General features: G+C 46.1%; 1 protein-coding gene across 1 annotated transcript; it reads right to left on the bottom strand.

Annotated features, from left to right (window-relative positions):
• Window positions 1-516: 516 nt before the first annotated feature.
• On the bottom strand, window positions 517-225,091 carry LOC102447849 (tetraspanin-15-like). Its single transcript, XM_006129103.4, has 8 exons — window positions 224,815-225,091; window positions 185,493-185,678; window positions 126,330-126,404; window positions 105,214-105,309; window positions 75,333-75,446; window positions 46,448-46,501; window positions 40,972-41,088; window positions 517-1,049 (listed from the first exon to the last, which is right to left on the bottom strand). Exons 1-8 carry the CDS (start codon window positions 224,899-224,901, stop codon window positions 759-761), a joined length of 1,020 nt encoding a protein of 339 aa, XP_006129165.2. The 5' UTR covers window positions 224,902-225,091; the 3' UTR covers window positions 517-758.
• Window positions 225,092-243,793: the final 18,702 nt, after the last annotated feature.

The raw sequence follows: 243,793 nt of genomic DNA, 5'->3' as shown, positions 1-243,793 counted from the left end.
GGAGTTGTGTTAGTCTGTAACTTTAAAACAAGGAGTAGTCCCCCGTCACCTTAGGGCATGGCTACATTGAGGAATTATTTCAAAATAACTCTCCTTATTTCGAAATAACAAGGCGAGCGGCCACACTACCAAGCCTGTTATTTCAAAATGACAGCTCCTGCTTGTGAAGAAGAATAAGCTTATTTTGAAATAGTTATTTCAGGAGTTATTATTTCAAAAGAACTTATTTCAAAATAAGCTGGTAGTGTTGACATAGCTGAAGGTGCCACAGGAGTCCTCGTTGTTTTTAAAGCTGAAATTAAGAATTGCACAGCCAGAACAATATCAAACATTGGGCAGATAAGACCAGGCCATTCAGAATATGTCTTTGCAAGAGATGGTCATTACAATAATGCTCGTTGTAGACTGGACTTCTCTGTAACTAATTTAGGATATCAAAACTCATACTCCCTTCATTAACTGCAATGTTTTCTCCCAATTCCACACCATTTCTGGAATCTAGAAACATGCATCAGAAACAAGCACGACAAAAACAAGAGTTACATTTATTTTGTAAAAAAGAGACATATACAAATACTTGGCGTTGCCAAGACAGTGCATGTAAACTATGGAGCTCGTGTGTCTTGAGGGTGTGTTGATTCTTACAGAGGTATCAGTTTTGTTACAACTCTGGCTCCCATGGACCATGTCTTTGAGGAGGAAGCATGATTCTATGTGATGTCTAGTTATTTCCCTACTGGAGGTCTGTCGCACAGTCTCTAGTCCACACTCTCAGGCACACTGTGCTCTGAACTGCTGCTTTGAACATGATCCCAGTACCCCTTCATACTTTTACTTTGGCTCATAGCCACTTCATCATCTTCATCATCTGTGACATTGACAGGAATGTAGCCTCCTTCTCTGGGAAAACACAGGCACCAGCCAGCACCTGTGAAGTCCACGGCTTTGAAGTCAATCACTTCGAGTCCCCTGAAGTCAACGGTGTCCTGTCGGGAGTATATGTCGTCAAGCTGTTGCCAATATAACCAAGCCATGACCAGGCCAAGTACCTGTAAAAGACAGTCATTGAAAGGGATTACATTTCGTGATCCAAACTCTTTATGCAGTGCCTTAAATACAAGAACTTTGTATTTTAACAATCTCTTTGACCAGGCTATGTTTTCCTGTGTGCGCCGCAACATTATACAATAAATCCTCAGGTCTCACGGAAGGCAGGACTGAGCTTAATCAGAACTTGAATGGGAGACAGCTGGGGAAAATGAAGATGCTGTAGGAGGAGAGGTAGGTGGTACTCTTCATCTCTGAGTCTGTACTATATGGCCCAGCATGGCGGTCAGCACTGCTGTGTTGTGATGGGGCAGCCGTTTAGACATGCTCTGAAAATTAGCTCCCTGGCACTTCCTTTTTGTGCACAGGGAGGGGTGTAAACCCCAGGGTTTCGAACAAATTCCAGCAGGGCTCATTCCATTTTGCCTCCTTGAATTCCTCATGGAGTTTCAGGTGGAGAAACGGCTCTTAGAATGTAGCCTGGAAAGCTGGTCATGCTTAGCAGCAAACATGTATGATGCCGAAGTTGGCGACATTTCAGGTAAGTGAGCCCTACGTATATACGGTATGGAACTCGTGTTGGGCTCCTTCAAGTTCAACAGTGCTATATAACATTACTAGCAGACTTACCCGGGTCCTCTCCCCCCCCCCCAGATCGCCCCCCAGCCTGCCCTCTTAGCCCAGCCAATGCCTGTTTTCCCCCCACAGGCCACACTCTCCCAGCTCACCAGGGGCTGGTTCTCCTCCCACCACAGGCCGGCCAGCCATCCATTCCTCCAGCCCACCCGGGGCCTGTTCTCCTCCCCCTGCAACAGGCCACCCCCTCAGCCCACCCAGGGCTTGTTTTTCCTCTCCCCCACAGGCCACCCCCTTTCCCCCAGACTGCACAGGGCCAGTTCTCTTGTTCCCCCCCCAATCCCCCTCAGCCCACTCAGGGCCTGTTTCCCACCACCCTCTCAGCCCACCTAGGACCCAATCTGCCGGGACAGCCCTAAATGCCTAGCTAGGCATGGACTTCTGGCCTGGGCACAGCAATGGTAGTGTGAGACAGTCAGGCACTGTAGGTCAAGAGAGGAGATGCAACATATCCAAGGAATTGGACACATTTCAACTATAATCCAGACATTCGTCTATGGCAGTGGTCCCCAACACGGCGCCCGCCGGAGCCATGGCGCCCGCCAAGGCATTTATGTGTGCCCGCCGAGTGACCAGGGCCCGCACAAGTCATTCTTGTGCCCCGGGCCTCAGGTGCCCGGCGCATGCGCAGCCCCCACCCCAGGTGCACGGTGCATGCACAGTGCCGCCCCCGGGCGCCCGGCAGCTCCAAAAGGTTGGGGACCACTGGTCTATGGCGTCTCCCAATGTAAATGACAACAAGGTGCAGTACCGTATTTTAGCTAATATAACCCGCGGGTTATATTCATTTTTACATTTGGTGTCCTCTAGTCCTTCTATTATGGGAACTAATGAAGAACTTTTCTTTATGCACCCTCTCCACCCCACTCATGCTTTTATAGACCTCTATCATATCCCCCCTCAGTCTCCTCTTTTCTAAGCTGAGAAGTCCCAGTCTCTTTAGCCTCTCTTCATATGGGACCTGTTCCAAACCCCTGATCATTTTAGTTGCCCTCCCCTCTCCCACCTCCTCTTCCCAGTTTCCTCGAGTTTTGTTCAATAAAGAGAGTTTCTATTTTGGAACACACGTGTCCTTTATTTTGTACATCAGGAAGGGGGGCTAGGGAAGGGTAAGTGGAAGGAGGTGAGGGAGGAATGGGGTATGAGCCCCCGATGGGGAGGACTGGGGTGGCTCTGTGGGCTTCTCGGGGTGGAAGCTCTCCTGAAGCCCCTTGATTGACCCCCCCTCCAGATGGCAGCCTGCGGCAAGTGCAGCCGGGCTGATGGCCGAGTGCTGTGATGTGCCGAGTGTGGGCACTCAGGGCACTCCAAGCCAGGACTGCTTTGCAAGCAGGGCACCCCTGAGAACTGTCTGTCCGGGGTGGGGGTCGGGTCCCTTTAAGCACAGCCCTCGGCTAGCCTGAGTCAGCAGCTCCACGCTCTAAGTCCTCATCTGATGCCCTGCCGGCACTACTTCCGGCCAGCCTTAACCTCAGTTCAGGGTCCACTCAGTGTGGACATGCTAGTTCAAATTAGCAAAACGCTAATTCGAACTAGTTTTCAAGTCTAGCTGCGTTAGTTCGAATTAGCTTAGTTCGAATTAACTGATTCGAACTAAGTTAGTTTGAACTAGTGCTGTAGTGTAGACATACCCTAAACCCTGGTGTTGATCTTATCCTGCCGCATAACCTTGAACACATCATTTCCCCACTCTCTGCCTCAGTTTACCCCTCTGTACCGCGAGGACAGGCGGGCATGTTAGCAGAGATACCAGTTAATGCTTCTGAAGGCCTTCTTTGAGATTCTGGGATGAATGTAAATGGCTGGACCGGATCCCTGAGGAGAGAAGTTCCCAAGCAGTGGCCGCACACATCCCCACACAACAGCCGGCTATGTTTTGTCATTCTGTCTCTAGAAAAACAGTTCCATTTCAATGGCCCATTCAGTTTTTGGCCTCCCTATGGAGACTGCCAGCTGGGGGAGAAGCCCATGGACTAGGCGTGGAACAGAGGCACTAGCCATTTTGTGTGGATCGCAGAAGAGCCCTAAAAGAGAGGCTTGTCTTGGCTGCTGATCGGGCCGCTCGCAATCTCCTGAGTTAGCTGCAGCCTGACTTTCAGCTCCCATCAAATGTAGGGTGAGCTGAGTCGCTGATTTCTCCATTCTTTCCATTTTAAGGCCTAGTCTTGATACTCAGAGTCTTTTGAGAGTTGATCTGTTTTAGGGTACTTACATGGCTCCCCTTTACGGCACAATCTACTGTATTCTCATCCCCCACCTGCAATAAGGCAGTTCTATTCTCCACACTGTATGGGGGCAGGGAGAATAAATGATGTACCCAGCATAACACACAAAATCTGCAACAGGGCAAGGACTTGAACCTTCGTGTCTCCAATTGCTGCCTAGAGCCCTAACCACATCTGCTCCTGAGAAGGCTTTTAATCTTTCATCTGTCTGCTTAGTTTCTCTGGTAACCCTCATGCAACAAATGAAGAAACATGGCAAACCGCCTAATACAAAAATTACAAAAACAAGTTCCCATTAAATTCACAGCTAGAATAATGGTCTCATTTATATAACATTCTTAAATGGCTTTATCTCATTAATTACAACACCAGTACCTGGCTAACCAGATTACAGCTAGGTCTGAAACCGCAGAACTACACAGCCACACTGCACATTATTCACATAGCGGCACATTTTTTTTGCTAAAAATGTTATCCTGCCAGCAGGAAAGAGGGCGTTATTTATATGCTGCCCTGCAGAGAAACGAAATAATAAAACCTTGGCGTTTTTGAAAAAAACCTATTTCATTAGCACAAGATTTAAAGCATCGCTGTGCATTCACCTGATGCTTCCTTATAAGCAGCACAACAGCAGTGATTATGAGCAAAACGCTAGGGAGATAATTTATTAGGGTAAAAAACAGGTACAAGACACTATTTGCAGATCAGAGGATGATAAAAATAGTAATAATCAGAGCTTTCCTGTACTCATTTGTAACATCAGGCATTCCAGCAAAATCAGGCAAGCTGCTTATTTGCTATTAACCCCTCATTTACTCAGGCTTCGGAGGATGGCAGTTCATAGAATCCCAGGGCTGGAAGAAACCTCAGGAGTCATCGAGTCCAACCCCAATTCAATCATCCTGGACAGGGCGGTATCAAGTCGGGACTTCAAAACCGCTAGGGATAGAGATTCCACCCCCTCCCTAGGAACCCACTCCAGTGCTTCACCACCCTCCCTGGGAAATCGTTTTTTCTAATCTTCAACCTAGATCTCCCCCCACTATAACTTGACAGTTTCCTTGGAAGAAAAAGTTTCTGGCCACTTTCAGACTCTGGTGCCTGTAGATACAACTGCATTGACTTCAGTAGAGAAGACCCACTGATGTGGGCTGATTATGGTATTATGAATCCAAGTGCAGTGGAACGACAGACCATGATGAACAAATGATAAAGAGGATTGATGGTTCCTAGTTTTGGTTTGGATAAGCGTTCTAAAGCGGAGACTCTGGGGCTTGGAAAATTGGAAACCCAACCACCGGGGATGTACCTGGTTCATTATCTTTCTGGAAACGTGTATCTTTTAGTTCTTCCAGATCGAGCTCCTGGCTAAAAACGTTTCAATGTGAAACATCTTTCTGTGAACCAGGAGAAACTAGAAAGAAGGAAAGCCGTCTCTCAGAAGGCTAATCAGCCTTTGCCTATGACGCATTGTTCTGAGCCAGAAGGGCTCAATTTGGAAATACAAGTGCCGTAAGGAAACTAGGGTTCATATTTAGATGCAGGCACATTCAAGTGCAAACTGAGAATTCTAATATATGAAACCAATGCACTGTTTGGGTATTGATGTTGGAACATTGCACTTGCAGTACAACCAGCCAGCCCTGGGATGCACAGCTTGTTTGAAACAACGAGGTCAGGGCAAGTGCTCAAGACCTTTGGCTGTTTATGTCATGCTAGCATCCAAGAGTAGATCACTCCCATAATATGCAACAGAGTGGCTATTCGAGTAATGTGATAGGTGCTCACAGTGCAGTAAATCTAGTGAGTGGACAGGAACACAAAGGTTTGAATTAAATCGAACTTTTCCTAAGTTTATGGTGGGGGAAGGGTTCACTTGCCCTCTATATAGGCCTCTGTAGATGATTAATTACTTAGAGACCAAACCTGCCTTGAGATACAGTGCAGTAAGAGCTCACATCTGCTGGGGGATGCATTAAGAAGAGTATGTTACTAAGTTATATGGAGTTTATTCTCCCAAGCAATTAACTTCATGCCATGGTGTAGGAGCTTTGTGTAAGATCAAAGCTAAATAAGCCGACTGGTTAAGATAAGCTAATTTGAAGTCCGTAAGGCTTTCCCTATCATTTTGCGAATGCTATTAACAAGCATGTTGTCTTCTAATATTGCTTGAAGGACACTGAAGTGTAAATAGTAAGTAACCAAACTGCATCTGCCACATTTATTAATTCAAGTCTAATATGTTATGGTGACAATGTTTTTAGAGCTCAAAAATTATACTAATGGCTTATTTAGGCCCTAATCAATCTATGAAATTGTCTGGAAACAGAGAATGTTAAGAGGAAGAGACAAAGGAGGGTAAATAGGCGTGGGCGTAATGCTCTTTAAATTACACGACAGTTCTGCCATTAAGTAGAATGGAAAATGAGCTTGCCAACAAGAGGCTACACAATTTGCAGACAGACTTCACAGCAAATTGACGATGGGAAAGGACTAATCCAATCGGAGAAGCATTAACCTCCTCAGAGGTAGTGATTTGTCTTTGGAAAAAGAAGGGAAGCGCTGCCCTTCGTGCTAATGGTCTATGCAGGTGATCCAAAAATTATTCCTGAAGATGAGACCGACCAACAATTTTGCACTTTCTGTGGGACACAGGATGGAGCCTACAGATGTGCACGTTTTACTTCACAGCTGTTCAATCCGTCATAGATATAAGCCAAGGCAATGACCAATTAGGGCATTCAGCACATTCCCCTAACGGCCCAGGGTTGTTTTCTACAGCATGCTCTTTCTCGGGTCTAGTCTGAATCACCCCTTGCTGTTGCATTAATCTTATGAGGAGGACTCTATGCATTCCCTTTTATGAACACTGATCATTGGAATGACTTGCCCAGTGTCAGGATCTGGTTGTGGGACATCCAGCACATATGACCGTGTTTCTCATGCAATCCACATGGCTGGCATTGAAGTTGCTAGTACTGGACCCTCTCCAATCTATGGCTGTGACAACAATGGCCTTCTATGCAATGGCTTAGGCTAAGCAGCAACCAGCTAGTTACTTCTCCTAAACAAGGCAGCGTTCCACATCTATATGTAACCCAGAGGCACTGAGACTACTGGCAAGGGAGAGTGGAATCAGCTTTGCAGCCTTAGCTGAGGGCCAGTTGGCTCTGGGTTACATATACATGCAGGGGTCTTCCCTTATTCACAGATTATGATAGTAAGGGAGCTGGGAGACTGCATACCAGAGACCTGGATCAACCTCACAGCGGCAAGAGCACTCAAGTACAACCATTGTTTTAAGAGTCCCAGGCATTCCATATTCAGGGCTTTGCTACGTAGCCTATTTTATGTCTGTCTTTGGGGCAGAGGCCATCCCTATGTTTCCTGTCTTTGTAGCATTGAGCACACTATTGGCATTTGAACTGTATGTTATCATCGTGCTTTGAGAATGCTATGAACTGCAAAGTTAAGTTTAGCCGGCCGGACAACTGACCAGCCAAATAATGTCAACTGACCATCCATTAGTTGACGAGAGCCAAATATTCTGGAAAGAGCAACCCAATGTAGATTTTGTTTCTGTTTATTTCTGTTGTCACTGTTCAAATAAATTAGTGCTTTAAACTATTTAACCTTTTTGACACTATTTGGCCAGTCAATTTACCAATCATTGCTGGATTGGTCAAATGCATAACCCTAGAAGTATTATTATTACTATGGATTCTTCTTTTTGAAAGGCACTTTAAATATGGAATATAAAGGTTTTATTAGTATTATTTCTTAGAAGAAACCCACAGAAACTCCAAGAAAAGTGAAAACTAGACTCTTCAAAAATCTTCCTGTAATTTAGCTTTCCAGATGGCTTGAAATCAACATATCTTGCAGATCAAATGATCTTCTAATACATGTTTTGCGCCCTACGGTCTTGAAAACACTTTGCTACTAAAATAGATGGGAATGTGTCCTCAAGGTAGTCTTTCCAGAATTGCATCTGACTAAAGGTATGTGGAATACATTATCCTCTCAACCCTATACACAACCCAGAAATTGTAATGGAATTTAGAGAACTTTTAAGGTCTGATGGATTCCTATACTGTAGATCTGAAACAGAAAGAAATAAGCAAAATAGCTAGACTTCTGGTTGAAGGAATCCGATAGACAGCTTAGAAATTCAAACCATTTTATTTTACCATGCGTTCATTACAGTTGCTATGTGCATCACGGGGAAATTACAAACTGAAGTCACAAACAAAAAGGAATGTCGGGTTCTACAACAGTAGGCAGTTCTCCACACAGTCCACTAAAACAAGGTCTTGCATTTCAAACATCCAGGGGATAAAATGGTGTCCTTGGCCTCTGTCTGTCAGAGGCTGGAGAGGGATGGCAGGAGACAAATCGCTTGATCATTGTCTTCGGTCCACCCCCTCTGGGGCACCTGGTGCTGGCCACTGTCGGCAGACAGGCTACTGGGCTAGATGGACCTTTGGTCTGACCCAGTACGGCCATTCTTATGTTCTTATGAACGCTACGTGTTAGCTCCACCCAGATTCTTAAATGAGAATGCCCATTACTGTAAATGAAGGACCAGGGTGTCCTTAGCAAGAGCTTAAGGGCATATCTACACTAGGAAATTATTTTGAAATAACTAAATTCGAAGTAATAACTCCTGATTTAATAAAATCGAAATAGCGTGTCCCCACTAAGGGGGGCCCTCGAAATCAGTCCGAGGCAGGCTCCGTTATTGTGGACATGCTACCTTGACTTAGAGTTCCAGGTAGCACTGGGGCGCAATTACTTCAAATTACTCTGGGGAGTAATTATTTTGAAATAGCAGCAGGGGAGCACCCACACTACCGCTATTTTGAAATAACAGTTTTGTAACAAGCGTTATTCCTTGAGGAAGGCAGGAGTACAGATTTCAAAACAACCAGCCCATTATTTCAAAGTACAGGCTTGATGGTGTGGATGCTCTGCTTGTTATTTCAAAATAACTCCCTAGTGTAGTCCAGGGCTAAGCGATTTGCTTAAGGGCGCATGATACTTCGGGGTGAAATCTCACATATTCTTGTCTTCTACTCCTGTACATGCTCTCCAGAACTCAGTAGGGGAATTCAGAATCTAGCGCTTTTAAACTACTAGGAGAGATTGAAAGAGACCTACATTTGAATACTCTCGAATCATAGGGATGTCGGGCTGAAAGGGACTTCAAGATGTCAGCGAGTCCAACCACTGCACTGAAGCAGGACTAAGTAACCATAAAGCATGTCGTCAGGTGTTTGTCCAATCTGTTCTTAAACGCCACCAGTGATGGGATTCCACAACTTCCCTTGGAAGCCTATTCCACAGTTTAACTCCCTTAGGCCATGGATTGATGCTCTGGCAATCAATCCTCCGGGGTTTGATTTAGCAGGTCTAGCAAAGACCCACTAAATCAAACACTGAGGGTGCCCCATCAACGCCAGTACTCTCTGCAGTCACGAGGAGTAAGGGAAGTCAATGGAAGTGTTTTTCCCATCAAGCTACTGCTTTGGGACCACCCCAGAAAATTGGGGCAAGGTATCTTGAGTGCAGCTATGCAATTCACATAGTTGGAGTTGCGTATCTTTCATCAATTTTCTTTGCCAGTGTAGACATGACCTTAGAGTTAGATATCCTAACATCTAACCTAAATATCCCTGGCTGCATTACTTCTTGTATTACAGTCAGTGAAGGAGAACAATTGATCATCATGTCTATAATAGCATATTTGACAACTGTTTTCAAGTCCCCCCTCCCTGGTCTTTTTTTCTCAAGCGTAAACAAACGCAGTGTTTTTAACTGTTTCTCACAGGTCAGGTTTTCTAAAGCTGTTGCTATTTTTGCTCTCCTCTGGACTCTATCCAATTTATCACATCTTTCCTCCTGTGTCTTACATGTAACACTCCTGTTAATAAACTCTAGAATAATATTCGTTTTTTCCACAACGATATCACATTGTCGACTCGTTACATTTGTCACCCACGCCGTACTACCGCCTAACCAGTTATTCCCCATTTAGTAGTGGTCCATTTGATTTTTCCTGCTCAGGTTTAGTACTTGGCACTTGTTTCGACTGAATTTCATTTTGTTGATTTCAGATCAATTCTCCAAACTGTCGTTTGTTTTGAATTCTAATCCTGTCCTGAAAAGTGCTCACAGCCCCTCCCTGTTTGTGGTCATCTGGAATTTTTGTGAGTGTCTTCCATTATTCAAGTTATTCGTGAAAATACTGAATAGCACTGGACCCAGGATTCACTGCCCTGTGGGATACGCCCTTCCAGTTTGAGTAGCAAACCATCGCCAAGTGAAGTATAGTCTTTCCACCAGCTGTGTACCCAGCTTACAGGAATTTGTCTAGACCACTTTTCCCTTAGTTTGCATAGGAGAATGCCACATGGGACAGTGGCTGATTCCAGGAGAGGGCTTCCTAGCTGTGGCTCACTAGCAGGGATAGGTTGCCCTGCAGCCTGAAGTAAGGTCCCTATCTGCATGAAAGGGGCAGGGCTTAAGACACACTCCTCTTTTCAGCATTGGCTAGTTTAGATGGCTCCTTGCCTAAGGGGCTGACATTTGTCAAATCCCGTTCTTAGGCACTTAGGCTATGTCTACACTGGCAGCTTCTTGCGCAAGAACAGTTGTTCTGGCGCAAAAACTTGCTGTGTGTCTATACTGCACGCACATTCTTGCGCAAGTAAATTTACAGTACACCGTCAGAAAACAGGGCTTCTTCCAGAAGAGTTATTCCTCTCCCCATAAGGAATAAGCCCTCTTGCGCAAGAGGGCAGTGTAGACGGGCAACATGAATTTCTTGCGCAAGAAACCCCTATGGCTAAAATGTCCATCAGAGCTTTCTTGCACAAGAGAGCATCCGCACTGCCATAGACGTTCTTGCGCAAAAGCACATCTCTTGCACAAACACACGTGGGAGAGTAGATGCACTCTTGTGGAAGACCTTTTGCACAAGAACTCTTCCGCAAAAGAGTTCTTGTGCAAGAAGCTGCCAGTGTAGACGTAGCCTTAGTGTTCCCCATGCACTGCATAAGAGCACAGGCACTGAACTCAGGCTGCTGTTTTGTAGGGGTGTGTCTAGACAGCACCCTTCTGCTGGAATAAGCTATGCCATTTGCGCTACACAAATTGTGTAGCTTATTCCAAGTCTAAATCGAAAGAGCTTATTGGCGCTGTCTATACAACGCCAAATTTCAAAATAAGGCACCATTCCGACAAATCCCTTAACCCTCGTGGAACCCAGGGAATAGCGGGCACTTTTAAAGATGTGGCATTGCTATTTCCGGATACTTCCAGTATCCCAAAAGAGCATCTCAGTCTAGACATTCCCTAGGTGTGTAGAGGTGAGGCTTTGCAGCTCTCAGAATTGCAACCCCATGTGAATCCAGGCCTAACCTCTGCTTTCCTCACAACACTGAAAGAGGGAAAGAAAAAGTTGGGCCAGTAAGAGGGGAAGTGGAAGGCCGTATGTGTTAATTAACGCTCCCAAAAGAACACTAGTTCTGGAACTATTAATGAATCCGTCCGCTAGCAGCCTATGCAATGCTCTCTTTCCATGGCTCCATCATTCTGAAAAACATTGTATGATAACCAGAGAAGTAGAGAGAGGAAGGTAAAACCCACTGCAGGGAAAGCAGACCTCCCGCAGACAGCCATATGATTTGGTGGGGCACACTCATTACCTTCCACCCCACCCGCCTTGAATTGACCCTTCCTCAGATTGCACAGATGCAGCCACCTCCAAAGCCCAAACAACGGGGGGCAGGAGGGGTGAGTGCGTGTCACAAGACGACGACGTGATACACTAGCTGCCAGACTGGGGAGCAAGGGACCATGCACCTGGTGCACTGGGCATGACACAGGCTGCTGGCCACTGTGCCCTGATCCCCGACAGTGCCTCAGGCTGAAGATGGCTGCAGGCTCATCCGTGAGCAATTAAACATAAATTCAACTAAACTTTCTGTTGGGGGATGATGAGCGGGTGGGTGGTAATTCCTGCATTTGGGAGGGTGGAAGTAGAAACAACAGGTAGCAAGGGAAAGCTCCGAAGGTGAGCTGAGCTGAAGAACTGCACGAAAGATGCCTGCGTTATGCTGCGTGTGGAGGAATACAAGGCACATTGGCAGAAAGGAACACAGCCGGGAGACGCTGATGATTATGAGACAAGGAACAGGCAAGACAGCGTGGCACAATGGGTAGCTGACAGAGCGCCCGATGGCAATGCACAAAACCGCAGCAGGATCATGGCACAGACTCTGCTAGGGGATGCTGCAGACGGATCAGCTGAAAAGCTCCTGGACTAGGCTGCCTCTTCAGTAGGTATTTTTTTCTCCTCAGGTTCATGGGCGTACTGTGGGCATCGGCCTGGTTTTCTTCAAGAGGATGAGAACTGTAATAAGTCCATAAACACTGAGCACACGTGCCTAGCTAAGTGTAGCACAGACAATGAAATCTCTCAGCTCTGCCCAGATGCATGCCAAATTCATCTTGCCACAACCACTCTCATTAAGGAGAGCACCATACAGCACAACAAATGCAAGACACCGAACGAGGCTCACATTAGCTGAACAATAATTATGCGGCAGCATAATATCATTACTCATTTGTGCTGGAAACTGACAAGAGTGCTGGATAGTTTAATGTGGTGGTTTGTGCTTTTGTAGGTTGCAGTGGGCAGTTCATAGAATCATAGAGCACTAGAACTGGAAGGGACCTCGAGAGGTCAGCAAGTCCAGTTCCCTGCTCCCATGACAGGACCTAGGCACATCTAGATCATCCCTGACAGGTGTTTGCCTAGAGATTGTGGACTCTCCATCATTAGAGATATTTAAGGGAAGGTTAGACAATTTATTCCAGTGCTTAACCACCCCGACAGGAAGTTTTTCCTAATGTCCAAACCTCCCTTGCTGCAATTTAAGCCCCTTGTTTCTTGTCTTATCATCAGAGGCCAAGAAGAACAATTTTTCTCCTTCCTCCTTGTAACACCCTTTTAGATACTTGAAAACTGCTATCATGTCCCCTCTCAGTCTTCTTTTCTAAACTAAACAAGTCTAGTTCTTTCAGTCTTCCCTCATGTTTTCTAGACCTTTTCTGGACCTTCCTGCTGCCGCCCCCCGTTTCCCAACTTGCCCCCTCACTGGCAGGCCCGGCCAAAGAGTTTGTGGGGCACAAGTCAGGCAGCGGGGCCCAGGCAGTGGATGCTCTAGTTAAGTCAAACCCAGATGAGGGGTTAGAGTCCAGCCCGGGCAGCTCCGCCAACTATCGCTTGCAAGGGAGAACAATTTTGAGTGCATTTTTGTAACAAGTGGCAATAAAATTATTTGCAGTCATAGTATTACTCAATCTTAATATAAAAATATAACTTTATAATAGTAATAATGATTTACCTTAGCGATGACTGTGAATCGTTACGACAACTTTTGTTAGATGCACACGCATGCAGTTGTATTACAATATTAGCTTCTGAAGTAAACCAACATCTGTAGGAATGCGGAGAAGTGTGCTAGTGCCAAATGAGACAAAAAGCACCCAAGCCCTCCGGCTTGTATTAGAGACCCAAGCTACGTCAAGACTCATATAGACTCATATAGACTTTAAGGTCAGAAGGGACCATTATGATCATCTAGTCTGACCCCCTGAACAGTGCAGGCCACAGAATCTCGCCCACCCCTCTTAGAATAATCCTCTCACCTATGTCTCAGATATTGAAGCCTTTAAATACTTTGAAGGCCCCAACATGCAGAGAGTCCTTCAGCTGTGATCTGTGCCCAATGCTACAGAGGAAGGCGAAAAACCTCCAGGGCCTCTGCCAATCTACCCTGGAGGAAAATTCCTTCCTGACCCCAAATATGGCGATCAGCTAAACCCTGAGCATGTGGGTAAGACTCACCAGCCAGACACCCAGAAAGTTCCCTATAATGAATGGTCAATTAGTTACCAAGATCATGTTATTTCATCCAACCATCCCCTTATCATAGAATCATAGAACTGGAAGAGACCTCAGAAGGTCGTCAAGTCCAGCCCCCTGCTCTAGGCAGGACCAATCCCATCTAAATCAACCCGGCCAGGGCTTTGTCAAGCCGAGACTTAAACACCTCTAGGGATGGAGACTCCACTACTTCCCTAGGTAACCCATTTCAATGCTTCACTACCCTCCTAGTAAAATAGTTTTTCCTAATATCCAATCTGGACCTCTCCCACCATCAAGACTGGCATGATTTTCCACAAATGCTTTTAACGGAAAAGTTTTTCTGTTAAAAGCATTTGCGGAAAAGAGCGTCTAGATTGGCACGGACGCTTTTCCGCAAAAGCACTTTTTGCAGAAAAGCGTCTGTGCCAATCCAGATACGGTTTTGCGCAAGAAAGCCCCGATCGCCATTTTCGCCATTGGGGCTTTTTTGCGCAAAACAATACCGCGTTGTCTACCCTGGCCCTCTTGCGCAAAAGCATTTGTGGAAGAGGGCTTTTGCCTGAACGGGAGAAGCATAGCATTTCCGCAAGAACACTGACAATCTTGCATGAGATCGTCAGTGTTCTTGCGGAAATTCAAGCAGCCAGTGTAGACAGCTGGCAGGCTTTTCTGCAAAAGCATCTGCTTTTGCGGAAAAACTTGCCAGTCTAAACGCAGCCCTGGTGTTTATTTGAGATCTGACTTCTATTGGAAGTTTTACAGTGTGAAATAAGAAGAAATAATCTTGTCAAGCCTTTTTTATGCATTGAAGATGCTTGAAGCTATACCGTTTAAACGACACTAAAACAACTGCTCGCACAACATGAGACCTGTGCAGCACAAGAAATCTGATTGCAGTTCATACCCCAATTTTTTGGTCAACTGCAGCGCAAGGCCCTGAAGGCGCAGGGCCCAAGGCAACCATCTTGCTCACCTTGCCCTAAGGCTGGGCCTGCCCACTAGGCTTCCTGGCTCCACCCTGCAGCCCAGCTGAGCTGTGCACCAGCTCCTGCCCCCACCCCCCACAGCCCAGCTGAGCTGTGCCCCAACTCACCCCCCCGTACCTCCCGTGGCCCAGCTGAGCAGTATGCTAGCTCCCACCCCCTCCCACTCCCACCCAGCTAAGTGTCCCCCTGCATAGCACCAGGCTCCCGGCCCTCCCTCCCCATGCCCTGCAGCATGCTGGGGGACTCTGATCTTGGAACATCCGTCGTCCTTCCAGACCACAGATCTTGCTGGACCAGAAAGTTCCAGTTTACAGAAGTGCAATCTGTATCTGAATAGGACTCTAGCCCTTTGACCTGAACGTTGAACTGGAGGGCACATGGCAACTTGCAGAATCGGGCCGCTGGGGCCATTAACCGACTCACCTCACGATACAGGCTGGAGATGGGGTGGATAAATGTTGACCAGTCACATTGGGCTTTGGCTTCAGCTTTTAATCCCAGGCCCTTTAGGAAGATAAATGCCTCTGAGCTTCACATTCGCCTCCAAGTGGGAACCAATTCCCGTAACAACGCAGACACCGTGCAGTCTTTTAACCGAATGAAAATATAAAAGGCTGCCAGGAATATAGATGCAGGCAATAGCCCACTCCCGGAAAGCATCATGCTTCCTGAAGCAAAGAGGCTTCTTACGGGAGTGCTGCTTTTAGGATTGGTCAACATTGGGGAACATTTTACTGCACAAATGAGCATTACTTGCATGTTAAAAATTGTAGCAAACCTCTCTCTGAGTAGAAGTGCCTTTCCCCTGTATTTCCCCCATTGCACGTAGGAACACTACTGACTGATTGGAGAAGTGAAGTTGGCTAACCCTTGCCAATTATTTAAATTATTCTAACAATCCTGTGTGTTTGTTTTGGATGAAATTCATCTCTAGGCAGCCAACCAGAGCAAGGCCTACACACTGCCATAACTGGAACACTTGGATTAGTTTATAAGACATATAGGGCTTAGCCTGCATGAGGGGTCTCTGTGAAAGAGCGAATTTTTACAAAAGGGTGTACGCTTTCCAAATGACAGGTCCACAGATATTTTGATAGCTAGGGCATGGTTCAGTACCAGGGGGTTACATGCAACATGATCTTTTTGCTACTGTAGGAAACAATATACTGTGGGGTTTTGCTCACATTGCAAAGACTGGGCCGTGCCCAGACACCGCTTAATGACAACAGAATAATAATGGTAATAACAGCATGAGGCTCGGTGGGGCCGGGAGGCACATGGGACTGATACATCCCAAGCATTTCATCTCTAACTTACCCATTCAAATCTTGCTCAGGGGACTCTGTCATAACAGATGGATCAGCTTTTGCTCTAGGCTTCGAGATCTCCTTATTAATATGTGATGCAGGAAGGTCCAGGTGGAGTGTGTATAACCATTTTCCAACTGCACTGAAAGAGGCAACTGATCTTATTAATTAATTCTGGTCTGAAGAATTGATCAGCCATCACGAAAAGGTTGTTTGGACACCCTTGCAATTACTCCCTGCTAATTAGAACAAGTACAAGGAAATGCTACTTTGCACAGCAGATAACGTAACTAGGGAGAAGGTCAGTGTTAAATATGGAAACTGGGTGTAATAAAGATCTGGATAACAATTCTGCATGGTCAAAGAATATTTGCAGTTATGTAACATAGAGAGTAGGAAGGGTGTGTGGGAAGGAGAAATGTGTGGGTGTTTTTCATCACCAGACACCCAACAAGCTAAATGCTATGCTGATGTGAATGGGTGCAACATCACTAGCTTGAAAGGAGTTTCTCCCCATTTATACCAGCACAGAATGTGGCCCAATATTACTTGTATTTATATTACTTCGCATTGTGTCAGTGTCTGGGAGTACAAGTCATGGTCCAGGATCCCACTGGGCCATGTGCTGTCCAAACACCTCCCAAAAATAATACAAAAACAACCCAGATCTTACATCAGTATCATCACCCCCATTTTACAGGTGGGGAAACTGAGGCACAGAGCAGGCCAGTAGCAGGGCCAGGAATAGAATCCAGGCCTTCTGGATCCCAGGCCACTTACACATATTGGCTTTGTCTAGACTACATCCCTTTTCCGTAAAAGGGATGCAAATTAGACACATCGCAATTGCAAATGAAGCGGGGATTTAAATCCCCCCTGCTTCATTTGCATAAACATGGCTGCCTCTTTTTTCCGGCTTGGAGCTTTGCCAGAAAAAAGCACCAGTCTAGACGGGGATCTTTCGGAAAATAAAGCCTTTTCCGAAAGATCCCTTATTCCTCTTAAAATAAGGAATAAGGGATCTTTCGGAAAAGGCTTTATTTTCCGAAAGATCCGCGTCTAGACTGGCGCTTTTTTCCGGCAAAGCTCCGAGCCGGAAAAAAGCGGCAGCCATTTTTATGCAAATGAAACGGGGGGGGATTTAAATCCCCGCTTCATTTGCAATTGCGATGTGTCTAATTTGCATCCCTTTTACGGAAAAGGGATACAGTCTAGACACAGCCATTCTGTATAAATCTCAAAGCACTTTAGAAAGAAACTGAGCTAAAAGCTCCTTCCTTAGAATCCGCTTAAGTGTGTCCTGTAACATTACTCAAGAGTTTAGGACAGGAAGTGAAGCAATGAATCGCATGCAACCAAAACCCACAGGGGGATTTCAATGTGGAGTATGCAATTAGTTGCATCCATGTGTATCCTTTGCCCATTGGGTCCTTCCTTTTACTGCCCTGACGTGCTACCCTGCCATGTAATCCGTCTTCTGGTCTGGACAATTCCCTTCTGAGGGGTCACTCACTACTGCTTCCTCTCCTGCTTACTCAACAGTGGCCATTAACGGAGGCGCAGGCTCCAAGAGGCCTGTAAGAGCAGCACAGGAAGCCCCAAATCCAGGTCTCCGCAGACAACGAGCAAGTGGCCAAGAGCCCAAAGCTGAGGGAGCACAGGGCTCGATGCACGTGGCACTGGAAGGAGGTTTACACCGCGGGGCGAGGCATTTGGTGTCACGTGCTCTGATCTGGCAGGCATGCTGCTTCCTCCCTTCCCACTGGGTCCCGAACAGGTTTGCGATGTGACACTCCCAGACCATGAGGCAGATGAGTCTGTACACGGAATCTTCCCAGACATGGGTGTCGCGAGGGCCATTGAGCATGCTCTGGCCAGGACCCTGTGCCCGTGGGCAAGCCAACGTCTCTGCGATTCTATTCCCCTGCTGAACGGCGAGGGTAGCTATCTCCTGGGACCCGGGAGGCTTCACTGGAAGGTTGGTTACTGCTTATTCATTAAACCTTCCACACAGCAGCAGCAGCAGAGTGAAGTCAACTGTATCAGAGCTTCCGAGTGGCCTCTTTTTTTAAAGAAGCGAACTAGTATCAGCAAGCCCAAGCCTCAGCAATTTCAACCCTACCCTGAGCTCTGTGACTGCAAAGCAATTCTAGGCCACCTGAGAGTGTGAATGCTGACAGGCGATGAAGCAGATGTATCATTTGTACTCATGATCCTTTTACTATTTGCCTATTAGAAACCCCGTCACTGTCGCAATCTCTCTTTAGAGCCACAATTCCCCTTTCTGCTAGAAATGTCTTATTCCTCAAAGGAAAGAGGTGCTTGTTATTCAAAGCCTAAGCAACACTTCACTCAAACCTCCCTGCTTTACTTAAGTGATTCATTCATATTTTTCTGTTCCATGCAAGAATCTAGGAAGGAGGGGGGTTGCCTTTCTGTGTTGGGTGTCTGACGTCAAGAAATCTACAATGGGAATTCAAGTGTTTGCATAATGGAGGAGACCGTGTGCATGTAACTGAGTGAGAGAACGAAAGGCAGGCAGGAACAAGTTGTTCAAGGCTCTTACATTAGGCTGAGTGCATGGTGTGGGTAGTGATGATACTATGTGATCACAGGCTGATGGCTTCACTGAGATGTCCTAGGCAGTGTGTCTAATGGTTAGAGCCTTTGATCTGGACATGTGGCCAAATTTTCAGAAGAGCTGACAAATCGACCAGGAGTGAGTCATGTCTTCCTCTTACTGCCCCTAGCTTGAGTTCTGGAGAGGCGTTCACATCCACATCAAACTGGGTCATCTGTGTAGAGCAGCAAAGTTCCTTTCTCATCCCCATATCAGTGGTGTTGCGAGGGAGAGGCTGGGGAGACAGTTGCTCCTGGGCGCCTTGATGGGGGGAGGGGAGGGGCAACAATTTAGCTGCCAAAAGTGACATTGTTGTTAAGTTTTCTCCGCCCGCTCCCCTCTTTAGCAGAGCTGTGCAGCAGTGAGCTGATGGAAGGTGAGCTGCTGCTGCTGCTGCTGCTGCTGCGGGGAACGGGATGCGGAAGGTTTAGCCAGCCAGCCACGTAATAACTGTCCAGCTGCTTCGGAGTTTGGGGGGCAAATGATTGAGGGGGGGCGCAAATTTTGCCTTTGCCCCGGGTGCAAAACACCCTCGTTACGTCACTGCCCTGTATTGAACAAACAGCCTTTAATCCTGGATACTTCAAATTGTCGGGTTCCCCGGTTGAGACACGGATGGCGTGGCCTCCAATGTGCGTGCGTGGGAATGGCGGGTACGTGGCGCCTCTGGAAATCAGACAGTAGTGGTATCATGCTGGACACCCAGAAATGGGGCACCAAACCCAAGATGCAACGTTTGAAGGGTTGGTTGGGCCTTTAGCTTTCTGCTCCTCCGACTGCTTATGCATGAAACGAAGACGACATCCACAGGACCGCGGTGAAAGTTCACGTCATTGTGCAGGGAGCTTTGTGTTTCTCTTTTGAAAGATACTAAATAATTAATTGATTAATTAAAAACAGGCATGGCACTCCTTTGGCCTAGCTTATGATGCTGGAAACGAGGAGCAGAATGAATCAGCATTTAAAGTCCGATCCAATGCCCAATGGATGTCAACTCCTGACGGATCAAGCCCCTACAGAAGAAGAAATTCATTGTCCTTACTGATCCAAGGAATTTTATTTCACTTTTAAGCAGTGGCAATATTTGAACGAATACAAATTAGCATATTAGCAAGTGTCCTGGTTTGTATTGCTGGGCCGGGCTATTCTTCCCCCTACTCCCCCCGCCTAAGTTGATATTCACAGGCATGCTAGCTGGTGGGAGCAGTAAATTAATTACTGTATCTGACAGAATGAATTCAGTTTAATCAGAGGTAAGCTTGACATCATTCCACAGGCTGAGAGAGCAGGTAGCTAATTCGGCTCCGTCGTTCTGAGCTGGAGAGAGGGAGCAGCTTTTCATAATAAAGGAGGTGTGAGGGGAATACCGAACACAGGTGGCTAGTGGGTTCAAGAGGGATAAGCCACGATACCCTGGATTGTGAGTGAAGCTTAGCCCTTAGCAGCTGGATTCATTCACACTTAAAACTCAGCCTGTCTCATTCTACTTTTTTCCCAATAGCAATATTTACAAGTTATTAGATGGGCGTGAAATCCACAGGAGGAGAGTCGCTGCATCGACACTATGGTAAAACCCTTGATTCTCTATGGGTATGTCTACACGACAGCGCTAATTCGAACTAACGGATCCAGACTAAAAAACTAGTTCAAATTAGCGTTTTGCTAATTCGAACTAGCATGTCCACATTAAGTGGACCCTGAACTGGGCTTAAGGATGGCCGGAAGCAGTGCTGGCAGGGCATCAGATGAGGACTTAGAGCGTGGAGATGCTGTCTCAGGCTAGCCGAGGGCTGTGCTTAAAGGGACCTGACCCCCACCCTGGACAGACAGTTCTCAGGGGTTCCCCGCTTGCAAAGCAGTCCTGGCTTGGAGTGCCCTGAGTGCCCACACTCGGCACATCACAGCACTTGGCCATCAGCCCAGCTGCACTTGCTGCAGGCTGCCATCTGGGGAGAGGGGGCAATTGGGGGGCTGCAGGAGAGCTTCTACCCCCAGAAGCCCGCAGAGCCAGCCCAGTCCTCCCCATCGGGGGCTCGTGCCCCATTCCTCCCTCACCTCCTTCCACTTACTCTTCCCTCGCCCCCCTTCCTGATGTACAAAATAAAGAAAATGTGTGGTCAAAAATAGAATCTCTCTTTATTGAACAAAACTCGGGGAGACTGGGAAAAGGAGGTGGGAGAGGGGAAGAGAGAGGGTGGGAGAGGGGAGGGTAACTAAAATGATCAGAGGTTTGGAACAGATCCCATATGAAGAGAGGCTAAAGAGACTGGGACTTTTCAGTTTAGAAAAGAGGAGACTGAGGGGGGATAGGATAGAGGTCTATAAAAGCATGAGTGGGGTGGAGAGGGTGCATCAAGAAAAGTTCTTCATTAGTTCCCATAATAGAAGGACTAGAGGACACCAAAGGAAAGGAATGGGTAGCAGGCTTCAAACTAGTAACAGAAAGTTGTTCTTCACAAAGCAAAGCATCAACCTGTGGAACTCCTTGCTGCAGGAGGCTGTGAAGGCTAGAACTAGAACAGAGTTTAAAGAGAAGTGAGATAAAGTCATGGAGGTTGGGTCCATGGAGTGGTATTAGCCAGGGGGTAGGAGTGGTGTCCCTGCCCGAAGTTTGTGGAAGGCTGGAGAGGGATGGCACGAGACAAATGGCTTGGTCACTGTCTTCGGTCCATCCCCTCCAGGGTCCCTAGGGTTGGCCGTTGTCGGCAGACAGGCTACTGGGCTAGATGGACCTTTGGTCTGACCCAGGACGGCCATTGTAAGCTCAGGGCTCAGGGTCGGGGGTCTCAGTGGACCCCCTTGATTTTCATGCACACCTGCTCCTGGGTGGCCAGGCTGGCAGCTCTCCTGCCCTAGACGGACACTTTCCTGTGCCTAGTGCGGAGGTCGTGGACGAGGTCCACGATGTCAGCACTAGACCAGGCGGGTGCCCGCCTCTGGCGGTCCCGGGCAAGCTCCCGGGAGCCGGGAGCCGCCAGCCTGGTCCCGGGAAGAGGGGGAAGGCTGGGGGCATCGGGTGGCTGGCTCGAGGCGTGCCAGGTGCAGGGTCTGCTAGCTGGGTGCTGGCAGGCTTGCACCTGGCACGGGCACCGTAGCCAGCCCGTGCCCCTTTAAGGGGTCCGGGAGGGGGGCAATAGAGTTTCCCTGGTGTTGGCCAGAGTGGCAACCAGGGAAAGCTGGGGAGGGCTAGCCTCCCACTAGTTTGAATTAAGTAGCTACACACCCCTTAATTCGAACTAGTAAGTTCGAACTAGGCTTAGTCCTTGTACAATGAGGTTTACCTAGTTCGAACTAAGCGCTCCGCTAGTTCGAATTAAGTTCGAACTAGCGGAGCGCTAGTGTAGCACCTATCAAAGTTAATTCGAACTAACGTCCGTTAGTTCGAATTAACTTTGTAGTGTAGACATACCCTGTGTGTGCATCAGGTGCATACATCTTCTATGTAACATTCTCCTACGATCAGTGGTTGTCTGCTGTCTGCAGGGAGCAAGACCCCAAGTGGTTTGATAGTGGGATGGTCTATGAGGTACTTACTGACGTCACAGCCTGCCCATTGCATTCGCCAGGTGTCTTCTGGAGGATGGAAGAGCTCCTCCAGAGCTGCCCAGAATGGTCAGTGGCAGGTGAACAAGGCCGTCTTGGAGGGGGAGGTTTTGGTCAGCGAGAGCTTTCCTGTACTTGCACAATATAGCCTTTCTGGCTGGCTGGTGGTCGAGAGGATGTTTGTGAAGACCAGAAGCCAGGACAATAGAGAGGTGACAAGTCTCACAGCAGCATGTAGCTGGATATCAAAGAGACCCATGGGTATCAAAGAGACTAGTGTGCCATTCTGGGCTGTAAACGACAGCCAGCGTTGCCATTGGTAGGGTTGGAGCATCAGCACCTCAGCTAGAGCCTGCTGGCTACGGGAAGAGATTGATGCAACTCTTGGTTTTATTGCTCACCTGCTTCAGATGTTGTTACTATGGGTGTGTCTACACTGCACGGCTATTCCAGGAGACCCAAGATATCCTGAAATAACTGCCCCACGTCTGCACAAGCCGCCCGTTATTTCAAAATATTTTTTGACATAACGGGTGTGCTATCCCGATAAACCTCATTGCACGAGGGCTAAGGGATGGCTCGAAATAGCACGTTATTTCGAAATTTGGCGCTGGGTAGACGCACCACATTTCAACATCAGCTATTTCAAAACGGATTCAAGGTAAGATACGCAATTTGCATAGAGCAAGCTGCGCATCTCATTTCGAGTTTAGGGTGTTGTGTCGACGCACCCTAGGTAAGGCTGGGATCCAGAGGGAGCCAATGGGCCATCTGGCCCAGTATCCTGTTTCACCAAAGAGGCCGGTCCCAGGTGTTTCAGAAGGAATGAAGAGAACAGGTAACCACAGGCCTGCTCATGGGGGAGGGAGGGTTCCCTTTGAATTGCTGCTGGAGCACTGGAACACTGCTCCGGGCACGCCACGCGGCTCTGAGGACTGTGGGTGGGGAGGGGGGCATGCTGCAGTCCAGGTGGTGCTGCAGGTTGTCTGCCTCCACCCCCACGCCTTCTGTCGTAGGCTCTGCCCCTTCTGGGAGTGTGGAGCTGGCCCCTCACACCTTGTGCTGGAGCCCGCAGTGATGGTAGGCCCAACTGGGTGAGCATTAGGTGATCCATCCTGTCGTCTATTCCCAGTTTCTGGCAAACAGAGGTCAGGGACACCGTGGCTCCTAGACACCGATGGACTCATCCTCCATAAACTTCTCTGGTTCTTTTCTGAACCCAGTTAGCGCCTTGGCCTTCACGACATCCTCCAGCCTCCTCCTGGCCACAGAGACTGGCATTCAGCATCCTCTTAGCTTCAGCATTGCTGAGAAGGGACACAGAGAACCGGGTTTTTGATGGATTGGGCCTGACCTGCCAGTAGTTTTCCTCCTCTTCAGATCAGCGTTAAAGGTGTCTGCTGCAAGTGCTGCAGTGGCAACCACCGTGTGGTCCTTCCTGTTATGTACATTTTAATGCCTGGGCATGAACTAATGGCACCACTGGGGAGCTCGGAGGCTGAGCATTGCCCCCCCCCCCCCCGAGTCAGAGCCGAAATCCATCTCCTAGCAACCTAACCCTGAAACATCAGAGAAGTTCCCAGGATCTGGACTTGATATTTCCTGCCAAATAGTCAAAGCTTGCATGTGCGTAGCACCCCGTCCCTCTAGGAGGAGCCCTCAGCACTTCCAAAACTTGAGAGCTGACCAGAGGAGCGGAGCAGAGGGAATTGCTACTGTCTGGGGTTGGATGGCAGGGTGGGACCATTTTAGGGTGTTTTCCACAGTTTAATTTCACCCGTGTTTAATGTGCCAGTGTAGCAAATGCAGCAAATGCAGGATGAAATTCAGCCCTGGACCGAGGGCTCCAGTGCAGACCTGTGCACCATTTACACCTGTGCACCATTTAAATCCTGTGCACCATTTAGACCTGTGCACCATTTAAATCCCCCCCAAAGCATGAAGGGCCAGATTTTTACAGATCTTTAGTCACCTAAAGATGTAGAGAGGCCCCTTTGAAAATCCCACTAGGCCCCTAGCTGCATCTTTGGGAGCCTAAACACCTTTAGGCTGTGTCTAGACTGGCAAGTTTTTCCGCAAAAGCCCCTGCTTTTGCAGAAAAACTTGTCAGCTGACTACACTGGCCACTTGAATTTTCGCAAGAACACTGACTTCCTACTGTAAGAAATCAGTGCTTCTTGTGGAAATGCTATGCTGCTCCCGTTCGGGCAAAAGTCCCTTTTGCGCAAAGCTTTTGTGCAAAAGGGCCAGTGTAGACAGCTCACATTTGTTTTGCACAAAAAAGCCCCAATCGCAAAAATGGCGATCGGGGCTTTTTTTTGCGGAAAAGCGCATCTAGATTGGCACGGACGCTTTTCCGCAAAAAGAGCTTTTGCGGAAAAGCTTCCGTGCCAATCTAGACGCTCTTTTCCGCAAATGCTTTTAACGGAACACTTTTCCGTTAAAAGCATTTGCGGAAAATCATGCCAGTCTAGACACAGCCTTAAAGATCTAGTCCTAAAGGTGTTCAGGCCCTTGCTGGCTTGTTCTGCACAAGGCTGTATTTTCCATCCAGGCTTGATCGCCCACTGTCTGGTATCACTGATTTCAGTGAGATCTGGACCGGGCCTTGGATTAGGCACCTTGTTGAGAAAACAAATATTTTATTTCCATCTTGTTCACAACAGAGCTGGAATAATAGCCAACGCTGGGCTCTGGTGGTTTTTAAAAAAATGCTGCCGAGCACAGAATGCTCAAAATGCACAAAATGCTGTTGCTGCAGTGGCAACATTTACCAGTGCCATCTCCAGCCCCACCTCATGTTTGCTTCTGCAGCTGAATCTTGTAGCTCCTGCCAAAGTTTCCCACATCTGTCAGACCGAATCCCTTAGCCCCATCCCCCAAAATATCAAGGCAAAACACCTGCCACTATTGTTTCTGTGCTAATAGGTCTATGGCATTAGCCACTTCTAGGGTTGCCAAGCCTTCAAGGCTGTCCTGGAGACCCCAGGAATTAAAGATTGTGATGTGAAGAAATCTCCAGGCATACAGCAAGCCTAGCCAATTTTTGCTATAAATATTTCTGTTGCTGGTCTTGTAGATAGTGGGGAGTTCTGGCTAGCTCTAAATAAGAGATTTGGTAAATGCAAGTTAAGGGGTTGCTCAGGATTTAATCAAGGCGTTGTAATAATTAGCAGCGGTTATAGACTCCTCTCTGCCTATTTTCTCTGTGTCATTTCTTTAGAAAACATGAAGTAGGAAACAGGGCTGAGGTGTGTTCCTTGAACGACTCAAAAGCTGGGGATTGGTTTGTATAAACTTCAAAAGATTTCGATACTTATCTTCATGCAAACGAAATTATTATGTTGTCTTCCTGCAACCAGGGTAACCAGACACAGTACATATAAAAAAAAAAAACAATTCTAGGATGAGAGTTCAGATTTGGGTGTTGGGGTGAAATCCGCATTGTCTTTGTGCTTGATGTGAATAATGTGTTTATGTTTATTATGTGGGCAGCACAACATTTATGATGCCTGTAACTCCTCGTTTCCTTCCTTTCAAGAGCTTGGGGTTTCATAAATGAGATGTTTGTGAAATGCCCTTTTGTCACTTAGCAGCCTGAATTGGTTTTTTAAATGAAATGTTTTAGACATGGACATCAAAAGGCAGGTGTCTCACGGAGTGGTCAGGCTCAGGTTGGGGAGTAACTTCTCCAAACATGGCACCACTCTGAAAAGTCTCTCTGCAAAAAACAAAACAAAAACCAAAAACAAACAAACAAACAAACAAAAAAAATCACTTTGTGGGTGTGACGGGGGCAGTCACAGAAGACTCCTTGGGGGCGACCCCCGGAGGGCTGACAAGGCCACTGCCACTCACCTTCCTGCTCTCTGGGGTGTCTCACCACCTGGTCTTGCTGGGCCAGCTCCCTGGTCTCCTCTGGCCAAGGCACTGAGTTGGGACCACTACCCCCTGGAAGCAGTACCGACAAAGAATCTCTTCAGGTCCAAGGAAAATGCAGTTTAGGGCCCAGCTTCCTGGGAAGCCACTTCCCAAATAGGATCAGGACCCCAATGAATTCTATAGGTAAGCCTACTTTAGCGGAGTGTGCACACCGATTGCTCCCCCAGGTAATAATTATTTACACAGGGGTTGATAGTAAATAAAAGTGATTTTATTAAGTACAAGCAGTAGGATTTAAATGGTAATAAGTGAGAACAGGCAGAGCAAAGTAGATTACAAACTCAAAACAACAGAAAACGCTTAGTTAATTCTAACACTGAAAACTCAGTACAAACTCACCCTAAAGCTGTCTCTTTTCCAGCTCCAGTGGTTCTCATCTCATTTCAGTCTACGGACCACCAGGCCAATCAAAAAATTTTCGTCCACCTCCAGCACATGTAGCACTGGATGAATGACACAGCAACTGCTCAGCACGACGGTGGCATCTACACTGACACTCAGAGCCGTAGACGGAAGTTACTGGCAACACAACGTGGTTGCGTCCTAGGTGATGCTATGGATGATGTGTCGCGTGCTTGTGAACACGGCGTAAAACAGCCTAATGGCGGCGCCTGCCCACACGATGTGACTTTGGACAATGTTCCTGTGGACAACCGAAAAAGTCACCATGGACCACTAGTTGAGAACTACCGAGCTAAGCCTTCCAAACCAGGACTGTTCCTCCCCTCGGGTGTGTCCAGCCAGCCCAAAGTCAAAGCTCCTAAGATTCCCACTTTTGCCTGGGAAGCTACCTGACCAGTTCCTACCCCTTAGGCAGGTCATGTGACTTCCGAAGACCACGGCTGCTAAGGCTTAAGGACAAAAGGCTATTTGCATACGATTGCCCAGACATTGAGGCATCCCTGACTTGGAAACACACTTGCTGGCTTTCATTTACACATTGAAAACTCGTAAACCATTCCCTCCTCCATATGTCTAATTTCACACACAAGAATGATCGATACACCACAATAAGATAAACAGATCCAGTGGATTAAGACATGAAGATTGATAGGTTACATGAGGCAATTTCTCCAGAGCATCTTTGAGTTATGCCTTTTTGTGTTCACTGGTCCATTTCATACAGCACAAGGGGAGAGTGGTGGCACATTGTGTTCAATGTCTCTTTGTGACTGAGTTTGAGATGAGCTCAGTTTACAAGTAGTTTTTTCAGCACTGCCAATGGTGTTTAGGCTCAGAGTCAAGCTGAGTCCAATCCTTCTCATGCTCCATGACCTGTAATAAAGGTTTTCAACATGCAGTACTTCCAAATTGTGCGCCCAGTGATTGTGCCTGAGGTTGATCTGTTGGCCCTCAGCAAACCATTCTGTTGAAGACACATAGGGAGGAAAAGAGTCTTGCTCACTTGCCCAAAGTCCCTAACTAGCAGGAAGGGGAGGGATAGCTCCGTGGTTTGAGCATCAGCCTGCTAAACCCAGGGTTGTAAATTCAATCCTTGATGGGCCTAAGGATCTGGGGCAAATCTGTCAGGGATGGTACTTGGTCTTGTTATGAAGGCAGGGGACTAGACTCAATGACCTTGCAAGGTCCCTTCCTGCTCTATGAGATAGGTATATCGTCATATATTATAAGTAAAACAGTGAGACCCTATAACTCCATATACAGGTCTCTTGAGTAAAAAGGCACATCAGTATATTTCAGACCAATACGGTATTTGAAAAACAGTTCACGTTCCATGAGATTTGGGCGGATGCTTGCTTTATGGGAAGCAGTGTCCCTCTTCCCAGTGCTAACCCATGGCACTTGGATGACTGTTGAGAATGAAATCATTGTAAAAGTAGGAGCTATGAATTAACCTTCTCTTTGATGGTGCATGGAGTCTGAAGAGGGATGTTCCCCTCAGGAATGCTGGAGAGGCAGCAGTCCAGTGTTATGTTTACATTAGCATGGGAGAAAGGTCCCCCTTCTAGCAGCAAAGTTGCTCTGCCAAAAATAAAACTGCCTGAGCAAATGGATGGCCCAGATCCTGTGCAAGCTCTTTCACTTGTTGCAGGAGATGGTGGGTACAATTATTGCAAAGTCAGAAACGTTTCTGTGAAGCAAACCAGGAAAGGGACTAAACAATAGGTTGCAAATTAAGGATGATTAAGGAGCTTGAAAACAACAGCCGTTTCCCTCAGGAGGAGAGGTGGATGAGTGCTCCAGGGCAGACCAGCTCTGGTCAGCTGCTCAGTCAGGGGGATGAATCAGGACAAGTCTGCACTCTGGGATGCTCTATTGTACTCAAAGGACGCTCGGCTTCTCTCCTCAAACGTTGCACACTGCTCCAAGATGGAAGCATGCAAGTCAAGCTGCCGTTCAAAGGAAGTCTTAAATCTGATACTACTTAGGGGCTCTGGAGCAGGGGAGGGCTGGAGGCTAGCCTCTCCTTTAAAATTTTGTGCTGACCGTGAGGTGGGCAGGGAGAAGAGGCGGTGCGCGGGCAAGAGTTTGGGGACAGACACGACGTGAGGGTGAGGGCTCAGGAAGAAAGGGAGGTGTGAGACCTCTGGGAGTCGTCACAGGATGGAGACATAATTCTGGCACTGTTGGGGCCCGCCCCACATTTAAGGCACGTCTGCTGCTCCTGACATCACTGGTGAAAGCAGAAAGCTAGAGAGCATTTTCTTGGGGGCAGCCACCTTGCTGCTGAATGGCTCCTTCCCTCTCAATAATCCAAACTCCCAATTAGCTGTATAATATCCATGTCCCCCCCAGCTGTGCATGTAACGGGCAGGGCACTGTATTCAGAATCTATCTTTATGCAAACCCTGAACCTGGCTTCTCCCCCAGATAATTAGACACTTCTCTGGACAGATGACTCTAAAGCTGGAATCGTGCTAAATAAAATACAAATCGAATGATCTGCAGCTAATCAAATAAAGAACATGCCTTTATCTCAATTGCTCTGACTTCCGCTAGTAGCTATTTAAAGCAAGGAAGGCCATGCAAGGGGTCTGAAATTTGTTTGTTTATTCTCACTGCCAAACTCTTCCACGTTAAAGTGGCAGGAATCTTTAGCTTGAGTGGATACCACGTTTCAGGCACGGATTTTCAAAACGTAGTTAATTCACAGTCAAAAGTAACCCTGCAGGCAGCCCAAACTGGTGTCTGCCTGGGAATTCACAAGCACAGTAGCCTGACAACAGGCAAAGAAGGGGACATGGCAGTGTGACAGCTGCTGAGTAGTAAAGACGGGCATCACACAATACTTGTTTTCCCATCTGTCCCAGCATGTATCTTATTCTAGGTAGCGATTTGTCAATGCATTAACCTCTGCTTTTATCGTGCATGTTTAGCTTTAATGCTTCGTTTTCTAGGAGCTTAACAGTTGCTTTCCTGGACTCTAATGTTCTAGACAGGCAATGCACATGCCAGTATTGTGTTGCATGACAGCTAGGCTGTGTCCAGACTCAAGGGTTTTTTCGAAAAAACTTCACCTGCGTCTAGACTACAGCTGCGTTCTTTCGAAATTAAATCAAAAGAAGGCAGCTTTTCTTTCGACAGCGGAAAACCTCATTTCACGAGGAAAAACGCCTTTTTTCGAAAGTGCTCTTTTGAAAAAAGGCGTTCTTGAATGCAAACAGGGCTTTTTCGAAAGAGAGCATCCAGACTGCCTGGGTGCTTTCTTTCGAAAAAGCGGCTTGCTTTTTCGAAAGTACTGCTTGCAGTCTAGACGCTCTTTTTCGAAAGAGGCTTTTTCAAAAATATCTTTCGAAAAAGCCTCTTTCGAAAGAGGCTTGCAGTCTAGACGTAGCCCTAGGGGCTTTACAACTCTAGCACTTGCTCACAACTAAGAGCTTTTGAGTTTCATAAAATACCAAAGTAAAACTGAGGTGGAGTTTAATCAGCAGCAGTAGGTTACGGTACAAACCAAGTAGCTGTTATGGTTTAGAGGTGATCGACAAGGGATTTAGGAAAATATTGGGCGTGTGACCTCTTTTACTTTCATATGGTGGACAAAGATAGTTTGAAAAGCTTTTTTCTCTGTTTGTTTTTACCTTATTAAAGGTCAGGAGCACCACTTTTGGTCCTTTTTTATTTTGAAAGACCACCTTGTAAGCCCTTGGCTTCCCGTCTCTGTCTTGTTCTAGTTCCCCTCCACCTGCTTGAATTGCTTTGTCAACATGTCCTTCAAAGGATCCACCTCATTCTTGCATCTTTGGGTGAGAGGTCCATCTATATCCTCTCTCTGGCTCCGTCTACACGGCATCATTTTTGTGTGAGAGGAAATGCAAATGAAGTGCTCATTAGCATTTCTCGAGCTCTCATTTGCATAGTCCCTTCCGATCCTTTTGCAGAAGAGGTTTTTGCGATAAAAAGCCCTGTGTAGATAGGGCCATTTGTCAGGAAAAAACCCTTTTGCGCAAGAATCCTTTTCCCTCATTTTTCGAGGAACAAGGGTTCCTGTGCAAAAGGTTTTGTTTGTGCCAAATGGCCTCGTCTACAATGCATTTGTTTCTGCAAAAACCTTCTGCAAAAAGGATTGGAAGAGAATATGCAAATGAGAGAACGAGAAATGCTAATAAGCGCTTCGTTTGCATTTCCACGTCCGCAAAAATGATGCAGTGTAGACAGAGCCTCAGAGTATTCCATCTGCAAACACAAATTCAACCACCATCTCCAAGCTGATACCTCTCAGTTCCGTCTTTGAGCGTACGTCTAGACTATAGAGCTTTTCCGGGAAAATTTCAGAAAAGCAGACGTGTGTTTTTGGCATCCCTGTAAACCTTGTTCTATGAGGAAGAAGGGATGTTCCGAAAGAGGGTTTTTTCCTGACATTTGTCTCCGTGTAGATGGGCCAAATGTCGGAAAAGCCTCTTTTGGAAGAAAAGCACAAAAAACCTCCACAAATTGCAGTTCGCAATTTGCGTATCTTTTTCCGACTTTTCCATGCAGTGTTGACACAGCCTGAGCCATCAGTTTGGCATGGAAGAAAGAAGGGAAACTCACAGGAACAAAGGACACGTCCCACAGGATGGTCTACTTGCACACTGCAAAGTTTTGATGCTAGGTTTTGACCAGTGAGGGGTGTGAACAAACACACACCCTACTGCTGACACAGCTATGCTGGCATAACTGCTGGCATGGCCGTAACTCTACTGACAAAAGAGTGCTTCTGTCCCTTCACTAATGTCAGTCAGCGAGGTGGTGCAGTTGAGCCGGCAGAAGAACTGGGCCAGGTCTACACAACGTCAGAAAGCCGAACTAAGATACGCAACTCCAGCTACGTGAATAGTGTCACTGGAGTCAACATATCTTAGCTCAACTTACTTGGTGTCCCACTGTGGGAGGTCGATGGCAGAAACAGAAGAGAAGAGTGAGGGTGGATTTGTTAGCAGCCTTCAACTACCTGAAGGGAGGTTCCAAAGAGGCTGGAGAGAGGCTGTTCTCAGTGGTGGCAGATGGCAGAACAAGGACCAATGGTCTCAAGTTGCAGTGGGGGAGGTCTAGGTTGGATATTAGCAAAAAATTATTTCAACAGGAGGATGGGGAAGCACTGGGATGGGTTCCCTAGGGAGGGGGTGGAATTTCTATCCCTAGAGGTTTTAAAGTCCTGGCTTGACAAAGCCCTGGCTGGGATGATAGAGGTGGGGTTGGTCCTGCTTTGGGCAAGGGGTTGGACTCGATGACTCCTGAGGTCTCTTCCAATTCTAGGATTCCTTTCCCTTTGCATACTAGAGTTGACAAAGGTGCAATCAGCGGTTGTTTTAGTGGGTCCTTGCTAGACCCACTAAATCAAACCCGGGAAAGTGATCTGGTAAGGGGAGACGAGCCCTTAGTCTGCACTTTCTCCCAGTAGGGGGTATTGCTGGTAGAGCAATACTGGCCAAAGCTCTAGTGTAGACAAGGGCCTAGACCAATATCCTGTTTTTAGCACCCCAATCCGCTTCTTGTGTTGTCAAAGCCAAATATTCCTGCTTCAAAATGATGCCACAAAAGAAGGGGCAGAAAGCTTCACACACCCCAGAGAAAGTTGGAACTGGCATCTGACACCCATCAGGGCAGAAAAAACTAAACCCAGGTGTCTCCCTTAGGGTACGTCTAGACTACCGGGTTTTGTCGACAGAAGTTTTGTCGACAGTATCTGTCGACAAAACTTCTGTCGACAAAGAGCGTCCGGACACATTGAGTTCTGTCGACAAAGCAAGCTGCTTTGGCGACAGAATCCTGTAGTCTAGACGCAACCCTACAGGCAATAACACCTTCTGTCGACAGAAACTCTGTCGACAGAAGGTGTTATGCCTCGTAAAATGAGGTTTGCCAGCGTCGACAAAACTGCTGAGTTCTGTCGACGTTATGTCGACAGAACTCAGCGGTAGTGTAGACGCTGGTATAGTTTTGTCGACAAAAGTCCACTTTTGTCGACAAAACTCAGTAGTCTGGACACACCCTTACATAGAAGAAACACAAGAGCTCAGAGCTCTCTCTTCTGCAGCCTGTACCCCAAAGGAGACCATATGTTTGCTGATAGACTTACCTGCAGCACTGTGTGGTTACATTTTAAAATTAAGAAACAAACAGGCCAAACAAGAATCTCAGATTGTTTTGACAGGTGTTGATTTCCCTTTGGAAGACACAGCAAAGGAGTGGGGAAGGCTGCCAGGACTGCACAAATATTGTCTGGAATTAGAAGGCGTTTGTTGTGTCCACAGCAGCCGCATATTTTAGTCCTCCTTGCGGGGGTCAGCATAAAGATATCTATGAAAGCAGCAGCCAAGGGGTTGCAGAGGAAACACTTGAGTGTCCAAAGGGTGATGAGTGAAGTGAGATTTTAAGTGAGCTGTTAACTCCATGGTATAATCTTCCCCATGGACAGATGCTCCTACCTCACCCAGTCCAGGAAGGCAGTTTAGCGAGAATGAATTTCATATGCATGAATAAAATTGATATGATCCCTTGCACCTGTTGCAAGAAACAGGTTTGTGCCATAATTAAAAGCCAGTTCAAGGCTGCAGAGTGAATTCACTGCTGACTGCCAGCAACTAAATTACACTATCATTCTGAGAGCGATGCAAGAGGCATCGCTGTGTGGCTGCAGACTGCAGCTTGGTAGAGATTAATGGCTGAGAGACATGATCATTACTAGAGAAGGGAGCACAGGGAGAAAGAGAAATACTTAAAGGAATCCAGCAAAGGCAGAAAAAATAATTGTGTTTGGCAGACTTCTGAACCATGAATGAAGAATGCCGAAAATAAAAGTTCTCTCTTCGACACTCCCAGTACAAGGTTTTTTAATATTAGTTTTTATTTCCCCCATGTTTACCTACCTTGTTTTTAACTCGTGGACACTATGGGCAGCTGAGGAACAAGTACATTTATCACATGCCAAGCGCACAAAACCTGAGTCATTGCTACCAAGTGCGATGGTTTTAGCTCAAGGATCAAGCTAGCTGGCATTTCTCTTAAAGCCCTAATGTATGGAGCCCTGTTATTACATAAAAAAACAGAAATTACGTTGAGTGTTTTCATTTCTCATACGTGTGGAGAAAAGCTTGAGCATACAAACACTAAGAGTATGTCTAGATTACATGCCTCTGTTGGCAGATGCATGTAAAACAGGCTACCTGACATAGTCAATGAAGTGGGGATTTAAATATCCTCGGCTTCATTAAAATAAAAACGGCCACTGCGCTGTGCTAGCTCAGCTGATCGTCAGCACAGCGCGCGAGTCAAGAGACAGATTGGTTGACAGGGGAAGCCTTTGTCGACCGCTCCTGTAAATCTTGTTTCACCGATCTGTGTCTTTACTCGTGTGCTGTGCCGATGATCAGCTGAGCCGGCACAGCGCGGCGGCCATTTTTATTTTAATGAAGCCAGGGATATTTAAATCCCCACTTCATTGACTATGTCGGGTAGCCTATTTTACATGCCTCTGTCAGCAGAGGCATGTAATCTAGACATACTCTAAAGGATCAAAAACTAGGACAAGAGAGGAGGTGAGAGGAGGAACTCCCCCCCGTCCGAACCAGTTTTTCCCTTGCTGCAGCTCGTAATAAAACTGCCTCTAGCTACTTGTTGCTTACAAACTCAGAGTAAAGACAATGTTTTCTTCCACAATTTGGTGCCGTGACACAGTCCCCAGACTGGTGACCCCTCCAAACAGGCCACAAACCAGTCCCACAGAGTGCTTCAGCTGCCTGCCTGAAGCCTCACGAGCAAAACCCCTCCGACACCCCAGCAATATCCGTGCCCTACATGGCCCCGGGCCTCATACACAGGTGGGGGGTCCTAGCACCCAAATCCCACCTACCCTGAACAAGTTCTGTCCAGTTCCAAGAAACCAGCCACAGATCCCTGGTCAATTTACCCTCTGGACCTTACCCACAAATCACTCTGGGCCAATCCTTTAGCATCTAACATCTAAAGGTTTATTATTACAATAAAGGAAAGCAGGAGAGTAAGGTTGTTAAAGGAATAGTACGTTACGTGCATCGAATCTCCCAGTTCTCGATGCAGGCTCTAGCAGAGATGTCACAGCTGCTGGTTTAAAAGTTCTTGTTGCGCATCCTAGGATCAGGATGGGTCCACAGGTCTTCCGGGCTCTTCGATCCCTGCAAGGCTGCCTCTGGGATGAAGTGCTGAGCTGAGAACCAAGATGGCGTTGACCACATGGCCTCTTTATACCTCCTTTCTGGTCTCTTCTTGGCCGCAGAAGGTCACCTGGCCAGCGGCCAATCTCTGTGCTCCCTGCTGGCAGCTCTCAGGTGACAGCCCCCATTCTTTAGGTGTGTCCTTGGCCCATTGAGAGCCATTGTCCCACAGGGCCTTGCTAATTAGCATGTCCACAGGCCTGACCCTGCCCAATGCTCAACCGCATGAAGGGAAATGTTCAGTATCCATACAAACACATGCTAATAATTGCATACACAGACATTCTACAAACACATGAACAGCGTACATAGGACTATCAGACAGTAAGCTTCTAGTCAACACCTCACATGGCCCCCCTTTTATACCATTTTCTGGGGCCAACACCCCCACCTATGGGTGCAGCAGCGATCTGGCTGCTCCCCTCAAATTTGGTAACGTGACAGCACCTGCCACTACTATTTACAGATCAGCTGCCCCTGCTATAACTGTTTAACAAGAGTTGGCGGAACAAATGACCTTTTTGATTGGGGCTGTGATGCTGTTGATTTGTCTCTCTCTAGCGCAGCTAAAAGGCTGGAAATTATCAAAAGGGTTTGCCATCTTTGCCTTTCCCTCATTGTCAAAATAAACAGGCAAAGGAGGGAGTGAGACAGAGCATTGTTCAGATTCTTTTGACTACTAGAGATTTTAAGAAGCCAGAACATCAGTGGAGCAAACCCTAGAAGTTTTAATGAGTCTTTTGATGTTCTGTTGTTCCTATGACCCAACAGAAGTATAGGCTGCTGCTTCTTGGCCTAGATCCAATGTCAAATTAGTTTAACTTGATACATCCGTTAGCTGAAGGACAAGACTCAAACCAATAGCTCTTTTCCATCTGCCATGTTTCTAACTGCAGAAGAGAGTTATTTTTCTACAGGTTGAATCTCTCTAGTCCGGCATTCCATGGTCTGGCAAAAGTCGTGGTCTGGCATAATTTTAGTTCACAAGGGGTACGTCTAAACTACGTGCCTCCATTGACGGAGGCATGTAGATTAGACAGATCAGCAGAGGGAAATGAAGCCACTATTTAAATAATCGCAGCGTCATTTCAATTTAAATGGCTACCGCGCTCTGCCGATCAGCTGTTTGTCGGCAGATCGGGGCAGTCTGGATACGCCGCTGTCGACAAGGAAGCCTTTGCCGATCTGCGCAGGTAAACCTGGTTTCACGAGGCATACCTGCGCCAATCGACAAAGGCTTCTTTGTCGACAGCAGCGTGTCCAGACTGCCCCGATCTGCCGACAAACAGCTGATCGGCAGAGCAGGGCAGCCATTTAAATTTAAATGAAGCTGCGATTATTTAAATAGCGGCTTCATTTCCCTCTGCCGATGTGTCTAATCTACATGCCTCCATCGACGGAGGCATGTAGTCTAGACACACCCAAGATGTCCACTTCTCATGGATGTGGCCAAGTTTCCCGTGGTCTCCTAGGGTGTATCTAGACTACAGAGTTTTGGCGACAAAAGTGGACTTTTGTCGACAAAACTATACCTGCGTCTACACTACCGCTGAGTTCTGTCGACATAACGTCGACAGAACTCAGCAGTTTTGTCGACGCTGGTAAACCTAATTTTACGAGGCATAACGCCTTCTGTCGACAGAGTTTCTGTCGACAGAAGGTGTTATTGCATGTAAACTGTCCTTTGCGTCTACACTACCATGTTGACAAAGCAGCTTGCTTTGTTGACAGAACTGAATGTATCTGTCGACAAAACTTCTGTTGACAAAAGCCTGTAGTCTAGACGTACCCCTAAAGTTTGTTTACAGCCACCAGTCCTGGCTCTCACTGTTCTGTGCTGTTATTTACCTCTAAATTACCCCAAAATGTCTTCTAAAAGCAGTGGCAGTGTTGGTAATGCTGCTAGACAATATTGACCACCCAAGGTCCAGCAAATTCTCTGGCTCAGCACTGGTCAGGTGCCGGGCTACAGATGTTCAACCTATAGCAGTTTTAGGGCTACTAGCAATGACTGGCAGGCAAACCTCAATCCTGACAAGGACCCAGGATTTTATGAAAGATGGTGCTGTGGCCAAATCACAAGGAGGACACAGGACACTTTGATTCTGTTCCCTTCGCCAGCCCGACCTGTCTCTCCGGGTTTCCGTTTTCCCTGAGTATGTGAGGTCCATGGTGCTTTGATATCGTTGGGTGGAAACAACTGTTATGACCTGCCCACCATCAACCTGAACTGGTGGAGCTGAGAATACAGCACAGTTTCATAGTCTAATCCCCTAGGGCAAACACCCAAAATGGTGTCACCACAGAACTGGAGAATTTCTTTCAGTGGAAGGAGGAATTTCCGTACGGTTGTGATAAGGCAAAAGAAGTGAACACAATTCAAAAAGTCTTCACTTCCCACTGGGACAGATTATAAACAACACGTTGGTTATGTACAATGTTCAAAGATTCATAGGGAGTTTTGCAGTCCAACTTGGACACGTGAAGGGGTCCTGACTTTGAGGGAGCAGCGACTATTCGTTTTTCTTTACTAGTAACTTTCTCAGTGGTTCCCCACCTGTGGTCCGAACAAGGGGTCTGCGGAAATGGAAAAATAAGGATTGGGCCCACTGTGGTTCCCCGGATGCTAAGGGAGCGTGGGGAAAGTACTTGCATGCTATGCAAGCCTCCCATGCCTGGCTGATGTGCAAGAGGCATGCACGACATGCAATCACTTTCTCCTTGCTCCCCTAGTATCCAGGGAACAGGATCAAAAGTAAGCCAAGACCCAGAGTGCATAGCTGCTGCCCCACTGCGCTCCCGAAGTTCCATCCTTGCCCGCTACATCCTCCCGAAGTTCCACCCTTGAACTTCATGAACTATTATACATTTCAAATGATTATCAAGTAATGGAATGTTTAAAAACATCTATATTGTTTGGAGGGTCTGTGACATTTTAATACACTGAAAAGGGATCTATATGCGTAAAAAGGTTGGGAAACACCGCTCTACAATATTTTTTCCATCAAAAAAGAAACACCTAAAATTGAGTTATGCAGTTAATGCAAACAGCATATGAGTTAATATATTTAATATTACTTCATAGCTATTAAAAGTCTCCAGTGAAATAGAAATTGAAGACTGAATAATGAAGACACTTCATCATTTATCTATATTCATCAGGAAATCCCATTATGTCAGGTGGCAGTGGGGATTAAACCGTGTTTAAAGAGGACAGAAGAGAAAGTCAAGGACAAGTAATTAATTTAGAAATATTAATCTCTTCCATTGTCTAGTGGTAAATGCTGTACAGATGCTGGCTTCTAAGAAAGACATTTTACACGCGATTACACTGTTGACCATAAAAGTGATGACAGAATATTTAGCAAACTAGGCAAGGTGGCAGGATTCTGGCAAACTGTGTATTGATCAGATAGCTATTGAGTCTAAAGGCGACATATTCAACAGAGTGAAACGTGACATGGCAAAATATACATGTTGTACTATGTACTGATGGTGAAACCGAGGCACCAAGAGGGACAGTGGTGTGCTGTAGGACACAGAGCCAATCAGTGGCAGGGGAGAAAACAAACACCTCCTGATTCCAGTCCTGTACAGAATTCACCTGACTGCTGCTCTGCATCAGTGAGGACAGAGCTCTGAAAGCTGGGTATTATTATTATTATCGCTGTCACATGTGACACTCATTTCTCTTCAGATCAGCCCCTCTGGGACCACCGCATCTTCCTGGCCTCTGGGGATAGAACAAGAAGCAATGGGCTTAAACTGCAGCAAGGGAGGTTTAGGTTGGACATCAGGAAAAAGTTCCTAACTATCAGGGTGGTCAAACATTGGAATAAATTGCCTAGGGAGGTTGTGGAATCTCCATTCTGGAGATATTTACGAGTAGGTTAGATAAATGTCTATCAGGGATGGTCTAGACAGTACTGGGTCCTGCCATGAGGGCAGGGGACTGGACTCAATGACCTCTCGAGGTCCCTTCCAGTCCTGGTATTCTATGATTCTAGGCTCTTTTAGCCTCTAATGCAGGCTACTCAACTTTGGAAGCCCCGGGGGCCACGAGGATATTCACAGCACATGCCGAGGGCCAGAACTTAAGTGTAGTTGCATATACATGCAAATAGCTTATTTCACACTGATGGGCATGAATAGAAAAATTAAGGCAAGTCTACACAACACACAGGCCCCATTTAAGTCAGTTCTGCTGATATTAATACAATGCAATATTTACCCCATTTCCACCCATATGACAGCACTTTTAATGAGCAATGAAGTCCAGGAATTTAACTACTAAAATGCTTATCAACAGAAGACCATTACATTCACTACTTTTTTGTTTTAGCTCCCACCCATGGGCCGCAAACAAACAGGCCACAGGCTGCATATGTGGCCCGCAGGCCACGTGTCGAGTAACCCTGCTCTGATGTATTGTGATGTGCCCCTAGCTTGAGTTCTGGTAGCAGTTCTAAGTTCAACATACGGATCAGCTAAACATGCAGTCAACTGAGAAAGCAACCCGAAACCAAACCGCTCAGAAAGGAAGCCCCAAAACTGGCCATGAATGCTTCAGACTCATACTCGTCAGCATTCTCATTCCTTTCACCACAAGACTGAATGGATCGCATGTCTGCGCAGTTAGAGAATGTTTTGTAGCCGGCACAGAGAAACTGCATGCGTCCATGCATGCTGTAACTTTCCTTTAGAAACAAATACATAAAAATAGAAGACTATGACCACATGCTGAATTTTTTAGCCCATCACAGTTCAGTCGGCAAGGGATGCTCAAGAAAATTTTCTAGCAGCATACCAACACGATTAGAATCCAATTTACAGTGACTTATTCCTCTGATCTACAGGGTGCAATAATAGTAGTAGGTGCTGACAAAGTGCATTGCCACTGGCAACAGTGCGTGTTCACGGCTAAGTGAAAGAAGAGGACATCGGGCGGTATATTGTATTTCTGCTTAAGAATGACTTGAAAGCTTTTCAATACTGTGCACACTTGTCAGAACAGGAAAAGTTCCCCTTCGGTATCAATGTCTATTTTGATGTTTACATTCCAAAAATGTTGTGTAAGCAAAAATCAGAGTGCAGCAGAACCAGTTTTGTGAGGTTCACATGAGGTGGGAGCCAAACCACTAGTGGGGTTCACATGAGATGCTGAATCCAAATGACATCTGGTTTTGCAAAATCCAAGCCAAGAGTAAAGACTTGTTGGGACAATATAGCAGAAACGCTCAGGGTTACAACTATGCTCTAGAAGACTTCTCTCTTTTGAGTCATATGGTCCTAGCCCTGGAAGCTCTCAGGAGCAATGGCCTGCCTTAAGAATGATGTAAAGGTTGAACATCTCTAGTCCAGCACCTTTGGGACTTGACCGGTGCCAAACCAGAGAATTTTCCAGACCACGGGAGGTCAACACTGTCTAGCAGAATGACCAACACTTGCCCTGCTTACAAGACTCTTAGAAGACATAGAGGGGTAAACGACAACACAGAACACTAAGAACTAGGACTGGTGGCTTTAAACAAACTTTAGGGGACTGTGAAAAACTTGGCCACGCCCATGATAAGTGAACATCCGGCTGACAAACATCATGCCAGAGCACGGCTATTGCTGGACTAAAGAGTGATGGACTAGAGAGGTTCAAACTGTACCTAATTTCATTATAAAGGTCACAACAATGTCCATTCTATTACAGGAGTTAACATAACAATTCAAAGCATTAATTCACTTGCAGATTTTATCTGCCAAAAATCCAGTTAATCTCCAAAAATGCTTACTGCTTACCTGGCTAACAACAGGATATGCACGGCTGTTAAATTTTTGCAAAGGAGAACACAGGGAGCTCTCTCACGCTCTTTCACCCCAAGAGGAACCCTTACATTGCATGACACTTAGCTGAAAGGATTGTGAAAGCCCATCTAATTTCAGCAGATCAGTACAGCAGGTAACAACCATTCCTCCCCAAGCCCTTGTCAGGTGGGAGACAAAGCTGGAGGTGAAAACAAAGAAGATTTCCTGCTTGTCACCTAACCCCGCACGTCATGATTGGAAAAGGGCAAATGATAACAAACAACAAAGTTCTCACCTACCTGGGGAAGCAGCAAGGAACAAACTATCCCAAAGGTGACTTCAAAGTTGTCTTTAAACCACAGGCCAAGTGCATGGATACAGCCTCGCACGTGGATAATGTCAACCAACTGCAGTCGCTGCAAGAGGAACAGAACCCGAGCGTCAGATATTTGGAACCCCCCTGGGAACTGGGAGCCCAACATCTCTTGTTGTCTTTGAAGTGGTCCTGACTTGCCAGTGGTTTTTTCCACGAGACAGTTGACTGCCCCGGGGGGAATTTATTTCTTTGCATAAACAAAGAACAGCACTATGTAGCACTTTAAAGACTAACAAGATGGTTTATTAGGTGAAACAAAAAACAGGACTATGTAGCACTTTACAGACTAACATCTTGTTAGTCCTTCAACTGCTACATAGTCCTGTTTTTTGTTTCAGCTACACCAGACTAACACGGCTACATTTCTATTTCTTTGCACAGTCATTTCTAAAGCTTTTTATATTAGGGTGCAACTGCTCGGTATGTAAAAAATGCATCTTTTTAAAGTAGCAATGGGCAACCAAGGCTAGTGAGTGGGCTGCATGAATGACCCTCCTTTGTCTCAGTGGCCTGCAAAATCAAAATCCCATGGTGGGCATCCTGTGGCCCGCCTGTGGCCCATTGGGGTTCCACTTGTGGGTGGCCTGTACACCCCCTCTTTGCCCCTTCCCCCAAGCCTTTCACGCATTAGGGCATGGGAACCCCGCACTTACCTCCTCTTTCCCCTCCCTTCCAGCACTTTCGGAGTGCCATGAATTGCCTGATTCACATTCTTTCCCATCCCTCCCAGAGCTTGGACACCACAAATCAGCTGATTCGGCTGAGAATCAGTCAAAAATGCTGGGTGGGAGGGGGAAGAACAGGGATAGAGAGCAAATCAGGTGATTTATAGCACTTCAAAAGTGCTGGGAGGGAGGGCAGTAAATGCAGGGCTCCAGTGAAATGTTCTCTCTAATTTTTCCACCCATGTGCAGAATAAATTTTGTTGGGTGCACCAAAACATGTGTAGATGTGCGCCACCAATATAAACACATGCTGCTGGTTGTAGGCTGTGGGGGTACTCAGCTGGGCAGCACCTGAATCTCTGCTGCGTGGCCACCCAAGCACTGAACTTAAAAGGAACACTGCTCCAGTGCCCCAATGCATTAGAGGCATGGGGGAAGGGGACAGAGAAGGGATGCATGGACCACGGATTGCCCGCCACTGTTTTAAAAAGTGGCTGTAATTCTTACACAACATGCTGAAATCAGGAGGAGCCTCATGGTAAAACCTTCACATTCCTTCTGGCTGTAACACTCAAGCCCAAAGCCTTTCAGCCTAAAATGCCAACGTCAGCCAGATCGGTTTTATCTGCATCTTTCAGCGGTGGTAACGAGCGTATTTTCTGAAAGTGCGTCACCAGGCACTGAACTCTGGTTCCTAAAGGAGCCCGTCTCTTTGCTAAAACCTGGGAACAAAACAAGCGACAGCCATACATGCTCAGAAAGGATGGTGCTGAACGTGGCTGTAATTTAACTGGTCTTGATAGAATTTGTGCAAGGCAGCAAGCAGCAAAATGCATTGAAGTAAATTATGGCTATTGACCTCTCCCGCCTACAGTGGAGGCCTATTAAAATGACCTATGATAGCTGTGGTATTTGGACACATTTGAGTCGGCAGCTACATTTAACTAGCATACCTGCTCTGGTCTTATGGCACTGCTGTTGCTTTTCTTAATCCCACTGAGAGAACAGTAGCATTTTGATGTATTTTAAGGAGGAAACTGACTGGAAAATATTCAGGATAGGAAAAAAACCAACAGCTAATCCACAGCCTTAGAGATCATTCACAAATTAGAAGAAAAAAGGGGCGAATTCTAGTCTCATTTATGCTTATGCACCATAAATCCAGTTAATCTGATGTACCAGATTTTGGAAATGACCCAAGAAAGAATTATCCAGCTCAGAAGGATGGGTCATGGTCTGCGATATGGAGTTTTTTTCTCTGCTGAATCACCGGTTTAAATCCAATGTAGGCTAATAGTGACCAAAAGTGATTTGCATAAGCAGCCTTAATGAATTAAGTTGGCAGTCTCTAGAGTGCACCTCTGTGTCCACAAGACAAAACGGTTGCATGGTTCTCAAAAAGATGGGAGACTGAATCCATCTGACGTGGAGAAGAGAAAGCTGCCTACCGAATTTGGTAGTCCTAGCTCTTACCGTTTAGGAGGAGCTCTTGAGCAAACAGACAGACAAACTCTCTCAAGTACAAGGGTACACCAGAGGACAGGACAGGAGGGCCATTTGGCCTAGTCGCCAAGCTCAAAGCCCAAATTGACACCCCTATTTATTTTTTGCCATTTGATAACTTTTGCAACTTGTTTTTATGCACATCCTTACGGCAGCGGTTCCCAACCGCCAGTCTGCGGTCTGCTGCTGGGCCGCCAACTACTGGCTGCGGGCCCGCGGTGGCTGTTGGAGCTCAAGCCGGCTTTTCCAGGTGCTCTCTTCTGGGAGCCGTGGCAACTCAGATGGCAGCAGCAGGAGGTGGAGCGGAAGGCGCCTTCCTCCCTCCTCCATGCTTAGAGAGGGAAAGGGTGTGAAGGAGGAGGGAGGCGTATACACCGTCAACAGTTGCTCCCCCAGGAGGAGGCGGAGCAGGAGACGACTCTGCAGGGCTCCACCTCCCCCTCCCCCCCGCCTGCACAACCGCTTTTGTCGGTGGCAGCACAGGGGCTGAGGCGGAGCAGGAGACGTGTCTCCCTACCTGCCCTCCCCCGCTTGTATGGCTGCTGTTGCCAGAGGTAACACTGGGGCTGAGGTAACACTGGCACCTCCCTCCTTCCCCCCCAGGGGCTGGGTTGAGGCTAGACCAACTGGGAATGTTTTATTTGCATATTTGCATATTCATTGTTTGCATAATGAATATACAAATACATTTGTGAATGGGTTTGCCGGTTCACGGCATAAAAAAGGTTAGGAACTACTGCTCTGTGGGACCAAAACGTGACACACACACACACAGGCTAGAAAAGCACTTGTTAAATAAAAAATATTCAAATTATGTCTCAGTTTTTTTGGTGCCTTTTGTTTTCATGTGTCGTCATTTTTTATTTTTATTATGAAGGGCCTCAAAGCTGGAAGTGGCCTGGGCCTCTGTGGACCCCTGAGAGGGCCTGAGTACATGAGGGCTAAGAGCTGCATCAGGGGAACTTAATCTTGGCACTGTTATCGACAGCTACAAAGGGCAAAGCAGCTGCAGAGACAGTACGCTCTGGGAAACCATGGAGAGGAAAAGCACCCCCACAAGCCAGGCACAACACCTCGCTCTGAGGTGAATATGGGATGACAGTGAAATGCGACCTCAGTGAAATTGGTGAGTATGATAGGTGGAACTGCTCCCTGTGTGATTCCAACCCTTTGGAAGACAGGAGACACCCATGCTGTCAGATTTGGAGTAGAAGGCGTTTCTACTTTGAAAGGCCTTCAGTCATGAAAACAGCAGGTCCAGACACTTTGCTTTCCCCCCATTTTTGTTGGCAGTGTTTTGACAGGCTGCAACGTGCCTCCTTCACCTACTGAAGTATCACGTTTGTCGCAACGATTCAGCTAGGGATGAGGAAATGACAGTTTTCTAATCTGTAATCACAACTGGACGTGCTTTTTTTGGAGGCATCACGCTTTTGGGATCTGCATGACAAGGCACTTGTAATTAATATTTCAGACAGTCGAAAGCTTATGCCCTAATAAGTCTGTTAGTTTCTAATGTGCCATAGGACTTCTCATTGTTTTCACAGATACAGACTAACGTGGCAACCCCTCTGAGTCCTGTATAAAAACGTCCTTAACATTCTGGCTTCCGATTTTTTTTCTATCTGCCTAGCAGCTTTTTAACTTAATTATCCCCGAATGAATAATGCGTTGCTGGTGGAAAACATTCTGGGTAAATGCCCTTTATTACAAAGCTGCTAAAGAGCATTTTACAGCATGTGTTTGTATTTATAGTAGCAGCTCATGCTTAAGCCTCCATTGATTATTCCCCTTTTTTACAGTAATTAAATCTTTCCTTTTTTTTCTTTACTGCCGACAAATTTTAATCATAGTTATGTATGGAATTAGCTAGGTAGCAGGGCAAGGTGCTGCATGACAAATTTCATCCAATTATGGAAAGGATGGCTTAATGGGCTAATAATTAGACATGGAAAGTTGTCTAAGGTAATGGTTCAAATTTTTCAGAATTTGATAAATTGAACTCTGCAGTTTATTCATTATACACAAGACTTTAAAAAGTCCCGAGGTCTTCTCTGCTGTATGCAGACCTCACAAATCTGATGATGCTTATAGTAAGAGTAGGGGGCTGTGCTCTGGCAGCCTTGTTGAAAATGGGATTTTCCTTCCACGGCTGATGCAGGAACTAGCTCTTTCTCTTTGTTTAGACAGCAACTGGTTTTACTGGAGCAGCTGGAGATGACCTAAATCGTAGAATTCTAGAACTGGAAGGGACCTCGAGAGGTCATCAAATCCAGTCCCCTGCCCTCACAACAGGACCAAGCACCATCTAGACCATCCCTGACAGATGTCTATCTAATATGCTCTTAAATATCTCCAGTGATGGAGATTCTAAAACCTCTTTAGGCAATTTTATTCCAGTGTTTAATCACCCTGACAGGTAGGAAGTTTTTCCTAATGTCCAACCTAATATTAAACATATTACAAAAATAATACATTACAGTGATTGTACAGGGAACCAGGTATGGATGTCCGGCAGCTTAGTGATGACCTTTGGGATCAAAAGTGTTAAAAACCAATAAGCTATTTATTATCTGTCATGTGGCACTGACTATTAGCCCCCTGTGCTAAGAGGTTGTACAGACATCAGAGACAGAAAGCTCCTGCCCCAAAAAACCTGACACCACCAGAAATTTCTGTCCATTGCTCAGATTGACAGAAAGTGGACCACTGTTATCTGATAAAAATTTTCTTAAAAAAACAAACAAAACAAACAAACATTGCAAAATAGCTGGGTTATAAAACTACAGAGAAAATTCCCTCCAGTTAAGCCTTCCCTTGCTCATCAATTATTAAGAAAAGAAGGTACATTTATTAATTTGCATGGTTCGGATGCACCAAAGGACTGGATTTATAACCAGTGACAAAACCCAGAGAGACCCCTGACAGTTGGAGGCCCCCCAGTGGCTGATTAGACATACAGTAAATCAATGGGACCATGAAGAGTAACTCATGAATCGGACATTGACCAAACAACCCTGCAGCAAGTCAGAGATTCCGCACTCTCCCCAACACCACCCCTCAAAGCCGTATCCACTCCTCAGAGACCTCTTAAGAGGAGGGGCTTTGTACAGTGCCTGGCTCATCCAGTCCTGCAAACAGCTCCTGAGGATGCACATGCCTGGAGAATGGGTGGCCCAGGAAAGAGACGGTGAGCAGAGAGAGACATTGCAAATGAAAGGCGCGACTTACCTCTTTTTCCAGGGTCTTGTATCCGCACATAGTGTTGACAACTTCTCCAGGGACCTATTAACAGAAAATGTGTTTCAGGCTTAGAGCAGAGTTTTAAGAAAATGGAAATAATAATAATACAAAATCTCCAGACATATAAACCTTCTACCTCTGCCTCTTGAGTGTATGTCTCAGACCTTTCATCATAAACACAAGGGCTGTGTCTACACTGGGCCACTTATTCCGGAAAATCAGCCGCTTTTCCGGAATAAGCTGCGAGCTGTCTACACTGGCCCTTGAATTTCCGGAAAAGCAACGATGCTCTACTGTACAAAATCAGCCGCTATTCCGGAAAAACTATTCTGCTCCCGCTCGGGCATAAGTCCTTATTCCGGAACACTGTTCTGGAAAAGGGCAGTGTAGACAGCCCAGTAGTCTTTTCCGGAAAAAAGACCCGATCGCAAAAATGGCGATCGGGGCTCTTTTCCGGAAAAGCGCGTCTACATTGGCCACAGACGCTTTTCTGGAAAAGCAGACTGCCAATGTAGACGCTCCTTTTCCGGAAAAACTGAAAACGGAATAGTATTCCGTTTTAAGCATTTCCAGAAATACATGCCAGTGTAGACACAGCCAAGGGGTAAGGGGAGCTACCAAGTTTCTGACTCTAACATCGGAGGGACTTTTTCCCAACGCAACACCCAAGCTAAACTCTGGGGCTGAAGTTCACCAGGGTTAACCACTAGTGGACTGCTGCCACTATATTTACCTGCACCTCCACAGGTGTGTGGCTGGGAAAAGTGATCCACGGATAACAGGAGCTGTGATTCCCCATTCCTGCGGAAATGTAGGGAAATACGGAGGTGTAGGGCCCACTAGGGGCTAACTCTGGCAGGTCAGTTCTGACCCGTGAGCTGGGTTTTGGCCACCCCTGGACTACGCAGTAGAGCACTCTGACAGTAATGTGCATGGTGTTTTTTCCATCACAGCAGTGAGGTCTTTTCTATCCAGCCACCTTAGCCAATTGCACGCTGGTGAACTCAGAACTCCTGCCTCCATGTAACGTCCAGTGCTCTGCTCTGTCCAGTTTTCCATGATTCAGGGAGAGGCTTTCACCAGTTCATTTGGGAGTTTAAACAGCTTCCAACTGGAAAACTGTATTTATCGTCTCTTTGTTTAATTCTGTTCAATAGTCCGTGTTATACGGCCTATCACACCACCTTCAATAATGCCTCTTCTCATTGCAGTGATTTAAGTGCTTCTGGAATCAGGCCCTATAACCTCACTAGAGAATTTTATAAGCTGAGACAACAATCCTCGTTCTCTATGTTCCATGGGAGTTTTCCACTAGATGGTTTGGAAACCACAAAGGAGCGAGTTTTCCCTAAACGGCCTATTGTTTCCATCCCAGTTCTGTCAGAGCAGTACTTCTATTACTTGATCATTTTGATTTGAAACTTGGAAAGACACAGAAGCCTGAGTATTGTCAGAGAAGTTAGCAAAAGACCTGCTGAATGTGCTGACAAGAAGGAACTCAGCACCTCTCCGAATCAGGCCTGTAGTGCGGGTTTGCTTATTTTGGGGATCAAACAGAAGCTTCCTTATTTCAAGGCAGTGAACTGAAGTGAGGGGCCTTTTTCAAAAGGTGTGTTGTAGCCATACAATGGCCACGCTGAAAGCACAATAATTTTAGCACTGAGATGATTTTGGCAACCACTAAAAGCTGCTGGACAACAAAACAAACTTTCCATGTTTTAGAGGCACAGAGATGAAAAGGAGAAATGGGCTCATTTTGAAGCAAATTGCGCTTTTTCTGTAAAATGCAGCAGAAAGGAATCTGCACTCTAGAAAAGGCTGCGGGCATGATGTTCCTTCCATAATTGGTGAGGAAATTAGTCTAACATTTCTTTACCACGAAGAGTCATTTGGACAGCATGTTACTGCTCAGGGCTATTGCAAAACATGCCTTTTATAATTTCCATTTATGCTCTGTTAATCGGCCTGTTGGTGGCACAGAGAAGAGAGTTTAAAAGGCTGATATAGCTCCATTGATCAAGAATGCATGTGTGCATTAGGCAGGGCAAGCTACAGGCTTCGGGTGAAACTCTGACACTACTGAAGACAATGGAAAAGCTCCCAATGATTTCACTGGGATGAGGATTTAATCCTTTTGGGTCCACTTCTCATTTGCACTGTTCGGACCGAGCAATGGAGCCTTTGAATTAAGGTAAATGTAACTCACGCCTGTACTGAGGTCTCATTCTGGCAACGCCATATAAAGAGGGTGTTTGTGTTACTGGGAAACCAGACTTTCAGGGCAGGTCTGCAGCTCTACTGTTTCCCATGCAGCTCTCGCTTCATCCTAATACTCCTGGCTAAAGCAGTGAGCTCTCTGTCTGTGAAGCCAGGATATCAACTGCGGCAAAGACCCATCAGTGTAGTTCAGCTGCCTCCCCGAGAGGCCAACGCTGGGCTGACAGGAGACATGCTCCTGTCGACATAGTGCCGTCTACACGGGGTTTAGGTTGATATAATTACACCGCCTCCAGGAGGTGGGGGATTTTTCACCCCTCCTCCCGAGCAACATAGTTTTTTACACCAGACCCAAACCTCCCTTGAATTACAATTCTGGAGCCTTAATATCTCACCAGTCCTGCATGAAAGGTTTTGTTAACCTTGTTATTCAATGGAAGGTGTCCTGCATAACAATAACACCACAGTACCATGTACAGAAGACCTAGGGACGTGTTATGCTGAGCAAATGACCTGGTAGGTCCCTCCTGAAGTGCTGTTGTTCCCAGCAGAATGGTGTCTCAAAACACAGCTGTGGTCTGATGCCCCCTCCAGGACTTCTTGCTGTGGAATGCAAGAGTGAACCCTTTGAACTAGTTGTTCTCCTCCCAAGACAACTTTCCCGGAAGGGAAACGTGATTTCTAATGAGTTTAAAGGTTGCAAATCTTTCTGTTTCATTCATAATAACTAGCACACGTTCCCCCTCCAACCTCATGGTTTGTGCCACCTTAGCCTGGCTAGGTCCTGGTGGACAATGACAACCTGCTGACGTTTGTGACGCACTGAGATCTGGGGATGAAAAGTGCTGAGGATTGGGGGAGAACATCCTATTGCACGTGGAAGGCAGGACTGCAGATTCACAGGGCTGAGAACAGAACGGCCACTCTCGGTATCACGGCTTGACAGATGTAGAGAGCCCCCTGCTCCTGCAGACAGGAATAGGATGAAACTAGAGCTATACGGGAAGAAGCAATTTTCCTGCTCTGTGAAAATTTTCCAGACATTTCCCATTCTATACCTGGACAAAATTGAGGTTGTCTGAGGTTTTTCACAGAAGGGGGGAGGCAAGAGGAGAGGTGAGACACACACATGAATAGCTCAGTGTTTAGAGTGATCTGTGGGATCTAGGATACATGGGTTCGAATCCCAGAACTGGGTGATTCAGAGTAGGGACTTGAAAACATGGGTCTCTTGGTGAGTATACTAGATTCTACAGAGAGGTAAGTGTTTGGCCAGCAATTTCACTGCAGAACTGAGGAATCATCACAACTGTGGTAGGTTCTTGAGCAAAGGTTTGGTTTTGAAAAATGGACAATTATTGACAGAAAAACTATTTCTCTGGCCCCTGACTTGCTGGATCCAGCCCCTGAGGCTTGGGGTTCACCCTCCTCCCCACGCAGCATTGGGGAGCTTCTCTGCTGCCTTTCAGCAGGGCTGGAGCACACAAAGGCTATGGCTACACTGTAGCCTTCTTGCGGAAAAACATATGCAAATGAAGCACGGTGTGGAATATCGGTGCGCTTCATTTGCATAATTAATTAGCAGCCGCTTTTGCACAAGAGGTTGAAAAAAATGAGGAAGAACAGCACAAGAGGGTTTTTTTTTTTTACACAAAAAGGAGCCGTCTACAGGGGAATGTGTGCTGATTTCCTATGGGTTCTACATCCCACAGAAGTTAAATAAAAAGGATAGCTCTGTAGCTTTTGGGAGGGCTTGGGCTTGTATTCCTATGTGTTTGTACAGTATTCAACTATTCTGAGTGTCGATAAACCATATTCCTTATGCTGCTGTGATGGAATTCCACATTTTGAGCCAAAAACCTATTGTATGGGGAACCTTCTCACTCAAATTCCAGGGGTTTTAGAATATTTTTTATGGAAGCTTGTTGAATGGCAATAAAAATCCTGTTGGTATTATCCCTATTAAATTCTACAGGATTTGTCTGTAAGGATTCATAATTTCAAGATACAAACAAATCAGTTTCTCCTAGTCCAGCTATTTCCAAGTTTGCATTCAGTGACTAAGGGCTCTTTTATCATTTCAATTTCCTGCCCTGGTGCCCACACAGCCACCAGCTTCAGTAATGACATCACGACACCTGCTCCTAGCTGCATCAGATATTTCTGGTGCACTGATCCCATTTTGGTCTATTTAGTTTTTAAATACGTCTGTCCTAGCTTCTGGATTTCATCTCTGCCAATCTCGTCTCTCTTTCTATTAGCAGATATTTTAATTTCCTTGAATAGAAAGACCTTGCTTGATAAGATGTGGGAGAAACATGGGTTTTCAAACAACATTTAGATTCACTGCATTATTGGCCCATTACCATGGATATTAATTTTAACATGTAAACTGGCCAATAGCAGCATGCAAATAGTCTTTCTAAATACTGGCAAATTTGTTAGTCTCTAAGGGGATTTAAAAATGGCACCCAGACGGGAAGATGCAAATAAAGCCCATGATATTTAAATCCCAGGCTTCATTTGCAACTTCGAATGCCTACATTAGCCTCCCTAGTTCGAACTAGGGGGCTAGTGTAGACATACCCTAAGGTGTTACAGGACTATTCCTTTCTTTCAATAATAATGGGGGGATTTCAGCTTCCCCCATATTGACTGGGTAACATGTCACTTCTGAATGGGATGAACTGAGAAAATGTCTAACTCTGAAATGCACAGAGGGAGAGGTAACAAGAATTAGCTAAGTTCTTGGAGGATAGGTCCATCAGCGGCAGGTTCATCAATGACTCAACCTCCTACATGGAGTGTCCCTAAGCCTTGGACTGCCAGCAGCTGGGACTGGATGAGAACAAGTGGATCACTTGATAAACTGCCCTGTTCCGTTCATTCCCTCTGCAGTGTCTGGAACCGGCCTCTGTTGGAAGACAGGATACTGGGCTAGGTGGATGGTTGGCTGTTCTTATGTTCTTGTCTGGATGTAGAACAGAGTTCACACTTACAGACATAACAGATAGGAGAAAAGTTGAACTTGTTTCCACTGCAGGGATCTGAATTTCCCTTTAAAAGACTCCACCCACTGCCGATGTTTGGGCAACAACGTTTCCCGGCTTTTCTTGAAGAGAAGTCTGATATTGACAGCCATGCATATTGACGGGGAACACAAGATGGGGAGAGTCAGAAGAGCTAAATCCTACTCCCAATTCTGTCAGTCTCCCACACCAGCTGCAAGACGGGGGTGGATAACATCCTAAACTCCATGTAAGAAGCTCAATTCTTTAGTGTCTGAAATATACCTGCGGGCAGGTGGCCAGTATGAGAACTCTATGCATAACTGATGTCCCTAATTGTCCTCAGATACTTAAGAGGTTCATAGCCTTGTGCTAGCTCTCTGGAGCATTTGCAGAGCACGTGAGCGTGGAACTGAGAAATATTCTAACCAGCAGGAAAAGGAAAAGTTAGCACATATTTTTGCTCCAGATATTGTGACAGAAATCTTTTTCCAATTTCTCAGAACATTCCTCCAGAAAGTGTCTGGCGGACTTTCCCAGGGACCGTCTCTTCCCCACTTTCTTTTCTACATAGAGAAACCAAGAGTTTTCCTGTGAGCCCAGAAAATACCACTTTGTGGAAGAGAAGGCATCATTTAGTGGCATCATTTCCTTCCCAAGAAGGAAGAAGGCGGAAGCCCCACATCTACATCTCTGTGTTGCTATTTGTGTCTGATATTGGAGCTAACTTATTTATAGAGGATTCATTTGAAAGAAGACATCCAATCTTTTGGCAGCGAAAGCAGAGGCTGCTGAGAATCCTAGAGGTAAACTGGGATGACTGCAAGGATTCAGAGCAGGATGCAAAGTGCCTCCAAAAATTCTAAAGCAATTGGGAATAAGAGCAGTTGCGTTGCGATCTGAGCCCTCCTTAGGTAAATAGGGACAGGACAATAGGACAACACTATACAAACAGAGGATGAGGTCAGGCAATGCTACTGCACATGCTGGGGTGCATTTCAGAAAGATACAAAACCGAGCATTTGCACTAATATGAATCTATGTAAACATGTAACAATACACATTCAACTGCTCTTATTCTGACTCTTAATCGAAGCCTTATGAACACTGTGTCATGATGGACTCCCTCTCTCTGTTGTCCTCACTCTCACAGCTGCCTTCAGGTTTTTTTTTTAATGCCTTTTGCAGATGAAAGAGTTATGCCTGAGGGTATGTCTAGACTGCAGAAGAAAAACTCTGCTGCATCCAAGGAACATGTCTGCTCTTCCAAAATTTTTTTTGGAAGAGCAGATGCTTTTTTTCGGCATCCCTGTAAACCTCGTTTTACGAGGAAGAAGGGATGCTCCGAAAAAGTTTTTTCCCCCCGACATTTGGCCCAGTGTAGAATATTTCTCTATAGAAGAAAAGCGAGAAATATTCTCCTCTGGGAATTTTAATCACAAAGTCCTGAATAGTCCTCTGACAGGTTGGAACCTCAAACAGCATTTCCAGATACAACCTAAACAGCAAAAGGCTTCTGAAAGGTCTTAATGGACCTAAAGCTAAATGGAATTACTGAGTCCATGCAATCTCTCTAAGCTACAGGCTACTTGATGTGCACGAATGATGTTAGTGAATGGGCTTGTTCCCTCTATAGGCCTGGGGAGAAGACATCCACACTTGTTATTCTTCCCCCTTTTGTTTCTAAGGGTATGTCTACACTATAGAGTTTTGTCAGAAAAACGGCCGTTTTTTCGACAAAACTCGAGGAATGTCCATGCTGCAATTGTGTTCTTCCACAAGAAAATCAAAAGAATAGAGGGTTTTTTCCCCAGCATTGGTATTCCTCATTCTCCAAGGAAGAAGCCTTTTTGCGAAAGAGCTCTTTCAGAAAAAGGTGTGCGTGGACAGGGAAGAGGGAATTCTTTTGGAAGAAGAGGACAGAGGAAAAAGCACAGGTGCCCTGGTGGCCATTCCATCCATAGCAATCCCAGTTTACATGTGAGAGAGCATCCATTCAGTCTGGACACTCTCTTTCGAAAAAGCAGATCGCTTTTTCAATGTTCTTTTGCAGTGTGGACACTCTCTTTCGGAAGAAGTTTTTTCCTAAGATCTCTTCCGAAAAAAGCTTCCTCCGAAAGAAGCCAGTAGTCTAGACGTAGCCTCAGTGAGCTGTAAGGGCACAAGAGGCTAGCAGAGAATTCTCCCCAGCGTAGGAGCAAGGTTGGGCTCTAATAACTGGTTGTGCTGCTCCTTTGCAACCCTTAGGGGTACATAAGAACAGCCAGGCTGGGTCAGACCAAAGGTCCATGTAGCCCAGTGTCCTGTCTGCTGGAAGTGGCCAATACCAGATACCTCAGAGGGAGTGAATAGAACAGGTAATCCTCATGTGATCCCTACCCTGTCACCCATTTCCAGACAAACAGAGGCGAGGGGCACCATTCCTACCCATCCTGGCAAATAGCCAGTGATGGACCTGTCCTCCATGAATCTATCTAGCTCTTTTTGAACCCTGTTAAAGTCCTAGCCTTCACCACATCCTCTTGCAAGGAGTTCCACAGGTTGACTGTGTGTGGAGTGAAGAAAAACTTCTTTCGTTTGTTTTAAACCTGCTGCCTATTAATTTCATTTGGTGACCCCTAGTTCTTCTATTGTGGGAAGAAGTAAATAACTTTTCCTTATTCCCCTATTTTATTCCTCTCTTATGACTTGTTTTATAGCAGCTTATAGAGGCCCCAACCAAGATTAAGGCCCATTGTACAGGGCACTGTACATATACATGAGACAGAAGTTAAGTGACTTGCCCAAGTTCACACAGCACATCAGTTTCAGGGTTGGGAATAGAGCTCAGATCTCCTGAATCCCAGGCTGTATCCTGAGCCAGACTTTTTCCTTTTTGCTGTTCCTTTGGGCCTGTTTTCTAGTAGCTGCAGCTTCTCCTCAAAGGGTGAATAAATCTCTTTCCACTCAGGTGGGGGCAGGGAAGGTGGAAACTCAGGTTAGGTACTTGGGTGACAGTATGATGTAGGTCCCTCAAAGATTTTGCAAAGGTACAGAGAAAGCTGGCTCTATATATCTAACATAAGTAGCAAGTAAAATTCTTTATACTTTAGAAAACAAAGTTTAATGGCTTTATACATCATAAAGGATCAATAAAAGGGAAAATCAGAGGGTTTTTTGCTTTGCTGTTCACCTTCAGCATTAATCAAACTGCAAAGCACAGCTGGAATCCCTTGCATATGGCTAATCCATTTCCATATAAAAGCACATAGCTACAGTTTTATTTTTCTTTCATCTAACAAACTGCTTCTTCCAACAAAAGGAAAAGCTTATGCCGAATGTCAGCAATGAAATCTTGCAAAGCATCAGCAGACGCATCACACCACACAGACATACCATACAGCACGACCCGGGCGGGGGCGGGGAGGGGATTTTAACAGAACAGGCTCAAATACTCCTTTAGGAAGTAGGTACTTATGGATAATGACCCAACCTTAGATCCCATCTATTATTCAGCTGCATGTATTTTCTGACTGTCACTGGTTGGTATCGTTGCCAGAGAGAATTTCAAATCTACACACATTTATTTCTGCACACACTATGGGCGCTGATAGAGAGCCCTTGGAGACTGAAATCCTCTGCTCAAAAGAATAAATCCAGTGCATTGATGTGCAATACAAACTTCTTTCTTACTGACTTGCTAAGTCTACACTGCAATAAAAGATGTTTTTGTAACTCAGGTTAGCTGGTGCATGTTCTCTGCTATCCCCCCCCCCCCCCCCCCAGTCTCCTCTGTCCCCTGCACAGATGGTGCTGGAGGGAACAGGCTTTTAACTGGTCGACTACATCCCTAATTTTAAGCAGAGTTAGCTCACACCAGTTAGTTAACCCAAGTGAAGAACACATCTTGCTTTTCCTCCTCCAGGGCAGACATGCCCTAAGGGTGAGGGGCTGTCTCCATACCAATTCAAAAACACTGACCATGCCAGTAAAGGGAGCAGTGACTGTCAGTTGTAATGGTGGGTTTTGTGATACAGGGATCAGTTCACTAGCAACAGAACTGGGTTTCACAAAGCTCTGCTCTCCGGTGTGAAAATTCTTTGGTCATTACTGCCCTGCAATACAGCTGAACCAGTGCCCTCCAATAGAAACCGTATGACCAGCCGTTGGTCATCAGTCCCCTAAGAACATCCTTTTCAGATATCACATCCTGCTGAGATCTCTATACTTCAAGAAAGTGACGTAACCAACTACTGGAGGTGGTACTGGTGTGCTTTGTCCTCTGTAGCAACTCATTTAGACAATAACAAAGTAGTAATGTGGATTATAACACATTTAAAGTTAAATCAATGCCCCTATTTAGGGTTCAGATTTTTGTGGACAAGCTGAAGGATGCAAAAAAAAAAAAAGACATGAATATTCATTTACTTTTAAAATAAATGCCCTTCCATCATGCACACTCTCCTCATGTTCACTTTCCACAACTATTCATGCAGCCAAGTTTTATTGGTACGGGTGTTGGTGAAAAGTGAAGCTCCAACTTACATGTGTGACTATGTACAGAGAAGTAGTTTATACATGGAAGGATTTCAGCCATTGGGTTCATCCAATCAGGAAGCAGAAACACCACCATGAAACTAATCTGATTGAGCAAACATACCTCAAATGTATAATAGCAATTCCACACAGCAAACACATTCTGATATTACTATCTAATGTCGAAGGCCACAGAACAGTTTAATAAAATTTGAGGACATCACATACCCCTTCATATTCATTGAATACTTTGCCAAGCACAAATTACTTACTCCATTCTAGAAATGGAAATAGTTATAATAGTGACTATCCCCTCAACACTAGAGGGTGGTATCTTATTAAGCACTGATCATCTGACCCAAACAGGTCTACATAGCTCTAAATTCTTACAGCTTGGTCGACACTACACGGTTAAGTTAACACAAGGCAGCTTATGTCAACCTGGTTGTGGATGTCTCTACACTTAATTTTTGCTCCTGTGTCATAACTGCCAACTTAACACCACCAACTCTCCAAGCAACTGGGAGTCCATGTAGTTAGGTCGACGCAGTATCAGTGTAGACACTGCGTTACTTATGTCAGCTTCTGCTCGTCTCCAGGAGCTGTCCCACAATGCCTCGCACTGACCTCTGACTCGTTACAAACGCTCCCTGTGAGGACTAGGCGTGCAGAGCGCACATGCGCACAAGGGAGCCGTGTGTCAGTGCAACTTACGTATACATGATTTTGTAGCAAGACGTGGCCTAAATGTCTAACCAGCACAAGATGCTCCAAGAAACATTCTGTGTTGAATTAACACGTTTAGAAAAGTGTGATCCTGCATTTTCCCTGCAGTGCTATGTACTCATTTGGGTAGTCGACAGGCAGCGCTGTTCAAGAGATGTGACATAAGGGTCTGTTTTCGAACACTGGCCGTCTTTTCCCGCCCTTTTAATTCTTCCCGATCAAAACTTGTGGTATGTATAGTGATGCTTCAAAAAGGGTTGTCCAGGTCTCACATCTCAACATTATTGACAGATGTCTCTGGATCACTTGTGCCCAGTTGCCTGTGAGGATAATGAAGGAGAATCTGGTAGTTTGCACGATCTTGTTCCAACTAAACAAAAGGCAGGTTATGGGAACTCTCCCATGGAGATTTTTTAGAGGTCATTTTAATGTGGATTCAACCTGGGGGCTAGCTGCCAAGTGTTAACCCCGGAGCTGCAGAACTGGTAGTAATTTCCTTATTCTAACCTGTGAGCATGCATCAGCCTGGATAATCTGAAGACAATGTATCTAGGGACAAGAGTAGTTCAATACAGAGCTGTGTCAACTGTAGGTTTTTTGGTTTGCCTGAAATTTTTAAAATAATTGGGGTCAAACCAAAAATGAATTTGGGGGGGGGGGGGGGGGCGGAGCGGGGAATAAAAAAGTAAAAAAACCCACATTTTGTGTCAAACAAAAAGTTTCACTTGATGCAAAACAAAACCATTCCATTTCAATTATGAGCATTTGAATATTTTAAAATAAAGAAATTCCAAAATAAGTCATTTTGAACCAAAAAACCAACATATGTCACTTTGAAAATGTCAAAAATTAACATTTTAACTTTAACAAAAAATACATGAACTATTTGGTGTAGCCAACATTTGCTAAATGTTTCGATGTCACTGAATTTGAAAAATTGTCATCTGAAAAATGTTGCCCACTCTAGTTCAGTATCTCTTTCCTTTTGAATGCTGAAATGCATTATTGTGTGAAGTCTATTATTTAGTTACAACTTTTAGTAATAATTCTTAGATCTTCTAGGACAGAGAGTGCTTCATAAAACATACATACGAGTCATTCGTCCCTTTTTTACAAACAGTGAAATAAAGACATAGCTAAGGTGAAGTGACATGCCCAAGGTCATATCAAATGTCAGTAGCAGAGCTAAGACTAGCACCTATATCTCTGGACTCTGGGTTTAGTGCCTTATCCTCAGGACAATACATAATTCCTCTCAGGGAGGCTGCACTTGTACTAGGATGAACAGCCTGGAGAATATATTTTTGTAACTGTGAATGTATATGTCCTTAGGCAAGTGCCATTCCACTCAATCATTTTCAGTCTAGTGATCACAGCCTCTTATCGAGTCTTTTCCTGATGGTTTATATAGGCAAGATTCATATGTTTTATGCACAGGGATTTAGACAAGCTGAGTTCTAACACCATCTCTGCCACCTCTACAGCAGCTGCTTGAGAGTGGAAAAATGTGATTTAAAAATCAAGAGAAATGAAACAGGTTGCTGATGAGGGGGAGGGGTGGGACTCAAAGGTTTTCATACTCTTGATTCATTCTCGGTGTCCTGTGCACGCTTTCCCTCCGATTCACAACACTCCCTTGTTCCCATCTTCCCTCCCTGGCTGCGACTGTGTAACATCCCTGTGCCAGCTTCTGCAATTGCTTAAATGGAAAAAACGGCCTCAGGAAAGTATCTGACTGTCTTTGATGTGCCAGAAGGTTAAGCACACGGCTCACTTCTGCTCTTGCATTCATCACCCCCCTCCCATCCATTCCGTTTCATCTTCGATAGGGGGATTAAATGCTAAAATTGCAGAATGAGTCCAACCCACTAGATCTGTCCCGTCTCTAATTCTAACATCAGCTCTCATGGCAGGGTGGTATCTTCTAAAATGGAAGTAACACCCAAAGTATCTTGGTAGTAGGGGGCAGCTCTCCCCCACCCACTGAATATCCTCCTCCTCAGTGGGCCCGAGTACTTCCCTGCTGAAATTCCAGGGCACTAGCAGAATGTTAGCACTTCACACATCGCTGCTGGTCCCATCCACTGCAGCCTTTGGGATCATGGCACACAGATAGCATAGGAGGTAGTGCACAAGATGCTCTGTAGAAGACACCTGAACAGCTTTACTCCCATCCTTTTCATGACAAGCTGCTTATTAACTATGCTCTCGTTCTGCACCTCATTTTTGGGAGGAGCGCCCTGTAAGCCTCCACAAAACTGCCTCAGTGGCCTCCTTCAAATTCCTCTTTAAAACTCTGCTTTGCCAACAAAAAAATGAATAGTTAGGCCTTGGAGACCAGTGGCCATCATACCGACCCATACAGTCTCTCTCTTTTGCTGTATTCCTCCACCTGTCTGTAGCCATCTGTTTTCTCTGGTTTTATACTTAGATTGTAAGCTCCTGGGGGCAGGCTCCATCCTTTCCTTCTGTTTGTACAGCGCCTGGCGCAAAGGCCTCTGGTCCATTACTAGGGCTCCTAAGTGTAATAATAATAATAACAACAACAGACTGCAAGTGCCATGTAGTGATTTGTCCATGAGAAGAAGCAAGTGTTCGGGTCTCTTTGTGCTCAGCAAGCGCAGAGATGAATTGGGGAGGGTTCAGAGAAGAACATGGCTGACGGGTTAGAAAACCTGCCTGAGACCGATTGACTTTGTTTTGCTTAACAAAGAGAAGAACGAGGAGTGACTTGAGCACAGCCCATCAGTCTCTTCACAGGGAACAAATATTTAACACGGGGCTTGTGAGTCTAGTCAAGGTATGAAAGTTCCAATGGGTGGAGGATGAAGCTGGACAAATTCAAATGCGCAATAAAAATGATGAGGGGGCTGGGGCACACGACTTATGATAGGGGTGCTGGTCCGCTGACCCACAGAAAAATCACAGTGGAGTGGCAGGAGAAGGAGATCCTGAGCTTTGGAGGCCGGATCCCAGTAAGTCAGGGTCTGCATCCGGCCTCTGGGCCTGATGCCCCTCCCCCCGACTTCTGAGGAGAAACCGAGGGAACTAAAAGTCTGCAGAAGAGAAGAGTGAGGGGGGTTTGGAGAGCAGCCTTCAACTCCCTAAAGGAGGGTAACAAAGAGGATGGAGAGAGGCTGTTCTCAGTGGGGACAGATGACAGAATGAGGAACAATGGCCTCTAGTAGCAGTATCAAAGGTTGAGGTTGGATATTAGGAAAAACGATTTCCCTAGGAGGGTGGGGAAGCGCTGGGATGGGTTCCCTAGGGAGGTGGAGGAATCTTCATTCTTAGAGGTTTTAAGTCCCGGCTTGACAAAGCCCTGGCTGGGATGATTTAATTGGGGTTGGTCCTACTTTGAGCAGCAGGTTGATCTAGATACCTCCTGAGGTCTCTCCCAACCCTAGAATTCTACGAGTCTGATTCTATGAAGCAAGGCGTACATTTTGAACCATGAGGGTAATTTATAGGCAGGTGTGTTAGACCAAGCTGGATGAGCAAGCATCTCAGAGAGGTGATTAAGAAAAAGCAGAAAGCACATAAGGAGTAGAAAATGAGAGGGATCAGTAAAGAAAGCTACCTTATTGAGGTTAGAGCATGTAGGGATAAAGTGAGAAAGGCTAAAAGTCAGGTAGAGTTAGACCTTGCAAAGGGAATTAAAACCAGTAGTAAAAGGTTTTATAGCCATATAAATAGGAAAAAAACAAAAAAAGAAGAAGTAGGACCGCTAATTACTAAGGATGGAGTGGAGGTTAAGGATAATCTAGGAATGGCCCAATATTTGAACAAATACTTTGCTTCAGTCTTTAATGAGGCTAATGAAGAGCTTAGGGATAATGGTAAGTTAACAAATGGGACTAAAGATAAGGAGGTAGATATTACCATATCCGAGGTAAAAGCCAAACTTGAACAGCTTAATGGGAGTAAATCGGGGGGCCCAGATAATCTTCATCCAAGAATATTAAAGGAACCGGCACATGAACTTGCAAGTCCATTAGCAAAATTTTTTAATAAATCTCTAAATTCAGGGGTTGTACCATTTGACTGGAGAATTGCTAATATAGTTTCTATTTTTAAGAAAGGGAAAAAAAAGGGACCCGGGTAACTATAGGCCTGTTAGTTTGACATCTGTAGTATGCAAGATCTTGGAAAAAAATTTGAAGGAGAAAGTAGTTAGAGACATTGAGTCTAATGGCAATTGGGACAAATTACAACATGGTTTTACAAAAGGTAGATCGTGCCAAACCAACCTGATCTCCTTTTTTGAGAAAGTAACAGATTTTTTAGATAAAGGAAATGCAGTAGATCTAAATCTACCTCGACTTTAGTAAGGCATTTGATATAGTACCACATGAGGAATTATTGGTTAAATTGGAAAAGATAGGGATTAATATGAAAGTTGAGAGGTGGATAAGCAACTGGTTAAAGGGGAGACTACAGCGGGTCATATTGAAAGGTGAACTGTCAGGTTGGAAGAAGGTTATTAGCGGAGTTCCTCAGGGATCAGTTTTGGGGCCAATTTTATTTTATCTTTTTATCGCTGATCTTGGCATCAAAAGTAGAAGTGTCCTAATAAAATTTGCAGATGACACAAAGTTGGGAGCTATTGCCAATTCAGAAAAGGATCGGGATATCATACAGGAAGATCTGGATGATCTTGTAAATTGGTGTGATAGCAATAGGATGAAATTTAATAGTGAGAAGTGTAAGGTTATGCATTTAGGGATTAATAACAAGAATTTTAGTTATAAGATGGGGACACATCAGTTGGAAGTAACGGAGGAGGAGAAGGACCTCGGAGTCCTGGTTGATTATAGAATGACTATGAGCCGCCATTGTGACATGGCCGTGAAAAAGGCTAATATGGTCTTGGGATGTATTAGGCAAGGTATTTCCAGTAGAGATAAGGAGGTGTTAGTGCTATTATACAAGGCATTGGTGAGACCCCATTTGGAATACTGTGTGCAGTTCTGGTCTCCCATGTTTAAGAAGGATGAATTCAAACTGGAACAGGTACAAAGAAGGGCCACTAGGATGATCCGAGGAATGGAAAACCTGTCTTATGAAAGGAGACTCAAGGAGCTTGGCTTGTTTACCTTAACCAAAAGAAGGCTGAGGGGGGACATGATTGCACTTTTTAAATATATTAGAGGGATAAATACCAGGGAGGGAGAGGAATTATTTAAGTTTAATACCAATGTGGACACAAGAACAAATGGATATAAGCTGGCTAGTAGGAAGTTTAGACTTGAGATTAGACGAAGGTTTCTAACCATTAGAGGAGTGAGGTTCTGGAACGGCCTTCCAAGGGAAGTAGTGGGGGCAAAAGATCTATCTGGTTTCAAGATTAAACTAGATGGGTTTATGAAGGGGATGGTTTGATGAGATAACATGATCTTGGTAACTAATTGACCATTCATTATCAGTGGGAAATAGGTCAATGGAGGGATGATAGGAGTTACTATAGAGAACTTTCTTGGTGTCTGGCTGATGAGTCTTGCCCACATGCTCAGGGTTTAGCTGATCGCCATATTTGGGGTCGGGAAGGAATTTTCCTCCAGGGTAGATTGGCAGAGGCCCTGGAGGTTTTTCGCCTTCCTCTGTAGCATGGGGCACAGATCACAGCTGGAGGATTCTCTGCATCTTGGGGTCTTCAAAGTATTTGAAGGCTTCAATATCTGAGATATAGGTGAGAGGATTATTCTAGGAGGGGTGGGTGAGATTTTGTGGCCTGCAATGTGCAGGGGGTCAGCCTAGATGATCATAATGGTCCCTTCTGACCTTAAAGTCTATGAGTCTATGAGAAGTGGAAGGAACCCAGAGAGGCCATCAAGTCCAGTCCCCCACCCACGCCACAGCTCATTCCAGACAGTTTCTCCTTTGCCACCACTGACTGAGCACTAATGCTTTGGGAACCCTATGAATATGCTGCCCACCTCCATGTCCTTGTCTCTGGTTTCATTTCCTCTCCAGGGCAGGAAAGGGGAAGCTGGGTCATTTCTTGCTGTAGGAAGGCCTGTGCTGCCACTAAACTGAATCAGTTGACTTATTCTACTCTCTCCGCATTGATAGACACATACACACACCGCTATCGCCAATGCCAAACCTGTGACGTGGTCTCAGAGTTCCTGGCCCTCCATAGTTACCAGAAAGGACCAATGGGGCAGCAGGGGAGCTTAACAAATGTCAGAACTTCCTGGTCAAGGGGTTTTCTAGTTGCTGCTTAAAATGTGGCTCTTAGTGTCTATGTCCTCACACTACAAAACCCACAGTCCCTGCTAAATAAATATTGGCAGAAAGAGTATGCATGTTTGCCTGTATGTAGAAATATACTGTCTGTATGCATGCACACCCTCTCTCTCACCATCTACCCATTTGTTTAACACCTATCAAGTGCTCCTGCAGGCCAGGGACAATACACAGTTTGTCTTGTACCGTCTAAGACAGAGACAGTTAAGGCCTGATAAACTCAGAGGAAGGAGTAACTTAGAGGTGATGATATTATTGACTCATAGGGTGTGTCTAGACTACAGGGTTTTGTCGACAAAAGTTGGCTTTTGTCGACAAAACTATACCTGCGTCTACACTACCGCGGCATTCTGTCGACAGTACATCGATGGAACTCATTTCACGAGGAATAATACCTTTTCTCGAAAGTACTCTTTCGAAAAAAAACCCACTATTGCTTGCAAACTGTGCTTTTTCGAAAGAGAGCATCTAGACTCTCTTTTGAAAAAGCGGCTTGCTTTTTCGACAATACTGATTATAGTCTAGACACTCTTTCTACAGAGGCTTTGTCGACAGTATCTGTCAACAAAGCCTCTGTCGAAAAAGGCATGCAGTCTAGACGTAGCCATAGTAGAGATGTGAGGTCATTTCCCAAGACAGAAGATCTTTGTTTCACCTGCCACCTCTCTCTCCTCAAAGATAAGAACGGAGTCTATTGTGAGTGGCCAGAATGCTCTTCATACTAGCATACTCAATAGAGGTTGAACCTTTCTAGTCCATAACTCTCTGGTCTGGAAACATCCATTGTCCAGAATGATTTGACTTAGCCGGATGTCCACTTTTCATGGGTGCGGCCAAGTTTCCCATGGTCCCATAAAGTTGTTTACAGCCACCAGTCCTGGCTCTGAGGGTTCTGTGCTGTTATTTAGTTCTAATATACCCCTCAATGTCCTCTAACAGCCCAGTAAGCAGTGGAAGTGTTGGTAATGCCACTAGACAATACTGACTTCCCACAGTCTGGAAAATTCTCACTTTCAGAACCCGTCAGGTCCCAAGGATGCCAGACTAGAGAGGTTCAACCTGCATTAATATTTCAGATTGGGTGGTTATCAATGTCATAGAGGAGAACCCTCCCACCTTAGCCATCATGCACTGTAAGAGTAAACAGGGGAAGGCCTGCCCAATGTACTGTTCACAAAAATACCCTCATTAATCACACTGACATTGATGATTTCCCCTTCCTCCTCCAATGTGGGGGATACAGTATTGCAATTGCTCTGTCACAAGTTTACATTTCAGCCAACACCTCTGGAAGTGCTGTGCTGATTTGAACACAGGAAAGTGGCAATGCAATCTAGTGACTTTATTAATGGAGCGGCTAAGAGAGGAGGCTGACAATGGAGTTAATTATCTTCTTTCGCTCTGCTGTTTGACAGGGGCCTGAGCAATTCCTATTAAGCTTGTTACACGTCACAGAGAAAGGGAGAGAACACCCCCAGTGACATTCTTATAAGCTAGCTAGGAACGGAAATGTGACTTGTTTGTTCTTTGCAGAAAAGCCGGTGCATGACCAACTGCATCTTCTATGGAGCTGAGAATTCAGTCTAGTTCAGCAAGAGAGTCGGGGGTCCTCCAGTGAAATCAGCGGACAGGCGCTACAAGGGAGATATGGACTCTAAGGGTACGTCTAGACTACATGGCTCCGTCAACGGAGCCACGTAAAGTAGTTTAGTCGGCATTGTCAATGAAGCGGGGATTTAAATAATCCCTGCTTTATTAAAATAAAAATGGCCTCCGCGCTGTGCCGCCGCTCAGCTGATCCGGCACAGCACGGCAGTCTAGACGTGGTGCGGTCGACAAGGGAAGCCTTTGTTAACCGCTCCGGTAAACCTTGTTTCACAAGGCATACCGTGGTGGTCGACAAAGGCTTCCTTTGTTGACCGTGCCATGTCTAGACTGCCGTGCTGTGCCGGATCAGCTGATCGTCAGCACAGCGCGGCAGCCATTTTTATTTTAATGAAGCGGGGATTATTTAAATCCCCGCTTCATTGACTATGCCGAGAAACTACTTTACATGGCTCTGTCGATGGAGCCATGTAGTCTAGACGTACTCTAATTGTTACAGCAAGAGGCCTGGCTCTCAAGGCTCTTTACTTGGCTTTGCCATCTATTTATTGCATGATGTTGGAGGACTTCTGTTTCCTCAGTTTTCAAAACTGTCCAACAGGGATAATGTTTTCCTAATTCTCTGGTATATTACAAGATTTAGAGACTCCTTTTAAAATTATGGCCTCCCTTTGCATGGCCACATTTTGCATTCATCAGTAAGGCTATGAAAACAACAGCCTAATGGCACCGGCAAATTTTTTGTCCGGATGGGTCATTCCTTGCTCCAGCTGGCAAACTTTCTGTGCTCAGAACCCTGATCAGCTTGAACAGTAAAACAGGGTTCACAAGTACTGAGAGAGTTGGGCTAAGATGGTGCAGCTGTTGCAATGCACTTGATTTCATTTCATGGAGTCTAAAGGCAGATGGAACTATTAGATCACCTAACCTGACCTCCTATAGAACACAGACCGTTATGTTTTACACTGCACTGAGCCCAATAATGGGCTAGATTAACGAGCCCTCTAATGCTTCGTATTTCTTCCTGTCAAGGTTCTTACAATGTAATCATGCCACATCTCAGTCTTCTTTTTGAAGATGTGCCATGAATGCCACTCTGCCGTGCATATTGGCCAAGACAATCAGTCTCTGCGCCAAAGGACAGATGGACACAAATCAGACATCAAGAAAGGTAAATATAAAAACCAGCAGGAGAACATATTGAACTCCCTAGACACTCAGATTTAAAAGGAGCCATCCATTTACAAAAAACCCTTCAAAACCAGACTACAAAGAGAAATAGCAGAGCTGCAATTCATTTGCAAATGGAACACGATCAAATTAGGACTGAATAAGGACTTAGAATGGTTCTCTCACTACAAAGGCAGTTTTCCCTCTCTTGGTATTCACACCTCCCCATCAGTTGCTGGGAGTGAGCCACATCCACCCTGGGTGAACTGGCCTCTATGCCAGATTTACGCAGAAACTAAGTTAGCTACAGCTTAGGGTCGCAGATGATTAGGGGCCTATAAATAAAAAATACAGTAACTTTTAGTGGTGCCCTCGCTTACATGCCAGTATTTATGCAAACATAAAACTTTATTATTTCTATTTTCATTGTCCTTTCTGTTTAAATAAGACACTTTTGCTAATGCTATGGGGCCTCTGAAACGTGATATAGCTTAGGGTGGCGGGGGGACCTTTTTTGAGTCAGGGGCCACTGACCCACAGAAAAATTAGTTGGGGGCCACACACAAGTGAGAAGCAATAACCCCCCCAAATCCAACTTCCTCCCCCAAAAGTGGCCCCGATCAAGAAGGAGAAAGACACTCCCCACATTCCCCTACACACCAGAGCTTAGAGAGGGCCCAGGTGAGTAGATTTTGTGTGCTCCAGCCCCGTGGAGGGATGACAAGGTATTGGAGCACTAGTGTGGGCTCCCCAATGCTGGGGAGGAGTTCCAGCCCCTGGGTCTTAGGTTTCCTATCCCAGGTTTAGGACCTCAGAATATCTTAATCCAGTCCAGATTGGCCTCGTTAACACTGGTCCTACATTTAATAAGTAATTCCCTTCCCTTCCATACCTCTGTGATTTCCACTCCATGCATCTAACAAAATGGTTTTTACCCACAAAAACTAATGCTCAAATCAATCTGTTCATCTCTAAGGTGCCACAGGACTCCTCATTTTCGGCAGGTACAGGCTGAGATTGGGTGCCAGTCTCATGCTAAGGCATTTTCTGTTGTTCTCTTTGGTAGCTCTTTTCTCAACCTCTCCAATTTTTCAATCTACTTTTAAAACGGTGGCTGCTAGGACTATAGGCACGCTTGCAGAATCAGTGTCCCCACTGTCATATTCAGAGGTGAAAGTCACCTTCCTCCTCCAACTCATGACCCCTGCGTCTATATAACCAAAGTTCGCATTAGCCTGTTTTGCTCCAGCATTGCACTGGGAGCTCGTGTTCAGCTGCTTGTCCACTATGACCCCCTAAATACTTTTCAGTCAAAGCTTCCTAGGAGACAGTCCCTCATTCCCTACATACCCTTTATTTACTTGGGTAACTTTGCAGCTGGCTTTATTAAAACACATTGTGTTTGAATGGGTCCCATTTACCAAGCAATCCAGATTGCTCGGTATAACTGTCCTGTCTGCATCAAACACCATGCTACCAATGTTTGTCATCTGCAAATTTAGAAACATCTCCTTTCGAAGAGGATTCTCCATGGATGGCTACTTTTTAAGATTTGCCAGTTGTCCCATTTAACATGCGCTTTATCAACAGTACACACTGCTCACTTTTTAATCAAGGAGCCACAGTACCAATGCCTTACAAAAGTCTTACTCTATTACATCTACTCAGTTGTTTATCAACCTAATTTATAAATCTCCTCAAAGAATGAAATAAGATTTGCCTGACAAGACTGATTCTCCACAAAGCCATGTTGATTGGCATTAATTTGATTCCTGCCCTTTAATCCTTTATTAATTGAATCCCATATCAGCGCTTTCATTTTTTGTGTGCTGAATACATGGCAGGCTGCTCATGGGAAACTTGCCCAACAGCTACCTGGGACACTTGCCCTTTTTGAATATTGTAGTTCATTTGCCTGAAAGACTTGGGGCCATTTTCTGTCCCTCTCTTGTGCCAGCTGTTAGTCTACGGCACATGCAAGCTGGAGGTAACGCGGCTAAGCACTGAAAAGGGTTCAGAAGTAACTCATTCAAATGGAAAGCAAATTTGGTTTGAGCTACTTGTCTTTGTGAATAATCCTGAAGTACCTGCAACTTCTAATTTAAAATAAAAACCTGTGAGACAGAAACTGCAGCTGCTAAAGTGGACACCTAAATTTCAAGAACACGTTTTTAGGATTGACTAGGGTGACTCTGCAAACCCCGAATCCCCCCTCCCCCGCCGACTCATGCTGGACTGCAGTGGGAGCTGGAAGGGCAGAACATCTTCAGCCAGGACAAATCTACAAGGCTACGTCTAGATTGTATCCCTCTGTCGGCAGAGGGATGCAGATTAGGCAGCTCAACATTGCAAATAAAGCGGGGATTTAAGTATCCCGCACTTAATTTGCATAAAAATGGCCACCGTTTTTGCGGACTCAGCACTTTGTCGGCAAAAAGCGGCAGTCTAGAGGGGGATCTTTTGAGAAAGAAAGCCTTTTCCGACAGATCTCTTATGCCTCTTACAAGGAGGTTTACAGGATCTGTCGGAAAAGCCTTACTTTCTCGACAGATCCCCCTCTAGACTGCCGCTTTTTGCCAACAAAGTGCTGAGTCGGCAAAAACGGTGGCCATTTTTATGCAAATTAAATGCAGGATATTTAAATCGCCGCTTCCTTTGCAATGTCGACTGGCCTAATCTGCATCCCTCTGCCGACAGAAGGATGCAGTCTAGACATACCCCCAACAGTTAGTATCTTGCTGGATGTGGAAGAGAGAAGTTGGAGGAGAACTAACACCCGATCCTGAGAGGCACTGAAGGCTGCGGACAAGGGTGCACAGAACCTTTGTCTGTCTTTTTTTGTTGTTGTCAATGTCTCCAGGGATGGAGCAGGAGAGCCAAGGCAGCTCCATCCCTGCTCTGGCCCCACCCCGCCCCCCAGCAGCCACTTTCTTATTACGTTATGGTAAATAAATCTCTTAAAGATCATAAAAATGCCTCCTACATGCCAGAGGATGTTGTGAAGTCCAGGACTTTAACAGAGATCCAGAAAGAACTAGATAAATTCATGAAGCTATAGCCAGGATGGGCAGGGATGGTGTCCTTCGCCTCTGTTTGTCAGAGGCTGGGAATGGGTAACACAGGAGGGATCATTTGATGATTCCTTGTTCTGTTCATTCCCTCTGGGGCACTTGGCATTGGTCGCTATCAGATGAAAGGATACGGGGCCTTTGATCTGACTCAGGATGGTCACTTTATTCAAGCACTTTTCAGCTGTAGATGTGAAAGTGCTTTAGAAATGGAGGTGTCATTTGTTTCCCTCATTTTGCAGATAGGGACATTGGCAAGTCTCTGCTTTGCTCGGTGCCTCAAATGCATTTGATTTCTGTGTATTCCCCAGGTTAAAAACTGACATACCTTCTTTGTGTTCTGGTAGTATGAAGGAGCCCCACTTGTGGACTGGTGTCCCCTATGGGTGTGTCTAGACTACCTAGTTTTGTCGACAAAAGTGGACTTTTGTCGACAAAACAATACCAGCGTCTACACTACCGCGGAGTTCTGTCGACATAACATTGACAGAACTCCGCGGTTTTGTCGACGCTGGTATACCTCATTTTACGAGGCAAAACACCTTCTGTCGACAGAACTCTGTCGACAGAAGGTGTTATTGCCTGTAACGCTGCGTCCAGACTACGGAGTTCTGTTGACAAAGCGGCTTGCTTTGTCGACAGAACTCCATGTGTCTAGACGCAAATTGTCGACGGAAGTTTTGTCGACAGTATCTGTCAACAAAACTTCCGTCGACAAAACGCGGTAGTCTAGACGTATCCTACGTTTGGTACTGTGCAAACACAGCCCTAAAAGATGGTCCTGGCTCCAAAGTGCTTACAATGGAACTACCAGTCATTTTTTCTTCTCCAAAATGGGCACCTCATGCTCCTGGATCCATGACAAGTTGCCTATTCCACCTTGTCTTTTTTTTTTTATTATTCTCTACAGCTTCACAGCATAATGCCAACACATGGAGCTCTGCAGCCAGCTGCCTGCCTCTCTAATTCCCAGCCAGCCATCCAAGCTGAGAAAACAAACTATAAATTCTGTCTAATAACCATCACAGATCATGAGCCATCTCCTGGCAGGATAGTTAATCGACTTATTTATTACACAAAAAACTGGAAGTGAAGACAATTGGCAAAGATCCTAATATGAGAACCCCAACCTGTCACCATCTCTCTCCAGGAACACTCCCTATGCAATAAAGGAAGGGCTGAGCAATCATGGGGGAGGAGGAGAAAACATTGATCTTTGCAAAATGAATTATGAAATTGAGAGGAAAAGCATTTCATCTGTTGTATGGCCACTACAAAAGGGGAGGGGAAAAAATAAAAACTTTAAAAAATTTACTAGAATCTTTGCAATTCTTACTCTAGTGATACAAAGAAAGGACACCACGTGAATTTGTAATGCCGTCGTCAATAGCAGAACATGAGACCTTAATCAGAGCACTGGTTGGAGGCAAGAATTATTTCCATATCAGGTGTTTCCGAATGCAACACCAAATATACCGTTTTAAAAAAGTGTCATCTATTTCAGGTATAATTTCCCTAAATGTATCTCTTCGGAAAGTCACATATTCCAAAAATGCGCATTCTAGAGAACAAACATCCTGAGATAAAACACTGGAATAATTGTATGGCCTTTTATGGTACAAAATTGCAGAATTTGATCCATTATTGAAGGAGGGATGTGTTGCACCTTTATCTGAGGCATTCAGTATTGGCCGCCACCAGCAACAGGGTACTGACCAAGAGTATGTCTGTATTGCACTTAAACACTGCAAGTGGCCCACGTCAGCTGACTCTGGCTTAGGCAACAGGGCTGTAAAACTGCAGAAAAGGCTTTTGGACAGGGGCTGGAAACTGGGCTCTGGCCCTGTTGGCAGGAACCCTAGTCAGCTGACGTGCGCCAACAGCAGGTGTTTAATTACAGTTTGGATATACCCTGAATGACTGAGTGGCCTGTTCTGGTGCGGTCATGCCCAAGTCTGAGCATGTGTATTAACTTGGGACTAACGTCAGATCTTCCCTAGAAACTTCTGCCCGCTACAGCAGCATTTCTCCAAGTGGCCGCGGACCCACTCTGCGAAAGCTGCTAACGGGCCACTCCGGTTTGTATGCATACTGGCTCCGCGGCCATTGGCTCACCGTTTGCAGCCAAGGGGATCTGCGGGAAGCTGTCTCCAAAGTTATAAAGAGGTCCTGCCTGGAGGTGAGATCAGTTGCCCCGCTTGCCTGCTGGCCATTCTCCTTCTCCTCCACCCTGCTGTCCTCCACGCTGCTGCCCAGCACTATCACAGGAGTGTCTTGGGGGGAATCCACAAATGGGCTAGGGAAGCTGGTCAGGTTCCCCCCTAGGAACGCATGCAGCTGCTCACATCACATGTTTGCGGTGATGTTCCAGACCATCCATTTGCCTCCTTTGTCTTCTGGTATGAATGCCTCATCTCCTTTATTTTCACACAGCACCCCTGGGCGTCCCGGGCCTTCCTCCTCCACGCCTTATGTGGTCAAGGCATAGATATCCATGTTTCTTTTGCTGGTTCTTAGTTCTGAGAACAGATTCTTCTCCCCACACAGCAGCGAGGTCCAGGATTTCGTTTGCGACCCTTGGCATTCATGTTCAGGAGAGCTGCTGAGGTGCGCTGGCTACACTGGCCACGCAGAAAATGAGATGCCAATTTTCCTGTGCACCTGGGGTGTGTCTAGACTACAGAGTTTTGTTGACAAAAGTGGACTTTTGTCGATAAAACTATACCTGCGTCCACACTACCACTGAGTTCTGTCGACATAACGTCGACAGAACTCAGCAGTTTTGTCGAAGCTGGTAAACCTCATTTTACGAGGCATAACACTTTCTGTCGACAGAGTTTCTGTCGACAGAAGGTGTTATTGCATGTAAACTGTCCTTTGCGTCTACACTACCATGTCAACAAAGCGGCTTGCTTTGTCGACAGAACTCAATATAGTCTAGACGCTCTTTGTCGACAGAAGTTTTGTCGACAGTATCTGTCGACAAAACTTCTGTTGACAGAAGCCTGTAGTCTAGACGTACCCCTGGAGAGCAGCAGAGTTGCAAGTCCTGGCCTGGGTGATCACAACATGGCACTGTGGGACACAGCCTGGAGGCCAAGAACGTCGTCTTTCACAGCACTGTGTCTGCCCTGCTGTAAAGTTGACCAAGCCAGGCTGAATTTACCATTACTCCTCACAAAAAGCAGAAGTATTGAAATCAACTTTCACAGCCCTAAAGTTGATGGAACGGGCTTGGTAGTGTGGACTCACTGTTTAGAAAATCGACCTAATGTGGCTAAGTCTGACCTAACCCCCCAGTGTATGTTGCTATTGGTGTCGGCAGTAGCTCAATGAGAGGAGTAAGCAGGGCCGTCCTTAGGATTTATATGGCCCTGTGCAGTACTAAACTGGGGCCCCTGTGCCTGATGGCAGCTGGCGGGCCGACAGTTTTTTAGAGCTGTGATTTTATAATCTTCAGCAACACGCTAACGAAATAGTTTTCAAGCAAATTTTAAACTAAGGTCCTGTGAACTAACCCAGTAAATTCAGGTTCTGCTAATAGTCCTGGCAGGCTTTGTCACTGTTAAGTTAACAAGATCCTCTCCAGAGGCAGCAGAGCCACAGACCAGGGACAGGAAGAGGTGGGTGGACTTTAAGACCCCATGGTGCTCCACATTTTCAGGTTCCCAACGCAGCTGCATATGGGTAAGGCCGGCTCTGGGCGTAAGTGTATACGAGCCAGGGAATCACACCCTTACCTCATCATGCAGATGTAGCCATAAAAAACCCATCAGCAAATGCTGTCTTGTATTTGAAGGACATTTATCCAAATTGAATTCCGCGCTGTGAGTGAAAAGCGTCCATTTCAGTTAAGCTCTGATAGACTAGGAAGGGCCAATTCCAACTTCCCAGGCTGATTGTGCGAGAAGCTGCCAGGGTAACTGTATTATCTGGCTCATGGGATTTTGTATGCTTTCTTTTTTTTTTAAAGTTTTGTTTTGTGAATTTCATGCGTGAGGTGTGCTACGCACTGCAGTGATCCATGGGGCATTAGAACTCCGGCAGCCTGCATGCCAACCCGCCACTCAATCTCCTCCAAATCCATCGTATGGCTCAAGTCATAATTGGCCTGTTACGTGAGAATGCCAACCAGGAAACACGCTCATTAAACTGTGGGCAATGGCCTATTAAAACCAGGATCAAGGCCTCCTTGTATAGCTCATCTCTTGCTGACCACACAGAGATGCACAACCCAGCTTGGACTCTGACCAATGAGTGAGAAATGGGACGTTTTATATAAAGCCAGTTGAAAAAATGCTAATTTTTGTAGGGAAATTCAGATTTTTTTTGTGACAGATTTTCTGTTAAAACATTTGGTTTTCAAAACACATTTTCAGCCACAGCCCTTGACTTTGGGGGACATTTTTTTCAGTTTCACAAACCAAACCCAAACCAGAATACTTAATCAAAAATAAGCTTGGTTCATCAATATTTTTGTTTTAATGAAAAGCCACTTTTGTAAAAGGTCCCCCCCTAGGGAGGGACAAATGAAGGCAAATGAAGCATACCGAAATTGCAAATCAAGCCCGGGATTTAAATATCCTGCACTTGATTTGCATGTTCCCGGCTGGTCGCCATGTTAGAAATTCACTGGCCTGGAGTAACTGCCCGTGTCTACATGCGGCAGTGAAACAGGAGTCCGATTTAAAGCCCCTAATTCAAATTAGCTGGTAAATCTCATTGCAGAAGGAATGACTAGAACTTTTATATATATATACACACACACACACACATATATCTGGGCCTCTGTAACTTCCACTCTTAGTCATCTGATGGAGCATGATCAACACACCAGGGAAAGTCCTCTCAGCAATGTCATGACAAGGAGGGTCCTCCAAATGAGCAACCCCTTGGAATGCACAGCATCCACCCGCACCTAAAAGCACGCTGGAGGATATTAGCTTCAAACCCCTGAGATGTGATATTGCATGGGTCTAGCGGTTAAAGGGGTGCCTGGCAAACAGAATTCCCAGCAAAGTCTTGTCTATATGGGTTGCAGACAGAACTGGCCTGAATTCAAAACCTGCTGCTGTGCTGAAACTTCAGTTTAGGGTGGCTTTAAGAAAGACTCGATAGCCTAGTGATATAGCTACCGTCCCAACTGGTGGGCAATCTAGGTTCAAATCCTTGCTGTGCCTGAGTTAGAGCACTCTGGGATGTAAACCTGCTTCAAATCCCAGACCAAACCCCTAACTCCCCAGACTACCAAGTATGACTTAGGTTCCATGAAAACTTTCTGGAAGGTTTTGTTTTTGTTCCAAAGGAAAAACAAAAACAAAAAAACCAACAAGCAACTTTGTAACCTCAAATGTTGCTGTGAAGAGGGTGGGGAGAGTCCAGTCAGCTCAAGTGGTAAATGCATGATAGTCTACAAAAAGGGCAATGGGAGAGAGAGAGAGAAAAATAGACACCTGGGGGGATGTAGAGAAGAAAAAATCTGTTACGTGAAAGGCTGTTTGAGAAGGAATGATATGCAGGGGAGAAGGCTTTCAACCCAAGAGCCACATTGTGAGAAGTGACAGTGGAGACATGGACCATAAGACCCTAGGGAATTGTTATAAGGCTGCGTAATGGAGTGAACTAGGCACTGACATCACTGCTGGAGGCCTTACCGCACCCTGCCCAGTGACAGGAGCAGAAGAGAGGTCCTCCAAGCAGAATAGAGTGTCAGCCTCTGCTGCAGCCAATCAGGGCATGGCAGGCTGATATAAAAGAAGCTGCTGGGCCAGGGCCTGCCAGTTCCTTTCTGGAGCTTGACCCAGGCAGACCTAAGGGCTGACTGGGAGAACAGCAGAACTCTGGACAGCTCCGCATGGAAGCTGGACTTCAGACCTGGTCATAACCAGGTCCAGTGGCTAAAGACTAGCTGGTAAGCCAATGGCAACACTTTGCAGAACCCTGAACAGAGAAGACTTGACCACAAGGCCCAAGGACAGAGCAGCTTCCTGGGAAAGTGGCCCAAGGAACGTGACAGCAACCGACCTCTTTGAGACTCAGCAGGTAACTGCTACTTACAGCTACTTACTGGTTGGGACCCAGAGGAATGGGCAGGCCTGGGTCCCTCCCAACCTCCAGCAGCCACAACAGAGGGTAAGAAAAAGCCTGGTCCCAAGCCACATACCAGACACTTCCTCTCCCACAGCCAGCCAGGCAGACAGACCACAAGACTCTCCTCGGCCACCAAGGGGCGCTCATGAGAAGGGCGGGGCCCATTACAGGCTGTTTTGATTAATGCTCCTCAATTCCTTCTCTTAACCGCTCAGTCTTCCTTACCTTCTTGATACAGCAAGTGTATGGAACGCCGCAGGCCAGAGCACCGCTGCTGTTGCATGAGTGGTACTGATTGACAGTCCAGTCTGTATATTCGTCACCTCCACAGCAAGAGAACTGTGCAAAGAAAGAAAAATGCATCACAATGCAATCAAGAGATAAATAAAAGCGTGTCTGTGGTGTGAGAAACACTTGTACCATTTAACAAACTAACAAGAAGGGGATGCCTGAGTCATGCTACTGGACATGGACTGACTCTGAGGTTCTCTCCGACTCTGTATTGCTCAGTCAGACTAACGCTGCCTCGTCTAATGTCACCCTAAAGGGGTGTTCTCTAAGTTGGGGCCTGAACTCAGTGGCTGCGTCTAGACTGGCAAGTTTTTCCGCAAAAGCGATTGCTTTTGTGGAAAAACTTGCCAGCTGTTTACACTGGCCGCTTTGAATTTGCACAAGAACACTAACAATCTAATGTAAGATTGTCAGTGTTCTTCCGCAAATACAATGACTCTCTCGTTTGGGAAAAAGCCCTCTTGTGCAAATGCTTTTGTGCAAGAGGGCCAGTGTAGACAACTGAGAACCGTTTTGCACAAAAAAGCCCCGATGGCGAAAATGGCAATCAGGGCTTTCTTATGCAAAACCGCGTCTACATTGGCATGGACGCTTTTCCGCAAAAAGTGCTTTTGCGCAAAAGCGTCCATGCCAATCTAGACGCTCTTTTCCACAAATGCTTTTAATGGAAAAACTTTTCCGTTAAAAGCATTTCCGGAAAATCATGCCAGTCTAGACGTAGCCAGTAATTCTGGACCAATGCTACAGGAGTCAGGTTGAATTTATTCGGCATGGCCAGTCAGAAGTGTATAGGAAGGCCAGGAAATTGTTTACTGTTCACTTAGTTTCAGACTAAGAGCAGCAATTACTTTTCCAAACTAAACAGCTTTCCTGACGTCTGTCTGTTAGGACTGCGAGGCTAGAAACAGGCTCAAGCTAGCAAGGCAGCTTTGACATGCCTGAAGCACTGAAGCAGAACAACAGGAAAGCTCAAGTAATTTTTAAATACTGAATATTTTCAATGCACATGTACATGTACCATCTAAGCCCATCGCTCCCTGGGGCACAGCTCGGATTTCAAGAGTTAGTGTGTGGAACAGACAAGAGCTCAAATTATTTCTTGCTCAGTAGAGCAACAAAGACAACTCTCCAGAAGCCAGTCAGTTTGCTATGAACAATAAGAGGTGCACACAATCCTTAAGGGCAACTCGTCCTTAATGGCACAAAGATTTGAATGTAGGATTAAAATAAATTGATGAAAGAGTCAGATATTTATTGCACCTCGGTTTATTTACAAAGAACATACACAAATTCCTGTTTCTCTGAAATCCATAGGAGTCAGTTTTCTGTTCGCATTCCCAAAAGCCTCTTTCCAACCAATACTCTGTCCAAAAAGCTCTTTCCGGGCTATATGAACCAGTTATCTCTTGGCTCTTTATTTTCCTGCTTCTGGCAGCTTCTGAGTTAGAATCATAGAATCCCAGGGCTGGAAGAGACCTCAGGAGGACATTGAGTCCAGCCCCCTGCCCAAAGCAGGACCAACCCCAGCTAAATCACCCCAGCCAGGGCTTTATCAATCCGGGACTTAAAAGCCTCTAGGGATAGGGATTCTACCCCCTCCCTAGGGAACCCAGACCAGCGCTTCCCCACCCTCCTTGGGAAATAGGTTTTTCTAATATCCAACCAAGACCTCCCCCACTGCAACTTGAGACCATTACTTCTCGTTCTGTCAGCTGTGCCCCATGAGAACAGCCTCTCCCCAGCCTCCTTGAATCCCCCCCTTCAGGTAGCTGAAGGCTGCTATCAAATCCCCCCTCATTTGTCTCCTCTGTAGACTAAAAAAGCCCAAATCTCTCAGCCTTTCCTCATAAGGTATGTGCCCTGGTCCCCAATCATTTTTGTTGCCCTCTGCTGGATTCTTTCCAATGCGTCCACATCCTTTTCTGTAGTGGGGAGCCCAAAACCGGACACAATGCTCTATACGTGGCCTCACCAGTGCTGAAGAGAGGGGAATAATCACTTCCCTCCATCTGCTGGCAATGCTCTGTCTAATGCAGCCCAATATGCCGTTAGCCTTCTTGGCTGCAAGGGCGTACTGATGACTCATAGCTAGCTTCTCATCTACTGTAACCCCCAGGTCAACTGCTGCTTAGCCAGTCAGTCCCCAGCCTGTAACAGTGCTTGGCATTCTTCCGTGCTAAGCATAGGACTCTGCACTTGTCCTTGTTGAACATCATCAGTTTTCTTTTGGCCCAATCCTCCAATTTGTCTAGGTCACTCTGGACCTCATCGTTATTGCCCAGTGTATCTACTTCTCCCTCCGGCTTCATGTCATCCAGGAACTTGCTGCTGGTGCAACCCAACCCATCTCCAGATCATTAATGAAGATGTGGAACAAAACCAGCCCCAGGACCAACCCCTAGGGCACTCTGCCTGTAACTGGCTGCCAGCTAGACATTGAGCCACTGATCACTACCCATTGAGCCTGACAATCTAGCCAGCTCTCCACATACCTTATAGTTCAGTCATCCAAGCCGTACTTCTTTAACTTACTAGCAAGAAGACTATGAGAGACCATATCAAAAGCTTTGCTAAGTCAAGGTATATTATGTCCACTGCTTTCTCCATAACCATAGAGCCAGTTATCTCATCATAGACTTAGATGTCTACAGCTTCATCAAATAATGACCAGCCCCTATACTTGCAATCAATTTCCAGGGAAAACCCCTCTGATCACATGACTCAGCTCCTACTCTAACCTTGTGCCATTGCTAGTTTGGACTTGGGTGGTGATTTCCATTGTTTCAGCTATCACTAAACCAAGGAGAATTTAGCTGCTCCCTCATTTTTTCCTGAACAAAATGCTGCTCTTATGACCAACAGCTTCAAGTTGGCTTGTGATTGCCCATAAACCAAATATATACTCAACCCCAGCATTAACACCACTAAATGTTTTCCTGCACACGGCACCTGAGTGCTAAAGACATTGATTTTCACAAGTGATGACTTTTGATTTTCTATTCTCTTCGTCTTCCAAGAACAATATTATTTTCTCATTGCAGCTTTGCAGAGCTTTGAAATTGAAAAAGAACGTGCTGGAGTGAGTTAGAACTGTATAATGGACCCTCATCTTGCTGTTGGCAGCTGCAATACAGGCAGCATTATTCACAGAATGAAAGCGCCACATTTGTAACAAGAACGGCTTCTCCATAGAATGCACGCTCAGTACAACGTCTCCTTCGTGCTGGCCGTGGCAGAGGATAAGAGCTCAGACATAGCTCGTTGGTCCACTCACAAAAAAACCTGGCTCCAGGGATTTCTCTGTTTGGCGCACTAAGCACCTCCCTCCAGGGTTGGCAGGGCCGTCCTGAGGATTTGTGGGGCCCTACGCGGTACTATTGAACCGGTGCCCCCGTGCATGATGGCAGCCCGGGAAGGGAGAATGATTTGTAGAGCTGGGATTTTATAATCCTCAGCAACGCACAAATGAAATAGCTTTAAAGCCGGTTTTAAACTAAGGTCCCGTCGACTGACCCAGTAAATTCAGAAACTGACACGGGCTGGCAAATGTTGGTTAAATGGCTTCATTGCCACTTGACTGGCTCTTTCCCAGGTTCTGCCAATAGGTCAGGCTGGCTTTTCACTTTTAAGTTAGCTAGCTCCTCTCCGGAGGAGGCAGAGTCACCGAGCAGGGATAGGAAGAGCAGGTGGGTGGGCATTAAGACCTAACGTATGGGCGCCCTACGCAGAGGCATATTCTGCGTATGGATAAGGACGGACCTGAGGGCTGGAACACCGTGAGTCAACGTCCCCAAAGGTGCACACTCGTCCTCTGGTTTGGATTATAGACTTGCCTCAAACTAAGCTGTTCTGCAGCTTGCCGTTTACCCAGCACTTCTGAGGGGCCCAGTTAAGGCCAGTTATCTGGTCAAATAGCAGGGTGGCACTCGCGTGTGCACTATTTTCAATCATTGTCTTTGATTCTTTGACCTCATTTGAGCTTATTGCCTGTGGGACCTGGTGGGGGATGGGTGACCACGTCACTAAACCCACTTCCAAAACTGGACCCCCCTATTGTTAGCCTTGGCGGGGTTTGACTGGGTCATGGAGACCGACCGGTCCTCCTGATCCTAGAGCATCCTTGGCTAGCAAGTGGGCCACATGAGGGGCCTCCTTCAGTTCAGGAGGCTGCAAGATTCTCACAACCAAGACGGTCTCCCAGGATGGGGCAGTGTTGATCACTACGCTTGCACGCCTAGAATTTGTGGGATGTGCCAACTGAACGGTAGCAGCGCTGTGATTGGATGCAGAGGCAGCGCACGGCTCTCGCCGTCAGTGCTGGGTGCAACCAGCCCACACCTCTCTTCCTGGGCCCTAGCTTTGTGGGTGTGTCACTTTAGTAACACCGGTACCAAAAAAATGACACCGAGAGAAACCAGCAGAATCTGTCACGCCTGCATATGAGCAATGGCAAACAAAATCTCTTGTGGGCTGTACGTAGAATACTTATGGGCCGCATAGGGCTCTTGGGCGGCAGGTTGCCTACCACTGTCCTAGAGGGGGGTGCCTGTAATTCTGACACTAGACGTACTGAAGGAGGAAACAGAGATGAAGTCTGATGTGCTGCTCTCTCTCTCATGTGAATGCACACAGGATTTTAGTCTCTCTGGCTGTCAAATTGGCCCCTTTAACTAGCACTAAATTCATTTCCAAGTCTTGTGAAAATAATTTAATTGTAGACTAAATTAACTAAAAACAATTAACTTAAGTTCAGTAAATCTCACAAAATTTATGTTTCACTTAACGGCCCATATAATCTCATTTTCAAGTCCTAAAATGGGAGGAGAGAGGAGAAAAGGTTGTTGTAAAATGTACTGTCATTTATTGAAATCTGTTTCCCTTCTGCAGCTTTTGTGCATTTTCATCTGCACATGAGTCAAGTAGATTTTGAGAGGAGACTTTCCCTTGGTTTAAACCAGGTTTATTCACCAACTGGTTAATTCACCAGTAATTTGTAGTGAGTTGTCCACTCCTTTGTGAGTGTGAATGAGTCTACTATATGGCAGTTCACCTCTTGTTGTTTGTTCATCGTGGTCGATGAAGACCTCAACACCACTAAGTGCTTTGAGACTGGATACAGTGTGTCCGAAAATGACTTATCAGGCCAATTCGGGCACCAAATGTCCTGGAACATGTCGGGCAGACATGCGTAGGCATTGCATTTTGTTCGACCGCCATAATGGGACTCCTGCCAGGATGTGGTGAAGCAGGGACATTGGCGCTCCCCTTGGCTTGGGCTGGCCACAGCGATGCCCTGCAGGAACCGGCTCCCCCTGTCCGGTTGCTGTACAGCTCTGGGGGGACTGGCACAGGCCTGTCCTTTGTGGCCGCACCAGCCCTTCCACTAGCCTTGATCTCTGGCCAGAGTCTCCCAGGTCCACAAGGACCTCCTTGGGGAACCCCACCCTGCTGAAAATGGCTAGCAGGGCATCTGCCACCGTGGTTGCCTCGATACAGGGAAGAGCCACGGCCTCGGGGCAGTTGGTTGCTAATTCTATCGCCACCAAGATGTATTTGTTTCCCGTCCGGGTCGGCTGGCTGACAGGCTCCACTATCTCTATTACTGCCTTCCGGCACCGCTCCTCTACACAAGGTAGGGGCCTCAAAGCCACTTTCCTCCCCTCTTAGGCTTCCCCCACACTCTGGCAGGGATTGCAGGACCGGCAGTATCACTGCACGGCCGCAAATATCCCCGGCTAGTAGAAGTGTTGGAGCAGCCTCAGCCGCGTGCATTGGATTCCCTGGTGTCCCGAGAGGGGAGTGTCATGGGCCAGGTGCAGAAGCTTGCGGCGATTCCTTTGGGGGACCACCAGCTGCTGCTGGAGTCTCCATCCCCCCACCTTCCTGGAGGGAAGCCATTCCCGGTACAGGAATCCCTTCTCCCATAGGAATCTCTCCTGGCAGCCTTTCCCCAGGGCCTAGGCCGTGCCAAGGCCAGCCTGGTCCCTCAGCACTTGTAAGGAGGGATCTGCCTTCGCCGTGGCCTGGAATTCAGCTGCTGGGGCAGGGATCGGGACCTGTTCCTGGCCCTGGCCTAGCTCCAGAGTCCCAGACTGGCCGGACCATGTGTCTGCTGGGATGGGGCCCTGAGGACCCTGCCGGGAGTCCTTCCCTGGATCCAGATTGCCAGTCCCTTGTTGGTTCTGGCTACGGGTGGTGACTAGAGCCCGCTGGGACTCATGGGGCCACTCCTCTAGGTCACTCCCCATCAGCACCTCCGTGGGCAAATGCGGGTGCACCCCCGCTTCCTTGAGACCTTCGTTGGCCCCCCATTTCAGATGCACCCGGGCTACAGGCACCTTAACCGGGGACCCGTCTCATAGACTCATAGACTTTAAGGTCAGAAGGGACCATTATGATCATCTAGTCTGACCCCCTGCACAGTGCAGGCCACAGAATCTCACCCACCCCTCCTAGAATAATCCTCCCACCTATATCTCAGATATTGAAGCCTTCAAATACTTTGAAGACCCCAAGATGCAGAGAATCCTCCAGCTGTGATCTGTACCCCACGCTACAGAGGAAGGCGAAAAACCTCCAGGGCCTCTGCCAATCTACCCTGGAGGAAAATTCCTTCCCGACCCCAAATATGGCGATCAGCTAAACCCTGAGCATGTGGGCAAGACTCACCAGCCAGACACCCAGAAAGTTCTCTATAGTAACTCCTATCATCCCTCCATTGACCTATTTCCCACTGATAATGAATGGTCAATTAGTTACCAAGATCATGTTATATCATCAAACCATCCCCTTCATAAACCCATCTAGTTTAATCTTGAAACCAGATAGATCTTTTGCCCCCACTACTTCCCTTGGAAGGCCGTTCCAGAACCTCACTCCTCTAATGGTTAGAAACCTTCGTCTAATCTCAAGTCTAAACTTCCTACTAGCCAGCTTATATCCATTTGTTCTTGTGTCCACATTGGTATTAAGCTTAAATAATTCCTCTCCCTCCCTGGTATTTATCGCTCTAATATATTTAAAGAGTGCAATCATGTCCCCCCTCAGCCTTCTTTTGGTTAAAGTAAACAAGCCAAGCTCCTTGAGTCTCCTTTCATAAGACAGGTTTTCCATTCCTCGGATCATCCTAGTGGCCCTTCTTTGTATCTGTTCCAGTTTGAATTCCTCCTTCTTAAACATGGGAGACCAGAACTGCACACAGTATTCCAAATGGGGTCTCACCAATGCCTTGTAAAATGGCACTAACACCTCCTTATCCCTACTGGAAATACTTCGCCTAAAACATCCCAAGACCGTATTAGCCTTTTTCACGGCCATGTCACAATGGCGGCTCATAGTCATCCTATAATCAACCAGGACTCCAAGGTCCTTCTCCTCCTCCGTTACTTCCAACTGATGTGTCCCCAGCTTATAACTAAAATTCTTGTTATTAATCCCTAAATGCATAACCTTACACTTCTCACTATTAAATTTCATCCTATTGCTATCACTCCAATTTACAAGATCATCCAGATCTTCCTGTATGATATCCCGATCCTTTTCTGAATTGGCAATAGCTCCCAACTTTGTGTCATCCGCAAATTTTATCAGGACACTTCCACTTTTGGTGCCAAGGTCAGCGATAAAAAGATTAAATAAAATTGGCCCCAAAACTGATCCCTGAGGAACTCCGCTAGTAACCTTCCTCCAACCCGACAGTTCACCTTTCAATATGACCCGCTCTAGTCTCCCCTTTAACCAGTTGCTTATCCACCTCTCAACTTTCATATTAATCCCTATCTTTTCCAATTTAACCAATAATTCCTCATGTGGTACTGTATCAAATGCCTTACTAAAGTCGAGGTAGATTAGATCCACTGCATTTCCTTTATCTAAAAAATCTGTTACTTTCTCAAAAAAGGAGATCAGGTTGGTTTGGCATGATCTACCTTTTGTAAAACCATGTTGTAATTTGTCCCAATTGCCATTAGCCTCAATGTCTCTAACTACTTTCTCCTTCAAAATTTTTTCCAAGATCTTGCATACTACAGATGTCAAACTAACAGGCCTATAGTTACCCTGGTCCCTTTTTTTCCCTTTCTTAAAAATAGAAACTATATTAGCAATTCTCCAGTCAAATGGTACAACCCCTGAGTTTAGAGATTTATTAAAAAATTTTGCTAATGGACTTGCAAGTTCATGTGCCGGTTCCTTTAATATTCTTGGATGAAGATTATCTGGTCTCCCCGATTTACTCCCATTAAGCTGTTCAAGTTTGGCTTTTACCTCGGATATGGTAGTATCTACCTCCACATCCTTAGTCCCATTTGTTATGTTACCATTATCCCTAAGCTCTTCATTAGCCTCACTAAAGACTGAAGCAAAGTATTTGTTTAGCTATTGGGCCATTCCTAGATTATCCTTAACCTCCACTCCATCCTTAGTAATTAGCGGTCCTACTTCTTCTTTTTTTGTATTTTTCCTATTTATATGGCTATAAAACCTTTTACTATTGGTTTTAATTCCCTTTGCAAGGTCCAACTCTACCTGACATTTAGCCTTTCTCACTTTGTCCCTACATGCTTTAACCTCAATAAGGTAGCTTTCTTTACTGATCCCTCCCATTTTCCACTCCTTATATGCTTTCTGCTTTTTCTTAATCACCTCTCTGAGATGTTTGCTCATCCAGCTTGGTCTAACACACCTACCTATAAATTTTTTCCCTTTTCTTGGGATACAGGCTTCTGACAGCTTCTGCAACTTTAACTTAAAATAATTCCAGGCCTCCTCCACCTCAAGATCCATAATTTCTTTAGTTCAATCAACTTCCCTAACTAATTTCCTTAATTTACTAAAGTTAGCCCTTTTGAAATCAAAAACCCTCGTCTCAGATTTATTTTTGTTTATCCTTCCATTTAATTTGAACTGAATTAGCTCATGATCACTCGAGCCAAGGTTGTCCCCTACAACCATTTCATCTATGAGGTCCTCGCTACTCACCAAAACCAAAGCTAAAATAGCATCCCCCCTTGTTGGTTCAGCAACTACTTGATGAAGGAATTCATCAGCTATCACATCTAGGAAAATCTGAGCCCTATTATTATTACTAGCACTTGTTCTCCAGTCTATATCTGGAAAGTTGAAATCTCCCATGATCACGCAGTTTCCCAATGTGATTTTTGCCCAAACAGACTCTGTCTTCTCCATTCCATCACTTTTTATTTCTTTACAATCTACCTCATCTTTGATATACAATGCGACTCCACCGCCTTTACCCTTATTTCTGTCTTTCCTAAACAGCACATACCCTTCAATACCTGTACTCCAGTCATGCCTAGTATTCCACCATGTTTCTGTTATTCCTATAATATCTGGTTTCACTTCCTGGACCAATAGCTCTAGTTCCTCCTTTTTGTTACCTAGGCTCCTTGCATTGGTGTTCAAACATCTTAATTTTTGCTGTTTGGCCTCATTCACATTCTTTACCCAATTTGGCCCGGACATTGTACCTCCAATATGACCTATTAGACTAGTATCCACCCTACCCTTCCTCATGTACATTCTCCTACCCCCAGCTATATCCTTTCTTACTTCATCTATGCCCTTCAGGGTCAGCTGCGTGTGGGGTAGTACCTGGTCTGAGGCCACTATGTCGGATTGGGCCAGCATCACCTCTGCTCCCGTGTCCCAGTAGCCTGTCACCTCCTTGCCATCCACCTGCAGGGGTACGAGGTATTCGCTCCGCAGGGGCCGTCCTGCCCCCACCCGGTACATGGAGAAATCTGCCTCCTGAGCGTCAGACTTCCCAGGGGAGGTGCACTGAGCATCCTTCCCCCCACTCTGAGCTGAGGTTTGCCTGCCAGCCCCTGCCTCTGGGGCGGCCTGCCCTTCCCCTTGCCCCAGCCAGTTAATCCTAGCAAGCCTCGGGTCATAGGATCTGTCCCGGCGTCTGGTGCACTGAGCCTCCTTGTGGCCCCTTTGCCCACAGTGATGGCAAGTTAGGTCCTGTGGCCCCCTTTGGGTTGGCTCTGCCCGGGTCCTGGCCGGTTCTCTGGGGTGCAGATTGTTGGTCCTGGTCTCTTGGGCTCGTCTCGGCGGTGCCACTCTCCGTCGCTCAGCCAGGAATCGATCTCGTCGTGCTTCTCTCTCTTGGGGACTCCTGTTCACACCCAGACCGTCTCTCTGTGAACTGATCCGCCAGTCTCCCAGCCTCCTGGGGGTCCCCTGGACTTTGGTCCTTGAGCCATAGCCTCAGGCGGGGCTTCATAGAACTGCTCCATCATGATCAGCTTAAGCAGGTCCTCTGCGGTCTGGGCTCCAACCCCAGACACCACTTGCGGCAGTATTGCACCAGGCGGGAGGCCAGATCCACATAGGTCTCCCATGGCCCCTTCTGCATCCCCCGGAACTTCTTCCTGTACGTCTTGGGGGTCAGCCCGTACTTGTGCAGCAGGGCCTCCTTGACCTGTTGGTAATCCCCTGGCTGTAGGTCCTCCAGCTGCCTGAGCACTCCAGCAGCCTTCTGGTTCAGCACAGGGAGGAGCTCTCACAGCCAGTCAGCTGGTGGGGACCCGTTGCAATTCACAGGCCCTCTCAAAGGAGCTGAGAAACCCGTCTATGTTGCCCGCATCCTTCAACTGGGCCACCACGAGCTTCTCCAAGCGTCTGGCTGCCCCGGGACCTTTCCCCACTCAGCGCAGCCGGGGCCCCGCGTCGTCTCTGCTCCGCCATGGCCAGCTCATGCTGTCGCTGCCTCTCTCGGTCCTCTGCTTCCAATTCCTTCATCCGCAGCTTGATCTGCAGCCGCTGGAGCTCTGCTGACCTAGACCCTCCCCTAGACGGAGTATGGCTTGCAGGGCTTCCCTGGGAGGCCCTCTCGTCTCTCTGGCGGGCTCCAGTGCTCCGCCCCCTCTCTGAGCCTGAGATGCTCTCAGGGGGTGTCTGGCTGCTCCCCACTGGGACAGGATCCTGGCCCCATGACTGGTCATTCTCTTCCAGCCAGGCAATCAGCTGGGCCTTGGTTGTGTTCCCCACAGGCAGGCCCCTCTCTCTGCACAGCCTCACCAGGTCTGCCTTCAGGAATTGGGTGTAGGCCATCTCCCTGCCAGTCCCCTTGGTGCAGACTCCCCAGTCTAGTGCTGTAGCGCCCCACGATTCCCAGGAACTGCTTCGCTCTGTCTCCAGCACGCCTGGCTCTAAAGCCCTTGCTTCTACTGCGCCTTAATGCTCGCTGCTGGAAGCTCCATCCACGGCATGCAGTGCATCCCACTCCTGACACTACTGTGACGGTGCGTTGGAGTTCCCCCGCCTCCTGCACCCCCATAATGGCACAAACAGACTCCACCAGCCAGTAGAATAGAGGGAGTTTATTGCTTCGCCAGGAGACAGCACAGCACAGATGTAATCTAGTTACAGGGCAGGCCTAGGATGCCTCAGCCCCCCTTGAGATGGGGGAGACTGGGCCCCTATATCCCAGCCCCTTGCTTAGGCTGCTTCCTCAATGATACCAGACAGAAACTGCCCAACTTCCAGCCCTGCCCCCCAGCCAGGGGCTGCCCTCCACCTTCCTCCTATTGTTCCTCTCCCTGGGAGGTTACCAGTAGAACAGGTTACCTCCCTGACCCATCAGCTACTCTGCTGGGCCGCGGTACAGACAGCAGCCAGTGGGTGTCACCCGCAGCCCAAGCCTAGCAACCAGCAAGGTACCAACACTACATCACAGACGTCTATCTAGCCTGCTCTTAAAAAGAAACATTCAGACCCCCAAACAGCTCACTCTTTGCCTAGCGCAACTCCTGAGTCCTAGCTGACAAGTTCTGACCACTAGACAACACAGCTCCTGAGTTCATACTCCTGCTCCTGAAATTGGCTGTGGAGAATTGGAGCCATCTAACCTTGAAGCAAAATAACACCCTGTATGGAGAACCTCCAGGCTGGGATGTTCACAGGAAGCCAAGGAAATTAGGTACCCAGCTCCCATTTGAAAATTCAGCACCTAACGTCTGCAGGGTCCTTTCAGGGTCTGAGCCTGATATGACAGAATTTTGATTAGAACGTCATTCCCACGACTTCAGGTACAAGGTGGCGGGTTAGTTCTAGTCAAACCCAATTTTATCAGTGAGCAGCTGATCAAGAGAGGCACAAGGGTTTCAGGTTTCTTAGCAAGAACATGAGATAAGCAAGCAGATTGTCACTCCTCAGAAATATCAGTCCAGCCAATGTGCTGATCCCAGTTCATTCCTCAGAAAACAGGTTCAGAAACCCGTTTGCACGTCCTTAAGATGCTTAGCCAGAGATGAGATTTGACAAGTAACAGCTTTCCCTAAGGAATTTCAATCCTGCAAACAGACAGCCTTCTTGCTGGCAGGTCAGTGGCAAAGATCTATTATGTTCTCTGTAAGCATCTCTGCTTCTCTTCTAGAGTAGTAGGGAAAAAACAGGCTTTTTAAAAAAGCAACTCCATAGCCTACTTTCTTCAGTCTCTGGTTTATCCTTAGCCAAGGATGTGGTCTTTGAAAGAGATGCCAGTACTGTATTTATGTCCCTAACTTGTATGTGGTTTCTTTTAATACAGAATTTACTTTGATCCAAATCAACTCCTCCTCCCATGAGAAATATATCTTCCTTCCCTGCCTAAATCGTACTCAGATTATGATCCAAACTTCATTGCAGATACCTCTCATCTGAACACAAATGCATTACAAAGTTTTAGGAAAGATGAAATCTTGTCTCCTAAAGTGTCAAAGGAAAATAAATGGGATGTTATCAATCAAGTATGTTCACCCGGACTCTAAAATCTAGTTTACAATGTCCATTTTGTTTTAATACTCTATATTTTTTATATTCTGTTTTGAAAGTTGTATAACAATCTTACTGTGGTTCTTGCTTTGTACATAACATTTTATAGACATCTTTATTGGCTTGTTGTAAATGTACTGCAAATAAAAGGACTACAATGATCAAAAGAGACAGCTGATCAGCAAGATCTTCTAGTCAAAAATCCATGTACATCTTTCTGGTATGAGACCCCAGTCTGATAGAAAGACGAGCTCTCTCTCAAGTAAATGACTTTATAACAATTCATGGATGTTGTACTCGGGATACTTTAGAAAGAAATAAGGTGAAGAGATCCTTTATCAAGAGCAGTAAACATGGGATTTTTCACCCTCCTGCTTGCTTCACAGAAGAAAAGCCTCCGTTTCAAATCCGCACAAAAAGCGACAGAAATACCGAAGGTAATATTTTTTAGAAGCACTCTCAAGTCTTCATCATTCATTTAACTTCAAAGGAAATGTGCAGTTGGGAAATATTTTCATTTAAGGGCTTGTCTACAAGACGCTGCTGTGTGCTCTAAAGGGTGTGAACTGTAGAGCACAAATGTGGTGCTCTAACTGCTCACTTTGTGTTGATGTGCTATATTAACATATAATAAGTCACTTTTAGTTTGTGCCAGAGTAGGCCACCTGGTACATTTAGGCCTTGTCTACACTATGTCTCCCGGCTGATCTAAGATACGCAACTTCAGCTACGTGAATAGGGTAGCTGAAGTTGACCTACTAAGACCTACTTACCGTGGTGTCTTCCATGAAGTAAGGTCGGCAACTGATGGTCTCCTGTCAACTCTGCCTATTCTTCTTGTCATGGTGAACTACTAGAGTCAACAAGAGAGTGCTCGGACGTCAATTTATCGTGTCTAAGCAGACACGATAAATCAACTACTGGTGAATCGATTGCTTCAGCATCAATATCTTTGGTAGTGGAGACATGCCCTTAGAATGCATCATATTAAAAGGTTCTATATCTCGGAAGGAGAGGACAGTATACGCGGCTCAATTGGAGAGCTGAGTTGCAGAAGACCCACTGTGAGAACCATCGGCTGAGGGTCGCTCAGGAGAGACCGGTGCCACATTGAAAGCAAAACTAAAACTGACTAAATAGGGCTGCCTCATGAAAAGACTGTGTTCATAGGCGCTATCAACCAAAGAAAGGGGGTGCTAGAGGAAAGGCAGGTTCCGATCACAGGATGACAGCTAAACGCAGTACCCAGAGGGGCGCCTTCTTCCTGGGGGCTACAAAAGGTCAGACTTGAGACAGAAAACCCACATCTCATAGCTTCAGCAGCATCACAGAAGATTTTACAGGGCCCTCAGTTCAGCTCAAACTATTTAAGTTGAGACCTCGGCACTGTCTTCGATTTCGTAGGATTTAGTTAAGAATATGTACATTGCCTACTTATGAACTCTTTATGGTATCTGTGATAAAGTGCATAGCACTCACTAACCTTTAAAGGAAAGTCTTTTGCTCATCTATAAACCGTTTCATTTATCTATGATGAACTGCAACATGGAGCCTGGTCTATAGCTTATGAGGAAGAATTGCCAGCTATCATTTATAGAATTACTATGTAGTTGGGGACTGCAATGTTCACAATTGCAACAGTCACACTATCGGAACTCATCTATACTCACAAATAAATAATCTATTAATACATTTAGCAAAGCCACACACACTAACACAGTAAGACAAATAGAGAGACTACAGGATGTACATCTGCCAGAAGCTGGCATTAGCTCATGTTTCCGTGGTCGGCAGAGGTCATTATGGACAAAATTCCCCCTACACTTTACTTCCAGTTCCCCTAACCTTATGGGTTACCTAAATTTATCCATGCCAAAGTTCATAGACCTCAAGCCTCACACTCCATCATGTCGTGGACACAAGCCAAATGCTGAAGCCAGTGTCTCACAGGTACAAGCCTGTAGGCTTACTACAAGCCTATAGCATTACTATGAATAAAATAAAGGACTGTGTCTAGACTGCATCCCTTTTCCGTAAAAGAGATGCAAATTAGACCTATTGCAATTGCAAACGAAGCGGGGATTTAAATCCCCCCCCGCTTCATTAGCATAAAAATGGCTGCCACTTTTTTCCAGCTTGGAGCTTTGCTGTAAAAAAGCACCAGTCTAGACGCGGATCTTTCGGAAAAGGCTTTATTTTCCAAATATCCGCGTCTAGACTGGCGCTTTTTTATAGCAAAGCGCCAAGCCGGAAAAAAGCGGCAGCCATTTTTATGCTAATGAAGTGGGGGGGGGGGTTAAATCCCCGCTTCCTGTGCAATTGCGATAGGTCTAATTTGCATCCCTTTTACGGAAAAGGGATGCAGTCTCGACACAGCCCAGCAGAATGTAATGCAAAGTCGGGGCCGGGGGTTCTGTACATTTCAAAGGAGGAATGGGGAACTCTACATGATAGAGGCAGCAAGAGGGGGGGGGGGAGAGGAGAATCGACTAGTCGACTGACTATCTGATAAGCATTTGACTAGTCTCTAACATCCCTAGGGTAGACCCCACTTTTAATGTATAATCTCTGTTAAAAGCTTTTACAGAAAGGCATCCACAAACTGCTGGAACTGTTTGTGCCTTATTTCGTTTTGCTTTTATTTCTTCCCCTTCTTTTTCATTTAGTCATAGTTGTTGTGACTGCTATGCTTAACTGTGGGGTCTTCTCAAGCACTGAAAGAACTGCATGTGACAAACAGTGGGAGTCACATCCCAGAATCGGCACCGAGAGACACAACTGCTAAGAATGGGATCCTACCATTTCTTGTTTCTCTAGACTACACTTTTTTGTGGGGGAGGGTAAATATTCTGGAGATAATTTACTTGGTTTCAGGAACTTGAAATGCCCCTTTCTGGTGCTAAATCCCGAATGAAACTTTATTGTGCATGCACACTGCGCTGGAAGACATTATATCACTTACACAAGGAAGAGTCCTGAAAACCTCATGTGGCATTTTGTAGCTTCTTCAAAGTGTTGGTCAGGCTCTTGAGGGAAGGGAAGTTATAGATATAGTCCCAGATATTTGTTGTGCCATATTTATTTCTCTCAAGATCTGGATGAGGGGATGGATTGCACCCTCAGCAAGTTTGCGGATGACACTAAGCTAGGGGGAGAGGTAGATACGCTTAAGGGCAGAGATAGGGTCCAGAATGACTTAGACAAATTGGAGGATTGGGCCACAAGAAATCCGATGAGGTTCAACAAGGACAAGTGTAGAGTCCTGCACTTGGAACAGAAGAATCCCAAGCATAGTTACAAGCGGGGACCAACCGGTTAAGTAGTAGTTCTGCAGAAAAGGACCTGGGGGTTACAGTGGATGAGAAGCTGGATATGAGTCAACAGTGTGCCCTTGTAGCCAAGAAGGCTAATGGCATATTAGGATGCATTAACAGGAGCATTGCCAGCAGATCCAGAGATGTCATTATTCCCCTGTATTCAGCTTTAGTGAGGCCACATCTGGAGTATTGTGTCCAGTTCTGGGCCCCCCACTACAAAAAGGACATGGATGCATTGGAGAGGGTCCAGCGGAGGGCAACCAAAATGATTAGGGGGCTGGAGCATATGACTTCTGAGGAGAGGCTGAGGGACTTGGGTCTGTTTAGTCTGCAAAAGCAAAGAGTGAGGGGGGATTTGATAGCAGCCTTCAACTTTCTGAAGGGAGGTTCCAAAGAGGCTGGAGAGAGGATGTTCTCAGTAGTGACACATGGTAGAACAAGGAGCAATGGTCTCAAGTTGTGGTGGGAGAGGTCCAGGTTGGATATTAGGAAAAACTATTTCACTAGGAGGGTGGTGAAGCACTGGAATAGGTTACCTAAGGAAGTAGTGGAGTCTCCATCCCTCGAGGTGTTTAAGTCTCGGCTTGACAAAGCCCTGGCCGGGTTGATTTAGTTCGAATTGGTCCTGCCTAGAGCAGGGGGCTGGACTTGATGACCTTCTGAGGTCTCTTCCAGTTCTATGATTCTATGAAGATACCACCTACTTAAATGTGTTTTTAGATCTGAAAGAAGCAGTAGAACTAGTTTTCATTTTTTTTTACTTGCTACACTTTGATGGAACCCAATGGATGTAGCCTTATCGGTCACAGTATCAAAAATGATCCGTGTTGATGACCAACAAGAAATCTGATAGTGGTATTACAATCCTGCCTTCTAGATGGCTGTTGGCGTGTGTTTGTAAAAAAAAAAAAAAAACACAATTCGGGGACAGACTCAAAGAGACATGGGATAATGAGCAAGACTGATGAAAGAAACCTTTCATCTTTTCTAAGAGAGACTAAAAAGAAAGCACCTGTTTGCAAGAGAAACGCCCATTTGTAGGCAGACAGTGGTTCTGAATTTGCAAGCTAAAGAACTGGACACACACAGAAAATGTCTGTAGGTGCTAACAGTAAATCTGAACTCAGTAGGTAACTTGTTTTAAACATTTCCCATTTCTTTCTTATGAACTATTCTTAAGAAAAGAATCATTAAGCAGAGGAGGTTCTAGAATGCCTAAGAGGCAGACTTCCAATGGTCCAAGTAACATAGGCTATGTCTACACTACAGAATTGGGGTGAAATTCCCTTGCTCACGTACACATCCATGTGCTGACTCTCATCTAGTCAGCATGGCTGTCTCTACACCGGTGCGTTCTTGCACGAAAATGGCCACTCTTGTGCAAAAACATGCTGCCTGTCTACACTGGCCACGCATTCTTGTGCAACTAAACTGATGCTGTACTGTAGAAAATCAGGGCTTCTTGCGCGAGAACTCTGACGCTTCCTCTCAGGAAGAAGCCCTCTTGCACAAGAGCTCTTCCAGAAGAGGCCAGTGTAGATAGGCAACGTGAATTTCTTGCGCAAGAAGCCCCTGTGGTTAAAATGGCCATCAGAGCTTTCTTGCGGAAGAGAGCGTCTACACTGGCATGGATGCTCTTGTGCAAAAGCACATGCCAGTGTAGATGCTCTCTTATGGAAGAGTTTTTGCGCAAGAAGTTGCCAGTGTAGGAGTAGCCCATATAAATAGGTGCAGTAAACAGTAACACAGGTAGTGGCAGTCAAGATATGGGTTAGCCAGGCTGAGTACAAACCATCTGAGTACAGGGAGCTGTTATTTATACTTATCTCGAAGAGAGCTAATGCAAGTAAGTATTTGAGCAAAGCTCACCTCTTGTTCATATGCAGACGTACTATAAGCACTTTTGAAAATCTCCCACCGTAGGTGGTCAGAGGAAGGGGCCGGAAATCAGGACCCTGAGGTTCTATTCCTGCCTGTGCCACTGGGAGGCATATTATATGATCTTGTGAAACACCTGTTAGCTCTCTAGGCCTCAGTCTACCCATATGTAAAATAGGTATAATAATACTTGCCTCCCAGGGGAGTGAAGCGAGGTGCGTTGGCTCCCCTCTGACCTGGGAGAGGCAGGCCATCCCAATATACCCTGGTGGACAGGGCCAGATCAATCTGGCCCCACCTCCCAGAAGCAGAGGGGTGGGGCCGGAAGTATAAAGGCTGGCACTGAGAGCTCAGTCGAGGTCCAGCTACCGGAGGACCTACATGCCTGCCCCAAGCTCCTGAGGTGGGAGGTTCCTATGCATCTCAAGGCTGCGGAGTTTGATCCAGGACCACCAGGACCGTTGATGAACCCAGACCCAGAGAAACTGCAAGCCCTGACAGAGGCTCCATTTCTTGAAGACCCGGGGGACCTGCTCTCAAGGCAATTATGCACAAAGGGGTGTTGGGAAGTAGCCAACCCGGGTCTGGCTGAAACTGTGCCAGTGAACGAGCCAGCTTCCCTCTGACCGAGTGGCAGCCCAGTCGGTCGCTGTTAGGGCTTTAGGCTGGGACATGGTGGAGTGGGTGAGCCTGCATCCCTCCCTCCCCTGCTACCCCAGTCCATGGGTGGCAGTATCACCCTGGTCCTAGGAGACCCAACTCTGGCCCCACCCTGAGCAGGGCTAGGGCCAGACAATCGAACGGTTCTGCCTGCAGCCGGGCCGAGCCCAGTGCTCTCAGATTGCCTGCCCTGAACCAGAACCGGGGCTGGGGACTGCCTGTGGTGAGCGGGCAGCCTCCCTCTGACCTGGGACGGAATCAGGGCTCTGACCCGATTCCATACAGGGCGTCAGAAGGCTTAGAGCAGGTGCACAAGCAGAGTGGCACAGGTTTAATGTAAAGGCGTTGTTTTAATCCAGTTTAGTTAAACCAGTGCAAGTGTGTGTAGACCTGAGACTCAAACTCAGTTTACCTTAGGACCAGTGCCCGTCCTCAAGTCCTGCTAGTGGACCCGCAGGCACTCCTCCCTGGTGCTAGGTACTAGGGCTGCAGGGAGGTAGCCAGGGAAGAAGGCAGCAGGTCCACACCCCCTTGTCAGTGATGAGTGGCCATTTCAGACTGCAGTGTGCCTCTGAGGCAGAGGCTAGTTGATGACTGGCAGTGGGTCAGTGAGGCAAGGTGGGTATATGGGGTTGGGTTCCCTGAGAGAGGAGGACCCCAGACTGAGGGGCACTGCCGTGGGGCAGTGCCATGAGAGAAGGGGCACTGTGGGTCAGGAGGAAGACGTGGCCTTGATGTGGTGGAGAAAGACAGATAACTGAGGGGGAGACACCGGTTAACAGGGGCACCCTACACCTGGAAGAGCTAATTCCCAGATAGACCAGCAGGAGGTGCCGTGCCCGTGACTGCCCAATTGCTACAGTGGCATTGTTTTAAGAGTCAACACAAATGAGTTTAACCCTCGGTAGGTTTGTTTTGTACCAGTTAGCAGCTCAGGCAGCAGGCCTCGGTCAGCACAACAGAATGATTTTCCTTTCACAATGAAGAAAGTCCTGTGGGGAAAAAACCTATAAAAATGAATAGGCTGATGGAAGGCCAAGATTTGCAACTCTTCTTGACTTTCAAGAGGAATGGGAGGCCTATCTCTCTCCCTTTGACAATCCTGGCCAGAGCCGATAGAAATCTGTAGAAATGCATTATGGTTTTAAAAGAAAGTTACTCTGAAACCTACAAGAATGAAATCTAATCTCTAGGGATTTTGAATCTCTGGCAATCCATATCAGTCTCTGCGAAATTCTATGAGATGGATTGATGAGACAGCAAAAGGGTTATCATCTATTAAATTCCATAAGGGAAAGAGCCATAGAAATGCTGGAAGATTAACTCCGCTGATTTCTAGTTGAAAAGAGGCTTGAGATGTGAACAAGAAACACACATACCCGTCTCAGCTTTCAAGAGACTTTCTCCTGATTCAAGATTTCATTCAAGGATGTGTCTGTCTACAAATTGGGACCTGCCACAGCTCTCGGAAGCTTGTGTGTTGCAATATTTATTATGTGACTATTTCAACTTCTATGTTTCCACACTTCCATCGGATGATACCACAAATAAATGCAATAATGCTTGATGCAATGCCCTTTAAAGTGAAACTATTATATGATCAAATTACTTGGTCTCAAATGTAAAGAAATGTGCAAAGACTACGCACCTCCCACGTATCATGTTGAAATCCTGAAATGGAATCCAGAGGGAAGGCGTGAATGAATGAATTAAAAAACCAACAGCCGTCATTAAAGTCTGTGGGAGGCAGGAAAAGGGCTGGACAGCCAACAGCACCGGGAGATTTTATGGGCAAACTCCAAGAGGTCCAGCTGACCACAGATTTTAAGATGCTCTCCAATGTATCCAGTGATACGCCTCTGGAGGTTGAGAACATAGTCGTGTTCTGATGTCTCCTGCTTCTGATCGGGGTGGAAATACAGTCGATCTTCTTGGGTTCGAATTAGCGGGCCCAGCGAAGATAGTCCTGTGTCTCACGAGGAGTAAGGAGAGTTGATAGGAACATTTGTTCCCGTTGACCTCCCGCTGGGTGGATGGCACAAAAACATGGTTTAAGACACGACAGTTCCTGCAACGTAATTAACGTAGCTGGAGTTGCATATCTTAAGTTGACTTTTCCCTTTGGCATAGACCAGGCCTAAATGATTTGTAGAAAGTATTCCTGTTTTCGTAAGAAAGCGTTCTGGAGATTTAGCTTGCCAAATCTAGGTGCTTGGCATTGCTGAGAAATAAAATAACGAGGGACTTCAAGCTTAAAATACCGGAGCTATTTGGGGAAGCCAGGGCCGGAGAGGGAAGACCATGCGGAACAGAGGAAAGGAAATGCTACTTCTGAGAAGGCATTTTGTGGATGAATGGCCCCGACTCACTTAAAGAGACAAATGGAATCAGAGAGATAAAAGGACATTGCCAGCAGCAGGGACAGAGAAGCCAGGGGAAAGAATACAAAGCAGCAATTAGCACCTTGGGGGACTCCTCTCTCCAGCTTCAGGGGTCCAAACCCCAGCAAAGCACAAAGAGACATGAAGCTAATCAAGCCAGAAAGGACTCGCTTCTTGCATTCTACACTTGGTGCAATGCCCTGCTGACCAGGCTGAGTCCGGTATTGTCATCTGTGCTCTGCAACAGGGCTCCGTGAGCCTTCTGGGTATGTCTACACTACAACGTTAATTCGAACTAACTTAGTTCGAATTAGTTAATTCGAACTAAGCTAATTCGAACTAACGGATCCAGACTAAAAAACTAGTTCAAATTAGCGTTTTGCTAATTCAAACTGGCATGTCCACATTAAGTGGACCCTGAACCGGGCTTAAGGATGGCCGGAAGCAGTGCCGGCAGGGCATCAGAGGAGGACTTAGAGCGTGGAGATGCTGTCTCAGGCTAGCCGAGGGCTGTGCTTAAAAGGTCCCGACCCCCACCCCGGACAGACAGTTCTCAGGGGTGCCCCACTTGCAAAGCAGTCCTGGCTTGGATTGCCCGGACTACCCACACTGGGCACATCACACCACTCGGCCATCAGCCCGGCTGCACTTGCCGCAGGCTGCCATCTGGGGAGAGGGGGCAATTGGGGGGCTGCAGGAGAGCTTCCATCCCCAGAAACCCGCAGAGCCAGCCCAGTCCTCCCCATCGGGGGCTCGTGCCCCATTCCTCCCTCACCTCCTTCCACTTACCCTTCCCTAGCCCCTCTTCTTGATGTACAAAATAAAGATAACGTGTCTTCCAAAATGGAATCTGTCTTTATTGAACAAAACTGGGGGAGACTGGGAAAAGGAGGTGGGAGAGGGGAAGAGAGAGGCTGGGAGAGGGGAGGGCAACTACAATGATCAGGGGTTGGGAACAGGTCCCATATGAAGAGAGGCTAAAGAGACTGGGACTTTTCAGCTTAGAAAAGAGGAGATGGAGGGGGGACAGGATAGAGGTCTCTAAAAGCAGGAGTTGGGTGGAGAGGGTGCATACAGAAAAGTTCTTCATTAGTTCCCATAAAGAAGGACTAGAGGACACCAAAGGAAAGGAATGGGTAGCAGGCTTCAAACTAGTAACAGAAAGTTGTTCTTCACAAAGCAAAGAGTCAACCTGTGGAACTCCTTGCTCCAGGAGGCTGTGAAGGCTAGAACTAGAACAGAGTTTAAAGGGAAATGAGATCAAGTCATGGAGGTTGGGTCCATGGAGTGGTATTAGCCAGGGGGTAGGAGTGGTGTCCCTGCCCAAGGTTTGTGGAAGGCTGGAGAGGGATGGCATGAGACAAATGGCTTGGTCACTGTCTTCGGTCCATCCCCTCCAGGGTCCCTATGGTTGGCCGCTGTCGGCAGACAGGCTACTGGGCTAGATGGACCTTTGGTCTGACCCAGGACGGCCATTGTAAGCTCAGGGCTCAGGGTCGGGGGTCTCAGTGGAACCCCTTGATTCTCTTGCACACCTGCTCCTGGGTGGCCAGGCTGGCAGCTCTCCTGCCCTAGCCGGCCACTTTCCTGTGCCTAGTGTGGAGATCATGGACAAGGTCCACAAAGTCCGCACTAGCCCAGGCGGGTGCCCGCCTCTTGCGGTCCCGGGCAAGCTCCCGGGAGCCGCCAGCCTGGTCCTGGGAAGAGGGGGAGGGCTGGGGGGCATCGGGTGGCTGGCTCGATCCGTGCCAGGTGCAGGGTCTGCTGGCTGGGTGCTGGCAGGCTTGCACCTGGCATGGGCACCGTAGCCAGCCTGTGCCCCTTTAAGGGGCCCGGGGCCGGGAGTGGGGCATAGAGTTTCCCTGGTGTTGGCCAGAGTGGCCACCAGGGAAAGCTGGGGAGGGCTAGCCTCCCACTAGTTCGAATTAAGGGGCTACACACCCCTTAATTTGAACTAGCTAGTTCGAACTAGGCTTAATCCTCGTGGAATGAGGATTACCTAGTTCGAACTAAGCGCTCAGCTAGTTCGATTTAAATTCGAACTAGCGGAGCGCTAGTGTAGCGCCTATTAAAGTTAATTCGAACTAACGTCTGTTAGTTCGAATTAACTTTGTAGTGTAGACATACCCTCTGAGATGCAGCTATGCTCAGAACAGCATCTTTTTTGGAAGGACTAGCCTGCTCCACGTGAGTTTGAATCCAGGCTTAACCTTTTTGAAAAAAAAAAAACATTTAGCAACGGCACAATACCACCCCTAACCTCAGCAAAGAGGCTGAAAACTAACAGCACTTGAGAGAATTCCTTCTTTCCAAGGGCAGCCAATTAAAATCGTTATTAGTGAAACTACAAGACCCTGGTCCAGCAAGGGAGGAGTTTCATTCTGCAGACCGGAAATCTACATGTCAGAGACGTGAACAGCCTGATTTTTTAGAGTTGGCCAGCTCCCATTCAGCATCAGTACTCAGCACCCACGTACATCAGGCCACAAGAGAGAACCATGTAAAGTCGAACACAAAATCTGTGGCAGAACCAGCCATGGAACTCAGATGCTTTCAGTCCCAAGATCCTTCTCATTTTGAAATGTCTGAGACCCAGGTGAATAGCATCATTTGATACCCTGGGGGAGTCAAATCCTCTGTTTTTGCACTAGAAGACTTACCTGGCATTGCCTGGGTCCTTCAGGGCAGGGGGCTGACAATGGGGTGTGTGTGCAGCAGTCAGGGGCAGGGCCTTAGGGATGGGGGGCAGGGTGGGAGATTGGGTGCATGGAGGAGTGAGTGAGTGAGTGAGGGTTGTGGGGAGGGGCTCATGGCTGGAGGGGTCACATCTGGCAGGACCAGCTTTCCCAACCTGGCCACCAGGGGCCTTCTCTCCTCCCCCCCCAAGCACCAAGTGTACCTCAAGCTGGTGTTTAGCAATTTTTAAAAGACCCACTAGGAGATATTAGCTCTTGCTATTTTTAAAGAAACACAGGTTCCAGCAACCTTCTCAAATAGCTATGAAAATGACAAAGTCTGTATCATCCCCAACTTCCCCTTTTTGTAAGGATGGAAATAGAACAATTACTTGTCTATTCACTTATCAAAAACTCTCTTGCTATGTATGGGTCACTGGTGAGAGACATCTCATATGACTGATATACATACATTAGGCTCTAGGTTACTGTAACAGGGGTGGACTTGGCCATGAAGCCCCCTGCTGGAGGGTTCTGGTCTTGCCACACCCTGTCCCAGAAAAGGCTATAGAGAAGTCCTCCAGGAAGGATAGAGTGGCTGCAGGGGAACAGCCAATTAGGGGCCAAGAAGGCCTATAAAAGGAGCTGGGGAATAGAGCAGCAGTCAGTTCAGTTCCTCTGGAGACCTCAAGCTGGGCAGGGTAGGGAAGAGGACTGCCTGGCAGAGAGAGAATGGCAGCATCATGGAGAGTTCCATTTGAAGAGCTCATTAGAGACTGATGAGCTGTGACAGGACTTTGAGATAAAGCCCTGAGAGAAGGGTGAAGATGGTCTCCAGGAGGAGAAGCCCTGGGGACCATCACTCTCTTTGAGAGGCGGGAATGGACTCAACAGGGCTATCCAAAAGGCACCAAGATAGGCCCTTGTTAAATGTGTACCCTGGAAGGGGTTTGTGCTTGATCACACGTAGGTGGTGTGTGACTCAGCTGGGAGGGCTGAGTTGCTGAAGAGGCTTTTAAACGAGAGAGTGCAGGCACACACACTCTGCCAGAAGGAGGCGCTTGCAGGTGATGAGTGCCACTCCATTACACACAGGAATTACTTGGTATTTCTATAGAAGACCATGTATACTACACCCAGCTCCCTGTAATAGAGTACACACATCTCAGGTCAGCAGATGCTGTGGAAGCCTCTCCCTAGTGAATTCACTAGTAGTTGCACTACTGGTGTCTTAGCTGGAGCTAAGCAAGTAGATCACAGAGCTAAGGAGGTAGACCACGCTCCGTGCCTTGGTTTTTTTCTTGAGCTTTGTGCTGAGAATCCCAGCATAGGCAATAGCGAAGGTGGGTTTTCAGGTATAAATACCTGTCCAATAGGAACATCAATGTATTTCATACAAACAATCCTACAGATGTCATAAGAATGGCCATACTGGGTCAGACCAAAGACCATTGAGTGCAGTCTTCTGACAGTGGCTAGGGCCAGGTGCTTCAGAGGGAAAGAACAGAACAGGTAACCATCAAGTGATCCATCCCCTGTCATCCCTTCCCAGTTTCTGACAAATAGTAGCAAATGGTAATGATGTTCAGTCCACAGGGTGGGATTCAAACCATGACCATGCAGATGATAAACTATCCTTACTCCTAAAACATGAGCCCATTCACTCCCAGTGTGAGAGCAGAGAACCTTTGAAAAACTCTCACTACAACATACCGGCTTCAGGCAAAGCACATGACTTTTTTGAAATCATACCGCTTTGTTGAAATCAGATCACCTCTGCTGACAGGATATACTGAGATGAAGGAGGGTAAAATGGGCAGTGACTAGTCATACATGCTCCTGTGACTCTCTCATAACTCTTGTTAAGAAAATAAGTCTTGTTCCAGGAATCCATCTTCCAGGGTTTGATTTAGTGAGTCTAGCAAGTACCTGCTAAATCAACCACTGATGCGCGCCCATCGATCTTTCGCAGTGGGGACACTGCAGAAATTCGACTTATGCTACATGAACATCAGCTACTTATTCATGTAGCTGGAATTGCACATCTTAGGTCAACTTTCTCCGGTAGCATAGACCTGGTCTAAAACATTGCACGATATGGAAACTGTGGGAAGATGCTGACTCTTTAACAACAGTACTTTGACTGGATAAAATATCCTACAAACAATATAGTAGCTGGTATTCTTTCACTTTCATTCAGAGCAATCCCTAAGATTCACCTCACCTACTAATGAATAAAATGGATCCTACAGTAAAGCCATACAGAAATCCAGGACAGAAAGTGGATCCATTGGCCAAATAAGACTGCAAGGGAGTCTGGATAACTCCACAGTCTAGATCTCATACTATTTTTTCCCTCTTCAGAATTAAAACAAATTCAACCAACTAAACTTGCTTTGATCAGTCATGGTTTTAACAGCCTGGAAAATGAATTGAATAGAGAGATGCTTCTGGCATTCAAATTAAATCACAAAAGAGATACAATTTTGCAAGATGCAAAATATTTGGCTGTGATATTTTGTTACCATCCATTTCAAACACACTTTATAGCTGGAACCTTGCCTGAAATGTCAGGTTAGGAAGATGCAGATTACATTACAATTTATTGCCAACAGCAATATTCAGTCTTTCCTTTACAAGCACTTTTAACTTGCACATAAATTAGGGGTTGTGTTTATGAAGTATAACATATAATGGTTTATTCATTTCATGGATGGAGACATCATGGCTTTGATTACTAAAATTGGGATTTTTATGATTCATACAATAGTAAATAAATAACACTTGGGAAAAAAATTTAAGAGGATAGTGCTTGATGACAGAATACTGTATATGAAGGCACATTTTAATTCAATAGCCTACAGCAGTTATATTATATATATATATAAACAAATCAAACTCAACTGTGCATAAAACATAATTTTTTCATTTGGGCAGCTTCTCATCATTTTGTAACACCAACAACATATTGAAAGTTTGAGTCAATGATACTACCCCCGTGAATAGAATTAGTCACAGACCTACTTGTGTGTCTGCAGGAATAGTCCCTCCCTACCATTGTGTGCCATAATTACAACTATACAACACACACACACACACACACACACACACACACACACACACACACACACACACACACACACACACACACACACACATATATATAGCTTGAACCTCTCGAGTCCGGCAACATCTGTGCTCCAGCATGATTTTAATTAGCCAAATATCCACTTATCATAGGAGTGGCCAAGTTTCCCACAGTCCCATAAAGTTTGTTTACAGCCATCAGTCCTGGCTCTCTGTGTTCTGTGCTGTTATTTAGCTCTAATTTATGCTTATATGTCTTCTAAGAGCTCAGTAAGCAGAGGAAGTGTTGTTAATGCTGATAGACAGTATTGACCTCCTGTGGCTTGGCAAATTCCCTGGTATGGTACTGGTCAGGTCCTCAGGGTGCTGGACTAGAGAGGTTCAAGCTCTCTCTCTCTCTCTCTCTCAAGTCTACAAAGATTTTATTTGGTGCTGGAAAGCATAGATTTCTTCCTCAAATGAAGAACAAAGAGCAAACAATTCTACTGTTACTTTAAATTTACAGAGAGGAAAGAAATATGAAGCACTTTCAAGAATAATAAATAACTATCACATTTTCCCTCAGTAGATCTCAAAGGGAGAAAAGTGTCATTATCCCCATTTTACAGGTGGGGAAACTGAGGCATGGTGAAGGGATGTGACTTGCAGGCCAGTAGCAGAGTCAGAAACAGAACCCAGTCTTCCTGAATTCCATTCCATATTCTAGCCCCCAAGTCACGTTGCCTCTCCCGAGAGACGTGGTGTGCTTTCTGGCTGTCATTACTATGTGATAATTAATACAAATGTAGGGTAGGATTTACAAATGAACTTAAAGGACTTGGATTCCTAAGTCACGTAGGTGATTTTGAGAATTTTACCTCCATAGCATCTACTGGAGGCAGCGATGGGCAACCTAGGCTAGTGAGTGGGCAGCAAGATTGTCGTAACCAAAACGGTCTCCCGGGATGGGGTAGTTTTGCTCAGTGCGCTTGTGTGCTTAGAATTTGTGGACTGTGCCAACTGAACTGTAGCAGTGCTGTGAGTGGATGCAGGGGGAGCACACGGCTCTCACAGTCAGTGTTGTGTGCAATCAGCACACACCTCACTTCCCGTGCCCTTGCTTTAAGTGCATATCACTTCAGTAATACAGGTAGGAAAAAAATCAACAGATGGAAAGCAGCAAAATCTGGCAACCCTGTGAGTGGGCAACAGTGACCAAAATGCCTCGTGAGCCACACATAGAACCCCCATAGGCCACACGTGGCCTGCAAGTTGTCTACCACTGCACCAAGGCTTGTATATATGAAGTGTTAGCCTCCTTTGTAACCCTCCCCCTTGAAGCAGATTATCAAGCTTTGTTGTATTTCTGAGCCTTGGCCACAAGAGTCATGACGTTTAGCATGAAAGCTTAGCACCAGAGCTTATTTTTTTAAAAACTGGCACAATGCTGGGAGTTAATGGAAATTATGCATGAAAACTTGATGACAAAAAATAACTTTTCAAAACACAAAGGGACTCTTCTGGAGCGGGCTGCACACACTAGTATATAGTGCATAAATAATGAAGTGAGATTCTTCATAGTAAGCACAGGAGACTAACTCTTTAGCCTTAGTGATTTGCAATTGTAAAGCACTTGTAGGATTGGTCTGGATCATTGCAGAACCAAAAATAATTGGTTGATCGACAGATATATTTTTAAGGAAGATTGAATAACGGAGGAGGAGAAGGACCTTGGAGTCCTGGTTGATTATAGAATGACTATGAGCCGCCATTGTGACATGGGCGTGAAAAAGGCTAATACGGTCTTGGGATGCATTAGGCGAGGTATTTCCAGTAGGGATAAGGAGGTGTTAGTGCCATTATACAAGGCATTGGTGAGACCCCATTTGGAATACTGTGTGCAGTTCTGGTCTCCCATGTTTAAGAAGGATGAATTCAAACTGGAACAGGTACAAAGAAGGGCCACTAGGATGATCCGAGGAATGGAAAACCTGTCTTATGAAAGGAGACTCATGGAGCTTGGCTTGTTTACTTTAACCAAAAGAAGGCTGAGGGGGGACATGATTGCACTCTTTAAATATATTAGAGGGATAAATACCAGGGAGGGAGAGGAATTATTTAAGCTTAATACCAATGTGGACACAAGAACAAATGGATATAAGCTGGCTAGTAGGAAGTTTAGACTTGAGATTAGACGAAGGTTTCTAACCATTAGAGGAGTGAAGTTCTGGAACGGCCTTCCAAGGGAAGTAGTGGGGGGCAAAAGATCTATCTAGTTTCAAGATTAAACTAGATGGGTTTATGAAGGGGATGGTTTGATGAGATAACATGATCTTGGTAACTAATTGACCATTGATTATCAGTGGGAAATAGGTCAATGGAGGGATGATAGGAGTTACTATAGAGAACTTTCTGGGTGTCTGGCTGATGAGTCTTGCCCACATGCTCAGGGTTTAGCTGATCGCCATATTTGGGGTCGGGAAGGAATTTTCCTCCAGGGTAGATTGGCAGAGGCCCTGGAGGTTTTTCGCCTTCCTCTGTAGCATGGGATACAGATCACAGCTGGAGTATTCTTTGCATCTTGGGGTCTTCGAAATATTTGAAGGCTTCAATATCTGAGATATAGGTGAGAGGATTATTCTAGGAGGGGTGGGTGAGATTTTGTGGCCTGCACTGTGCAGGGGGTCAGACTAGATGATCATAATGGTCCCTTCTGACCTTAAAGTCTATGAGTCTATGAGTCTATGAATAAAACATTCATAGATCCAAGAACGAATTCCAAGGAGGAAGGAAATTATCACCTATCAAATATGCTGTTTAATTTCTCTCTCGCTTACAGAAATTGCAATTTATATACACTCACGAGACATTGTTTTCAGCAAGGAAAACAAAAATCAATAACTGGTTTCAATTAACAGTCTTCTCATTGAGTATTTGGCTGCTATTTAACGAAACACAGGTGGCGCTTCTAGAAGCAGCACCCGAATCATTATGCCAAGTCAGTCGTTACAATAGCATGTTAACACTTATAATAAAAAAGAAAAACCACAGCGAAACTAACCTTTTCTTGTACAAAATCCAAAATGTTCTTGAAATCCAGGTCATCATAATAGTGCCTAATCCCCTCTTGGATGTTGGAATGAAAAACTGCATTCATCTGGGGAAACAAAAGAAAAAACCAGCATGATGCCAAAGTGAAACAGCTGCTGCAAAAAAATACCAAGAACAGTAGACCAGCACAACACTACCGAGAAGATGCCTTTCCACAGACCTCCATCATCTTTCTAGATCCCCAACCGAGGGTTAGGCCTTGCAGTGATTTTGAGTCTCATGGGCCGTGGTGTTTATTTATAAACGTGCCAGCAGCGAAAAGTGGGTGCTCACATGAGAATAGCAATGTTCATTTAAAAAACAAAGAACACTCTTAGAACCACAGGACATACCACACTAATACCAACCCTGGTACCTTCCCTTGCAACAAACCCCGTTGCCAGCTTTGTCCTCATATTCACTCTGCTGATACCATTATTGGACCTAACCAAGTGAGTTATAAGATCAAGAACACATATTCCTGCGCATCCAGAAATATAATTTATGCAATCATGTGCCGAAAGTGTCAGTCTGCTATGTACATTGGACAAACGTCTCAGATGCTTCGCCAAAGGATCAATGCCCACAAAACAGATATCAGACAGGATCACAAAGAAAAAACAGTTTCTTGCCATTTCAACCAGAAAGGACATTGTCTCAACGACTCGATTACCTGCATCCTGCTTCATAGGCCTTTTAAGACTGCACTTGAAAGAGAATCCTCTGAACTGTCATTCATGCTTAAATTTGACACTTTACACCTGGGTCTGAATAAAGAATTTAATTACCTTACCCATTACAAAGATAGCTTCCCCAATGATCACCTCTAATATCATTAGCTCACAGACATTTACCTTCCCCCCACATCCCCCTTCTGTTCTGAAACTTGATTTGTCCTTTTCATATGTGTTCATTTTTTTAAATTGTATCCTTTGGTATATATGGTTGTGACAATTTTCTTCCACTATTTGATTGGAGATTGCCTATCTCCTAGAACTGGAAGGGACCTTGAAAGGTCATTGAGTCCAGTCCCCTGCCTTCACAGCAGGACCAAGTACCATCCCTGATAATTTTTTGCCCAAATCCCTAAATGGCCTCCACAAGGATTGAACTCACAACCCTGGGTTTAGCAGGCCAATGCTCAAACCACTGAACTATCCCTCCCCCCCACTGAGGAGGAATCTGAGGAAGTGGGTCTGGCCCACGAAAACTCATCACCTAATAAACCATCTTGTTAGTCTTTAAAGTGCTAAAACAAAATACAGGACTATGTAGCACTTTAAAGACTAACAAGATGGTTTATTAGATGATGAGCTTTAGTGGGCCAGACCCACTTCCTCAGGTCAAATAGTGGAAGAAAATAGTCACAGCCATATATACCAAAGGATACAATTAAAAAAAATGAACACATATGAAAAGGACAAATCACATTTCAGAACAGAAGGGGGATGCGGGGGGGAGGGGGAAGGAAGGTGAATGCCTGTGAGTTAATGATATTAGAGGTGGGGAAGGGTAGATGTCTGTGAGTTAATGGTATTGGGGAAGCTATCTTTGTAATGGGTAAGGTAGTTGGGGTCTTTGTTCAGCCCCCTGCAGAGAGTGTCGAATTTTAGCATGAATGCCAGTTCAGAGGATTCCCTTTCAAGTACAGATTTGAAAGTCCTTTTCATATGTGTTCATTTTTTTAAATTGTATCCTTTGGTATATATGGTTGTGACTATTTTCTTCCACTATTTGATCTGAGGAAGTGAGTCTGGCCCACGAAAGCTCATCATCTAATAAACCATCTTGTTAGTCTTTAAAGTGCTACATAGTCCTGTATTTTGTTTCAGCTACACCAGACTAACACGGCTACATTTCTATCACTTTAAAGTGCTACACAATCCTGTTTTTTGCTTCACTCTTAGTTTTTGTGATTGTGAGTAAAAACTTGACAATCTGAGTCCTAAGGACTGAAACAGCAGAAGGCAAATAAGAATCCCATTTATTGTTTAAAGCTTCATGATTTTGGGGGAGCTGACTCTTGACTTTTCAGTCTCCTAGAATTCTAGGGCTGGAAGAGACCTGAGGAGGTCATCGAGTCCAACCCCCTGCCCAAGGCAGGACCAACCCCAACTCAATCATCCCAGCCAGGGCTTTGTCAAGCCGGGACTTCAAAACCTCTAGGAATGGAGATTCCACCCACTCCCTAGGGAACCCATCCCAGTGCTTCACCACCCTCCCAGGAAATAGTTTCTCTTAATATCCAACCTAGATCTCCCACACCTCAACTTGAGACCATTGCTCCTCATTCTGTCATCTGCCACTACTCTCTCCATCCTCTTTGGAACCCCCTTTCAGGAAGCTGAAAGCTGCTATCAAATCCCCCCTCACTCTTCTCTTCTGCAGACTAAATAAGCCCAAATCCCTCCGCCTCTCCTCATAAGTCTTGTGCTTCAGCCCCCGAATCATTTTTGCTGCTCTCCACCGGACTATCTGCAGTGCGGCCACATCCTTTCTGTAATGGGGGGGACCCAAAACTGGACTCCAGATGTGGCCTCACCAGTGTGGAATAAAGGGGAAAGCCAGGCCTGGGGAATGATTGGTGGGATTTTGAAATTATTTTGGCGTTCATGTTATCAGAATAAGCCCAGTCCCCAAGAAGGGTGTGTTGATTAGCTGAGCAAAGGGGCACAGGCACATGTAAAAAGGGACTAAAAGGGGAAATAAAAAACCTGGCAGTCTCCAGCTGCAAGGGGACACATGAGTGATGGCCAATTGTTTACAGACATCTGTTCCACTTGTTTTCATTGGAAGCTGCACTTGGGTAATGGACAAGGTTGCCAAATCTGGTTGGATGTATTCCTGGAGGTTTCATTACATGACCTAATCTTCCAATGTATTTTAGAAGCGTACGTCTGTCGGCCTGTCTGTCTGTCCATCTGTGAGTCTGTGCTTCCCACCTGGCCCTAAGCTACTGTGATAAGAGGGGGCTGGGGTTGTCCTCTCTCCCCAGGACAGCCTGCACCCAACCACCCATCCCCAGCCCAGAGCAATTATTTCAATATGTGTTTCTCAGCCGTTTTTTTTAAAAGCACCCCTTTACAAAAATTATAAGTACCCCCAGTATCTGGTTTTCAGACACAAGTTTTTTCTACCATTACAACACATTTGTTTAAAGAACTTAAACGTAGCCAGGCAGGCAATCGAAATTGTGGGTGTAAAAAGTACAAAAATAATAAAGCGCCGTAAAGCTTAAAACGAAAATTCAGTTTTCTCCAAATTTCAGTTGTTGACGTACCTCCCAGACTTCTCTCGAGTACCCCTAAGGGTACTCGTACCACTGGTTGAGAAACACTGAATTAAATGAAACATGGACATTTTCATTTTTTCCCCCAGAATCAAAAATGCCTTGCGTTAAAGACCCAACAAATGCTAAGTACATCTAGTCGACTGTATATTTGAGAAAGTTTGTCTGTCTGTTTTTCCAAGAACTGCTCCTAAATGGTAAGAGCTAAAACCACTACATCTGGTAGGCAGCTTCCTCTGATCATAAATTAAAGCAAGATCAGGGTTTGGTGGTGCCAGGAAAATGGGATGTGCCTGGAATGGGATTACAGCTCAGAAAATCGTACAGAAAAGAGAGAATCACCAGCCAGGTGAAAGGGGCTGGCTGAGGGACCCTTGTCTGGGACTGAGTCAGACCCAAGCCTCCTACCCCTTGAAATGTCCTTTAGGGAAGATAAGGAGGGGGCTGAAACTCCACTCCTTCCTCCCCCCAGTTCATACAGGAGCATTGCTGGCTGTAGGCTGAAACTCCACTCCTTCCTCCCCCCAGTTCATACAGAAGCATTGCTGGCTGTTCCCCTTCATCAGGGAGTGAGGGGAAAGTGCACAGTTTGCTGCATTCTTCACTCTGAGGGAGCACAGAGGGCAGATGAACCTGGACCTGTCCGAGCTGGGGACATGTGCCCCTGCCCTGCCTGCTGCAGTTGCAGCGGCCATGGAGAGGCAATTCTCACGTGGCCAGAAGCTCCTGCAGTGAGAGGTAGTCCTCTCTCCCCAGAACAGCTCTGAGGTAAAACCCAGGCAGGGGGATGGACTGGTGCCATTTTGAAATTACTTTGGTGTTATCTGAATCAGCACACACACCACAATTTTGTTTTAAAACACAAAAATGAATGGAGTTAAGGATCCAAGCAATGCCAGGTAAATCTTCTAATGGGCTTAGTGCAGGAGCCACTACCCTGGGCCCCGCGAAATGGTCATCTGCCCCTGGCTCCCTTGTTCTTATCTCTCCTTGTAACTGGTCTACGTGCCACTCCATGGGACAGTGACCCACACTAGGTGTGTAGTTTACACAAGCACATGATCTCCAGTAAATAAACGCATCTTAATCCACCTGCCCGCCATTCTCAGCGTGTCGCGTGCAGATAGCTGTCCAGGTACCCAGCAGCACCTTAGATTGTGTCAGTTGAGCAGTGGTTCCCAAACTTTTCGGCATCATGCCCCCTTTTTTATTTTTGAGAAACCCTCCCCCCCAAAAAAATCAGCAAAATTTGCTGGGGGAAAAAAAGGAACTGACTGGGACAGCAAAACTTGATGGGGGCGGGGGCTGGGTTGCCTCATGCCCCCCCCCTAGAATTTCTTCACCGCCCAAGGGGGCAAGCCCCCAGTTTGGGAACCCATGCTGTAGAGAAATCCTGCCTGAAAACGGGATTCATTAAGGTTAGCTGAAATACATTGGGATTCAGTCCTTCAAAAACAGGGCAAGGCAGCACTGAGGTTTGTCGCACTGCTGTTGGCTACAATTATGATTGTTGCGTTGGAATTGATTCTTTCCCTCTGGTTTTGTTTATTTACTATTCACAGGTTTGCTTTTGGTGAACAAATGCTGTGTTGCTGACAATTCCAGAGATCTAAGTATTCTCTCCATAGAGTCCTTTGTACATTTAATTCGCTCTCTGCTGAACATTTCTCATCCAATTAGGAACATTGTTCTCTGACTGCATCACATAAAAGCTTGTGTTGCAACACAATGGCTAATTGCATAAAGAGAGGTTCTGGGACCTATTCTCAGCAGTGGCTCAGAGTTTCTTTAGCTCATAGAGTGAGGATCTGTATTTAAGAATTGCAGGACTAGGTCTCGACCCCCATGTCTGACAGCAAAAGATACGTCTCTAATACTGAGGTCTATTTGCAGTGCATGGATTTGTTAGCACGTCCACAACACTTCTTGCAAAGGCATGGGCCACAGAAAAGATTAAATTTATTATGGATGTTGCTTTTCTGACATCATTCACCCGGTGAACAAGAGATTATTTGCAACACAGACTACAGCTCACAGAGCGATGGAGGGAGGAAGCAAAAGATCCAGTTATCTCTATGCCCTGTGTGAAAAAATTAGCCCTTTCACTGGGATGGGAAGAGAACTGTGCTAAACACAAAGAGAGCTGACCTGCTGGCAAAGGGTTGGGTTACCACTGAGTGGAACTGTCTTTCTGCCCAGTGCGCATGCAGGGTCCAATCCTACGCATCACTACATCAACAGGCAGACGCCTGTCAGGAAAGCGATTGGGCTATGACACCCTGCGGCGAGTAACTGACTCGCAACTCTGTAAGCTTGCCCAGACCCAAATGCATCAAGCTCATGAAAGAATGAGGCTGAGGGAGCCTGGAGAGCTACCACCAACAGAACGGGGAACCAGAAGGCTTTGCACTGCAGGGCTACAACCAATGTCTTTCAGGAGCACTACATTCATTTGGGAGGAAATAAACGTAAGAATTAGGGGTCACCAAATGAAATTAATAAGTAGCGGGTTTAAAACAAACCAAAGGAAGTTTTTCTTTATGCAGTGCACAATCAATCTGTGGAACTCCTTGCTAGAGGATGTTGCGAAGATCAGGGTTCAAAAAACAACTAGATCAACTCACGGAGGACAGGTCCATTGATACTTATTAGCCAGGATGGGCAGGAATGGTGTCCCTAGCCTCTGTTTGCCAGAAGCTGGAAATGGGTGACAGGGGAGGGATCACTTGATGATTCCCTGTTCTGTTCACTCCCTCTGGGGCATCTGGAATTGGGCACTGTCAGAAGAGAGGACATTGGGTTCAATGGACCTTTGGTCTGACCCAGAATGGCCACTCTTACGTTCTTAAACCAAAATGGCTGAACACCACAGAGGAGAGAGTAAGAATTACCCGAGAGTGAACCAGGGGAATGCGAAAGTCTGGCAAAGCGGCGTTGAGAGTTCTGCAAGTTTCTGCCACTAAAATAAGCAAGGGCAGCAAGTTTGCAGACATTTTGGTGGTGGCCAGAATGCCCACTGTTCTCCCCTACCAAGCTCCCTCCCTCCCCTCACCTGCCTAAGGCTCTGGGAGGGAGTTTGGAGACTGGGGCAGGGTATTGGGGTGCAGGGGGAGACTCTGGGAAGGAGCATGCGTGCAGGAGGAGGGCTGAGGGGTCAGGCTCTGGGAGGGAATGTGGGTGTGGGAGGAGGTCTGGGGTGAAGGCTCGGGGACAGAGTCTGGATGCTGGGTGCAGGAGGGGGTGAGGGGCGCAGGCTCGGGGGGTGGGGTGAGATGCCGGTAAGGGTGCAAGGGGAGAGGGTGCGTAATGTGGTACTTACCTGGGGCACCCCCCTCTGGAGGCAGCTCCTAGGTAAATGTGTGTGTCTCTGCTTCTCCCATTGGCAAAAGGGGTGCTCAAGGCAGGGGCAACAGACACTTTGCTGAAGCTGGGCCCCGGGCCAGGAATATTCCTAGTGCTCGGACATCACGGACCCATAGAACTTGCTGCCCATTAAAATAAGGGGATTAGAAACAGGACTTCAGCCTGCATGCTGATTCTCAGATCTCCCGAAGGCCGTCACAGACAACACTGCAGGTCTCTAAAGGTGCATTCGGACCGTTAGGTAGCACGTAGAACACTAAGTGACAAGTCAACTCATCATCAGCAAATGAGGCTGAAAAGAATTGCAATTAAAATTGTGCCTTCTGATGGGCTAAAGGGCAGAATCAGACGTTAAGATCTTTTGGACAGTTCGCATCCATTGATAATACAGCTGTTCCCAAATTGTATCCTGTGCCGGAGTAAAATTATAGAATCACAGAATCCTAGGGCTGAAAGAGACCGTAGGAGGTGATCAAGTCCAGCCCCCTGCCCAAGGCAGGACCAATCCCAACTCAATCATCCCAGCCAGGGCTTTGTCCAGCTGGGACTTAAAAACCTCTCGGGACGGAGGGCATTCAAAATTGCTGGGGCACTCACACTGGAGATTCAAAATAATAAAGACCAGTTACAGAAAAGTAACCTCTGGGGACTTTTTCAATTCCTTTAGTTCTCCATACAAAGTTGCCTGCCTGACAGCCATGGGACAGACACCCTAGCTAGCCTGGTGAAGTCACGAAGGAGAAGGTGCCACGAAAATTCCTTCTGAGCAATGTTTCTGAGGTACTGCACTGAGAGTCCTTAAGCCTGGTTGCTAACGAACTTGACCAGAAAAAGGTCCCTTTGAGAAGGGGGCCTGATGGTGTCTGGTCAAACTTACTGACTGGACACCCCAAGGCTGGTCACTGCGGGTGGGGGAGGTGCAGGGTCACACCTGTGCCAGGCCCGACTCCATCGGCACTGCCTCCTATCTGCGTCGGGTAACTGCAGCTCTCAGCCCTGGCGCTCAGGCAAATCTTGGCATGAGGTGGGGGTGGAAGGGGGAAAGCAGCAAGCAGGGGTGCGGGGGGGGGGGGAGAAAAAAAGTGGATGAGGGTGAGGCCTTAGAGAAGGGGGTTTGGGAAAGAGGGGAGGCAGGGGCAGGGCTTTGGGGGAATAGGTGGGGCAGGGGTGGAGCTTCAGGGGGAAGGGGCAGAGCAAGGGAGGTTCTGGCATTCCTGGTGGACTGTCGGGTTTTCGGACACTACCAAGTTGGCAACCCCCTGTGTCCACACATGGACACATGCAAAAAGGCTTTCCTCGCCGGTTCCTCCCCCAATGGTGCCTGTTAGAGAAGAAACCGGCGACCCAGGAGCGGATGGGGTACACGGAACTGCTTTGGGCCCTGGGCCCTTCCTTGAAAAGAGAGTGGGGGAGTGTTGGGATATGTAAAATGAACAGGGGTCTGGGATGGTGGTAAGGGGTTCAGCCACAGTCGGCAATACCCTTGAACATGATCTTTCCCTTCATTTTTGCAGCCTAGAAAAATAGATAAGCCTGCAGCTGCTCTTCTTCGTTGTGTCTTCTACCTACAATCACTGGCGCCGTATAAATATTTCAGGGTTACTTTTCTTGTAATCTCTGTAACCTGCTGATTCGGAGAGCCTGTAGCATAGGAAAGTGTTAATTTAATTGAAAAAATTGTAAATAGTAATTAGGAGCGGGTATACTAATATTCATCACCTGCTTATTAATATTCATTTTATGGAAGTTAACGTTACGAAATAAGGGTTTAAAAAAGGAGTAATAAATGTGTAAATTAACATACTAAAATAAATAAAATGGTGAAATTGGTGCCAAGTTGTTACCACACAAACGTTGTGTTAAATGTCCAAGGTAAACGTGCACGGGCAACAAAGCAGTCCTGCTTACCCCATCTGCTCCTGGGTCGCCTGTTTCTTTTCTAACAGTGTCTAGCTAGTCCTGTCTCTTCAGAGCTCAGCCTTTGACATGCTTGCGAGGCATTACATCTCAGCACGGCCAGCTCAGCTACTTTCACAATCACTGTAGCGGTGGTGTCATCTCAGAGGCCGTCTTCACCCTTTCTCCACCAACTCCTATAGAGTCCTGGCTTTTATCACACTGAAAAGCAACCCGTCGTGCTGCCAAAAACAAGTTGAAAAGAGGTCTTTTGCTGTACATTTGCAGGCAACGGCAGGACTGATTTTATTCTGTTGCAAGAAGGAACGTGTTGGGATACTCCATTTGCCACCCAGGCGGTCCAATGCTCAATGGGGTGGGAGGGAAAACTGTTCTCAGTGGAGGATGACAACCATGGAATCAAGTCTACTCACTAGGAACGACAGGGTTGAATTGTGTGTGGAAATCTCACATTCCATGCAGAGGACTTTACAAGACAGGGAGGAGAGCACAAATGGCCTTCAGAATGTGAACGGATTGCGAGGAGGGTTGTGAAGCTTCTCCTCACACAATTAAAAAGCCAGTCATGTTTGGGTGTATCCTGAGGTATCATGCCACATGATCTCTCCTCCACATCCTCAGGAGCGCTGTCTCCTTGGAGCAGTGATTCTCATCCCATCTCATCCCATCCCAATCAGCACACAGCTGCGGCCTACATCACATCTTCAGGACCAGACCGGTAGTGCTGGATGAGGCCCACAAAGGTCAATCAGTTGAGAACCGCCGCCTTGGAAGCTTGAGCCTGGGGGAAAGAGTGCTATCTTTGGGGGTGGGGTGGGACCACCTGAAAAATGCTACGGCTCCCTCTGTCCGCAGCTGGCACCTCCTCTCCCCTGGGCCCTCTCTCCAGCCTTTCACAGTCAAACTGCAGTTACCAGACTGCAGTGTGGGTCATGAATCTAGCACAAGTTCAATGTGGAGTTGAACATTTCAATGGAGCAAGGGAGTTACAAACAGGAAAGAAACCCGCCTGCAAGCACTAACACAGCTTACCTACCTTTATCCTACCATGGATTTAAAAGTAGCTGTTCTTCTACAAGGGGATTTCACTACCCAGTTACAGAGAGCGAGACTGCTGAACTGGAATTCATCTACAAATTTGACACTATTACCCTGGGCTTGACTAAAGACACTAATTGGTTAACTCACTGCAAAGCCAACTTCCCTGCCTTTGACAATCAGATTTTCACATCTAAAGCTATGAATGGGACACCTCCAGCCCACTTAATTAGCTTCATTACCACAAGTCCTACAATGGACAGGTAACTGCTTTCACTGTTCTATATCTCTTGGATTCTGATATTTCCACTCCAACTCATCCGAGGAAGTGGGTTTCATTCATAAAAGCCATGATCCTATATATTTTTGTTAGTCTCTTAAGGTGCCACAGGACTACTTGTTGTTTTCAACCTTAATCCAGTTCCTTTTTGGTAATTTAATTATGCAAGCTACATTAAGGGGTAATTTAATTATGCAAGCTACATTACGTAAGAGATAGCCAGTAAAGGACCTATAAAGAAAACTTTAAAGATGTCGGATACTTCCAATTAAGCAGCCGTTTAATATGAAAATCAGTTCACAGATTCTTGGAAATGATTAGTTTGCTCAAAACAAAGCCTCTAATTCTAAACAGCAGGCCCTATTCCCAGAATATGTTTGAGGTTTGACTTCTGACAAGATACTGTCAGCCACAAAGATTCAGAAATATTAATGAAGGGAAGGGACCGGGGGGGGGGGGTGGGGTGGTTGTTTTGCATAATTAATTCTGACATGAGAATCAGAAATGTTGGGCAAGCTGGTGAATTGAGAAGAAGAATGCCAGAGGAATTCAAAAAACAAGAAAACAAGAGGTGAGAGGAGAGACAGCAGGCACCTTGCAGGAGAAGACAGCCTGCTGAGATGGAAAAATTAGCAGGATATTCTGAAAAGGCCTTTAAGAAACTGCTCATGCAGAAGTTTATTAAAATGTTAATTTTGATTTTTCTACACATAAAGATAGGCTGCCAGCAATTTTGTTATGGCCATCATTACCTTGAAGACAAACAAGATAATTAAAGCCCCAAGTTTGCCACAGCTGACAGCGCTGCCCTGAGTCAATATTTTTGGAGGTTTTTCAATTAAAAAAATTGGTTTTTTGGCTTCAGATTTAATTTAATTTCTCCTGGTGAAAAAGCTATTTTTTGCCATATCTTTTATCAATATTTTTAATTTTAGTTTTTTAATTGCAAAATTGCCAACCCCCGAGGTAGGGAGGGATTTATCCCTTATATTTGAAGTAAAGATAACGAGGCACAGAGTGACTTACTCAGTGTCACTCAGGGAAGAAATCGCTGCTTTTTGTGAAGGCCTGCGCTCTTAGGGCATGTCTATACTTAGCGCAAGATCGACGCTTCAGAGGTCAAACTTCGGAGTTTGATATAGCAGGTCTAGTACAGACCCGTAAATTGAACACTGAGGGCAGCCCCCACCGATGTCCGGTTTTTCTCCTTCTGAGAGGAGTAAGGGAAGCATTTGCTCCTGTCAGCCTCCGCTGTGTGGATGCCACCATGGCTTGGTTTAAAGTAAACTGAGTTGCGTACCTTAAGCCGACCTGCCTGGTCTAGTATAGACCAGGCCTTACAGAATAGAGAGCCGCTCCATGTTAGACTGAGGGCCAGATCTCTCTAAAAACTTATTGCACTTATAAATCAGGTAACTGTTTGTTTAGTGTGAGGAAACAATTTAAAGCAAGTTATATTCCTATGATGAGGCTGTTTGTGACCTTTCTATGTTTAGCTGTTTCCAGAAGCTACAAGCTCCAGAATATTTTATACTGTAGGCACCACGAAGACATACTATTCTCCATTTAAAAGAATTTTATCCCCTAGACAGTGCTACAATCCATTTACAACACCCCGAATTAAATCTAGACTTTAAGACAGTGGCTAAAGGCCAAGGGCTAAATAATTCAATTCTAGCTTTATAAACTCTCCACTTCAGTTGACACAAGACAGCAAAAGCAGGTTCTTAATTTAAATCATCTGCAACTTCATGAGCACATTTACATATCAATTGGCATAATTAAATGCCTAGTAGTTTATTCCAAATGTAGATTCACATTTGCTTTGTGCAGTGTGACAATTACAGGTCAAGAAGATTCACCGCTCGTTAAATCTCTGTTCTCTTTCACCAATTGTTTGATTTTTAATTAATTTTTTATATTGCCCATTAAATGAAATTAAGGGACGATTTAGATGCTAATGGTTTTACTCAAGCCACAAGTTTAATGGAAGGCTTGCAATTCCTTCTCAAAATGTTTGCAGCTTTTCTCTCTCCAGCTGATCATCCTCTTTCCCTGGCGCTTGGGCATGTGCTATTAATAAGAGAAGAGGAAAAGGTGGGAAAATCACAATGGGACAGCTGCCAGAGCTCAGTCTCAGACAGGTTGAGAGGAGACGGAGGTTCTGTCTGCATTTGTAATTAAACAAAAACACTTTTGTTATTCATGGGTGCTTAATTGCTCCCCCAGGAATGACAAATGAACTGGTGAATGCTGGAGTACTCTGCTGCCAACAAAGAAAACCCTTTCAAAGGGGATGGAAGTGCTGACAGAGTTCACACACGCTGACTTTGAGTGACAGGGCTGTGTTGACGGAGCCTTGTCAGTAAAAGCGGCATAGTATAGACACACCTTGAAGGTGAATCTATACAACAGCAAGGGTGGAGCCCTGCGTAGATCCAAAATCCCACAGTTGCAAAAAGAACTCACTGAGGTTGCAAGCCTCTTTCAAAAAAGAGCGTCTAGACTACAACCAGCACGTTCAAAAAAGCAAGCCGTTTTTTCAAAAGACAGTACCCAGGGCAGTCTGGATGCTCTCTTTCGAAAAAGCACAGTTTGCATAACAAAGCACCTTTTTTCAAAAAAGCACTTTCGAGAAAAGGCGTTCTTCCTCAAAAGGACACATTGGAGAGGGTCCAGCGGAGGGCGACCAAAATGATTAGGGGGCTGGAGCGCGTGGCCTATGAGGAGAAGCTGAGGGATTTGGGTCTGTTTAGTCTGCAGAAGAGAAGAGTGAGGGGGGATTTGAGAGCAGCCTTCAACTTCCTGAAGGGAGGTTCCAAAGAGGATGGGGAGAGGCTGTTCTCAGTAGTGACAGATGCAGAACAAGGTGCAATGGTCTCAAGTTGCGGTGGGAGAGGTCCAGGTTGGATATTAGGAAAAACTATTTCCCTAGGAGGGTGGTGAAGCACTGGAATGGGTTCCCTAGGTAAGTAGTAGAATCTCCATCCCTAATCTCAGCTTGACAAAGCCCTGGCCGAGTTGATTTAGTTGGGATTGGTCCTGCCTAGAGCAGGGTGCTGGACTTGATGACCTTCTGAGGTCTCTTCCAGCTCTATGGGTCTATAATTCTATCAAATGAAGTTTTCCGTGGTCGAAAAAACTGCTGAGTTCTTTCGATTTACTTTCGAAAGAATGTAGCAGCAGTCTAGACACAGGGGAAGTTTTTTTTTTGAAAAAAGGCTACTTTTTAAAAAAAAAACTGTAGTCTAGACACTTTGTAATATCTGCATCCATATCCACAGATGCAGACACTTGTGGCTATAAAGCGGATATCCGAGCACATCCAGGGTTCTAGATACAAAAAGTATATCTGTGTCCTCAAAAATGAGCCGTGGATATCTACATCCACATATGCGGACTCCCATGGATATAACGCTGATGTGACAAAATGGAGACTGGATTGACTTTTTTATGTTGCACGTGGGTTCTACTGTCCTGCAGTAACCCTGTGTGTGCTTCAGTTTCCCTGGGCACTGCTCTAATACCTAGATGTGGATTTCAGGTGTGAGTCTCAGGGTATGTCTACACTACAGCTCTATTTCAAATTAACTTAATTCGAAATAGTTAATTTGAATTAAGCTAATTTGAATTAACGCATCTACACACAAAAACTATTTTGAAATAGCACGTCCACACTGAGTGGACCCTGAACCCAAGTTAAGGCTGGCTGGAACCAGTGCCGGCAGGACATCAGGTTAGGACTTAGTGTGTGGGACTGCTGCCTGAGGCTAACTGAGCTCCATGCTTAAAGGGACCCTACCCCCATCCCAGACAGACAATTCTCGGGGTTCCCCCCTTGCTTGCCTACCTCAATGAGGGAAAGCAAAGCAGTCATGTCTTGGACTGCCCTGAGTGCCTGCACTCGGGACACCACAGCACTTAGCCACATGGAGCCAGACCTGCCCCTGGGCACGCTGGTGCGTCTTGTGGGGTTGCTGCCATCAGCCCGGCTGCAGTTGCTGCAGGCTGCCATGCGGGAAGTCCATCGGGGGGCTGTCAGGATCCAGGGGGCCCTGCGGGAGAGCGTCCACCCCGAGGAGCCCTCAGAGCCACCCCCAGTCCTCCCCACCGGGGGCTCGTGCCCCATTCCTCCCTCACGTCCTTCCACTTACCCCTCCCTAGCCCCCCTTCCTGATGTCAAATAAAAGACACGTATGTTCAAAAATAGAAACTGGGTTTATTGAACAAAACTGGGGGGGGGGGATGAACCTCTGGGGAGACTGGGAAAAGGAGGTGGGAGAGGGGAAGAGAGAGGGTGGGAGAGGGGAGGGGGAAACCTGGGAGGAGGGAGCTGAAAGGGGGAAGCAAGGTTTTAATTCCCAGGGTTGGGGGTCTCGCTGAACCAACTTGATTTTCATGCACATCTGCTCTTGGGTTCGCATGTGGCCTTTGGTGGCCAGGCTGGCAGCTATCCTACCATAGCATTCCTCCATCTAGTGCGGAGATCATGGACGTTGGGGGCATCCCCCCAAACCTGAATAAGGTCCATGATCTCCACCTTGGACCAGGAAGGCGCCCGCCTTCTCCAGCCCCTGTCAGGCTCCTGGGAGCTGGCAGACTGCTCCTGGGGAGTGGTGGAGGGCTGGCTGCCAGTGGCTTTCTGGATCTTGTTTTGGGGACACTGGGTCAGGGGCCCCGGTGGCCACTGCTGGCTCTGGGCTGGCAGGCTTGGAGCTGGCACAGGCACTGTGGCCAGAGTCAGCCCCTTTAATGGCTCTGGGGCTGGGGGCGAAGAGAGTAAGTTTTCCTGGTTGTGCCCACCAGGGCCCCCTGGGAAGAGCTGGAGGCCCCCTATTTCGAATTAAGTGTCTACATAGCACTTAATTCAAAATAGCTATTTCGAATTTGGCGTTGCGCCTCGTAGAATGAGGTTTACCAAATTCGAATTAAGCGCTCCGCTATTTCGAATTAATTTCGAAATAGCAGTTTGCCTGTACAGACGCTATTAAAGTTAATTCAGAATAACGGCTGTTATTTCAAATTAACTTTGCAATGTAGACATACCCTCACTGAGGGAGGGGACCCTAACCACAGAACATACACAGTGGCCAATGCCCTTTATAATCTGAGCCCAGGAGCGGTTTGGCAAGGTTACTCCTTTTGCCTGGGGAAGGAGAACAGGGGCAGAGAAGGGGCTGGCCCGGGGCTGATAGGTGTGGGAGTCAGTCTTGGGTGGTGCACAGGGTGTAGGAGGGGTCAGATGTCTTGGCTCTGAGCTCCTTCTCCCCAAGATGGATTGTACTAACTGCTTCTGGTTCCTGTGCTGACAAGTCTGTTCTACAAGTCTGCATTAACAGGTGTGTTGTGAGCAAGATATGAGGAGTCATTCTTCCGCTCTACTCAGTGCTGATTAGGCCTCAGTTGGAGTACTGTATCCAGTTCTGGGCACCACATTTCAGGAAAGAGGTGGAGAAATTGGAGAAAGTCCAAAGAAGAGCAACAAAAATGATTAAAGGTCTAGAAAACATGAGCTATGAGGGAAGGCTGAAGGAATTGGGCTTGTTTAGTTTGGAAAAGAGAAGACTGAGAAGGGACATGAGAGCAGTTTCCAGATCTCTAAAAGGGTGTTACAGGAAGGAGGGAGAAAAATTGTTCTCCTTGGCCTCTGAGGATAGGACAAAAAGCAATGGGCTTAAATTGCAGCAAGGGAGGTTTAGGTTGGACATTAGGGAAAACTTCCTGTCAGGGTGGTTAAACACTGGAATAAATTGCCTAGGGGGGTTGTGGAATCTCTGTCTCTGGAGATACTTAAGAGGAGGTTGGACAGACACCTGTCAGAGATGATATAGAGGGTGCTTGGTCCTACCATAGTGTTCTATGATACGCTGTACCCTTGTCAATTAATAAACTTTCAATTCTACCTGCTGGCTGAGTCTCACCTCTGACTATAGATGGGGGTGCAGGCCCCAAGGGCTCCCCATACCTCTGTGACACAGGGCTCTTAGAACAGGGCACAAGGCTCTTAGAACATGGACCAAATGGACCCCGCTATGAGCAATCTCCGATGGAAGGTGCCAGGCGCACAAGCACACGGTACCTACAGTGGAGCACCTGTAGGGACAGAAGCAATCAGAGCTAAAAGGGGCCCAATTCCTCCCTGCCTCACCCCTCATGCTTCTGGCACCAAAACGAGAGCCTTGCACTCTGCCGTGCACCCGGAAGCATTTGACATCCATTGTCGCCTGGTATAAATGACACAGAAGCTGTAAGGCAATGAAAGATCAGGCCCAGCATCTCTAAATTCAGGTGACTCAGCCTGCTTGTTTGAACATGGTGCCTCATGCAGAGAGAATCCATCCTGGGTACCAACCCCGGAGAAGGAACTGGAATCCATCCACGCAACTAGTGGCATCTGCTACCCCTGCAGTGGAACAACCAAGCTGTGTGAACTTCTTCTGTTTCACAAGCGGCTCATGCGAACCTCTCTTTCGCTATGGCTCATATGGAATCGAGTTTCCTGAGGACGGATTTGTGTTCAGGGCTTGAGTTCACTGTGGAGATAATACACTCTTTAATATTGCCCCTCCTGGAATACTGTACTGCCAAAGGAGCCATTACATCATTTATGCGAACAGAATAGATTTGTATAAAGCCCTTAAGTATGCATTTTAGAAATGGTTCGGCCACACCGGGTACAATGTAAGCCAGCTGAGATTATGGTTCCATATTTAAGGCATTTAACTGATTGTGATGTCAAGTTAATATTGGAAGTAGAAGGGTTTCTTCTGCTTACTTCAGGGAGTGCCAGAAAAAGTATACCTGTTGTAAGCATTTTTAATCTGTCCATTACTGTGATATACAGGTATGGTATGGAAAAGTTTCAAGCATCCTTTAATGTAACTGAGGCAAAAAGCAGAGCAGGTTCCAAAGAGGATTTATGGTGGGGTAAAAAAATCAATTATTTGCTGGAAGACTGCGGAAAAACTTGAGCGATGCACAGGGCTTTGAGTGGAGCCTTGGACACTGGGGGTGGGGCGGAATTTCACCCTCCAGTATATAACTAAGCTAGAGTAAAAATGACAAGGACCATCAATCCTTATGCTACCGGGCAAATCTTGACCCTTAACCAAGGTAAGGAAGATCTCTCTTCCCCATTGTAATGCAAAGCTGCATATTTAACGTGGTGCATCAGTACTTGGCATTGACCACTGGGAGAGAGGAGACGCTGGATTTCATAGAATCTTAGAATCCCAGGGCGGGCAGAGACCACAGGAGTCATCGAGTCCAGCCCCCTGCCCAAGGCAGGACCAACCCAACTCAATCATCCCAGCCAGGGCTTTGTCCAGCCAGAACTTAAACACCTCTAGGGATGGAGATTCCACCCCTCCCTAAGGAACCCATCCCAGTGCTTCACCCCCCTCCTAGGGAAATAGCTTTTCCCAATATCCAACCTGGACCTCCCCCGCTGCAACTTATTGCTCCTTGTTCTGCCATCCATCACCACTGAGAACATCCTCTCTCCCTCCTTCAGGTAGTTGAAGGCTGCTCTCAAATCCCCCCTCACTCTTCTCTTCTGCAAACTAAATAAGCCCAAATCCCTCAGCCTCTCCTCGTAGGTCATGTGGTCCAGCCCCCAAATCATTTGTGTTGCCTTCTCCAATGTGTCCATATCCTTTCTGCAGTGGGGAGCCCAGAATGGACACAATACTCCAGATGTGGCCTCACCAGAGCCCAATAAAAGGGAACAATCACTTCTCTAGATCTGCTGGCAATGCTCCTCCTAATGCACTCCTAATATGCCATTTGATGCAATAATTATCTGTCCCTATCTGACAATTCTTCTGGCCTGTAAAATCTCATTATTGTCCTTGACATTGCAACAGAGTGAATGTAACTGAAGATCAGGGACATTTCCATTGGACTTTCAGCAATTTCAAGCTTCTGCTTTTAAAACAGCAGGAGGGCTGGTTTAGTCTCCCAGAGAGACGTTCTCAATATCCAGGCCCACTCTCTGCTCTTGCTAGGCCCTGGATTGTTTTGACAAATGTAACTGAGGCTGTGTCTAGACTACATGGCTCCGACGACGGAGCCATGTAGATTAGACAGATAGGCAAAGGCAAATGAAGCCGCGATTTAAATGATCGCGGCTTCATTTAAATTTACATGGCTGCCGCGCTGAGCTGACAAACAGCTAATCAGCTGTTTGTCCGCTCAGCGCTCTAGTCTGGACGTTCCCCCTGTCGACATCAAAGCCCTTTATCGGCAGCCCTGTTATTCCTCGTGGGATGAAGTTTACCGGGGCTGCCGACAAAGGGCTTTGATGTCGGCAAGGGAGCGTCCAGACTAGCGCGCTGAGCGGACAAACAGCTGTTTGTCGGCTCAGCGCGGCAGCCATGTAAATTTAAATGAAGCCGCGATCATTTAAATCGCGGCTTCATTTGCCTTTGCCAAAAAAACAAATCTACATGGCTCCGTTGACGGAGCCATGTAGTTTAGACGTACCCTAAATGTCCATACAAGCAGTGGCAAAATAGTGGTCAGTACAAGAGGGAGACTGCAAACTACATTTTCCCAGTTGTTATTTAGCACTTCAATTAATCATGTGCAACTAGGATCCAATTTGACTTTTAACCTAAGTCATAGAATCATAGACAATTAAGGTTAGAGGAGATCTAGTGGGGTTAGAGGAGATCAAGTCTCACCCCCTGCTCAAAGTCAGACTAACTCCAACCAACTCATCCCATCCAAGGCTTTGGCAAGTCTCGCCTTAAAAACCTCGAAGGACAGAGATTCCCCCACCTCCCTAGGGAACCCATCCCAGTGCTTCCCCACCCTCCGAGGGAAATCGTTTTTCCTGATATCAAACCCAGACCTTCCCCACTGTAATTTGCTCTCAAATCCCCCCTCGCTCTTTTCTTCTGCAGACTAAATAAGCCCAAATCCCTCAGCCTCGTTTTGTAGGTCATGTGCGCTCCAGCCCCCTCATCCTTTTCGTTGCCCTCCACTGGATTCTTACCAATTTGTGCACATCCTTTCTGTAAGGAGGGTCTCAAGATGTGTCCTCACCAGAGCCAAATAGAGGGGAATAATCACTTTTCTCGACCTGCCGGCAATGCTCCTCCTAATGCACCCCCAATATGCCATTAGCCTTCTTGGCAACAAGGGCATCCTGGGGACTCACATCGAGTGCTCATCTACTGTCATCCCCAGGGCCTTTTCTGCTGAACTGCTACTTAGCCAGTTGGTCCCCAACCTGCAACAATACTTGGGATTCTTCCATTCCCAGTGCAGGACTCTGCACTTGGCCTTGTCAAACCTCATCAGATTTCTTTTGGCCCAACTCTCCAATTTGTTTAGGTCATGTCCCTCCCCTACCTTTCCCTGTGGGTGGGGGGACTTGCTGAGAGTGCTTGAAGTTGCTGAGGGTGAAAACCATCCCATCATCTAGATCATTAATGAAGATGTTCCAAGAGGACATCGTTCCAAAGAGGATGGAGAAAGGCTGTTCCCAGTAGTGACGGATGGCAGAACAAGGAGCAATGGTCTCAAGTTACAGTGAGAGAGGTCTAGGTTGGAGATTAGAAAAACCTATTTCACTGGGAGGGTGGTGAAGTACTGGAATAGGTTCCCGAGGGAGGTGGTGGACTCTCCATCCCTAGGGATTTTAAAGTCTCGGCTTGACAAAGCCCTGGCTGGGTTGACTGAGTTGGGACTGGTCCTTCCTTGGGCAGGGGGCTGGACTTGATGACCTAATTTGTCCTAATTTGTCTCTTCCAGCCCTGGGATTCTATGTTGAACAAAACTGGCCCCAGAACTGACCCTTGGGGCACTCCGCTTGATACTGGCTGTTAACTAGACATTGAGCCATTGACCACTACCTGCTGCGCCCAACTTTCTATCCACCTTACAGTCCATTTATCCAATCTATATTTCATTAACTTGCTCACAAGAATTATGTGGGAGACGGTATCAAAAGCTTTGCTAAAGTCAAGGTATATCACATCCACCACTTTCCCCATGTTCACAGAGCCAATTACCTCACCATAGAAGGCAATCAGGTTGGTCAGGCTTGACTTGCCCTTGGCAAATCCATGCTGACTATTCCTGATCACTTTCTGCATCTCCAAGTGTTTAAAAATAGATTCCCAGGCTAGGGAGGGAAGTCATGTAGCTGGTGTTCCTCCATGTCCTCCCTCACCAGACACCCCTACCAACTCGGATTTTCCAAAAGAAATGAAATGCAGTAGGCACCCACCTCCCACTGACCTCTACTTTCAATTGATTTAATATCCATAGGCACAGGCATTGGAAACCTTGCTGCGTGGGTGAGGGACTGCCAGTGGAAGGTTTGCCCTTTAACAATTTCCCCACATGGAACTTCAACCCCAAGTTTAGACAGAGAATCTTGCCATCCAGGAGAACTAAAAGTCTCTCCCATCCTTGGTTTACCATATTCTCCAAGCCTCTCTAATGATGTGGTCATAAAATGGTAGAAGGAAATTTCTTGTAAGGGATCAGTTGAGTCCTCCAATTGCAACATGGTGTTCAGCTCTGGTGTCCAAATCTAATTGTGTTTTGCTCACCTAATTTGTGGGCAAGAGCGAAGTGAAAGAACTTTGTACCTTTATTAATAATTGACACAATTTGTCCTAATTCAGAGTGTATGGGATGTCTCCACAGTACCCTTATCTCGAAATAAGATACGCAATTTGTGCAATGCTAATTGCGTATCTTATTTTAACTTTATTTTGAAATAAGCTATTTTGAAATTTGGTGCTGCACCAACATGCACCAAATTTCAAAATAAAGGGCTATTTCAAAACATCCCCTAACCCTTATGGAATGAGGGTTACTGGGATGTCGAAATAGCATGCCCGTTATTTCAAAAAATATTTTGAAATAACGGGTGGCTTGTGAAGATGTGGGGCAACTATTTCAGGTATCCCAAAATAGCTCTGCTGTGTAGACATACCCTATAACTGCAGATCTAATATACAATATAGGGATAAGTGGTCTATGAGAAACATTCAGCTTTTAGCCAGGCACAGAAGAAGAGGGGAAAATCTCTTAAATCACTTAACACCGAGAACAATGACTTGAGAGAAAACAAAACCTCGTTTGCTCATGTCACGGGTTAACTGAACAGGTTCTTCCCCATTCTCCTTCCAACAGACAAATGTGATTTGCACTCATCAAGAAAGAAGTTAAAAAATCTCACCTGTTGTTCAAAGATTATTTCAATGAATATCAACAGCATCTCCATGATGAAAATCACCAGAAGGACCCAGAAGAACTGCACAGAAAAGAAACAGCGGGCCATTACTATCATTCTAGTCAAAGATGCATTCACTCTGACTCATTACACTGGTCATAAGGCATGAACAAAAGGTGTTGTTGTAACCCACACACGTGCTGGGCGTGGTGCACTGTCCCACCTATGGCACTTAGACCACTTACAGAGAAAAAGCATGAGTTTCGTCTACAGTCTTAGCTGAGAGCCAATCCATGCACTAAGCTCCAGAGGTCCCAGGTTCGGTTACGCTTGTCGGTGATACATAATTACTTCTATCAAATTATTATTTGAAGAAATATTAGGGGGTTATACCACAAATATATATATATATATATATACACACACATACACATACACAAACATTTTTCATGAAGAGCCGTAAAGCCCATTACATACTAGTTATATACTATGGATTGCTTCGCCCACCAAAGAGACTTGGGGCAGCCTACGCTACAAAATTAAGCTGACCTAAGTAACATCGATGTACAGCCATACCAGTTACTGAATGGCTTTTGCACGTCCGCACTACGCTCCTTCAGTCAGCGTAGCTTCTCGTCCCAGCTTGTGTGGGGCATTGTGGGATAGCTTCTAAAAGGCGGCACCGGTTGATGTGAGCAACACAGCATCTGACGATGCGTCAGCCTCACAACATTGACTTATGCACTAAAAATGTTGTTACGGCAAGCTACATGGGTGGGCGCTGCATTTTAGTGTCAATGCTTCCAGACGTAGGTCAATGTAAGCGGCTTTATGATCTGACGCTTCTAGTCTAGACAAGGTCCTTGTCATAGTAATGGAAAGGAGAAAAGGAAAGGAAAAATGTGCCATCCCACTTGGAGTAGACAGATTTCAGGGAGTCAAAATATAAGGACTCCACTGGATTCCAGCTAGGGCTCTAGCATTAACACTCCTACTTTTACAAAATCTGCCACGAGGAGACATTTATATTTTAATGAGAAACTCTCTCAAAGTGTTAATCAGTGTAGCATCTAGGTGCTCATCAGGGGAGGGGCTAGGACACCCCTACACTCACCGGTGGAGTGTACAGATCAGCATCTAAGCACACAGGCAGGCGAGAAGCCAGCAGACCAAGAAGGAGATGAGAATTGGTCAGAGCACTGATCGCAATTTGTGTGCCCACATATTCATGACATCTTATTAACTGTAACTGCATGGTGGCAGCAGTGCTTAGCATGAATCTATTTCTAATATCCTCATTATGCCTCTGCTTTTATTGCTTGTCCTTCTGATACGTCTGAGTCAATGTTATTGCTCCTCGCGATAACAGTTAATGTAATGAAACACTCCCAAGAGTGATTTACTCCTGGTTTCTTCTCACAGGATACAAGATACCAGCTAGTTCATCACCGACTTGCTTTATTGTCACTGACCAGGGCCTCCTAGGATGTGGCTTCTCATTCCACAAGCAGGATCTTTAAACGTGTCTCGCCGCAACATTCCGTCCTCCCCCAAAATCATTTTGTTTCCTTTATGAAGGCCTGATCCTATGCCACTGAGCTCAGGGGCAATTTTGCCATGGATTCCAATGCGAGTGGGAGCAGACCCCAACTCTCCTGCTGCATGCACTGACCTATTAGCCCAGTGTAGTGGTGCAGCTGGATGGGGTTAAAACAGATTGAAGGGAGCCTGTGCAGAGCCCCGGCCAATCAAGGAGAGGCTTGTAAGAAGCCAATCAGGGAGAGGCTTGTAAGAAGCCAATCAGAGGGTGGCTTCCTCGGGAAGCCCTGCTTATAAGGAGCTGCTCAGCAGAGCAGTGAGCAGTTGGGCCCTGACCAGGGAAGGTGCTGAGCTTGGGGAAGCAGATCAAGAGAGGTCCAGCTTGTCACCTGCTAGGCTGTAAGCCTTGTAAGGGCCAAGGCAGTGCAAGAGGCCAAAGGAAAGTGGCCCAGGCAGTGAGAGGCAGTAGAGAAGAGTGAAGAAGAGCAGGACAAGGCTGTTGCCAGAGGGTCTATGGGCTTGAACCCAGAGACGTGGGTGGGATTGGATCCCCCCCTTTCCCCTTACACCACACTGTGCAACACTAAAGCATGGCCCTTTATAGGCTGTGGCTTGCCCCTGAGGTGAAGGGCTGGACTTCGGGGCTGCAGTTGGCCTTGGTCGCAGAAGGTGAGACTCAGGACTGCTGGTATCTCCAGAAGTGGGTGAGAGACCGGAGTAGTGAGCACTGCTGCAGGGCAGTGTCCTGAAGAGGACACTGTGGTCCTGGGAGCAATGCGGGTCCAGAGCTAGAGCGTGGAGAGAGCACAGAGCGATGGCGGGAGAGACACTAGGAGAGGGCGCCTTGTTGAGTATCAGAACTAATTCCCAGAGTGATCAGCAGGAGGCGCCACGATGGTGCGCCCACCTCGTTACACCCAGATATTGCCAGAATTTATGCTCCTATGTCCTAAATCTGTGTTTCTCCACCTTTTCAGGTAGACAAGCACGTATTGGAACCAAAAAGTGTTCCCGATCCCCTACTTATATTTACTTGTAAGAACGAAACACTGCAACCGAGAGAAGCCTACGCAGTGTCATGGCGTGTGCTCTGAGACGCTGACCGAGAACATCTGACTTCGAAGGGCGAGGGGATTGGGGACCGGAGAATTACAGTCTAAAGCAAAGCACATCTAAAAGTGCACCCCAGCTGTGTGCCTTCCAGGTCCCCACTGGGGGTCCCAACCCCAGTGTTGAGAAATACTGTTTGGCCTAATTGACAGCTGCTTCTCAGACACTCGGACTGCGACACCTTCTCTGCTACATGGTGCCCTGGGCTTAGGGAATTTAAATGCCAGAGAAATGATCGCTAAAAAAAACGTATTTTATTCCTACAAAACCCACGAGGTGTCAATGCAACTGTAATAAGCAGAAGATAGCCCAACAGGGACATCACCAGAACCCCATTACACAAAGGGCTAACTCTGCAGCGTCCCTTTATACAGGCAGCCAGAGGAAAGGCTGGATAAGAGGGGCTGGAGAGAGAGGAGAAAGAATGCCTGGAAGAAATGCCAGCTCATCCCAGCCGGAATCTCTCCTGGCCAGCACTCACTAGGGGTGTAAAAGAGCAGTTGAACAGTCGACTACCCGATTAGCCTAGGCTTATGGGATAATCGAGTTGACTACTCACATTCTCTCCCACCTGCCTGCTGCCTCTATATCAGAGGCAGCAAGAGCAGGGGGAGAAGTAGGAGCCAGTGCTGGAGGGAGCTGTCTTAAAAGCCAGGTGGCTCTTACTAAATTTAAAAGTCAGAGCTGCATCGGAGTTAGCTGCCATCCGGCTCCTACTACATTGCAACTGCAGAGCTGCAGACGGGGTAGTGAGCCCCCTCCTTATCAATTAACCGAGTAGTCGATGGAAATTCCGATGATCTGATTATCTGAAATGTCACATCCGTAGCTGTTATCTGTATTGAGCTTCTGCCAAGCCGTCCCACCAGTTCAGGCCATGTCTATGCTAGGCACAAGATGTGCTTTTCAACACGTTAGCTAAAATCCTAATGCAGACCAGGCCAGCTGTAGTTTTAACACGAGTTACCTTGTTGAGGTTAACCCTACCCTGCTGTTAAGCCTGGCCTTGGCCACTATCACATTAAATACAGCTTGCCCTGTCTACATTAGAATAGAAACACATGTTAGATAATAAACTGATAAGAACAGATACTAAGAACATAGGAATGGCCAGACTGCATCAGAGCAAAGGTCCACCGAGCCCAGCATCCTGCCTTCCAACAGTGGCCAATGCCAGATGCCCCCAGGGAGTGAACAGAACATGGAATCATCAAGCGATCTCACCCGTGTCACCCATTTCCAACCTCTGACAAACAGAGGCTAGGGATACCATCCCTACCCATCCTGGCTAATAGCCATCAATGGACCCAACCTCCATGAATTTGTCTAGTTCTGTTTTAAACCCTGTTAAAGTCCAGGTCTTCACAACATCCTCTAGCAAGGAGTTCCACAGGTTAATTCTGGGCTGCATGAAGAAAAACTTCCTTTTGTTTTAAACCTGCTATCTATTAATTTCGTTTGGTGGCCCTTAGTTCTTATGTTATGGGAATAAGTAAATAACTTTTCCTTATTCACTTTCTGCATTCCTGTATGCAGTATTCAAGATGTGGGTGTATCATGGATTTATAGAGAGGCACTAAGATAGTCTCTGTCTTATTCTCTATCCCTTTTTAAAAGTTTCCTAAAATTGGGTATGTCTACACTACAAAGTTAGTTCGAACTAACGGACGTTAGTTCGAACTAACTTTCATAGGCGCTACACTAGCGCTCCGTTAGTTCGAATTTAATTCGAACTAGCGGAGCGCTTAGTTCGAACTAGGTAATCCTCATTCCACGAGGATTAAGCCTAGTTTGAACTAGCTAGTTCGAATTAAGGGGTGTGTAGCCCCTTAATTCGAACTAGTGGGAGGCTAGCCCTCCCCAGGTTTCCCTGGTGGCCACTCTGGCCAACACCAGGGAAACTCTACTGCTCCCCTCCCGGCCCCGGATCCCTTAAAGGGGCACGGGCTGGCTACGGTGCCCGTGCCAGGTGCAAGCCTGCCAGCACCCAGCCAGCAGACCCTGCACCTGGCACGGATCGAGCCAGCCACCCGATGCCCCCCAGCCCTCCCCCTCTTCCCGGGACCAGGCTGGCGGCTCCCGGGAGCTTGCCCGGGACCGCAAGAGGTGGGCACCTGCCTGGGCTAGTGCGGACATCGTGGACCTCATCCACGACCTCCGCACTAGGCACAGGAAAGTGGCCGGCTTGGGCAGGAGAGCTGCCAGCCTGGCCACCCAGGAGCAGGTGTGCAAGAGAATCAAGGGGTTCCACTGAGACCCCCTACCCTGAGCCCTGAGCTTACAATGGCCGTCCTGGGTCAGACCAAAGGTCCATCTAGCCCAGTAGCCTGTCTGCCGACAGCGGCCAACCCTAGGGACCCTGGAGGGGATGGACCAAAGACAGTGACCAAGCCATTTGTCTCATGCCATCCAACTCCAGCCTTCCACAAACTTTGGTCAGGGACACCACTCCTACCCCCTGGCTAATACCACTCCATGGACCCAACCTCCATGACTTGATCTCACTTGCCTTTAAACTCTGTTCTAGTTGTAGCCTTCACAGCCTCCTGCAGCAAGGAGTTCCACAGGTTGACTCTTTGCTTTGTGAAGAACAACTTTCTGTTACTAGTTTGTAGCCTGCTACCCATTCCTTTCCTTTGGTGTCCTCTAGTCCTTCTTTATGGGAACTAATGAAGAACTTTTCTGTATGCACCGTCTCCACCCAACTCCTGCTTTTAGAGACCTCTATCCTGCCCCCCCTCCGTCTCCTCTTTTCTAAGCTGAAAAGTCCCAGTCTCTTTAGCCTCTCTTCATATGGGACCTGTTCCCAACCCCTGATCATTTTAGTTGCCCTCCCCTCTCCCAGCCTCTCTCTTCCCCTCTCACACCTCCTTTTCCCAGTCTCCCCCAGTTTTGTTCAATAAAGACAGATTCCATTTTGGAAGACACGTTATCTTTATTTTGTACATCAAGAAGAGGGGCTAGGGAAGGGTAAGTGGAAGGAAGTGAGGGAGGAATGGGGCACGAGCCCCCGATGGGAAGGACTGGGCTGGCTCTGCAGGCTTCTGGGGGTGGAAGCTCTCCTGCAGCCCCCCAATTGCCTCCTCTCCCCAGATGGCAGCCTGCGGCAAGTGCAGCCGGGCTGATGGCCGAGTGCTGTGATGTGCCCAGTGTGGGCACTCCGGGCACTTCAAGCCAGGACTGCTTTGCAAGTGGGGCACCCCTGAGAACTGTCTGTCCGGGGTGGGGGTTGGGACCCTTTAAGCACAGCCCTCTGCTAGCCTGAGACAGCATCTCCACACTCTAAGTCCTCCTCTGATGCCCTGCCGGCACTGCTTCCGGCCATCCTTAACCCCGCTTCAGGGTCCACTTAATGTGGACGCGCTAGTTCGAATTAGCAAAATGCTAATTTGAACTAGTTTTTAGTTCTAGATGCGTTAGTTCGAATTAGCTTATTTCGAATTAACTAATTTGAACTAAGTTAGTTCGAATTAGCGCTGTAGTGTAGACATACCCATTCTGTTTTCTTTTTTCACTGCCACTGCACACGGAGTGGATTTTTTCAGAGAACTATCCACAATGACTCCAAGATCTCTCTCCTGAGTAGTTTTAGCTAAATTAATCCCCATCATTTTGTATGTATAATTGGGATTATTTTTTCTAATGTGCCAACATTTACCAACATTAAAATTCATCTGCCATTTTGTTGCCCAATCACAGTATGTGAAAAAGCACCTTCTCTCCTGAAGACCAGGGCTCACAGTGACACAGTGGTGCAGACAGTCTCTCTTGCATTTCAGACCTCCCATGCAAGCCCTTTCTAAAGAGCTGAGAACCAGTTTCTGTAACAGCTGCTGGCTCGTATGGGCGCATGGAGGTTAGCAACAGCAGAACTGCTGTTTAGAATCCTGTCTCTGGTTATGGAGGGGGTTCCTTAGGGAGGTGGTGGAATCTCCATCCCTAGAGGTTTATAAGTCCCAGCTTGACACAGCCCTGGCTGGGACGATTGAGTTGGAATTGGCCTTGCTTTTAGCAGGGTGTTGGCGTTGATGATTGCCTGAGGTCTCTTCCAACCCTATGATTCTATGATTAATCCTAGCTTTGTAGCTCAGGCTTACCAAAACCCCACTTCCGACTCCCTGATGAGAAAGGAAGGATATCCCCTGTACATGTTTTCATGTTGATTTAAACAAGCTCTCTAACCAGGCTCCGATATAATCCACTGGAAATGAAAGAGTCACCATAGTAACTAACTCCCCCATCAGATGTTGCCTTTAAAACACAGAACAACTTTCTACAGGCAATTTACTTACCCAGGCATTCAATTTGCTCCTTGTGTCAGTACAATGAGCATTTACAAAGCACCTTTCCAGGCAAGTATCACAGGGAATAGTAGGTGAAGAAATCATTTACCAAACTTAATGAGACCAGTCCAAAGGCTTTAAGAAATGGTGACAACTTAATAGCACGGTTACAATGAAATAACTTGCAGTTGCACCGCAACTCCACTGGAAGCAGGAGTGATTATGTGTTAAACTGATAGCTATCAGGAGCAAAGCTGCAATTAATAATGAACTGTTAGGGTTTGTTGATATGGGGACAACCAGGAAAGTTAATCCCAAATAATTCAAGGTGTGACTTTGAAGTGGGTTAGTTAAATTGCATTCACCTGTGCAACAAACAACTTTATTCAGAATTGAAGTGGTTTAGTTTAATTCACTTTGGAAATGAATTAAGAAAAAACAAACTAAAGTCACTTTTGTTCTAATTAGGGTATTTATATAGGGGCTGAATGCAGTTTAACCAATACAATTCAAATTCACACCTTTACTTAATTTGGATTAACTTTCCTGGATGTCCCCATGCCAACAATCCCGTCTAGGCCACGTCAACATTGCAGTAAAACACCTGCCGCTGGCCGATATCAGCTGATTTGGGCTCCCATGGTTTGGAATGCAGGGCTATAAACTGTAATATGGACTTGGGCCACGGCCTGGGCTGAGAGACCCTATGATGCAGGAGGGTCCCAGAGCCCAGACTGCACCCTAACCCCAAAAGTCTACGCAGCATTTTATAGCCCCACAGCCTGCGCTAGCTAACACAGGCCAGCTGTGGGTGTTTTATTGCAGTGTGTACGCACCCACGGACAGCACTGCAGAGACATCACCACATGTACTATCATCTGGATTAGGATACAGTGGGTCTAATGCCATCAGACAAGGAATTCCACAACAAAACCACAACAATTAACCCAAAGTCGGTTCTGCTCTCTCTATTTAGGGATGGAAAACTGGGGCAAATACTTAGAAGAAGGAACGATGTACAGAAAGGAGCCCAGCAAAGAAACCTGAGGCTGTGATGGGCACGAGGAGAAGACGACCCAGCTCATAAAAAGAATTTTAATCCATCAGAAAGAAAAGTTTTCTTGTGAGTAGGCTACCAGAATTGTAGTTCCATTCTCGTTTCTGCCCACGGTTCACTGTGTGACCATGGGACCATCTGTTTCCCTAAATGCAAAATAAAAGTAGTGTGCATCCACCTTTATAAAGGGCTTTCAGAGCAAGAGAAGAAAAGGACTATTAGAAAAGGCAGAGAATAAGACAGAGAATATCTTATTGCTTCTATATAAAACCATAAGACGTCCACATCTTGAATACTGCATACGGATGTAGTCACCTCATCTCAAAAAAGATATATTGGCATTGGAAAAGATTCAGAAAAGGGCAACAAAAATGATGAGGGGTTTGGAATGGGTCCCATATGAAGAGAGATTAAAGAGACTTGGACTTTTCATCTTAGAAAAGAATAGACTAAGGGGGAAGGATATGATAGAGGTCTATAAAATCATCACAGATGTGGAGAAAGGAAATAAAGAAAAGTTATTAACTTGTTCCCATAACATAAGAACTAGGGGTCACCAAATGAAATTAATAGGTAGGTGTTTTTCTTCACGCAGTGCACAGTCAACCTGTGGAACTCCTTGCCAGAGGATGTTGTGAAGACTAGGACTTTAACAGGGTTCCAAAAAAAGAACTTCGTAAATTAATAGAGGTTAGGTCCATCAATAGCTATTAGCCAGGATGGATAGCAATGGTGTCCCTAAGCTCTGTCTGGAAATGGACGACAGGGGAGACATCACTTGATGATTCCCTGTTCTGTTCACTCCCTCTGGGGCATCTGGCATTGGCCACTGTCGGATGACAGGACACTGGGCTAGATGGACCTTTGATCTGACCCAGTAGGGACATGCTTATGTTCTTATGCTATTATTATGGGGCAAATGGATCACTTCATGAAAATATATCGTTGACTTTACATTTGTCTCAAATTATCAGAACAAAATATCTCTGCAGTACTTTGCAACCAAGGAAAAAGAGTGAATATATTCATCAGCCAAAATAAATATTTACCAGAGGGTTCTTAGAAATATTTATTTAGCTCCAGTCCAGCTAAATAATGCAAGAAAACTGAATGGAAGATGAAACAGGTGCAGATTTGTATTGACCCTATCATGGAATTAATCAGTTTGGCACACGTCGCAAGTGAAAGCAATTTTAGAAGGGGCAAAACTGTGCTGCCCACAGACTCCTTGTGGTCACAGTCAAACATGATGAGCTCTTGAAAGAATTATAAAAGGACACCAGTCCAACATTTGTTTAGCCCTAAAATGAACTCTTCTTTTTGCTAGGAGGAGCGCAGGAATTGCAGATAAGGTGAGTATGCAGAACACTGAAATGAGACCTCTTAGATCGCAGTGAATCTACAAAGAAAGGCCAGTTAATTAACTCCATAAGCTGAAAAGCTTTAATTTGCAAGAAAGAAACCCAAGCAGATAATTAGATGTGTAATTTCTCTTTGCATTCCAACCAGTTTGCCCTTCACAGAGCAGAAGCAAATTTCTTGCCAGTTCTTGGCTTTACTTTAATCCTCTCTATTGAGTTCCTTTATTAGTACACCCGTATTTCTGCATTTCTATTGGATACTTTCTCTCAAATTATGATAATCATTAAGTTTCTATTAGATAATTTAGCCTCTTCTGTGTTTATTAAGAACACATTTGATCTGATAAAATGTATAGGCTTATAAACATGTTTGTGTGCTATTGAAATAAATTCAGAGGTTGTGAGCAGTTCTTCTCTATTTTGTTACATTATAGTGTACCTTCCTGCATGGCTTCTAAATGCTTCCTTTGATCCGATGGGTCAAATTTGCACCTATGTTCTTCAACCGACAGCACAGACACATGTCGCAGTCACTTTAACCACCGTTAATTGCAGCCAAATGGAAGGAGAGACCCAGGCAAGTTAGCCCAAGAAATGGAAAATACCCCGAGAAATGTAGGAGAACAGAGTGAGGGTCTATGTAATTAGTAACTGTTTTCTATTCTACCTTAGGCTATGTCTAGACTGCAAGCCTCTTTCGAAAGAGGCTTTTTCGAAAGATACTTTTGAAAAAGCCTCTTTCGAAAAAGAGCGTCTAGACTGCAAGCGGAACTTTCGAAAAAGCAAACCGCTTTTTCGAAAGGCAGTCTGGATGCTCTCTTTTGAAAAACCCCTGTTTGCATTCAAGAATGCCTTTTTTCGAAAGAGCACTTTCGAAAAAAGGCGTTCTTCCTCGTAAAATGAGGTTTACCACCGTCGAAAGAAAAGCCATGTTCTTTCGATTTAATTTCGAAAGAACGCGGCTGCAGTCTAGACGCAGGTAAAGTTTTTTTGGAAAAAGGCTACTTTTTTGGAAAAAAATCCTGAGTCTGGACACAGCCTTAAAGGGTAAGGTCTGTTAGCACAGTGATGCCAGAGATAGTTCAAGGTACTGATCAATGAGGCATGCACATTGTGTTTTCCTTTGTATAACCTTTATATGTGGCCTGTGTTTGTTGTTTCCTTTGCTTTAGAATCAAACCATCCTCACCGAAATGATATTTCTTTTTTTAGCGTATGTCTAGACTGTAGTCACTGGATATAAACTTCAGTTACAATGTGCCTAAACTATCTTTGAGCTAGCTAGCTCATCTCCGAAAACAGCAAGGTTATAGTACTGCAAACTTCATGCTAAGCTAGCCCTGAGAGTCCTGGGTAGGTTTGTAGAGGTCATGTTGCCGTAACTTTTCTGTTCAGTGACCCAAGCTAGTTAAATTAAAGTGAGTTTGAGAATGTCGATTTAAGCTACAAAAACATCCAGGGACTGCAGTCTAGACATACCGTTACTGTATATGGAAACATAACAATATAATTAATCAAAATGCCGCAATGTCATGATGATGGTATATTTAGATAGGGCAGGTATACTTAGATAGGATAGAGGAGTTGAAATAAGGCTTGGACATTTAGATTAGCCCCTCCTCTTGAATAAAGAGTCAATGGTTAATGTCTTTAAACACTGCATGTGCTATTAAGAAACATACCTTCTTGATATTGACGAAATGGTTTTGTTTTTGTCAGAGTGATCTGAATATAATTTTCAATCCTCAAGTAACGTAACTACGAGTCTTTCACCCTGCTTGTGTCTGATTTCATCAGAACAACTACATGGGACGTCACAGAATTTTAATTATGTCAGCGCCACAAAACGATAATAGGTAATGAACATTGTGACCTGGAAGGGGTTAAGTATTGCTAAAGAGAGAATGGTATGATGGAAAGAGCACAGTGGGAGGAGTCAGGAGTCATGTGATCAAAGTTCTATTCCTGCTCTATCATAAAATTAAGGTACCACTGCTAGGTGGTGTATTTCTTTACTGAGGTCACGTCGATTCCAGTTTGACTCTTTTCATCCATTTCCCCTGTGAAGCGGCAGAAAAGAATTTGCTCCTTCACCTTTTCTCTGCTTCCCATGTATCTTAAACACATCTCTCTTCTTCAGCTGGGCAACTGTTTGCCATTGACGCTAGGCCCAACTGCAACACGTGTTAGACGACAGATTCTTTGGCGATAGGACTCCTTTGCAAGGCTTTATACATACATGGTTAGCCAAAAGGAGCCAAAGTCGTTGTCTCAGGGCTACATTTCACTCACTGTATCCAATCCCTGGACAACTGAGCAGCCTCCTTAAAAAACAGCAACAAAATTGCACTCAACTTTAAGGAGCAAAAACAGCCAATAAAGGCTTTTAGCTGTCAATTTATCCTGCTCAAAACAGGCCAGATGAAGTGGAGACAAGTTCCTGGTTTCTTATTAAATTAACACTCGCCTGAGCCAGTTCCTTTTAAAAACTTCATCAATCCCAATGTGGGCAATAAATTATACTTCCCATTTGCTCAGATGCTTTGGGGAAAGATTAATTATTTCAATTGCTGGGAAGCCAGGCCAGGGGCTGCTTTTTTACTCATTTAACAAATACCCAACACCATTTTTTTTAAACAAATATTATTAGTCTTGCCTACAGCAAAATTGAGAATAGAAGCAAGGCTCCACAGGAGAGGGGATTTAATACATGATCAATGCCCTTTGTCCCAAACAAGAATGACTTGGGGCTTGGATGAATTAGCAATGCTTGGATGCAATTGTCCTAATGCAGCCAGTGCATGAGGCTAAATCCCAAAACCCGGCTGCACTGATATTCTCTTCTATACAGACTTGTCTCTCTGTGGCAGCTAGGGGGTGAATGCAGGTTCCCCTCTCCTGTGTGGAAGTTCATATTGCAGGAATAAAATGGCCTTTTTCCGGTTTCGTTCATATCCCTTTGAAAGAGGCTCACACTGAGCCTTGAGGAAGTTTACAGCTGCACAACTCTAGCACTTCCAATTCACAGCTTACCTTACACACCATTTAACTGGAAAATATCCCTCAGAGAACCAAAAGATGCAAATGCAACGTGGCATGAAACCTAATACCCCTGAGCACTGTTACCTCAAAGAACCACAAGTCCATAGATGCCAGGTAGAATGCAGTTGTAATCATAGAATACTAGGGCTGGAAGGGACCTCGAGAGGTCATCGAGTCCAGTCCCCTACTCTCACGGCAGGACCAAATACTGTCTAGACCATCCCTGATCGACATTTATCTAACCTACTCTTCAATATCTCCAGAGATGGGGATTCCACAACCTCCCTGGGCAATTTATTCCAGTGTTTGACCACCCTGACAGACAGGAACTTTTTCCTAATGTCCAACCTGAACCTCCCTTGCTGCAGTTTAAGCCCATTGCTTCTTGTTCTATCCTCAGAAGCCAAGATGAACAAGTTTTCTCCCTCCTCCTTGTAACACCCTTTTAGATACCTGAAAACGGCTCTCATGCCCCCCCTCAATCTTCTCTTTTCTAAACTAAACAAACCCAATTCTTTCAGTTTGGAGAATGATAGGTTGGAAGAGACCTCAGGAGTCAGGAACCCAACCCCAACTCAATCATCCCAGCCAGGGCTTTGTCAAGCCGGGACTTCAAAACCTCTAGGGATGGAGATTCCACCCCCTCCCTAGGGAACCTGTCCCAGTGCTTCCCCACTCTCCTTAGGAAATAGTTTTCCCTAATATCCAACCTACCACTGCAACTTGAGACCGTTCCTCCTTGGTCTGCCATCTGCCACCACTGAGAACAGCTTCTCTCCATACTCTTTGGAAGCCTCCTCCCCTTCAGGTAGCTCAAGGCTGCTACCAAATCCCTCCCTCACTCGTCTGTCCACTAAATAAGCCCAAATGAGCAGAGGGGGCTAAACCCATAAACTCCAATGGCTACATTTCAATAGGAAGATGCAAAGCACAGCGCGGCTATTGGACGGATTACACTATGGTATTTTCTGTTTGCCCAAAGGACGGACTATCTGTTTCTAGGGATAGAGACAGGCACGAGGAGATGTGAGCCGAGTGCAGTCGGGGGGACCAGAGGGGAGAGTAAGCTGGTACACCCGGTACACCACACTGGGAAGAAAGTGGCTGGCAAGGGCCGGCATGCTGTACCAGCTACGTACAGCTGACACGGCACATTGGAAGGACATCGTAGCACCCCCAGTCCCTCAAGAGAGCTGCTTGTCAGGAGAACAGGGCTGGGGTCGGGAGCTGGGAGTGGTACAGCAGCTGGGGGAGCTCCTGGCGGTCTGCTCCTTTCTCTGCACACTGCTGCCCCTACCCACGCCCTGCCTCCCCAGCAGCGCACTCCGGCCGGGCAGCGTCTGTCCAAAGAGAAGACTCAGATAGACACCGATTTCTCACTTTGCCAGGGTGCTCGACCCCTTCCTCTGGTCCAGGCCCCGCCCCCACTACAGCCTTCCTTCAAAGCTCCACCCCCAGCGCTCCCTGCCATCTGCTCCACGCCCCCTCCCCAGCCCTTCCCACCCCCATTTTACCACCCGTAAGTACCCACCCTGGCAGGGGTGGGGTGGGGTCATATGGAGGGTTAAGTGGGGTTGTCATGTGCCTCCTCTTAGCTGATGTGCCCTGCCCATACTGGGAAGAAATTAATTCCTCTTCCACTCCCGATGTAGACAGAAATAAAGCTCCACCGTTATATGAAAAAATGCACCAAGCACAGATCAACTCTGATGTTTATTTAATAAAAGCAGCCTCAAGTCATGAAACATTTCGGTCATCTCACACGGCACGGAAATTCCAACAGGCTCCCCATCACGGCAGACGCCTCAAGCACGTATGAACCCCCCCCGCAAGTGTCTCTTTTCTTCCATGCTAACCCCTCCACGTTCCTCCTGTAGAAAGGATTCTCTGTGCTCTGCTTCTTCAAAAGCAAATCTTCAGTCTGTCTTCAGTTGCTCCAGGCAAGAGTAAGGAGGCATGAACATGGCTTGGTAGGGAAGAGACCCAAACAAAGGGAACTCAACCTTTTCTGACTTTAGGACTGTCCTAAAAATGTCTTTCAAGTGTGGCCTGGCCCCGCCCCCACAGACACCAAGTACCCTAGGTTATGGATAAAATGAAAGTCTCCCTTTCCAGGATTCTAGTGTTCAGAGGAGAAACAATTAACCCTTTTATTACACAGATGCTGCCTTCATCAAAAATGGTGGAAACCAGGTAAAGGTGGTAAACCGGTAAAGCATAACACCAGCTTTGGTTTGCTGGACAATGTCTTTTCCTCTATGAACCTTGCCTACAAGATCAGAGGGTTCTCTCTGTCTGGAGTAAGACAAGGTACCATGGGCAATGAGGAGCTGTAAGCCAAACCAATTCCCCACTTTGAGTCTTAGGATCCCCTTGAACAACAAGGCGCTGGAAAAAATGCATCCTACCTGGGAACTCCCAGGATTCCACTGACCCAGAATTCCCAGGACAGGAAGCCTCCAAAATCTTGCCAGAAAGTGTCGCAAGATTTCCAGCCTGATTCCTGGCTGAGGGGGAGCCTGGATATTCTGACTGATGGGCAACTATCAGAAACCAAATCTCCAACACTTGGAAAAAGTTCACTCATCACGAAGCAGCTTCGTCTGAGGAATCAAACCATTACTACCAGCCTGGCTTTCCCAGGTAGAGAACGCCAGCAGTTCCTCATTGCGCTAGGACTCAGCACCTTTGAAAGGTCAGAAAGCAGCTCCTTCTTCAGATGGCCACTGATTGGTACAGTCTGATACAGAGAAGAGAGGCTAACGGGTTCTTCTAAAAAAAACAAAAACAAAAAAAATCAAACCACTCCTCACCAAAGAGGACAAAAGGCGAGGAGAGGTGGATGGAGACCCGTGCATTACAGCACAGGGGAGAATTTCACTGCATAAAAATATTGGGTTGGCGCTCCAAAAGCAGCTCTGCCGTTCATTGATTAAGAGAAGGGCCAGACTGGTTCAGATCAATGGTCCATCCCGTCCACTATTCTGTTTTCCGACAGTGGCCAATGCCAGGTGTCCCAGAGGGAATGAACAGAGCAGGGAAACCTCTAGTGATCCATCCCCTGTCGTCCACTCGCAGCTTCTGACAGTCAAAGATTGAGGACACAGTGGAGCTCAGGACTGCATCCCTGACTTAACCATTAGTGGAATGATCCTCCATTAACTTATAGAATATTTTTGGCTTCACAACCCGCCTTGGCAATGAATTCCACAGGCTGATGGTGCATTGTGCGCAATGCTTCCTCTCATCTTTTCCAGCCATGCGGCGACTTTTTCCATCCATGTGCAGAATACATTTTATTATGAGCACAGAGGCATGTGTGAATGTGCACCACCAGGAGAAACACAGACCGAGCTGTCAGTGTTCTGCTAATCAGCTGGGTGACATTGGAATCTCAGAGGCTACGGCTACACGGCTGTTTTTTGCGGACGAGGATATACCAATCACGCTCGCATTTGCATATTGTTTTCCAATTCTTTTTGCAGAAGAGGTTTTGCCACTATTTGGCCCCGTGTAGATGGGGCAAAATGCCGGAAAAAACCTTTCTTTCGCAAGATCCTGTAAACCTGCACAAGCACCCAGCTTATCGAGAACGCTGAATGTGTGAAGTACTTCCTTCTGTTTGTTTTAAACCTGCTGCCTATTAATTTCATTTGGTGACCCCCAGTTCTTATGTTATGTGAAGAATAAATAACTCTTCCTTATTTACTTTCTCCACACCACTCGCTGTTTTACAGACCTCGGTCTATCTCCACTGAGCCATCTCTTTTCCAAGTTGAAAAGCCCTAGTCGTTTCAATCTCTCCTCATACAGAAGCTGTTCTGTATCCTTAATGACGTCTGTTGCCCTTCTCCGTATCTTTTCCAGTTCTAATAGACCTTTTTGAGATGGGATGATCAGAACTACATGCATCTACTCTACCCAATATCATGCGAGCCAGTGATGTCAAAGCTTTCTGGATGTTACCTGCATATACACCTCTAAGTGCTTTTCTCTGAAGATGCAGTTGATGGAGCAGGTAGCATGCTGCTTAGAGACTTGAAAAGCTCTACTCAACACAGGAAATATTAAAGAGTACACTTTCCTTCTTGATTATATATTTCCATTTCCTAATTCAGCTCAACAGTTGCAGGAAAAAGGCATAGGGCAGAGAAAATTGCTGTAATTTTTAAAGTGCAGATTTTTCCAAGGCTCAGTCTATAAATACAACCCCACGTATGTTACATGGGGATAGCAGGATACCTACAAGTAAAAGCGGAACGTACATAGATTTCACTAATGTTTAAAGATTTCTTTGTGACAACTATCCTTTGTGATGTCAGTCTGGTGTTACTGGAGATGGGCCATTTGGGGATTAAGCTAAACCACACGCAGGAAGCAGAGCAGCGTGGTTCTGTAAAGACACTGACGTTTAGACTGAATATAGGTGTTTGGCCCTGCAAGGAATATGAGGTGGGATAAGAAGGTACCATTTCTTGTTTATAAAGGCTATAAGAGAAGGTGATAAGATAAGACTGTCCAGGTGTGTTATGAGCTGATCAAGGATAGAATCATAGAACACTACAATTGGAAGGGACCTCGAGAAGTCATTGAGTCCAGTCCACTGTCCTCATGGCAGGACCAAGCACCGTCTAGGCCATCCGTGATAGATGTCTGTCTAACCTGTTCTTAAGTATCTCAACCTCCTGTATGGCCTATTACTGTTTTAGTGATTTCCCCACAACAGCTACCAAGTACTGATCTTGTACTTATCTGGGTGCTGTAAACTTTTGGGGGGCAGTTCCTGTATTTATACATGCCAGGAAAGACATATAAACCATTTTATGGGTCTGGCCCACAAAAGCTCATCGTCTAATAAACCATCTTGTTAGTCCTGTATTTTGTTTCAGCTACCCTAGACTAACACGGCTACATTTCTATCACTATATAAACCAACAGTGCTATATAAACAAATTTCCTCAATATCCATTTCCATACAGAAACAAACAAAAATAAATGCTTCCTCAGGCTTGTTTCTTAAAAGGAATATTTTAGAGACTTAAGTCTAGATCCACAAAGGCCTGGTCTACACTAGAGCAGCAGGTCGACTTAAGTTACAGCAACTCCAGATACATTAATTACGTAGCTGGAGTAAAAGGATCTTAAATTGCTGTCTGCCGAGTGGGAGGTTGACAGGAGCAAATGCTCTCCTCTGGTTGCTTTATTGCTCATGAGGAGCAGAAGTACCAGTGCTGATGGGGCGCCCTCTGAGTTTGATTAAGCAGGCCTTCGCTAGACCCACTAAATCGAACCCCAGAAGATTAACCATGGCAGTGTCAATCTTCCACATGGTGTAGACATGGCCAAAGGGATTTAGGTGCTACAAAGCTCAGAATCACACTACCTAAATTTTAGATGCCTAGAAAGTTACAGAACTAACACTCTGATCCACAAATCCTGAGTTAGACACCTAGTGTTGCTAGTCCTAATTCAGCAAAGCACTTAAGCACATGCTTAACAGGATTCAGCATGGACTGCAGGATTGAGACCTAAACGACACTCACTATGATGGAGGCACTAATTTTCCATTATTGGGAAGTTGTATGTCTGTGTATATCAAAGAGAATACACCTCATCATTTTGATCTGGAAGTTCTAGTATTTTGCAGTTAACAAACCTGTCTAAGACAGTCAGAACTAAACAGCTTCTCTCAAACCTGGTGCTCAGAGTTTAAAAACAATGTATTTTCCCTTCAAGTTCTTCTAAGAACATTGTGACAAAGGATGACATACAAAACTGCTCTCCCTCGCTGTTTAGAAACAGACCTATCATTTTTGCCTACATCATATGCCATTGCAATGATCTTAAAAATCGAATCCTTGTCAAAACATTCAAAGCAAAGAATAAATAGACATGGTGTAATAACAGTTCACAACTTCAGAGAGGCAGGCTTGCTCATTAGATGGGATCGCTCTGAAAAGCAGGTGCAATATAAATATATAGTGTCCTTATTACAAAGAGCTGCATGGGGAAATAATTGCACCATTTATAAATCAGCCAAGAAAAATAATAATCCACTTCTCACTTTCTTCCATTGACTCTGTATTGTTTATAAAAACAGGCAAATTTAATATACTACAACCCCTTAATTTTACCATGAAAACTGATTTTCCTCAGCAAAAGCCTACAGTTCTCAGAGCCTGATGTTACAAATTCATGCAATATTTAAACAAAAATGGAAACCTAGTATTGTTGAACCCTCCAATGAAATTTAAGGATAGTGCCTGTCACAGAATTCTTTAGGAATGCTCAACATGCCTATTAAACTAACCAGATTCGGTATTAAAAGAGTTGAAGAGCAATTTCTGTAGAACCTTACTGGTTTATTTTCCATCGAGTTCTACGATTTCTCATACGAGTTTACCTACACAAGTAATCCCACTGAAGTCAAAAAGCCTGTGCCCAGGAATAGGGTTTACAGGATAAAATTGTCATTTTCCACATATGGAAATTCACTATTCTATGCTCGACAAAACATGATTCTGCTCACATGAAAAAAATAGGGACACAACCCAGAATAAATTACTTCTCATGCGTAAAGGTATCTGAAGCTCCCTCTCAGATTTTTATTCTACTTTTAAAGTTAGAAAGTCTACTTTGAGGGGAATGTTTTTCCTCAAAATTATATTAGAAGTTCCATTCTCCTCTGCTTCAGAGAGAGGAATGAAAAAAAAAAGAGACCAACTTTTTTGAAGATCTTTGCAGCAAACTCCTGAAAATCCAAATAATTGTTCATTCCTATATAGGAAGGGAACTTTCAAAGCTGCTTTGAAGAACACAGCCCATCAGGAATATCTCCTTTATGCAGACTAAAGGAGGACAATAAAAACTGGATGAACATGCTGCAGGGCCTTTGCAGAGCACCTTGTGTTTGATCAACAATATTAATGAGCTATTCGGTCTTGTGTGCAGCACACAACAGTAATTTATTTATACAAGCCAGGCGGTTTTATGTGGCAGGTGACTGTTCATCTTTTGTTCCATCCATTCAGTCTGGTGTATTAGGTTTATTTTATTATTTATTTTTATTATTATGGGAAAAACGCAGCAACTACAGTGGAATGACAAAGGGATTGCGACAGGAAGATGGCGTCTGAACATTTTAACTCCCTGAGTTCTCCTCTCTCTGCTGGACAGATGGCACAGTGCTTCCTTCGATATTGGCTTCTAAACCAAGTGGGGGTGAATTGGCACTCGCCACACAAATCAATAGATTTAAGTGAAGATTCGGGCAGTCAGTCACAGAGAAACTAATGCCAAGTTTCCCGGAACTGGAAAGAACAAAACCCCTTATTGGGAGGGCCATCATCCAATCATTAATGGCAGAGGACTGGTCATTAAGACTGAGCTCTATCCCAGTTTAGTTTCAGGGAGTGGCCTTAAAGGAGTCATAGCTTGTATGTGCCTCGGTTTCCCAAACTGTAAAATGGCATGAAAAAACACATTGCTGAGCATCATTAGAAAGGTTTTGGAGATCTTCCAAAGACAAGCCATGCAACCACCCCACTCTGAAATCCCCCCTTCAAACCCATCGTTTCTTAATTATCCCTTAATTATCTTGAAATGATACTGGAACGCGATTAGACAAATAGAACAGGAACTTGCTGTGTGCTGTGCCACATACAGACTCCCCCCCATCACCTAATTCTGTCTTTCTCTCCTGTCCTGCCTCCCCAGCATCCTGCTGGGTCACGGTCTATTGAGATTGCAAGCAGGACCCACGTATTTTGGAAGTAGCATTTGGGAGGTGCACCACCTCATTGTGCTCCTGGCAAAGTATAAATTGCCAAGTGGAGTGCCTCCGCATGGCTTGCTTAGACTGCTCTATACAACCCACACACTGAAATGTAAAAACTTATAAAACAACGAATAGTCAGGTAGCACTTTAAAGACCAACAAAACATGTAGATGGTATCACGAGCTCCTGTGGGCACAACACACTTCTTCAGATGTTCTTTTTCAGAGAATCATAGAGCTGGAAGAGAACTTAGAAGGTCATCAAGTCCAACCCCCTGCCCTAGGCAGGACCAATCCCAACTAAATCAACCTAACCAGGGCTTTGTCAAGCCGAGACTTAAACATCTCTAGGGATGGAGACTCCACTACTTCCCTAGGTAACCCATTCCAGTGCTTCACTACCCTCCTAGTGAAATAGTTTTTCCTAATATCTAAACTGGACCTCTCCCACCACAACTTGAGACCATTGTTCCTTGTTCTGCCATCCATCACTAAGGAGAACAGCCTTTCTCCATCCTCTTTGGAACCTCCCTTCAGGAAGTTGAAGGCTGCTATCAAATCCCCCCTCACTCTTCTCTTCTGCAGTCTAAACAGACTCAACTCCCTTAGTCTCTCCTTCTAGGTCATATGCTCCAGCCCCATAATCATTTTGGTTGCCTTCCGCAGGACCCTCTCCAATGCATCCACATCGTTTTTGTAGTGTGGGGCCCAGAACTGAACACAATACTCCAGATGTGGCCTCACCAGAGCCGAATAAATTTCTTACACTGGTGTAAGAAATCTGACATGAGAGCCTGCAGAGCTGAAGTATAGAATTTTAACATACCTGGAGTTGGCTGGTATGGAGAATATGTGGCAGAGAGAGAATAATGGATTTTTTTTCCATGTCACTCACAGAATTTTCCTGAAATTGTTCATATAACACTGATGAATGGTGTTGGTGGAAGGGGTGACGCCACCGTGAATTAAATTTGAAAGTTTAAATTATTATAATGTCAATAGAGACATTATCTCCCCTGGAGAAATCCAGTAAAAGAAATTACATGCTATACTGAACAATGTGTCACCTGCACAAGTGAATTCCAGTGATTTAAAAGTCTTAGCGTTCAGGGACAATTAATTTAAACCAATTTTTTAGCTCATAATGAATCACAGAGTGTTTAAAACTTTCACAATGCTCGGTTTATCCCCACAGACTTACCTATTAGATAAGTTAAAAACACAGATTAACTTGAGTTAGAAAACAAAACCAGGGACCTCCCACAACTTCACAGCAGTAACACAAACCCATTGTTCAGTGATTACCAAAGCTGCAATTGCTAGATAATAGATAAACTCTGAAAAGATGTTCAAATACAAACACCCAAAATGTATGTTTCCCACCCCTGGATGCTTAGAATGTAAAGAACGGATCCATTTCCCATGGGGACTGACTATAAAAGCAGACTATCAGATTTTTATAAGTCTGTTTTATAAGTCTTGCTATCCAAGCAAAGAACTGTGAGTGAGGCCAGGTCTACACCTCATAGAGAACGTTGAAGCACTACTCTAGCTACGTTAATTACGTAGTTGGAGTCGACGTACCTTGTTTTGCATTTCCCCGCTGTCCCCACAGCAGGAAGCCAATGGCTTCCCTTACTCCCTGCACAAGCAGGAGTACCAGCAGCTGGCGGGGGCACCCTCTGAGTTTGATTTAGCGAGTCTTAACTAGACCCACTAAATCAAACTCTGGAGGATCAATGGTAGCAGCAGTGTTTAGTGTAGACATGGCCTTAGAGGGTTGGTCTACACTCTAACATTAGATTGACATAGCCACATTGTTCTGGGGTGTGAAAAATCCAAATCCTTGTACAATGTGGTTAAGCCAACCAAAGTCCCTGCGTAAACTCAATACTCCTCCTTACATCCTTCCTCCAGGTCAAAATCCGGTCTTGCACCCATACTCCCTTTTGGACCCTGCACCTCATCCTGCACCCTAGTCTCTTGCCCCACATCACATCCGACTCCTTCACCTAAACTCCCAGATCCCACACCTCCACCTGCACCCCAATCCCCTATCCCGAGCTTCCTTCTGCACCCAACCTCTATCCCAGACTCCGCACCTCATCCATTAATATCATGGAAGTGTGCAGCCCTTGACCACTTACAAAATTCTTGGAGTGCCCCCCCCCCCATCAAAAATTATTGCCTGCCCCAGGTTAGATTATGTTGGGTTCTGCCATGAGGGCAAGGGACTGGACTTGACCTCTCAAGGTTCCTTCCAGTTCTGTGACTCTATGATTCTATGTCAATAGGAAGACTCACCTACAACTAAGCTGATTTGCAGATGCACACACGCACACCACTGAAGCAACAGAAGGAAGAAATACAACACACTGGGAATATTAAAGAGTTCAGATTGTCAGTATCTGTCTCAGTCTTTAGCTTTCCTAATTCTTTAAAATCACCTCGGCTTTTTTTTTTTAAACTCATGCAGAAAAAGAATCCCTTGATACCTGAGTATTAGAAAAGAATCTTTTAAACGATGGGGGATAGAATTTGGGGTACAAATTTGTAAGACAGTGCTCTTTTGCTTGGGCAGAATGTGTTGCAATTCTTGAAACAGCTGAATTCTTGCAGTGCAAGAGACAGCATAAGATCAGCCATACTAAGTCACACCAAAGGTCCACTCCATATTCAATAGTGGCCAATGCCACAGAGGTTCAACTACATTCAGTATTTAGTTGTTCCTAAAAAACAAAAAAACAACAAAAAAAAAAACTAAAAACCCCTCCCTGCTGCTAATGTGACAGTTGGTCAAATTCTCCTTCTAAGCATGTGTTGTTGGAAGATGGATAGTTTATTCTGCATCATTGCTAGAAAGCCAGACCAGTGCCCAATGGTAGAACCATGTGCATTTCACTTGTTGATAGTTTTTTAGCATTTTCAAAGTACATAAGGAGAGTTCTCCAAAACAAAAAGAACACACCCTGTGTCTACACTGCTCATTGTGTGACAAAACTTTTGTTGTTCACAGGTGCTCGACCTCCCCTTCCCAAAAAGTTTTACCTTGGCAAGTGGCAGTGTAAAGGGCTCCTTGGCAGGAGCGCTCTCCTACACAACACAAACCCCGCTCACAGGGGCTGCAAGCTTTTTGTCACCACTTCTGCTGACAAACAGCCTTTGCACTGCCTGAGGTGTAACAACACCCCTGTGCCGCTGAGAGCGGAGCAGTGGAGACAGAGCTGGTTCCTGGTTAAATCCTAGCAGCTTAAGGCCGGGTGCTCTGGGATAAGTCTCTCTCCCCCATGGTATGTGGGGAAGAATTGCCCTCGGTGCCCCCAAAAGCAGCAGAAAAGACATTATTTGGCTGCTGCTGTACTCTCAGGAATTTAAGAGCCCCCACGATTTACGTTTTCTCCTTCAAGGAGCAGGAGGAGAGAAGTTCCTGAGAGACGTGTATTAGACATGGACCTACTAGCCCAGTTCCATCACTAAAGAGAACAATGCATCTCTGAGTTTTGGACCCCCAAACTCTTAGGTAATGTCTACAGTATGCGGAAGATCGATGCTGCCACGGCCAATCTTTCAGGGTCTGATTTAACAGGTCTAGTGAAGACTCGCTAAATCAAACTCAGAGGGCACCCCCATCAGTGCCAGTACTCTGCTCCTCATGAGTAGTAAGGGAAGCCAATGGGAGTGTTTGCTCCCATCAGCCTCCTGCTGTGTGGATGGTGATTTAAGATACGTCAACTCCAACTACATAATCAACGTAGCTGTAGTTGCGTATCTTAAGTCGACCTTCCCCTACATAATTTCTCACTACTGAACATGAGGATAGAGCTTCCTGAAGATTTCAGTGTTTGATAGTCCAGGGTTTCAAGTCTGACCCCCATCTTTTATTTAGACAGACAGAAATAGACTGCTCTACTCCCTCCCTTTGGCCTCAGAAAGTTATGTCTGACACGTGACGCTTCCATCTTGTTTTTATTGTACAATTGTTTCATCTGCTCACTGCGAGAAGCTCTGCAAGGTCTTTGGCAAACAGTGAAAAGGAAGTCAAATCACAAAAGCCACTTGTTTGCAAGGAAGGGTGGCATCACCCTCTTTAGAGGGAGAAAGCATCTGTTGCAATCATTTCCATTCCAAAAAACACTTCATGCTGAATGCAGAATGAACAGTTAATGGATACTGAAAGAAAATACCTGGGTGAATTCAGGGATTGGCTGCACAGTTGGGGAGATGTGATTTCTAACATGCACTAATGTGCTCTGTATTAATTGGTCTGTGTAGGCCTTGCTAGTGGGCACTAAATGATTCTTACTGTGCTGTCACGTAGCACAGTTTCAAACGGCACTCTGGTAAAAGGCAGCTGCAGGGTCTGTATGGACCAGTGAATGTACAATGTTAATGTGCTTTAGAAACCAGAGCCCCATATAAAGCACTGCTCTATCGGGTAGGCTGGCCCTAAAATTGAGACAGGTGGCATAGAAAGCATTAAATTCTCTCCTTCTGATCAGCAAAACAAAGGACAGTGTCGAAGGATGTTCATCCAAGTTTGAACTGACTGAAGGCAAAAAAAAGTTTGCCTTTTTTTTAAGGGATATACAGGTTGAAGCTCTCTAGTCCAGCATGCTCTGCTTTGGCAACATCTGGGGAACAGCATTATTTTAGTTAGCCAGATGTCCAGTTATCATGGGTGTGGCCAACTATCCCACAGTCCTATAAAGTTTGTTTAATGCCACCAGTCCTGGATCTCTGTGTTCTGTGCTGTTATTTTGCTCTCATTTACCCCTAAATATCTTTAACAGCCCAGCAAGTGGTGGAAGTGTTAACAATGCTGCTAGACAATACTGACCTCCCGTAGTTTGGGAAATTCTCGGGCTTGGCACCGGTCGGGTCCTGAGGGTGCCGAATTAGAGAGGTTAAACCTGTACTTACTTCACTCTTAAAATCATAAAATCACAGAGCTGGAAGAGATCTCAGGAGGTCATCACGTCCAGCCTCCTGCCCAAGGCAGGACCAATCCCAACTAAATCAACCCAGCCAGGGCTTTGTCAATCCAAGACTTAAGAACCTCTAGGGACGGAGAGTCCACTACCTCCTTAGGGAACCCATCCCAGTGCTTCCCCACCCTCCTAGGGAAATAGTTTTTCCTAATATCCAACCTGGATCTCCCCCACTGTAACTTGAGACCATTGCTCCTTGTTCTGATATCCATCACTACTGAGAACAACCTTTCTCCATCCTCTTTGGAACCTCCCTTCAGGAAGTTGAAGGCTGCTATCAAATCCCCCCTCACTCTTCTCTTCTGCAGACTAAACAAACCCAAATCCCTCAGCCTCTCCTCATTGGTCATGCGCTTCAGCCCCCTAATCATTTTGGTTGCCCTCTGCTGGACCCTCTCCAATGCGTCCACATCCTTTCTATAGTGGGATTTCTCTTCTGATTTTTCTCCTTCCACACCCCCACATTGTGTCCCTTTCTGCTCATCCTCTTCTTCCCCAGGTTTGGGCCATATTCTTACCAGATGGAAATCAACGTGGTTCCACCAGTTATTAGAGCTATGCCACTTACTCCAGCAGAAAATCTTGCCCTTTGGATCTAATCTTCTCCCATTGTAACATATTCCTTTTCTTTGACACTGCTGCTCTGGCATTCCCAACACATTCTGATTCCTGGCTTCAGGATCGGCTCCCCTTAGCAGTCTGAAACATTTGCTGCTGTGGAACTATTAGGCTCTGCCTTTTATCAACTCCTTTCAAGCCCCGTCTGCTTTGTCAGCCTCTTTCAGGGATTCTGAAAGACCTTCTGAGTGGTTACAGCAGAAAATTAAGAAAGTGGCGTGTTAATATAGAAATCCTTTAATAATAGAGCATTCCAGAATTACTACACTTGACAATAAGTAAATATCCTTGAGAGCATGCCAGTAAGAATGATTTACACAAATCCCTTTTTGGTGGTTCTATGTTTGTATTCTAATTACCAGGTTCTTCAGAAATCTACCCTTCCTGACAGTACTGCTATATGAAGGGAAAATGTCAGTCACGGGGGGAGGGGGGGAGAAGATAATATAAAAACGTACAAACCCCTCCGCTATTCCCCTTCCCCCCATCACTCCTCTTTGTGCACGTGCAGGAAAACAGCCATTTTCTTTCAGCTCTTAAAATCAAGAGGCACGGTGGCTGAATGCCAGGAAAGAATATTAGTGGTGAAGTCTATTAGATTGAGAATAACCTCTCAAAGAAAAGGTGGAAACCCCACTGCTTTGACATTTGAAGCTCACAAAGTAGTTGGATGTGTCACTATAATGCAGAAATCAATCCTACATTAGCCGGTAGGAGGCCAAGACATGACGAATTCAGTCAATTTAATGGTAAATGCCCATTTGCAGACAACGCACAATTGTTATGGGGCATAAAACTGAAGCATGGAGAAGTTGAACCACTTGCACAAGACCAGCAATTCAGTAGGAAATTTGATATTAGTATTCAGGAGTCTTCACTCCCAGTTTCCTTCCGTAACTTCTAGCTAGCTGCTTCCCAATGTGAACTACACAACCCTGCAAAACTGCAGGTATCCACTTTGTATCCACGGTTATTCCCATTCGTGGATGTGGCTGTCCCTGGCTCACTTTTGCCGATATGGATAAAGATACAATTTGTATTTAGAACCTTGCAAATGTGCAGATATCTGCTTTATATCCTAGGTATCTGCATCTGCAAATGTGGATGGGGCTATGTGCCGGTCAGTTTTGCAACACCCTCTCCATCATCCCTGATGGATGTTTATCTAACTTCCTCTTAAATATCGCCAACGATGGAGATTCCGCAGCCTCCCTACGCAATTTCTTCCAGTGCTGGCCTTAAAAACCTCTAAGGATGGCGATTCCACTCTGTCATGTCGTTCCATTCCACCATCTCGTTTGTCCACACTTGGTCCACAACATCTTCTCTGTAGACGGGAAGATGGCGAAGTGAGTAACTCATTTAAATGGCTTGCAATGTGAGTAGTGCTGCAGGAGCAGCAGCCTCACGTCTGACAGCTTTGCGGCGGGTGGGGAGTGGCGGTGAGGGGGAGGATGTAGGTTCCCCTGGGCAGATGCCCTGGTGGTTCTGGAGTGGAGAAACTTGCACAATGCCATAATGCTGGTATGAAGGGAGGACTAAGAGATGGTGGTTCAACCTCTCTGGACAATTGTCTTCCTGCCAAGATGTCACATTGGATGTTTGTCTACGCTGCAAAAAGACCCACAGCAGTAAAACTCAGAGCCCAGGGCAAAACACTGAGGCTCATGCAAGGGGGTTAACAGAAGTTTGGGTTCAGCCTGTGGCTCAGGCTTTACGACCCATCCCTTCACCAATTTTCAAAGGCCAAGGTCTGGCTTGAGCCTAAATGTCTATATTTAGCCCCATAGTCCTAGCTCAAGCTATGGAAATACCCAGCCAGCAAAAGGAAGATGAAATGTGTTTAAAAAGAAGAGTTAAAAATATATCAGAGCCGAAGAAATTTTAACTATAGGTACAGCACCTGTGTGTGCATATATATACATACAGAGATCTGTTTAGATTTACACGCATGTGTATGAACACAGACTTTTGACAATTTGGCAATACAGTCGACTTCCTTTCACAAGGTAACAACAAAGAATAAATAAAAGACATGAGCTTTGAGTGTTCTCATACTGACTTAAATTAGCGCTTGTTTTAAGCAGCTGGCACAGAGAACTGGATAATGCAAGTAGATCTTAGCAACATTGACGGAAGCTCTGTACAGCGCGGTGATAATCGAAGGCTACATGAAACAGAAACATGAACATCAGCTTTCTAACCCCTTGGACAAGCTTAAAAGGGAAAGGCTGGTTGAGCATTTGTTATTCTAATTGCTGCTTTTCAGAAACAGCAGGAGGTCAGGTTTCAAATCAGTGTACTATCTGATTTTCTCCAGGAAGGAATGTATCTTTCCCCGTGAATGAACAATACACTAACTCTGTGACTGCAGCCAATTCAACCTCTGTGTTATTCTTCCTCCATTTTAGGTTGAAGATAACTGCATTTTTCTAGTATTTGACATTCGTGTGTGTGAATCAAAGTTCCTAGCATGACAGTTAAATATAACTTTCTGAAGTCTCATCATGTGCTTGACCTTTAATAGAGAAGATTGTGCATAAAATGAGCATTAAAATGATTGGGGGCTCCTACAATTTGCCTGGTAGGTGTTTTACTACTGCTGAAATGTGAAAAATGGTCAAACACCACTTGTAAAATAGTGATAGAAATGTAGCCGAGTTAGTCCATGTTAGTTTCTTCCACTATTTGATCTGAGGAAGTGGGTCTGGCCCACAAAAGCTCATCATCTAATAAACCATCTTGTTAGTCTTTAAAGTGCTACATAGTCCTGTATTTTGTTTCAACCACTTGTAAAAGACGGTGTGGCCAGGCACACCACTGATATAACAGCTGACATTTCACTTGTGAAGATATTAAAGGGACAAAGCAGGAGAGGTCCAATATCTTTTATCGGACCAACTTCTGTGGGTGAGCGAGACAAGCTATACAGAACTTCCTCCATCATCGGCGGCTGGTAATGTAGGCAGGGCCGGCCCATACCATTTTGGCACCTGAGGCGGGGAGCTCAAATGACACCCCCATCCTCCCTCACTTGGGCCAAAACTTTGAAAGGTCTCAATTCTCTGGGTCCTAGTGGCACCTCCCCCCCCCATACATACAGTCTGGCACCTGAGGCGGCCGCCTCAGTTCGCCTGATGGCACTGATTCCCAACCTTTCTCCTGTGGAGGAACCTCTAAAATAATTTTTCATATCCCAAGGAACCTATGAAAACATTTGCTTGGCCAGAAAAAGTTGACAGCGGGGCGTGCAATTCAATTACTGCTAAATTATTGTCAAGAAAATGTATTTGTAAAGAGCTGTTTATATATATATATATATATATATGTGTGTCAACTTACATGGCAAGAAAAAAAATTGGAGCATTTTTCCTGTCTTTTTTTGTATTATCTAATTTTTTTTCAAATATCAAAATATCAAATCAAAATCAAGTTTACTTAAACATCGAAATAAAGTTCACATCCAAAGTCAATGTAAAGTTTACTTTCAGTGTGACACTTGGGGTTGTTTCTTTTTGCACAAATGTTGAATTCTTGGCCGAATTTTTGACAAACACACTCAGAGTTCTTCCTCGACAGACAGCAGACGATTTCTTTCTTTGCTTTTAATGTTTGTAAGACATGAGAACGCTTGTTCACAGAGGTAAGAAGTTGAAAACTGGAGTAAGATGTTCACTGCTTTTGCTGAGATCACAGGATACTCTCTTCTTATTGAAATCCAAAACACATCAAGTGGCACTTCATTGAATTTTATCTTCAAAGTTCGATCGCACTGTAGTTCAGTCAGTTTTTCTTCTTCTTGCAGACTGAGTAAATTTTGTGAGAACTCAACAAAAGAGTTCCTAACCCAATCATACATTTCTGATGACAAAGAAGGAAAGTATTGGTCAAGCTTTTCTGTCAGTGATTCCAAATGACTGGTAATTAATGGGATGACTTCTTTATAATCTGCCTGACTCAAACTGAAGTAGGAGATATTTCCACTTGAAAGGTGTCTTTTCCAAACCTTGAGTTTATTCTTGAATGCAAGAAGTTTGTCTGCGGAAGTCAGAGTGTTTTCTTTTGGGCTCTGCATGGTGGTGTTCAAGGTGTTAAAGTGCTGATAAATATCTGCTAAATAGGCTAGTTTTAGCAGCCATTTTGTATCTTCAAGAAAGTCAGAAAAACTGGCTTTATTATCTTTGAAGAAAAGCAGAAGTTCCTCTCGCAGCTCAAATACCCTTGTTAAAACTTTCCCTCTTGAAAGCCATCTAACATCTGTGTGGAGGAGGAGAGTCACATGGTCTTTTTGCATATTTTCACACAGCTTTGCAAACGTGTGACTTAAGAGGGCGCTGCTTTATAACATTGACCATGTTCACAGCTACATCAAGGACTTGTTTTAAATCCTCCCCAATAGTTTTTGAAACAAGAACTTCCCGGTGGAGGAAGCAGTAGATCGTTATGACATCAGGGTTTTCTTCTTTGACGAGTGTAACAAAGCCTTTTATTGAGCCGATCATTGAGGGGGTACCATCAGTGCAAATTCCAATACACTGGCTCCATGACAAACCACAGGATTCCAAATAAGACGACAAGATGTTGAAAATGTCTTGACCTTTGGTCATTTCTGGCAGCTCTTTACAACAATAAACATTTTCCATTATTTCACCTTCATTTTCAAATCGTACGAATACCAACACCTGAGCTTTACTTGTTATGACTGTTGACTCATCGACTTGGAGAGCAAAGTTAGTATTGTTTACTATCTCAGACAAGACATCTTCAATGTCGTGTGACATGTCATCCACACTCCTACTAATAGTATTATTAGAAACAGGAACTTTGTCAATTTCACTTTCAGCCTCTTTGCCTATCATTGCACTCACTATTATTTTGCAAGCAGGCATTATCAGGCTTTCAGCAATAGTGTGACTTTTCATTTTTTGTGCAACCAGCTCAGCGACTAACTAGCTTGCTTCTTGAGCCTTTTCACTGATAGTTACCTTCTCAAAAACTTTTCCTTGTGAATCCAAAAGTCATTGAAAGTAATAAACTGTTTTATTTGACAAGTGGCTGTGATTAGTAGTGAAGTGTCGATTTAACTTGGCTGGGGCCAAAGCTGCGTTAGTTAGTTTTTTCCTGCAAACAATGCACAACGGAACAGGGCAATTTTTGTCTCCAGTCCATGTAAAACCCATGGCCAACTAACTGTCATTACAAAGGCAATTTTTTTTTAATATCAGTCACTTCTCTTCCTGTTTTACTCATACTTGGCTCTGACCATTTTGATTCATTTTCACTGTCCTCTCCTTTGCTGACATGCCTTCTTTTCATATACTTCCACATTTTTTAAATTTTTGACGGCCGTATGAAAATACTGTTACGTAGGTAAGATTTTAGACACATGAAAACAACCACAGTTTCGGTAAAAACGTTAATTATAAAACTGCGCAAAGACTACAAATCTACAAAATAGCGAACGACCGTAACGTGCACTAGAAAAGACTAGAAACGTGAAGAATTCTGGGAAGCAGAAGAGCAGGCACAATACAACTAAATATAACCTTAGATACAAACTGACCAACAAAACAAAGAGGCAGTTGGTAGCGTACAAAGATTACTGTACGAAGTGCCCCCATATAAAACTATGGGATACCCACATCTGGAATACTGTGTACAGATGTGGTCTCCTCACCTCAAAAAAGATATTTTGGCCTTGGAAAGGGTTCTGAAAAGGGCAACTAAAATGATTAGGGGTTTGGAACGGGTCCCATATGAGGAGAGGTTAAAGCGACTGGGACTTTTCAGTTTAGAAAAGAGGAGACCGAGGGGGGATATGATAGAGGTTTATAAAATCATGAGTGGTGTGGAGAGGGCCGATAAAGAAAAGTTATTTATTAGTTTCCATAATAGAAGAACTAGAGGACACCAAATGAAATTAACGGGTAGCAGGTTTAAAACTAATAAAAGAAAGTTCTTCACACAGAGTGTAGTTAACCTGTGGAACTCCTTGCCAGAGGAGGCTGTGAAGGCCAGGACTATAACAGAGTTTAAAGAGAAGCTAGATAATTTCCTAGAGGTTAGGTCCATAAAAGGCTATTAGCCAGGGGATAGAATTGGTGTCCCTGGCCTCTGTTTGTCAGAGGCTGGAGAGGGATGACAGGAGACAAATCGCTTCATCATTGTCCACCTGGTGCTGGTCACTGTCAGCAGACAGGATACTGGGCTAGATGGACCTTTGGTCTGACCCAGTACAGCCGTTCTTATGTACTCCAGTATTTCCAATTGCTGGACAAACAATTCTGCGATATTTCGAGGGATATTTGGAATTGTTAACAGTATTTCAAAATTTTTATTTATTTATTCCATGATTTCTCGCGGAACCCCTGACGATAGTCTGTGAAACACTGCCTCATGGTAAGGCCAGCCCTGAATGTAGGCTGCCCAGGAAGGTTGGGGCCACAGCATGGCAGCCCGGCTTCCCCAGACCCTAAGGAGGTGGCCAGAAAGGACTGGGCTGGGGGCGGGTGGGGCTTGGCTCCAGAGGCAGAGCCTCAGGCAGAAAGGGCGCAGGTGGGGTTTGCTTTCCCCAGCTGGGCCTTCACCCATGGCCCATGCCCTCCATCTTGTGAAAGTGTCCGTTCAAATCCTGCCTAAAGAAACAAGCGAGAATGCGTTTGATGACGGTTTCACATAGCTGCCAGTGGAACTATGATTACAAGTGGGTAAAATCTTTGCACTCGGGCTTTCTTTTCCCTCTGAAAAATGCAGATTCAAGCTGAACCAAATCTTTTTCAAATTTGCACTGAATATATTGAATTACTTCAGTCCATAAGAATGGGAGAGAAAAAAAATAAAGCATTTTGTTTTGACACATTTGATGTTAAATATCTGTTTGTTTTGAATTTTACTGAAATATTTAAAGAAAAGCAATTTCAAAAAAGCCTGAAAAGAAAATTAATTTTGTTTGACAGAAGAGACATGTTTTTACTCTCCTTTTGCCAGAAGATTCAAATAATTTTTCTTTTGGATTTCAGAATGTAAATGATTTTTCAATTTAGCTACTGAAAGGGGGGAAAACCCCCAGTGATTTGCATTTTTTTTATCCAACTCAGTCATGGTACCACGATAAATCACACTTGTTTTTCAGCAGCCCAGGGCAAAGGTGGAGTTTTTCAGGTTCATGGAACCCAAAGGTACAGTAACAGGTTCATAGAGAGCTATGTTGACTATGGTGGGTGGTACAGGAAGCGGGGGAAGGCAATGCCTTCCCGAACTTCTAGGCTCACCCCAGCCACTCTATTCCCTGCTCCCCCATTCAGCATGATTTCCCCAGTCTAATATCCAACTTAAACCTCCCCCACTGCAACTTGAGACCATTGCTCCTCGTTCTGCCATGTGCAGCCACTAAGAACAGCCTCTCTCCATCCTCTTTGGCCCTCCCCTCCAGGGAATTAAAAGATGCTATCAAATCCCCCCTCACTCCAGTCGGTTTCTAGTGGAGTGTCACAAGAATCTGTTTTATGTGTAAAGTAATGCACATCGGGAAAAATAACTCCAACTATACATATAGTATGATGGGGGCTAATTTGGCTATGACAAATCAGGAAAGAGATCTTGGAGTTATCATGGATAGTTCTCTGAAAACTTCCACACAGTGTGCAGCGGCGGTCAAAAAGGCAAATAGGATGCTAGGAATTATTAAGAAAGGGATAGAAAATAAGACACAGAATATCTTACTGCCCCTGTATAAAACTATGGTACGAACACATCTTGTTTCAGGCATTGTTTCAGGCTGGGGACTGACTGGCTAAGCAGCAGTTCAGCAGGAAAGGAGCTGGGGATGACAGTGGATAAGAAGGTAGATATGAGTCAACACTATGCCCTTGTAGCCAAGGTGGCTCATGACATATTAGGGTGACTTAGGAGGAGCATTGCCAGCAGATCTAGAGAGGTGATTATTCTCCTTTATTTGGCTCTGGCAGAAAGGAGGAGGCAGAAAACTTGTTCTTCCTGGCCTCTGAGGATAGGACAAGAAGCAATGGGCTTAAACTGCAGCAAGGGAGGCTTAGGTTGGATATTAGAAAAAAGTTCCTAACTCTCAAGGTGGTCAAACACTGGAATAAATTGCCTAGGGTGGTTGTGGAATCCCCATCTCTGGAGATATTTAAGAGTAGGTTAGATAAATGTCTATCAGGGATGGTCTAGACTGTACTGGGTCCTGCCATGAGGGCAGGAGACTGGACTCGATGACCTCTCGAGGTCCCTTCCAGTCCTAGTATTCTATGACTCTTAGCAGCTCCCTCTCACCCACCAGGGTAAGAAGACGACAAGACTGAATTCCAGAGAGGGGACCAGGAATCGTGAAAGGACACTTACTGAATTCCCAAGGAACACTCATGGGAGGTGAGGAAACAAGGCAGGGAATTATAGATGGACATACTGTATTGTGGATCGCTCTGTATCTCTCTTGGGTGGTACAGTAAAGAACGATAGACTGAAAAAACCTTCTGAAAAGCCTCTGTTTTATTGGTGACAACTATCCACTACAAAGGACTCCACTACAAACAATGAGGCTAGAATCATAGAGCTGGAGGAGACCTCAGGAGGTCACCAAGTCCAGCCCCCTGCTCTAGGCAGGGCCAATCCCAACTCTGGGGATGGCGTGATTACAGCTCTTGGGGAATCCCAGAGGGATTAGACACTCGTGTTGTGGCATACAGCAGCTGGACTCTAAGGACCCCTTTCCGAGGAATATCCAATAGAGCTTGTGCTTGGGGGTGGGGGTGAAGAGGCCAAAGGAGAAGACAGTGCCTGCAGCCCATTCAAACTTAAAAGCTCCCCACCACGTAGGTGCAAACACAGCCACCTGGCGGGCCAGGGCGACTTGACTAGTGCTGTGAAAGAGAATCGGACAGAAAAGATCTTATTGCCTCTGTAAATCCACGGCACGCCTGCATCTTGAGTACTGCACGCAGATGTGGTCACCCCATGTCAAAAGGCATTGGCAAAGGTACAGAAAAGGGCAACAAACATGATTAAGATATGGAACGGTGGTCATCTGAGGAGAGATTAATAAAACTGAGACTTTTCAGCTTGGAAAAGAGGCGACTAAGGGGAATGTGACAGAGGTTTATGCAATCATGATTTCTGTAGAGAAAAAAAGTGTTAATGATTCCTCACCGTACAAGAATGAGGGGGTCACCAAATGAAATTAATAGGTAGCTGGTTTAAAACAAACAACACAATGTATAATCAACCTATGGAACTCCTTGCCAGAGGATGTTGTGAATGCCGAGAATATAACAAGGTTCAAAAAATAATTAGATAAATTCATGGAGGACAGGACCGTCAATGGCTATCAGCCAGGATGGACAGGGATGGTGTCCTTAGCCTTTGTTTGCCAGAAGCTGGGAATGAGTGACAGGAAATGGAACACTTGACCCCCTGTTCTGTTCATTCCCTCTGGGTCATTGGCCACTGTCAGAAGACAGGATACTAGGCTAATGGACCTTGGTTTGACCCGGTCTGGCTATTCTAATGTGACAAGGTCTGGGTAGGAAAGATGGTCTGGAACAAATCTTGGTCTTACTGAAATCAATCACAAAACTCCCATTATTTCCAGTAAGATTTGGTAATCTATAAATGCCAAGTATTGGGGTCTGTAATACAGAGGTATTTAAATGACCTAGGAAACAGAGGATATGGTGTACTGGCTACTCACGGAGAAGAGTAAATTCCCATCAAGGAAACTAACAGACTAGCCTTCGTGAGAATTTAAAAGCATTTTAAATCTCAGGTACAATTTGCATGCTCATTTGAGCTTTGGCAAATTTCTAACTTGATGAAAGAATGAACTGAAAATTGAATTTAAAGTAGGAATTTCTATCCCACCTATTAAATATGTGTATTCATAACACTGATTAAATATCCAGTAACCCAAATCCCTGGGTCTTCTCTGTAATTTTTCTAATAAACTTGTGGTTAGAACTGCAAGTGGGTTGAAGGTTTATAGGGTATTCTTTGCCTTGGATATTACAGAAGTAATTAAAGGGTTGATAACTCAGACCACAAACAGGTAAGAGTTGCATTTATTTCCATTGCACAAAATGGGAATGTGAATTAGGGATAATGACTGAGGAAATTAAGTTTGATAGGAGGAAAAAACAAAGTGTCATTTCAGTTAAAAAAAAACTTGCCAAAATGGTATTGGAACCATATATCAATTTCCAGAGTTAAAGGGTTTTCAAAATAGTAAGTTATGAAATATGTAAATTTTCTTTGATGTCTGTCCAGAGAATTGGGAGGGAAGAAACAATCAACTCGCACAAAATTATCCAGAGTAACTAAAGCACCTGAACCTTCTTACTTCTCATTTTAAAAAGAAGTGTTATAAATAGTTTGTTATAGCTCATGCAAAGTCTCACAAAATAACATTCCAATTTTCTGATGAAGTGGTAATAGATTCCATTTGTATTTGCTTGTGATTTGTCATGTAAAAAGCTATTTTTTTAGTGCAGGCATGCAATTAAAATATATTGAAAGTGTGCGGCAGAAATTCAGCAAGAGAGAACACAAACTTTCTCATTTAATCTACTTGAATCGCATTGAAAGGACTTGCACAGCAGCTCTTAGTAATTAGTATAGTTGTTTTCATATGGTGCATATCATAGCACAAACCCTATGAGCTATTCTCAGGGCTCCTTTAAGTTCTGTGTACACTACAACACTTCTGCCATCTTTGATGGCTGCCTTTCCATCCCATTCAATCATGAAATGGTATTGTCCTTTTGCTCTGTACAAGGTCAACTGAATGCAATTACCATTTTAACACTGTTTTAAGAAGACCATTCCCCTCTAAATTCTATGCAGCTGACTCCTGCCAGATATACACTGCTCCCAAGTCCGTCTCCATAGAGAAAGTAGCACTGCTGGGACAGAAGCCCTCTAAAACAAAGCAGCCAGATACCGTGTATTGCTGAATAGCAACCTCTGTCATGGAAGAGCTATTGGATGAACTTCAATGGTCAGAGGTGTCCCGGAAGGTAACTGAAAGAGAGACTTGTCAGGATTTTTCATCTGATGATCTTAAAGGGCTTTACAGATTCTTCACACAAAGCCACAAACCTCATCTTCTGTGGGAAGGAAGCATTATCTACAATTAACAAGTGAGGAAACAGCATAGAGATTTGGGGCTGAGATTTTTAAAGGTTTTTAGGCAGCTATGCCATTTCTTCACTACGCTGAAGATTGATGCTGATGCGATCCGATCTTCCGCAGTTTGATTTAGCAGGTCTAGTAAAGACCTACTAAATTGAACTCAGAGGGCGCCCTCATGAGTGCCGGTACTCCTGCTCCTTGCGAAGAGTAAGGGAAGCCAAATGGATTGTTTGCGCCTGTCAATCTCTGACTGTGGAGACTGCAGGAACTCAAATAAAGATACGTCGACTCCAGGTACGTAATTAACATAGTTGAAATTACGTATCATAATTCGACCTTGCTGCATAGTGAAGACATGGCCTGGGATTTGCAAAAGCAGTTGAAGTGGCCTGACATCAACCAAATTCCAGGAGGATTAGGTGCCTAGGTGCTTCTGAAAATTCTTTCAGGCACCAAAATATCTTCAGAGCTCTGGCCTTTAGTGACTCATCTAAGGTCACACAGCATGCTGACATCAGAGGTGGAATGAGACATGCCCATTTCCTGACTTCCCTCTTGTGGGAGAGACTCTGAGCTTCTCTTTAAGATGTATTTTTCCATCAACATGAGGACTCTTGGGGTATGTCTAGACTACATGCCTGGCGACCCGGCATAGGGAAATGAAGCCGCGATTTAAATAATCGCAGCTTCATTTAAATTTAAATGGCTGCCGCGCTCTGCCGACTAGCTGATGATCACTCCTGACACTGAAGACAAGAGCCGGTGCTCCAGTGGGAGACCTGGGTCCTATTTAGCACAGCAAGAGCAAAGTTTGGAACATAAGCCTCTCCAAGATGCTGAGGATGTGTGCAAACACAGGACAGCAGACAAGCCTTTTCAAAAACCCGGCCGAGTTGCTGCACAAGGCAGGGAAATCAGTCTAAGCACGATATTACAGGGTCATTTTACCACACGTCTCTTAATGAAAAGCTTCAATAGAGATTAATAGAATTTTAAACCAATATACAGAATTCTACACAGCAAGACTATAATTCAACTGGCTGATTTAAAAGATACCTATAGAAAGGTTCTCTCTAAATCTATTTTAGAGGGTTTGCACATCTGTGTGTCTGTCTGGGAGTTGGTTTGTTCAAGAACTCCTCCCAAATGGTAAGAGTTAGGATCCCAGATTTGGGAAGCAGCTTCCTCTTCTCCTAACTTAAAGCCAGGTCAGGATTTGGTTGTGCCAGAACAATGGGAGGTGCGTGGAATGCGACTGTTTCACACCAAATGGAAAACAGGGGGTGCGATAGCAGGGACAGTTACACTCAAAGACCGCAGGGAGGCAGCAAGCATGCCAGCCTTGGGGAGCAGCCACTGGCTGGCAGCAAGGCCCGGAGCATCCCAGGCTGCCCCGAGGAGAAGCTGGCTGGCAGGATGCGCAGCACTTGCTGGTCCCCTGGGCCAGCCCTGGCCACAGGCAATGCCAAGTAAAGTTTTCTAGTTCCATATGTTCAAAAGGCACAAATCGGAGTTGGTGGCTTAACAGTTTTTTGTCAGCTCTCCCAGCATTCTTTTCTAGAACGCTATTTCGTTTCTGAAATCTATTGCTTTCATTCATTGTTCTTTCTACCTACAGTACCTTACCCAATATGGATTTTACGCAGTGCAGAATGTTTTTATTACATTGAATGTGTAGGCTTAAAGCTATAACCCTGCTCCAATCCTTCAAATAGGTGTTATAAAGAGGACGGTGATCAATTACACACTAGGCCCATAGGAAGCAGGCCAATCTGCAGCTGGGCAGATTTAGGCTAACCATTGGATGTGGTACTTTTCCATGGGAGGGGGAAAAGTGTTGAAACTAAACACAAAGGAATCCCACATTGGGCAAAATCTGTTTATAGGCAGGAAACTGCTGGAAACATCTAAGACTGAACAGGGGAAGGCTGCTTGTGAGGAAGAGGATTAAAACGACTGGCATGGTAAGAAATTGCATGAATCGGGGTGGCTGGGGTGCATGAGCTTCAGCCGCACCCTCTTTCCTCAAAGGTGCCTGGTGGGCGGGAAGCTCGGGGCTTGGGGCTGTCTCAGATGAGGGGGAGATACCCCCAGACAGCCCCTAACACCTGTATGGGGATTCTGTCTCTTTTCTGCATGGTTTTAGGAGAACCAATCCCATTCCAGGCATACCCCATTGTTCTGGCAGAACCAATTCCTGACCTTGCTTTAAATTATGATAAGAAGAAGCTGTATATCTCCATGAATTTGGTGGTCCTAGCTCCTAACTGTGTTGAGAAACAGTTCACGAACAAATGGACAGACACACAGGCAGGACTCACTCACGGACAAACTCTCTCAAATAGATATAGATACAGATATAGTAAATAATCATGTTTGCGACAACTAAACAAAAAGCTGTTCTTTGGGTGGTGTTTTTGTTTTTCTTAGATGCTGAAAAGGGTTCTAGCTGGGCTGTATTTCCTCTACAAATGGGAAAAGAAGGAAAATATTTTAGATGGTAAGCACAGACCACTCCAATAAAAATCAGTCTATCACCTAACTCAGGGCGCCCGACAGTTTAGTCAATTTAGCTTTAAGTGGACCCTTCTCTCTTTGCAGCAGATGCAATGATGTATTTGCTGGCAATCTAAATGGCAAGTGGAAGAAGTGAAGCATACAGAATCCTCCCAATTCTGAATATCAAAATCTGATGGCGGCGCTCCAAGTGAGGGATTAATGAAGCCAGCTAATGAAAAGCATGAGGCAGGCAGAGCACAAGCTGCAAATCAATGTCGGGCCAGTTCTGTATTTCACATGGCTTGAATGAAAAACCGATATCCCTCCAGATCAATATTTGAGACAAATCTCCCCCAATATTTTTGCTTTTCTGGGATGCTGAATAAAATACCACGCTTTACATTCATAGTTTTGCCAAGTACCTTTTCTCCTCTACCGTCATCCTCGTATTCTGACTCTTCACACACTTGGCCATGCACCACAATCTTCACGTGCACTAATCCGTGAAATTCCAGACCCGGGCCCTAGCACAATAATGTCAATTCAGTTATCCCCTATCTTGCTGCCCCTCCAGCCACTCCACTCATAGAAACCCAGACAGCATTGGAAAAGCCCTTTTCCTAACTCTGGCTAGGCCTGCCGATGGGGCGAGGAGGGGAAGGGGGAAGCCACAGGCCTTGCGCCCTTTTAATCACAGCTCGAGCCCCAGGTGGCATGATCTAAGAAGTGCTAAGAGTTGGTGAGGGGGAGGGCACAGCATGGTCCAGGCAGCAATGGGGGCTGATTTTCCCCACCCCCACCCCTTCTGCCTGAGGCTCTGCGCCTTCTGGGAGCACAGAGCTACCCCCTCCCCCACCTTGCCCAGTGGCCCTGCAATTCCAATGGTTATTCTAGTTCTTTATCAATCTCACACCGTTATCCTGCAGTAACCCCTCCTGTGCCAGTGCTATATTCCCACACGTCTTTGCCCATGTGCTCCGATCCTCACCTTCCCCCCTGCCACTGCACCCCAACCTCCCATCATGCTACATTGTGTGATAGACCCTGGAAGCTAGAGAGATACCAGACACTTCCACTTGACTGAGATCCAAACCCAGGTTCGAGCATACACAGGCAGAATGCGATGTGCTGGCTTGGAGCCTTTAAACGCAGCACCTGTACTGTGAATTAAAGGGTTCCTTATACACCATCTATAACCGGTTTTCATTTACAAAGGATTTGATAGGGTCTTTTACACGGGAAGAGGCTTAACTATTGCTCCAATCTTTTCTTTTCTTCAGTTTATTCATTGTTTTGAAAGGAGGCAGCCATTTCAAATGAAATGTTCATTTGAAAATGGAGGCAACCTGTTTTCCAGCGGACTCTTGTCTGCACCAGGAGTTGGTCACAGGTTTGCATCAGGGCATAATTTGTAATGAAAGAGGTGCTGGACCACAAGGAGTTAGGCGGTAGAGCTTAGCCCTGGTGAGCCCTGGCACACCTGATGCACTGGTTTCAGGCTTAGAGCTCTCCCTAACCTACTGGATGATCACAGGTAAATGAGTTGGGGTTGATCTGGCTTTGAGCAGGGGGTTGAAGTAGATGATCTCCTGATGTCTCCTTCCTAGTCTAATCTTCTATGATAAACCCGTATCTTTCATGGACTATCTGAGTATCGCAATCCACCTGCACAGATCACAGTGCAGGAAACGGCACTGAAGGGTAATCCCCAGGCAATATGGCAGGTCAGAATCGACTCACGAACCATTAGACAGGACAGTGGTGGCCATTCACAATCAGAAGAGTGGATGGGCAAGATGAATTCAAACAGGGACAGGTGCAGAGAAGGGTTCCTAAGATGAGGAGGGCAAAGAAGCACCTGTCTAACGGGAGGAAGCTGAAAGAGCTTGGCTTGTTTAGCCTACCCAAACAAAGGCAGAGAGAATGTTATTGCTCACAATAAATACTTCAGGGCGGTAAACACCAGGGATGGAGAAGACCTATTTAAACTAAGGGACAGTGCTGCCAACTGGATACAAACTGGCCATGGATAAATGCAGACTGGAAATGAGAAGGTTTCTAACATTCAGAGGAAGGCGGTTCTGGAGCAGCATTTTAATAGGGGTACCGGGAGCAAACAACCAGAGCCATCCTCAGAATTTTTGGGGTCCTTCATAATACTATTAAACAGTTGCCTTTTTGCTCGATGGCAGCCGGGGGGCAGGGATGGCAACTTTTTAGCAACATGATTTTATAATCTTCAGTATCACACGAATGAAATAGGTTCGAAACAAATTTTAAACTAAGATCCTGTCGACTACCACAATAAACTCAGATACTGATGGTATATATCTGGGGCTGGAAAATGCCTGTTAAATGGTTTCATTACTGCTTGAATGGCTTTTTCACAGGCAGTGGTCTAATAGCTCTGGTAGACGTTGTCACTTATAAGTTAACTAGATCTTCTCCGGAGGAAGAAGTCACAGAACAGGGCTAGGAAGAGATGGGTGGGTGGACATTAAGATCCAGTGGTGCCCCAAGTTTTTGGATGCCCTACACAGCTGAATATTCTGTGTAAGGACGGCCCTGCAAACACCTAACTAGTTAGGGTATGTCTCCACCTGTCCCCTACTTCGGGCTAGGGAGGCAAATGAAGCATACCGAAGTTGCTAATGAAGTGCGGGATTTAAATATCCCGTGCCTGATTAGCATATTCGCGGCCGGTCGCCCGATTTAACTTGCCGCGTGTAGATGCGGTAGTCCGATTTAAAACCCTTCCCTCAAATTAACTGTTACTCCTCCTTGCATGAGGAGTAACAGTTAATTCGAGGGAAGGGTTTTAAATCGGACTACCACGTCTACACGCGGCAAGTTAAATCAGGCGACCTGCATTTTAAAATGGCGACCGGCCGTGAATATGTTAATCAAGCGTGGAATATTTAAATCCCGCGCTTCATTAGCAACTTCGGTATGCTTCATTTGCCTCCCTAGTCCGAACTAGGGGGCAAGTGTAGACATACCCTAAGAGATGGAGCCAGTGGTAACAGCCCTCAATGTGGTAAGCCAGGCTCCCTTTCAATTCCTAGTTATGTGGGGATTTGACAGCCTCAGATGAAAAGCACTGAAGACATTTTATTTCACTTGAAGCAGCTCTCTCTCTGTAAAGTTACTGTTTGGCAATGGATATTTTTATGTGCAAACCGGCTGTTCAGATAACAACGGAAGCTAATTTTGAATCGGCACTGTTCCAAAGATGAGTATGTTCAGTTATAGGACTAAATAAAACTTTGATCGCAGTGCAATGACTGTCAAGTAACCCACGTTTTTAACTAATGTAAATTTAGATCAATGTTAATTAAAAATATGTGGGATCTCTTAGCTACACTGGGCAATACTACCTTATCAACTAAGCCTAGCACTTGATCCTACAGTGTGATCTAGGCAAACAGAACCTTCTGCCCAGGAAGAGGCTCAAAATGACTGCTGGACCAGCGTGCTAGCCTCATGTGAAACATACAAATTTCAGCAAACTGCCACTGACATTCCAAACTTCTTTCTGTAAGGAAACTGGAAGCCAGGTTTATAAAAAAATATTAGGTTGACCAAGTTACAAAAATCCACCCTCCTGACAGAGTTCAGCTGACAACCTCCAGCGTAGACAATGTGGTAGATTATTTACATAGACGGGAGATCCTCTCATCAGCACAGGTAGACAAGCCCCCCTCCAAAAGAGTTTGAACTACAGGTTCACTTTGCCAACGCTACCTTTCTTCCTGAACAAAGGTTGGTCTGGTCAGAACCAATCTCAAATATGGTAGCTCTGTCATGCCAATGTCAAGGAATAGCTGCACCTAGTTGTTCAGGACTTCGAATAGTGGAACAAAGCTGAATCTGATCCACTTTTACAACATTTCCACTCAATAGGCAAAATATTCTCTGCCTCCTTCAATTTATTACCCTTCTCCAGAATGAGACAGCCCCATGATTACTAACACTGTAGAATTTGTTCTCTTAATTACACATTTGTTCCTTCTTAGTGGAGCAGAGGGAAGTCACTTAAAAGCGTCTCTTGAGTCTATACAAAATAGTTTAAGTTGACAAACTTTTACTGAGATTAATTTTACTTGCAGTGACTGACAGTCACCATGAAAATTGGAGAGCAGATGTTCAAAGTGTCAAATCAATGCAACAGGCTTCAACGTGATTAAAACTACTCATAAGGAAAGAAAGTGTATGTAACAACTTCTTAGAGCATTAAGCTTATCTGGCATCTTGTTTTATTTAGCTTCGTAGCTTACTTTGACCTGTCTGTTATCACTTGCAACCACTTAAAATCCTTCTTTTCTCTGAGGGGGAATTGAGCACTTACAGAAGGTTTGCTGAAAGCACTGACTACTTGGCTACGTCTAGACTGGCCACATAAGACGGAATAGGCATGCAAAGCAGGCAAGTCAGAATAGGGAAATCCGCGGGGGATTTAAATATCCCCCGCGGGATTTAAATAAACATGGCCGCCGCTTTTTTTCCGGCTTGGGGAAAAGCCGGAAAAGAGCGTCTACTTGCAAGTAGGAAGAAGAGATCCTCCAGAAAAGGGCTTTATTCCGGAGGATCGCGCCAGTCTAGACGCTCTTTTCCGGCTTTTCCCCAAGCCAGAAAAAAAGCGGCGGCCATGTTTATTTAAATCCCGCGGGGGGATATTTAAATCCCCCGCGGATTTCCCTATTCTGACTTGCCTGCTTTGCATGCCTATTCCGTCTTATGTGGCCAGTCTAGACGTAGCCCTTATGTATACACACTAGGGCTGTGTCTACACTGGGCCACTTATTCTGGAAAAGCAGCCGCTTTTCCGGAATAAGCTGCGAGCTGTCTACACTGGCCGCTTGCTTTTCCAGAAAAGCAATGATGATCTAATGTAAAATCGTCATTGTTTTTCCGGAAAAACTATGCTGCTCCCGTTCGGGCAAAAGTCCTTTTCTGGAAAAACTGTTCCAGAAAAGGGCCAGTGTAGACAGCACAGTAGTCTTTTCCGCAAAAAAGCCCCAATCGTGAAAATGACGACCGGGGCTTTTTTGCGGAAAAGCGTGTCTACATTGGCACGGACGCTTTTCCAGAAAAAATGCTTTTCCAGAAAAGCATCCTGCCAGTGTAGACGCGCTTTTCCGGAAATACTTATAACGGAAAAACTGTTCCGTTTTAAGCATTTCCGGAAAAGGGTGCAAGTGTAGACGTAGCCTAGGGGTGTGTCTAGACTACATGGCTCCGTCGACGGAGCCATGTAGATAAGTTTTCTAGACATAGGAAAATGAAGCGGCGATGTAAATAATCGCCGCTTCATTTACATCAAAATGGTCGCCCCGTTGTGCCGATCAGCTGATTGGCGGCACAACAAGGCAGTCTGGACGCGTCGCGGTCGACAAGGGAAGCCTTTGTCGACTGCTCCGGTAAACCTCATTTCACAAGGCATACTGGAGCGGTCAACAAAGGCTTCCCTTGTTGACCGTGGTGCGTCCAGACTGCCCCGCTGTGCCACCAAACAGCTGACCGGCACAGCAGGGTGACCATTTTGATGTAAATGAAGCAGCGATTATTTACATCGTCGCTTCATTTTCCTATATCTAGTAAACTCATCTACATGGCTCTGTCGATGGAGCCATGTAGTCTAGACATACCCTTGGTGTTTCATTCCCTTCCAACATAAGGTCCCCTAGTTTGAAAAGAGAAGATTGGGGTAGAGGGTCTAGGATACTGGTCTTCAAGTATTTGACAGGCTGCCATAAAAAAGACAGAGAAATGTTGTTCTTACTTGCCATAGAGGTGGGACAAGTGGCAAAATACAGAAGGTTAGGATTGGAAGAGACTTCAGGAGTCATCCAGTCCAACCACCTGCTCAAAGAAGGACCAACCCCAATTAAATCATCTCAGCCAGGGGCTTAGTCAAGCCAGGACTTAAAAACCTCTAGGGATGGAGATTCCACCCCCTCCCTAGGGAACCCTCCTAGTATGTAACCTAGACCTCTCCCACTGCAACTGGAGAAGAAATGATTGCTCCTCGTTCTGTCATCTGTCACCACTGAGAACAGCCTTTCTCCATCCTCTTTGGAACCTCCCTTCAGGAAGTTGAAGGCTGCTGCCAAATCCCCCCTTCTTTTCTGTTGCAAACTAAACGAGCTCTCAGCCTTGTCTCAGAAATCACTTGCCCCAGTCTCCTAATCATTTGTGTTGCCTTCCACGGCACTCTCTCCAATTGGTCCACATCCTTTCTGGATGCAGTACTCCAGATCTTCAAAGTGCAGCAGACCAGAAAAGTTTTCTAACTGTAAGAACAGTAGGACAGTGGCAAGTTGTAGAAGCTCCTTCACTGAAGGTTTTCAAAGAGAGGCTGGAGACCCATCTGCCCTGAATGGTTTAACACACAGCACATCCTGCCTCTTGGCAGGGGGTTAGACAAGGTGACCCTGGAGATCCTATCTAACTCCGTGTCTCTATGATTCATAGACAGGTGCAGGGAAATTTCGAGACTTGTGCAGAGCTGGTTTATGACTTTATAAATGCAAAAAACGGCTTCCCCTCAAATCACCAGAGGAGTGCTTTAGATGAAGGGGCCCACGTCTCACTCTCACACTGAACCATCCCATATTAAAGAGAGTTAGCTGAAAAATCTATGCACCGCCAGCTGAATCACAACAATGATTGGCTAATGCGTACTTATCACTGCCCCACCAGTTTCTGCGCATGCAATTGCAACAATATCCTCTAATGGGGGGACTCAGAATTACTCAACAGTGTTTCTTACCGAGTTAATACTCCCCTCTGCAAACTGGACTGTGTGGGGAGCAGACAGCATCAGGTATTTTACAGCTTTGCTATTATGCAGCATCATTTTTGCCTACTCCTTCCTATTCTGCTATAATTCAAAAACTAGACTGGACTAAAAAATGCTCCTTAATAGACTCCTCAAATCATCGGTAATAGCAGTCAGCCAACTTCAGTTACTTCCAATGTTGCCTCAAACATACCATGAGTCACCATAACATTGGTTACTAAATCCCATTCCTGCAGCTTACAAGTGTGATTTGTACCCTTATTAGAGCAATACCCCCGAGGCTCACCACATTGCCGTCTGTTTCAACTTCCTGTTCCTTTACATCGGTGGTTCTCCTTAAAAGGCAGGTTTCCCGCCACATCTGTTAAGGTTAGATGCACCTGCCAGCTCTCGTTCATTCATTCTTCTATACAGGGGTGGGTAAAATGAGACCCCTGGGCTGGATCCAGCCTGCCATGACACTGGATCCAGCCCACGGACAATGTGGGGAGCCCAGGCAGGCTTCCCACTTGTCCCTGCCCTGCCCGCATACAGGCGAGGAGGGGAGGAGGGGAGAAGGCTTAAGGTGCTATCCCTGCCCCCAGCACAATTCCACTGACTGGTTTCTGGCCAGAAACCAGCCAATGGGAGCTGCCTGTTTGAATAACAGGCAGCCACGAAGCACCACTTCCCCACCCCTCCAGGGATCATGGTAATTCACAGACCACATGACTGCAGCCTGTGCATCATGGGACAGGCAGGGAGCCTGCTTCAGAAACACGCAGGGTTCTGGTCAGGAGTCACCCAGGTAAGTCTTCTGGCCAGATCCTGCCTCTGGCACCTAAGCCCCTCCTTCCCCCAACCCTCTGCACCCATGTCCCCTCCCAGATCTGGCATCCCAATCTCCTGCCTAAGATCACTATCCCTTCCTGTCCTAGCTCGCGATCCAATCCCCTGCACCTCCTCCTATATCCCAATTTCCTGCCCTAGGTTGCAACCCAACCCCCGGCACCCCAGTCCAGTGCCCCAGGTCACAACTGCCCCCTTCACCCAAACTTCCTCCCAGACCCCACAATCCCTCCTGCACCCCAATCCCTTATCCCAAGCTCCCTTCTGCACCTCACCTCCACCCCAGACCCCGTACTTCCTCCATCCGATATCATGGAAGAGAGCGGCCCTCAACCACTTTCCAAATTCTTGGAGTGGAACCCCTATCAAAAATTATTGCCCTCCCCTGTTCTATACCATGCATTATTTCTGTATAGAAGCCTGAAAGAGGGGAGAGAACTAAAGGCCTAGGAAATTAACAGAAATATCTGACTTCTTATTAAACAGAGACTGATATCCTATGAACAATGTAACTTCATTGCCCCAGTTCCAGTATTCTGCATCTAACTTGCACTGGAAGACAGCTAGCCCCCAGGACATTCTCAGTGGTTTTATCCAAGAGGAGCATGACCCAGTGAATAAGGCACTGGACTGGGAATCATGGCTCTTACACTGATCAGCAGAGTGACCTTGGCCAACTCACTTTGCCTCCACTTTCCTTCCCATCCTGTGCTTGTTCATGTAAATATAAAGCTCCTTGAGACAGTGACTATTATAGTAGATTCGTATGGTGCCTGGTTCAATGGGGCCCTCAGTCTCAACTAGGGCCTCAAGGTGCCACCACACAATTAACTTACGATTTCTAGGGTGATAGTGACCAAATGCCCCAAGTAGCATTGTACAGCACCTGACACCATATTGCCCCAGAGGAAAAAATACCAGTGAGTTTCCAACCCTACAGGGCTTATATATAAACAGGGAAAGGAACAGAGCATGGGGAAGCGACATAGACCCCAAACTATTGCTTGTTTGATGTTACACTGACTTACTTTGATTTCCATCTGAATCCATTTTTCAAATTAACATACATCCCCCCCTCTGATTAGGGTGGACCAGAAAAGATGATAAACATACAGAATTCCCCTCCCAAGCCAAAATATCCTCCTGAACAATTTCCACCCAATATCCATTAGGATGGCAACTCCCAGTATGGCTTTAAATATGCCATCCAGCTAGCCCGTATGCCATTCCATTCACAGAAATCTCACACTCCCACATGAATTTGTGCATGGGGGAAAATGAATGACAACCAAGGAACTATAGTGAAGGCTGAATGGTAGGGATGCTGGCTGCATGGTGGGGATTTTCCACCGGGTTGTGAAAGCAAACAGGAGACTTGCCTTATTTCACAAAAACATGAATGGTTGCGAACCAAACGAAAAAAAAGATTAGCTCAGAAGCTACAGAAGACAGGTCACTGTGCCCCAATGGGACGTCCATTCCTGTTCAGGAAGCAAAGTGCTTCGAAGGTCATTCTCAAGCTAGCAGCCTAGATTGGCTCCATTGAAAGAAAATTGTTTTACTTATCCACTCAGAGACAATTCATCGCTCTGACGGCATTCAGCTGCTGCTTACGTTGCTCTGCATTCTGCTGCATTGTATTTTGTAATGCAAGATGGCATGGAAATGAGCAACACTGGAAGCAGCACGCAGCCAGGCAATTTCCTTCAGGGGACAAGAAGAGGCATGTGAGGCTGGAACAGGGTGCCGGAGACAACCGGAGCTGTGGGAGCCACTGAGTTTCCTCTCCCTCAGAAACAGTGAGCTTTGCTGGAGAACAGATTGTTAGCGCACTGTTAGCCTGTCCTTCCTTACCACCAGACTCCTCAAGGTTCTCCAGGGCCACACCTTGCCCAGCAGCTCAAGACCCACTAAATCAACTGCCAATCACTCTCCAGTTGACTCCAGTCCTCCACCAGAATGAGAAGCGTATGGGAAGTCGACGGGAGAGTTTCTCCTGTTGACCCCCGGCAGTAGAAACCTGTGGTGTGGAGATGCTGCTTGTAATTATTAGAACTTGGAGCACTGGCTATTGGGAATCTGGAAGCACAGGAAACAGGAAGGAGGGGGGAGGAGATGGGCCAGGCCTGAGTGAGAGCTACAGAGGGGAGCAGCAGCAGCTTTGTAAAGAGGTTTCACCTTTGTTAAATAAAGACCTGCTGAAGTTTGTTACTACCTTGCTTGCATGATACAACAAAACCCTGCGGCAACTCAACTTACAGTAGGTAGCTGGAGTTACTCAACCAAAGGTAAGTAGCTGTTCACGTAGCTGGAGTTGTGTACGTTGGGTCGACATTGTCCCGTAGTGTAGACCAGCCTGTAACCCTGTTCTGGAACAGAGTCTACAGACCACTCAGGTCTAACGGTTGATCAGGGCCCATAATAATTGAGATGATACACTCTAAAACTTTTCTGTTGTTAATAAACGAACACGTGCATCCCTAGTGAATTCTACTGGACTTCTCCACAAACGACACATAAAATTCAAAAAGATGAGCTTATCTTTGATCCTTCACACAGTATGTTACAAAACACTTGTGCTATGTAAGTGATTTCTAAGGGCTCTACATCAGCTTGAAGAGTCCTGCTTGAACAACCCCTACCAATGTATTCATTTTAGGAGTTGAACATAGCAGCATGAAATAAAAAGCATTAGCCGGGGGTGGGGGTGTGTTTTATTTCAGTAATTTCAAAACTTCACAAGGTACATTTTACATCACGCTACTCTATACTGGGCAGGCCGCTGTTAATATTCACAGTAAAATATTTTACCAATACATATGCTGGTGTTTTACTGCAGGACTGAGCTTACTCTGTGAATTTGGTGAGATTTTGTGTGTGCTGCCTTTTGTCACAGTAAGCATAAAATTATCACTGTATTGTGTTCCCCCTCTCCCCCCTCACTTTCTTGCTTATCCATAGGCAGAGAAAATAGAATGTTATCTATAAATAGTTAGCAGCTATAAATCAGCATAAAGAGAAAAACAGTGAGATACTTGAAGAATCTACTTTGAAGTTCTGCATTCACAAAGTTATCCTTCTGTAGAATAATCACACAATAATCACACAAAGGGAGAAGACATACAAACATATATGTCTGATTTTAAAGGAAAGAGAAAGGGAAAAGCTACTCCTTGGAAGGATGTCAGTAAATATTGGTAGTCATCCTGTTGTATGGGAGGCCACGTTCATGTTATGTTACTGCTGATGTCTAGAAGCAAAGGTAATAAAATTATGTCTAGATATCCAGAGTAATGCCTAGAAAAAATTCAAATGCCCTATATTATAAGGAAGAGATTGAGCTTAAGTTATGAAAAAAATGAAAGAAGTATGCAAGTAGGGTTGGCCCCAAACTGGAGGGAGTGGTGCAACTTTTGCTTAATAACTTTGGTCTCTCCCCTTTTTTCCCCCCTCGACAGAATTTCTCCCCGGTGGTTCTTTTTTGGCGGGGGGAGGGAGGTTCAGTATTTTTTGTTAAACCATCTAGCAATCCTATATCTGAGGGAGTCAGAGAAGGGCCTGGCTGTGCAGGAGCTAACGAGGCCTTTTTGCCCAATTAGCCCCACCCCATTTTACCTGCAGCCAATGCCAGGCCTGGAGGGGGAAATAAAAGGAGGGAAGCTGGCTCAGTTCAGGGCTGACCAGCGAAGAAGCAGGAGCTGGTTCTGCTGTCCACAGGACCTGAGCCAGAACTATCGGCCGCAGGAGGACCTAAGTCTCCAACCCCCCACCCCCACCCCAAACCTCCAACCCCCCCACCCCCACCCCAAACCTCTAGGTCAGTGTTTCCCAATTGGTGCTCCGTGGAACCCCAGGGTTCCGCGAAGTGAAAGTAAGGGTTCCATGAGAGTGTGGCATTGCCCCGCCCCCTCTTAAAGAGACAGTATATTTTGCAGGGTTTTTTTTGCTCGACCAATTCTGACGGGTGTTTTTTTGTTTTTTTTTCCTTGCCAAATTTTACGCTGGGAACCCCAGGCGTTCCTTGAAATTATTTTAAGCTGAAAAGGGTTCCGTGGCCAAATAAAATTGGGAAACACTGCTCTAGGTGCAAAGGGGGAGAACCAGAGGGAAATTGGACTCTTGGCTCCACTCCCCACACTGAAGGAGCAGACTTTGCTGAGTGGCTGGAAGTCCTAAAAGCCTGGGCCTCCAGCTAATCCTGGGACCTAACCACCCAGGAACCCCCCTGCCTGCAGGACCTGGCTACACCCTGTAAACCTCATTTTATGAGGAAGAAGGGATGTTCTGAAAGAGGGGTTTCCCCCCCAACATCTGGCCCCATGTAGACGGGCCAAATGTCGGAAAAGCCTCTTTTGGAAGAAAAACGGAAAAAGATATGCAAATTGTGTATCTTTTTCCAACTTTTCTTTGTAGTGTAGACATTGCCTCAGTGTTGAATTTGCTAAGCTGTTTGGCTGCGTCTAGACTGGCATGATTTTGCGGAAATACTTTTAACGGAAAAGTTTTTCCGTTAAAAGTATTTCCGCAAAAGAGCGTCTAGATTGGCAAGTGCCTTTGTGCAAAGGATTTGCTTTTGCGCAAAAGCATCTGTGCCCAGTATAGATGTGGTTTTGCGCAAGAAAGCTCCGGCGGCCATTTTCGCCATCGGGGCTTTCTTATGCAAAAAATTCCTGTCCCTGTCTACACTGGCCCTCTTGTGCAAGAACACTTGTGCAAGAGGGCTTTTTCCCAAGCGGGAGCGTCAGAGTTCTTGCGCAAGAACACTGACAATCTTACATTAGATCGTCCGTGCTCTTGCACAAATTCAAGCGGCCAATGTAGACAGGCGGCAAGTTTTTGTGCAAAAGCAACTGCTTTTGTGCAAAATCTTGCCAGTCTAGATGCACCCTTTCAGTTTCCACAAAAGCTGAACTGCTCATTTCAATATTTTCTAAATGTGTTGATTTTTCAATTGGAACTGACTTTTTAAAATTTTACTTAAAATTTCTTAAAAAGGGTTTTAAAAAAACTCCTTCAAATGTGTTATATTTAGATAAAACATGTTTACTTCAACTGGCTAGCTTTTTCTTCCACTTCTTCAGCCTTGCCACCAAACTGAATCCCTGTGCCCCCACTGTTTGCATGGATCTGTATGCAAAAGTGGTAGGGGGAGAAAGTTATGATCTTCAGCTGAACACACGTATTTGTGAAATCTGAACCCAAAGCTACACATGTGGTGTATTAGCTGCCTTTCACGTGGTGGTGATAATGCTACTATGAGGTTCGTTATTGAATCTGTTTAGATTGTAGGGAAGGTCGTCACTCATTTTTGACTCATTCTTTGCTCAAGCAAACTCCCACTGAAATAAACTGGTGTTTGTCTAATGAGAATCAGAAAACGATTATAATAAATAATCAATAAAGAACTTGAGCCAGAATTAAATATTTTAGCAAAAGTAACAGAGTGGATAACCCCTCCCCCTCCCAGCAAAACAGGATTCTCAAATTTGACTTTAAACACACTTGTGAGCACGATTCTACAGATCTGTCCCAAATTTGGGAGTTGCATTCTTTCATAAGACATTTCAGCAGGATACTTTGATGTCACAAATAATTAGGCAGCATTAACTGAAATTGGCAATTCTTATCAGTGAATGTAGTGTATGAATAATGCATACATATTTGTTAATTCTTGAAATAACTGATCCTCCTGCTTGTGCATTCATTATGAGTCCTTGGTACAAGCCGAATACCGATAATGTAAATGATCACGTTCCAAGCAACACGTTTTACATACATACATATTATGGTAGCTGCAAAGCAAGCTGGGAACACAGAAGCTACTGAAAAACAACGACAATCTTTTAACATCAATGCCCGTAGTTGCCAGGCGGCAAAGACAAGGGCAATTTGTTCCCCTAGTTAAGAGAACATTGAGATCAATGCAAGATGCAAGTGCACAGCAGTTAAAAGCAACGTTACACCTACATGCAAGAGCCTGCGTGCTCTTATTGGTGTTTAATTAAAATAAGAACAATAAAAATAAACAGGACTGGCATCAGACAGGGGCTTGAGTGGTGTTAACTCCACTATCCAAACAATTAACACTTCCCCTCCCCCCAGACACACAATAGCACAAGTCCTCAATGGAGCATCCCGGAGCGATGCAAATGAGACGTCTATTGAGAAGGAAGTGGCGGGGGCTGAACAAGCAGAGCGGACCTGAAGCCACCTACCGAGGTCAGACCTAGCGAGGAGGAACAGGAAGCTTTGGCTGGGTAGAATGCAAACCCCGGGGAGCAGAAACCAGTTGGTGGGGATCGACCTGAACGACTGGCCCAGATTTTTTAGAGTGTCACTGAGTTGGGCCCAGAACCATCTCCCTCCATAGGTACTTATGGGGCTCCCACTGCCAGAGCATCAGAGCTGCTTCTTGTGCAGACCCTGAGGGAGACCTCAAGGGACACAGAGTGCACAGGCTGAGCAAGTGTGAAGAAGCTGTTGACCTCACCCCTGCCAGGGGGAACTGGTCCCAAAAGAGGCAGCTGGGGATGGGACATAACTTCGGCAGGTGAGGAGGAATCCATATTGCATCTCCCACAGAAGCCTACACTATCCTAATGACTACCCCTTCCAGAGTCCTTAGGGAAGGCAGGCGGCACAACACTACCGCCCCGTCCAGAGTAAACCTCCAGAAGGTGCGAGAGAGGTGGGCAGAAGGGAGTGCTGGGTTTCATTTCTGCTGTAGTCTGCAGTCACAGGAGGGTGATGGGTGATTATACACTATAGCAAGTCTCACAATATTCTTCAGTAGAGAGCAGCAGGGAACAGGGAGGGGCAAAAGAGGCCGAGCGACCAATATGTTACGTTGGGACCATCAGCAGATGTGTTTCCACAAGAGTCCCAGGGTAACTGACTGACGAATATACCAACACACTGGAGATCTCAGGATTCGTAACCTATGGAAGAAGGGCTCCTCCACATTCCTAGGGTGAGGATGTGCAAATAAGAAAGGAGGAAAAACCTCGACTGGATACACATTAGGCATGGGGGTGTCAGCATCACACCTGATCAATTGAACCCAACCAGGGTCCCTTGGGACAGGGGTTTTCAAAGTTGGGTCACAGGCCTGCTCAGATAAGCTGCTGGTGGACTGAGAGAGGCTTTGTTGAAGTATCCACAGGCCCAGCGCCTCAGCTCCCAGTGGCTGCGAGTTGCCGTTTCCAGCCAAGGGGAGCTGCGGGTAGTGGCGTGGGTTAGGACCACCCAATTTGGAAGGCCACTTCCTCTTCTCCGAACTTAAAGCAAGGTCGGGGTTTGGTTGTGCCAAGAAAATGGGAAGTGCCTGGAATGGGACTGTTTTCCATACCATGGAAAGGGAGGGGCAGTTTGGAGGGATGCTATATTCAAAGTGGCCACTGCAGAGAAACCCTCCTCCCCACCATGACCCCTCCTCAAACCTCACTCTTGCATCCTCCGTGCCCTCAGCCTCCTGCCCTGCCTCCCTCCATCCCAAAGGTCCTTCCCTGACTCCTGCACCCCACACACACCACCAGCCCCCAGCCCTGATGTACCTGGGCAATGCCAGGTAAATTTGCTAGCAAAAACTATTACAAATACAGGCTGAACCTCTCTGGTCTGGCACCCTCAGGACCTGACTGGTCCTCAATCAGGGAATTCACCACAGGGGAAATCAAAGTGGTGGGGCTCCGCTTCCCGCACCCGGCCGCTAGGCGGCTCTGCTTTTCCCTTGGGGCTGCCCAGAGCTCTGATCTCCCCACAGTGGACTCTGTGCTCCTGCTGGCAGCTGGGGACTCCACTCTCTTCTCAGCGGCTCCGCTGCTGCCTGGGGCACCGCTTCTCAGCCCCCCCGGTCTGGCAACACTCCTGGCCCCAGCCCGCCGGCTTCTCCCCGTGAGTGCTCCCAACGATGCCAACCAGGCCGTTGCCAGACGAGGGCCGTCCGGATTAGAGTTTCAACCTGTTCCGAAAGCTTTTGCTGAGTGTTGTACCTGGCCCTTTCAGGGTTAAAACTAAACTTTCATTTGCATATACTTGGGCCTGCACTTGGGACAAGAACCTAACGAACCGCAGAGTGTTAATTGGGAATCAATGTAGGTCATACCCCGTGATTAGTCAACAATCAACAGCGTGCAGCCATCGCCTGACCATCCATGGCTCTTTGCCCCACCTTTGTGGCTTGGCAACCGCGCTGGCGCCATCACGAACCCACTCATGTCTCTCAGCTGACGGACCAGGTTCATTAGCTTTCAGACATCAGCAGATTTGTGCTTCTCGATGCAGAAGTCCTGGCTTCTGTCCCCACCAACCAGCTCTCCTGGAGCATCATGACAAATGATCACCTGGCTGGGGAATGTGGACTGCTGTTGTAGCTAAAAGGTGTATTTTAGTATTGGTTATAAAAATGTAAGTGTGGCGCATAATGATTTGCTTGTAAGTTCTGTAGGCTTCTATTTTACCCGGTTTCTCGTGATTAGACAACGTCTGCACTGCAAACGGAGCTGTGTTTTCTGGTAACTCCAGCACTCCTTGTCCAGAGAGCACTGCAGATTGTTTGGTGTGAGTGAAGGGAGCATGGGAAAGTCATCAGGAAGGTCCAGCTGGTCAAGACGACTTGAGACACTTGGAGGTGATGAGAGAACATCCCTGGTGCTTGTGGCTGGATGAAGGCTGAAGAAATGGGCAGAACAGCCCAGCCCTGGCAACAGGAAGACACTCCCAAAGGGGGGGAGACAAACAAAAGGAGAAGAAGCTTAACAATGAGCATCAAAGAATAACTGAAAAACCCGAGATTAACACCTTTAGGGATAAGTGACTGCAGCATGACACTGCAATGCCCATAGCCTCAAATGGGAACTTTCCTAAAAAAAGGGAGCTTTTGCCCATCACATTCAGGGTTCAGTGCTGCAAGCCAAGCCTCATGAGGAACCCCCACTCCTCCTCAGTCAGCCTTGGCTGGCCAGCAAGACGGACTTGAGCCAGGACAGACTGGTAACTATGGACCATCTGCAGCACCTGTGTGTGTGTGGGGATCTGTGTGTGTGTGTGTGTGGGGTGGGGTTGTCTATGATGCTGCTTTTCTACTGTATTCTCCATAAATGCAGCATGTTGCCTGTGTGCTTTTTATAAGCATAACACTGGGGATGTCTGAGGAAAATCAGATCTGGCTGCCCCAGCCATGGAGAGTGAAACCCATGCTCATGCTATGTGCCTAGAGGGTTGTGACTCTAAACTACTGCCTCCCAGCTAAAGGAGCTATCTCTTTAAGACCATGAGCCTCTGCTGCCCGAGCTAGAGCAGAGGGTCCCGACTCAGACCCTGCGCACAACCTGACAAAGGGCATCATTACACATGGACGTGGCAGGAGAGGTGACACCCAAAGACAACGCATGATGTTACAGAGCGGACCCCTTGTAATGGCCCTAGATAGATGATGCAAAAGCGACAAGAAATCCTGTGGCACCTTATAGACGAACAGATGTATTGGAGCATAAGTTTTTGTGGGCAAAGACCCACTTCGTCAGATGCATGTAGTGGAAATTTCCAGAGGCAGATATAAATATGCAGGCAAGAACAAGGCTAAAGCTAACGAGACAAATTCAGTCAGGGAGGATTAGGCCCACTTCTAGCAGCTAATGTGGAGGTGAGAATACCAAGAGAAGAGAAACTGCTTTTGTACTTGGCTAGCCATTCACAGTCTTTGTTTAATCCTAAACTGATGGCGTCAAATTTGCAGATGAACTGTAGCTCAGCAGTTTCTCTTTGAAGTCTGGCTTTGAAGTTTTTTTGCTGCAAGATGGCTACCGTTAAATCTGCTCCTGTGTGTCCAGGGAGATTGAATGTTCTTCTACAGGTTTCTGTATATTGCCATTCCTAAGATCTGATTTGTGTCCGTTTATTCTTTTACGTAGGGACTGTCCAGTTTGGCTGATGTAGGTAGATGATAGTGGCTGATAGTTCGGTGAACCCAGTGTCCGCAAGATACCAGCTGGAGCTGCCTGTTAATTACTGGAAGCTGCAACTTCACTTCACAGGGAGGGGCTGCCTTACAAATTCGGAAATCGGGCCTTTCCAGGAAGTTCTGGAAGAGACCCAGCTGTGGGAAGGTGCCCCTCAAACCTTACAAGACCTGGAACGTTGCAGTTTAGGTGGCTCCCCAGGCTGGGTGCTTTAAGACTGTCAGTATCATCTAATAATCTCAGATCTGGGAGGTACAACTCCCCAGACCCTCTGGTACCGACTTGTCAGTGCTCTGTCAACGTGAACTGAGTTGCACAGCGAAGATCTTGCCATGGTTCACTCCAGCCTTCCAGGGCAAGGACAGAATGAAAATGCAGCAACTCCAGCCTCAGAAAACGTTTATGACTCCCAGGGTGTGATTCTGCCCCAGAAAACCGTGGCGTTGTTACAGAAAAGGGAATTCTATCCGCCACCCCATAAAAATTGCCTCACAAAGGGAAGCAAAGCTATTGATTCTTAGAACTGTCTGAAGTCAAACTTAACGAGGAGTTTGGCAAGCCGGAGACGGAACAGCAGACTAAAAATAGTTTTATATTTTTACCCAGAAGGAACCTAGCAACCCTTGCCACAGAGGCTACCGAGCCAAGGTAATAAGAGACCGTGGAGGTCTCAGCTCCACAAGTAAATGATACCGGCCATTGGGCAGGGCTGGATCCTCTGCAGAAGTTAAAACAGCAAATAGTGAGTCCGTGCAAATATACCATCGCAATGCTGCAAGAGCAGGTCCCAACGTTAGCAAGGTGGCAGGTGCTAGCTGGGAAATGTTTAGAGCAGAGATGGGAGAACGCCACACATGCTGTGAATGGAGCTGAAGACTGAAGCTTGCACTTTAAATTGTAGCGAATCCATCGCTCCCTAGGACTTCAGGGTTGTTGCTATGCAACACACCATGGCCACTTGGAATTTATAGCAACAGTGGCAAGGAGAGAACAATTTTCCAGTTTCAGAAACACAGGCTCCTACCTCATGAGCGAAGGGAGAATCTTCAGGACCTGACAGGCCTTTTCTGCTGTGCCTGATCTCAGCAGCTCTGCTTCTGTCCGGCAGCTGAGCGTGGTGCATATTTGCACACACACCAGTGGGTCACTTTCCGTGTTCCCGCTAAGCTGAGCGCTTGGGAAATGCCTCCCAGCTGATTCGCAGGGTGCTCACAGCTAGCACCAGCTGGCAGCATGTGTTTGTACGGGTGGTGCACATCCACACATACCTTGGTGCGTGTAACAACATTTATTCTGCACATGGATGGAGACAATTAGAGGGAACATTGGTCAGTTCCTTGTAACATATTTTAGAAATGAAAATTCAATGCTCTGTGAAGGGAAGAGGGTGCGGAAGAGAGAAATCTGAGGCTAGAAAAAAGCATTTTGCAACAAACGAAAAGGTAGTTTGGAAAGAACATGTGTGGGATTCCCCTGTCGTCTCCACCTGTTTCTAAATGAATAGCTGCTTCTGCCCTACAGGAAAGATTTTGCCTTGAAAGGTTGTTCTCCAGCATGATTAATCTCAACAAGCAAGGGTCACGTACGAGCTCAGGTGTCATGCTTCCATTCCTACCTGGATGTACTACGATTTGTTGATGAGATATTTATATGCTATCTGCCACAATCTTGCTCCAGCCCTTCAAATGTATCCAGCTTCACATCACAACACTACGCGCCATACATCAAGTGGTGCTACCATTGACTTTGTTGTGTTCATCAACAGAGCAAGAGTCCCCTACGAATCTATGGCTAACGAACAAATGCACTCTTTGTGTAGCCCGACCGTCATTAGAATGGGACAAAGATTTTCAACAATACTTGGTCTCTACCTGGTTGCCTCGTAGGAATATTTTGAAAGGTCTCCATGAGGTAAAACTGAGTTCATCATACAGCTTCCATTGAATAGGTTCATTGGAAAGAACTTTTATGAATGAAATACTACACCCTGTCTCCAGCCCATCTTCTCACAAAGAAGAATCCATGCCACAGGCTGGAAATCCCATTCAATTTTTTTTTAAACCTGCTTCAGTATAGATTCAGGGAGATCCTGGAAAGTTAAGTGACTCTCACCCTTCAGCTTGTAAAACATGGGCCTACAACTCCACAGGGTCAAAAGCTCTTACCATCTTCAGCAGTGTTCTGTTGTCTCGGAGGGACCCAACCATTCCAATAAAGGAAACAGCAAACATTGTGATGCCCAGAAGGAGGAGAAGCACAGCCGGAGCTAGGAAAATCCCTTCCAAGGTTCTGTGCTTTTGTCTTTCCACTTCTGCATAGATTCCAATGCAGAGAATCACCAAGCCGATTATCTGCAACAGAAACACATACATTACGTCAGACATAAGGGCTGCTGCAGGGTTACAGTAAAACAAACCCAGCTCTTATATGGAGAGACAGAAGGGTGAGATCTAGTGTTAAACTCACCAGGGCCTGGTTTTGGTCTCATTTTCACCAACGTATCACGAGGGATGGGTTAGAAAACTTGATTTGCCATGGTAGCCACCCAACACCGGGCACTGACGTCTCCACTGAATTGCTTTGGCCCGGCTGTGGCGACCACAGCGAAGTGGATTTGGCATTAGTGATTAGCTCCAATGAAGCAAATGGAGTTCCATCAGGGCAGAAAGCAGAGAGAGCAGAATGCCTGGGCCTCTAAATTTGTATTAAAAAAAGACCCGTCTCAGCTTGGACCTTCATAGCCCAGTCCCCACACTCTGCATGCCTGAAATCCAAACTCCAATCTGGCTTTTGTAAATGATAGTGGGCAAACAAAACACACTCCAGCTGTGAACGTAACCCAAACATTAGGAACTTAAATGTGAAGCCAAAGATTGCAGCTCCAGCCCCCTAATACCCGTGGAAAGTGAAACACCCAGTGACAGCCTGAATTAGTGTTAGGATTAGGCCAACCCTTGCCTACAGACAACCCCCTACCCTGAAGCAAATTTTTTTCCAGCAACCACACATCATACCTCAGACATTCACCCAGGAACCTACTCCTGCTATAAACCCCGTTGCCAATTCTGTCTACACACCTGTACAAGCAGCAACACCATTACAGGACCTAACCACATAAGCCACCACATCAGAGGCTCATACAACAGCACATCCTTCTAATGTGATCTATGCCATCAAGTGCCAGCAATGCCCCTCGGCCGTGGCTATTGGAGAAACTGGACAGTCTCTGCAACAAAGGTTAAACGAACACAAGTTGGATATCAGAATTGGTAACACAAATGCCCAGAGGAGCACATTCTAACTTACCTGGGCAATCATGACAGGATTTAAAAGCAGCCATTCTTCTACAAAGGAATTTCAGGAACCAACTAGAGAGATATACCTCTCTCATAGAACTGGAAGGGCCCTTGAGAGGTCATCGAGTCCAGTCCCCTGCCCTCATGGCAGGACCAAGTACCATCCCTGACAGATTTGCCCCAGATCCCTAAATGACCCTCTTAAGGATTGAACTCAACCCTGGGTTTAGTGGGCCAATGCTCAAACCACTGAGCTATCCCTTCCCCTGAAAGGGCAGAACTGGCCGTCATATGCAAATTTGACACCGTCTCTCATGGCTTGAACAAAGATATGAACTGGATGGGCCGTTATATTCAAATGAAATCAAAAGCTAAATAGGAGACACTTGCAGCCCACTCAAATAGCCTCATTAGCACCGGCACTTCTGTTGACAGAGTTTCCCTCTCCCACTTCTTTTTCTGTTATAAATCTGGAGGTTCCACCTTTTTTTCTCCACTCATCTGAGGAAGTGGGTTGTGCTCACGAAAGCTCATGATATTATTTATATATTTTTGTTAGCCCCTACGGTGCTACAGGGCCCCTCTTTATTTTTTAGAGGGGAGAGAGGGTACGGAAAACCAGGAACCTTGGGAACTGATGCTTTTCGATCCCCAGCTTGAGTGAAAAGGCTCCATATTGTTCCCGCTGACACGACAAGTTATTATGTAAGGGATAGAACAGCAGGTGAATGAAATGAAATGTAAGAATTAGACAGCAAAGAGCAATTAGTTATCTGAAGGCTGCAGCAGTGACATTTTAATACCTGCTGTAAGTCTCTGGGCTCAAGAGCAAACACCTGCTGCCTGCATTTTAAAGCTGCTGAGCACCCCCAAATCCTTCTGGATTCAACAGGTGCTCAGGACCTGCCATCACTGCTCAACATGTTCCTCTGCTGTTTACTCCATTTGGATGTGATACATTCCTTTGCTGTGCAGGGGTTTTTCTGGCTCTTCCTCATGGAATCATCGAATCGTCAGAGAATCCTAGGATGGGCAGAGACCACAGGAGTCATCGAGTCCAAAGCAGGACCAACCGCCCAAAGCAGGACCAACTGCAACTACATCATCCCAGCCAGGGCTTTGTCAAGCCGGGACTTAAACACCTTTAGGGATGGAGATTCTGTCCCCTCCCTAGGGAACCCATCCCAGTGCTTCCCCACCCTCCTAGGGACATAGCTTTTCCCTCATATCGCAGCTAGAGCTCCCTCACTGCAACTTGAGACCATTGCTCCTCGTTCTGCCATCCGTCACCACTGAGAACGGCTTCTCTCCAGCCCCTTTGGATGCTCATAAGTACAACTACAGCGGGAAAAGCTGTTCAAGAGGCCGTGCTCTCTAAGTTAGCTCATTAGAGATGCAACACTCCATTATGGATAGAGCGCTGGCCAGGGTACTGGGCTAGGAGTCAAGGGACATGGCCTCTGTGACCAGATCTGCCACTGGCCTGCCAATGCGGGTGGGGGGCAGGGTTGATTCAAAGGGCTCTGGCCACTGCTACCCTTGACTGCCGCACCACCCATTTCGGGCAGCGTGAAGGGCTGGAGCAACTCACACTATGGTGGCAGTGAGGGCTGGCATGGTGCACTCCGGGCTGGCTGCTCCTGGCCCCGCCCCTTCCACCTGAGGCCCCGCCCCTTCTGGGAGCAGGAGCCAGAACCCCTCTACACCTTGCCCAGAGTCCTGCAGAGGCTGTCAGGGCCCCTGGATGTGGAGCAAGTCGCTTTTCTGATGTTCGCAGCAAACAAGCAGAGACGTCTGATCCAAATGTAAAATACTCTTTTGAACAGGCTGCAGCAGAACAACCTTTTACTTTCTTGAAATCCAGAATCTTAACACACAAGAACCAAAACCAGAGAGAAATCGACAACAAGCTGCTCCATCGTGCCAAGAGACATGGCTGCCCAACACCCAGTCTCAGCTGGCCTGCTCCCCTACAGACCTTCCTAGCCTGAAAGCAAGCCCTGCAAACCCCTTCAAGAGCTAAGGAATGTTAAGACGGGTTTTCAATATAGTGCCACTTTCCTTCTCTGTGCCTCCATTTCCTCTTCTAAACCCTTTGTCTGCCTTCTCTGTTGAAACTGTAAAGCTTCGGGAGCATGGATTGTCCCAGGTAGGGATATAAGCAAATGCTTATCAGATAGTCGGCTCAACTACACGCTCCCCCCGCTTGCTACCTCTATCAGCGAGAAAAAGCTGCTTAAAAGCCGCCCCCCCCCAGCACTGTCTTCATGGGGAGGGGTCAGGGGCATAATGGGGAACTAGCAGCGCTTCCGCCTTTGAAGTGTAGCAAGAGTGGGGCTCTTGTATATTTCAAAAGCAGAAGCGTCAGGGGAGCAGGGGGTGAATGGGGGATGCAAGCAGTCCCCCGCTGGCCCTGCACTCCCTGCTTCTGAAATGTACTAGAGCCCCACAGGGTAGGGTAGGACCTTGATTTTTAAGGATGTTTATGGATATGAATCATTTCATTAAGCATCACAACAGCCCTGCTGGATAAGCAAGTGTTACCCCTGTTGGATTCATATCCGTAAAGAGCACGGAGATCTTTGGATGAAGGCATGATATAAACGAGCTCATTACTAAACATTCTGAATCTGAATCTTCTTCAAAATATAGCAAAGGATGGTCAAAGGTCAAACAATGTGTTCTCTCAAGTCTAGCTTCGGTTTCCCAGGGGACTGGCTATAATTCTTAGGAACCATTCTACAGGTTGAACTTCACTTGTGTAGCACCCTCAGGCCCAGACCTGAACCAGAGAATTTGCTGAACTATGGTAGGTCAATATTGTCTAGCAACATTACCAACACTGCCACGGCTTATTGGCCTCTAAGACGACGTTTATGGGTAAATTAGAGGTAAATAAAGCACAGCACACTGAAAGCCAGGACTGGTTGCTGTAAACAAACTTTATGGGACCACGGAAAACTTGGATACACTCATGAGAAGTGGACATCTGGGTAACTAAAATCATGCCTGACCATGGATGCCGCTGGATCAGAATGTGCTGGACTAGAGGAGTTTAACCTGTACCACATGCACAGCGTATTAAAAAGATCTTCCATGATTCTCATAAGGGAAGCTTGACTTTGTCTACTAACCTAGACTTGCTTTGGTTTCATATCAGTCAAATATAGTTTCTAATATCCCTTATATACCAATGCCAAGCTGCAGAAATTCCATGTAAGACAGTGAAATTACACCAGTGAGATTCTAGTTACATGAGATCTGTGTCACACCCCATGTCTCTTTTCCTTAAACTGTTCCAAGCGGGCAGTGTCTTCATCTAGCCACTCAAGTGTCAAACTGGATTCTATTCCTGGCTCTACTATTAACATGCTGCATGACCTGAGGAAGTCGTGTCTACATGCGACTCAGTTTCCCTATCTATAAATTAAGCTAACAACATTTAATCACCACTTGAAAGTGCTTTGAGATCTATGGTTGTGAAGCACTATGAAAAAGCAACCTATTAAGAGAGTCTTCCCACATCCACTTCCTTATTGAGATAATCCTAATTTAAACAGAGAACACAAAAGTTTCTACAAAACAGTCTCCTACCAAGGGAAGGCTGAAAGCTCTACAGCTAAGAATAACCTCTTGCACACATGCAGATTAAGTTGATGGGTGACAATTTCTCTTAGCCACTTGTGTTCTTCAGATTGAAAGTGGCAATTAGTTCTGAAGTGCTTCGTAGTGTCAAAAGCTGGTGCAGAAATTGGGGAGGGGGGAGACATGATTCCTTCTCAGCCAGCTTCAAGCTGACATATGAAAAAGTCAGCAAGAAAACACAAAGTGCACTCAGTCTCAACAACCCTTCATGCTTTTGCAAGCACTACAGGGGACAGTTGTTTCCAGCCCCTTCAGTTTCTTTTTCTGCTGGAAAGCGTTATGGGGGATTTGAAATCCTGCAGTGTGAGAATTAGCCCAGTGACAGTCTGCAAGAGTCAAGTGCGCCTGGGAGGAAGCTCAAATGACTGACCCTGGGTTGTCCCCTCAGCCCCCCCGTGGTGCTCAGAGTTTGGGTGTGAAGGCATTCCAGATTGGTGCCCGTAATAAAAGCCCCCATGATGATGCAGGAGGCGAATGGGATAGAGCACAAGGGATGATTTCGCAGTGTTTGCGATGTATTTCCTTTTGCATAGGTGTTTCCAGAGCTAGGGAAAGATACAAAGGCAGGGTGAGCCATATGGAGCTGATTTGTCTGTCGGGTCGAGAGATGCTAATTTTGTTTGGACATATCTAAAAGGGTGTCACAAAGAGGGGGACACACAGTTCTCCTTGACATCTGAAGACAGGACAGGAAGCAACGGACTAAAACTGCAGCAAGTGAGGTTTAGGTTGGACATTAGGAAAAACGTCCTCACTGTTAGGGGGGTTAAACGCTGGAATGAATTGCCCAGGGAGGTTGTGGAATCTCCATCTCTGGAGATATTTAAGAGCAGGTTGGACAGACATCTATCAAGGATGCTCTAGACGGTGCTTGATTCTGCCATGAGGGCAGGGGACTGGACTTGATGACCTGTCAAGGTCCCTTCCTGTTCTAGGATTCTCTGATTCTATATTCTTGCAAGTTTCATTACGCAACATCTTTAAAAATTAATTTTTACTGTGCATGTGCAACCTTGTGGGGTGTGGCGTGCCATCCCATGCAGTGTCACTTAGACCACGTACAGAGATAGACTAGACTCTGTGGCTATGTCTAGACTGGCATGATTTTCCGGAAATGCTTTTAACGGAAAAGTTTTCCATTAAAAGCATTTTCAGAACAGAGCGTCTAGATTGGCACGGACGCTTTTCCGCAAAAGCGTCTGTGCCAATCTAGATGCGCTTTTCCGCCAAAAAGCCCCGGTCGCCATTTTCGCGATTGGGGCTTTTTGGTGGAAAACAAATCTGGGCTGTCTACACCTTTTGCGCAAAAGGACTTTTGCCCGAACGGGAGCAGCATAGTATTTCCGCAAAAACACTGACAATCTTACATGAGATCGTCAGTGCTTTTGCGGAAATTCAAGCGGCCAGTGTAGACAGCTGGCAAGTTTTCTGGAAAAGCGGATGATTTTCTGGAAAAACTGGCCGGTCTAGACACAGCCTATAGGATTAGCCAAGAGCCAGCAGGTAGAGGCTCATGCTCCAGACGTGGCAGGTTTGGTTCCACCTGTCCACATTACACACGTGCATGTGGGAGGAAAGGGGATTGGGTAGAGGAGGGTGGGGACTGGGGCTATTTAAGCTCTGCCATGGGGTTTCTGGGTGGTCTTAGGCAAATACTTGGTTCTCCATGTAAAAAACTCTCCTCCCCTCACTGTCTGGACCAGGGCTAGGCAAAATACAGCCCGGGGGCCGGATCCAGCCCGCCAAGCCCCTGGATCCGGCCCGTGGACCATTCTGCCGGGACACTCAGGCACACAGCTGCCACGGTTTAAAGCACAGTCCCTGCAGCTCTCGGCTCTACTGGCAGGAGGTTTCATGTGATCTCCCCACCCCCAGCCCAATCCTCAGCTCCTTTAGGCTGGAAACAACCGGCCAATAGGAATTGACCCCACCCAATCTCCCAGCTCTTATTGGCTAGAAACAGCCAGCCAATAGGAGCTGAGAGATTGGGCTGGGCGATGGGGATAGCACAAGCCTCTTTTCCCTTCCAGGAGCTGAGCGCCATGTGGAGGGAGCAGCCTGTAGTTTCAAGTGATCTGGGGCTGCAGCAGGCAGGGAGCCCAGCCCGCCTTGGGGGTGCTGCAGGGCTGCTGGCCAGGAGACACTTAGGTAAGCACCTCCCAGCCAGAGCCTGCCTCTGGCACCCCTGCCCCAGGTCACCATCCAAACCCCTTGAACCCTCCTGCCCCAGGTCACAACTCCATCCCAGATGCTATATCCCCTCCTACACCCCTCCCCCAGGCCAGAATCCTCTCCCGCACCCAAACACCTTCCCAGACCCTGCACCCCAGTCCCCTCTCCAGGTCACTACCCAAATCCTCTGCAGTCGGCACCCCCTTCTCCCCAGTCACAATTCCCTCCCAGACTTTGCAGCTCCTCCAAGAGCCCCTCCCCCCAGGACAGAATCCTCTCCTGCACCCATACTCCCTCCCTGACCCTACACCCTAATCCCCTGACCCTGACCACAACCCCCTCCTTCGCCCAAACTCCCTCTCAGACCTCACACCGTCTCCTCCCCCCCCCCAGTCCCTTACCCCGTGTGCCCTTCTGCACCCAACCTCCATCCTAGACCCCCACACTCGCTCCATAGTAAGGTGATCTGACTACTTTCCAAATTCTTGGAGTGGCCCCCCCACCAAAAATTATTGCCCACGCCTGGTCTGGACCATCAAGATTGCAAACTCTCAGACAGAGCTTCTTACTACGTGTGTGTATATAGAGCACTGAGCCCCCCAAAATCTCTGCTCTTATTTGTCGCCTGTACCACTACTGTCGCACTACTGTTTTATAAAGCAGCCCTCTGGGAAAGAAAGGGTTTCTGATGTTATTGCTAGAAATATATTTCTTCGACGCTATTCACCATAATATTAACATTACAATGCAGAAATAAAATTGCAGAAGTGACAACTGAACTCTTCCTTTGCATCGCAAAGGTATCAGTGACGTGTTTTCGCCTTTCCAAACCAGCCACAGAGTTTTATTGCTTCTCGTTCAGTCTCTCTCTAGAGTTTTCATGCTAATTTATGTTGATATGCCAGGCCTTAACTTTCACACATGTTCAATCTTGCTCATTCCTGGAGATTTTTTAAAATTGTAGTCAGATTATTTCTGGAGTATAATTAATGGCTGGTTATGTCCATCAATCGCTGTCTACATTCAGACTTTTCTCTTAAAGGAAATTAAATCGATAGCAAAGTGAGGATTTCACTCAGGATACTTTTAGCTATTTAAAGTCAAACTGGCAGAAGTAATTCTGAAAAATGTCCTTTAATCATCATTTTATCTTTAGATTCTACTTTTATCTACCAATATTGTGCAATGAGGCGAGGTTTGGCTTAAAGTTAGTTTAAATCTTATCTGACGTTCCAGACAATATATCAAGATTTGGACAATGAAGACAAATACAAAAAAAACCCAAGTCATGGATACGTCTTCGATCAGGTTCTTTACTGTTTCTAATCTTTGTGTCACTGTTTGAAGTGGATCAGACCTGAACACTTAAGTTTTTTTAATTGATTAGTCTATTCATAATTAATTATTCAACAATTGTGTGTCAGATTTGGAAGCTGGTTGAAGAGCTGCTTATGCACCCTAGCAACAAAATCTCAATTTCCATTAATTACTGAAAGCTTGTGAAACTGACAAAGCAGGACCAAACAAGATATACCCAGTGTGCCACGCTACCCATGCATATAAACCCAAGCAGGTGTTTGGCACTTGGGCACCTGCATTTTGCATGCTGCTTTAAAACACAGCCCTTCTGGGACTCAGCTCAACTAGGTATATCTGAAGCAGGGTTTATTCAAGACACATACCAAAATACGGGCAGCTCACACTTTTTTACAAAATTTTATTTGGAGGGTGTGGTTTTGTAAGGAGACGTGGGCAAAAATTTTGGAGTTATTCCCTCCCCCCCACCATGCAGATTTGGGGAAACAGCAATTTTGCAAATTCACTTCAGTTTTGCCAGCTGTTTTGATACCAAACCAAATACCAATATTTTTCTTGAAAATGGCTTTTCATTTAGAAATTTATTTGGCTTTTATTAAAAAAACTTTTTTTTTAAAAATCCAAATATGATAAAATGTTTCATTTCACCCCAAACTAATTTTTATTTTTATTGTTTTTTGCATTGCCACTGGGGAAAAAACCCACAGTTCTTTGCCCAGCTCCAGTTGTAAGCACTTTCCCTATCAGAGTCCTGAACCCCTCGCTGACCTTCAGTGATGGATTATAGCGCTGCCAACAGGCACCTGCTCCCCCTTCTTACAAATTAAAGCCGATTCCTGCGGTGGTGCTCACTCACCCTCTGAGCGCCCCCTGGTGGCTGTGTGGGATGTTTTCGCTGCTACCTTTGGCTTCAGAACCCCCTGCTGGCCGCGGGCCTCTCCCCCAGAGGCTTCTGTGGCTCAGCCTGAGTCCCCTGAGTTCAGAATCTCTTCAGAAATCATGGACATGTCCAACCCAACCTGCCCTCTTGGGCGACTCCATCTCTACTGACAATAAGGCGGGAAACAGAGTCAATGAGACCATCCACCCTGCACCTGGGAGCGAGCGTCACAGGAGAGACAGACTCACCCTCGCAGGGATCCCGCTAGTACACTAAAAATAGTAGCATTGTCCTACCAGCTCAGGCAGCTCATACCTACTTGATCCAGTAGGTCCAAGCTAGCCTAACTCTCCACTAGCACCACCAAGTCCTCACAGCCCGGCTTGGCATACTAGCTGATCAGAGGCCATTTGTTAGCTTCTACGGAACCAAACTGAACTTGGGATTGGCTGCAGCAGCCTGATCCTATGAGGTATTGAAGAGTGCATCCACTCAGCCTCGTCCAACCACAGACCCAGCAAGTGTGAACCCACGCTCCAGCACAGCAAGGGGCAGGCCACATGCAGCCCATCGGGGGCTATGTGTGGCCTGCAAGACATTTTGTTTACCGTTGCCCATGCGCAGCGATGGCAGAGTCCACTGGTTTCCATCTGGTATTACTAAAGTGACATGTGACGTGAGAACATAAAAATGGCCGTCGAGCCCAGAATCCTGTCATCCGACAGCGGCCTATGCCAGGTGCCCCCGAGGGAGTGAACAGAACAGAGAATCATCAAGTGATCCCTCCCCTACTGCCCATTCACAACTTCTGATAAACAGTCAAGGGACACCATCCCTGCCCATCCTGGCTAATAGCCATTGACGGACCTAACGTCAAATCTACTCCAGCTCTTTTTTGAACCCTGTTATAGTCTTGGCCTTCACAGCATCCTCTGGTGAAGAGTTTCACACTTTGTGCGTTGTGTGAAGAAAAACTTTCTTTTGCTTGTTTTAAACCTGCTACCTATTCATTTATTTTGGCAACCCCTAGCTCATGTTATAGTAAATAACTCTTCTTTCTTCACTTTCTCCACACAAGTCATGATTTCATATATCTCTGTCATACCCCCCTTAATCATCTCTTTTCCCAGATGAAAAGTCCCAGTCTTACTAATCTCTCCTGATATGGCTGCTGCTCCATACCCCTAACCATTTTTGTTGCCCTTTTCTGAACTTTTTCCAATGCCACAATATCCTTTTTCAGATGAGGTGACCACACCGTCAGATAGTTTTCAAGATGTGGGCATACCATGGGTTTATATAGAGGCAATAAAATAATCTCTTAGAATCCTAGAATCCTAGGGTTGGAAGAGACCGCAGGAGGTCATCGAGTCCAGCCCCCTGCCCAAAGCAGGACCAACCCCAACACAATCATCGCATAGAGAGTCTTATTCTCCATCCCTTTTTAAACTATTCCCAACATTCTTATTTGCCTTTCTGACAGCTGATGCAAATGGAGAGGATGTTTTCACAATGACTCCAAAACCTCTCTCTCTCGAGTGGGAAAGCTAATTTAGTCCCCATCATGTCATATGTATAATTTGGAAAACTTAATCCCATATGAATTTACTTTGCATTTTATCAACATGCTGATTGCACACAAGACTGGCTGTAAGAGCCGTGCACTCCTTCTGCATCCAAAGTGCGACTATGGTTCACTCGGCACTTCCCACAAATTTTAGGATACAAGTACAAATAGCAAAACTACCCTATCCCGGGAGACCATCCTGGGTATGACGATTTTGCAGCCCACTGAGACAAAGGAGGGCTCTTCACTAGCTGAGGTGGCCCATCAGTTCTCCAGCCCAAGGCAATGGGATGTCATATCTACATAATGATTCAAAATGCCAAGTATCATAAAACTCTCTTATCTCCAAGGAGGTATTGAGAGTCTTACTTGATGCTGAAGTGCTTTGAGATCCTGTGATGAAAGGCATGAATCAGGGAAGAACAACTATTACTGCCGGCAATGAACACATTCAAGTAGAGCTTTCTTTACATTGCTCAAATTAAAGAGAGACCTGTGTGTCTCATGTGTACTATAAGAAATTGCAACCTTTATTCTAAGCACGACAGAGGAGCAAAGGAATCAAAGTTGGCAAATATTGAACTGATACGCTGCGGAAAATCTCGAAGTGCTTCTTCCCATCAAACACCAGTTTAATTTCATTTTGTAAAAGGTCAGCCATTCGAACCGATACAGCTTTCTCCGTGTCTAGCTTTCTCCATGCATGGACAGTGGTGCATCATCAGCTGCTTCACATTTTAAACACTTCTGAGCCCTTTACTCATTTTGGAGTATTTTTCCTTCACAGTCAATCTACGCTGTGCCAATCAAATCTGCTCACTCTATCTGTTTGAGTTTAATGTGAGTTCTGAGGAAAATAACTGTGTTCCAACACTGTGAAGGTTCATATGTTGTTATTCCAGATCGGCTCCAAGAAAGACGACACCCTCCCTGGCTTGGGGCCTCCAGGCACGTACTCCAGGCTCAGCTATTGTTGTGCCTGCCACCCCCTTTGTTACCGGAGAACCTGCAGTCCAATTCTCTAGGTGCCAAAATTAGTGCGATCTTTTATAGTCTTCTCCCCAGCACGTTCCACAGAATCCCTTGGAAGGTGCGAACCTTCTAGGTTACAGCCTACTCTTTGGGGCACATGACCATGAAAGTAAATAGACAAAGAGCTAGTCAAAAGTTTCTAACTCGGTGACTCTTTACTCAAGAGATAAAGCACAAGTGGAACTAGGACATTTAGAAATCAAAGCCCCTGAATGTAATGCCCCTTACTGGATCTCACCTTTCCCTCGGGCATCAGTCTGTGTTTAGGTAGCCATGGGTTCCTCATCTCCCCCAAATCAGTTTCCCCTTAGCTTGAGCTGATGAAAACGGTCAAAGACTCTGAGTAGAACAGCTCCTGCTCTGTGGTAGCCTTCCAGGTTTCTCTGTCATGTGGCTTGTAGGGCAGCCTACACAGATGAGTCTAGACTTCTATAAGCTGGCTTCACTGCCAGATTCCCAACATAACTGGTTCTGCAGGGGGGAAGCTAAGAGCCAACCTTTTGTCTAGAGTGCTTCTATTTGTATGAAGAACCATCCAGGCTACATGGCCCTCTCTTGTTAACTCTGTCTCCCTCTATCCTTTGGAATTCCAGCCCAATATGGGCCCTCAAAAAAAGTCAACAGCAGCAAAGTTATTTCGATGGAGTCACTTTGCTTTATTAATTTATTCAAAGATGCCTAAAAGATTACAGTAGTTCCCTTACAGAATGCATACGGATGCGTAGCTGTGTTTTGTACTAGCCTATCCTCAATTTCACTTGGTTTTCCCTATTTCCGAGGTGAGGCACAGCAATTTATAATTACGGAACTACCGATACAAAGTTCACGTCCCTGAACTGGGTTAAATTGACATTAAGAGGCTGTCAAGTTGGCGCTCCTTCAGCCCTCTTGGTAGTTATTACACAAGCAGAAGCTTGCATGGGAGCTGAACGAAAGAGAAGGTTACAAGAAGTCATCAAGCTAAAAAACAGATGACTGATTGGAGATGGATTTCCTTACCATCAAATAAGCTTTTGGCAGGTCACTAGAGTTTTCTAGGAGATGTAAGCAAGGGCACGTGGCTGTGTAGGGTCCAATGGCATTTCTAGGAAGAGCAGTGATGTTCAAAGTACCCTAACACCCTGGCCAAATTCCCATTTGCATGATTACATCTATGATGGGCCGTTACATATGCTTTATGAAAACATGCTTGTGACATGAATATGTCATGCCTGAGCTATGCTTTAAGCAAGTTGTCTCATGTAACATATCATTGGAAAGGTTGTGATTTATGGAATATGATTATCCCACTCGTATGCAAGTATCATGTTTGTAGGTGAAGTTAGTCATACTGACCCCTGCATCTGTATTACATATTTGCTGCTATGAGTCATTCTGATGCCTGGCCCAGACGACAATGGAAAAACGAGGCAGTGCTGATGGCCCATCAGCGAGAAACAGTACACGGGGAACAGCTTAGCCTTTCTGCGAATGCAGAGTGGGGGAACCTGTGCAGAATGGCTACAGGGGCCCTACAGAGACAGGGGAGCACGTCCACCGATACTGGAACCCATCTCGAATTCTGCACTTGGCTATGAGACGTTGGAAGGTTGTCACACTAGGCAACACAGGACTCTCACCTTATGCAAATCCTATTTAAGGGTAGGGAGTGAGGTAGCCCAGGTTGTCAGTTTTCCCTTGCTACCCCATCCAAGATGACAGCTGGAAACAACTAAAACTAAACTAGTGGAAGGAACTGGGTTCCGGGTGTCTGGCTTGTGAAAAAGATTTTTAGATCCATATTTAGGGTCAGATCTTGCATGTAACTAATTTCTCTACTGTCTACATTGATGTTTGTATTATTTTCTTAGAAATTTCCTTTGCTCGGATTGCTATCTCCTGGACCATTTAAAATACATTTTTTTTTAAAGTTAACAAGGATATTTCCGGTTTATACTGTAACCCAGTTTATGTAATTTCTAATGGGGGGCAGGGGGAAGGGGGACAGGCTCTGTATGCCGTCCTTCACATCGAGGAAGGAGGCGAACTTCATATACCTTTGGATTTGTACCTCAAAAGAGGGTGAACATCTGGTTGCTGGAGTAAATTCCATAAGCTGAGTCTTCGCAGAGCTGTTCTCAGTGTCTCGGTCTACAGCTAGATGTGGCCTCGCTGGTGGGTTTTGTTAGTGGAGGCTGTAGGGCCTGACTCAGCAAGACCAGATAAAAGTGGGCCGAAGCTGGTTGGGGGAGGGCACAGCTAGCATAGAATCATAGAACCACAGAGCTAGAAGAGACCTTAGAAGGCCATCAAGTCCAGACCCCTGCCCAAGGCAGGACCAATCAGGACCACGAGGGGGCTCTCAGTGGTTTCTAAGCACCTCAGGTGATAACCCAGGGGTCCTAACCCATCACAATATATTGCTTGCCTAAAATTGCCTCTGAGCAGTGACTTTTTCTGTCTAGATCTTGGACACTGTATTGAACTCAGGACAACAGTCCCAGACATTCAAACTGTGTTTGACTACTATGAAGGGAAGAAAGCTTGGGGGGAGGGGAGGGGGAGGAGGAGACAGGAGGTGACTAGAAATTCAGTGCAAATTACAAGAGGAAAGCATGAAAATAGTGATTTACAAAAATGTGACTGTTACGTTTTTGCTGACACGGCGAGCACATGCGCACTTTCAGTCCCACTAGAACCGTTCAGATTGAAGCAAGAACAACAACAAACTCAAGCAAAGTTTCCCTGAGAGAGCACAAGGCGCCTCTCTGTGATGGCCAGCAACTCTTCTGGATCTAAATAACTGCCTCCCTCTTTAGAGAACACACTTGTGGGCACGTACAGACGCCGTGCACTGCAAACTAAGGCATAACAGTAACAGCCACGCATTCACTGACATTTAAGATTTGACTCGTCAAGGAAACGCTGCATTATAAAACACATAGAGAATTTCATAAAGAACCAGTGAAGTTTGACATAACCCAGAAGAAAAATTCCCCAGCTCTAACCATGAAAAATGTACACTTGAATACACACACAAGTACAACCCCCTGAATGCATAGGCCCGTGGTTTCACAAGTATGTGCAAGTATACACAGGATTGGGGATTAGTGTCTTTTAAACCAAACCAAGATAGTAAGTACTCGAAAAAAAAGATTAGGTAAAAATTGATTCAATGTTCCTTAAATCAGTAAAGATGCTTTCTGAAAAATATTGTATTGTCATGGCAACAACTATCAAATGATTAACTGCCTTAGTGATACATCTGTCTTTCCTGAGGTAATGAACCGTATTCCTCACGTCTAGCCTGAATTTTATCCTTCTATAGTTTAACCTGCCTCATTCTGTAGTGTGTGTGCGTGTGTGTCTCCCTGTGGAGATATACAAATATTTCTGTGACTCAACATTCCATGATATGGGTAAAAACAAAAAAAAAATCAATAGCACTTTCTCTCCTCTCACATCAGCATCTCTTACTATTTTTATTATAATCTCTCTTGTATGACACAGGACAAGCAGCTAAATTTACCAACCTTTCTGCAAAATACACGTATAACACCCTATAATTATAGAAAGAAAGGACTAATAGATCTACAAATACTTTAGTGCAAGACAACGGAGGAATTCAAGGGCTACCGCAATGCCAACAAATCTAAAGACAGTCTGTGATTCAGCTGAATGTGTTTTCAAGTTACATTTAAACCTCACGAAGGACTCAGTGAGGTAGGGTGTTTCATAAATTAGACCAAAACTCCCAGCCAACACTTTGTTTTTGGATGTAAGATGACTTTTTGAGAGAGAGGGAAAAAAAGCATTCCCAATGAAAATGTGAGTTTCTGTTTCAAAATAGAAATGGGGTGAGGAAGATTGATTTTGGCAACATTACAGTTTTGGGGTCTTTGCCAAACCTGTCAAAATGTCAAAGAAAACTGACAAAACTAAAGACATTTCTCAGCTGACTACCTTCAGGAGTCCTTTGAACCATGCATTCTGCCTAAGCCAGTCCTAGGGTATTAGAGCAGTTTTCAAGAATTACTGACAAAGTATCACAGTGGGTAAAAGAAGTATTCACAACCAGTTTCAAAACCACACTAACCTCCCACCCGATTCAGGGTTTTGTTACACACTAACCAGAAACCCAAGACCACCTCTTCAAAATATCTGCTAAAATTCAAACGCTTTTCAAACAGAGCCAGGATCAAGCTACAACATTAATCTCTTGATCTGAGTTCTGATTTGTAACCATCTGCTTTCCCCAAAGTGTAAGGAGCATATGTCGCTAGTTTCACGTTTCTGGTGTGTGTCTATAAGAATATCCCATTCTCCTCTTCGATTAATCTCTAGTGGATGGAAATCAATATTTTCCTCTACTTTTCCCTCCTACCTTGCCATTATCCCCAGTACCTTTATCCCCACCCACTTACAAAATAGCTGCTTTGGAACAGCAACCGTTTGGTACTGCCATATTTAAAGGGCAAACACCAGAAAGACAAGCCAGGGGAAAAAGAGCAAACCTGCGGTGAAGCAGGTTAAAGACCAGACGGTCACAAGGGAAGTCATTACTTGATATCTTTGACTCAAAGTGCTGTGTTACAGAACGTGTATGTAACCTTGCTGCCTGGCTGCAAGCAACCCTGCTGGTTTTGTGTCACTCACTGTTTAGGAAATAGGCTGCATACCCATGAAACAGAAATACTAGATGAAAGCCCTCCTCCTAAATTCCTACTTCCACCCTACAGAAAGAAATAAGATAATGGTATCATAAGGTACCACTCATCTCCCCTCCCGATGATGGTTGCTTACTGCATTCCTTCACCAAAAAGCTTCTCGAGGAAGGGTCTCTCTGGAATCCTACAAGGTTTTTAATCACTACTAATTATGCTAGTTGCACACTGTTTTCTCAGTAGGGCTGATACAGCGATGATTCCCTAAGAGGTCGCAATGCAAAATGCCGCCTGGTTAGAATAGTAGGGCCTGATTCTGCTCTCTGGTGTGAGTAAATCCACTACAGTCAATAGTTACGACGACTGTAAGTCAGACCAGGTTTCCACCATTAGGATTGGGGAGAGATTTTACACTCTCTGCATAAGGTACTTCCACTAGGTGCAGGGCATCAGAGGTTGTGTCAACATGAGGGCTAGATCTACAGTGGGAAGGTTGAGCAACGAAAGTGCTGTCGATATCCAAAAGTCACCAAAAGTGAAAATCCATCAAAACTGGTTTTTTGCCTCCCATTGTTGACAGTTCATGGCCACATGGCTAGCGCCCTGTTGACAGCAGAGCATAGCAGTGTGGGGAAGCATCCCACAGTGCAGGGTGGTGGGAAGGCAGAACTCATCACTGTGCTTTTTGGGATTCCCTCATGGCTCTGTGAGCTCTCCATGCTGAGGAATGGCAAAGCAGCACAGCCCTCCCCTTGCAGCAGCAGCCTGCCTGCCACTGTGTTCCTAGCAGGGCAGAACAGAAGCATCCCAATGATTTGCACTTTGTTTGTTCCCCAAAGGGAACAACTCACTCAGCTGTCAGATATTTCCTGGAGCTTTGAAAGGGGAGGGGCTTATGCCTGCAGGGCAGCAGAGATCACAAAACACTGAGCAGAGCTGCCAGGGCAGGCACTGTGGGATATTGGTAGAAGCCAGTTCTCTCAACAGAAACAAATAGTAGAGTCCACACTAGCTCTTTGTTACCAATAAAGGGAAGGGAAACACAAAACTCTTTTGCGGGGCTTCAAGTTTTTTGTCACCAAAACAGTGTGTTTTTCCCAGCAAAAGCAGCATTGCAGTATAAATGCTCTCACTGTTTTGTCTCCAAAGGCAGTTTTGGCAACAAAATGTGCCAGTGTAGGCAAGGCCTAGGTGTACTTCACTCGCATAGGTATCCCGGAATACCATCTAGTAGCAAAGTGTGGAGGCCCTTTATAGGAGTCAAACTTGATGGCTACGTCTAGACTGGCATGATTTTCGACAAATGCTTTTCGACAAATGCTTTTAACGGAAAAGTTTTCTGTTAAAAGCATTTGCGGAAAAGAGCATCTAGATTGGCACTGACGCTTTTCCGCAAAAGCACTTTTTGCAGAAAAGCGTCCGTGCCAATCTAGACTCGCTTTTGCGCAAAAAAGCCCCAATCGCCATTTTTGCGATCGGGGCTTTTTTGCACAAAACAAATCTGAGCTGTCTACACTGGCTCTTTTGCGCAAAAGCTTTTGCACAAAAGGACTTGCCCAAACGGGAGCAGCATAGTATTTCCACAAGAAGCACTGATTTCTTACAAGAGATCGTGGTAGAGATGTAGCCGTGTTAGTCTGGGGTAGCTGAAGCAAAATGCAGGACAATGTAGCACTTTAAAGACTAACAAGATGGTTTATTAGATGATGAGCTTTCGTGGGCCAGACCCACTTCCTCAGATCAAATAATGGAAGAAAACAGTCACAACCATGACTGTTTTCTTCCATTATTTGATCTGAGGAAGTGGGTCTGGCCCACGAAAGCTCATCATCTAATAAACCATCTTGTTAGTCTTTAAAGTGCTACATTGTCCTGCATTTTACAAGAGATCGTCAGTGTTCTTGCGGAAGTTCAAGCAGCCAGTCTAGACACAGCCTACGAGTGTAAAACTGCCAGAATAGCTTATTCCAGTTACTCCCCGCCCCTAGCAAAGTAATCCAGACCTCCAAAAGCCAGCTTTGCTAGTCCATAGCTGCATCTATACTAGGGGCTTTTGTCAGCATCACTACATCGGTCAAGGATCATGCCTCTTCGTAGTCCAATGGACAGAGTTGAGCTGGTAGTAATCTGTGGTGGAGATGGAGAGAAAGTCTTCTCTTCTGTAGACTAAATAAACCCAAATCCCACAGCCTCTCCTCATAGGTCATGTGCTCCATCCCCCTCATTTTTGTTGCCCTCTGCTGGACCCTCTTCAATGTGTTCTCATCCTTTCTGTAATAGGGGCCCAGAATTGGATGAAATACTTCATCTGTGGCCTCACCATTGCCGTATAAAGGGGAATAAACACTTCCCTAGATCTGCTCCAATATACTATTAGTCTTCTTGGCTACAAGGGCACACAGTTTACTCTTATCCAGCTTCTCACCCACTGTAACCCCCAGGTCTTTCTCCTGCCGAACTCCTGCTCAATTGTGAACGCTTCCAGCAAGCACACCGAATACCTGTAGTTTGCCAAGTGGTCACCCTTCCCTCCGTAGTCATGGAAAGTATCTTTGTTTACACAGGGGAAACAAATTAACAGATTCAAGGCACAGGATTGGTCACAGGCTGGACAGAGAGGGGAACAGCAGATCATGGGAGCACTTTGCTAAGGTATCAGCAGCCATCACTGATGTCAAACCAGGTGAAACGAAATGTCAGCCACTGGCATGCTGAAGTTCTGAATTTCTTTGAATACCAGAGGCAGGAAAAGTTTGCATAATCCACACTGCAAAGAAAAGCTGCAGTTGTGTCCTTGACTCTGGGTTCCACCTAGGGATGTGAATGATTAACATGATAATCACTAGAAAGAGAGTGGATGGGGAGGGAAAGAGAAGGGGGGAAAATGTCTTGTCGATTACAGGGGATGGACAAGATTTCCCCCCCTTTCTCTCCTCATCTGCTCTTTTCCTGCTATTTATTTGTAACTCTGGACCCCTTGCTCCATGCATCTTAAGAAGTGGGTTGTGCCCATGAAAGCTGGTGACACCATCTACATTTGTTGTTAGTCTCTAACGTGCTGCAGGATAATTTGTTGTTTTTTTAAGTCTTTTCAGTTAGGGTACATCTAGACGACAGGCTTTTGTCGACAGAGGCTGTGTCGACAGATACTGTCAACAAAGCTTCTGTCGACAAAGAGCATCTAGACTACATCCAGTTCTGTCGACAAAGCAAGCCGCTTTGTCAACATGAGAGTGTAGACGTAAAGGACAGCATAGATGCAATAATGCCTTTTGTTGACAGAATTGTCGACAAAAGGCGTTACTCCTCATCGAATGAGGTTTACCGCTGTCGACAAAACTGCTGAGTTCTGTCGACAGAACTCGGCGGTAGCGTAGACACAGGTATAGTTTTGTCGACATAAGTCCACTTTTGTCTACAAAACCCTGTATTCTAGACACACCCTTACAGATTAACCGGCTATTCTTCAGAGATAGATAATCACCATACTGGGTGATGCTTACTGGGTATGGTTAACCAGTAGGAGCTGGAGCTGTGCCCCACCCAATGTAGGCAGGGGGCTGCTCCAGCTTGGTGGGGCCCACTGCGGGCGGGGAGCCTATCATCCCGGCTAGAGCAACCTGCCGCAGGTGGGGCTCCTCCCACTTGCTCCCACTTAAACAGTGGACCAATTTAGCATAATGTTTAACTGTTTAAACAAGATTCTACATCCCTAGACACACATTTTCTCCACTACTTTTAATTACTGAGCCACAGATATAATAGAATTTGCTGGTAAGTCCTCTGTAATTACACAGTAATTGCCTAGCAATCGCCTTAATGTAATACAAATGCAACAATCTTCATCAGCCTATAATTACTATGGGTCCTCCGGTGCATCTGAGGGAACGCACACAAGCCCGTGTTTCCCTTGTCATGAGATGGTAAGTTCCCAGTTACCACATGGCAATAGCCAGCCAGTTCAGTGACCGACATTCGCAAGGTTAAGTTAAGACGGGGCAAGAGAGACTTCGCAAGGGCGGGGCAAGAACAACATAAAGAGAAGGCCTTGTGGTAAAGGCACTGGGCTCAGATTCCCAGCTCTGCCACAAGACTCCCTTTATGACTTTTGTAAGTTATTTAATGTCTCTGTGCCTTGATTCCCAGGTGAAAACTGGGAGATAAAATGTCCCTTCCTCACGCGTGTCTTGTAGAACTAACTTCAGAGTGGTAAGACTGCCTATGCGAAGTAGTAATAGAGATGTAGCCGTGTTAGTCTGGTCTTGCTGAAACAAGAGACAGGACTATGCAGCACTTTAAAGACTAACAAGATGGTTTATTCTGTGATGAGCTTTCGTGGGCCAGACCCACTTCCTCAGATCAAATTGTGGAAGAAAATTGGCATGACCATATATACCAAAGGGATACAATCAATAAAAGGGATACAATCAGTGCCAAGTGTGGCATCTGTCTCTCACCTGACAGAACTACAAACCCCGCATCCTGGTGTGGGCCAACCCTAAGGGAGTTGAACATTCAATCTAAACAGCCAAGACAGACCAAAGGTTACAAGGAAAAGGGAACGGCGCACAAGCAAAACGAACTGGGAGACAGGCAGCGAAGGTCGTGTTAGTTCCTCACCGTCTGTTTAATTCCAGTGTTTGTTTTAGATTTGGGGTGGAGTTTAGCCAAGCAGAGAGACAGGAAGAGCGAAGGTGGACGGTGATGGAAGGGAAGGAACACACAGGGATCAGATGCGGAACATGAGGGGCAGATGGAGAGTGGGTGAATTGAAGGGACTAGGTAGGAGGGAATTGGAGCAACCAGTCAATCAGCACAGGGGGGAGAAAATCAAAGTGAAGTGAAAAAATATTAGTGGGTACTGATGGGGGGGCTCCACTCTCGCAAGGTCGGTCACCTTCTCCTGTCATCAATGGCTTTGGGATGTTTACACTGCAGTGAGGAGGTGGGACTGCAGCACGTGTAGATGGACACTCAGCTTTGATCTAGCTCTCTTGAACAATGGCAGCAAAGCTGTGGCAACATAAGCCAGCCAACCAAGTAGATATCTAGGATCCCAGACAGCTGGCTGGGCTGTCATTGGTTCACTACCGTTATTTGAGTTAGCTAGATCAAAGCTAACTCCCGTAGGTGATGTCTACACGTACAGCAGTCACACATCTGATGGCAGGGTAGACAGCCCCTTTATCTTGCAAGGCAACAAGCACCCTCCATCATCTTCTTACCAGATCTTTGTGTGTCTGTCTGTCTGTCCATCTGTGAGTCCATTTGTTCAAGAACTACTCCTAAGCAGCAAGAGCTAGGGCCACCAAATTTTGTAGACAACTTCCCCGATCATAACGTAAAGCCAGGGAGGAGTGTGGCTGTGCCAGGACAATTGGATGTACCTGAAATCCAATTGTTTTCCGTAAAATGGAAGGGGACAGTTTTGCTCTGGAATAACCCAAAGGGGCGGCAAGCACTGAGGACAGTTATACAGGTTGAACCTCTCTAGTCCGGCACTCTCTGGTCTGACATGATGTTAGCCAGCCCGATGGCCACTTTTTCATGGGGGCGGCCAAGTTTCCTGTGGACGCATAACGTTTGTTTACAGCCACCAGTCCTGGCTCTCAGTGTTCTGTGATATTCTTTAGCTTTTATTTACCCCTAAATGTCCTCCAAGAGCCCAGTAAGCAGTGGCCCTGCAGTTAATGCTGCTAGACAATATCGACCTTCCATGGTTCGACAAATTCTCCGGTTCAGCATCGATCAGGTCCCAAAGGTGCTAGACTAGAGAGGTTCAGCTTGTGATGCAGAGTGACCACAGGGAGGTGGCCACATCTCTGACAGAGTGGCCAGCTGGGGGCAGGCCTTCGCATGTTGCCGGCCACCAGTAAGTAGCCCTTTGCTCCAAAGCAGCGTCCAAACCATTTTCTCCCCTGGCCATCAGGCCCTGTGCAGGACATCAGGGAAAGCCCTGCTGGCCAGCGACCAGTCCCTGGGGATCACCTGCTGGCCAGGCAGAGCAGCCCTGGCTGGCCTAGGAAGCAGCTACCAGCTGAAGCCGGGTAGCACAGTCCCACTGGACACCAGCTGGGCAGCACGGGCCTGGCTGGAACTTAGGGCTGCACTGAGCCTCCCCACACCTCCCAACCCCCTTTTCTGCTGAGCCCCCCACCTCCTGCACTCCCCACCCCCTTCCTGATTCTGCCACACCCTACCCTGAGCCCCCCATGCCTTCCCAGGACTCCTTCACTCCCCATATCCCCGCCTCCTTCCCTGAGCCCTCACACTTCCCAACCCCCTGCCCTGACTCCTGCACCTCCCACCTCTTGCCCTGCACCCCCCAAAAGACCCAAGCACTGCTGGGTAAATGCTCTAGTTCTTCATAATCAGGGCTTGACGAACGGTGGCGAAAGCTGCTCGCCAGCCCCGCACCGCACGTGCACAAGACCCGCATTGTGCCCAGGTGAAATCTACTTGCCACGGGCGAGTAGATTCAATACTTTGTTGAGCCCTGCTCCTAATACACCATTAAGATTTACTATGGGCCTCCTCCAAAGTCCACAAAATTGGACGGAAGGCCTCCCACTGACCTGCACGATCCTTAGCTCAGGCCCTTCAGCATGTCTGACATCCAACCCAGACAAGGGCACTCCGTATCTTGCAAACGTGGGCCTGAGTTTCCATTCAATGGGTCTCCTATGCTTCGGCTTTCCTTCCCGCCTACTCTGTTCATTTCAGATGCGGATAATCAGTTTGAATTGCTGGATTTTGTGTGTCCATACAAATCAACAATCCAAAAGGCAAGACATTCATGAAAGACGACAAATGGCTCACTATCATTTTAGAACTGCAGAATTGCAATTAGGCCTCGGGGGTGGAAACAGGCAAAGACTAGAAGTTCTGACAGGTTGCCCCATGTTGTGACGTGTTTGGCACATTACATTAGAATCCACTGCGACAGAAAGTGCGAACACAGCTTGATGTCGCATGAGCCACGAGAGATTAAACTCCGGAGTTTCCGAGCAATGACAGACTGAAGAACACTGTTCTCTAGGTTACAATGAGCGGCGTGTCTGGTGGAACTTTTTCTACTTCTCTGTCACCTTGCTTCTTGGGAGGACAGCGGAGAAGCAAATTGTGCCCTTATGATGCCTTGTTAATAAATTTCTCTATACAGTCGAATGGGAAAAACAAGCGGTGTTCATAGCCGATGCTCAGTAAAAGGAACAGGGATTGTTTTCCCTTTTTGTGAACATGTGAAAAGGGGACAACGGATGAGGATAGAGGAATTACATCGTGTAACTGCTCAGGAGCAAATATATTGAACAAACGACCCTCCCATTTGTTGGAGATTGGATCAGTGGACCATCTTGAAGGATGTAAAATCCTGATTAATTAGTTAACCGGTTAAACGTAAGGTTAATCTAATGTTTAACTGGTTAACTGACTAAGCAGGATCCTAGGCCTCTGCTGCACCTGACTGGCTGCTGGCTCCCAGACCCCGCTGCCAGCTGCACGGGACAGGTAGCCAGCTGGCAGCCCCAATGGGGGTGGAACAGCCCTCCACCCATGGCAGGTGGGGGGCTGCTCATGGGTAACTGGTTTACCGTTACCCAGTAAGCAGTTCACCAGTTACCTGGTCACGTCCCTACCTTCTATTCTAGTATCTTATGTTGGATGTCTGCCAGTAGCAAATGCTTCAGAGGCAGCGTAAATTCCCCGAATTATCAGGCAACAACTAACCTGTAGGAGAAGTTGTTTTCCTTTCTTCAAGCAAAAAGCAGGACGGCTGATAGCCTTTCCAGTCTGTATTCTAGCAAGTGCAACTGTGAGCAATGGTCTCATTTTTCACAGAAATATCCAGCCTGTTCTTGAATCTTTGTAAGCTCTCTGCATCAATCTCTCAAGCCAGAAAGCTGCATAGAAGTCACAGCCGCCCCGGTACAGAGTTGGGATGCGGTGCCAGATTTTCAGACGTAAGCTCTTCGTTCACGCTTAAAACGTGATGCTTCCTCTCTCCTGCAGATGCCGTTATGCAAGTTGTGAGTTTGGCAACACTTTTCTTGGGCTGGCTGGGATGTTCCTACCTACCCCACCCCATGCAGCTTTGTGAGCTTGCAGGGCCTTTGATTTTTGTATGCACCCTCTGTTTCCTGATGGAGCTGGCAATTTCAGACTTTCCAGGATCTTCACCACTTTTATCTGCTCATCAACACGTGACCATGGCTCTGCTCTCTGACTTATTCTCAGGAAGTAGAAATTCACTCCAAGGCGAAGCTCAGCAGAGATCCTGCTCTCTAAACCTCACCGCCTTTGAAAGAGGCTGTGTTTTCACCCGCCAGTCAGCCTGGGTACTGGGGTCATGGGGCTATTTCCTCTCAGGGAGGCAACCTTGCCTGTTGGTCTACAGAAGAAAGTTGTGGACGTGCACATGGAGCAAGCCTCGCCCTGTGGCATTAACAGAAAAGGGCTGGAATTTGAAAAGGGAAATTTACTCCCCTACCGAGTCCACCTTGATCAGCAAAGCTTGTACTGATGACGCACAATCCCTCGGGCCTCAGATCGCTTACTTAGGGCAGCGCCTGGAATGGTACGTGCAAAGAGAGCTCCAAACTCAGGACAACATCTGCAGGACCTGAGGGGACGTGTACGCTACAGGTCGAACCTCCCTCGTCCAGCAGCCTTGGATCCTGAGTGGGCCCTGGCCAGGGCTGACCCCTGACCGTGCCAGCCCCGGACAGAGGCTGGCCCTGCTGCTTCCAGACCCAGCTGTTGTGACCCCCACAGTGCTGGCCAAGCTGTGTGCCCAGCGGCTGGCACCGCTGCCTCCAGCCGTGGCTGGGACAGAACTTCCCGCTGCCAGCCCTGACTGGGGCTGAGCCTTGGCTTCCACCCCTCCCCACTGCTGCACCATCCCCGATCGAGGCTGTGTTTCCCATCACGCCAGCCCCGGCTGGGGCTGCATGCCTGGCCACTGGCCCATCTCCCTCCAGCCCCGCCTGGAGCTGCACTCCTTGCCCTGAGCCCTGGCCAGGCCTGTGCTCACCACCGCATGCTTCCCACTGCCAGCCCAGCCCACCCAGCACTTCAAAACCTGGTCAGCCGGTGCTCTCTGGCCCAGCAATATCCGTGGCCCTGCTGGATTTGAAAGGTTCGACCTGTACCAAGTTTTGTCAAGAAAACTTATGTCAATGCCCAAAAGATAACAAAGCAAAAATTGCCAGAGTGCGCTCACGCTTGCTCCCTCTGTCAATAGATCATGTCTACACTGTGGGCCCCATTGTCAGCAGTGTGAGCACTGCATTGTGAGTCGGTATCCCCCAGCCTCCTCAGCTAGGAGCAGCATCATGAGTAGCTCTGGGAGCTCTCCGTGCTGAGGAATGTCAAAGCAGCACAGCTGTCTCTCCAGCCCTCCCCCTACAGCAGCCATCTGCCCGCCGTCATGTTCCTAGTGCAGGGCAGAACAGGAGCAGTCTAGTGATTTGTTCCCCAACTGGAGCAGCTCACTCAGCTGTCCAGATACTTCCTGGAACTCCAAAGGGAGAGGTGCGCCGGCCTGCAGGGCAGCAGAGATTACAAAATACTGTGCACAGCCACCAGAGCAAGCATTGTGGGGTACTGGCAGTAGCCAATTCTGTGGACAAAACAAACAGCAACGTCTACGCTGGCTCTTTGTCCATGTAAGCCAGATGGTTTAGTCCTGGCGCTTGGGCCTGTGCTCTGGCCAGTAATAACCGCCCGATGGTCCCTTTCACACCTGACCCTGCGTACGGGGCAGGGCAAGCAAACAACCACCGTTCAACAGTTTAGGTAGACCCAGGCCCTGGTGCAGGGCAGGGCAGGTAAAAATACAGAAGTTCACTTGCAGGAGAGGGGGAGACTGCCACACAGAGTGAGGGGTGGCAGGGGGGACGCAGGCCCTCCCTACTGCACTGCGTCCTGACCCAGACAGTGGCAGGACTGTCTGCCACTGGGGTTGGCGGGGAGCCAGCTCCCAACACGCTGACTCACTCAAATATGAGATCAGCCTGATGGTCGTTGGCTTCCCCTGAGCCACTTCCAAACTCCCCCTTGGTGCGTACCTGACGTCACAGCAGGTCATCAGGGTCTGGACCCTCAGGCACAGCTAACAGGGTTTCCTCGTTGGTCTGAGGACCTGGGGGTCCAAGCCAGTTCTTGGCCTCTGTAGAGTCCTCAGTGGCCTCCCAGTTCAGGAACTCAGGGAAGGCCTCTGCTTCCTCCACCTGGGTTTTTATACAGCTCACCCACCCCTTGGCTTCTGGGGAATTAAAGAGGCAGGGCCAGGCTTGGCCCACCATGGCTCAGAGAGGGGCTCTTCCCCCTCTGGGTCAGTGACCCCTGCTCCCCACGGTCCACAATAAAGGGAGAGGAAAAGAAAAAAGTCTCTCAGGGGTGGAAGCTTTTCTGCTGCTGACACTGGGTGCCGTTCCTGACACAAGTTGCCTTGCTGGCATTGCTTTGTTGCCAAAAGGCAGTTTTTCGCCAACACAACTTGTCAGTGGAGACAAATAAGTAACGTAAAGCCCCAAGACCGGGGTGTATGCCCTACAGGTTGAATCTCTTGCAAAGCAAAAGCTGGAAACTCTTGCCTGACCCCTGCAGCTTAGCGACAGAGCTGGAGGAAAGGCAACGTGGAACGGGAGAAAGCTGGTACATAAATAAAAGCAGAGGAACACAAGCTGAGGCATCGTTCAAAACATCTTTGAGGGAAGGAAGCAACTCAGGTCAGGGACTGCTGCTATCTGATGAGTAAAGGAGATGGCATTGAGAAGCCAGTAACGCATCACTTTCAGAAACGTCAGTGGGTCACGATGACAACGGCTTCAAGGCCACAAAGCTCATCATAGAAAAATCAGACCCTTAAAACACACACACACGCACACACACACACACCTGGACCAGGGTTTGTGTGTGCGCACTGAATAATTCCTGGCTGGAGTGTGGGAGAGGATGTGGGAACATCACTCCGGTCTCAGCTTCTGGCCCATGGGGCTGTTCCGTACAGCGGGAGAACCTCAGAACGTGGGAGGCGGAGGTTGGATAAGGCCCCACAAGTCTGGACACTTAAGCTGAACTCTAAGAACCTCATGAGACTGTACCATTTGGGTGCAAATCTCATGAGCGGATGCTCCTACTGGGACCTAGCCTAGAGAATTTAAATCTGGATTTTAATCCCTCTGCCTCAAATTTTGGGCTTTTTGGACCTAGGGTTCAGATTTATTACTTGTTACCTGAGATGTTTGATAGCTTGTGCTTCTAGCGGAGTTAGAAACACTGTAAAGCCAGCGTCTGTCCACTAGAATTTCTGCACTCCTAGGGTATGTCTACACTACAGCACTAATTCGAACTAACTTAATTCAAATTAGTTAATTTGAACTAAGCTAATTCGAACTAGTGCATCTAGACCTAAAAACTAGTTCGAATTAGCGTTTTGCTAATTCGAACTAGCATGTCCACATTAAGTGGACCCTGAACCGGGCTTAAGGATGGCCGGAAACAGTGCCGGCAGGGCATCAGATTAGGACTTAGAGCGTGGAGCTGCTGTCTCAGGCTAGCCGAGGGCTGCGCTTAAAGGGTCCCGACCCCCACCCTGGACAGACAGTTCTCAGGGGTGCCCCGCTTGCAAAGCAGTCCTGGCTTGGATTGCCCGGACTACCCACACTGGGCACATCACAGCACTCAGCCATCAGACCGGCTGCACTTGCCGCAGGCTGCCATCCGGGGGGGAGGGGTCAATCGGGGGGCTGCAGGAGAGCTTCCACCCCAGGAGCCTGCAGAGCCACCCCAGTCCTCCCCCACCTCCTTCCACTTACCCTTCCCTAGCCCCCCTTCCTGATGTACAAAATAAAGGACACGTGTGTTCAAAAATAGAAACTCTCTTTATTGAACAAAGCTCGGGGAGACTGGGAAAAGGAGGTGGGAGAGGGGAAGAGAGAGGCTGGGAGAGGGGAGGGCAACTAAAATGATGAGGGTTTGGAACAGGTCCCATATGAAGAGAGGCTAAAGAGACTGGGACTTCTCAGCTTAGAAAAGAGGAGACGGAGGGGGGATATGATAGAGGTCTATAAAAGCATGAGTGGGGTGGAGAGGGTGCATAAAGAAAAGTTCTTCATTAGTTCCCATAATATAAGGACTAGAGGACACCAAAACAAATGAATGGGTAGCAGGCTTCAAACTAATAAAAGAAAGTTGTTCTTCACAAAGCAAATAGTCAACTGGTGGAACTCCTTGCTGCAGGAAGCTGTGAAGACTAGAACTATAACAGAGTTTAAAGAGAAGTTAGATAAATTCATGGAGGTTGGGTCCATGGAGTGCTATTAGCCAGGGGATAGAAATGGTGTCCCTGGTCTCTGTTTTGGAAGGCTGGAGATGGACGGCACGAGACAAATGGCTTGGTCATTGTCTTCGGTCCATCCCCTCCGGGGTAGTTGGTGTTGGCCGCTGTCGGCAGACAGGCTACTGGGCTAGATGGACCTTTGGTCTGACCCAGAACGGACATTCTAAGCTCAGGGCTCAGGGTCGGGGGTCTCACTGGACCACCTTGATTTTCATGCAGACTTGCTCCTGGGTGGCCAGGCTGGCAGCTCTCCTGCCCTAAACGGCCACTTTCCTGTGCCTAATACGGAGGTTGTAGATGAGGTCCACTATCTCCACACTAGACCAGGCGGGCACCCGCCTCTTGCAGCCCCGGGCAGGCTCCTGGGAGCTGCCAGCCTGGTCCTGGGAAGAGGCGGAGGGCTGGGTGGCAGCGGGTGGCTGGCTCATGCTGTGCCAGGTGCAGGGTCTGCTGGCTGGGTGCTGGCAGGCTTGCACCTGGCATGGGCACCGTAGCCAGACCATGCCCCTTTAAGGGCTCCGGGGCCGGGAGGGGGGCAGACGAGTTTCCCTGGTGGTGCCCAGAGTGGCCACCAGGGAAAGCTGGGGAGGGCTAGCCTCCCACTAGTTCGAATTAAGGGGCTACACAGCCCTTAATTCGAACTACTTAATTCGAACTAGGCATTAGTCTTCGTAGGATGAGGTTTACCTAGTTCGAATTAAGCGCTCCGCTAGTTCGAATTAAGTTCGAACTAGCGGTTTGTATGTGTAGTGCCTATCAAAGTTAATTCGAACTAACGGCTGTTAGTTCGAATTAACTTTGTAGCGTAGACATACCCCTAGAAACAGAAAAACCCCAATATAACAACAATAGAATGGGATGTCTGTATTGAATCTAGGGGAGGAGGAGGCAGCTATGGAGTATGGCAAGATGTGTAAAAGTTAACCAAACTTTTCAATACTTAATTTTCCCTTTTAAAAGAGGGCTTCACTCAGGGATTGATAGAGAATTGTTAGTTCCAAACCAACATCCAAACCACCCTATTTTTTTTGTTACAAAATCAAAACCCAATAATCCTGACACACAGAATCATATAGAATCATAGAATACTGGGACTGGAAGGGATCTCGAGAGGTCGTTGAGTCCAGTCCCCTGCCCTCATGGCAGGACCAAATACTGTCTACACCATCCCTGATAGACCTTTATCTAACCTACTCTTAAATATCTCCAGAGATGGAGATTCCACAACCTCCCTGAGCAATTTATTCCAGTGTTTGACCACCCTGACAGTTAGAAAATTTTTCCTAATGTCCAACCTAAACCTCCCTTGCTGCGGTTTAAGCCCATTGCTTCTTGTTCTATCCCCAGAGGCCAAGATGAACAAGTTTTCTCCCTCCTCCTTATGACTCCCTTTTAGATACCTGAAAACGGCTCTCATGTCCCCCCTCAATCTTCTCTTTTCTAAACTAAACAAACCCAATTCCTTCAGCCTTCCCTCATAGGTCATGTTCTCTAGACCTTTCATCATTCTTGTTGCTCTTCTCTGGACCCTCTCCAATTTCTCCACCTCTTTCTTAAAATGTGGTGCCCAGAACTGGACACAGTACTCCAAGTGAGGCCTAATTAGTACAGAGTAGAGCAGAAGAATGACTTCTCGTGTCTTGCTCACAACACACCTATTAATGCATCCAGAATCATGTTTGCTTTCTTTGCAACAGCATCACACTGCTGACTCATATTCAATTGTGGTCCACTATAACCCCTAGATCCCTTTCTACCATACTCCTTCCCAGACAGTCGCTTCCCATTCTGTATGTATGAAACTGATTGTTCCTTCCTAAGTGGAGCACTTTTCATTTGTCTTTATTAAACTTCATCCTATTTACCTCAGACCATTTCTCCAATTTGTCCAGGTCATTTTGAATTATGACCCTATCCTCCGGATTAATCGCAACCCCTCCCAGCTTGGTATCATCTGCAAACTTAATAAGCGTACTTTCTATACCAATATCTAAATTGTTGATGAAGATATTGAACAGAGACAGCCCCAAAACAGACCCCTGCGGAACCCCACTTATGTCTTTCCAGCAGGATTGTGAAGCACTAATAACTACTCTCTGACTACGGTTATCCAGCCAGTTATGCACCCACCTTATAGTAGCCCCATCTAAGTTGTATTTACCTAGTTTATTGATAAGAATATCATGCGAGACCGTATCAAACGCCTTACAAAAGTCTAGGTATATCTCATCCACCGCTTCTCCCTTATCCACAAGACTCGTTATCCTATCAAAGAAAGCTATCAGATTGGTTTGACATGATTTGTTCTTTACACATCCATGCTGGCTGGTCCCTATCACCTTGCCACTTTCCAAGTGTTTACAGATTATTTCCTTAATTACTTGCTCCATTATCTTTCCTGGCACAGAGGTTAAACTAACTGGTCTGTAGTTTCCTGGGTTGTTCTTATTTCTCTTTTTATAGATGGGCACTAGATTTGCCCTTTTCCAGTCCTCTGGAATCTCTCCTGTCTCCCATGATTTTCCAAAGATGATAGCTAGAGGCTCAGATACCTCCTCTATCAGCTCCTTGAGTATTCTAGGATGCATTTCATCAGGCTCTGGTGACTTGCAGGCATCTAACTTTTCTAGGTGATTTTTAACTTATTCTTTTTTTATTTTACCTTCTAAAACTACCCCCTTCCCACTAGCATTCACTATGTTAGGCATTCCTTCAGACTTCTCGGTGAAGACCGAAACAAAGTCATTGAGCATCTCTGCCATTTCCAAGTTTCCTGTTACTGTTTCTCCCTCCTAACTGACCTGTGGGCCTACCCTGTCCTTGGTCTTCCTCTTGCTTCTAATGTATTTAGAAAAAGTCTTCTTGTTTCCCTTTATTCCCGTAGCTAGTTTGAGCTCATTCTGTGCCTTTGCCTTTCTAATCTTGCCCCTGCATTCCTGTGCTGTTTGCCTATATTCATCCTTTGTAATTTGTCCTACTTTCCATTTTGTATATGACTCCTTTTTTATTTTTAGATCATGCAAGATCTTGTGGTTAAGCCAAGGTGGTCTTTTGCCATATTTTCTATCCAGATTGCTCAAACCCACTGCAACTGGCTCTTCCTAAGTCATGCATCCCAGTGGAAATAAACATGCCAATTACAAATATTTTTTATCAGAGGTCCATAAGAACAGAATCCACTTGGAAAATGGACACTTCAAAACAAATTGCAGAGAAACAAGAAAGGAGTCCACTAAAACACTGACACGTACATTGACTGTGGTGCTGAGTCATTGTGTCCAGCACGGAACCCCCTCAGATAACCATGTGATAGCTGAGAGCTCAGAAGTGGGTGCAACTAAAAACAGGAGGGGAGAGAACCATTTCTCAGCTAAGCCATGCTCCCCAACAGGCCAAGAACAGCAACAATGGAAAATGAGCTCCTGGAATCTAATTCTGAATACAAGTTACAAGCGGCAGCTGTTCCCGTTTTTCCAATACACAGAGGGGAACATTTACCTAAAATAAACATCCAAACTTAGTGTTAAGTAACCAGATAACATAGAATCACCACAAAGCGGGCAAGGAGCAGTGTCTCTCTTGCTCCAAGTTCTGCCATGTTGAATATCCCTTCACTGCAGACAAGCAGGATTTCTTACAGTGGGAGATGCAGAACTGGATGGAGCATCCTGGGTCAATGAGTGTAGTCCGCCACTCTCAGACAACCACCCCATCATAGAATCCCTCTCAAACTTAGCAGGCCCTGTTAAAAGTCTCAGGGTATGTCTAGACTGCATCCCTCTGTCAGCAGAGGGATGCATATTAGGCAGGTCGACATTGCAAACGAAGCGGGGATTTAAATACCCTGTGCTTAATTTGCATAAAAATGGCAGCCATTTTTGCCAACTCAGCACTTTGTTGGCAAAAAGCAGCAGTCCAGAGGGGGATCTGTCAAGAAAGAAAGACTTTTTCGACAGATCCCTTATGCCTCCTTGCATGTCCTGCAGTGGTGTAGTTTGCTTTTGGGTGTCTGTGTGTACCCCAGCTGGGGGATAGGCACCCCTCCCCTCACGGTGCCTGCTGAAGATGCCATGGAGATGGAGAGGCACATCTCACCTGGCCCCAAGCTGCTGTGGTGAGAGAGGGCTGGGGGTGTCCTCTCTCCATGGGCAGCCTTCCCCCTGACCTCCCCTCCTCCACTAATCCATCCCAGAGCAATGATTCCCATGAAGAAAAAGAAAACATATTGGAATGAAGCACCCAAGCACCACTCAAGCGTATTAGCAGAAAACCATCATCTCCTCTCCCAAGCTTTGCTCTGCGAGGTGAAACAAAGCTGGGCTCTTAAGTTCCCTCTCCTACCACCAGCTTTCCACTCCTGACCATCCTAGTAGCCCTTCCCTGCAGGACCTATTCCAGATGGAAGTAGTCATCCTTGAACATGGGTGACCAAGCCCAGACACTGCATTCATGATACCAGCAGGGCCGGCTTTACGAAGTGCTGGGCCCAAGTCGAACCAAATTTTGGTTGAGCGAAAAAACCCAAACAACAACAAACAAAAAACCACACACAAATTTTGATTGAGAGAAAACAACAACTCAGCACACAAAGAAACAACTCACAGCCCCTTTAAATTCCCAGCTACAGGGCAGAGTCCCGCCTTCCAGCCAAACCCACAGGCCAACACCCCCTCCTGCAGCGCACCCGGCACACTTCCGGGCTTAGGACACGGGGCCCTTTTAGGCGCAGGGCCCGATTCGGGGGAATCGGATGAATCGGCCTAAAGCCGGCCCTGGATACCAGTGTCTTGTACAACCAAGTTACTATTTACAGCTGTCCTGCAGAGGAACACAGAACGATTTACATTCGCCAGAGCAGACCTTTTCCAGGAGCGCACAGGCCAGGTGGTTTAGGCTCCCGCGGAAGGGTTTTGATAAAGCTTAAGAGCACACATTATCCAACAGAACTTGCCTGGGCCGCTGGGCCTAATTGACAACACTGACTTGTTTGGGTCACCCCCCGAGCTGTACGTCATCGCGAAGTAACTGAAACTACTGAGCAGGTTAAGCACTAGTGTTTCACAGACCTTTCCTTCAGAAATACACTCCCCTGGGATATTGACGGCACCGTTTAGCTGGGCCTGGAAGCATCGGTAGAGCTGTCAGGGGTTTAGAGGGAAAAGACTGTGTTTGCTCAAATGACGGGAGGCAGAGAAAACTACTGTGGACAGAAGGTCCCTGCTTCCCTTGGAATTGGCAGCGAGTCTCCAGATCTGACTCAGGTCTGGTTTTAAAGGGGCTGGCTGGGGGAAGAAAGTCAAGAAGTTAACCTGATCTTGCACTTCTTGCTGATAGGCCCACTTGGAGATAATTGCCATTACAGGCCTCAAAGGTAGCGTGGAGGGCGCTGCTTTAGACTCGCTACCTAAGGGCTGTGTGTCTCCAAGTATGTAGAGGAGAAAGGGGAGTGAGAGAAAACCCCAATGACTAAAGCACTTGCAGTCACAGTTGGAACTGAACAGTCTGGGCACAGTTCATTTACTCAACTGAACAGTGAAAATTAGAGGGCCATTAATTTTAATGAGCTACAGGCCTCCCAATGCCTTGGATGGGTCTGAAAATTTCAGTCAAAATGGATTATTCTTTGTAATACATAAGCACCCAGCGGTCACAATCAGAATTAGAGACCTATTGTCCTTGGTGCTGAACATCCCTTACACGGGGCTGGTGCCATTCTGGTTTAGAATGGTTTAATATTAGCAGAATAGAATCGTAGAACACTAGAAGTGGAAGGGACCTCGAGAGATCATTGAGTCCAGTCCCCTGCCCTCATGGCAGGACCAAATACTGTCTAGACCATCCCTGATAGACATTTATCTAACCTACTCTTAAATATCTCCAGAGATGGGGATTCCACAACCTCCCTCGGCAATTTATTCCAGTGTTTGACCACCCTGACAGTTAGGAAATTTTTCCTAATGTCCAACCTAAACCTCCCTTGCTGCACTTTGAGCTCATTGCTTCTTGTTCTATCCTCAGAGGCCAAGTTGAACAAGTTTTCTCCTTCCTCCTTATGACACCCTTTTAGATACCTGAAAACTGCTATCATGTCCCCCCTCAATGTTCTCTTTACTAAACTAAACAAACCCAATTCTTTCAACCTTCCCTTCACAGGTCATGTTCTCTAGACCTTTAATCATTCTTGTTGCTCTTCTCTGGACCCTCTTCAATTTCTCCACATCTTTCTTGAAATGCGGTGCCCAGAACTGGATACAATATTCCAACTGAGGCCTAACCAGCGCAGAGTAGAGCGGAAAAATGACGTCTCGTGTCTTGCTCACAACACACCTGTTAATGCAGCCCAGAATCATGTTTGCTTTTTTTGCAACAGCATCACACTGTTGACTCATATTTAGCTCGTGGTCCACCTCTAGATCCCTTTCTGCCGTACTCCTTCCTAGAGAGTTGCTTTCCATTCTATATGTGTGAAAACTTATTGTTCCTTCCTAAATGGAGCACTTTTCATTTGTCTTTATTAAAGTTCATCATTCCTGACAGATGTCTATCTATCTAACCTACTCATAAATATCTCCAGTGACGGAGATTCCACAACCTCCCTAGGCAATTTATTCGCGTGTTTAACCATCCTGACAGTTCAGAAGATTTTCCTAATGTCCAACTTAAATCTCCCTTGCTGCAATTTAACTCCATTGCTTCTTGTCCTATCTTCAGAGGTCAAGGAGAACAATTTTTCTCCCTCCTCCTTGTAACACCCTTTTAGGTACTTGAAAACTGCTATTGGTATAAGCAACTTTGCCTGTAAAAAGGTAGAAACAACTGGAAAAAAGAATGTGTGTTTTCCTAACATGAGAACAGACATACTGTGTGAGACCAAAGGACCATATACCTCAGTATCCTGTCTTCCGACAGTGGCCAGTGCCAGGTGCCTCAGGGGAAATGATCAGAAGAGGGAATCATCACGTGATCTATCCCCCGTCATCCATTCCCAACTTCTGGCAAACAGGCTAGGGACACCATCCCTGCCTAGCCTGCCTAATAGCCATTGATGGACCATGAATTTATCTGGCTCTTTTTTGAACCCTGTTATAGTCTCTTCACAACATCCTCTGGCAAGGAGTTCCACAGGCTGACTGTGCATTGTGTGAAGAAATACTTCCTTTCGTTTGCTTTAAACCTGCTGCCTATTAATTTCATTTGGTGGCCCCTAGTTCTTATGTTATGGGAAGGAGTAAATAACTCTTCTTTCTTCACTTTTTCCACACCAGTCATGATTTTATAGACCTCTAGTATATCCCCCCCATAGTTGTCTGTTTTCCAGCAGAAAAGTTCCAATCTTAGCAGGATTTTCCTACCCTGTGAATGGCTCTGAGTGCCACAGGATTTGTAAAATGAAGGATTTGCAGATAAGAACTGCATAAGTCACAGAAAAGGTAAAATAAGTTTCCCAGAATGGATGGGGGGCCAATGACTTGTCTGAGGTAGAGCAGTTTAAAAACTATCCCTCAGGGAATTTAGAGATTGGTAATGGCTGAGTCACCACTGAGTCACCAGCTGGGAGGGATTGAAAGTGATTCCGTTTTTTCCGTGATTTCCTTTCTTAGGCCATGTGAAATCACCTTTTCTCTGTTCCTTGCAGACAGATATTTCTCTCACAAGCATGGAGAGCAGCTCGCTTTCCTCTTTGTCAACATCATAAAATACTAGAATCCATAGCTAAGCTGGCCTGGCCTGACGACCCCGTAGATAGCTCAATAATGTTTGGTTTTTATATTGTGCTTAATGAAACCTATAATTCAGGAACATTTACAGTGTAAAAGGAAATACTGATTGGCTGCGTCTAGACTGGCATGATTTTCTGCAAAAGCTTTTTAACGGAAAAGTTTTCCGTTAAAAGCATTTGTGGAAAAGAGCGTCTAGAGTGGCACGGATGCTTTTGCGCAAAAGCACTTTTTGCGGAAAAGCGTCCATGCCGATCTAGACGCGATTTTGTGCAAGAAAGTCCCAATCGACATTTTCACCATCGGGGCTTTTTTCCACAAAACGGTTCTCAGTTGTCTACACTGGCCCTCTTGCGCAAAAGCATTTGCGCAAGAGGGCTTTTTCCCCGAACGGGAGAGTCATTGTATTTGCGGAAGAACACTGACAATCTTACATTAGATCATCAGTGTTCTTGTGCAAATTCAAAGCGGCTAGTGTAGACAGCTGGCAAGTTTTTCCGCAAAAGCAAGCGCTTTTGCGGAAAAACTTGCCAGTCTAGACGCAGCCATTGAGTTTGCTTGGAGGAAAAATATACCTGCCTCATGACTTGAACTGTTCAATGCAGTTGTTTTCCTGGTTTGGAGTTGGAAGAAACTCCACACCAGGCAAAACCCACCTGGTTTTCAGTTTCCAGTTAAACCCTAAGCTTAGTCAACAGCCATTTCACCAAGGTTTACAAAGCTTTGTCATGAAGATGAGCCAAGTTATTTGGTGGGAGGGGGGAAAATGAGCACAAAGCTTATACGCTTGAGGTTCATGTAGGTTAAAAACTAGCTATATAGGTGATGGCAGAGATTCTTCTATCAGCCCTAGTGTCCCATTGCAGTCAGTCTTCAGGATGCTGTCTATTACACCGGATCTCTTCCAAGAAATTGAACAGGCTCCTGGGGACTGTAGGCGGATAATGATAAGTTCCAATCTTTTATAAACTAACAGAAAGCGAACCCAGAATATTGGTCACTTCACCAGATTCACTGGTTTCGGTTTCTGAGATTTCTGCAAACCACCCACTTGTATTTCTGGTTTCCCTCCTGCCCTTGCCCAAATTGTGGTTTCGAATAAGCCACAAAAATGCAAAAGAGAACACCAGAGAAACCACTTACAATTTAGGACAGATTAGCTGAATCCACTGAGTATTGTTCTGTTGCTTCCCATAGCTCACAAGCCAGCCTACGCTCACTCAAACGCTGGCTTCGATTGACTTAAACGGTCTGTGAATTTTGGTGTATTTGCTGGGGTTTCAAAGGTGTTAGGAAACTCTAATGATGCACGTTGCATCTGGCTGCTTTATCAAGACATTGACATCCTGGATATATTCTTATCCCAGAATCTCTCGTTCATGAGCTGATGTAAAGACACAATCTATACGCTGGAGCTTGTCCTCCCTTCTCGAGACTCGACTGTTTATAGGACTGCTCCCTCAAGACCAAGATACTTTTTTCATTCCCACTCCTTTACATCTAGGGAAAGTCTCAAGTCACTCAGGCCTTGTCCTTACTAAACGCAAGACGGACGCTGCCATTATCAGTCTTCCAGAGTTCAATTTAGTGGGTCTAGTTAAGACGCACTAAGTCAAACTCAGAGGGCACCCCAGTCAGTGGCCAGTACTCCTGCTTTTGTGAGGAGTAAGGGTAGCCGACAGGAGTGTTTGCTCCCATCGGCCTCCCACTGTGCAGACAGAAACAAGGTATGTCAGTTCCAGCTACGTAATTAACATAGCTGGAGTTGTGTATCTTGATTCAATCTTCCCCTAATGGAGAGCTGGCTTCAGTGAAACTCTAGAACTCTCATAGCTTTTTCCCAGCAGGATCAGCACCTGCTAACAGGGTGTGTATTTCAGGCAAACATTGCGGAGTTCATTCATCAAAAAGGCATTCTCAAAAGGCCAGTATTTGTTTGTATTCCTGTTTGAGTCAGCAAATCAGGGAGCTAACACAATACCATGTGACTAAGGGCAGCCTAACAATGCTGAATAGTGGGAAATAATTCATAAGATGAAAATGACTCGTCAAAATGGTCAAATATTTACAAATAATCTCTATGATTGGTTCCAAAAGAACTAACTTCACAATACATATTCTCATTGAATGACAATTATAACAGGGTTACACAGGCAATATTGCAACGCCCAATGTCTAAACGGGATTCGTGTATTCACTTGCTGTTCTGCAGCCTGTTTGCAGAGACTCTGTGAATTTTCCCTGCCTCTCATTTGCATAGCTTTGCAACACTTCTCAGATTTGACTCCAGGTCTGTGTGACACTAGCAGAGCAGACCTGAGGTTTGCATTAATGACTAACAGCTTCACAATTCTGCCGATTACATGGAGATTTAAAAAAAAAATTAAAAAGGACAAGTCTAGCCAAAACCACAACCCCTCAGCAGCTGGCAGATCTCATGCCCCATTCCTGCCTGATTTCCACTAAAAGTGACAAAGCTTTAAGCATGGAGGCGGATGCAGAGTACAGACCATATAGTTGGGAATAGTAAATGTTTGCACCATTAGAGTCCCTAAGTAATTTGTGTTTTTAAAACAAAGGTTTGTCTGATATGATCTATGCAAAAGAGGACGGAGAGGGGAAGAGATCAAAGAAAAGGAATATTAAATCCATCAAAATGGACATTGTTGTGTATTAAATACAACCAGAATCCTAGCAGCACAAGTGGGTACACCTCCTACAATGCAGTCCAATTCCAGACAGCGTTATTGACTGGTAGATTTTATATTTCAGAGGGTGAAGCTGTAAAGAACAGAAAGTAAAACATACCACAAAGCAGGTATTGTGTGTTAATTCCCAGAGACCACGTAAAAGTTGGAAATGACAAACACCTACCGAAAACAAGGTGGAATAGGCAGAGAGGGCAAATTTGATGCAGTAGTAATAGACAACGGAATCTTTCCCATCGGATTCTTTTGTCATCTTTTCAGCTCTGCTCCTGAGCTTGCTTTGTGTGTATTGGACCCTCCCTGCTTTGACAGTTTCAGGGTAATGTCTCCTACTTTCAGTAGCTAGACTTTAAAAAAAAAATCAACAAAACCAAAAAAAACCACCCTTAAACTTCAGCTGCTCTCTACAACTTCCGCCTGAGAGAAACAGAAAGCAATTAGAAGGGAGGCAGGAACAAGAGCAGGACAATATTAACCCTTTAGAGCATTTACTGCCTAATGGAACTAGCGTGTATTTGTTTCTCAAATAAACAGTGAACTGCTTTAACAAAAAAACAAAAAACCCAAGGAGTAGTCCGGTAGCACCTTAGAGCCTCCAAAACCAGATCTATAATGTCATGAGCTTTCGTGGGCAGAACCCACTTCCCCACGAGCATAAGATGTAATGTAGATTGTGATGTCATGTCAAGTGTGTCTGGTATTTTTGTTGAAACCATCTGGCAACTCTAAACACCACACACAGCTGCCTAACTTTCGAGCGACCTTCTTTTAGAAAATAACTATGCTACAGGGAATAAATCACAATAGGAGACACTTGTCCTTTATGGCACAAAAAGCATATTGCAATTCTAATGTGATCACTCACTTTCCCAAAGCTCTGTTTTACAGTAGGGATGTTAAAATGTGTGTAATTGAGTAAATGTGGAACTGCTGAAAATCAAGCAGGGTGGCAGTAGGCTTTCCAGGAGCTGGTTCATGGGCTCCCATCTGCTGCCCCATTCCCAAGAGGCCGGCTGGGAGCTGGTGCATGCTGGTAACCAGCTTTTAAGATGGCTCCTGGTACACACTGGCTCCTGCCTGCTGCCCCACTTCCAGGAGGCTGGCTGCCAGCCCCACACTGCTGCCTCTGATACAGGGGCAGCAGCACAAGGTGGCAGCCAACTCTCCAGGAGCACGGCAGGAGCGTGCGTGTAACCGTGAACATTAACCAGTAAGTTCAGGCTTAGCAGTTAACCGTTTACACGGTTAAACATTCACATCCCTCTTTTACAGACATGGATATTGAAGCATCAAGAGGTTCAGTGACTGCTCAAAGCCAAACACGACGTCAGCAGCAGAGCTGGGAATACAAGCCAGATTTTCCACCTTCCCGGCTTGGATTCATGTTTCTGTGATACATCCTCGATCGGTTCCCACTGCCCTGACAGAGAGAGATGGGTTCAGTGGCCTAACAGTCCGCATGTTCTTATGGATGGGGTACAAGATAGGGAGGCAGAGACCAAATAAATGTAGGCAAGACGCACTGAGCATAAAGTCTACTCTGCAGCTTCGGCTAAGTGCTTGTTGCCTTTTAGCTCATGCTGTAGACTCATGGGTTTAGCCTCCAGGGTCCCAGGTTCAATCCCTCCTGCCCATGACCTGGCTCTGTTGGCTTCACATCTAGACATTGCAGTTTTGACAAGGACTTGCTATGTGCAAGGTTGAAGTCCCAAAAATGGTCTATTATGGGGAGAGGCGCGAACTTGAGACAAACAGGTTCTATCTACACTTCCGATGGGAACAAGCCTCCCAGCCCTGTAGACACATTCATGCTAGCAAGGCTTGTGTTAGTGTGCTAGAAACAGTCATTTGGATATGGGTGCTCTGGCTCCCACACCCACCCGATGCGCATCAGATCTGATTGCCAGAGATGCAAGCACACAGCATCTGCACTTGCTACGGACACTAGCCACAGGAAAATATTAGTTAGCCCAGAGGAAGTGTCCACATTCTAAATCCGAGAAGATGAAGAGTTTTCATCAACTTATGTCGGGCCCCATGTTTGCTCTCTGAATCTTCTAAGAGATTCTTCAAGGACATGGACGGGGCAGTTTCCCTGCACTGGAGTGAAAAGGGTTAAAACAGCCCCGGCAGAGGGCTGAGGCTGGGAACCAATCAGCGGAGGGCCCCAGGCACCGAACTCTCATCTCGTTTTGGAATTCTCATCCAGAGAGCTCCAGCAAGGACATACATGCCGGTTACTTAGCGACAGTTCACTGAACATAGAGAAAATCTGGTTTGAGCAAGTCAGAGAAACTGGTCTCCCCTTCACCATCATGGCCATTCTTCACGGTATGCTAGGTCTGTCATATCTGGTATCTCAGTGTGCTGGTTCATTAGCTCTTTTGTCCTTACTCTGCTATTAGCCTGTTTGGTATTGGCGGGTGTTGTGGAGAAACAAAGTATTCAAAGAGTCTTGCCCCCACTGAGCTCAGATAGCTTCCTCCCCAGCATCTCCCCCCGTGGGGTCTATTTTGCTGCTTAGCGCTCCAAGTCCTCTGGTTTCAGGTGTGGTGAGATCTAACAACGTCGGTACTTAAATGAAGCCCCTACTAAGGAGAAGACTTGCAGCATTAACAACACTTAACAAAACCAAGCTCAGAGGCCACTCTTTCTGGTCCAAGACCCCTTCGCGCAGCCTAGGCAGTGCAAAACTTCCAGTGCTGAGGCAATGCAAAATGGACAGGCTCCAGCTGCAGGTGGCCAAAGGCGAATTCATAAGAACAGTCGCACTGGGTCAGACCAAAGGTCCTTCTAGCCCAGTGTCCTGCCATAGAATCATACAATAGACTCATAGAATTCTAGGGCTGGAAGAGACCTCGGGAGTCATCGAGTCCAGCCCCCTGCACAAAGCAGGACCAACCCCAACCAAATCATTCCAACCAGGGCTCTGCGGGAGGGATAGCTCAGTGGTTTGAGCATTGGCCTGCTAAACCCAGAGCTGTGAGCTCAATCTTTGAGGGGGCCATTGAGGGATCTGGGGCAAATCTGTTAGGAATGGTACTTAGTCCTGCCACGAGAGCAGGGGACTGGACTCAATGACCGCTCAAGGTCCCTTCCAGCTCTAGGAGATGGGTATATCTCCATAGATAAGATGAGACTTAAAAACCTCTAGGGATAGAGATTCCACCCCCTCCCTAGGGAACCCATCCCAGGGCTTCCCCACCCACCTAGGGAATAGGTTTTCCTAATATCCAACCTAGACCTCCCCCACTGCAACTTGAGACCATTGCTCCTTGTTCTGCTATTGGCCACCACTGAGAACAGCCTCTCTCCATCCTTTTTGGAACTTCCCTGCAGGAAGTTGAAAACTGCTCTCAAATCCTCCCTCACTCTTCTGCAGACTAAATAAGCCCAAATCTCTCAGCCTCTCCTCATAAGTCATGTGCTCCAGCCTCCTTATCTTTTTTGTTGCCCTCCGCTGAACTCTCTCTCTAATGCGTCCACATCCTTTCTGTAATGGGGAGCTCAGAATTGGATGCAGTACTCCAGATGTGGCCTTGCCAGTGGCAAATAAAGAGGAATAATCTTCCAGCAATGGCCAATGCCAGATGCCCCAGAGGAAGTGAACAGAACAGGTAACTGTCTAGTGATTCCTCTCCTGTGATCCATTTCCAGCCTCTCACAAAGGCTAGGGACACCATTCCTATGCATCCTGGCTAATGAGTATTGATGGACCTTGTTGTGAGCAAGACACGAGAAGTCATCCTTCCACTCTACTCTGCACTGGTTAGGCCTCAGTTGGAGGATTGTGTCCAGTCCTGGGCACCGCATTTCAAGAAAGATGTGGAGAAACTGGAGAGGGTCCAGAGAAGAGCAACAAGAATGATTAAAGGTCTAGAAAACATGACCTGTGAAGGGAAGGCTGAAAGAATTGGGTTTGTTTAGTTTAGAAAAGAGAAGATTGAGGGGGGACATGAGAGCCATTTTCAGGTATCTAAAAAGGTGTCATAAGGAGGTGGGAGAAAACTTGTTCATCTTGGCCTCTGAGGACAGAACAAGAAGCAATGGGTTTAAAGTTCAGCAAGGGAGGTTTAGGTTGGAGATTAGGAAAAATTTCCTAACTGTCAGGGTGGTCAAACACTGGAATAAATTGCCCAGGGAGGTTGTGGAATCCCCATCTCTGGAGATATTTAAGAGTAGGTTGGATAAATGTCTATCAGGGATGGTGTAGACAGTATTTGGTCCTGCCATGGGGGCAGGGAACTGGACTCGATGACCTCTCAAGGTCCCTTCCAGTCATAGTATTCTATGATTCTATGATTCATTAATGTATCTAGTTTTTTTTAACCCTGTTAAAGTCCTGGTCTGCACAACATCATCTGGCAAGGAGTTCCACAGGTTGACTGTATTTTCTTAGTGTAGGGAATATTTCAGCTAGCACATGGCTTGTAGAAGCCTGCTCTTGTTCCACTCACTTCTCACTCCCAGCCTTCCAAAGGCTGGGTAGAGAGTGGACACAATGCTACTCTTGCTCCTCCACTACTGTAAGGTCACAGAGGGGCCTTGGGCCAGCAGTATAAAATAGAGATGCTCCTCAGCATCTCTCAGTTATTCTAGCCACATAGGATCAAGATGGAGGCACCTGGCTAACACCCCATCCAATCGGAATGGGGTTAGTAGAGAAGTAACCAGAAAAGGGCAGGTTTTCATTAGAGCCACAGAGAAGGAGCACCTTTCTAGACATTCACTGTCCTCTGAACAGAACTTAACACGTAAATATCAACACTGCCTTCACCTCCAGATCAGCTACTAGAAATGGGCCTCATCCTCCCTGATTGGATCCACCTCATCATCTCTAGCCTGATTCTGGCCTTAATATTTATACCTGCCTCTGGAAATTTCCACTACATGCATCTGACGAAGTGGGTCTTTGCCCATGAAAGCTTATACTCCAAGGCTGTGTCTACATTGGCACCCCTTTCCGAAAAAGGGATGCTAATGTAGCACTTTGGAATAGGCAAATCCGTGGGGGATTTAAATATCCCCCGCGGCATTTGCATTAACATGGCTGCCGCTTTTTTCCGGCTTGGAGATAAGCCGGAGAAAAGCGCCAGTCTAGACGTGATTCTCCGGAAAATAAAGCCTTTTCCGGAGGATCTCTTATTCCTACTTTCAACCTGCGGGCTACAGTGGATGAGAAGCTGGATATGAGTCACCAGTGTGCCCTTGTAGCAAAGGCGGCTAATAGCATATTAGATTGCATTAAGAGGAGCACTGTCAGCAGATCCAGAGATGTCATTATTCCCCTTTATTCAGCTCTGGTGAGGCCACATCTGGAGTATTGTGTCCAGTTCTGGGCCTCCCACTACAAAAAGGATGTGGACGCATTGGAGAGGATCCAGCAACTAAAATGATTAGAGGGGTGAAGCATGCAACTTATGAGGAGAGGCTGAGGGAGTTGGGTCTGTTTAGTCTGCAGAAGCGAAGAGTGAGGGGGGATTTGAGAGCAGCCTTCAACTTCCTGAAGGGAGGTTCCAAAGAGGCTGGAGAGAGGCTGTTCTCAGTAGTGACAGATGGCAGAACAAGGAGCAATGGTCTCAAGTTGTGGTGGGAGAGGTCCAGGTTGGATATTAGGAAAAACTATTTCACTAGGAGGGGGGTGAAGCACTGGAATGGGTTCCCTAGGGAAGCAGTGGAGTCTCCATCCCTAGAGGTGTTTAAGTCTCGGCTTGACAAAGCCCTGGCTGGGTTGATTTAATTGGTTGATTGCCTCGGGCAGGGGGCTGGACTTCATGACCTTCTGAGGTCTCTTCCAGCTCTGTGGTTCTATGATTCTATGACGTGGGCGAGCTCGGTCATGCTCATGCCGACTCTGTGTATGTGTTGGTTTGATTGCCGCGAGGAGGGCCTGCCACGTGGTGTTAAGGAGTTACTTGCCCACCCTTGGAAAGCAGCCGCCTGGCCTCAGATAACCAGCCACCTCCCAGCACTTGGGTCGATGCCAGCCCGGTTTTCTCACCTCCACCCTGATGAGCTCATCAGCAAGGGAAGGGACATCCCAACAAGGAGGCACAGGACAAAGGGGCCTGCCTGGTATTAAAGCCTCTCTGCAGCTGACAAAAGACAAGGAAACAGCAGCCGATCTAGGGCAGTGGTGGGCACCCGGCCCCTTGGGGTTCTATGGGCAGCCCATGCACACCCCACCGCCCTCTCTCTCTGCATCTCTCGCGTGCTGGGGGCCATGCACCCGTCTGCTCCTCCTCCTCTCTGCCAGCACTTCTGGAGCACTGGGATGTGCGCCCAGTCCCCTCTTCTCCCCCCTCTCCCAGAGCTTGAACGCCACATGTTAGCAGGGCAGGACCTGCAGAGTAAAGGAGGGTGGAGCAGCCCCTGGCAACATGTGAAATGACCCAAATTTAAAGCAAGGGCAGGGCGAGATGCACACTGATTGCACACAGCATTGTGAGTGCCGTGTGCTCCCTCTGCTTCTTTTGGCAGCAATTTCGTTTGCAAAGATTGGCTCATTTTTAGGGTCGCCAGGTGTCCGGTATTGGTCCGGACAGTCTGATATTTGCGGCTTCTGTCTGGTGAAAAACCCAGAAAATATCGGACATGTAAAATCTCCAGTATTTTCTGTTTTTCTCAGACAGAAGGCCGCTTGGAGCATTTTTTCCCTGCCGCCTCTGGTGGAGGTGGGGAGCGTGGGATTTAAAGGTGCCATGACTTTTTTTTGTGTGGTTCCCCCCCCCCCCCCCCCCCAGTCTCCCCCTTTCCTCCCCAAACAATTTTCTCTCACCATGTTGGGTATTTTTTGTGAAACTATCTGTCAACCCTATTCACTTTTCACAGAAAATGACACGATAAAGGTGGAGACTCAAGTGGAACCCTACACACTTCTCTGTCTGTGGGAACGAGCAGTTCCCTGTCTAATTCCCCACGTTCCCTGTCCCAGGGTATGTCTACAGTACAGAGTTTTGTCAGGAAAATGGTCGTTTCTCCAACAGAACCTGAGTAACGTCCACACTGCAATCGCGTTCTTCCAAAAGTAAATCGAAAGAATAGAGGGGTTTTACCGGTGTTGGTAATCCTCTTTCTACGAGGAAGAAGCCTTTTTGCGAAAGAGCTCTTTTGGAACAAGGCGTATGTGGACAGGGAAGAGGGAGTACTTTCGAAAGAAGAGGAACGAGGAAGAAGCACAGGTGCCCAGGTGGCCACTCTGCCCATAGTAATCACAACTTGCATGTCAGAGTGTCCATTCAGTGTGGACACTATCTGTCGTAAAGGAGATCGCTTTTTTGATGCACTTTCGCAGTATGGACGCTCTCTTTCGGAAGACTTTTTTGGATGATCACTTCCAGAAAAGCTTCTTCTAAATGAAGCCTGAATTCTAGATGTAGCCTCAGGGGATTTCTTGCCCCTAGCTCAGGGCTTTATCTCAGCTCATCGTTCTCAACAGCATTCCACTGGGAGATTTTTTAGAAGATCTCTTCCGGAAAAGCTTCTTCTGAAAGAAGCCTGCAGTCTAGATGTAGCCTTAGTCTACAGAAGAGAAGAGTGTGTGTGGGGGGGGAGGGTTTGAGAGCAGCCTTTAACTCTCTGCAGGGGGGTTCCAAAGAGGATCACTTTTTCGATGAGCTTGTGTGTGTGGATGCTCTCTTTCGGAAGAAGAGCTCTTCTGAAAAAAGGTTCTTCCGAAAGAAGCCTGCTGTGTAGACATAGCCCCACTGGTGGCCTGTCAGTAGCAGCCACTCTAGGGAGCAAAGGCCTCTAGCTTCTGTTCCACTGATCATAATGCTCTGAGGAAACATGGCTGGTGCTGTGACCAGGGGTCTACCGCTGGCATGAATCACGGCGAAGGAAGTGGCCTGTCACATGAAAGGGAGCCCGGGGGGAGACAGAGGGCAGAGGTACAGCCAAATCTGTAACCATAGGAACGACTAAACTATAGACATTCTATTCTGAGCGTCTCTCAGGGAGACAGATGAAACGTTGCAACCATGTTTCCATTTATCACCTTAATTTTTCCTTCCTTTCTCCAATGCTCTGGGGAGCGGGAGGGGGACATGGCTGCCATGCTCTAGCAAAAGTGGGATTTGCAATATCACATTTCTCCATCCGTCGTAAGAGGCATTTGACAAATGCAATATGCAACTGAAAGGGTGGCTTCTTTAAATGCCAATACAGCCACATGAACACACGCACGGAAAAGAATCTGAAAAATCCTGGTTCAGCACTAGGATCAGGCTATGATGCCGAGTCAAGGGAAAAGTGCTCATCTGATAGCTCCGCACATGGGGAGAGATCCCCCCTCCCACTCCCTGGCCCCTCTGCGCCCCTTTCAGCTGTAAAGGCACAAGAGACTAGCAGAGAATTCTCCCCAGCGCAGGAGCAAGGCTGGGCTCTCATAACTGGCTGTGCTGCTCCTTTGCAACCCTTAGGGGTACATAAGAACAGCCAGACTGGGTCAGACCAAAGGTCCATCTACCCCAGGATACTGTCTACTGATAGTGGCCAATGCCAGATGCTCTACAGGGAGTAAACACAACAGGTAATCCTCACAATTCCTCTCCTGTCATCCATTTCCAGACAAACAGTGGCTAGGGACACCATTCCTACCCATCTGGGCTAATGGCCATTGATGGGCCTAACCTCCATGAATCTATCTAGCTCTTTTTTGAACCCTGTTAAAGTCCTAGTTTTCACAACATCCTCTGGCAAGGAGTTCCACAGGTTGATTGTGTGCCAAGTGAAGAAAAACTTCCTTTTGTTTGTTTTAAACCTGCTACTTATTAATTTTTTTGGTGACGCCTAGTTCTCATGTTATGGGAACAAGTAAATATGTTTTCCCTATTCACTTTCTGCATACCTGTCATGATTTATAGACCTCTATCATATCCACCCTTAGTTTCCTCTTTTCTAAGATGAAAAACCCAGCTTTTTTTAATCTCCCTTCATATGGGACCAGTTCCAAACCCCTAATCATTTTTGTAGACATTTTATGAACCTTTTCCATTGCCAATTTATCTTTTTTGAAATGAGGAAAACACATCTGTATGCAGTATTCAAGATATGGATGCACCATAGTTTTATACAGAGGCAACAAGGTATTCTTGGTCTTATTCTCTATCCCAAAATTCTGTTCACTTTTTTGACTGCCGCTGCACACTGAGTGGATGTTTTCAGAGAACTAATCACCATGACTCCAAGATCTCTCTCGAGTAGTTGTAGCTAACTTAGTCCCCATCATTATGTATGTGTAGGTGGGATTATTTCTCCAATGTGCATTACTTTGCATTTATCAACATTAAAGTTCATTGGCCATTTTGCTGTCCCATTACCTAGTTTCGCGAGATCCTTTCGAAGCTCTTCACAGTCTGCTTTGGTCTTAACTGTCTTGAGCAGTTTAGGATTTTTAAGTTACAGCAAACCCCAGAGCTGCTATGACTTACAGCAGGAAGGCTACACTAGCTCCTTGCTAGTCTGAAACCCAGATGGCAATGAAGGTGGGTGGGTTCTATTGCTGAACCCCCTCTCTCTGGGCTGACCCTTTTGTGACAGACCTTGAAGAACTACAGAACAGACTCATACAGTCACGGTTACAGAGCCGGCTTTGTCCCCTTCCAGGCCTCTCTCTAAGTACACCCCTTCAGATTTCAGGCCTCACGCCTTTACATCTTCTGAACGATCCTCCCATGCTTACGACTTAGTACACAAACTACTATAGGCCAGATCTGGAGGCCCTATCTAGAAGGGACTGAATTCAGACCTCTGGGGTTCTTCCCTTTGGGAGTCTGCTCCCTATAAGTACCACCGAGCACAAACAACCCTCTTCAATTAAAATACTGTTTTATTTTAAACAAGAACAACACATTTGGAAAAAGGAATGTTACCTAAAGCTTTGATGGTAGCTAGCCAGGCCTAACTTCTTTAAGCAACTCTAGCAGCTGCCTGTGCATCACTTTTATCACCCTAAACAACTATATGAGACAGGCAGACACCCTGTCCCCTTTTAATTCAGCCAGAGTTCCTTTTGTTCTTCTCATTTCTCCCTCATTTCTCAGAAATCTAAGACCAATGGTTAAAAAAATGAACACACATGAAAAGGACAAATCACATTTCAGAACAGAAGGGGGATGCGGGGGGGGGGGGGGGAGGAGAGAAGGTCTGTGAGCTAATGGTATTACAGGTGATAATTGGGGAAGCTATCTTTGCAATGGATAAGATAGTTAGCGTCTTTTCACGTTACAGAGCTGTGTTGTATCATTTAGTCAAAATGCTTCATCTCAGCATGGCTAATTGTGGTTTCCAAAACAACCAGACACACAAAGGCTCTAGGATTGCCAGGTGCCTGGACAGTCCAGTATTTTCGCCTCCTGTCCAGTAAAAAAAAAAAAAAAACAGAAAATACTGGACACCTAAAATGTCGGGTATTTTCTGTGTTTTTTTCCCTGCCAGGAGGCGAAAATACACCTGGCAACCCTACGACACACTTGGCAACTGGGCCTAGCACCCAGCCTCCCCCCACCCCCCAGACCCCCGACAGCCCCAACACCCTGCCCCCGGACCCCTGCTTACCTAGTTCCGCAGAGAAGCTGCGTTCTGTTTGATCAAGAAACAAAACAGCTGCCAACAAAAAGCCTAAAACCAAGGGGAAGCAATGCCTTCCCTGGGTCTTAGTGCTCAACCACTCCCCTGTTTTTATCCCCATTCTGACTCTGCACGCACTGAAAGGAGCCATTCTGTTTTAATGCGGTTTTATTTTTTTAGCTTAACTCTGAGTCCTTTTTTTTTGCTCAACAACTTTGATCTCTCCCCCGCCCCACAGAATTTTTTCCCTGGTGGGTTTTTTTGGGGAGCAGGGGGAAGTGTTCAGTATTTTTGGTTAAACCATCTGACAACCCTATAGGGCTCTGACTGATTATTATTTGTAGTGCAAGTAGCAACTAGAAGTCCCAACCAGGAGTGGTACACAACTGTGCTGGTGCTGAGTAATATAAGCTCGATAGCTTTCATCACCATGCAATTTTGACAGATGCCCCGCCCCTTGCCCCACCCCCAGCTGTGCTGTAGGTACAAATGTGAAAGATTCTGTCTCAAAAAATTTGCAATGTCATTGAGAAAAAAAAATAGGATTATAATCCTTTTGCCTCATCTAGGGAACTGAGGTTCAGAGAAGGTAAATAACTTGACCAATATCCCACATGAAGCCTGCAGGAGAACCAGGAATTCAGTTTAGGTGTGGTTCCCAGACCAATGCCTTATCTACAGTAGCAATGTTTCACTCTATTACACTCATAGAATCATAGGGTTGAAGGAGACCTCAGGAGTCATCGAGTCCAGCCCCCTGCCCAAAGCAGGACCAACCCCAAATCAATCATTCCAGCCAGGGCTTTGTCAAGCTGGGACTTAAAAATCTTTAGGGATGGCGATTCCATCCCCTCCCTATGGAACCCATCCCAGTTCTTCACCACTCTCCTAGGGAAATAGTTTTTCCTAATATCCAACATAGACCTCTCCCACTGCAACTTGAGACCATTGCTCCTCGTTCTGTCATCTGCCACCACTGAGAACAGCCTCTCGCAAGCCTCTTTGGAACCCCGCTTGAGGGAGTTAAAGGCTGCTCTCAAATCCTCCCTCACTCTTCTCTTCTGTAGACTAAGGCTACATCTAGACTGCAGGCTTCTTTTGGAAGAAGCTTTTCCGGAAGAGATCTTCTAAAAAAACTTTTTCCAAAAGAGTGTCCGCACTGCCAAATCTCATCAAAAAAGCGATCTGCTTTTTTGAAAGATAGGATCCACACTGAATGGACACTTTCTCAAATGTAAGCTGTGATTATATGGAAAGAACTCCCTCTTCCCCGTCCACACTCGCCTTTTTCCAAAAGGGCTCTTTCAGAAAAAGGCTTCTTTCCAATGTCAGAAAAAAAACCCTTTGTTCTTTCGATTTTTTTTTTGAAAGAACGTGATTGCAGTGTGGATGTAAATGAAGTTTTTGGAAAAATGGCTGTTTTTCCAAAACAAAGTGTAGTGTGGACATACCCTCCATAAGCCCAATTCCCTCAGCCTCTCCTTGGAGGTCATGTGCTCCAGCTCCCTAATCATGTGTTGCCCTCCGCTGGGTTCTCCCCAATGCATCTCGTCTCTTGTGGTAAAAAATAATTCTGAACGATACTACAGAGGGAAGGGGAAAGACACTGTCCTGAGGGCGGGAGACAAGTGTCAAGAAGATGCAGCCAGCATGCCTACCTAAGAGCCAAAGCCGAATGTATTGCAAGAATTGTTTCAGCTTCATTGATCTGTATTCAGCTTTGCTATGTGGACAACATGAGCTAGATGCTCATTACTCAGCATTTCATCTGCAAGCAGGTGAAGGAAATATCTGAATATTAACGCTTCCTGAGGGATGGGACTAATTTTTAATTCTGTCCGGGAAGCTGTTGCCTGTTAGCCCCCTTCTAGCGGATTTCATTTTCTTTCCCTATTCTCTGCCCTTCTCTAGGTGTTTATGGTGTATTTTATACAAATCGAGCATATTTAGCATAATGACAGATATTAATATGGTTACCAATAAGATGCCCCATAGCAACCCCTCTCACTGAGCCTTTTTCAGTGAGCTAGCAATAGCCAGCTTTGCAATGTTCTGTATATTGTGTTTTAAATGAAATGCTCCGCATGCTTTCCTTGTTCTGCATTCATGATTTTGTCTGCCACTAAATAGGAGAAGCAGACGCTCCAGTTAGCGGAGTCAGAAGTAGTTCCAGACTTAGCTGAGTACAGGATGATCATCAGTATGAAATCAGTAGGTAGCAAGTTTAACGCAAACCAAAGGAAGTATTTCTTCAGACAATACACAGTCAACCTGTGGAACTCCTTGCCAGAGGATGTTGTGAGGGCCACGCCTATAACTGGGTTCAACAAAAAGCTAGATAAATCCATGGAGGTTAGGTCCATCAGTGGCTATTAGCCAGGATGGGTAGAAATGGTGTCCCTGGCCTCTGTTTGACAGGGCTGGGAATGGATCACTTGATTCCATGTTCTGTTCATTCCCTGTAGGGCACCTGGCATTGGCCACTGTTGGTAGACAGGATTCTGGGTTAGATGGAACTTTGGTCTGACCCTGTCTGGATGTTCTTATAGGTTGTAATTGGACTCGCCATGTCCCAAGCCAGCTGGATCTGGGCACCGCATCGATTTTCTAAATGTGGAGCATCTAGGGTTCACTCCTGCATGTAAACCCTCTGCCCGGCCCCCTGCCTTGAACAGTGGAGTCTCATATCCCAGCTGCCCTAGGGCCTGGTCTCCTGAGCCTCCCAGTCATTATCCATGCTCTGCTAGAGTCCTCCTCCACGGGCACACCGGAGTGCAGTCTGGCTCTTGAGGGACACATGGAAGGCTAAGTAAGGCTTTGCAGGCAGTTTCCTAAACCCACAGGGACGCCGGTTTGTTCTCACCCACCCCTCAGGCCAGCCCATGCGTCAGGCAGAGAGCTTGCCACCCCAGGAGAGATCCCCTGCCACCAGCCCCCAAGCCTGCACCTGCTGCTGGCAGACTATCAGCCCAAATAGTGATAGAAATGTAGCCGTGTTAGTCTGGGGTAGCTGAAGCAAAATGCAGGACAATGTAGCACTTTAAAGACTATAGGAGACTATAGACAACCACCTAACCTCAAGATGATTCTTACCAACAACCACAGGACATACCACACTAATACCAACCCTGGTACCTTCCCTTGCAACAAACCCCGTTGCCAGTTTTGTCCACATATTCATTCTGCTGATACCATTATTGGACCTAACCAAGTGAGTTATAAGATCAAGAACACATATTCCTGCGCATCCAGAAATATAATCTATGCTATCATGTGCCGAAAGTGTCCGTCTGCTATGTACATTGGACAAACATCTCAGACACTTCGCCAAAGGATTAATGCCCACAAAACAGATATCAGACAAGATCACAAAGAAAAAACAGTTTCTTGCCATTTTAACCAGAAAGGACACTCTCTCAATGACTTAAATACCTGCATTCTGCTTCAAAGACCTTTTACATCTGCACTTGAAAGGGAATCCTCTGAACTGTCATTCATGTTAAAATTCGACACTTTCCAAAAAGGACTCAACAAACACTTGAACTATCTCACCCATTACCAAGATAGTTTCCCCAATTATCACCTCTAATACCATTAACTCACAAACATCCCACTCTCCCTACCTCTAATATCATCAATTCACAGACACTTACCTTCCTTCCTCCCCCCCCCCCCCCCCGCATCCCCCTCCTGTTCTGCAATGTGATTTGTCCTTTTCATATTTGTTCATTTTTTTAATTGTATCCTTTGGTATATATGGTTGTGACTACTTTCTTCCACTATTTGATCTGAGGAAGTGGGTCTGGCCCACGAAAGCTCATCATCTAGTAAACCATCTTGTTAGTCTTTAAAGTGCTACATTGTCCTGCATTTTGTATCAGCCCAAAGGCACCCTGCCCCCTTCCTTCCTCCTCCGCCCTGCTAGCCTAGCTGGGCTGCTCACCCAGTTGCTGCCAGCTCCTTGGCCAGCCCAGGCTGCTGCCACAGTCTCCAACTCCTGCTGTGGGGTTCCAGCGCTGGCCCCACTTGCCGACAGTGCTGCTGGGGACTGCCGCAGGGCTCCGGCCCCAGCACCCTGCTTCCCGACCCTGTTGCCCCCAGCCTTGGCCGACTCTCCAGTCACTAGGCTCCTGGGCTCTCTGGTCCAGGAGCATCAGCATGCGCTGGTTTTCAGAGGTGCGATCTGTAGTGGGGAATCTCTCCCCCCTACACTCCCAGAGGTGCAGCTCCACCCACATTCGTGACAACGCACGGGGGTTCTTACCCTTGTCTCACCTAACTCTGCTTAGAGGAAGTCCAGACAAGGCTGTGGTCATGCTGATGGCTGATGTTGCGACCTGCAATGGGAGACTCTTCAGAAATGCCAGTGTGCAGACACAGCTCCAACATCCAGAACAGGACCTATTGGTGAGGCATCACAACGAAATCAACTCCAGGGAACTGACAGCTGTCAGCCTTTAACAAAAAAAAAAAAAATAGGGACAGTCACTGACCCCGCTGCTCCCTTAGCTTTATTTCAGTTATTCCAGACTTACAAAACGCCAGCGTCCCTCTGAGATTTGACAGGCCAGAAGAAAGAGACACTGGGGTTAATAGGAATAGTCACTGTATTTTAAATTCCACACCTTAGTGCATTAAACAGTTTTCAGAAGCCCTCCCTTTCAGGCACAGAAATTCAAACCTCAGGCACTTAGAGCTTAGAAGTTTCTGGAGAGCTATGTTTTCATTTTGTAACCAATTTTTTGTAATTGGTTTGAGGTAAGAGGGCAGGAGGGGGAGACCTATGATGGGAACACACAGATGGCAGCACATTTTATGACAGCTTAAAACATGTTACATTGCATTCTGCTGGGTCTCACAAAGGAAGCGGTTGGAGTCTTATCACGTGGTACATGCAAAACTAGAATGGCTGAAAAGTCATGTGATGAACTCTAGACGATAAAAGTCTTACTACTACTAGGACAAGAAGCAATGGGCTTAAACTGCAGTTTAGGTGGGACATTAGGAAAAACTGTCAGGGTGTGTCTAGACTACTTCCCCTGTGTCTAGACTGCAGCCGCGTTCCAAAAAAAAAAAAAACTTCCTCTGTGTCTAGACTCCTGCCCTGTCCTTTCGAAAGTAAATCGAAAGAATGCGGCAGGTTTTTTGACCGCAGAAAACTTCATTTTATGAGGAACAATGCCTTTTTTCGAAAGCGCTCTTTTGAAAAAAGGTGCTATGTAATGCAAACTGTGCTTTTTTGAAAGAGAGCACCCAGACTGCCTGGGGCCAATACAATTCTATTGGGATGGATATTGGAGGGAAGATATGGACTAAATGTCTCTAGTTTATATCTTATATGAAACCCAGCCACTTCAGAGGGATTGTAAAGCATAGGGCAGTTTTGGATTGGACTCTGTTTTAAACACACTTGCTGAAGTTTGGATAAGCCAGCCTGCCAGTGTCAGGAACAGCTGTCAATGTCCTGATGGGTTGAATCACAGAAATCCCCTTGGAGTTGTGCCCCAGTGCGCTGATCATGCCACCGAAGCCCACTTTCCTGCTCCCTGAGGCTCCCCAGCACCCTGTCCTGCTGGGCCAGATTCTCTGCTGGGCGCAGAGTTGGGGTGACCAGCTGCTGCAGAGCAACACGGACACTGAACCAGCTCAGTTCCGGAAGGGCTCCACACCCAGCAAATCAACCCCTCACAGGGACCAAAACCCCAAACAAATCCATCTTACCTGGCGTAAAAGTTTTACACTGTGAAAGCCCATAAGGACAGCCTATACCAATGAGAGAGAGATGCACAGTGGTTGCTCCCCCCCGGTAACAATTATTTACACTGGGCCTGATAATAAACAAAAGTGTTTTTATTAAGTACAAAAAAGTAGGATTGATGTGGTTACAAGTGAAAACAGTCGGATCAAAGTACATTACTAAATTAAAATGAACAAAAAAGCTGAGATTTCTAATTCACTAAGAAACTTGTTACATGCATATTCTGACCCTAAACAGCTGTTCTTATCTCAGGTCAAAGCTTAAAGTCAGTGCTGATGCTTATTCTGACCTGGGACTAACACTTTTCAGAGTTCTTCAAATAACCTTTTAGGGTGGGCCAGGCAGTTTCAAAGGCCAGCTGAAGACAAAGGACTGACGGCTTCCCATTGCTTAACAAGCCTTTGCAGAAGCCCTTTGTTTGGCACCCCAACCCCATGGAAAAATACCAGGTTCAAGATGGATTCCAGTACCAGGTGGCATGGCCACGTCTTTCTAGAATCAACCGCAGTCTGGGCTTACAGGACAGACATGGCCATCCACAAGTCGTTGGTTTGAATACTGAGTCATTAAGTACCTGAAGTATCACTAATGGCCCTCGTTAGCACATTTAGAGCTATCAATAGATCGACACTTTGTATTTCTAATGTCACATACAAGAATGATACATACACAAACAGGATGTACGCAGTCAGTGGACTGTAACTGTAAAATTGATATGCTCCATGACCTGTTCTGCATAAAGCATCTTTGAGTTATGCATCAGCCAATTTTCATAGAGCATGGGGCGGCGGCTGTGCCAGTCACTTCAAAGATGAGAGGCAGAACCACGCATCAGCAACAAGTGACACATGCCACCCTCCACGAACTGAACAGTTGTCTATCGGAAAGTGGGTCCCACAAGTCAACACAGCCTGCTGCTTCCTGTGCGTCTTTACAACACCGCACCACACTCCTTTCTGCTTCATTTGATTTCCATCCTTTTAAGTAAATAATGCCAAAAAGATTTGCAGCTGTAGGATCTGATTGAGTACCTTTGCGATCCTGCTGCTGACGCCTCCTGGGGTGTTCAGACAAAGCAGAGCAGCATGCTGAGGGTTGCCTACTGGGAGCCATTAATAAGGTACCTCTGAGATGCTTTTGAAGGCTTGTGGCCACAGCTGTTCTGTTTATGCAGCTGGGATCCTAACCCATATCCCTGACTTTTTAAAAAAGATCAGTGAGAACACAAGTGGAAACACAGGCAATAGGGACAGATCTCTACCGGGGAACTAAGAGTCATGCCACACATGTCTGCTTGGTGGACCGATATTCCATCGAAGCTAATGCCATTTCACAGTTGCTGTGAAATGGCTTTAGCTTCAGTGAATATCTGTCCCCCAAGCAGAAGACAGCCAAAACACCCAGCTGGAATCAAGAGGAGGAAGGAAAGGGTAGCACCAGGCCCCAGATCCTCAGAGGGCATCCGTGGAACGTAGACGCTAACCCTGTCTGTCGCTCTGGGCCTAGTTGCCTCTGAGTGATACCTCCATTTGGCATACTGCAAAGACCCCTTCACCGGGGTGCTGTTGTCCAAGGTGGACCCAAGGAGCCGTTACTCTTTGAAACATGATCCCCTCTGACCACATGCCTCTCTAATCAAGAATCAAAATTGCCTCATACAAGGGTCCCCTCCACCGCTGCTCCTAGGAAGCAGAGAGACAAAGCTGTGAGGGGGAAGCGCAATAGGGCCAGCAGTGTGAAAAGACAAGGTCCTTGCAGGTCTGAGATTCTCCATGTAGCTTGGCAGATCTGCTGGTTCTGGGAACACTAAAGTGATGGAGTCACCCAAACAGTGCACATGAAAAGCTGTTTGGGGAAGAAAGGGTCCTTAAGAGACAGTAAATAGTAAATGAGCACTTACATCAGCCAAACGTGTCACTTGGGAATGTGAAAAAACACACCCTTGAGGGACATAAGTTGTGTCAGGATAAGTGGAAGTGGCCTTAGTGAACACTGGCTAATTTAGCATGGGTTAAAAGTACATCTTTTCCTAGTCATAACAAGGCCACAGTGGATACCTGATTCACACATAGGCCTGGCCAACCTATACTTTTTGTATTGGCTGCAACGTTTTGATTGGGATGAAATTTCCTTCTGAAATGGTTCTACCAGCTAAGTCTCGGCTTGACAGGGCCCTGGCTGGGTTGATTTAGTTAGGATTGGTCCTGCCTTGGGCAGAGGGCTGGACTTGATGACCACCTGATGTCTCTTCCAGCTCTATGATTCTAGTACAACCCATTGAGTTGTAATCGATATAAAGTGCCTGACCTCAGTGTAACTTACGCTCCTTCTTGAATGGCACTAAAATGCTTGAATGGCACTAAATACTTGAACGGCACTAAATTATATAAAATGCTGCAGGCAGTAGCTGTCCTGATATAGCTCTTCAGCGAAGATGCTACCAAAACTGCAGAGCTTGTCCTGTCAGTGTAGATTCTCCATCTCCCGAAGGAAGCAGCTAGGTTGATGGGAGAATTCTCCTGATGACTTATTGTGGTCTACACCACAGGGTAGGGTTGGTCTGATTGTGCTGAATTGTTCACATCCTTGAGTGATGGTCTTCTAAAGACCTAATTTTCTAGTGTAGATCAGGTTTAAGTTATAACACCATAAAAAGCTTTATTCCAGTATAACGGCATCTACAGGATGTTTGGCCTGGTCTATACTAGACCAGGCAGGTCAGCTTATGGTACGGTAGAGCTACATTCGGCTTAAGCCGAGCTGCTGCAAGAAGCCAATGGGACCACATGCTCCCGCCGGCTTCACTTACTCCTCTGAA

This window comes from Pelodiscus sinensis, chromosome 28 (assembly GCF_049634645.1).
Source record: "Pelodiscus sinensis isolate JC-2024 chromosome 28, ASM4963464v1, whole genome shotgun sequence".
Classification (NCBI taxonomy): domain Eukaryota; kingdom Metazoa; phylum Chordata; order Testudines; family Trionychidae; genus Pelodiscus; species Pelodiscus sinensis.
This window is presented reverse-complemented; position numbering and strand designations above follow the sequence as displayed.

Bases quoted from the DNA above. Each gene is read 5' to 3' on its own strand.
- LOC102447849 (XM_006129103.4), bottom strand. From the start codon at position 224,901: ATGACAAAAGAATCCGATGGGAAAGATTCCGTTGTCTATTACTACTGC. The intron at 46,502-75,332 runs GTAAGGAAGACT...TTCTGTTAATAG, and splicing joins ACACTTGCTGTATCAAGAAG to GTCCCTGGAGAAGTTGTCAA. The intron at 41,089-46,447 runs GTAAGTCGCGCC...TTCCTCTTGCAG, and splicing joins ACAAGACCCTGGAAAAAGAG to CGACTGCAGTTGGTTGACAT.